At 55.5% G+C, this 260,300-nt stretch overlaps 10 protein-coding genes and 1 pseudogene across 13 annotated transcripts; 7 read left to right on the forward strand and 4 right to left on the reverse strand.

The window, feature by feature from the left end:
* The first annotated feature begins 16,537 nt into the window (after positions 1 to 16,537).
* GFUS (GDP-L-fucose synthase) lies at positions 16,538 to 22,763 on the forward strand. Of its 3 annotated transcripts, XM_077166595.1 has the most exons (12): positions 16,538 to 16,631; positions 17,281 to 17,436; positions 17,754 to 17,868; positions 18,879 to 19,007; positions 19,155 to 19,228; positions 19,458 to 19,591; positions 19,679 to 19,743; positions 19,999 to 20,065; positions 20,239 to 20,318; positions 20,549 to 20,648; positions 20,853 to 21,250; positions 21,733 to 22,763. In XM_077166595.1, exons 2-11 carry the CDS (start codon positions 17,291 to 17,293, stop codon positions 20,906 to 20,908), a joined length of 966 nt encoding a protein of 321 aa, XP_077022710.1. In that variant the 5' UTR covers positions 16,538 to 16,631; positions 17,281 to 17,290; the 3' UTR covers positions 20,909 to 21,250; positions 21,733 to 22,763. The 3 variants fall into 3 exon arrangements, with proteins under 3 accessions (XP_077022710.1, XP_077022712.1, XP_077022711.1); XM_077166597.1 differs by lacking the exon at positions 20,853 to 21,250; XM_077166596.1 differs by lacking the exons at positions 16,538 to 16,631; positions 21,733 to 22,763 and adding an exon at positions 16,638 to 17,125 and having other exon boundaries at positions 20,853 to 21,175.
* A 624-nt stretch (positions 22,764 to 23,387) lies between these two features.
* PYCR3 (pyrroline-5-carboxylate reductase 3) lies at positions 23,388 to 28,028 on the forward strand. The gene is made up of 6 exons (XM_077166599.1): positions 23,388 to 23,519; positions 25,236 to 25,300; positions 25,725 to 25,904; positions 26,229 to 26,441; positions 26,701 to 26,793; positions 26,933 to 28,028. Exons 1-6 carry the CDS (start codon positions 23,429 to 23,431, stop codon positions 27,110 to 27,112), a joined length of 822 nt encoding a protein of 273 aa, XP_077022714.1. The 5' UTR covers positions 23,388 to 23,428; the 3' UTR covers positions 27,113 to 28,028.
* Positions 28,029 to 28,429: 401 nt separating this feature from the next.
* Positions 28,430 to 32,568, reverse strand: TIGD5 (tigger transposable element derived 5). Its single transcript, XM_077166598.1, has one exon. The coding sequence runs from the start codon at positions 32,517 to 32,519 to the stop codon at positions 30,708 to 30,710; it is 1,812 nt and encodes a 603-aa protein (XP_077022713.1). The 5' UTR covers positions 32,520 to 32,568; the 3' UTR covers positions 28,430 to 30,707.
* Positions 32,569 to 38,251: 5,683 nt separating this feature from the next.
* On the forward strand, positions 38,252 to 46,431 carry EEF1D (eukaryotic translation elongation factor 1 delta). Its single transcript, XM_077166600.1, is given in 10 exon segments — positions 38,252 to 38,324; positions 39,103 to 39,978; positions 39,980 to 40,167; positions 41,943 to 42,066; positions 42,435 to 42,506; positions 44,951 to 45,050; positions 45,131 to 45,231; positions 45,514 to 45,732; positions 46,019 to 46,213; positions 46,313 to 46,431. Coding segments are annotated over 10 exon segments (1,941 nt in total). The 5' UTR covers positions 38,252 to 38,297; the 3' UTR covers positions 46,352 to 46,431.
* A 1,283-nt stretch (positions 46,432 to 47,714) lies between these two features.
* On the forward strand, positions 47,715 to 50,803 carry NAPRT (nicotinate phosphoribosyltransferase). The gene is made up of 13 exons (XM_077166601.1): positions 47,715 to 47,982; positions 48,063 to 48,190; positions 48,269 to 48,351; positions 48,646 to 48,776; positions 48,879 to 48,994; positions 49,099 to 49,295; positions 49,371 to 49,511; positions 49,715 to 49,799; positions 49,891 to 49,971; positions 50,054 to 50,156; positions 50,249 to 50,403; positions 50,507 to 50,614; positions 50,695 to 50,803. The coding sequence occupies exons 1-13, from the start codon at positions 47,736 to 47,738 to the stop codon at positions 50,755 to 50,757; spliced, it is 1,638 nt and encodes a 545-aa protein (XP_077022716.1). The 5' UTR covers positions 47,715 to 47,735; the 3' UTR covers positions 50,758 to 50,803.
* An 85-nt stretch (positions 50,804 to 50,888) lies between these two features.
* On the forward strand, positions 50,889 to 58,596 carry MROH6 (maestro heat like repeat family member 6). The gene is made up of 14 exons (XM_077166605.1): positions 50,889 to 52,554; positions 52,929 to 53,081; positions 53,323 to 53,477; positions 53,997 to 54,114; positions 54,318 to 54,502; positions 54,592 to 54,729; positions 54,823 to 54,937; positions 55,063 to 55,206; positions 55,284 to 55,457; positions 55,580 to 55,747; positions 55,961 to 56,080; positions 56,351 to 56,453; positions 56,545 to 56,610; positions 56,758 to 58,596. The coding sequence occupies exons 1-14, from the start codon at positions 52,267 to 52,269 to the stop codon at positions 56,985 to 56,987; spliced, it is 2,157 nt and encodes a 718-aa protein (XP_077022720.1). The 5' UTR covers positions 50,889 to 52,266; the 3' UTR covers positions 56,988 to 58,596.
* A 600-nt stretch (positions 58,597 to 59,196) lies between these two features.
* Positions 59,197 to 65,649, reverse strand: GSDMD (gasdermin D). 2 transcript variants are annotated; one of them, XM_077166602.1, is made up of 12 exons: positions 65,571 to 65,648; positions 65,243 to 65,352; positions 64,120 to 64,372; positions 63,749 to 63,941; positions 63,404 to 63,572; positions 63,044 to 63,146; positions 62,717 to 62,770; positions 62,371 to 62,487; positions 62,080 to 62,255; positions 61,856 to 61,997; positions 61,655 to 61,728; positions 59,197 to 61,492 (listed from the first exon to the last, which is right to left on the reverse strand). In XM_077166602.1, the coding sequence occupies exons 3-12, from the start codon at positions 64,334 to 64,336 to the stop codon at positions 61,250 to 61,252; spliced, it is 1,488 nt and encodes a 495-aa protein (XP_077022717.1). In that variant the 5' UTR covers positions 64,337 to 64,372; positions 65,243 to 65,352; positions 65,571 to 65,648; the 3' UTR covers positions 59,197 to 61,249. The 2 variants fall into 2 exon arrangements, with proteins under 2 accessions (XP_077022717.1, XP_077022719.1); XM_077166604.1 differs by lacking the exon at positions 62,371 to 62,487 and having other exon boundaries at positions 65,571 to 65,649.
* A 16,579-nt stretch (positions 65,650 to 82,228) lies between these two features.
* Positions 82,229 to 83,064, reverse strand: LOC143688542 (small ribosomal subunit protein eS6 pseudogene; annotated as a pseudogene).
* A 3,448-nt stretch (positions 83,065 to 86,512) lies between these two features.
* ZC3H3 (zinc finger CCCH-type containing 3) lies at positions 86,513 to 189,609 on the forward strand. The gene is made up of 12 exons (XM_077166606.1): positions 86,513 to 86,662; positions 88,130 to 89,402; positions 90,342 to 90,538; positions 117,350 to 117,503; positions 138,047 to 138,231; positions 145,542 to 145,584; positions 145,726 to 145,887; positions 146,000 to 146,069; positions 148,205 to 148,336; positions 186,502 to 186,686; positions 187,169 to 187,524; positions 189,124 to 189,609. Exons 1-12 carry the CDS (start codon positions 86,575 to 86,577, stop codon positions 189,153 to 189,155), a joined length of 2,877 nt encoding a protein of 958 aa, XP_077022721.1. The 5' UTR covers positions 86,513 to 86,574; the 3' UTR covers positions 189,156 to 189,609.
* A 6,429-nt stretch (positions 189,610 to 196,038) lies between these two features.
* Positions 196,039 to 197,151, forward strand: MAFA (MAF bZIP transcription factor A). Its single transcript, XM_077163173.1, has one exon. It carries the CDS (start codon positions 196,039 to 196,041, stop codon positions 197,149 to 197,151), a length of 1,113 nt encoding a protein of 370 aa, XP_077019288.1.
* Positions 197,152 to 237,882: 40,731 nt separating this feature from the next.
* Positions 237,883 to 247,276, reverse strand: RHPN1 (rhophilin Rho GTPase binding protein 1). Its single transcript, XM_077163299.1, has 16 exons — positions 247,238 to 247,276; positions 246,875 to 246,910; positions 245,086 to 245,201; positions 243,758 to 243,886; positions 243,499 to 243,574; positions 242,994 to 243,071; positions 242,377 to 242,501; positions 242,011 to 242,177; positions 241,588 to 241,781; positions 240,926 to 241,082; positions 240,735 to 240,845; positions 240,107 to 240,301; positions 239,499 to 239,575; positions 239,179 to 239,325; positions 238,895 to 239,056; positions 237,883 to 238,552 (listed from the first exon to the last, which is right to left on the reverse strand). Exons 1-16 carry the CDS (start codon positions 247,274 to 247,276, stop codon positions 238,322 to 238,324), a joined length of 2,040 nt encoding a protein of 679 aa, XP_077019414.1. The 3' UTR covers positions 237,883 to 238,321.
* Between the last annotated feature and the right edge of the window lie 13,024 nt (positions 247,277 to 260,300).

Consider the following 260,300-nt stretch of genomic DNA (forward strand, 5'->3'; position numbering starts at 1 on the left):
AAGGAGTATGGTATGTATGAGTTTTTCTTTTATCTTTTTTATGTCTTTTGCTGGAGTGATGCAGATGTTTAAAAAAAATGATCATGGTGATGAATACATAACTATGTGATGATATTATGAGCCACTGATTGTACTCCATGTAGAGAATATTTGTATGTCAAGAATGTTTGTATCTTTGTTTGTTAAGGTCTGACAATAAAAATATTTTTTTTAGGGCAGTCTGACGGTGGCTCAGTGGCAGAGTTCTCGCTTGCCATGCCAGAGATCCAGGTTCGTTTCCTGGTGCCTTCCCATGAAAAAAAAATTTTTTTTTCAGATGTCAGTTCTACCCAAATTGACCTACAGGTTCAAATAAATACCAATAAAATATCCAACAACCTATTTTGATGACTAGGAAAAGCTGGTTATCAAATTAATTTGGAAGAGAAGATACTTCGAATAGCAAAAAATATCCTAAAAAAGAAGAAAAAGGGTGGTGCGACAGTGGTTCAATGGCAGAATTCTCATCTACCATGCCAGAGACCCAGGTTCGATTCCTGGAGCCTGCCCATGCCAAAAAAAAAGAAAAAGAAGAAGAATGAAGTGGGAGGGCTAACACTTACTGGTTTTACACCATATCACAAAGCCACAGTGGTCAAAACAGCATGGTACTGGGACAAAGACAAAACACTGACCAAGGCATAAAATTCAGAGTGTGGGGACAGACTACCAAGTCTATCCTCAAATATTCAACAAGCTCCCCAAATCCACTGAACTGGGACAATGAAGTCTTTTCAATAAATCAGCATGGGAGAACTGGATACCAATAGCCAAAAGAATGAAAGAGGACCCCTTCCTTACACTCTATACAAAAATTAGTTCAAAATGTATCAAAGACCTAAATGTAAGATACAATACCATAAAATTCCTAGAAGAAATTAAAGGGAAACATCTTGAAGACGTAGTAATAGGAGGCACTTTCTTAAATTTGATGCCCAAAGTACAAGCAACAAAAGGAAAAAATAAATAATTGGGAACTCCTCAAAATCTAAAGCTTCTGTCCCTCAAAGGACTTGGTCAAGAAGGCAAAGAGGCAGCCAACTCAATGGCAGATAATATTTGGAAACCAAATCAAATCAAATATTTGGAAACCAATTTGTTCTATATACTTGTTAAAAATGTGCTTTGAAATGTATTGCTTTTTAAATATATGCTATATCTCATAATAAAAAATGTTTAAAAAGAAAAAAAAGGCAATGGCCCAACTACCTGGAACCTTGCAGCTAAAAGTAAATTCCTTACAACACTGATCTTAGAAAGCAGTCCACATATGTATATATCATAACTGACAGAATTCAAATTTCACACTTTAAGAACTGCAACAGTATGATAAAAAGAGATTTGAGGGTACATCCTGTTTTCAACAAAGTATGTATTTGTATTGTGTTCAACTAGCCCCTTGACCATTTATAAACGGTTCCTTTAATTGTTTTTTGACAAAGTTTTGCAGATGTTGTGACCAAGCTTAAGCACTACTAGAGAAACTGAAAATGTCCTCAATGTCAAAATATTACTCAGCCTGGGCTCTGAATAATTTATACAGTAATGAATTTAAATGACATTTGAAGGCAAATGGCTCACAGTTGTTATAACATTAAAATATAGAAAGCATCATATTCTGGAGCAGCTAGAAGGAAAAATCTGAGAGGAAGGTATGGAAGCCCATGACAAACTCTGGGATCTGTCCTGTAACTACTTGTTGAAGCGTGCTTTGAAAATTATTGCTTTTTTCTTTCTTTGCTTTATATATATGTTATATTACACAATTAAAAAAAAGTCAAAAAAATAGAGAGTATCAATGGGATCTTAACCAGAAGAAATATATAAAATACCTAAGGTAAATTAGTTTGTGGTAACCAAAAGGAGTATTTTATATTGTGCAGTTCTAAGAGGAATATATTTTACTATCAACATCTAAACTTAATCATCATGGAGTTCTTCATTAATGGGGTATGCAAGAAATTTGAAGGTAAAAATAGCAGAGGTAAGCATTTGGTGCTCGGACATGTTTAGGGCATTTTGAGGTATGGGTATATGTGCTTCTTTGATTTATTTTTCATCCTGTTTCCATTTAAAATGTTTCTGATCTAGTCTGTTCATTGTGATTTAGACCACGATAAAGCATCAGCCTAAGACACACACAAAAAATACATACGGAGTTGAAAGGAACAGTACACAGCTCAAAGGAGCAGCATTATAGCTCACTCTAATACACAAAATTTCAAGTAACCGCTGTTTTCCCCTTCCCTGTGGCTTGGGGTTTACCGTTTCCTTTGTGTCTCTGAGCCCCACTTTTTCCCCACAAATCCTATTTCTTGTCATTCACAGTAACCAGAATTTCTTTCTATTGCTTTCAATTAAAAACAAACAAAACCCCTTAAGTAACATTCTAAGGACGCTTCAATTACCGCTAACTGAAAGCAATGCATGGTGGCATTTTTGTAGCAACCAGAAGCTGGAGATAAAAGGAATGCCATCTGCGCAGAAATGGGCGAGTAAGATGCGGCGTCTCTATCCTGCACAAAACCGCGCAGCCCCTAAAAATGGATCCGCGCCGGTTCCCAGCACCTCCTCAGCAGAAGAAAAACGCAGGGAAGCCGCGACGCCTGAGAGGCCAGGAGCGCGCAGCGAGGCCCGCAAGGGGCCCCCACGGTCTCGGAGGCACCGGCACCCACAGAACGCGGTCAGGGGGTGCGCTCGCTGCAGGGGGACGGGGCAGGGACGGGAGGCCCCGCTCGCACTGGGGGACCGAGGGGGCCGGCCTCGAGGGGGTTCCGACCCTAAGAGAAACCTGTAGGGAGGTGGACTTCCGCGAGCCAAGGTGGCCGAGGACTCACCTGCGCCCACGGCCACACCTGGGAGGGGACCGCGGGGCGCCGCAGCCCGCAAGGAGGTGGGGGAGGGGGGGTCCACGCGGGAGGCTTCCTGCGTCCCGCCTGGCCCCGCCCGCTCCGGCCCCGCCCCACACGCCCTGGCCACGCCCCACTAGCCACGCCACGCCCCTCCCGAGCAAAATCTGGTCAGGCCCCTTGGCCTTTTTTTTTTTAAAACATGAAAGACCTTTTATTGTGAATAAAGAAGCACATTAAACAAAAGTTTAAAAAGTTATATTAATCATTTCTTTGTTATATAAATTCTTGTTTTCTGAAGCTGATAATTACCTTGTTTTACCTTCGGCTAATGTTTTTATGCCTAGTGCTGAAATTTCCCAAATGTCCCAGCTGGTTAATCATGCACCAACTAATAATATTTCCGAAAGTTCAAATACGATTTCCAGCACTTTATTTTTTTCTGGCTCTTACTCCCTGTAGGCTTCAGGCTTTCTATTCTAATTTGAAACTTGCTCTCTAGGACTTCACACTGCCTCTTTTCCTGTGTTTTAATCACTATTCCTTAATACCTACGTCTTTCCCTTTCTTGGCTTGCTCCCGTGTTTGGTGGACAACATCCTCTAGTAGCTTTCTGAAAACGGATGCCAGGGAGGTAAAATTCTTGAGACCTGACTGACAATTTGGCTGGGCGTAAAATTATAGGTTGAATACCAGTTTTGCTCAGCACTTATAGAAATTCTTCCATTGTTTTCTAGCTTCCAATGCAGCTATGAGAATTCTGATGCCATTCGTTCTCTTTTTTTGCTATGTCTTCCTTACCTCCATCCTTGCCCCAAATTCTTAAGATCTCTTTCATCCTTGGTGTTCCAAAAGTTGTGTTTTTTTTTTTAACTTTTTTTTTATTGTCTAGTGTAACATATATACAAAGCAAAGAAATAAAAAAGCAATAGTTTTCAAAGCACTCTTCAACAAGTAGTTACAGGACAGATCCCAGAGTTTGTCATGGGCTACCATGCGATCCTCTCATATAGCTGCTCCAGAATATAGGAGATTAGAGGGCGTAAATATTTTTATCATCACAATCGACTTTTTTCTTCTTCTATTGTGAAAAAATAACATATATACAAAAAAAGCGATAAATTTCAAAGCACAGCACCACAACTATATCGTAGAACATATTTCAGACTTTGCCATGGGTTACAATTTCGCAGTTTTAGGTTTTTACTTCTAGCTGCTCTAAACTACTGGTGGTAGCTGCTCTGCAAACCTGGAGATAGCTGCTCTGAAATATTGGAGAGCCAAAAGTTTTTGATGAAATAACTGTGGATGGACTCTTTTTCTCAGGTGAAATAATATTATTTCAAAGTTGTTTTTAAACCCTCAAAGACATTTAGTTTCTTCATATAAAAACTGTGGTACAGGTACCTTACATTTTCTAGAAAATGATTACATAGACCTTCTTGATGGAAAAAAGCATCACCACCACCACCCCCAAAAAAAACTAAAAAAAAAAAAAAGAAAAGAAAAAAGGACCACCCCTTTACATGGCTTCAGTTAGCTTGCTTGGAGAAAACTCACATCTGTACCAATTTCTAAAACATACCACTGCACCACTCTGAGTCTTTTCGTTCAAAGTATAGATTATTTTCAGGTACCTATTCCTGAACTGCTGCTATTTGATCATATGCACACAGAGTGATTTATCATCTAACGCTCCATTAGTATTCATCAGCCTTTCCTGCAGGCTCATTAGAAAGTTGAGCAGTCTGTGCCCTTCTCTGTGGTCATTCATTTTCCAGGGATGGAGACACATCGTCATCATGCAGATCACAGACTCCAAGTTTCTACCAATAATTCCAATGGAATTGTACATCCTGTTTTTAAAGGACTCCAGTAAGAGGATTGAGACCCGTCCTGAACAAGGCGGGTCATACCCTAATGAAGTAGCCTCATCAAAAGATCCTACTTACAATGGGTTCACACCCACAGGAATGGATTAGATATAAGAACATGTTTTTCTGGGGTATATAAAACTTCAAACCACCACAGATGGCAAACTTAATCGATAAATATTCTGAGTGTTCTGACTGCTCCATCAACCAGCCTTTCACCCATCTCTCTCCTTCTTCTCGAGTCTCCCTATTCCAAGACACAACAATATTGAAATTAGGCCAATTGATTAACAATCCTACAATGGCCTGTAAGTGTTTAGGTGAAAGGAGAAGTCAGATGTCTCTCATTTTAAATAAAAAACTAGAAATGGTCAAGCTTAGTGAGAAAGGCATGTCACAAGCCAAGATAGGCCAAAATCAAGGCCTCTTAAACCAGTTAGCAAACTGTGAATACAAAGTAAAGTTCTTGAATGAAATTGAAAGCACTATTCCAATGAACATATAAATGGTAAGAAAGAAAAACAGCCTTATTGTTGATATGGAGAAAGTTTTAGTGGTCTGGATAGAAGATCAAACAGCCACAACATTCCCATTAGCCAAAGCCGAATCCATAGCAATGCCCTAACTCTCTTCAATTCCATGAAGTCTGAGAGAGGTGAGAAAACTGCCAAAGACAAGGTGGAAGCTCGAAGAGAATTAAGGAAGGAAGCCATCCCCATAACACAAAAGTGCAAGATGCAGCAAAAGTGCTGATATGAAGCTGCAGTAAGCTATCTAGAAGATCTAGCTAAGATGATTGATGAAGACAGCTACACTACCTAACAGATTTTCAATGTAGATAAAAAAAGACTTGCACTGGAAGAAAATGCCATCCAGGGCTTTCGCAGCTATAGTGGAGAAGTCAATGCTTGGCTTGAAAGCTTTGAGGGACAGGCTGACTCTCTTGTTAGGGGCTGTTCTGGTTTGAAAGTTGACAGAATGCAATATACCAGAAACAGAATGGCTCTTTTTTTTTGCATGGACAGGCACTGGGAATCGAACCCGGGTCTCCGGCATGGCAGGTGAGTAGTCTGCCACCAAGCCACCGTTGTCCCACCCTCAGAATGGCTTTTAAAAGGGAATTTATTAAGTTACAATTTTAATAAATTAAGTTGTAAGGCCATGATAATCCAAATTAAGGCAAGGGTATAAGAATGTCCAATCTTAGGCATCCAGGGAAAGATACCTTGGTTCAAGAAGGCCAATGACATTCAGGGTTTCTCTCTCAGCTGGAAAGGCACATAGTGAGATCTGCTAGCTTCCCCAGGCCTCTGTTGGTTCTGGTGGCTCTCACTGCTCTCATGGCTCTGTGCTTTTTCCAGAATGGTTCCCTCTTAAAGGGCTCCACTAGCAACCCCACCTTGGATGCGCAGAGATGCATCTCCATGGAAACCATCCCATCAAAAATTACCACCACAGAAATAACCAGACACAGTACAGAACAGCTCCTGGGGCCATGTCAGAGACCGGACACACAGTGTACCCCAATCTGGACCAGCTGGACCGGCTGAGAGCCCCCCCAGAACCGTGAGTTCCCCAGGCTGCGGGTGGCCGGCACCCCTCCCCCACAGGCTGCTTCCCAGAGGGGAAACGAAAGAGACTTTACCAGCAGCAGGGGCTGAGCCCATCAAATGCCAATTGTGGAATTAATTAACAAATTCTGACTACTAAAAATAGGCCCCCAGCTCAGGTGAACCTGGTCAAAGCAGAGGTCGCTCATTTTTGGCCCAGCGCCAAGGGGGCAGGGCTGACAGAAAAGGAAAAAAAAAGAAGGAAACAGAGGTTTTTGTGGCTGTGTTTCTACAAAGACTCCCCTTGCCCCTCCCCGGGCCCTCTCCCCAGCCCCCACCCAGGGGCCTCCCGGGCAGTGGAGGGGGCGGGACTTCTGCAGGGAAGACAGTGGGATGGAGTGAAGTGAGGGGTTAGTTCCCCCTGTCACAGGGGTTCCCTGGCAGGTATGGTGTCTGGGTTGGGGTCCTGGCTGCTGCACCTACAGGCGCCCCTTCCCTTCCTGTGTCCTCCTCCCCACCCTACATGGGTGACCCCCGTGGGCAGCAGCAGTATGTTGCTGCAGGGTGACCCGCAGACCTTCCGGGACGTGGCTGTGTACTTCACCCAGGAAGAGGGGGTACACCCGGACCCCGGGCAGAGGGCCCTGTACAGGGACATGATGCTGGAGACTTATAGGAAACTGGCCTCGCTGGGTGAGGAGTCTCAGACCCAGGCCTTCCCTCTCCACCACCCCCCACCTCAGCCCCCACTCAGAGTTCAGGTTGGGGTCCCAGAGGGGACTGAGCTTCAGACTAGGGCCAGGCCCTATCTGCTTGTGCCCCAAGGACAGGTGGGGTCTTGGGCTCCCTCCTTGCCACCCTGCCCCCAGCTGTCTTGGGGAGATTCCTTGTCTGAGCCTTCATCTTGCCCACTCTGGGCTCCCCAGGGCCACCCTGGGGCATGGAAGCCTGGGCAAGCAGGAAGCTGAGGGTCCTAACACCAGCGTCTTTAGATCCCTCTTCCTTTCAGACAGGATTTCCAGGGTCCAGGCCAGACCTGATCTCTCAACTGGAGCAAGGAAAGGAACCTGTGTGGGGCTGAGGGTGGAGGGACACTGGGAGACGTAGGCACAAGTGAGTGAGGGGCCAGGAACCTCCTTGGATGTAGGTCCCATGCAGAGCGGCCATGCAGTCCTAAAGTCCACACCAGTTATCTGGACGCTCAGCATCTTTAGCCAATGCCAGAAGCATGTATTCACATTGAAACAGGCAGCAGGCGAGGGTAAAGGGCAGGGCAACTGTCGCCAGCCCCATTGTGGTAGGTGTGGGCTCAAGAAGCTTGGAGACCAGTGCTAAGCCATCTGCCCATCCGCATTTCAAATCCTGCCCCAGAGTTTCCCCAGGACCTCCCAAGAAGTAGGATGTGGTGTTGAGAGCCTCCACTGCAAGGAACAGAACACCCAATCAAACTGGCCAAAGCAAAAGAGAAGAACTTACGACTAGAGAGGTGAAAAGTTGGGGATAGGGCTGGCCTTCAAGTCTGCTGGGGCCTGAATCCAAATGAGTACCAGGAGAGGAGCTGAGGCGGTGGGGGATTGGTACACTCTGGATGGCTGCTGGCCATGCCCCACCGCGGTGCCCCTAGCCGACTCCTGACCTCCCTGTCTGCCATCCTCGTGGGTTGCCTCTTTGTAGGGAGCCTGTGCTGGGGCCGGAGGCAGCAGCTTGGGGCTCAGAGCAGCTCTGCCATGTCCTCTCCCACTGTGTAGCCCTGAGCAAGTTACTTGCCCTCTCTGTGCCTTAGTGGCCCCACCTGTAAATGTACCTCCCAGGGTTGTTGTGAGAAATGAACAGGAGCTAGCATCCACTAAGTGCCCTTGTCATGAAAGTGGGTCCACAGGAAGGGAGAGATCTCTCACGCCAACCCCTCATACTCATGGCCTGAACCCAGTTCCCAGGGGTTCCAGCATTGCAGCTGGGGTGTGGTGGGAAAGTCTTCCCAAATGGGGACATTGCTGGAAGACAGAGTGTTGGGCAAGAACACCCACATCTGTGCCGCTGGCACAGGGCACGGTGGTATTGACCTTGGGCAACCTGCCCCTCCCTCCAAGCTGACACCCAGCCCCACTGGCACATCTATGCCTGGTGCCAAAAAAGAACATTGCTGGGCAGGGGGCTGGGGCAGTGCACGAAGGAGGTGGCTGCCAGGACAGGTGCAACCCGGCATCCACTCTGCAGCCTGCATCCAAGGACCCGGCAGCTGCACCCTCAGCTCCTGTCGGCCTCTGGGCTCTGCACATATGGTGGCTGCTCTGGGGCTGCAGGTTAGACCTTCTGGAGACCACAGGACATGGGCTCACTGGCCAGTGGCCCCAAGAGCTGTTCTGGCCCAGCAGTGAAGTCTGCTCTGCCTTTTCCACCCCACAGTGCGCTGGCCAGAGTCTCTTCCCATCCTGCTCCTTACAAAGGACCTGTAGGCCTGGACATGGCCCAGGAGTTCCTAAAGGGGGGGGGGGGGGGTCCTGGAGCTGCATGCTCCACTATGGGAGCTGCTAGATACAGGTGGCTGTCAAAGCGACTGTAAATCAAATTAAAGTCCAGATGCTCAGGCATACCAGCCCCTCTCCCATGTTCACTGGCTACCTGTGACCTATGGTGACCATTCTGGGTGGTGCTGAAACACACCATTTCTGCCAAGGAGGATCTTGATGGGGCAGCAGTGTCCTAGAGCTTGGCCAGCATATTTGTTCCTTGTACTGCTGACATGCACGTTTTCATCTTTGCAGGCCAGGCAGAGTTCATCAGAGAGAAAGGCTGAGTGACAGGAAGGGCTGTCCTGTGGGTGGATCAGGAGTCCTGGCTCCTGGACCATCTCTGTTCTCGGGGGCAGCCATTGTCAAGGGCCACCTATTCGGGGCTCAGAACAGAAATGCACCATCTCACAACTCTGGAGGCTGCACGTCCAAAATCAAGAGGTCAGCAGGGCCACGCTCCCTCTGAAACTTAGAGGGGAGGCTCCTCCGTGTCCTTCTAGCTCCTGGCTTCCCCCTAGGCCTCCAGTCACCTCCCTCCAGTGCTGCCTCATTGGTCATGTGGACTGCTCCCCATGTGTCTGTGTCACTATATCTCTCCTTGGATGGACACCTGTCCTATTGGATGGGTCCACCTGGCTCTAGTATGTCCTCACCTTACCTCAGTTTCCTCTGCAGAGATGCTATTTCCATAGGTCTTGGGGCTCAGAACTTGGACAGACCTTTTTTGGGGGGCCCAAATCAACCCATAATATGCACCTTTGGCTTGTTGCTTCCTCCAACTTGGGGGACCCGCTCCTGGGCTCCCGCAGGGCCTACATGATCTGCAGGTGCTGCCTCAGCGGGGCCCCTCCCTGCCTCCTTCAAGCCTCTGAGCTGGCTCTGGCCTCCCTCTGCTTCTCCTTGCAACCCTGCTTCTGACCAACAACAATGTAGGCCAGGGCAGGGGGCAGTTTCAGGGGCTTCCACTTGGTATTTTCCGCCCCACTGGCTCCCTACCTGTCAGGCAAAGAAACAGTGGGAGGATTCTCCCAGCCACCAAGTGCAGGCACCCCATCAGGCTCTCAGGGGTCTGGGGGGTGGGGACCTGGGAGCTGCAGGATGGGCCCTGGTCTTGCTCAGCTCAGACCCTGCCACTGCTAGCCCACGCAGGGCCTCTCTGCTCAGCAGGGCCTCTGTTTCCAGTGTCCAGTTCTCTGGAGAGGGCTGAGGGGGTATGCTGTGCCCACTTGCAGGAGTGTCCTCAGGGGGCCCCATGCCTCTTCAGGTCATGGTCTCTCAGTCTGAGAATTGGCCAGGTATACTAGCTAGGGTTCTCTAGAGAAACAGAATCAGCAAGAGATATCCGTAGATATAAAATTTATAAAAGTGTCTCATGTAAATGTGGGAATGTAGAGTCCAAGGACTGTAGGGCAGACTGCAAGCTGGTGACTCCAATGAAGGTCCACTATGAACTCTCAGGAGAGGCTGGCTGGGCAACTGTGGGAATGGAAGAGTCCAAAATCCACCGGGCAGGCTGTGAAGCTGGTGACTCTAATGAAGGGTCTGGATGAACTCCACAGGAGAGGCTCACCGGCTGAAGCAGGAAGAGTGACTGTCTCTTCTGAATCCTCTGTAAAAACCTTCTACTGATTAGATTAAGCATTACTCATAGCAGAAGACACTCCCCTTAGCTGATTACAAAGGCAGCTGTGGATACAGCTGATGTAATCATGATTTAAGTCCATGAAATGTCCTCATAGCAACATACGAACAGACAACTGGGCACAACCATTTGGCCAAGTTGACACATGAACCTGACCATGACACTGGGTCTGGGAGAGGGGAAAGTCTAGCAGGGCAGATGACCTTGACCACCCCCCCCCCTTCTGGGTCTGCGGTTGAGCCTGGTGCAGGAAAACATGGTCCATCCTTGGTCCTGGCTGTCTGCTATGGTCAGTGCCTCCCACTGTCCCTCTGGCCATGGTGCCCACTAAGGCAATGGTGTCCACTTGCCTCTGATGGTCAGGAGCCACCAACAGGCTGTTGCATGAAAGGCAACGTGATATTTGTGGCCATTTAATTTAGAGGCTTGGATTCGTGGATAACACAGACTTCAGTGATATAAAAACAGAATTTATTAGGAATGTAATCAAAAGGTTGTTAGAAATGAGACATAGTTACATCACCAGGTGGGACAGAACCAACATCTGAAGAGGAGTGCTGGGGAATCCTGGAAACAGCATTTTCAGGATCCTACTGGAAAAGCCCTGAGCAGAGCATCCTTCTCTCCTCTCAGATGAGATTCTCCCTCTTTCTCTGTCCTCTCCTCTTCTTCTTTCTAGCTGCTTACATGGCAGTTTATATGACGGTTTTACACAATAGTAGTCGGATTCCAATTAGCTTATGTGACCAGTCCAGATGGTCCTCTGAGAACTGGCTAGAGACTGAGAGGAGCTTCCTGGGACCTAGATAACTTTATCAAAGTACGTCTTCTCCTGGGAGAATAGCCAGTCCTCCCAGCTCAAGTGCACATTTCAACGATTTCTTACCAAGGTCACACAATGGCCACATCAGTTGAGCAGAACAGACTTTACAAATTTAAGATCATATTCATTTTTTTACCTCACAGAGTACAGTTAGAGTAGCATTTTTAAAGTCTCTGTCTAATAAATCCAACATATTGATCTTTTAGGGTTAGAAACTATTTTTTTGTCTTTTCCATTGTGGCTGAGTAATATCATTAATCTTGGATTGCCTCATGAATATGAATGTTATGTTTAGGAGTATCTAGATTCTCTTACATTGCTCCTCAGAGTGTGGATGTTTTCATTTTAGCAGTTAATTTGGTTAGACTGAAACTGTATGTTGTTATGTGTATGGCAGGCTGCTTCCAGTTTGCCTAGGCATGTATGTGGTTCAGGGTTCGGCCAGATACTTTTCTTCATTTAAACACTGAATTCATGTTTCCCTGGTCAAACGCTTCTTCTCAGGGCTTTCTTTACCCGGGTTGCCAGCGATTTTTCCTTTTTCTTATGTCTAGAAGGATAACAGTTTTAGTAGTGAAGATGACACAGTAACTGTGAGTAAAAAGTATTTGCAAAGGAGTCCTCCACGAGTCACATGATTCTAATTGTCATTTGGTCCCCCCTCTTTTTTTTTTTTTTAATTTTCAGATGCTGGTTTGTTTAAACAGGATAGCAATTGATTCATCTTGGACGTTCCGAGGCAAGGAAGGCTTTAGTTAACTCCCCTATGCTTGATGCATGTTGACTTTTTGCTTAAGTCAGACGATACGAGAATTTTCAGAGGGTGAATTTCATTTAAATTTTTGTTTTTTCAGCTATTCCATAGAGAGTAAGTTTGCATAGTATGAATGTTTCCTCTACAAGAATATTAAAAGCTAATAAAATACAGGGTAGAAAAGACATAATAGGCAACATAAGCCAAAGACCGCTAAACCCCCAGAAGCTGAGCTGGCAAATCTGCCCATGCCTCAAAGAGCAGGTGGGAGAAGGGTTCCATGCACTAGAGTAACTTTCCAGAACCCTACAACCCCCAAATGAGTCCCTGGTCCAGATAAGTCCTGAAACCTAGAAGGTCCAGCCTCTCCCAGAACATCAGATAGTTCCATCTCCCTACCTCTTCTAATATGAAAAAATTTAGAATGGCAAAAGCCCAGACAACCCTAAAGAGAGGGATAGAAAGATCAAAGGTGATGGTGGAGTTATACAGAGAAGAAAGGATTTAACAGATGAATATGAATGCTGAATCATTAAATTTATATCTTTTAGTCTCCAGTATCTTAGAGCAGCCAGAAGTAAAAACCTAGAAAAGTGGAATTACAGCCCATGTCAAACTCTGAAATATGTTCTACAACTAATTGTGGTGCTGGGCTTTGAAATTTATTGCTTTTTTGTATGTATGTTATTTTTCACACAAAAAAAGGAAACAAGTTGATTGTGATGAAAAATATATATATGTAAGCCTTCTAGCCTCCTACATTCTGGGGCAGCTAGAAGGAAAAATACCTGAGAGGATTGTATGGTAGCCCATGACAAACTCTGGGATCTGTCCTATGACTACTTGTTGAAGAGTTCTTTGAAAACTATTGCTTTTTTCTTTGCTTTCTATATATATTATGCTATGCGATAAAAAAAATTAAAAAAAAAACCAAACGAGCAGGTGGAGGGCTGTGCCTTCATGCCCAGAACCACCACCCCCCCACCCCACCCCCGCTCTGGGTACTCCCATGGAGATAGTGTGATCACTGGGAGGCAAAAGATCATTATATATTGTGAAACACTCCATAAAAGAGCACAGCTGTTTTCTTACTTATCCCCTCAAAATGTCAATTTCAGAAGTAATAGATGTTCCTTTGGAGAAATATAAATTTTATAAATATATAACATCTAGTGTCCTTTCGAGTCACTTCAATTTGGCTGCTATGTGATCCTTTATGCCAGAATGCAAACTGACAAAAAAAAAGGGAGAGTGAGGTACGGGGGTGGACATGACTGGATTTTAGTGTTGGTCAGGGTGTTTAGCCCTAACAAGATTTTTTTAACTTTGTTTATTGTATAATATAACATATATACAAAGCAAAGAAAGAAAAAAGCAATAGTTTCAAAGCACTCGTCAACAAGTAGTTATAGGACAGAGTTTGTCATGGGCTACCATACCATCCTCTCAGGTTTTTCCTTCTAGCTGCTCCAGAATATAGGAGTATAGAGGGTGTTCTAGTTTGCTAGCTGCGGGAACGCAACACATCAGAGACGGATTGGCTTTTAATAAAACGGAATTTATTTTGTTAGTTCTTCAGAGGAAAAGGCAGCTAACTTTCCACTGAGGTTCTTTCTTACGTGGAAGGCACAGGATGGTGGTGGTCTTCTCTCCAGGCCCCTGGGTTCCAACAACTTTCCCCGGGGTGACTTCTTTCTGCATCTCCAAAGGCCTGGGCTGAGCTGCGAGTGCTGAGATGAGAAATGCCGAGCTGCTTAGGCTGTGCTACATTGCGTTCTCTCGTTTAAGCACCAGCCAATTAAGTCAAACGTCACTCCTTGCAGCAGACACGCCTCCTAGTTGACTGCAGATATAATTAGCAGCAGATGAGGTTCACATACTGTTGGATTATGTTCGCAGCAACAAGACTAGGTATGCTCACCTGGCCAAGTTGACAACTGAATCTAACTAACACAGAGGGTTTAAATATTTTTTTATCATCACAATCAACTTATGTGTGTGTGTGTGTGAAAAATAACATATATACGAAGAAGCATGACATATATATGAAAAAGCAATAAATTTCAAAGCAATTAGTTGTAGAACAGATTTCAGAGTTTGGTATGGGTTACAAATTCCACAATCATAATAGTCTCCCTGTGTCTCAATTTGTTCAAATGAGCTATCCAGACAGGTTGAGTTAGATTATGTGCTACAAAGTTTAGGTTCAGACAAAACAAACCTTTCTTCCTTCAGTCTCAAAGAGTAGGTGAGGTTCTAGTATAGACAATGTCTTCCTTACCCCTGTGTTCTGAATTACCTTAATCCTGACCTGATGGGCTTCAGGGCTTCATTTTTATCTCTACATACCAGTAGCCCCAACAAGATTTAAAGATAATACATAGGACAACTTTCTGGAACTAAAGGAAGATCTGATATAAATACAGAAAGGCCTCATAACTAGCAAAATAATGTTACTGTCAGAAAACACGGTCCTAAATAGTCAGGCCCAACTGACTTCACATCAAACAGAGAAACAAGTCTCTTTGCTCTAGTGAGAAGGTGAGTTTATTGAAGCTGCATCATCAAGAAACTTGAGGGAAAAAAATCATTCCAAAACCAGTTTGGAGTGAGAAAGGTGGTTTGAGCTTGTATAACCCCAGACAAAGATATGGCCAGGATCCAGAAGAAAGCAGAAGAAGGAAAACAAATAGAAGAGGAAAAACTGTTTGGTCAGCATGTTCTGCTATCTCATTGCTGACTATTTGGGCTTTTGATCCCAGGAGGAAGGTGCATATGATGCTTCATTCCTGCAAGCAAAGCAAAGGAGGGTTTCTTGGAACCAAAAGGAAGTTTTCTTTTTTGTTGAGATTAGACCAACAGCAAACTATTTCAACAACGGCTTTTTATGGTTAAGATAACTCAAGGTTGCTGGAATGAAATAATTATACTAACCAGTTATTTTAGCTACTGAAGGCTATACTAAGCACTTCCTAGCTAAAGGATTATATTGAGTATTTAAAAGAAATCTTATCCAGCTATCAATAATGGAGAAAACCAAGTATGGTGAGATTACTGAATGTGGTAGTTAGATTCAGTCGTCAACTTGGCCAGGTGAACGTGCTTAGTTCTGTTGCTGTGGATATGAGCCAATGGTAAGTGAACCTCATCTGTTACTGATTACATCTGCAGGTGCTAGGAGTTGTGCCTGCTGCAATGAATAAGGTTTGACTTAATCAGTTAGTGCTTAAATGAGAGAGTGCAAAGTAGCACAGCCCAAGCAGCTGGTCATACCTCATCTCAGCACTGGCAGCTCAGCCTAGGCCTTTGGAGATGCAGAAAGGAATCACCCTGGGGAAAGCTGTTGGAACCCAGAGGCCTGGAGAGAAGGCCAGCAGAGACCATCCTGTGCCTTCCCACGTAAGAAAGAACCTCAGTTGGAAGCTAGCTGCCTTTCCTCTGAAGAACTAACAAAATAAATCCCCGTTTATTAAAAGCCAATCCGTCTCTGGTGTGTTGCATTCTGGCAGCTAGCAAACTAGAACACTGAATTTGAAGGATAAAAGATTATGCAAACATCTAGAAAAAGGATCACCCACAATGAAAAAAAAAACAAATCCGTTTACTTCAGGCTTTAATAAAGAACTATAATTCGCTCAGCATTTATTTCCTTACTGCTTGTAATTATGTATTTTTAAAAACATGTTCAAATTTACAGCTACAAAAATTAAACAAACTCCCTACAGAGAACTCCAGCATACCACCAACCTTCAGATACCCAGAACCATCAGCTTTATCACAATAGCTGTATCAGTCTATCCATCTATCTGTTGGTTAGTCTATCAAACCATTTTCCGTACACTTGAGCGTAGGCTATACACATCACGCTCCTTGAACACTTACTAGCGCATGCCCATTTCCTAAGACTAAAGATACTCTTACCCTAACCACCTTAAACCGTAGAGCCGTTCACGAGCCGCTCAGAAATATAGCCTGTAGGCGGGGCTTCCCAGCTCCGTTGGTTACCCAGCCAATCAGAAGTAGACCCTTCCCAAGGGTCAGTCTTTCTACCGGAAGCCGCCCCACAAGGCGCAGCCAGGCTGTCCAATCAGAATTCTCTCCTCGTGGCTTCCGGCCTTGCTTTATAGGATTTCCCCTCCTCCCCTCTCGCTTTGCGTTTCACCCTTTGTTGTTGGGTTGTGTTTCATCCGGAAATCCTTTGCTGCCCAGATAAACTCTTAACGTTTTTAAGCTGCCTCACTTTGTCTTTCCTCCGGCCCGTGACCTGCTTTAACAACAGTATGTGCGAGACCCCGCGAGCTTTTGTGCGTCTCCCCTCTCACGGGCGGCCGTGCCCCGTCACGCGAGCCGACCAAGAGGCTGGGCTTAGAACAAACTTAAGTAGAGGCCCCGGGACGCATAAGTTGGGATCTGCCGGGGGCGGGGAGGGGGGAGGGCGAGGACTACATCCCCAGGGTGCTGCGCGATCGGGACTCCACTTCCCAGAATGCCGCGGGAGGCGCAACCCCGGTTCCGCCCCCTCCACCTGGCCCCGGCGCGCGGCCGGAAGCAGCCAGCCGGGCGCCTGGCAGGTGCGGTGGTACACAGGTGAGACGTCACGGGTGCTCGATGGTGGCTACAGAGCCGCGAGGAGAGCCGGAGCTTCTGGGCTTGGGAACGCCACTGTCCGCCGTGGGACTCCCTCCGGCCGGCCTGCCTGGCCGTGGGGCAGGGCGGCCTGGGCTCAGCCGTCCTTCGGGTGCAGTTGCCCGGCGCCCGAGACAGGGTCCCCGAGAGCTGGCGGCGCCCGAGGCCTCTCCAGTGCTGAGCCCGAAGCGTGACTTGTCCGGGAGGAGCCACGCTCGTTACCCGGGGCTGCAGACTCCGGCGCCGCCCCTTCCCTTGCGGCTTATGGGCTTTGGCTGGGAGCAGCCCTAATTTTCTGGCCGGCAACCCCAGCCCCAAGTTTTTCTGCTTCCCCTCTTGGCCACCGGAGGGGAGCAGAACATAACCTTTTCCGGGCCAGCGGGAGTCGTGGGTCTGGTCTGCAGGGCAGAGCCTGGGAGCAACCTTTCAGGATTCCGGTAGTCTCAAGGCCCTTGGTGAGCTTTAGAGGAAGGGCTCTCTGGGGAAAGGTGAGGGGATGTGTGATTGTTTCAGCTGAGACTGTCTAGTCCAGAGCTCAGACCCTTTTCCTTCCCTGAGACCCTCACCCCGGCTAGTTGCCCCAGAGAGTTCACTCGGTCTGGGCTTCCAGGTGCTGCGGAATGGGAGACCCCGGGGGCTCCACGCGGATCCTTGTGACTGGAGGCTCTGGGCTGGTGGGTAGAGCCATTCAGAAAGTAGTAGCCGATGGGGCAGGCCTGCCTGGAGAGGACTGGGTGTTCGTCTCCTCCAAAGATGCAGACCTCACGTGAGTGAGCCAATCCCTGAAGCCTTCCCCCATGTTCCCTCCAGACGGAAGAGTTCTGAGTTGGGTGGGATCCCTGGCAGGATCCCAGGTGTCACCTTTGCTGGCAGGTGTCTGGGCTGGGCTAGTCCGGTCATGCTGTAGGCGGATATCCTCCCATCTCCTCCCTGAAGCCCATGCCCGCACACCAGCTGGGCACTGACGTGGCCACTTTCCCTTTTGGCAGTCCCTCCTGCCATCAGGCCTGGTCCAGCTCCCACCCCCAATGCCCTACTAGTTCCTATCAGCCCAGGGGCCCCTGACAGCCGGGCTCCCTCCAGGGATGCGGCACAGACAAGGGCCCTGTTTGAGAAGGTCCGGCCCACGCATGTCATCCATCTTGCTGCAATGGTGGGAGGCCTGTTCCGGAACATCAAGTACAATTTGGACTTCTGGGTGAGTGAGGAGGGCTCCAACAGGCACTGGGAGCCCCGAGCTTCCAGTTAGGGAACTTCCTGGCCAGCTTCTCAGTCTCACAGGTTCACATCCTGTCCCTAGAAGGTCATGGACATAGAGCTTGGCACAGCCCTGGTGGGGATAGCCCCTGAGGTCCCCCAGTGACCCATGCAGGTGGACCCTGGGAGCTTTGGGCCTGTAGGGAACAGACTTGGTGCTGACTGACCAGGTAGGGGACTGAGAAGGCAGTGTTGGCTGTGTCTTGGGGCTGTTCCCTGCCTCCTGTGCCCTTGGGACCTCCAGACCCTCAAACTCCCAGGACCTTCATGAGCCAGGTCCACTGGCACCCTGGGGAGCACAGTGAGTGGGGCCCTGGGTGGCTGTGGCATGTGCCCTGGAGCTGATCTTGGTGTGGCTTGGACCTGATCAGATGCTGAGACTAGCAGGGGCACAGAATAGAACTTCTAAGGAGCCTGCCATATCTGGGCGCCCCTTTTCTCAGTCTCAGTCCTTCCGGCAAGCTCCCTGCCCCCCACCACTCCTGCCTCCCAGGGGCCAGTCCAATTACCCTGGCCATCTCGTGACCAATCTATGCAGGTAGAAGTACAGCCTGGGGAATGGGGTAGGGCTGACCAAGCTCTCCCCATTACAGGGTGGAAACTTCTCTGAGAGTAGGGTAGGGTAAAAGCCCCCCTCCCATGTAGTAGAAGCCCACCCTTACCTTAGGGCCAGAATGGGTCCCCTGAGCTCTTTCCCTCCTCCACTACCTGCTCTGCCCTTCAGGGCCCTTGTGGGTAAGCCCCAAGCCTGAGCCGAGAGGAATGAGGTTCTCTTTTCCCCGAAGGCAGGGGAGGGCCCCCTAAAACCCTGGGGGTGGTGTGGAAGAGTTAGGATAAGCAGACTCGCGCACTACCCTCAGAAAGGCAGAGTGTGTCCCCACCTTGTCTCTGGAGGACAGGTGAGGGCTGGGGTCCTGCCTGGGGGAGCCTGAACCCACCCCACCCTTGCAGAGGGAAAACATACACATCAATGACAATGTCCTGCACTCGGCCTTTGAGGTGGGCACCCGCAAGGTGGTCTCCTGCCTGTCAACCTGCATCTTCCCTGACAAGACAACCTACCCAATCGATGAGACAATGGTGAGGGGCTGGGGCCTGACTTGGTGGCCTGGAGGTGGTGCCAGGCTAGGGGGAGTTGTCTGATTGTGTGGGCAGGGCCAGGCAGTAGTGCAAGGCTGGAGGGGGTCTGACCCATGGAACCTCAGTGCATCCTCTCCTGCCCCCCAGATCCACAATGGCCCCCCCCACAGCAGCAATTTTGGCTACTCATACGCCAAGAGGATGATCGACGTGCAGAACAGGTCCTTCTCATGCCTGCCCCTCTGAGCCTAGCCTGGAATTGGGGTGGAGGGCCAAGTGCTCATGGACTGGATGAGGAAGGCTGGTGTCCCGGCCTCCCCCCTGCCCCAGCTCAGGGTCTCCCCGGGTCTCATTCCCTCACCTTGCTGGCCTCTCCTCTGCCTGTAGCAGGGCAGGGGTGGGTGGGGTAGGTGGGGCCCAGGGCAGGGTGGAGATGGCCATGCTCCGCAGGGCCTACTTCCAGCAGCATGGCTGCACCTTCACTGCTGTCATTCCCACCAACGTCTTCGGGCCCCACGACAACTTCAACATCGAGGACGGCCATGTGCTGCCCGGCCTCATCCACAAGGTGCACCTGGCCAAGAGTGAGTGCCCAAGTTGCTTGGCTGGGGCGGGTGGCAGGGTACAGGTCCCAGTGGCCCCTCTGACGCGCCCCTCCCCCGCACCCACAGGCAGCGGCTCAGCCTTGACAGTGTGGGGTACGGGGAAGCCACGGAGGCAGTTCATCTACTCACTGGTTTGTGTCGGGGGCTGCCAAGCTCTCCCCGACAATGTGGCCCCTGCTGGCCCCTGGGCTTGTCCGTGCTGGGGCTGAGGGTTGTGGGTCTCCTGGTCCCATGGGGGTAGCTGGGTGTGGCTCTGAGCTGAGCTGGGTGACTCTGTAGAGGGAGGGAGCCCCCTGTCCCCAGGGCTCACGCAGGGTGGTGGTGTGGACACTTGGGCAGGGGTGTCTGTTAGATGTGACTTCTGAGCTGCCCTTCCCATCCTCCAGGATCTGGCCCGCCTCTTCATTTGGGTCCTCCGGGAGTACAGGGAGGTGGACCCCATCATTCTCTCAGGTACGTGCCCCTTCCCACCCTCCCTTCCCACACCCACATCTGCTCTGGGAGCCCAGTGCAGGGTGCCAGGCCCCAAGGGGCAACTGTATAGAGTGGTGGGGGTTGAGGGGTCAGGTGGCCAGCTCTGCCAAGGTGGGGGAGGTCTCACCTGGCTGGGGTCCCCCTCCCCGCAGTGGGCGAGGAGGACGAGGTATCCATTAGGGAGGCGGCAGAGGCTGTGGTAGAGGCCATGGACTTCAGAGGAGAGGTCACTGTATCCTTTGGCTGTGGGGTTGGGACTCCGGGACTGCCGGAGGTGGAAACTGCAGAGCCTGAGCCTCACCCCAGGAAGACGTCTCAGCCTCTCTCCCAAATGGCACAGACCTATTCTCTACCCGGAGTCTTCTGCTGGTAAAAGGCAGAAGGGGCAGCAAGTGATGGGTTCTAGGCAGCCTGGGAAGGGGAGGGCCCCCTTTCCATTGTGGCCTTGACCACAGTGTCCAGTATGACACAACCAAGTCTGACGGGCAGTTTAAGAAGACTGCCAGTAACAGCAAGCTGCGGGCCTACCTGCCTGACTTCCAGTTCACGCCCTTCAAGCAAGGTGAGGTCCCCTCCCCCTACCACTCAGGGTCTCCTGGCCCTTCCCTAGGCCCCAGCTTCCCTCGCTGAGAGGCGGGGTGAGGACACCTGGCAGATGTTGGTCCATGGGGGCATTTGCTCACCAAATTCCCGAGACATGGAAGGCTGATGGCTCTGATGTTTTGTGGGTCATGTGGCCCCGCCCTTCCCCCTCCTACCTCTACAGCTGTGAAGGAGACCTGTACCTGGTTCACCCACAACTATGACCAGGCCCGGAAGTGAAGCTGGGGCCAGAGCAGGCACTGGCTTCTCCCCGAGGCCCGCACCAGGAACCCTCAGCCCCTGTCAGGAGCCCAGGGCCCACAAAGCCACCTGAGCCACATTCCAGCCCCCTCTGGCAGCTGCCCAGTGGGGCCCCCCATCCATGTCTGTCCTCAGGGAAACCAAGGCTTGGTCAGGGCATCCGTCCCGGGAACCTGCGTCTGTCTTCATCTTATTTTGCTAATCTTGCTCCCTACTGTCTGGGAGCCAATAAAGTGCATTGTTGCAGGCCTGGCCCCTTGGCTCCTGAGCCCTCAAGTGGCAGCTTGGGTGGAGGGATCCCTCCTGCCCTCCCGTGGACAGGTATCAGGTAGCATTGTGCACTGGGAAGACAGCACAGACCAGAGGTTGGCTGACCAGTCTCACAGCTAGTCGGGGCAAACTGGGGCATAGGGCCAGGACTACCCACCCTAGAGATCCCGCCCTCCTTCACCCAGCAGCCCATCTCTCTGCCCACTGCCTCCCTCAGTACTGAGATCCTGGCACCTTCCCTGCCTCTGGGGCCAGGGACCACTTCCCGCTGCCACCGGGTCCAGGCTGCCTTCCTCAGACCGCAGACTACCTCTGCCCCTACACGTCAGCCTGCTGCCCCTCCTTTCCCCTGCATAGTCCCTGGGGCCTCCCCCAACAACCATGGATGGCTTCTCTGGCTTTCATATCGACTGTGGTCAGATGGGTCCCAGGGGGTTCAGCACTATCCCCCTTATCACCTCTGCACCCTTCCAATTCAATTTTCAGCCCCCCCTGGCCTTCTGTCTCGGGCACATTAGTGGTTTCCTCCCCAGGATGGCTGGTTGTTTGCTCTGTTTCTTGAGTCGGTGCTTCCCGGGTACTGCATGTTTCCTGTTGAATGACTTAGTTGTCCTACCACCGTATGAGAGAGGAGCCTCATGTCCCTACTTCAGAGCGAGGTGAAGGCAGAGAGTTTAAGGAACACAGCAGTGAGCCACAGCCAGCACTTGATCCTCGGTCCAGCTCTGGGCTGCTCTCAACCACCCCCCATCCCACATGTCCTTGCCACAGTGGCTGAGGCAGCCACCCAGTCCCTTTCCAGCCCCTGCCCATGTAATTTGCTTCAGAACATTAACAGCTCTCTGGGGTTGTCCTGCGTGTGTTTGCTGTAGAGGGTTGTCTCCCCAACCAGAAGCCCCATTCTGGGGTACAGTGCATGGGTGCTCAAGTACTGGGGGAGTGACGGGCATTACATTTGAAGAGCTCACAAAAATGTTAAGAGTTTAGGAAACATTTATTAAAGTGCAATTTTAGACTAGGTGAGCAGTGAAAACAATGCAGTCCTCATGCTTTATTTTTCCCATACCAGTTAAAAATTACACCACACTCTTTGCCCCTCTGTTTGCCATGGTCCTGGCCAAGCACTCCTCCCTGGGGACCCCATTCATCTTCACATTGGGAGTCCTGTGACATTACGGACTTCCCCAAGGGAAGGGCTGGGTCCCACCACCCCCAAGCCGACCTCTCCCCTCAGCTCCCTGGGAGACTCACTGAAACCAGAACCCAGGCCTGGCTGGATAAACTAATTTAATACAGAAAAATGGCAGAGCCTGCCCACTCATTTCACCAGTGATGCTAATTTTACCATGTCACCATTGGACCTGCTTCAGCTTGGAGAGGAGCTGGGCCACGGCCCTGTCCAAGCCCCCCTCACGCCCAGCGGTCAACGGCTGCTGTCGTGGGTCTACCGACATAAAGAGAATCCCAACCGACCACCCAGGCGGAACCACGGGCACACTGTAAGCGCTGCTCCCGTCCAGAGAAATCGGCAAGAAGCTGGCAGGGCGCTCACCCCAGCCCTGGACAGGCGGCGGGACCCTGCAGGCACGCCCTCCAGGGAGCCGACGGAGTGTGTGTGTGTGTGCGCGCGCGCGCGCGCGCGTGCGGACCCAGCAGGGAGCCGACGGAGTGTGCGTGTGTGTGTGTGTGTGTGTGTGTGTGCGCGCGCGTGCACAGACAGCATGGTCTAGTGGGCCAGCCCTCTACCCTTTGCGACCCCTCCTCTATCAAGATCTGACCCACACGCGCACCCCCAGAATCCTGCCCTGGCTCCGCCGCCCCGGTACAGGGCGCACATGTTCCCTCCGTCCTCTTCCCCTGTGTCCGCGCTGTCAGCCGGCCCGAGCCTCTGCGGTGTCCCGGCCCGCCCCGTCGCGCCGAGAGCCCAAAGATCCCTGACTAATCTCAGCCAGTGGCGGCGAGGGCGCGACCCACTACCCTGCGGGTCAGTCCAGGGCAAACCTGACCGAGGTGGAGAGGCGGGGCTTGCGGTCCAGGCCCGCCCCCGGGGGAGGGGGCGGGGCGGCCTGCTGGTGGTTGGGCGGGGCGCCGGTCGGGTTCTGACAGTGGTTGGGCGGGGCGCAGCGCCGGTCGGGTTCTGACGGTGGTTGGGCAGGACACCGAGCGCGGGGCCGGCCCTGCCGGTGGTTGGCCGAGCCGGGCGCGGGGCGGGCTCAGCCCGGCGGCGAAATGGCGGCGGCAGAGGCGTCTCCGCTGCGCGTGGGCTTCGTGGGCGCCGGCCGTATGGCGGAGGCCATCGCTCAAGGCCTTATTCGAGCAGGTGGGCCGCCGAAGCGGGGTCGCGGGGGCCCTTGAAGCCGGGGCTTGTGTTCCAACACAGGCCTGGCTGGGAGCGGCCTTCGGAGGAGGGGCGGAGGTACCTGCGCCTCGGAGCGCCTTTCCCGGGAGGGGGAGCAAACGCCTCAGCTGTGCGCCTGCGCTCTTGCTGGCTCCATCCCGAGGCGGACTCCGTGCTGGGAAAGAACCTGGCGGAGCTCCTGGGCCGAGAGTGAGGGTCGCGGGGCGGGAGGGGACGACATTCCTCCAGACGTGGGACAGCGTGCCTGACTCTAGGGCGGATTGAGGACCCTCCCCAGAGGCCATCTTCTGCCCCTTGGGACACTGCTCGGGTCTCTGAGGCCACGGCAGGAAGGGACGTGCGGGAACGGGCCGAGTGCTGGTTGTCCGGACTTGGCCGCAAGCCACACATGGCTATAGAACACTGGAAACGGTCAGGTTGAGATGTGCTGTGCTTGTGTACAATACAGTCTGGATTTGGAAGTTTAGTACCAAAGAAAAATAAAGTCTTAGTTTTTACATTGATCACATGTTGAAAGTATATTTTGGACATACTGGGTTAAATAAAACATATTGGTAGAAGTTAGTTTCACCTAAAGCTCCATACCCGGCTGGAATGACCTCTCTCTTGCACTGTGCCCAGAGCCTGAGATCTATTGCAGACCTCCTGGCCCGGGAATTTTTTTCTGCTCCTGTGCTAGCTGTCCACCTGGGTGCTGTGGGCACTCAGGATTGGACAGTTCTCTACTGTGGGTGCTAGAGGATTTGGAGTGGCATCCTTGGCCTCTCCCTGTAGACGCCAGGAGCACGTTTCGGTTGTGACACGGAAAATTATTCCAGGTACTGCCACCTGCCCCGCCCTGCCCCGGGTACAGAAGCGCCCTGGTGGAGAACCCAGCCTACCGCAGGAAGTGTCAGCCCTAGCCTTTGGCTACTCCACAGAGCTCACAAATCTGGGTGGACAGGGTTGAGTGCATTTTGGCTGACTGGAACATGCTTCAGCCACGTTTCAAGGTCCAGATGGGTCAAAATCAGTCCAGCACGTTTCCTGCCTGGCCCAGGACCTTTGTGCAATCTGGGGAGCCTCGGACGCCTCCCGGGACTGTAGGGACTCCGTGACTGCAGGGTGCGGGGGGCTGACCTGGGCACTGCATAAGCCACCACAGAGGCTGTCACTGCCTGCGTGTGCTGGCTCTGTCTTTCCGTCCCTCAAAAGCTGATGATTTAGCCTCTGCTGTGACACCCCAGCACAGTTTAGCCCCTTTTCCAGAGGGCACTTGGCCCCCTGGGCCTGCCTTGGAACTCCCATGCCATGCCCCCAACTTGGGGCTACTGCCCATCCCCCACCATCCCACAGAGAGCCCAGCGCTCCAGAGCACCTTCCCTGAGGTCAGAGACCCTTGGTCTGGCCTTGCTCACCTTTGCGCCCTGTCCCTGGGTCCAAGCAGCTGCCTTCATACAGCAGCGGCAGCAGGCATGCAGAGTGGAAGGGACCTGATTGCCTGGTCCCCGTGGACAGGGCACTCCACCGAGCATGCTGGGTTCTTGTAGAGCCCCTGCCAGCCAGAGGCTAGGGCTGGGACCAGGCTTGCCTGAGCTGAGACCCTTCGGCAAGTGGCAGGATGGACAGGCTCTTCCCTCTCCTTCCACCCCCACGCCCTCCTTTCCCCTCTCACCAACCCTTTGACTTTCTCACCAGGAAAAGTGGAGGCTCAGAATGTGCTGGCTAGTGCCCCCAGTGACATGAACCTCTGCCATTTCCAGGTGAGCTGCGGGTCCTGGCTCTGTGTAGGGCTGCAGCTGCCCCTGAGGATCAGGCTGGTTCTTCCTGTCTCCTGTCGCTGGAGACCCTGCTTATTTAGTCAAGTTTTGCAGCTAGATGGGTTGGGCACGTGGAAATTGGAGGAGTCCAGTTATTGGCGGATTGGGACCGAGTAAAGGGCTTTGTGTTAAAAGGACAGGGACAGCCATGGGCACTTGCTGGGGAAGAATAAAGTTTGGGAGGTGCTGGCATGGGGGCATGTGAGGAGCAAGGTTGAGGACTGAGCAAGGCAGGTGATCTGGGTGAATGTCTTGGACATGGAGAATAGGTGATACAGCATTTGCCCGGGGGATGGGCTGGGAATGCCCTGCCTGCTAGACACACTCCAGCTTATGCAGCCCCCTTGGTCTCCGGTTCCCTGTGCAGGCCCTGGGCTGCCAGACCACCCATTCCAACAAGGAGGTGCTGCAGGGGTGTCTGCTCGTCTTCTTCGCCACCAAGCCCCACATCCTGCCGGCCGTACTGCTGGAGGTGGCCCCTGTGGTCACAGCTGAGCATGTGTTGGTGTCTGTGGCTGCTGGGATCTCTCTGAACACACTGGAGGAGGTGTGTGGTCTGTGAGGGGCAAGCTGGTTGAAGGATCTTGACCCCAGAGTAGGCTCTGCTAGCCACTTCCAGTTTTCCATCCTTTGCCATCATAGACCGGCTCCAGCCCATGTTCAGCCCTTCAGCAAGCCTTGACGAGTGGGTCAGGTGGTGGAGACTCCAGGCCAGCCTGCTGGGGCAGCTGCAGAGGTGACCCCAGGGGCCAGGGCTGGGCTTCACTCTTGGAACCCCATCTGGAGATCAGGAAAGGAGGGCCTGAAGCCATGGTGGGGCCTGGGTCTGCCAGGAGGGTCCAGCCCCCTGACTCCAACTCTCCCTTGCCAGCTGCTGCCTCCAGCCACGCGAGTGCTGCGGGTTGCGCCCAACCTGCCCTGCGTGGTCCAGGAGGGTGCGATGGTGGTGGCACGAGGCCACCATGCCGGGAGCAGTGAGGCCAAGCTTGTACAGACCCTGCTGGCGGCCTGCGGCTGGTGCGAGGAGGTGCCTGAGGCCCACGTGGACATCCACACCGGGCTCAGTGGCAGTGGTGTGGCCTACGTGAGTGTTGCCTTCACCCATCCCTATGGGGCCGGCCCTGCCACGTGGGTCCTTCCAGCCCCCATCGTGGTCTCTGCCCTCAGACTCCAGCCCTCAGGACCTGAATCCTGAATGTGCTCACCCAGGGCTACTTCTGGCTCTTCTCTCCTTGCTGGTGCAGGAGCCCAGAGGTGTCATAACTTCTGGAGCAAATGGGTTTTCTGGGGCCTCTGGCCCCAGCCCCCCTCGTTCCTAAGATTCTGACCTCCCACCCCTGCAGGTGTGTACATTCTCTGAGGCCCTGGCAGAAGGCGCCATCAAGATGGGCATGCCAAGCGACCTGGCGCACCGCATTGCCGCACAGACTCTGCTGGTGAGCAAGGGCAGGCCTGTGCCCATTGGTGGGGCCCTCCTGTGGGAGGGAGAGGCAGGTCTGAGGAGCCAAGACAAGAAGAGGAGACATGACAAGCAGGTCCTCCCCTGAGTGACCAGCCCGATGCCCCTTTTTCTAGGGTACGGCCAAACTGCTGCTAAAGAGGGGACAGCACCCTGCCCAGCTGCGGACGGACGTGTGCACGCCAGGTGGCACAACCATCTACGGGCTACATGCCCTGGAGCAGGGTGGGCTGCGGGCAGCTGCCATGAGTGCCGTGGAGGCTGCCACAAGCCGGGCCAAGGAGCTGAGCAAGTAGGACCATCCACCAGGTGCTGCCACCACCCTGCCCTGGCCCCTCTGCACCAGGATGCGCAGGCAGGGCGGCAGGGCTCACCGATGGGGATGGGGGCACCCCAACCCCTGTGAGGCAAGATACGGAAAAGCAGATCCCCTTTCAGGGGTGATGGTGGGTGGGAGGGGCCCACACAGCTGTAGGGAGGGCATTAAGGCATGCACACGGCAGCATGGACCCCTACCTTCCCTTCGATCTCCCTCCAGGAGGGACCCCATCCCACAGCAAAGCCAGGGCCCTGGCCCTCTCTCCCCAGGCCCTGGGTACCACCTCTAGCAGGTGGTTCTCCCCTAGCCAGGTGTCTAGGGCATCCCCACATCCTCGCTTTGCGGCCGGGCTGTTCAGCAGGTTGGGGCCCCAGCTCAGGCATCACCAGCTGGGGCCTGGGGATATACCTGGCCACTTTCTCCTGCACCAGACCCTGACCTCCTAGTCACTTGCCCTTCCCCCTCCCCTGTGCCCCCCACTGTAGACCTCAGGGTGCTGGACCTTCCCACCCTCTCACTCAGCTCTGAGCAGAGAATGGAGTTCCTGCAGTGTGGTTTTGTGTCCAATTTTTGACACCAGTTCCTGTTCTCACTAGCTGTGACTTTTGGCACACAAAGCCTCTGTCTGTACATCAGGGCCAGGCACACCCATGTAGTAGTGCTGTGGACGTGGAAGTGGGCGCAGGGTCCACATTCCAAACTCCCTCTCCGGCCGCAACCCCTTGTGTCCTCCCTGCCCCCCACCCAGCCTCCACAGGCCAGCTGCTATTGCTCACCGTTGCCTGGGTTGAGCCCAGCTCAGCCACATGCTGGGTGGGCATGAAGACATCTAACTTACAAGGCTAAATGAGATGAGTTCATTGGAGTCTAATAAAATCAAATTGAAGTGCTTATTTTTAGTTTTAGAACCACATTTCAGCTGAGGCCCAGGACACTAGGCTTAGACCATGGAGTTGGCAGGTGTGTGGGGAGGGGCTTAGAGGGCCAGGGTCTTCACCCTGGCTGCTGACCACCTCTGAGAGCTCTGCACAGGCACAGGATTACACACAACCCCTGCACCCCAACAGAAACCCCATTAGCTGGGATCCATGTATGCAGCCCTCCCTGGTGGGTTGCATAGGGACCTGTTTCTGCAAGGAGCTGTTGTTGGAGGGGCACCAGCACCTGTCTTCCTGGGGCACTGCTGGTGGGCCTCTCCTAACAGCCCCTGGGCACCAGAGCAGGTTCAGCTTGGCAGAAGAGAAGGGGCACACCCCCAGTGCCTGGTCCACATGGGGAGCTAGGGAAGCTCTGGTGACAAGTACAAGTTCTTTATTCAAGGGGGGCCCTGGGGGCAGGGGAGCAGGCTGATGACCTTATGGTTGGCCAGATCTCTTCTTTCCACCTTACGTTGAAGTCTTAAAATCACTGTTTTTCAGGGTAGAATCAGGTGGACGTGGTTATGGTTTCTTTATTCTCATTTTTATGTCCCCTAGCTTTTTAAGACATTCTGGACATTCTAGATCCAAGCACTGGATCGAGAGTCCCAAAGATAAAACTTTAAGCTAGGGGTGCTGTAGTGGCAGATGGAGGAATAGGGAAATTCAGCTCCCAGGGCCAACACCTGAGCCTGCTCCAGGGCCCGGGCCAGGTGCTCTCTACCATGTGGAGGGAATGGCCCTCAGCTGCAGTCCCTGCTCCAGAATGTGCTGTTGGGTTCAAGCTCTACCTTGGACATCCTGGCATGGGAACCCCCCTGTGTTTTACTGGGTAACAACTGCTGTTGGGGCCACTTACAGCCATGGGAGCCACAGGCTGGTCCCCTTGCCTCCCAGCCTGCAGTAGCTAGAAACACACAGCTCATGGGATTTTATCCAGAAACCAGTGCATTCCAGTGCTCAGCCCCTGCCCTTAGCATACCTCCTTCCTGTGTGAGCCTGATGAGAAGGCTGTGACGTGACTGCCTGAGGTGGTTGCTGCACACTGTCTTCCTGAGGGACCCCCTAGGTGGCCAAGATCTCTGGCAAGGTGTCTGGTGGCCCTCCCTACTAGGAACCCCAGTGGCCTGACACTCCCCACCCAAATCTCACCCTCCTTACTCCAAACTGGGGCTGCAAACAGACGCTCAGGGGTGTACCCAGTGAGGGCACGGCCAATGGGGCTGCCCAGGCACCAGGCCTGGCCTAGAGGGGCCAGCAGCCAAACTCAGGAACTTCCCCACTTTCTCTTTTGTTGGCAGCTAACTCAGGGATCTGAAAAACATTTTGGAGGCCAAATAAAATGTGGGTCACATTCCACCCCAAGCTACACCTTCCTCCACAAGCAACCTGCATCTTCGCTGGGGCAAGCCCTCTGCCTGGCCCCTGAACTTGTATGGAATATTGCTTTGGGGGGACGCTCACCCAGCTCCATCACTGCCAACGTCCAGCCTCCCTCTCACAAAAATAGCATCTATTTGCAGGTCCCTCTGCACCAGCTTGCAACACTAGGGGGTAAATGGAGAGTGCTGAGAAGACACTGGGGGGTGGCACTGAGAGGGGGGCAGGTGGGAGCAGAGCACTTAAAAGGGACAGAGGGAGAGGGTGCTGGAAGGATACGAGAAAGGCAGGTAGGGGCAGGGAGAGCACCTGGAGGGAACAAGCACCGGGGTGGGAAAAGGAGCAGATAGGGTCAGGAAGAGCACCTGAAGGGGGCAGGTTGGAGAGGTGCTGGGAGGACATGGGGAGGCAGGTGGGGACAGAGAGGGCACCTAGAGGTACCAGGTACGGGGTAGCAGGTAGAGGTGGGTAGAGTGCCAGGAAGGGGCAGGTAGGGGCCAACAGATAGGGTCAGGGGGAGCACCTGGAGGGGGCAGGTTTGGGTGGAGCAAGCACTGGGCGGGGCCATGGAGGGAGGCAGGTGCTAAGGCACTGCAGAAGCCCAGGATGGCTGCCGGTGCCAGGGACTGTTCCCAGGCCTGGGGCTGGAAAGGCAAGCTGTGGCCAGACAGGGAAAACTCAGGGGAACTGGTCCCAAGACCCGACCCTCGCTGGAATGAGAAAGCTGTTTGGAATTAAATTTCCTTAGGGAGGAATAAGCCCTGTAGGACTGAAGGCTCTGACCTGCTGCGTGTGCTCCTGCTGGGAACCGGAACCAGCCCCCAGCCACCCTAGGCCCTCTGGGGAATATCTTTAAAAACAGGCTTAATGTATTAAAACAACATGTGCTTCTCCATCAGGATAATGGCATGAGCCACCAAGCACCAGGGCCACCCGAGCAGGTGGGCAGTAGGGCACCGGAAGAGGTGCAGACAGGTCACAAGATGGGGTGCCAGCCCCTCAGGGGCCAGGGCAGGGGTTGGGGGATAGGGGGTAGGATCCCAGGCCTCTCTTGCAGCTCCCCTGTAGCCTAGTGGGCCAGTGGGTCAGGATGACCTCACTGACAGAGCCCCTCCAAGCCCAGCAGGGCTAGGGTCCCTGAACTTGTGCACCCCTGGCAGTGCCAGCCCACAGTGGGGAAAGAAGGAGAGATGGGGAGACTCTGTGTGTCCCCTCCCTCCAAGTGCAGCAGGAAAAAAGCTGCCTGGGGCCAAGGTACAGGTGCAGGCAGCCTGGTCACACCCTGTCATCTGGGATGGCAGGAGGGGACCCAATGCCCCCCAGCCGCCGGGCTGTGCTGATCAGCGAGCGGAGCTGCACTAGCCTCAGTGGCCCCACCTCCTCTGGGTCCTGGCTCTCCAGCCACCGCAGGGCTGTCTCCAGGCCCCGCACAGCCTCCCCAGCTGTGGGCATAGAGGTCCCTCCCAGCCCAGCCGACACAACCATCTCCGCCTCGCCTCCTGCACCAGGGGGTAGGCTGGCTAGGGGTGGAGGGGCTGCAGGGGCTGGCCCAGAGGGTCGGCCTGGGCCAGCCTCCTCCCTGCAGCTGTCCGGGAACCCCAAGTCCTCATCCAGGTGCAGCCACCCTGCCACCTCCTCCGGCGCCAGGCGCTTGTAGGCCAGGGCGGCCAAGTGTGTGAGATCCCCGGCCACCCTGCTGTGCTCAGCCCTGTCCTCAGCGTGGCCAGCCGGCAGCCGGACACAGTCCCCATCAGGTCGCGGCTCGAAGGCAGCACGCAGGCCCAGCAGCCAGCAGCGCTCGATGCTGCCCGCCTGCACCAGGTCCCAGGAGAGGCCGGCAAGGTGTAGCATGTCCTTGAGCATGAAGCCGCGCATGAAGTCCAGCGGGGAGCCGCCGGTGCAGGACCCAGCCAAGCGCAGCAGCTCCCGTTTGTACAGCTGTTTGAAGGCCGCCACCACACCTTGCTCCAGTGGCGCTGGGATGCGCGCGCGGCTGCTACCTTTAGACAGGAACAGTACTCGCACGGCACCGTCCGGGGTCTGCAGCTCCTCCGGGGGCCCCGGTGGCTCGGGCCGGCCCGGCCTGGGCGCCTCCTCGCTCTCCTCCAGGGCCCGCGTCCTGGGCGCCAGGCTCGGGCAAGCCGGGTGCGCCACCAGCAGCACGGCCCTCTGCTGCAGGCAGCTACGGCGCAGGTAGCGCTTGACGCCGGGGACGAACTCCTCGAAGAACCAGCCGCGCAGCAGTGGGCGGCTGAGCCAGGCGTCGGGGCTGTAGCGGTAGGAGGCGGGGAACTTGTCCTGGTTGTGGTGGCGCAGGCTGGGTGGGTCAGGCAGCTGCCCGATGACTAGAGGCTTCAGCTTGTGGCTGCCCGTCAGGTTGGCGGCCAGCAGCACGGTCACCCGGTCGCCCCGCCAGCGCCTGCCGCAGCCCCCGCCCCCAGGGTCCCCAGCGCCCAGGGGCGCGGCCTGCTCGGGCAGCAGCTTCCAGTAGAGGCCGGTGACGTTGGCGTTGTAAATCTGCTCATCGCCGTAGCCACCTTCGGTCGGCGGCAGCGCTGCGGGCCTCCGGTCGGCGAAGGGCCGCGCACCAGGCAGCAGCGCGGGCTCATCCTTGACCAGCGGCCCCGGCGCCGGAGTCGGCGCGGGGGCGGGTGCCGGGGACTCGACCTCGCCGTATATGCGCTGGCTGGAGATGCCATGACGCTTCTGCCAGCGCCAGAACCAGCCGTGACTGGCCTTGAAGGTGCACTCGGGCCCGTAGATCTGGCGCGCGAACGCTTCGGCCTGCGCCTGGATGAGCGGCCCCGAGAGAGGCACGCCGTGCTGGCGCAACGCCAGGAACCAGGTGTAGACGGCGCGGTCGATCTCTTCCTCGTTGGCCAGCCGCATCTTCTTGCGCTGCGTACCCACCTCGCCGCCCAGCTGGTCCAGGAACCAGCGCAACTTGGGCTCGTCCTTGAGCCAGCCGCGCAGCGTGCCTCCGGGCACGCCGAAGTCGCGGCACACGCTGGCCTGCCGCTCGCCGCCCTTCACGCGCTCGATGGCTTGCAGCTTGTCCTTGATGGAGTAGGCCTTGCGGAAAGCCATCTTCACCGCCACGCAAGGACGCGCGCCAGGAGCGGCGGCGGGCGCAGGCAGTTCCGGAGGGCGCGCGGACGGGGGGCGACGGGCGCGGCGCGGCGCGGGGCGTGGGGCCTGGCCCGGCGCGGCGCCCGCGGGATGCATGGCGGCGCGGGCCGGGACGCGGGCGCGGGGTCCATACGCCCGACCGCGCCGGCCGCTCGGGGCGGGGCACCGGGGGCGGGGCCGCTGCCGCTTACCCTTTTGTCTCCCCGGCTCGGAGCGCCCGGCACCGCCCCCGCGCCACAGCGCCTGCGCACTGGCGCCGTTCCTGGCTCCGGCCTCGCGCCAGCGCGTCAGCCCCGCCCGCGCGCCCTGCTGAACCGCGGGACGTGCGACGATTCCACTGGGCGGAAAGTGGAGGGGCGCCGAGCGGGCGGCGCTCCGGCCTGCGGCCCTTGGCTGCGATCTGGTCGGGCGAGGGCGCGCCCCGCGAATTCCCCCAACCGGACCACACCCTGGCAGCCGCGGGGAGCAGCGCACGACGAGGAGCGCGCGCGCGCGCGGCTGGGTCGCGCGTGAGTTGCCTTCTTCCGCGCCCCCAGCGGGCGGCCTTTGGTAGACTCCGAGCCTTCATTTCCCGTGCGCGGCCCGCGTAGGCCCTCCCTTTCCGCAGCCGCCTGGTGCGGTCCAGCCCGCCTCCTCGGTCGCCGCGTCCTTGCCTGGCGTGAGTACCCGGCCCCCGCCGGAGGGAGCTGAGAGCGCGGGAGAGCCTCGAGGACCTGGGAGGGGCGTCTGCCCCGCGGCTCCAGCGTCGGCTGAGGGCCGGGGACCAGGCGCGGCGCGGGGCGAGCGCGGAGGGGCGGGGCGGGCCGGGGCCACGTGGCTGGCGGTGAGGGCAGTCGGGACGGCCAAAGCCCTTCGGCCGGGACGCAGGGGCTGTAGACAGCACCCCGGCTGCTTCTGGGGTTATCGATCCTTTTGTTTGCCCAGCGCATGTTAATTAAACACCCGCTGGGGCCGGGCCGTGCAGCGGGGTTCGGCGCCGTCCCACTCCTCGTGGAACCTAGGCGGCCCGAATCTGGGTGTTTTGAGAGGGCCGGCGGTCCCCTGAAGAGGTGACACGGAGGGCAGTGTCCGAAGGGTCAAAGGTGACGCTGTCGTGGGGAAGGCCTGAAGTGGAGGGAAGGGCTTGTGCGGAATGGTGGGACACCAGGGCTTCCCGAATGAAGGGCCACCCCAAGCAGGAACTGTGCACAGCCACACTTTGGGTGGTTCTTGCCTGCCAGAGCCAAGTGCCTAGTGAGTGATTCTGGAAGCCGGGAGGGCGCCAGAGAAGGAGGTGCTGTGACTGATCATGACCCCCACCGGGGCTGAGGTTCCGGCAGCCCGCGGTAAGCGGCCAGCTCGGTGTGATTCGTTTCCTGCGTCAGCTTCTGCGCCAAGTCCGGTGCGGGTACAGCAAAGGGGGGTGTGTGCCCTCGTGGGCACGATTGTCCTGACTGTTTTCCTTTGTGATTTGAGTTTTTAATCAAGTACATATGTATACCTTTTTAAAATTTTTATTCATAAAACAAGGTACAAACATACATTCGTAACATACAAACACTCCGTATATGGTATACAATCAGTGGTTCGCAATGTCCTCAGTAGTTGTATATTCATCACCATGATCAGTTTTAGAACATTTGCATCACTCCAGAAGGAGGAAATAAAAAGAAAAAATTCATACGTGCCATGCCCCTTACTCCTCCCTCTCATTGATCACTAGTACTTCCATCTGTCATAGCTTTTGATGTGTCCTGGTGAAGGACTGGTGGCCAGAAGCCTTGCCCTCCCGCAGTGCCTGGCTCATTCGCGCCAGCCCCATCTGGGCTCTCCACCAGTGCTGTGGAGCAGCATAGCCCCTGGAGGCCACAGGAGTTTCTGAGCTGGGCCTCCCGCCAGGGGCCCAGTGAAGGCCTCTCTTTCCTTAGCCTGGGAAGGGCCACAGGAGCCCGGGCAGGGTGGAGCGTGCATGCACAGCGGTGGTGGCAGCACCTGGCACTTGGAGCTGGGGATGCAGGGCACTGCTTCCTGCCCAGAGCTCAAGTGTGTCAGGCGCTAGCTTTAGCTTTTGAAGAACCCAGGGCAGGAGGTACTGACCCTGAGTATTTGTGGAGCCCTCACCCTGTACAGGTGGTCAAAGATGACCCATGCTGTGAATGAGGGGGCAACATGGTGTCCAAAGCAGCTCTCCAGCTCTGAGCCTTGGACAGCTACTGTAAAGGGCCCTCCTATCTCTCAGCTGTGCGAGGCCTGGGGACACATGGGTAATCCTAGGGGGCAGCTGGGAGTGGGAGGAGGCCCAGACCACCGCTGAAAAACACAGTAGCATTGGTGGCAAGGAGCGACCGGGAGGTGGCTGGGCATGGGTGTCTGGTGGATTGGGCTGGCTGGGCCTGGGCCGGGGTCTTGGGCAGCTCTCTGTCTCCCTTGTGCAGGGGTGGGGGTAGGGGTGCCTTCTCTGGCTGCTGCACAGTCTGGTGTTTCTCAGGAAGGCTACAAGATACAGGAGTCAGGGGTGGAGAAGCTTCTGTAGAATTTGGGGCTCTGGGGTTTCCCCCCAACTCGGTTATGTTGTGTCTGGCTGATGTCTGGCAGGGCGCCCCTCCATGTGGCTGTCCTAGTTGACGAAAGTTGACAAGGCTGGGACTTGCCCTGCTGCTTTGGACTGCAGATTTTGAAAGCCCTGTTGAGCAGTGTTGGTCTAGAGAACAGGCTGTACAGTCCACAGGTGAGCCCAGAGCAAGCCATGGGCATGGTGCTGGGTGGGGGGAGCAATGGACCGAGCCGCCTACGGACCCCATTCCCCGTGGCCCTGTCTTTCGGCTCCCCGGGCCCACCTCCTGTGGCAGGTGGGCAGAGAGGTTGAACCCTAGTGTGGAGAATCTGGGAGCCGATCCGCAGTGGTGACAGCCATGAGATGATGTGGGGCCAAGTAGGAGAGGTCACTTACCCTTGCCAGGCAGGTGCACACAGGTGCTTGAGCCTTCCAGGTCCTCCTGGCCACATTCCCATCTTTCTTTGGGGCTCAAACCTTGTCCAGTACTGACCCCAGGAGAACTCTGTTCCTGACAGGACAGGCTAGAAAGGCTTCATCCGTCCACCTCAGCTGTAGCTGCTGTGTGAGTCTGTCTAGCAGGGGCTTCTTGCTCGACTGCTGGGCACCAGGTGGGCCATAGGCAGGGCAGTGGTGGCAGGTGTTGGGAGCCACAAGACACCACCAGCACAGGGCTTCTCTGCTGACCGAAGAGGGGGCCCAAACAGCACCGCGAGCACCATGTGACATGCCTGAGGAGTGGCCCTGCGTCCAGCTTGTTCCGGGAGAGGAGGGTGGCCCTTGGGCCCTGGGTGCAGCATGCTGAGGATGCTTTTCGGGCTGAGCCCCCTCCCCTGTGCCCAGGGCCATGCTGACCAGCCTTTTACTGCCAGAATGCACTGTGGGCAAAAGAAGGATCTGGCTGTTTGTAGGCATGCAAGAACCAGAGGCGTTGGGGTGAGAGAGGCTAGTTGCCTCTTTCCAGGATGCTCTTGCTGGGGCTTGTAGGCTGGGCTTTTCGTGTTCTCCAAATCAGACTTGCTTTCAACAACGATGATATGAGCATTTGGTTCAGTAAGCTCTCATCAACATGGGTGTGTACTCAGGGATTGGCAGGGGTGCTGAGCAGTGAGCCCAGGAATGCTCTTGGTACCTTTCCCTGGCACTCTGGTTCCGTGGCCTGGAGAGGCCCTCTGTGACCCGCAGCCAGCGTGCTTGCCAGAGGTGTTCAGAATGAGGCTTGTCTGGCCACTGTCTTCTGGAGATGCTCCGGCAGCAGCTTCATTCCTGCAGGGGTCCCTGCTCAGAGCCTGCCATGGTTCTTCCCACTGCCGGTGCCTCTCTTGGTGAGGGACAGGCTGCTGAGCCCTGTGGATGGGGCCTGCCACTGGGTACCACTCGTCACCCTTGGGCCCAGTTCACTTCAGTGAGGGCACTGTGAGGAGTGTCCCTTCAGAGCTCCCCATGTCGGTGTGACTGCAGCAGGTGCCTCCCTCTGTAGGTTGCCCTGTGCCACAGGCATGCCTGGGTTCCAGGTTGCCTGTCCTGGGACCTGGTCTCCTGCTAATGGGTGCCCTAAAAGTACCTGTTTCAGGTGGGAGACGGAGAGCCGCCGCCTGGAGGGCATGGACCCGGCCTTGCATTTTGGTGGGTCTGATCTCCCCACCACTGCATTCTCCTGGGAGGTCTGCCACCTACTCCTATTCTGCCTCCTGCCCTAGCTCTGTGTCTGCCCAGGGACCCTTTCTGGCCACCTCTAACCTTGCTGCTTTCTCTTCACGCTGTCCTAGGAGATTAAAGAAAAGTAAGTACCTGCCTGTCCCCAATGCCCCACTATTCTCATCTGCCTGGGCTGGAGACCCCGAGCTGCCCCCTGGTGCCAGGGCCCAGATCCACCAAGTGTGCAACTTTGCCTCCCAGGGCCTTGGCTTCTCCATCATACGGCCCGGGAGTGGGCTTTGCAGATCTGCCCCAGTTCTGGCAGGGGTGGATTTGGTGTCTGGCAGTATGGCCTCTGGGCAGGGGGAACCAGCCTCCATGCGTCCTGCAGGGCCTGCAGGGTGAGAGGGTTGGTTCCTGTATTCTTCTTGGTGGTCACAGGTTGGGCCTCCCTGCCCATTTAGCTGAGTGTAGTTTTAGGAGCACAGTGGGGGCTGGGCCGGGCATTGGCACAAGGTGGGAGCCAGGACAGCCCAGCACTGGGAGCGCTGGGAGCCCACAGGGCGTGGCCTGGGAGTGGGGTGGGGACAGCTGGCGATGTCACAGTGGCCAGTCTCTGCCTGCCCCCACCTTCCCCTGGCCCTGCTGCCTCTGCCTGCCAGCCTGACCTTGGTGAGTGGCTGCAACACTGGTCACTCGGGAGTTCCGCTGGGATTTGTGGAAGGAGCCTCTGGCATGTTCCTTCAAAGGACCTTAACATGCCACTGAGCTCCAAGACCCAGGGGAGAGCTCACACAATGGGCTTCATGTAGGACCTGAGCATTTACCCTGGGCTGTCGGAACCGATCCTCAGTTTTGGACTCTTAGGGAGTGTAGGAAGTGGCTGTAGAAAGCCACGGAGGCAGCGGTTACATGAAGGGCTGGCCACAGGAGACCTTTCTTCCAGGAGGTGGCTGGTCATGGGTGTCTGGTGGATCCAAGGGGCATGACTGGGGCAGTGGGCAGGTGGGTGGGGCATCTGGTTCACCCCGGTGCCCTGTGGGTCTGCTCATGCCTTGGGCTCCACCAGACACATATGCAGAAGCCGCAGAAAGGGGTGAATGGGAGGGGGTGGTTGGAGGAGAGCAGACCTGAGAGCTCATGTGGGGGCTCGCACCCCTCCCCAGGGTGTCTTTGTGCTTGCAGCTCACCCTGACAGTTTGCGTTTGCTGAAGGGGTGCTGGCCGCAGCATCTCTAGAGCCTCTCATTTCTATCAGCACAGGCCTGGAGCAGTCTATGGACCCCTACCCCCATGCCAGCAGCAGAATTGGGGTACAGCAGGGGCAAGACCACTTGTTTGGGGATGGTGCTCACTGTCCACCCACAGCCCTGGGTTCTTACTGAGGCAGGGTTGGGCGTGGGTCCCTTGGAGCTAGGAGAATACATGTCCAGCTCCTTTCGCAGAGGGGGAAGCTGAGGCTCTAGGCAAGGGGGCTGTTCACACCTGCCCCCGTCCTGGTACCATCTCCCTTAATCCAGAACAGTCGAGGAAGGAGGGGCCGAGGGTCCTCAGACCCTGGGAACCATGAGGTTCCCCCAGGTGGATGCCAAGGTGAGGGCAGTGGGCTGTGGGTCAGGGACCTCTACCTCTGTCTATTTCTGTACCCCCTCCCCCCGCAGCCTACCTGTCTGCTCCTCCCCCTTAAACCGGTCCCCAGTCTCTCCTATAGCGCACTCCTGTGGCAGTGGGGTATCCCCCCCCCCCCCCCCCCCGCTACCAGCCCCCTGACAGAGGGCACTGCTCTGTATGCAGTGGCTGGGGACTGCAGCGGGAGCTGATTTTGTGGAAGACAGGCCCCTGTGTCCAGGCAGCTGTGCTCCAGCCATCCAAGGGGCCCATCACAAACGCAGTTCTTTAGAACAGTGTCTTGCAGAGTGTTCTAAGAAATATGAGCCTCCGAGGCAAGGTTGCCACATTTGGCAGACAAGGAAAATGCAAAAAACTCAGGTCATCCAGTGAAGTTTGGCTTTCACCCAAACAACAAATAGTTTTTAACTGGGATATACTTATGTTAAAATTTTGTCTACCTGAAAGTCCAATTTCTCTGAGCATGTCCCGTAGCTTTACTTTAACCAGTAACCTGACCCAGAGGCTCTGAGGGGGCTCCTGTGGCCAGGTAGGTCTGGGGACAGCCCTGGTTCTCTCGGCCCCTCTAGGAGAGCCGGGACACATGCTAGTGGGAGCTGTGTATGCACACGCCATGGGTTCTGTACTTGCAGTCCCCACTGGGGAGCAGCCCCTTCTGGGGGGCGGGGGTGGGGGCTCCCAGGCCTGGAGCTCCCGTTGCAGCTGCCTCCTTGTGCTTGCCTTTTAACGCTGCGCCGGGAAGATGCGGAGTGGGAAGGCCCCTGGCGCCCTGGAGACCGTCTGGGAGGACAAGCGCAAATATGAGGAGGCCGAGCGGCGCTTCTACGAGCATGAGGCTGCACAAGCTGCCGCCCAGCCGCTCCTGACCGAGGGGCCAACTGTGAACGGGCCCCAGCAGGAGGACACCGACGAGGCCCCTGACCCCAGCAGCACGAGGGAACCTGAGAAAGGTTATGGTGGGAGGAAGCCCCTGCAGAAAAAGTGGAAGCGCTCCCCGCGGAGTTGGCTTGGCCCGACAGACTTGGCCCTTGTGGGCCTCTCGGCCGACCACGTGTGGCTGGACAAGCCTCTCTTTGACCGGGCAGAGAGCTCCTACCATCAAGGCCTGGCCAATGCTGCCGCCCAGGCTGCCCTGGCCCCTTGGGCCCCCTGCACCCATGGCAGCCAGGTGGCCTGCCACCACATGACCTGGGGCATCTGGGTCAACAAGCCGTCCTTTGACCAGGCCGAGCGGGCGTTTGTGGAGTGGTCCCAGGGCCTGCTGCTGGCCGTAGAGGCGAGCGCTCGGCAGGTGGCCCCCAACACAAGCCGGAGGGTGGCTGCCGCTGACCTGGCCCTCTCCCGCCGGCCCAGCCCTCCGGCCAACGGGCAGCCCCCCCTGGGCAGCCTGCAAGCGCTGGTGCATGAGGTGTGGCTAGAGAAGCCCCGCTTTGACGCAGCGGAGAGGGCCTTCTACGAGGCCCTGTTTGACGGCCACCCGCCAGGGAAGGTGCGCCTGCGAGAGCGGGCTGGGCAGCCAGAGAATGCCCGGCGCGGCCGTAGGGACCGGCACAGCCGCAACTCTGCAGGCAGCAAGCGACCAGGGCCAAGGCGGGATGGCACAGAGGCGCTCGCTACCCCCCCCGTACTGGTGTTTCCTGCACAGAGACGCTGAGGGGCCCTGGCTCAGCAAGCCCACCTACGATAGCGCCGAGTGCCGCTACCACGCTGCCGAGGCCCTGCGCATGACCTGGCGCCTCGAAGCTATGACTCCCTCTCGCCGGCCCAGCACCCGGCCCGGCCCAGCCACATCCAGCCTGAGAGCCAAGTAGGAGAGGCGTGTGGGGCGGGAGCCTTCCCTGGACCCGGCTGAGTGGAATACAGAGCAGGCTGGGTGGGGGGGCAGCAGGACCCCAGGCACATCCTGGGGCGCACAGAGTTCAGGGCTGTTGGATGGGGAGGCGGGAAAGGGTTGCAGCCATTCCCAAGTCCTCTGGCTGCCATAAACATCAGGGCCACAGAAATGGGTGAGGGTTGAGCTGGGTTTCTGCAGTCCTTGCTAGCTGCTCCTCCCCACCCATCTCACTGTTAGTTTATAATCACCTCAGACAACAGTGGGGGCTCCCCACAAAGGCCTGGGACTGCCCTAGCCACCATGGCACAGTCTGTGGGATGCCCATCTGGGGTGGGAGCCTTGCCTTCAGCCTGGCCAGCAGAGGACCTAGGCCCAGGACACTGCACTGGAGCTCCAGGGGTGGTGGTACCTGTGCCCGCTGGCCCAGGCTGGGCGAGGCCAGGCTGGAGTGTCCTGGAGAAATGTGTGTTTGACAAGCTGGGCCTTTGTGTCTTGAGGGGGATCTGGACATGGAGTGACTCCTGTCTGGGAAGGACCCCTAGTGTCTGGCTGGAGCTGCCTGCACCTCTTTAGTTGGCACATACTTTGGCCTCTGGGCGCCCAGGGAGAGGGGTACAGTGTTGGTGGTGCTGAATTGGCAGATATGATGACTTGGGCCTTGGGATGGGGGAGCCCCCCTTGTCAGGCGGCAGCAGTGTGGGGTGAGGGGGGCTAGGGCTTCATCTGTAGCCGGCCTGGTTTCTGCTCTCTGAGAGTGCACCCCAGGAAAGAGAGAGGAGGAGAGCCATGAGGTCCGATCCTCTTGTCATTTGATGCGGTCACGTGGCACCCTGGGCTGCACAGGGAGTTGGTGGCAGAGCAGGGCCAACAGGAGGCAGACCTGGTAGCTTTGGAGCCGATGGGGAAGCCACTGCAGGCGATCACCAGGTGTTGTGACTGAGTGCAGACAGATTTACAGAAACAGGTGGCACCTGTATCTGGCCCAAGGGTCCTCGTGTGTGGCCTCAGATGTATGACAGGGGTTCTTGAACTTTTGCTCCCAGGACCCAGATCTTTGGTCTTGGATATGGCTACCAGTTTTTACCACATAAGTGATTAAAACTGAGAAATGTTGGAAATATTTATTGGATACTGGTAAAAAGCTCATTACATACATTGTGTTTTTTGTGAAGAAAATGGTTTTCCTGTAAGTTTAGGGAACGATGCTTTTGCAGATGGCTCACATCTGGCTTCTAGTAGGTAGCTGGGGTCTCCTGTCTGTGTCCATTTTCAGGCTATTGGTTTACATAGTTTGGTGGGCATGCTGGAATGGGGGAGGGCCTTGGGGACCCCTAGGGGCCCAGGACCATGCTCTGAGAGCTGCTGATCTGGAGGCCAGGCCTGGGTATGGGGGGCTTTGACTGGGCCTGTGGGTCTGGGGTGGACAAGCCTTGTCCACTACAGGGGTGGGGGGGGTACCTTGTTTAGGAGTCCTGGCATATGCCAGGCGGTGCCTGAGGTGCCCCTACTGGAGAGCTTAGCAGGTCACCTCCAGAGGGTGGTGGGAGTCCTCACAGCCTGGGGAAGGGCTGTACCGAGAGCCACTAGTGTTCTTCTGTGGTCTGGGGGTCTGGGAGCGAGCAGGACTGGCTGGTGTAGCCCACAGGGCTGGTATCTGGGGCGGGCTGGGTGACCTTGGTCTCGGGAGGGTGTGGCTGGAGTACCTTCACCTCTTCCAACCACACTGACAGGTGTCCTCTTCTCTCCAGTAGGAAGATGGCCGCTAGCTTCCTGGTGCACGAGAAGATCTGGTTCGATAAGTTCAAATATGACGATGCCGAGAGGAAATTCTATGAGCAGGTGAATGGGCCCCTGGCCGGCCCCTCCTGCCAGGTGAGGCCCAGGCTCAGACCATGCAGGGCTCCTGTGGCTGCAGGAGTGGCTGTGCCAGGTGGGGTTGGGGGCCTGCGGGCAGCTCCACATGGCGGCGTTGGCAGCTAGAGGCAGCCCAAGGGGCTTGGCTTGTGTGGTGGTCGTATGTCCTCTCCACAGTGGCCTGGCTGGCACCTGGGGATAGACTGAGTGGCCCCCCAGCCCCCAGACCCCTGACACCGGCTGCTCTTGCCATCCTGCTGAGCTCTCTCTCTGCGCACTTCTTCCTTGCTCTCTTCAGTTAAGGTTTTTGCTTTCTGGGGGGGAACTGAGTTTTTTTTTTTTTAACGGAAAGAAGAAAAGCCCGGTCCTTTCTGCACTGTCTGCAGGAGAATGGCGCCAGTGTGATCCTCCGCGACATTGCGAGAGCCCGAGAGAACATCCAGAAGTCCCTGGCTGGAGTGAGTTCTGGTGGCCCATTGCCTGCGTGCTTGGTGCCCAGCCCAGGTCTCCCCATTACTGCTGCTGCTTTGACCTTCAGGAGCAGAGGAAGGGGTGCAGCCTGCGGGGCGCCTTCTCGTCTGGGACCCGCAGCTCTGTGGCCTCCAGGACCAGGCCACCATAGAGCTATTCTTTGGCATCCTTTCCATACTTCTTGCCTGCTTGCTTGGGGGTCACCTAGGCACCCCTCCTCTGCGATACACCCTTACAGGGCAGCGTTCCCCCCCGAGGACCTTGGCTGAGGGCTGCCATGCAGCAGGTGCTCGCCTCTGAGGCTTTTCCCGATCACTGCCCCTGCCAGCACCTCAGGTGCCCCTCTTAGGCTTTGCCCTCCCTGTCTGGAATTGGAGGCCCGGGGGAGGGCCCAGTGGCCCCGCTTGGCCTAAAGACCCAGACCGGTGGGGAAGCAGAGGGCAGTGGGCCACGTCCAGCTGGAGCTGAGCAGGAGTCAGTGGATCCCATGAATTGGGCCTTATTCTCTGGTGTGGGGACAAGGCCCTGGTCTCGGTGGTTAGCAGGTTAGCTGCTTGTTGGTGCTGTAAAAATAATTACCACAAACTTAGTGGCTTAAAAACACGCTTGTAGGGGGTGCACAGATAGTTCAGTGATAGAATTCTCATCTGCCACGTGGGAGACCTGGGTTCGATTCCCAGCCCATGCACTCACCCCCCAAAAAATATTTCGACAAATGGTTCTGCAGTAACAGGATAGTACCATGGGAAAAGAATGAAATGTGGCCCTCAGCATACAAAGAAGAAAAAACATGCCTGTCATTGCCTAACTCTGGAGGTCAGAAGTACTAATCTGGCTCCCACACAGCAAAACCCAGGGGTCAGCAGCTGGTCTGCCTTCAGAGGCTGCAGGGGAGACCCCGTTTTTACCTTCCCAGCTTCTAAAGGCCACCCACATTCCTTGGTCCCCTGACCTCTCCTTCCAGTTATGACTCCTCTCTGACCCTGGCCCTCCTGCCCACCACACCCCCTTTTTTTTTAGCTTGAAAAATATCTACACGCAGTCCGACCATATACAATCAGAGGCTCACGATATCATCACATAATTGTGTATTCTTCACCATGATCATTTCTAGGACATTTGCATCACTCCAGAAAAAGAAAAGAAAAGGAAAAAGAACTCATACATCCAATACCCCTTACTCCTCTCTCTCACTGAACCACGATATTCCTGTCCCCTCTTGTGAGGCCCTCCAGTGTTGCAAGGATGAAGGAGGTAGTGGGCAAGTTCTCCTCCCTAGCTTGGGGCCCTCCCTCTGCTGAGCTGCTCCACGTCCCTGCTTAACCCAAGCCTTGGAGTTTACAGCTGCTGAGAAAAGAGGGCATCCTCTAGCCCGCCTGTCGGGAGACCCAGGCTTCTGCCCCTGGAAATTGTTCCTTCCACCCTTAGCCACTGGTCACCTTCCACCACTGCAGGACTCCAAGCCAGCATCCCTACCCACTGCTTCCCTTTCTCTGACCCCAGCCTCACCTGGAGCCTCTCTGCCAGGTGCAGAGCTCACCCTGGAGACCAGGAGGGAGCCAGACTGGCACATGGCCTCCACTCTTTCACCATGGCTGGCAGAGGTCCAGGCTGGGCCGGCCATCCTCCAGTGCTGTGTCTGGGTGACATCAGGGCAAGGCCAGGCCTTGCAGGGAAGGGAAGGTATTTGGGTTTCGTTCCAGTACAATAGAAAACCACTGGAAGAGCAATCTCTTTTTTGTTTTTTAGAAGCTTTGCTGCTGGGGCTAGGCTGGGGTGGCAGGAGAGGGCAGGCTGGCATGGATTTCCAGAGTGGGCCTGTCACTGACCTGATGGGATGCTGGGGGTGGACTCAGTTGAGCAGATGGTGGGGGCTTTGCACATAGAGCCATTTAGGTGTCAACCTTGTCCTCTTCCTGTTTAGTGCTCTGTCTACCTGTGTCACTGTGGGTCCCTGTGGTCCCTCCTCCTCTCTGGTTAGGGGGCAGGGGAGTAGGGCAGGGACAGGCCATGTGTGCATGTGCACCTGTGTGTGCCTCCCAGTCCAAGCTCTGGAAGTAGAGGAGGCTGGGTGCACCCTCTCCTTAGAGCTGCCTCCTGGGGTCTGGGCTGTGTTGAGTGGGCCCTTGTTGAGGACCATGTGTCTCCCTGGGGGACGAGGTGGCATTGAGTAAAAGGTGTGGCAGTCTGACTTGGTTCTCTGTGCTGCCTCCATATCTCAGTACCCCAGGCCTTCTATTTCCTGTCCTGTGGTTTCTGCTTGGCCGTGACCCCCTCTGAGACCTGTGGGCCTTCTCGCAAGTTCCAATGCAGTCTTGAGCATGCAGGGGGTCAGGGTAATGGGCTCTAACCGCCCAGCCTTGCCTCTGCTCCTGAACTGGGAGCAGGGTCTTGGGTATTGAGAACTTGCCTTCCTCCACCTGTCTTGCAGAGTGCTGGCCCTGGCGCCTCCAGTGGACCTGGTGGAGACCACAGTGAGCTTGTCATCCGGATTGCCAGTCTGGAAGTAGAGAACCAGAGCCTGCGAGGAGGTGCCGGCCCGATCTGGTGGGTGGGCAGTGCCCCTAGCCCTGCCCCAGCCCTAGCGTCTAATGGTGCCCACCCCCCACAGTGGTACAGGATCTGCAGCAGGCCATCTCGAAGCTGGAGGCCCGGCTGAGCATGCTGGAGAAGAGCTCCCCTGCCCATCGGGCAGCAGCTCCTCAGACCCAGGTGAGCCTACCACTGGACTAGGCAGTGGGCACCCTGTGGCTGGCTCCATCTAAGAAGCAGAACCTGCTCCCCCATGCCCCCCTCCAGGTTCAGGCCAGTAGGGACAGTTTGTGGCTGGTGCCGAGGCTGGCCTTGCATGGAGGGGTGAGGGATCAAGCCCTAGGGGGCTTCAAGGGACTCCTTGAAGTCCTCCATGGGTGGGAGCCACAGCCCGTCCCCTGGGGTCAGCACAGAGGGGCGGGGCCTGGCTGTGGGGTCTCAGCCTCCCCTCCGCGGTGGCAGCACGTGTCTCCCATGCGCCAAGTGGAGCCCATGACCAAGAAGGTGGCCACGCCTGCAGAGGACGATGAGGACGATGACCTGGACCTGTTTGGCAGTGAGGAGGAGGAGGACAAGGAGGCCACGCGCCTGCGGGAGGAGCGGCTGCGGCAGTACACGGAGAAGAAGGCCAGGAAGCCTGCGCTGGTGGCCAAGTCTTCCATTCTCCTTGACGTCAAGCCTGTGAGTGGGGGGCCTTCGGCAGTCCACAGGCTCAACCTCTGCCTCTCTCCTCCCTCCTGTGTCCTGCTGGGACTTTAAAGCCAAGCTTAGAAGTTTTGGGATGAGAACAGAAATTTGGGGGCAGGTCAGACAGGACTGTGGGCCATTCTCTGAGGGCCTTTTAGGGGAACAGAATCATGTGTTGTGCTGTGCTCACTGGGGGTGGGGGGCTGTTGCGGCACAGTCCTGGGGTCTTGAAGCCTCCTGAGGGAAGCCACCAACGTGCCTCCTCTGTCTTCTTCCGCAGTGGGATGACGAGACAGACATGGGGCAGCTGGAGGCCTGCGTGCGCTCTATCCAGCTGGACGGGCTGACCTGGGGAGGCTCCAAGTTGGTGCCTGTGGGCTACGGCATCCACAAGCTGCAGATCCAGTGTGTGGTGGAGGATGACAAGGTGGGCACGGACTTGCTGGAGGAGGAGATCACCAAGTTCACGGAGCACGTGAGTGAGCGGTTGGGGAGACCCTGCGAGTGGGGGGTGGGGGTAGGCCTTGGCAGCCAGCCAGGGTATGACATCCGACCCTCCCTCCCACCTTTACAGGTACAGAGTGTCGACATCGCAGCTTTCAACAAGATCTGAAGTCCCCTGTGGTGTGCGTGATTGCGCGTGCATGCGAGTGTGTGTGTGCTTCTGCAAGGAATAAAGACTGCAACCCCTGGCTCCTGACTGCTGTCCTGTTCTGTCCCTGGGTGGGAGGGGTTTCAGTGGCAGCACAGGCTAGGCCCCACCCATGGCTGCCCCACTGCCTCCCAGCTCAGCCCCTCCTACCTGTGCCTACTCATCTTTCTGGGTCCTCCTCCAGCCATTGTGCCTATGTCCAGGGCACCCATGTGTGGGCTCATGGATAGAAAGGCAGGTTCCCCTCCACCGCTTGCCCCCTCCATTCCTGGCTGAGCTCTCCCCCCACCCTGGGTACCATGGTGTAGTTTTGGAACCATCCAAGAAGAGGTCCCTGGCCTTACCCAGACCCAACGTGTCTGAAACTCTTCTTGCTTCCCACCAGCTCTTCATGAAGGCTGGGCTTCCTTCCCAGACCCTGCCCCCAGGCTGTAGTCCTTGCTCAGCCATTTGCAGAGTCAATGTGCACTAAGCCACAACCCTGAGAACCCTGCCTTTCTGAGAAGTCCACCTGCCCACCCCTCACCTGGCAGGGGCTCTGGGCCAGGATGTGATAGGATATGGCCTGAGCAGTGCCCTCTGCACCCCCATCCTTGCTGCATGCCATTCCCCCCAATGCCCCATCTGGTCAGGACTTGCATCGGTTCCCTGGGAGAGAAATGTCTGGGTGAAAGAGTGTGGGGTGTGGCTACTTCCTGTGAGCAGGGGTTCACCTCTGGTTCAGGGCACTTTGGGGAACTTGTTGCAGGGCTGGGAGCATAAGATCCCCCAACTGCCATACCCTGGCAGCACAGTTAGGCTAAAGCGGGTGAGAACAAGTTGGTGCCCAAGGGCACTAAGCCAGGTCCTGAGGACTGCCGGGGTAGGGACAGGGCTGGGGCCCAACTGGGCTCTTCAACCCCTAGGCCCACAATCTAGGTGGAGCAGGGCTGAAGTCTGGCTGCTTCCTCTGCCCTCTGCCTCCAGGGCAAGGCATGGCCAGGGGCAGGGAAGGGCAGAGAGCCAAGTCCAGGAGGCCACTGGCCCTGGGAGGGGTGTCACCCAATTCTCCGCCCCATTGTGGCGCTGGGATCCCACCCTCCAGCCCTCCTCTGAGTGTTCCCTTAGAGGTGGGAGAAAGGAGGCCTCTCACTGGCTCTGGCCCTCCTGCACGCGCAGCTCGTTACCCGACTCCTCAAGAGTGTTTACACCCGGACACTGCGTAACCAGCAACTTTCCAGGCGAGGGGGATCCCGGGGTCGGGAACCCCAGTTCGGGGCGGGGAGGGGGTGCGGGCCAGCCCCAGGCTCTCTACCATTGGCCGGCCGTCACGTGGCGGGGCGCGGCGGCCGGAGTCTCGAGCGGGATGGCGGCGGCGCGGGACGCGGACGTGGAACCTGGGGACCCTGAGGGGCGCGCGGCAGCGCGGCCGCTGCTCACCGACCTCTACCAGGCCACCATGGCTCTGGGCTACTGGCGAGCGGGCCGGGCGCGGGAAGCCGCTGAGTTCGAGCTCTTCTTCCGCCGCTGCCCGTTCGGCGGCGCCTTCGCCCTGGCAGCGGGGCTGCGCGACTGCGTGCGCTTCCTGCGCGCCTTCCGCCTGCGGGACGCAGGTAGTGGCCCTTGTCCGCCCCAGCGAGCCCATACCCCGTCCCCAGCCCGCGCCCAGCCCATGTGTGACTGTCGCCCCCAGACGTGCAGTTTTTGGCCTCGGTGCTGCCCGCGGACACAGACCCTGCCTTCTTCGCGCACCTTCGAGCCCTTGACTGCTCCGGGGTGACGGTGCGGGCCCTGCCTGAGGGCTCTCTTGCCTTCCCCGGCGTGAGTGCGGGGTCGAGTGGCAGGAGCGGGGCGGGCGCGCAGGGACGGGCCGGGCGGGGCTGACAGTCCTTCCTTCAGGTGCCGCTGCTGCAGGTGTCGGGGCCGCTGCTGGTGGTGCAGCTGCTGGAGACGCCGCTGCTCTGCCTGGTCAGCTACGCCAGGTTGGCGCGCGGGGATTCGGCGGGGCAGACCCAGGCGCTCGAGGTGGTCCGGAAGGAGCTCGGGAGGAGGCGAGGCGGCGCGGGGTGGGGGCGGGGCGCCGCGGGGTGGAGCGCTGGACTGGGGCTCCCGTTGTTAGGAAACCTTTGAGGGCAGGACTCTGGGGCCCATAAACGGGTTCCCGGGGAGGGGTAAAGGAAGGCTGGGAGCGGGAGCCCCAGACCCCAGGGTAACTCCAGCCGGCCCGATGGTTTCATGACCCTATCCCCGGGTCCCCTGCTGGCTTCCTTCCGCAGCCTTGTGGCCACCAACGCTGCACGGCTTCGCCTGATCGCTGGACCAGAGAAGCGGCTCCTGGAAATGGGGCTGCGGCGCGCTCAGGGTCCCGACGGGGGCCTCACAGCCTCCACCTACAGCTACATGGGCGGTGCGTGAGGGGCAACGAAGGCTGGGGTGGGAGGAGATCCCTCAGGAAGACACAGACCCCCCTGAAGTCCCCAACCCTGCCTGACTCCCTCCCTTCACCTAGGATTCGACAGCAGCAGCAACGTGCTAGCAGGGCAGCTGCGGGGAGTGCCAGTGGCCGGGACCCTGGCACATTCCTTTGTCACTTCTTTTTTGGGCACTGAAGTGCCCCCTGACCCGGTCAGTAACTCCTTTCCTCCTCCACTCACCCCAGAAGTCAGACCCCAAAACCAATCCTCACCCAGGGCTCCTGGGCCCCAGACATCTACTGTTCTCTTCTACAGATGTTGGCTCCGGCTGCAGGTGAGGGCTCCCGGGTGGACCTGCCCGCCCGTGTGGAGGTCTGGCTGGAGCGTGTGTGTGCCCACCTGGGACTGGGGGTCCAGGAGCCGCATCGGGGGGAGCGGGCAGCCTTCGTGGCCTATGCTCTGGCCTTCCCCCAAGCCTTCCAGGGCCTTCTGGACTCCTACAGCGTGCGGCGGTGAGGACCGGGCATTTGGCCAGGGGGCGCTCTGCAGAGCAGGGGCAGACCTCCAAGCCCTTTGTCTGTCTGCAGGAGTGGTCTTCCCAACTTCCTGGCTGTGGCCCTGGCACTAGGGGAGCTGGGCTACCATGCGGTGGGCGTGAGATTGGACAGTGGAGATCTGCTCCAGCAGGCCCTAGAGATCCGTGGAGTCTTCCGGACCACTGCAGCCCTGTGGGTCCCCCTTGGGGGTGCAGAGTCCCAGCTGGGAGGCTGCTTTCGGGAGCCAGAATGTTGGAACACTGGTCTCTGGGTTGCTGGTTCATTGGAGTTTTGACCTGGAGAGAAGGGAGGTAGCTGATGGGAAAATCATATGACCAGGGGACCAGGGTGACAGGACAGTGCTGCTCAAAGATGCCTATTGTGTCCCTTCCCAGGTTCCAGGTACCCTGGCTGGAGTCAGTCCGCATTGCCGTCAGCAACAACATTGACGAGGAAGAGCTGGCCCGGCTGGTCCAGGAGGTGGGGGTGGAGTGCAAAGGGGATTGGGAGGGGTGCTGTGCCCCCTGCCAGGTTCTGGCTGAGCTCACTGCCACCCTCACCTGCCCCCCAGGGCAGCGAAGTGGATGTCATAGGTATTGGCACCAGTGTGGTCACCTGCCCCCGGCAGCCATTCCTGGGCTGTGTCTACAAGGTGAGGATGGGGTCTGGAGACCAGCTGGAGGCTGACCCATGGTGCGTGAGGGTCCAGCCACCCCAGCATGCTCTCCCCGCAGCTGGTGTCTGTGGGGGGCCAGCCACGAATGAAGCTGACAGAAGACTCTGAGAAGCAGACACTGCCTGGGAGCAAGGCTGCCTTCCGGCTCCTGGGCTCTGATGGTGAGGACCCTCACATCCTGGCCCGCTGTCCTCCTTTTAGGGACCCACCCCCACCCACCCCTGCCATTATCCCTCCCCTCCTCCACATGCAGGTTCTCTGCTGTTGGACCTGCTGCAGTTGGCGGAGGAACCAGCACCCCAGGCTGGGCAGGAACTGAAGGTCTGGCCCCGAGGGTCCCAGGAGCCCCACACCGTGAGCCCGGCACATGTCGAGCCCCTGCTGCAGCTCTGGCTTCAGCACGGCCAGGTGACAAGCCTCATCCATTCCTCAGTCTGCACCTTCACCCCGAATCCTGACCTCAACCCTGAGCCAGTGCCTGAGATGCCTCCTCTCTTCCCTCTTCCCCCAGCTGTGCCAGCCTCTCCCAACCCTAGCTGAGTCTAGAGCCTATGCCCAGCAGTCCTTGAGCTGCCTCAGCCCTGCCCACAGTTGGCTGGAGAACCCCACTTTGTGCCAGGTGGGTGCATGCCCCATCACGGCCGGCCCTGTGTCCCCGGCCCCAATGGTCCCCACCTGCCACGTCCTCTTGCCCTGCAGGTGGCGCTGTCGGAGAAGCTGCAGGCCCTGGTGGACAGTCTGAGTGCTGGAGGCCCCCCATGAGAATCCCCTGTGTCACAACATGAGTCACTAACCATCCTCTACAACTTGTCATGTGTCACGTGTCATTTGTCTGCCCAGTCTGCTTCCCATTCTGTCTCCTAGGCCCCCCAGAGTCAGGAGAGACAGCTCCAAGCCAAGGCCCTGGGGGCAGCGAGGCAAGCTAACAGGCTGGGCCATGACTTAGGAGCTGGGCACAGGGAGGCAGACCTGAAGCTGCAGATGGTAGGGCCACAGGTAGAAGGGGACTTTGGTGTCCACCTGGCAATAGGGGAGTTCCTGCAGAAATCTGCTTTCCTAGAGGCAGGTCCATGGGGGCACTCCCTGTGTCCAAACGTAGGTCAGTAAGGACATCTTAGGCTTAAGAGGCCAAGGGACTTAGCTCCTGACCTAGCAGCTCTGGGCAGCAAGGCAGGGAGGTTGGGTGTCACGGACTGGAGCCTGCACTAGAGCCAGCAAAGTCCCTGGTAGGTGGCTCCAGCTCCAGATGCCTGCCCAGTGGTCCTAGGTCTGCTTGTACCCCCTTGCAGGCACCCTGGGCTCTGTCTGCTTTAGACTTGGACTCGGGAGGAAACACTCAGGGGGAAGCTTTAAGCTGGGCTGGAAGCACAGGGCGGGAACTGGCATGAGGTGGCACAAGGATGTGCCGGCTCAATGAGTGCTTTGGGAGGTATTCAGCCTGACCTGTTCATCCGGCTCCCCTGGGGCTCAGGGCTGGGCAGGGCTTCCTGGGGTATTGGGTGAGGGTGGAGGGTGGGAATTTGGGGCCCATCAGGCCAGCCCTGCGAAGCCAGGGCTTGGGAGATAGAGACTCACAAACTCACCTACACACCCAGAGGCCATAGTTCTCAAGTGTGCACTTCCTAGGTGCAAGGACCAAGGGACCTGGTGGCCTACTGAGGTGGAATGTGGAGGGCAGCACCCAGAACTGACCAAGTCCTATAGTAGCCAGCCACCACCACTTGTTTGTCCTGCCCCAGGGCTGGTGACCACTCGTCCAAACATCACCGGGCTGGCTGGCTTGGCCTGGTGTGCAGTGAGGGTGGCCTGACCTGGCTGCTCCTCTAAGGCTGAATCAGATGAGGCCTTGGCTCAGGCTTCTGAATCCTGCTGGACCAACATGGGCTGTCTACACTTGCCCAGGGTCCCCCACTAGAGGGGCTGGAGGTCAGGGCCAAGGGCCCTTCTTTGCCTTCCCCTTGCTAACCACCCCACCAGGGTATCCAGCCCCTTCCTCAGGGTCCTGGGTATCAGACCCAGACGCTCGGGCTGCAAGCCAACAGTTCACCACCAGCAACCAGGAAGGGGCCCTTATCAAGGCCTTTCTGGGGACACCCATGTTGCACCCCAGCCCCCTTCCACCCCTGAACTCCGGCTCACCTGCGCACGCGCCACCACGCCTGTCTGGGGCCCGCCTGGGCCTGCTTCTAGGTCAGGCCGGGCAGACTTCTCGGAAGGAACTGTGGCAGGTGCTGCCGAACCTGGCTGAGCATCTGGGAGTGTGGGGTGGCCATGGCTGGGGGCGTGTGGGGCTGGGCCCGGGGGGCCCCTGTTGGGGGACTTACCCTGACAGCTCTGGCTGAAGGGATCCGAGCCAGCCAGGGGCAGCCCCCGCCACCCCATTCCATGGACCCCCTCCCTGAGCCCCAGGAGCTGGAATCCGAGGCTGGAGCTCAGGGCCAGGTGCCTACCCCAGCCTCTGAGGCCGAGCCCGGCAGTGCAGCCGCTGTCCCCACAGCTGACAGTGAGACCTGCTCCCCACGTAGTACCCGGGAGAGAGCCCCTGAGGGACCCCACCAGGTGAGACTCAAGGGAGGGAGGGCCAGAGACCAGCCTGGGGGCCCACAGCTCCTCCGGGGACTCCCCTGTGCTCTAAGTCTCCTGGGGTTCCTGGAGCAGCAGGGAAGGAAAGGTGTGGAGCTAGGTGGGGAGAAGAGAGGAACTGCAGGTAAAATGGGCTGGATGGCCATGGAGGGGCCTGGGGATATTATGGGAAGCTGTGTGGGGAGTGGGATGGGGGTGGGAAATGTGTGTGTGTGTGTGTGTGTGTGTGTGTGTGTGTGTGTGTGTGTGTGTGTGTGTGTGTGTGTGTGTGTGTGTGTGTGTGGAGGGGGTCAAGGATAGCTGGGGGGCTGGGAGAAACTTGCGACTTCACCCCACCAACTCTGTCCTAGGCCTACCAGAGCTCCTGGGAGGAGGGGGTCCTCGCCGACCTAGCCTTGTACACGGCTGCCTGCCTGGAGGAAGCTGGCTTTGCTGGGACCCAGGCGACAGCGCTCACCCTGTCCTCGGCACTGGAAGCTCGGGGAGAGCGGCTGGAAGACCAGGTCAGCTCTCCACCACCTGGCCTCCCTGCCCATCCTGCCCCCTTTCCACAGGGTCCTTCCCCACCCCCACCCCCTTCTCTCTTCCAGCCGTGCCCCCCCAAGGACAGTGCATTAGAGCCAGCAGCGTCATGCCCACCGCCTTGGGCAGGCACAGGCTGCCGGTGCCCTGTCGGGATGGTGCTGCCAGAGGATAATTGGGGGTCGAGGAGGCCTGATGGTGGCTTCTGCCTCCTCCACCCAGGTGCACGCCCTGGTACGCGGGCTGCTGGCGCAGGTGCCCAGCCTGGCCGAAGGGAGGCCCCGGCGCGCAGCCCTGCGGGTACTGAGCGCACTGGCCCTAGAGCACGCGAGGGATGTGGTGTTCGAGCTGCTGCCGCACTCGCTGCCCCCGGACAGGTAAGCCCCACCCCCACTGCCCCAGCGGCTTCCTTCCGGCTTCCCCGCTTGGACGCAAGCCTGGTGGAGGGGCAGAGGCTCCAATTACATGCCTCTCGGCCCCTGCCCCCACATCTACCCCTCATCTCTCCTTTAGTTCAGCAAACTGCTCCCCGCATGCCCCCTTCCACCTTCTGGAGTTTGGGGGCTGGATTCCTGGCTTGGCGTGTCCTCCTCTCTTGGGGTAGCTGGGCTTCTGTGCCCCGAACTCCCCAGCCCCCATTCTGTGGTTAATTCACCCCCAGGAGATTAGTTTTTATTTTGAAAATAATGCCATGTTGATTTGCATATCTCAGACCCCATATGAGCTGTGGTCACTCATCTCTGGGGTATGGTTTACCCTCCCCTTCACCTACCCCCACCCCTGGTCCCCGCTGGAGTCCTAGTGGCTGCCTCCACCCTGATCTCAGGGACTGGCCTGTGTCCCCTCCCAGCAGGCCCACGCTGGGCCCGTATCTCATGCCACCCCCGCGCCCCCAGGGCAGCGACTGAGCTGTGGTGCAGCCTGAGCAGAAACCATCGTGTGAATGCACAGGTACTGGTGCAACTGCTGTGGGCGTTGAAGAGACCCGCACGGCCCGAGCAGGATACCCTGGCGGTAGGTGGTTCCAGCCCGGCTCTGAGGGACAAAGAGTCTGGCCGCGGGGTAGGGACAGCCGATTGGGACCTGAATCACCCACTGCAGATAGTGCTGCACGGGTCCGAGGTTCCATCCCGTCCTGCCTGCAGCGTGCGCCCATCCCTCTGGCCCAACTTGGCCACAGGCTTACACAGAGCCTGAGGGGGCTGGTTGCTCCGCAGGCCACACGTGCTCTTGGGGAGATGCTGGCTGTGTCAGGCTGCGTGGGCGCCACGCGGGGCTTCTACCCACACCTGCTGCTGGCGCTGGTCACGCAGCTGCATCAGCTGGCCCGCAGCATGCACTCCCCAGACAGCCCCAAGGTCTGGGCCCTGTCCCACCGAGGACCACCGCACAGCCATGCCAGGTGAGGGGTGACACCGGAGGTGGGGGGCCGGGCCGGCGCGCCCACGTGGCCCGCCCTGCGTATTCGCCGGCCTCCTCCACCCCATCCAGCTGCACCGTGGAAGCCTTGAAGGCCCTGCTCACCGGCGACGGCTGCCGTATGGTGGTCACGTGCATGGAGCAGGCAGGAGGCTGGAGGAGGCTGGTGGGAGCCCACACCCACCTGGAGGGCGTGCTGCTGCTGGCCAGGTGAGCCGGGGCATGAGGGAGGCCGGAGGGGGGGTGCTTCTTGAGGAGTGAGCCCGAAGCGGAGGGCGCGCTCCCACGTCCACCCCACTGCAGTGCCATGGTGGTGCACGCCGACCATCACCTGCGAGGCCTCTTCGCCGACCTGCTTCCCCGGCTGCGTAGTACTGACGACACGCAGCGTCTCACGGCCATGGCCTTCTTCACCGGGGTGAGCGCGCTTCCCCGCCCGGCGCTCTGGGACTGGTGGTGAGGGTGACAGGGGCCTTGACCTTTTTTAGTAGCGCGGGGCCGGCACTGGGGCGGCGTAGGCTGACCGCGTCTCCCCCCGCCCAGCTGCTGCAGAGCCGGCCCACGGCGCGGCTCCTGCGCGAGGAAGCCATCGTGGAGCGCCTGCGCACCTGGCAGGGCGACCCCGAGCCCACCGTGCGCTGGCTCGGCCTGCTGGGCCTGGGCCACCTGGCGCTCAACCGCCGGAAGGTGAGGCGGCGGGGGCGGGCGGGGCCGGCGGGGGCGGGGCCTGCGCGGGGCCGCCCACGAGTCAACTGCCCCCGCAGGTGCGGCTGGTGAACACACTGCTGCCGCCGCTCCTCGGCGCTCTGGGCGAGGGCGACGCCCGGCTCGTGGGCGCGGCGCTGGGCGCGCTGCGGAGGCTCCTGCAGCGGCCGCGGGCGCCCGTGCGGGTCCTGAGCGCCGAGCTGGGACCGCGACTCCCGCCGCTGCTGGAAGACGTGAGCATCGCCCCGCCCCGGGCCCCATCCCCCAGGGCACCCACCTCCTTCCTCCCTCGACGCCGGGGGCCCGGGACCCGGTTTTCCGCCCGGGCCCGTCCTGACCGCACTCTCCCACGCAGGCCCGGGACTCGGTCCGCGCCTCGGCGGTCGGGCTCCTCGGGTTGCTGGTGCGCCGGGGCCGCGGCGGGCTCCGCGTGGGTCTCCGCGGCCCGCTGCGGAAACTAGTGCTGGAAAGTCTGGTGCCCTTGCTGCTGCGCCTGCACGACCCCAGCCGAGACGCCGCCGAGGTCAGCCGCCCCGGGGACTGTTCCCCCCCGACCCTATCCACGCACCCCCAGCCCAGCTTCCCACCCCTTCCCACGGTTGCATGTGGGGAACTGTGACGGCCCCCAGGCGCATGGGGCAGGGTTTCCCTGGGCCTCCCTCGCTGAGTTCCTCCACCTCTCCTTGTGGCCCGATCCGCTTCCGGAATCACGACTCTGCTCCCTCCCCCATCCCAGAGCTCAGAGTGGACCCTGGCTCGCTGTGACCAGGCCCTGCATTGGGGCCTGCTGGAGGAGATGGTCACCATGGCACACTATGACAGCCCCGAGGCCCTAAGCCGAGTGTGTGGCCGCCTGGTCAGTGGGGAAGGACAGCGAGGGTCACGCCCAGCTCCCAGTTCCACCCTGTATTTCCCAGCCCCAGAGGGTGGCCCCAGCCACGGCCTGCCCTCCAAATCTGTGCTCCCATTCTCCCAGCCAAGCCTGGCCTCAGGCCCCACTGCCCTACCTCAGGGGTACCCCAGGGACCCCAGCCCCTGTGCCCACCTCGGTGGCCTCCTCTCCTCCCATCCTTCCACCCCCACCCCTTTGGCTCCCCTGTCCTGCTGTGAGCCTTTCTGTCCCCAGGTACAGCGATATCCGAGCTATGTATCCAACTTCCTGAGCCAGACCCAGGGCTACCTGCGGAGCCCGCAGGACCCCCTGCGCCTGGCGGCCACCGTGCTCATAGGTATGACCAGCACTAGCATTCACACGGCTCTGACACCCAGGGCTTTGGGGCTGGGCTTTGGAACCTGCGCTCACAGTTTGTTTTGGTCCAGGCTTCTTCGTCCACCACGCAAGCCCCCGGCGAGTAAGCCAGGACCTGCTGGACGCCCTGCTCCAGGGTGAGGATGCTGCTCGCCTGCCACTCCCAAGCATGGGGTCCTGGAGAGGCCACAGGGGCCAGGGAAGGAGCATGGGGAGAGAGTGGGAGAGGGGGGTGGACAGCGAGGAGCCCCTCCCGCTCCTGCCTCAGCCATCCTCTTCTGCAGATCTGCGGCAGCTGCAGAGCGACCTGGAGCCTGCGGTACGTGCCGCAGCACATGTGTCCACACAGCAGGTGACGCTGCTGGCCCGGGCGCGGGGCCATCCCCGGGGCCTGCGCCTTGCCCGCCTTGTCCCACGCCGCACCCGCCCAGCCCGGCCCCCTCCGGTCTACGCTGACAGCCCCTTCCAGCCGCGGAGCCTGGCGGGCCGCTGGGGCAGCTCAGGACCTGGCTGAGCCTGGCGGGCATGACCCCAGAGCTGACAGACCCTGGCTGCTCTCTGCCCGTCCAGGGCCCACTCCTCATGCCCGGGCCTGTGGCTTGCTGGATGGCAGGATCTCCTGGCTCCCAATAGCCCAGACTCACATGCCCTGTTCCCTTGGCTCCAGAGGTACCGTCTGTCCTCTGCCCATAGCTGCTGGTCACATTCCCACTCCTGCTCATCATGTCAGGCCAGGTCTGAGCATCGCCCTTCCAGAAGGCATCCCCTGACCTTCCTGCGGGGTTGGCGTCTCCTGCGGACACCACAGGCCTGGGGTTATACCTACAAGTTCAGGTGTGGGGGGCTGTGAGTCCCTCTGGCTTCTCGCCCTCCCAGCCCTTTCTGAGGAGGGCTGGGGGACATTTGTCCCCAGACCAGAAGGCCCTTCCCGCCCATCTCCTGCCCACATAGAAATGCATGAAGTAAACATGTGTGGATGGAGCTGGTCAGGAGTCTGTCTGGGCCTGTGATAAGCTGCAGCCAGGGTCTAAGGTCGGGGTGCAGTCCAGGGCTGCAGGTACAGCAACAGGTGGCCGGCAGGAAGGTTATTCTGTGGCAGGGTTGAAGTTCAGGTAGGTGCAGGGAGCAGGCTCATGGCCCAGGTGTTCTCTGAGGCAAAGAGAAGCTATGTTGCGACCCAGTGCCCCAGGCCCAGTTGGGGACTCCTGCCTTCAGGCCTCTCCCAGCACAGGATAAGGCTCTGTGGGGGCGGGAGCAGGGTTCTGTGTTTGGTTTGCATCCCCCAAAGCAGACGTACGAATGGAGTTAAATGTACCAGGAATCGTTCCAGAGAGAAACCTGGGTAGCCAGGCCCCCACAAAGGAAAGAAGATGGGGGAAGCATTGTGGGCTCCCACGCAGCCTTTGGGCCACCTCTGGGGACCAGTCGAGCAGGAGGGTTGGGTTTCCAGGCCAGGAGCCAGGACCCTGTAGTTGAGTCGACAAGGAACATCAGCGGCCCCCCACAGCCCCCACACAAAGTCTGGACCCCAGAAAGGGCTCCCCATGGCCTTAATCAGTGCCCTCAGTAGCAGCCCCCAAGGGGAGATGCTCACTGCCCACCAAGCACAGCCTTCCCCTCACTTCAGGGTGCTGCTGGGCGGTCCAGCAGGCAGACCAAAGGGGACCACCACGGATCCCACAGAAAAGCCAATGGGGGCTCAGCCGGTGTAAGCAGGTAGCCCCATGCCTCCTCTCTCCAGGACTAAGTGGAAACGCCCCACCTGCCCTAGGTGTCAGCTTCATCCCAGGTGCCCGCCGCAACTCGGCCAGAAGACGCAACTCGGCCAGAAGACGCAGGGGCCCAGGCAGGGTGGGGCCTGGCCCAAAGCGGTGCCCAAGAGAGGCTCCTGGAGGGAAAACCTCAAGGGTGAAGGCCAGGAAGGGAGGGTGGGTAGGTGGCCACGGCACTACCTGGCCTTTGATACGCTCTCTTCCTGCCTTAGTTTCTCAGCTGCTAAAACAAGTTCCATCCAACGGGTGGGCTTCACAAAGGGAAGTTATTGGCTCACGGTTTCAGAGGCGAGGCTGGCTTCCTCCGTGGGGCGGTATCGTCTGCCTGCTGCCATCCTTGGCTTTGCTGTCACATGGCTTTGCTGTCACATGGAGCTGTCCTCTCCTCTCTCTTCCTGATTCCAGTGACTTCTGGCTTCTTGCTTCTCCGGTGGCTTCTCCTAACATGCCGGATTTCCTTGGCTCCTAAGGCTCTCTGTCATACTGGGTCAAGGCCCACCAATCCAGTGTGCCCTCACCCTAACTAACAGCACCTCCAAACCCCTACTTACAGGGGGGCTCCCATCCACAGGGCCAGGGGCAGGGCCCAGGACATGCCTTTTTTTTTTTCCAATTGTGAAAAATAACATACATACAAGAAAGCAATAAATTTCAAAGAACATCACAACAATGAGTTATAGAACAGATTTCAAAGTTTGGTACGATTACAGTTCCACAATTTTAGGTTTTTCCTTCTGGTTGATTCAAGATACTGGAGACAAAAATAAGTATCAATATAGGGTGGGCCACGGTGGTTCAGCAGGCAGAGTTCTCACCTGCCATGCCAGAGACCCGGGTTTGATTCCCGGTGCCTGCCCATGCAAAAAATATATATTAATGAAATGATTCAAGAGTCATACTCATTTGTTAAATCCTATCTTGTGTTTTGTAAGTCTACCTTCTCGGCTAATCTTTTTTAAGATTATTTATTGTTTATTGATATATATTGTATATTCACATACCATGTAATCATCCAAAGTATACAATCAATGGTTCACAATATCCTATAGCTGTACATTGATCATCACAAGTATTTTTAAAATGTTTTGTGAAAAATAACATACAAAAAAAGCAATACATTTCAAAGGACATTGCAACAATTAGTTGTAGAACAGATTTCAGAGTTTGGTATGGGTTACAATTCTACAACTTTAGGGTTTTACTTCTAGCTGCTCTGAGATACTGGAGACAAAGAAATAACAATACAATGATTCAGCAATCGTACTCATTTGTTAAACCCGACCTTCTCTGTATAACTCCATCACTTCTGATCTTTCTCCCGCTCTTTAGGGGTTTTTGAGCTATGGCCATTCTAACTTGTTCATGTTGGAAGGGGCTGTGGATAATATGGGATAAGAGGATGGGACCAGGTGATGGAACATGCCTTTTGTGGGGGACACGACTCAATCCCCAATTCCTCCTTTCCAGAGAAAGTTTTCCTGCCTTGCCCGGGTTAGTCTGGAGGTTTTGGGGGTTTTTTTGTATGCTATATGCCCGGGGTCACATTTCATTCTTTTTCCACGTGACTATCCCACCATTTGTTAAATTTTTGTTTGTTTTTTCTGCTTGTTTGTCTTTGGGAAGAGCACAGGCTGGGAATCGAACCTGGGTCTCCCACATGGCAGGCAAGAATTCTACCACTCAACTACCCTTACACTCCCAACAGATGTTTTTATTGAGGTGAAATTCCCACCGCATACAATGAACTACCTTTAAGTGGATGGTTTTGGTATTTAGAGCTCTCCCCAGCACTTGTCACCCCATCGAGACACCCTGAAGCTTCTCACTTGAGAGTGTTGGGGGGGTCTCTAGATTTCAGTGAGCTGGGTATTTTGGATGCCAGTGGTGAGAAAAGTAGCTCATGTTCTTAACTCCTTCAGCTTGTCAAGGAACATGTGCAGCATTTCCTCACGCTCCAACAGGAGTGCCATCGCAGCCGTGGAACTCAGGGCTGCTAAAGCTACTCTAGACCCGTCCTTCTTTTCAGTTGGAATATATTGAAACAGACAAACATGTTAACATCAGAAAAAGCTCTTGCCAATTGGAGGATCTTCTTAACCTACTCAGCAATTAAAGTTTTGGGGGAGTTATTATTATAACACAAGTAAACTTGGCACCTATAAAAATCAGTTCTGGTTTTTGAAAGAGCTATCCAAATATATCATCTTTTTAATGTTACTCATCTATTGAAAAGATCCTTTATTCTATGATTTGCTTAAACCCTTAAATAAATTGCGCTTTGAAGGATTACGAGTAATCCATTTTTAAATTCAGGTACATACATCACTGTTGTACCTGGGTTTTCCTGGGGTTTCATTTCCCAGCCAAAGTGGAGCCCACGGTGCCTTCTCTTTGGGAAGTCCTGCAAGTTGGGTGTCAGAGTGCTGCACTGTGACAAAGGGGGCCCCTGAAGGTGGGCTGGCCTGCGCGGTAGACGTGCTGCCTAAACCTGCAGGGTTGGAGGACGAGCTGCTGGCTGGAGCAGTCATCCCACAGCCCTGCCCCAGTACTCCCGGTAGCCCCAGCAGGCCAAGGGTGGGTAGGCCCTCTCAAATGCATGGTCCCAGGTCCCAGAATTGTCCTGGTGTACTCTGTCTAGCCTAAATGGCTGGCCTGCACCAGAGGTGGTGGGCCCAAGTAGGGGGCAGAGGTACCAGGCCAGGCCCCAAGTATGGGGGATGCAGGGCCATGGGGGGCAGATGCCTGCTTTTGGCTCCCACACCCCTCTCTGTCAGGGTGAACACAGACCTCCCATCCCAGATCTAGGACCCTTGAAAACCTCAGAGGCCGGTCTTCCTTGATGCATCATGTATTTATTGAGTGGCCCCAGTGGAGAGCAGCCATGCAGCTGGGTTGGGCTCCTAGCCAAAGCTGTTGCTCCTTCCCCAGGTTGGCAGTGGGTGGGCCCGAGCACCACCCTGTGCGGCCTGGGAGCCATCCGAGCCGCAGTGGGTGGTCAGGCAGGCTAACTGGGCTCCTGTCCCAGCTGCAGGAGCAGTGCCAGGGAGGCAAAGAGCGCACACACGAGGCCCTGGGCGTCAGGGTCCCAGGATACCTGTGGGGCATCCACCTGTAGTTGGAGGCCACACTCCTCCAGCAGGACCCAACCGGGTACCTCCTCACTCCAGCCGCCCCCCAGGAGCCTTGGTGGCAGCGACACAGCCCTGGGCTCCTGCCAGGGAACACTCTGCTCCAAGAGGCTCTCCACCTGCCAGGACAGGGTGGAAGCCTTACAGGTGGGCTGGCTCCCAGGAACCCACTGCCCCAAAGCCCCAGGCATCCAGCGCCCCACCCACATCACCCCTTCCCAGATGCACCCAGGGGGTTGCACAGTAGGCCCATCCCCTCCCCTTATACCACACCCTCTCACCAGCTCGAGCTGGCCGGGCAAGGCCCCTGTCTCCAGCGCTCGGGCCATCAGCAGGTGCTGGGTTTCACTCAGCGCTGGGGAGAGGCCTCAGGTAAGAGGGGATTCTGGAAGGCCCTAGCTGGGGCAGCCCATGTCCCTCCTCTCTGCCTCCCGTGCTCCTCTTGGGGTACAGCTGCCCTGCCCACCCCCAGCTCCCCTCACCGGTCAGTGCGCCCAGCAGATAGACGATAGGGAGGGCGAGTTCCTCTACTACGTGTCTGGAGGAGAGCACCACGCATTCGATGACCATGCCCACCAGGCCGTCCTGAGGCTCCACCTGCCCGCAGCTCAGCCCCTGCTCCAGCTGGGCACAGGGCACAGAGGTAAGCCCGGCCTGTCCCCAGCCTCCCCGGCTGGGTCCCTCAGCCCCACCACGGCCTGCTCACCGCCTCCTCCAGGGCTTGAAGAGCCGGCCCGTCCTGCAGCAGCTTCCCCATGGCCCCCAGCAGCACTTGGCGCAGCCTGCATGACAGGTGTTTCAGGTCCTGGCACCTGGCCTGCACCTCTGCCCGCAGACCCGCAAGATCTTCAGTGACTGCTGCCCATTCCTCAGCAAACCCATCTGTGGGGACAGAGGGCTGGGGTCACCTAGGTGCCCACTAGGACCTTGGAGAACCTTGGTCAGGAAGTGTGGTCCCCAAGACCTGGAACCCCAGGGGCGGTCAAGAGACACTGACCTGCTTGGATCGTGAAGTGGCGGCGGACAGCCCGCATAAAAGAGGAAAAGCCCCAGGCTTGCTGCGGCTGGCTGGCCTCATGAGAGGCGAGCGTCTTAGCTGGGGATGCTGCATCGGCTGGAGAGGAAGGGCAAGGTGTGGGGTGCAGGAGCCCCGAGCCAGGGAGGGCTGGGGCCTGGCTGCCTCTCTGCTCCCCCACTGTGTGTGTATGTGGGGGTTGCCCCCACAATAGGCCACCCCATGTCCTCAGTACCCAGAGGACCTCCACCACCCAAGGGAGTGCACTGCCCCTCCTGTCCCCACTGGAAAGGCCCTGCTGGAGGGGAGGCAGGAGCAGTGGCCTCACCTGCTGAAAGCTGCCTGAAGGTTCTCTGTTTATTGTCCAGGAAGAAGAGGATGTCTGGCAGGAGGTGAGAGCACCCACTGGAGGAGGCAGGTCAGCTCCCTGCCGTTCCTTCACCCCAGGAGCTCCCAGTCTCCCATACTTCAGGGCAGGGGTCCCCAGCCACCCCAGACCCAGGCAGTGGCACAGCCAGATGCCCGCAGCCCCCCTCCCCCCACCCCGATCTGGAGCCAGTGGCGCCTCCCAGGCCTCCCTGGCTCACCCTCTCGGCCCCTCGTTGACAGGCTCCAGGAAACCTGGGCCCAGAAAAGGCCGCCAGGTCGCACTCACCCCAGTCGGAGCCGATCACCAGCTGGGCCACCTGGAAGGCGAGGACGCTGCCAGAGGGGATGGTGACCGTCTTCTTGCGGCTCAGGTGGCCCTGGCCCTCGCCCTGCAGGATGGATGCAGGCTCAGGGGTGGGGCTGGGGACTGGGGGCCTGGTGGGCGGGGGTAGGGAGGTACCTGCTGCCACGTTGTTTCGGGGGTGTGCGGCAGTGTTGGGGTACAGCCAGAGAGTCTGGGGTGATCGTATGACGTGGGGATGGGGGCAAGGCACTCCCTGAGGCTCCTTGGCAGAGCCCTAGCCCTGCTGCCTGCAATGCCACCCCGGCTACCCCAACTCCCCGCCTGCTGCCGCGGCTCACACACCTGCAGGCACATGGCCCCGGGCAGCGTGAACTGGCCCGAACCCTCCTGCTTGTGGGTCCGCGTGACCTCCACCTCCTTCTGCGTCTGCAGCACCTCTGTCACCACGTACAGGTTGTCCCCGCATTTCCGCAGCTGCTGCAGGATCTTGTGCTCTGGCCGCCGCAGGCGCCTGGCAGGACAGCACAGGGAGCTCACACGACGCTCCAGCGGCCCCAGCACTCCCCTGACTCCGGGAGCCCCCTGCCCCTTGCTGTTCTTCCCAGGCTCCAGGCCTCTCCCCCACCCCCCACACCGCCTCAGGGCGATTCCGATGTCTCGGGCCAGCCGGGTCCTGGGGGCGCCCACCTCTCCCGGTGCAGGACCTCCCATGTGCTGGGCTCCACACGCAGCATGCACACGTCTGTGGAGGCACTGGAGCTGCCCGACACCGCGGCCCCACCAGCGATCCGCCCCTGCCCTGGGGCTGCCAGCTCCACGCCACCCTGCAGCTGCCCGTCCACGGCATCGTGGAAGTGGAAGAGGCCGCTACGCTGCAAGGCTGGGACAGAGCAGATCTGAGGCCCTGCCCACCCCAGCACAGGCACTGGCTGTGCACCCTTCAAGAAGTCCCTGCCCTTTGGAAGCAGAGCACCCGGGGACCCAGGGAGGCTGGGTGCAGGTGGCAAGTGGGCCCACTCTTCCTTGCCCAGGCCAGCTGGGGCTCGGTCCCCAGGTACCTGGCTCTGGGGCATCGGGTTCCAGGATGTCCCTGATGGTCAAGTTGAGGCATTTGTAGCGGGGTTTCCAGAACCACGAGCTGGACGGCTTCCTGCCTACAAGGCAGTAGGGCCGGAGGGTGGCGGAGCCACGCAGACTGTCCACTGCAATGAGCTCCCCATGGCGGTCCAGCTCCCGGAGCACGCTCCTGGCCACCCCCTCGAAGGCTGACGTCATGTTCCCAGGAGAAGAGTCAGGCTCTGTACCCTCAGGCTGGGAACAGGGACGGGTGCAGGTCGGTGCTTGGATGCCTCCAAGGGCAGTGACCTCTTTCCCTCCAAAACAGCCCCACCTGGCCTGTCTGGGATGCTCTGACTGGTGGAGAGCTGCCGTGTCCCCATCCTCCTGACCTGTCACCTTCCCTAGCCCTGCACTGACATAAAGAAACCGGGTGTCCACCCTGCTGTCCACCCATTCAGCTCCCTTGAGGGTTGAGTACCTCTGGGCCAGGATGTTGGACTTGGCCACTGCCACTCACGCTGTCTGGCCAGAGAGCCCGTGTGACAGCCGGGAGGCCCAAGACCTCTCAGCCCTGGGCGCCCACTGTGGCCTCCTCCCCACCAGCGTCCACCCAGCGTTCAGGAGCCTCCTGAGAGGCAGCCGCAGGGCAGTGGCAGGGTAAGGGCCGCCTCTGGGCGCATTCCCATTCAATGACTGTCCGCTGTCAAGAGGGGCCGCCTGGGAACCGGGCAGGGTCGCCCACAGGAAGGCCAGGCCAAAGTGCACCCAGTGTCCAGCTTGGGTCCCCTGGGGTCTTCTCTGGGCTGCAGACCCCATGAGCCACCCATAAAAAGCCTGACCTGCCACGTGGCGTGGGGCTGGAGGGCTGGGCCTGCGCCTCCTTTCTACAGGCCTACCCCACACCCGGAAGGCGCCTGGGGGCCCATCACAGAGTCCAACCCAAACCCAGTCCTGCCCGTCCCTGCCCTGCCACGAACAGGGAGTGGCGTCGCAGGTAGCCGTCAGGGACCAGTTCCGCCTCCCCGCCGGCTGCCTCCGGGCGCCAGGGGGAAGCCGCGACAGCTGCCGCAGCCTGGCCCGGGAAGGCTAGGGGCGCGCAGAGGGGCGCGGGGTGCCGCTCACCCTGACCGGGGGACGCCAAGGGATCCAGGACGCGCGGCGGATGAGACTGCTTTGCGCGCTGCGGCTGCACCTCCCCTGCCGGGAAACTCCGAACGGACCGCCCCAGGTGCCTAAACCCCAAAGTGAAACCACGTGGGCCTGACGCAGCCTCGTCTCCGCATCCGGAACCGCCCACAGCGACCCGACCCGCTGCACGCAGGGGAAAGGCCACCAGTAGTCAGGGCCTGTGCTGACCAGGACCCCTCCTCTAGCCGCTCCAGGGAATCTCCCTGGACCTCTCCCGGGGATCTTCCACTCCCCGGACGTTCCCCAGACCCCTTCCCGGGACCTTGCCGGAGCTCCTCCTGAAGCCTCTCCAGGGCATGCTTCCCAGGACCCCCTCCTGGAGCTGGGGCTGGGCAGGGTTAGCTGCAGGATGTTCCCTCCCCCTGGGGCCAGCCTGGCACCTGCTTCCTGTTAGCTGCAGCCTGGTGCTGAGGTTTTTGGTTGTTTCTTTCTGAGAAAGGACTCCCTGCAACGGTTTTGCAAATGTGGAGCTATAGCAAAGGATCTGAATAGGTAGTTTTCCCAAGAAGGTGTGCAAATGGCCAATAAGCACATGGAAAGACGCCCATCGTTGGCCATTAGGGAAATGCCAAACCTCAGTGGGAAATCATTTCACACCCTCTGAGGTGGCCAGAATAAAAGAGTCAGAGAATAATATGGTTAGTGGAGAAACCGGCGCCTCGTGCCCTGTTGGTGGACAGGTGAAATGGGGCGGCTGCTTTGTGGCTACGGCTCCTGAGAAGGTTAAATATGGAGTCATCTGTGACCTGGCATCCCACTCTGAGGTGGGTAATCAAGAGGCATGAAAGCAGTGTTCAGACAGAAATCATGTGTGTCCCAGCCATGTTACTCATACTAGCCTAAAGTGGCAACACCCAAATGTCCGTGACCAGCTGATGAATGGACACAAAATGCGGTGCATCCTGCAATGGGACAGCGTTCTGCCCTGAGAAATGGTGATATCCATTATAGGCTGCCAGGGCTGAGCCCAGACACGCAGCACTCAGCAAAAGAAGCCGGACGCAGAGGACATGTGTCTGATCCCACCTACAGGAAATGTTTGCAATAGGCAAATCTGTGGAAACAGAAAGTACCTTAGTGGATTCCTGGGACTGGGGGAAAGGAGAGATGGGGTGATGGTTATGGCGGCAGCCCTGCAAACAGGCCAAAACCACTGCCTTGTATACTTCAAAGGGGCACGTTGCGTGGCATGTGAATCACAGCTCCATAAAGCTGTTGCAAAAAACAAATTCTGGCTTAAAACTAAATAAATAATAGGGGGAACAAATGTTAAAATAAATCGAGTCGATTGCAATACTAGCGACCAATGAAAGGGAGTGCTGAGCCAGACGGGTCTCTGGTCCAGATAAGTCCTGAAACCTAGCCCAGCCTCTCCAGAACATCAGATAGTTCCATCTCCCTACCCCGTATTAGTGACAGACCCTTCCAATATCAAACATTTAGAATTGCCATAGCCCAAACCTTCCTAAAGAGAGAGATGGAAAGATCAAAGGTGATGGTAGAGTTATACAATGAAGATAAGAATTAACAAATGAATATGAACGCTGAATCATTAAATTGATATGTTTTAGACTCCAGTATTTCAGAACAACTAGAAGTAAAAACTAAAATTGGGAAATTGTAACCCATGTCAAGTCTGAAATATGTTCTACAACTAATTGTGGGGCTGTGCTTTGAAATTTATAGCTTTTTTGTATATATGTTACCATTCACAAAAAAAGAAGGAAAAAAGTCAATTATGATGATAAAAAGTATTTAAGCCCTCTAACCTCCTCTATGCTGGAGCAGCTAGAAGGAAAAATATGAAAGTATGATATAGTAGCCCATGACAAACTCTGGGATCTGTCCTATAACCACTGTTGAAGAATGCTTTGAAAATTATTGCTTTTTTATTTCTTTGCTTTGTATAAATGTTATGCTCTACAATAAAAAAGTGAAAAAAAAAGGGAGTGCTAAGGGGCATAGAAAAGAAAATAGGGAGAACAAAGGTTAAACTATATTGTGTAGATGGAAATACTAGTGGTCAATGAAAGAGGGGTAAGGGGTATGGTATGTATGAGTTTTTCTTTTTTCTTTTTATTTCTTTTTCTAGAGTGATGCAGATGTTCTAAGAAATGATCATGGTGATGAATACACAACAATGTGATGATGTTGTGAGCCACTGATTGTACACCACTTATGGACTGTTCATGTTAAGAATGTTCGCGTTTGTATGCTGTTTTGTTTTGTCAATGAAAATAAATAAAGAACCAAAGAAGGAAAGACAATAACAAAAATCCTGGGGCCAAGTGTCAGTGTCCGAGCGCATCGCAGCCCCTCTGCTCCCTGTGGGTCCTGGTCACTGGGGGTCTGTCACCTGCCCCTTGCTGGGCTGTCATCTGACCCCAGCCTTGCTTGCCCACACTCCATTATAGGACTGGTGGCTTGGGCTTCAGCCCTAGGTCTGGGAGACTCCAGGAGAGGGTGTGGGCAGCTGGCCTCTGGGTGCTTGTATGCCCCCTGCCCTGCTCCCAGTGGGGAGGGGTGCAGGCAGGTCCCTCCATGTGCTGCCCCCTCTCCTCTAACAGGGCTAAGGCTTCAGAACTGGCCTCACTTGCTCCTGGACCACAGCAGACAGGGGCCCACCCCACACTGCCGCTCCCTGCCAGTGGCACGGGCTAGCACTCGTAGGGTCTGTCTTGGTGATGGTGTCTCTGAGAGGCCACAGGTGCTGGGGGCTGAGGGAGAAGGGCTTGGGGACTGCTCTGCCCTGCCCCATCAGCCCTGCCTGAGGGGTCAAGGATGGGTCCTGAGGGGTGGGACTGGGGAAGGAGCCCTGGCAGAGTCAGCCCCCTAACCTGCAGACGAGTTGGGGTACCCAGGGTGCGAGCACAGGGGTAGCAGCCAACAGGATCTGCGCCTGCCCATCCTTTGGCCCTTCCTCCACATTACACTACATTAGCTGCATGGGAGCCTCAAGTCCCAGAGCCCCCTGCCACCCCCGCTGCCTCTAGGCCCAGGCTCTAGAAACTCTCGAGCCCTCACCAGGGGCTGGCCCTGGGCTGCCCTGGCCCAAAACTCACTCGCAGGCCCTACCACGCTCATTTGTCAGTTCCAGGATGTGTGTGAGCAACTGTTGGTACAAGACAAACTGGCTTCAGAGGCGAACCAGGCAAGGTCACACTGCCTTGGAAGTGCCGCCCAAGGCGAGACTCCTTCCTGGGAAGGTGGGAAGCTGGGAAACTGTGAGGACACGATTCCTGGTGGGGTGTGGCTGAAATGTTTCGGTTGCCAACAACAGGAAACTCTGATCTGAGCAGAAAGGAAGCACATGAGCTTGCATAAGCCCAAGTCCGCAATTGCTGTGCACTGGGTGGGGGTGGGGCAGACAGCCGCTGGGAGCAGGGGTGGGGAGGCCAAGTGTCCTGGGTCTCTTTTGGGGACTGGGGTGTAGGCCTGGGGGCTCTGCTGAGGACGGCCTCTGGGGCAGGGAATACCCACGCAGCTCACCCCGTGGCCCCCAGCTCCGGTCCAGCCCCCAGAACCCATTAGCTGAGCATGACGAGGGTATCTTTGCTGGTGGTGGCAGGAGTTTGCAGGAGACTGGATAGGGCCGTGTGTGTATATGTGTGCGTGCATGTTTGTGTGTATACATGCGCATGCGTCTGTATGTGTGCATGTGCATGTTTGTGTGCATGCTTGTGCTTTCTGTGCACAATATATATATACATACATGCATGCATGTGTATATTCACGTTTGCCATTTGAGCACATGCACATATTTGTGGGGGGGGCTGTGAATGTGTGTACACATGGGTGTGTGTGTGCATGTATCTCAGTGTATGCATGTATATGTCTCTGTGTGTGTGCATACCTGTGTAGATGTTCCAGGGTCTGATGTGGTTTGGTCGGCGGTTGCTCGGCCTGGGTCTGCCTGGGGTCTGGTGCGTGACCCTGCAGCCCGAAGGGGCCTCTGTGCTGCCGCTGCCTGCACACCCCACTGGGCTCAAGCTCAGGGGCAGGGGCAGGGGCAAGGGAGGTGCCTGAGCAGGGCAGCGGGCAGCAGAGTCTCCTGTAGGGCGAATCCTCGGGCAGGAGGGGTGGGTGAGGTGGGACCGAGGTTGGGGGGCAGCTCCTCCACTCACCCCAATGGTTTCCCGTCACCCCATGACTCTCGGCTTCCTGGGGGTAGGAGGAGGACGGGTTTAGAGGTCCCTGCTGCCTGCCTCCAGACCCCCTCCCTGGCTCCCAGGCTCCCTGGCTCCCCAACCATCCCCCATCCCCCCACCCCCACTTTGGCGTCTCATATTCTGCATTTTGCCCTACCAGGAGGAAGCAGTGATGTGGGAGTGCAGGTATTGCTTTGCAGGCGGCTAAGTGGCACCTGTGAGGAGAGCAGCGTCCTTTCCCCACAGGGTGGAATGCAAAAGGAGGCCTTGGGACATGTGGACATGGTCCCAGCCGGACTCAAATCGCCATACCTGGGAGGTCCCGCAGACTTGTGGAAATTCCAAGGACCCCAGGGTGACAAAAGCCCAAGAAAGAAACCCAGAGCCCCGGGCCCTCTCGGGTAGCAGCTGGGCTCCTCTCCTGCCCCAGGGAGGGGTTGCCAGGAGCAGAGACTCTGCCTGGCAGACAAGCAGAGACTCAGTTCATTCTCGCTGTGAAACAAACTGTCCCAAGACAAAGTGGCTTAGAGCGGCACCCTCCCACCTCCGGAGCGGGCATGAACAGCTCACTGGGAGGACTCTGTAGCTGATTTCTCAACTTTTCCACAACGGGGGCTCAGGTCCGGCCCTACTGTACTAGCACATCCCCCCCTCTGGCTGAGCACCACACCTTGGGGGGGCTAAAAGCAGAGATGTAGGCTCGCATTTTCTGGAGGCCACCTGTCAGGGCCCTTCCTGGCCTCTTCTGGTCCCAGGGGGTGGCCGCTGCCAGGTCATCCCCACCTCCACCTCCTCCACCTTCCATGGTCCCTGCTGGCCCGGCAGCTTCTCCTCCCTTCCTCACAAGGACACCAGCCCGGTAGGATTAGGGCCAGCCCTACTCCCGTGTGACCTCCTCTAATTCAGATTACTCCATCTATCATGACCTCTTTCCAAATAAGGTCATATTCACAGATACTTAGAGTTAGGACCTCAACATGAGTTTTTGGGGGATAATTCAACCCCTAGCATGCTCCATCGAATGGGTCAGTAAAGCTTTTTCCTGTGAGGAAGGGGCAGGACACCCCTAAGGCAGAGCACACGGCAGGTGCTCCCGGCATGGCGGCCATGGCCTGCAACCCACAAACCCTGGAGTAATGGGGGATGGTGGTGACGGTGGTGGAAGCAAGCCCCACCTGGATGGACCCTCCCCCTCCCCCCTCCCCCTCCCCCCTCCCCCCCCCCCCCGCGCGTGCAGGATCTCTGACCAGCCCAAGGACTGCTGGGAAGTTCCCAGCCAGCCAGGCTGGGGCCCTCGGGGTCACGGCCAGCAGCTGGGCCCTGGGCGCTGCAATGACCCAGTTCTCAGGGCTGCTGAGCTCTCCTTCACAGCCCGCAAGCTGACTTCCCCTACACCATACAAACCCACCCCCTCCTGTCTCTTGTCCCCGGCACAAACTCCCCAAGATGAGCTCTGCACTCTCGCCTGGACCTCGGAAGACCCCCAACCTCACCCTCTCCCAGGCCCCACTCTGAGCATCACCTGCTTCCAGAGGCTCTTCAACATCCAGAGTCTCCTCAATGTCCGGAGTCTCCTCAGTGTCCAGAGGCTCCTCAGCATCCTGAGGCCCAGCTGCCTCACAACCCCACACTCCCAAAGCTGGACTGCCGGCTCTCTCTCACCTGCTGCCTTGCCTCTCTCCTGCTGACCCTCCCTCCAGGCATGGGGACTGCAAACCCAGTTGGGCAGGGAATCCTTGTGGCTTTCCAGCGATCAGCTAGCTCTGCTTTAATTCCACGCGCCCATCCTGCCATGGTGGGAAATTCTCCCCCACTCATTCTCTGAGCCTCCTGCCCTGCTCTCAAGGTCTGGCCGAGTGTTCAGGCCTAGGGGCAGAGCTCATGGACAGCCAGGCCTGGCACAGAGCCGCCACCTGGGCCTGCCCACATGTCCACTCCCTCAGGGTGCCGCAAGAGGGTGAAGGGGGGGTGCTCCGCGAAGGGTTCAGTTGGGAGAGTGCAGCAGAAGCAGGGTTTGGGTGGGGGAGATATTAGGAGGGAGGGTGGGCAGGACTCAGTGGGCTTGGAGTGGGGTCAGGAAGAGAATCGGAGGCAAAGGTGCTTTGGGGCAGATTCTGCCTCTCCCCAGGGGTTCCGGGGCTGGGAGGGACCCCGAGCTCTGCCGTCACAGGTCTGACCACCCATTCCAGAGGATGGCATGCCTCCACTCCATCTCTGAGGACCACCAATCCTTCAGGCCATGTCACACTCATTTTACTTCCACATTCTAAACCCATGATGCCTTTTTAACATTTTTTTTTTTTTTTTTTTTTTTGCATGGGTAGGCACCCAGAATTGAACCCGGGTCTCCAGCATGGCAGGTGAGAACTCTGCTTGCTGAGGCACCATGGCCTACCCTTTGTTTTACCCATTTAATTGCCTTTTAGAAAAAATAAGAAAAGACAAAAATGTTTTCTTTTCAAATGTTTACCCACATATTTACCGTTTCCTGTACACTTTCTTCATGCAGCTCTGAGTTTCCAAAGTTTCATTTCCCTTCAGCCTGAAGAACTTTCTGTAACATTTTATTGCATAGGTCTGTTGTGGTTATACACTGTCTGCTGTGACTATTTGAAATACTTCCTCTTCTCTTTTGATGGGTGTTTGTACAGGGTATAAAATTCTCAGTTTGAAGCTTTTCTTTTGTCACATCTTAGAGATGTTTTCTGTGGCCTTGCTCTGGTGCTTCTGACAGGCAGCCAGTGATAAGTCCTGACATGTCCCCCTCTACACCGTGCCTTTTTCTCTCCTCTTGGGTTTTTAGCAATTGACTAGGATATGCTTAAGTGTGTTTACTTTGTTTGGTGTTCACTGAGCTTCTTAGATCTATAGTTATGATTTTTTTCATCAAGTTTTGAAACATTTTGGCCTTACTTTTATTTTTAAATTTCATTTCTTTAACATAAATTCTCTAACCATTTTTGAGTGTGCATTTCAGTGGTAGTCAGTAAATCTTTTTCATTACCCCAAACACAAACCCTATATACAGTAAGCATTAAATCCCCATGCCCCTCTCCTCGGCCCCTGGTGACCTCTTAGCTACTTTTTGGCTCTGTGAATTTGCTTATTTTAGATATTTTATACAAGTGCCATCACACAGGATGTGTCTGGCTTGTTTTTTCATGCAGCATGATATCTTCAGGGCTCACCCATGTTGTCACACAGGTCAGAACTCCACTCCTTTTAATGGCTGTGTGGTATTCCTTACATGGATACTTCACATTTGGTTTCTCCACTCATCTGTTGGTGGACACTTGGGTTGTGTGCTGGTCTGAATCTGTGGTGGACCCCAGAGAAGCCATGCCCTTTAATCCTCATTCAATATTGCTGTGTGGGAGCATTTTGATTGTTTCCATGAAGATGTGGCCCACCCAATTGTGGGTGGTAGCTTTTGATTAGATGATTTCCATGGAGGTGTGTCTCCACCCACTGAAGATGGAGTTGCTTACTGGAATCCTTTTTTTTTTGTGAGTGACTTTTTAAAACTTTTTTATTAATTAAAAAAAAATGAACAAAACATTAAGATATCATTCCATTCTACATATACAATCAGTAATTCTTAATATCATCACATAGTTGCATATTCATCATTTCTTAGAACATTTGCATCGATTTAGAAAAAGAAATAAAAAGACAACAGAAAAAGAAATAAAACGATAAGAGAAAAAAAAGATTATACATACCATACCCCTTACCCCTTGCTTTCATTTACCACTAGCATTTCAAACTAAATTTACGTTAACATTTGTTCCCCCATTATTTATTTTTATTCCATATGTTCTACTCTTCTGTTGACATAGTAGCTAAAAGGTGCATCAGACACAAGGTTTTCACATTCACAGAGTCTCATTGTGAAAGTTATATCATTGTTCAATCATCATCAAGAAACATGGCTACTGGAACACAGCTCTACATTTTCAGGTAGTTTCCTCCAGCCTCTTCGCTACATCTTGAACAACAAGGTGATATCTACTTAATGCATAAGAATAACCTCCAGGATAACCTCTCAACTCTGTTTGGAATCTCTCAGTCATTGACACTTAGTCTCATTTCACTCTTCCCCCTTTGGTCGAGAAGGTTCTCTCAATCCCTTGATGTTAATTCTCAGCTCATTCTAGGGTTTTTCTCAGTCCCTTGATGCTGAGTCTCAGCTCATTCCAGGATCTCTGTCCCACGTTGCCAGGAAGGTCCACATCCCTGGGAGTCATGTCCCACGGAGAGAGGGGGAGGGTGGTGAGACTGCTCGTCATGTTGGCTGGAGAGAGAGGCCACATCTGAGCAACAAAAGAGGCTCTCTTGGGGGTGACCCTTAGGCCTAAATTTTAAGTAGACTTGACCTATCCTTTGTGGGGTTAAGTTTCATATGAACAAACCCCAAGACTGGGGGCTGAGCCTATAGCTTTGGTTGTCCACACTGCTTGTGAGAATATCAAGAATTCAACTTGGGGAAGTTGAATTTCTCCCCACTCTCACCATTCCCCGAAGGGGACTTGCAAATACTTTTCCAGTCACTGATCAAATCACTCTGGGATTCATCGGGGCATCACTCTGGACAAACCAACAAAATCTCATGTCCTACCTGAGATTCCAAGTACTTATGACATTCAATCAAACTATCTACATGAGTTATATTAGGAAATGCTCTAGTCAAAATATAAATTTTGTAACAAATAAACATTTTTTGCTTTAGTCTCACACATAAGGTGACATTTTAAAGTATTAATTATCATCTATTTTCAGTACCCTGCAATAATGACATTCCTTTGTTCTTCCTCATGCAAAAACATTTTTAAAATTTGTACATTGTACATTTCACTATTATTATACACTGTAGGCATTCCTAGATTATACCATCTCGATCTTTATCATCTATCTTTCTTTCTGATTTCATTTATGTCCCCAGCCCTCCTCCCTCTATCATTCTCACATGCAGCTTCATTCAGTGTTTTAACATAATTACATTACAGTTAGATAGTATTGTGCTGTCCATTTCTGAGTTTTTATATTCAGTCCTGTTGCACAATCTCTATCCCTTTAGCTCCAATTATCCAATATCTCACCCTATTTCTATCTCCTGATGGTCTCTGTTACCAAGGAAATATTCCAAGTTTATTCACTAATGTCAGTTCATATCAGTGAGACCATATAGTATTTGTCCTTTTGTTTCTGGCTAATCACACTCAGCATAATGTCCTTAAGGTACATTCTTGTTGTTACATACTTCATAACTTTATTCTGTCTTACAGCTGCATAATATTCCATCTTATGTAAATGTCACAGTTTGTTTAGTCAACTGTCTGTTGATGGACATTTTAGCTATTTCCATCTCTTGGTAATTGTTAATAATGCTGCCATAAACATTGGTGTGTAAATGTCCATTTGTGTCCTTGGCCTCGTGTTCTTTGAATAGAGACAACATATACATGGGTCCTGTTTTTTAATCCATTTTGCCAGACTCTTTGATTGGAGAGTTTAATCCATTAACATTCAGTGTTATTACTGCATGGGTAGTACTTTCTTCTACTATTTTGCCTCCTGGATTTTATATGTCATATCTAATTTTCCTTCTTTTTACCTTTACTCATAGTCTTCCTTTCTACACTCTTCTCCACACCTCTCTATTCTGTCTTCGTATCTGTCTCTAGTGTTCCCTTTAGTATTTCTTGCAGAACTGGTCTCTTGGTCACAAATTCTCTCAGTGATTTTTTTGTCTGAAGATGTTTTAATTTCTCCCTCATTTTTGAAGGACAGTTTTGCTGGATATAGAATTCTTGGTTGGCAGTCTTTCTCTTTTAATAATTTAAATATATTATCCCACTGTCTTCTCGCTTCCATGGTTTCTGCTGAGAGATCTGCGCATAGTCTTATTGGGCCTCCGTTGTATGTGATGGATTGCTTTTCTCTTGCTGCTTTCAAGATCCTCTCTTTCTCTTTGACCTCTGACATTCTGATTATTAAATGTCTTGGAGTATGTCTATTTGGATCTGTTCACTTTGGGGTACACTGCACTTCTTGGATCTGTAATTTTGATTTGGGAAATTTTCAGTGATAATTTCCTCCATTAGTTTTTCTCCTCCTTTTCCCTTCTCTTCTCCTTCTGGGACACCCACAACACGTATATTTGTGCACTTCATATTGTCTTTCAATTCCCTGAGCCCCTGCTCATATTTTTCCATTTTTTCCCCTATAGTTTCTGTTTCTTGTCGGATTTCAGATGTTCCATCCTCCAGTTTTGAAATCCTATGTTCTGTCTCTCGAAATCTACCATTGTAGGTTTACATTGTTTTTTTTCATCTCTTCTACTGTGTCTTTCATTCCCATAAGTTCTGTGATTTGTTTTTTCAGACTTTCAGTTTCTTTTTTTTGTTCTTTCCTTGCCTTCTTTATATCCTCTCTCAATCCATTGATTCGGTTTTTATGAGGTTTTCCATGTCTGTTCTTACATTCTGAATTAATTGTTTCAGCTCCTGTATGTCATTTGAATTGTTGGTTTGTTCCTTTGACTGGGCCATATCTTCAATTTTCCTAGTGTGATTTGTTATTTTTTGCTGGTGTCTAGGCATTTAATTACCTTAATTAGTTTATTCTGGAGATTGCTTTCACTTCTTTTATCTAGGGTTTTCTTGCTGGATGGATTTGTTGTCTATCTGTTCTTTGACATTCCCTTCAGCTTTATCTGGACCTTTAGCTTAAGTTCTGTTTAACAGAGGAGAATTTTTCAGTTCTTGTTTTCTTGTGTCTTGCCCTGCTTGTGTGGTGCCTTCCCCCCTCACACACACTTAGGAGGGTCTACTTAGATATTATATACCCCAGCCAGATTTTCCCAGACCAAACTGGCCTCCTATCAGGAGGAAAGAGTCACCTGCATCGGTTTTCCCTGAGGGTGAGACCCAGCAGGTTGAAAGACTTTCCTGTGAAGTCTCTGGACTCTGTTTTTCTTATCCTGCCCTGTGTGTGGCGCTTGTCTGACTGCAGGTCCCACCAGCATAAGATGATGCGGTACCTTTAACTTTGGCAGACTCTCCCTGCTGGGGGCATGGTGGAGACAGAGGAGAGGTTGTAGGCTGGTTTTAATGGCTTCAAATTACCAAGCCCTGAGGTCTGAATTCCTTGATGGAGAGATTCCACCTGAGTTGGGCTTCACCCCTCCCCTGGGGAAGGCACAGGCTCCAGACAAGCCCCCCAAAGAGCTCACTTCTGCCTATGCCTGGGGCAGTTGCAGCCTGAAAAGGCCTGCCGCTGTATCCAGAGGCAGTCAAGCCTTTGTAGATACACAGCCACAAAAACCTCTGTTTCCTTCTTTTTTTTTCCCCCTTTCTCTGTCAGTCCTGCCCCCTTGGCGCTGGGGCAAAAATGAGCAACCTCTGCTTTGATCAGGTTCACCTAAGCTGGGGGCCTATTTTTAGTAGTCAGAATTTGTTAATTAGTTCCACAATTGGCGTTTGATTGTGCCCAGTCCCTGCTGCTGGTAGTCCTTTCCTTTCCCCTCTGGGAAGCGGCCTGTGGGGGAGGGGTGCTGGCCGCCACAGCTTTGGGAACTCACGGTTTGGGGGGGTGCTCGCAGCCGGTTCAGCTGGTCCAGACTGGGGTACGCTGTGTGTCTGGTCGCTGACGTGGCCCCAGGAGCTGTTCTGTACTGTTTCTGGTTATTTAGTAGTTGTTCTGGAGGATGAACTGAAACGCGCACGTTGTTAAGCCGGCATCTTGACCTGGTGTCTGGAATCCTTTAAAAGAGGAAACATTTGGGACAGAGTCCCTTTTTGGTAGAGCCACGAGAAAGCCAGCAGATGCCGCCAAGTTCGCCATGTGCTCTTCCAGCTGAGAGAAACATTAGACGTCCTTAGACTTCTTGAATCAAGGTATCATTCCCCAGATGGCTTAAATTGACATGTCTATGGACTTGTTTTAATTGGGACATTTTCTTGGCCTTGGTACTGTAAACTAGCAACTCATTAATTTCCCCCTTTTAAAAGCCCTTCCGTTTCTGGTATATTGCACTCCAGCAGTTAGCAAACTAGAACAGATTTTGGTACCAAAGAGTGGGGTGCTGCTGCAGTTTGCAAATACCAAACATGTTGGAACGGCTTTTTAAATGGATAAGGGGAAGATTCTGGAAGAGTTGTGAGAAGCTTGATAGAGAAAGCCTAGAATGCTCTGAAGAGATTGTTGGTAGAAATGTGGACTCTAAAGATACCTCTGACCAGGCTTTAGACAGAGATGAGACGTGTTATTAGAGACTGGAAGGAAAGTGAACCTTGTTTTAAAATTGCAGACAATCTGGCAAAGTTGACTAGTGGCTTTGGCTGGAAGGAAGATTTTAAAAGCCATGAACTTGGATATTTAGCAGAAGAAACTTCCAAGTTAAATGTGGAAAGCGCAGCCTGGTTTCTCCTCACAGCTTATAGTGAAATGCGAGAGGAAAGAAAGAAGCTGAGAACTGAACTCTTAAGTACAAAGAAACCAGAAATTGATGTCCTGGAGAATTCTGGGCTCCCAGGAAGGGAAACCCCAGAGAATAGTGCCCCACATGAGGTCTTGGACAAATGTGGAACCAGTCAGCCATCCCAGAGAAAGTCAGGATTGGACATGGAGTTATCCAGGAAGGATTTGTGGAAACTCCTTATGTCTGATGGGCATGATCCAAGGCTACTGCATAGAAAGCCAATGAGAGTGCTGTGGGACCTGTATAAACAGAGCCGCTACCAGTCTGGACTGGGGGGTTCAGAGAAGGGACACATTGTTGGAAAGCTAACTGCAGATGCAAAGCCATGGAGGCTGAAGTCTGAAGTCAAGAAGCCTCGGGCCGGGAGAGTGGACCCACCCAAGCCCGTGGAGAGGGTGAGTTTGCCCCAAAGGCAGAGAATGGACCTTCCACCCCGTTGCAGTGGAAGAGTCATGCCATCTCAGGCCTTGGAGAGGATGAAGCACATTCCTTGGGGGTTGGAGAAAGCCTGGCTGCCACCACACGGAGGGGTTGAGTGTGTGCCCTGGAGATGGCAGAGTGCCCGGGTGCGGCCCCAATGCTTGGAGAGGATGGAGCTGAGAAAAAGGTGGTCTCCCCAATGTCCTCCAAGGTTGTATTCGGAGAGAGGCAGGCCTCTGTGTAGGCCCTTGGGAAGGGTGGGACTGCCACTTTCTAAAGCCCTGAGGATAAATGACTCTCAGACTTTGAAATCTAATGGCCTTTGCCCTGCAGGTTTTCGAAACTGTATGGGTCCTGTGACCCCTGTGTTCCTTCCTCCCTATGGAATGTGTATATGTATCCTATGAATGTTCCTCCTTTGTATGTTGACATCAAATAACTTGTTATGAGTTTTCAAAGGTCCAGAGCAAATGGAGAGAATTTTGCCTTAGGACAGGCCATGCCTGTAACTGACTTGATGAGATTTTGTACTGTCTCTAATTTGGTACTTCATTTGTATTGCTACTGAAAGGTTTAAGGTTTTCTGATATTGTTACGGAATGAATGTACTTTGCATTTGGAAAGAGCATGTCTTTTTGGGGTCCAAAGGGTGGAATGTGCTGGTCTGAATCTGTGGTGGACCCCAGAAAAGCCATGCCGTTGCTGGTATATTGCATTCCGGCAGCTAGCAGACTAGAACAGGTTGCTTCCATCTTTTGGCTATGGTGAATAAGGCTGCAATGAACATAAGTGTATAAGTACCTGTCTGAGTCCCTGCTTTCAATTATTTGGGGTATACACCCAGGAGTACGTTTGCTGGGTCATATGGTAATTCTTATATTTACCTTTCTGAGGACCCACCAGACTGTTTTACACTATTGCCATTACTTTTCCCAGTATTTTCCCTTCCATTTTCTCTCTTCTCTCTTCCTGAGACTCCAAATATAACTATGTTAACTACTTGATACCTACGGGCCAGTGAGGCATTGTTTATCTCAGCCCCTTTTATTTCTCTGTGCTTTCTTTGGATGGTTTCTATATGACTTACCTTCACATCCACTGATACTTTTTCTGCAGTTCCCAATCTGTTGTGAAGCCAATTAAGTAGATTTTTCATGTGAGAGACTTAATTTTTTTATTCCAGAAATTTCATTTTATTATTTATTTATAGCAGTTGCAGGTTAAATGATAAATCACGCAGAAAGTATAGTCTCCCCTCACCCGTTTTCCCTATTACTAACCTTTTGCATCAATGTGGTACATTTGTAACAATTGACGAACCAATATTTTATCATTCATTGAAGTCCACAGTTTGATTATGGCTTACTCTTTGTGTTCTTTTGTTTATTTTTTATGGTTTCTACTTTTTTTGCTGGGTTTCCCCGGTGAGTACTCTCTCTTCTTTCAACTTCTTGATTGTAGCTATAATTATCTTTTTAGTGTCCTTGTTTGTTAATTCCATGACTGCTGTCATTTCTGTGTCTGATTCCATTGACTCTGTCCACTCTGTGTGGTTCTGTTTTTGCTTTTCTGCATGTCCAGTGGTTGTAATGACTACTTGATTCTTGGGGGGCTCTCATGGAAGAGTCTGGACTTAGCTGTTACCCTTTGAAGTGTGTTTTGTTCTTGCATTTATTTAATTTACAGTGGGTTAGCTTGATCATTTCAAGACTTTTGGGTTTGTGTTGCTGTTGTTTGGAGCATGTGTCTGGTACAGCCCTTTCATGGGGTCTAAAGTAGCTCTTTTCCTGAGGTGTGGCCTTTCTGGACTCTCAAATGAATGCCAAGGTGACTATACTCCCTGTTCACCTCAGAGCCCCACCCAATAAGCTTTTCTTGCCTGGCCCTGCCCTGTTCTCTTCCTGTTCATGCACATATTAGGACTTTATCTGGCCAGTGATTCCAGGTGATCCCCGATGCAGATTGCTGAAGCTCCTTCCAACACAGCTCACTTCTTCCTCACACTGTGCCTGCAAACTCCAGCTGCCTTAGCTGTCCCGCTCCCTGCTTCTGTTTGAACTCTTCTTCCATCTACCATTCTTTGGAAGTTGCAGCAGGCAGAGAGCTTGGATACTACAGAACTTATCTCCCTGGTTTCCTTTGTCTCAAGGATCAAGTTGTCCCAATGCCTGAAAGCAGTTATTTCATATATTCTTCCAGTTTTACATTTGTTGATAGTAGGAGTCTGTTCTAGTTTGCTAGCTGCCTGAATGCAATACACCAGAAACAGAAAGACTTTTAAAAGGGGAAATTTAGTAAGTTGCAAATTAACAGTTCTTAGGCTGTGGAAATGTCCCAATTAAAGCAAATCTATAGAAATGTCCAATCTAAGGCATCCAGGGAAAGATACCTTGGTTCAAGAAGGCCAATGAAATTCAGGGTCTCTCTCAAGTGGAAGGGTATATGGCAAATACAGTCAGGATTTCTCTCCTGACTGGAAAGGCACATGGCAAACATGGCTTCATCTGCTAGCTTCCTCTCTAGCTCCCCAGGAGGCGTTTTCCTTCTTCATCTCTAAAAGTCACTGGCTGGTGGACTCTCTGGTTCGTGATTCTGTGGCGTTCTGTCACTTTCTCCAAAATACTTTTTCTTTTAAAGGTGTTCTACTTTGCTAGCTGCCAGAATGTAATATACCAGAAACAGAATGGCTTTTAAAAAGGGGAATTTAATGAGTTGCTAGTTTACAGTTCTAAGGCCAAGAAAATGTCCCAATTAAAACAAGTCTATAGAAATGTCCAATCTAAGGTATCCAGGGAAAGATACCTTGGTTCAAGAAGGCCGATGAAGTTCAGGGTTTCTCTTCTCAAGTGAAAGGGCACATGGTGAACACAGAGTTTCTCTCTCATCTGGAAGGGCACATGGTGAACACGGTGTCATCTGCTATCTTCTTCTCCTGGCTTCCAGTTTCATGAAGCAACCCGGGAGGCATTTTCCTTCTTCATCTCCAAAGGTTGCTGGCTGGTGGACTCTGCTTCTCGTGACTATGTCATTCTGCTCTGCTCTCTCTGAATCTCTCTCATTCTCTGAAATGTTCCCTCTTTCACAGGACTCCAGAAACTAATCAAGACCCGCCCAAATGGGTGGTGACATATTTCCCCCAATCCAGCTTAACAACCACTCTTGATTGTGTTACATCTCCAGGGAGACAATCTAATTACAGATTCAAACATACGGTATTGAATAGGGATTATTCCGCCTTTACAAAATGGGATTTTGATTAAAACATGGCTTTTCTAGGCGACATACATCCTTTCAAACCAGCACAATAGGATTCCACTAAACTAATCAAGATCCACACAGAATGGGCAGAGACATGCCTCCATCTAATCAAGTTTAACACCCGCAATTCATTGAGATTCATTGAGTCACATCTCCGTGGAGATAACCTAATCAAGTTTCCAACCTATAGTGCTGAACAGTGACCAGAAGAAACAGTTGTTCTCACACGATTGTTTAGGATTAAAACTTCGATTTTTTTTAGGGTACAGAAATCTTTTCAAATGAGCACACCCACGATAAAAGAAAAACTTTCCATGCAATTTAGGATCTCACAGCTTTATTAAGTGACTCTTTATAAAAAAATGTTATCGATAAATCTTCACACACATACAGTCCATACATGGTATACAGTTTCTCACAATATCATCACATAGTTGTGTATTCATCGCCGTGATCTTTTAGAACATTTGCATCACTCCAGAAAAATAAAAAGAAAAAAACTCATACATACCATATCCATGGCCAATGAGCGTTTCCCTCTCACTGATCACTAGTATTTCCATCTACCCAATTTACCCTATGTCCCCTCTATTATTTATCTATTGTTCATCCATATATATTTTTTTAATCTCTGATCTTATTTATTTGTAACTCTACTCTCAATCTTATTTTTGACTGGACTCAGACTTAGAGGTAGAAGCTCTTAGAGAGGACAGCCTCCGTCTCTTGGCAATCTGTTCCTGGTGTTTTTCTTTGGCCTCCTTCATCCTCTTGGCCAAAAGTTTAGCATATTCTGCAGCCTCTTCCTTATTTTTCTTAGTGCGCTGTTTCTTCAGGGCAATACGCCGACGTTTATGTTGCAGGACCCGTGGAGTAACAAGACGCTGAATCTTGGGTGCTTTGGTTCTGGGTTTCTTACCTTCTTTGTTCAGGGGCTTTCTCACAACATACTGGCGGACATCATCTTCTTTAGAGAGACTGAAAAGTTTGCGGATTCTGCTGGCTCTTTTGGGCCGGAGACGACGAGGCACAGTAGTATCAGTCAGTCCAGGAATTTCCTTCTCTCCTTTTTTTACAATAACCAAGTTGAGAACACTCAGATTGGCATCCACAATGCAACCCCTAACAGATTTGCGTTTTCTTTCTCCAGTTCTTCTTGGTCTGTAACAGGAATGCCCCTTACTCAGTAAAAGGTGCACACGACCATGGGTCAAGACACCCTGCTTCATGGGGATTCGGACAACATAACCCTTCCACTCTTCGCCCAGAGCATCTGCAGCAACTTCTGTTGCCATTCGCTTCTCATAAAAGGTACGTAGTTTGCGTTCATCGTCCACTTCAATGAGCTTCTGGCAGCCAGTGGCTGGGAAGGAGATGTTCAACTTCATGACGAGGCAGCCGACCGCCTCCGAGGCGCCACGAAAAAGAGCCATATTTTTTTTATTTTTTATTTTATTTTATTTTTTACTCATCTATCCATATCCTGGATAAAAAGAGCATCAGACACAAGGTTCTCATAATCCCACAGTCACATTATAAATGTTCTATCTTTATACAAGTGTCTTCAAGAATCAAGGCTACAGGAACACAGCTATTTCAGCAACTCTTGGATCAGAAGAATCTCATTCAGAAAACAGAAGGGCGCTCCACCGAGGAGATGGAAGGCAGAACCTCATCTTAAGGTGAATGTGGAAGCAAGTGAGGAAATATTTTTATTGGCTGGCATTAAGTTTCCATTTTGCATGGTGGGGGGCGGATCTTACAAAGTGGAGAGCAGGTGGTTGCTTAGGAATGAGTAAGTTAGGTACTGGTAACTGATCAGCAGTATTTAAATTTGGTTTACTGGGCAAGCTGAGCATTTATGGGAAATAGAAATTAGCTTAGGTTTTTGGTTTGGCTGATGTGCTGGTTTGAAAGGATCATGTACCCTAGAAAAATCATGTTTTAAATCCTGATCCATCTCGTGGAAGCAGCCATTTCTTTTAGTCCCTATATAGTACTGTAGGTTGGAAACTTGATTATCTCCCTGAAGATGTGACTCACTGAATGTGGGTATTACCTTTGACTAGAGGGAGATGTGAGTCCATCCATTCTAGGTGGGTCCTGATTAGTTTACTGGAAGCCTTTAAAAGAGGCAGAATTTTGGAGAAAGCTTCAGAACGACAAGAAAGCCACGAAAGGAGAGAACCATGAGAGCCTACACAGCCAGGGACCTTTGGAGATAAAGAAAGAAAACTCCCCTGGGTGAACTTCATGAAACAAGAAGCCTGGAGAGAAAGCTAGCAGATGTTGCCATGTCCGCCATGTGCTTTTCTAGTTGAGATAAAAACCCTGAAATCATCAGTCTTCTTGAACCAAAGCATCTTTCCCTGGATGCCTTAGCTTGCACATTTCTATAGACTTGCTTTAATTGGGATATTTTCACGGCCTTAGAAATGTAAACACATAACTTAATAAATTCTCCCTTTTTAAAAGCTGTTCATTTCTGGTATATCGCATTCCAGCAGCTAGCAAATTAGAACAGCTGACCTGAGGCTTAGCACTGGTGCCTCCATGATGGGTTTACTAGATTTTACCACTTGTTAAACCTCATCTCAGCCAGAACTGCGAGTGCCTGGCTTGACACTTTTTTTCCCTAACTTTTTATTGTATAGTATAACATACACACAAAGCAAAGAAACAAAAATCCAATAGCTTTCAAAGCACTCTTTAACAAGTAGTTACGAGGGCAGATCCCAGAGTTTGTCGTGGGCTACCATTCAATCCTCTCAGATTTTTTTTTCTTCTAGCTGCTCCAAAGTATAGGAGGCTAGAAGGCTTAAATATTTTTAATCACCACAATCAACTTTTTCCTTCTTTTTGTGAAAAATAAACATATATACAAAAAAGCAATACATTTCAAAGCATAACACCACAATTGTAGAACATATCTCAGACTTTGACATGGGTTACAATTCCACAATTTTAGGTTTTTACTAATAGCTGCTCTAAAATACTGGAGACTAAAAGAGATATCAATTTAATGATTCAGCATTCAAATTCATTTGTTAAGTCCTATCTTCACTGTATAACTCCACCATCACCTTTGATCTTTCCATCCCCCTCTTTAGGGGTATTTGGGCTTTGGCCATATTCAATTTTTGATACTGGAAGATTCTGTCCCTAATATGGGGTAGGGAGATGGAACTATCTGATGTTCTGGAGAGGCTGGGCTCTCTAGGTTTCAGGACTTATCTGGACCAGGGACCTATCTGGAGGTTGTAGGTTTCTGGAAAGTTACTCTGGCGCACAGAACCCTTGCAGAATCTTACATATTGCCCTAAGTGTTTTTTAGGATTGGCTGGAATGGTCCTGGTTGGGGTTTGGCAGGTTATGATAGGTAACAAAGTCTAACCCTAACTGAAGTTTGCATAAGAGCAACCTCAAGAGTAGCCTCTTGACTCTATTTGAACTCTCTCTGCCACTGATAATTTATTAGTTACACTTCTTTCCCCTGTTTTGGTCAGGATGGAATTGCTGATTACACAGTGCCACAGCCGAATTCATCCCTGGGAGTCATCTCCCATGTTGCCAGGGAGACTTTCATCCCTGGATATCATTTCCCACCAAGGGGGGAGGGCAATGATTTCACTTGCAGAGCTGGGCTTAGACAGAGTGAGGCCACATCCGGGTATCAGAAGAGGCCCTCCAGAAATAACTCTCAGACATGCTTCTAGGTAGGCTAAGCTTCTCCGCTAACTACATAAGCTTCACAAGAGTATGGCTTGATTTTTCATCTTCTTAATGATATTTTTGCATGAGCAGAAGATTTTAGTTTTGATGATGTCAAGTTACCAGTTTTTTGTTGTTATTTGCATTATAGTCAGTGTTCTTTTTTTTTTTTTTTTTTTGTCCTGTGTACAAAATCTTCGTCTACCTTAAGGTTATGAAAAAAAAAATTTTTTTTTCTAGTAGGTTTTTACTTGACTTTTTTTCTTTTGCTGGTGTAAAGGTGGATATTGGGATTCCCTTCTTTCCCTAAAGGATTCTAGTTGTTTCACCACCATTTATTGAATCGACCAAGCTTTGCCCACTGAATTGTACTGCTGCACATAATTCCTTTTTATTATCATTCTCAACATTTTCATTTTTTTTGCATTAAAAAGAAACAAATCTCAGTTCTCTGAGGGAAAAAGATAGAGTCCCTAGGTAGTGAAGGAGTGATTAAAAATAGTGACAGTAAGACAAAACAGATCAGCAGTAGTAGACAACAAAGTCTACCTTTAAAAAGTGGATACTAAGAGTTAGATCTCTTCATAGACAAGGGTCACCGTCCTCACAACAGCTCTAGAGTTGGGTTAGGCATTACCATCCACTTCATAGATGAGGACATCGAAGTTCAGGGAGGTTGAGAACCCCCCCACCCCACGCCTCACGGCCCGTACCCACGATGCACTCTGCTCCGGGAGCTGGATTCCAGCCAGGCGGCCTGTGCCCTCTGACGGTTAGGCCGAACCTTCGGGGCCTCAGCGAGCTCCCTCTCCCCTCCCTTCCTGGCCCCTTTCGCACCAGGCCTCCCCTGCCGAGTTCAGAGTGTGATTCCACTTGTAGGCAGCAGAGTAAGGGCGGCGAGGACTCGGGGGGGGGGGGGGGGGGGGGGGGGGCGTTCAGGACGCAGCCCGTCGCCCACGCCCCCCAAGACAACGAGAACTCATTTCCGTGGAACTGACCGGTCCAGAAGACTAACCGTCGAAACTGCGGCCAGCGTCCCGGCGCTCTGCGGTGACACCACCTCCGGCTTTGGTCGTTCTGCGCATGCGTTGCCCCCGCACGCCTCGGGGCAGGGACGGGGCGTAGCGGAGGAGACCGCGGGCCCCTTGCAACTCGGCCGCAGTACGCAGGATCCGACTTCCGGGCGCTGCCCCGCCTCTTCCTCTCCCGGCCCCTCCCTGTCCCGGAGGCAAAAAGGTCGCGGGGTGATGACGTCACGGGGGCCTAGCCGGGCGTCGCGGTCTCCCGAGATGGAGGAGAAGGAGCAATTGCGGCGGCAGATCCGTCTTCTGCAGGGTAGGTCGGACCGGAGGTGGGGGTCGCGCGTTCTCTTCTCCCCCCCCAATCCGCCCTCGGGCCCGCCCCCTCTCTCCGAAGCGGGGTCGCTCTCCCGCCGCTGTCTCCCCAGTTGGAGTGCGGTGGGATTCGGGTGTGAGTAGGTAGGGTCGGGCCGGAGGCCGGGAACCCAGAGGGGTGTCCGGGCCGGCCTGGGTCCGTCCCCTGCTCTGGCTTAGTCCGAAAAATCTAGCTGGTCTTCTGGAGCTGCAGCCGGTGGTGGTGAGGGGCGTCGCTTAGTAACCGGCCGCGGATGCGGCAGCCCCACCCTACCCCCATGGGCAGTTGAGTCCTCGGCGCCCACCTCGCACCCATGTCCGACAGTGGGGCGTATACCTCGTCCCCGCTCCGTGTACGAGTATGTGTGTGTGTTGGTGTGCATCTGTCCTGGAGGCCTCTTTCTGACGTTCCTTCTTCCCGTACAGTGACACTCTCCACACTTTTCTATTTTTACACCCAATCGTGTTTTCTAAACTCTTTATTGTTGATACTACTTAAAGTTATTCCCACAAGGAACTTAGGAACTTGGAAAGTGTGTGTACTGAGGAGACAGTCCAGGACTGGCACCTGCTTTGGGCCATTGTTTTTGGCTTCCGTTGTACTGGCCCTATTGCTTCAATAGCTCTAGGCATGGCTCTTTACAAGCCCCGGGGTAGGACCCATGGGGGTGGATGTAGATAGCTCTGATGTATTGGTTGAGCTGTAATGCCCTGTGTGGTTCCAGCTGAAGAAGTGAGGTGTCTGCAGTGAGGTGTCTCCTGCAGGTAGGTGTGCCCCCACCTGTGTCCCTGCCCCTTCTGCAAGAGGGCAGTTGTCCGGAGTATTATTTGGAATGTATTCACAGTGGTTGTGCTGTTCTTCTGCATTAAGGCTCCCTGTGATCGGTCTGTCCTCTCCTGTAGGGGAGAACTGTGTGATGTCCTGGCAGGGGAATGGTCTGTGCCCCTTGGGCTATTTCTCTATTGTCAGGGGCTGAGTGCCCAGTGTTGTGGGTTCTGTTACGCCTCTGTTGGGCAGTGGAGATTGAGATGCAGCCCTGCTCCTAGGGAGATTCCTCCTTTCCATTGGCGGGCCTGGTAGAAGTCCTTTGTGTTTGATCCATCCTATCCCTGTCAAGGTTTTGCAGCATAGGGCATTGTTGGCCTCTCACATTGAGCAGCAGGATAGACCGACAAATAGGGACTTTTGTGGCACAGGGGTACATCATCAGGGTAGGTGGGAATAGGATGAAAGGGGAAGGAGGCTCATAGAAGCCACAGGCCTGGGGAGTTCAGGTCTGAGCTGCCAGCAGCCCCAGGCACTGGGTCTCTGGGGGGGAAATGGTGACTGGGGTCTGTCTTGCCAGTTGGTGCCCTTATGGGGTAGCCGGGCTTGTTTGTTTTACCTGAACTCTTGGTTTAACTGAGCCTCATGACCCTGTTTTCTCAGGTCTGATCGATGACTACAAAAACCTTCATGGCAATGTCCCTGCCCCATGCCCCTCAGCTACTTCCCGATGGCAACCACCCACCTTCAACAGCAGCAGGTCCTTCAGTGCCCGCTATCCTCGCCCAAGCCGCAAGGGCTTCTCCCCACACCATGGGCCTGCGTGGCGCAAGAAGTACTCCCTTGTGAACCGGCCTCCAGAACCCACAGGCCCGCCTGGTGATCGGGCCACACAGCCTCCGCTGGGGCCTGACCCCCGGCAGCATGTCCTGGAGCGGCAGGTCCAGCTCAGTCCAGATCAGAACATGGTCATCAAAATTAAACCACCGTCCAAGCCAGACTCAGCGACCATCTCTGGGACCCCGCGGGGCTCTGTGGAGGAACCTGAAGACACTCCCTGGGGCCACCACAGTCCCCAGGAGGGCCAGGGTGACCCCCCTGGTGGGAAACTGCAACCGTCAAGGCCAGGAAGAGCTAAGGAGAGTGGCAGTGAGGGGGATCCCCTCCTGGTCTGTCAGAAGGAGGCTGGCCGGCTCCGGGTCGCAAAGTCCACGAGTGCCATGAGTAGGAGCCCCCCAGAGCCCCGGCGGACAGTCAGTGAGAGTGCAGTTGCGGTCAAGGCACGCAGTGGGGCAGTGCTGGGTCGCAAGGTTGGTTCCCACTCTGCAGGTAGCTGTGCTACCCAGCTCGTTGGAGGTGGCAGAACAAGCACTGGCCATACAGAGCAGCCAGCTCCCTCAGGCTTGACGGGAGGCCTGGCCAGATCAACCTCAGGCCCCAGGCAGGCCCGGGAACCATCTTTGCTTGTGTCCTGTCGAACCAGCAAGTTCCGGAAAAACAACTACAAATGGGTGGCTGCCTCAGCAAAGAGCCCCCGGGCTGCTCGGAGGGCCCTCAGTCCCAGAGTGGCCACGGAGAGTGTGGGCAGGGCTCCCAGTGGTACAGCAGAAAGAGCAGGAAAGCCGCAGCTGAGAGCTGAGCCAGATGCCAGGCCCAGGAAGACTGCCCCGGCATCCAAGCTGGGGACCTCCCCCAGCAAGTACAAGTGGAAGGCCTCTAGTCCGTCTGCCTCCACCTCTTCCTCTTTCCACTGGCAGTCGGAGGCTGGCAGTAAGGACCGCATGTCCCAGCTCTCCACGGTTGTATCCAGGTCGCCCCCAGAGGACACACCAGCCGTGGGACCCAGTGGCTTGAAGGCTGTCTTTGGCGAGGCTCCGCTCTCAACTTACAAAGTGAAGAGCCGCACCAAGATAGTCCGGAGGCGGGGGAGTGCCAGGTGCGGGTCTCTGCCAGCATCAGGGTGGGTCTGGGCAGGCAGGGCCCACCTGGGGGCCCAGCATGTCCCTTTGGGACTTGGGTGGGGTACACATGACCCTGCTGGTTGAGTGAGGCAGAAACGAGGAGCGGATCTCCCGTGCACCTGTGGTGTGTCTGGCTACATGCACAGCTTTGCCTGTGAATGTGCTTCCTGAGGCTAAGTGAGACAGGAGTTGCTGTTGACCTTTCAGGATGAGGAGGCTGAGAATCAGATGGGTCAGGGGCTTGGCGGACCCCCAGCCAGGCAGAGAGTGAGTTGGGGGTAGCTCACTAGCCTTCATGGGGCCTGGCAAACCCACCCTTTCTCCTGGGCATCTGGAGGCGGCTCCAGTTCTAGAGCCTCAGGGTGTGTGAAGTAGACAACGTAGACACTGTCGAGAGTGCAGTGTGCCTGCTGGGCTGTGTGTGTGCATTTTTCCACAGGGAGTAAAGCAGGGTAAGAGCCCATAGGAAATGGGGTTCCATTTCTTGCATATATGCCCCTGGCCTGGGGAGTCCCAGGCAGAATTTTGGCGCTAAGTGGTGGCCTGGAGGACTGGGTCTGCCCCAGGAGGGGCTGGACTTCCTGCCCCCACTTCTGGTCTAGGGTCTTGAGCTCCAGAGGCTTTGCCCTTGCTGGCAGCCCTACCCCAGGCCTGGGCCCAAGCTTGCAAACTGAGCCCCACTTCTTAAGCCTGGGGATGCTGATGCTGCATCTGATTAGGTGCGGACAGAGCCTGAGGCTGGGGAGCCAGGAGCCCAGGACACCCTGGGGAGCTAGGAGCCCAGGACACCCTAGCTTTGGAGATGCCAAGTAGGCCAGGGCCCCAGCCTGCATCCTGTTTATATGCTGCGAGGAGGGCTGTGGGCACAGTGCCTGGAGAGCTTGTTGGGAGCCTCCTGTTTTTTGTCTCTTCAGCCTTCCCGGAGACAAGAAGACCAGCCCTTCACCTGCTGCCACTGCAAAGAGCCACTTCAACCTACGGCGGAGGCAGGCCCTACGGGGGAAGGGTAGCCCCGTCTTGAAGAAGACACCCAGCAGGGGCCTTATGCAGGTCACCAGGCACCGGTTATGCCGTCTGCCCCTGGCCCGGGCCCTTCTCCCTACCAAGGAAGGTACGAGCCATGCCAGGGAGTCTGGGTGAGGGCTGTAGCCAGCAAGAAGGCCTCTCCAGTCTGGCTCTGCCTGCCTGATACAGAGTTAAATACCATGTCCATGTCTGTCCCTCACATACTGCCAAAGGGCCTTGGCCTGAGAGGGCTCAGCCTGGTGGGCAGGGACCAGGCTGGCTGGAGAAAGGAGAGAAGCCCGAGGTGCTGTGCCCTCCCCACTTCTCAGTGTGTGTGTGGGTGCTGCAGGCAGGCACGCGGCAGCCTTTTTAGCACATCCCTCAGTGCAGTGCTGGCCATGGGGCCTCAGAATGTCCCTCGAGATGGAGTTCGGAATGTGTGAGAGGAAGGTAGCTGCTCAAGAATGGGAACGGGGAGCGGGCTGCAACTGGTGCTGCCCAGGGCTCCCCCCACCTCCACCTCTGCCTTGTCGCAGGACTCTGCCTCCCCTTAAACCTGGCTATCTGGGACCTCTTTGTTGGCTTCCTTGGTCTGGGAGGGCTGTCGTGGCCGTGTCTGAGTTGCTCTGAGTTTTGTGAGCTGCGGTCCTGCAGAGAAGTTCCTCCTGGTGACCCAGGCAGGCCCCATCCTGACACCCTGTTCCCTTTCTTGGGACTGGGGTGCGGCAGTAGCCTGTGAAGAGGATGACTGCATTGCCCTGGGAGATGCAGTGAAGCCGTGGTGACCATGACGTCAGCCTAGGCCCTGGTACTGTGAGCAGCATAGCTGAAGGGAGCCACCTCTGGCCAGCTGTGCCAGGCACTGGGGACCACGTGGAGCTGGGGCAGGCTCTGGAGCCCATGGGGGTGGGGGATACAGTGGGGGAGATGGTCGCTATGGCACTGTGGAGTCTGAGCACAAGGTCCTGCAGCGTCTCCTGTCTGTGCCCCTGGAGCTGCTGGGATGTGTGGGCAGAGGGGCCTCTGGGAGATGGGTCAGGAGCGTTTCTCAAGCAGACGTGTGATGTCTGGAGGAGGTGGTTTGGGTATTTGGGGAAGAGCTAGGTTGTCAACATGGGTTATGACGAGGTGTTTGGGACCCTGGCGGGATATGGGTCCTGGGTGCGGAACTCAGCGTGGGAGCTGGCTGGGAATCTGGGTGGGGGCCTAAGCTGTAGAGTTGCTTATTAGGTGCAGAGAAGGTTTGGGAAATGACCAGTCTGCCTGTGATCTACTGGGAGTAGGGGTCAAGGACCTCTCAGGCTTAGTTTGGCTGGTGGGAGGCATGGAGGCCTGGAATGGGGATGATGAGGGCAGGCATGGGTCCCTTGGCCTCTCAGGGCCATGGGGATCTAAGTGGTACGTTTGGCCCTTAGTGCCTCACCAGTGGCTCCTCGTCTTGGTGTTGTCACTGCCAGTGGGGAAGGCCAGATGAGCTGAAGGGATGCTGTGGCTGAGTGGTCCTCACAGGAGAGCTGCCCCCACAGCACCAGCAGCGCGGAGACGGGCTGGTGTTCGAAGTGTGCAGGGAAGGCTGGATGTGACCTGTGGCCCCTCTGTGTCCCTAGGCCTCGGGGTGGGTGGTTGGGAGGCCTGTGGGTCTGGGTGTGTGCGTCACTGATGCCTGCATTCACTCATTTGTTTGTTCATTTATTCCTTGAGCCAAGCCTTGTCCGAGTGCTGGAGGTTCAGGAGGGACAGTTAGGCACAAGGTTCTCTCCCGCATGGAGCTTTGCTTCAGGAAGGGCCAGTCAGAACCTGTCAGAGTGGGGGGCTGCGGCAAGAGCATATCTTGGGCAGAGGAGTTGGGTGGCCAGAGGGGCCCCTGGAAGATGATGTTTCAGCAAGACCTGTGTGGAGGACTTGGTGTAATGTGGCCTTGGCCAAAGCAGCGCAGGACGAAAGCCTTGAGGTGAGGGTGTGGGAAGGCCCAGGGCTCTGCTGGGGTCTGACTGGAGGGGACTAGTGGGCTGCAGCTTTGGCTCCCCATGGCTGACCTGTGAGCAGAGTGTGCCTGGCCCAACCTGGTGGGTCCTTCATGCCCAGGACCCCTGGTAGGCAGCTGGTTCACACTCTCTGTTTTCTCTTTTTTGCCTGTGGGCAGATCTCTTGGTCCTGGGTCCTGGGTGCGGTGGTGCTGTGATGGCAGTTTTGGGGGTAGGCTGGCAGGGCCGGGGACTGCCTACACGGGGCATGGCTGGCACAGGCTTGCTTGCACTCTTGCTAGCTTGCTCACCCAGACTGACCCTGAATTTCTACTGCCTGCAGGTCTCTTTCACCCCAAAAAGGGACTTACCATGGAGGGCAGTGAGGAGCAGCCTGGGCTGGGCAGAGGGCAAGAGGGCGGAGTCCTGAGGCCCTGGCCTGGAGCTGGGCCTTTGGGGCAAAGCAGTGTCACAGCTAAGGTGCAGTGCAGGAAGTTCATGCTGGGGACACCTTGGACTAGCAAGGGGTTGGACTGGGTGGGGGTAGGAGGGCAGAGAGAAGAGCAGCGTCCCTGGAGAGTGCTGGGCTCCGGTGCCTCTGCTTGCCACCCCGCAGCCCAGCCATGGAGCAGGGGAGGGCTGGCTGGGGACCCAAGACCCCATTCAGCAGGGAATCCCATCCACTGAGGTGGTGGTGGGGAGAGGGGAGGGGAAGGGCTGGGTCTTCCTTGCCAGAACTTTTGCAAGTGCGGGGCAGGAGACTGCAGCCTGCAAGGTGACCTTGCTTGCTTGCTTGCTCAAGGCCCCTGATTTGCCCATGACCTGCCTATTTCTTCTAGGCTTGGAGCGAAGTAGAAAGCAGGCCAGGCCTGGCCAAGGCTGCCTCCTGCTGGTGGGGGCAGAGACAGCCTAGAGGGAGTGGGAGCACAGGGCTGGGGCCATGGTCTCCCAGGATTCTGTGGCTGTTACCCCACTTTACCCAATTGCCTCTTTGCGCCTTGTGAATTTCTGGGGGGCTGATGTGTAGTCTCTGTGTTCTCATTCCTCACCCCACAGAGGAATAGTTTCATGATTGCCACAGAGGCGTGATAGCCAGGGCAGAATTGTGGGAGGCGGGTGAGAGCAGAGTAAGGAAGGGTCTGCTTGGGAAGGCCCTGAGGAGAAGGAGACAGGTGAGGCAACAGAGGACAAGGGAAGGTGGTCTACATTAGCTGGGCAGTCAGGGTGGGCTTCCCTGAGGAGGTGATGTTCAAACCAAGGCCTGAGAGAGGAGAAGATGGGGCTGGCCCGTGGGAGGGTGGAGGCAGGAGTGAGCTTGCCCAGTCAGAGGATCAGAAAGCAGGCCTGTCTGTGGGGGTGGGAGGTTGTTTATGTTGAGGGGGAGACCAAGGGGAGGGGCTCGCAAGCCACAGGCAGAAAAGCTCTGGCTGCCCTGGAAACAAGGGGTAGAGTGGACAGGCAGTGGGCAGGGCCCGGAGTTGGGTGTCTATCCTGCCAAAAGTAGACAGGGAGCCCATGAGCTGCTGCTTTAGCGGATTTGGGAGGTCACTCAGGCAAGCACAGAGGATGCGTCCAGGAGACATCTGTGGTAGGGGCTATGGGAGGCCTGTGTTACCCTGGGAAGTCTGTACAGTTACCCTGATTCCTGGCATCCCAGAATTGCTACAGACCCTGCCTGTCCCTGCCTGTCCTGAGCCTTGGAGGGTGGCAGGGGAACCGGGTGGTCAGCATCCTCTCATTTAATGGTATGGAGGTTTCTGGTGGGCCAGGAATCCCTCCAGGACCTTTCACCTGGCTGCCCTGCTGCTCCTCTTCCTGTGTCACCTCAGCCAGCGCCTCCCCAAACGCAGCATTCCTCAGTGAGGGCCAGGCAGCCCAGGTACCCAGGGTGGAAGGGGCCCTCTGCTTAGACCCCAGCCCCGCGCTGTGCGCAGTAGCCAGCAGAGGGCGCACGTGCCCCTCTCATCCCCGCAGGCTGCCTTTTTCTGGTAATTGATTGCCTAATTTCCTCTTTATGTGAAGGAAAGCAGATATCAAGTAATTTGCAGCAATAACCTACTAATGCTGGGCCAGTATCGGAACCCCCCTGTTCATTTCAAGTGGCAGATAAAACACTAATACATAATTATCCTTGCAAATTGGATTGTTTTAAATAACCAAAAGGCTACGACCAGGAGAAAGCGATCCCATTTCCCTTGAGTCACCATTGCAGCATAATTGCTGCGTTCAATCAATTTCCCTGGCATTAGAAATTCCATCACAATCAACATTAAGCTTTATTCATTGCCATGGCTAAGAGCCGGGCCATTTCTCCTCCTTTTCTTAACTGGCAAAATTAATCAGGGAAAAGATTTTACACATTTACCCGCGCGAAAGAGGTCAGCTCTGCCACTGTATTGCTCAGCAGATAAGGGGGCTAATAAAAAGGAAATTGAATTACTAATGATCACCAGGAACGGAGTCTATAAAACCTGGCAATCGCCAGGTTCAGGGAAAGGGGGAATCAATTTTCTTCGGACAAGGTGTGCTCATTTTTTATTTTGGTGCATATTATCAGCAATTTAATTTGAAAGCGCATAAACAGGAGGAAACAGTTAGGGAATAATGAGCCCGAAGGTGTAACGTGCCCAGGGATATATGCTGTACACAATTTATTTGGCACAACAGATAATCGCTTTAATTGAATTCAAAACTGCATTGTTCAGCAGCTGTGTGGCCACGGCCTGATGGTAGGGCTGGGAAGATTCCAGCCCGAGGCTCCTCCCCACCCCCCCACCCTGTCGCCTTCTCACCCTCCAGCCACAGGGTCTCCTGAGAGTTGGCCTTTGGCCTTAGGGGTGGTCCTGAGGTACTCCTCACAGGAGCCTGTGGCAGGGGCCCACTGGTCCCCCTCTGCTGTCACGTGCCTTGAGTGTGCATCTCACCTGCCATCTTATTCCCTTTTCTCCTGGGGCTTGGGGGTTTGGGACATGCTGAGAAAGGGCTTTGTGGGTTCAGGGGAGCTGTGGCAACATTCGCTGAGGCTGCACCAGAGGGCTGGACCCATGACCCAGCTCGGCATAAGATGCTGGAGAACACGTTTGGGCAGAAGAGATGAAAACTGTTCACAGACCTCAAACATGGTTTCTGATTCACCACTGTGTAACCGTGGCAGTTGTAAACCCTAGCCTGAGGTATGGGCTGACATTACTTCCTGGTGAGGTCCCCTTGGGGTCCAGGCCCAGCTCCACCCAGCCCCAACGCTGCAGCTTGACTGGGAGCTGTGGCCGCCTGCAGGGACAGTGCCGCTGGCTGCACACTCTCCCGGGCCAGACCGCTCTCTGCACGCCTGTGCCTGCACGTGCCTGGGCCTGGGGGCCTCTTGGTGGCAGCAAGTCATGGGATTCCTTTCACCTCCTGGACACGCCTATTGCCACCTGCCAAAGAAGCGGGCAGTGGTGATGCCACCTCCCAGAAGCCCTCTTGGGGCTGGGGTTCCTGGGGCTGGGGGCCTGCACCTGGAGTTGGGGTGTGTGTGAGGAACTGGGGATGTGGGTGTCTGGGGATGTGGCACCTGGCTTGAGGGCTTCCCCTGTGCCTCACCCACCCAGGACAGCGGCTGTTCAGTACAGCAATGTGTCCGTAAGCTGGTGGGTTCATGGGCAGAGAGGACAGCTTCTGGCTGTGTCCCAGGCCTCATCTGAGGGCTCACTGAGGACTGGGACTGCGGCTGCATTGGAGCAGCAAGTGATTAGTGTGCCGGCCCCTCCCTGTGTCTGACGCCCACCTCTAGGCTGCAGTGGGGACGACTTCACTATGCCAATCTGCTGGGTTGAGCCTTTGAACAGACTCCTCTTCTACCCTAGGCTGACTGTGTCCACTTCGTGCTCTGGCCATGAGACAGAGCCAGGGGCAGCGCTGTGACTTTCCTCTCCCAAGTTGGCCAGGAGTCCCTCCTGGGCTCCTGGCATGCAGGAGTGTACAGCAGATCTCGCTGCAGCCCAGGAAGCCTCATCACTCCCTTGTAGTATGAGGAGGAGGACAGTGGGTGAGCAGAGGTGCCACCCTATTAGCTGCAGAGGGACAGGTGCCCTCTGGGGCAGAGAGCACGAGGCCCAAGGTGCCCGGCCTTGGGACTGCCCATCTCCTCTTCTCCACTGGCCTACCCCCACCGAACAGAATGTCAGGGCTCAGGGCCCACACCAGGGAGATGCTGTGCCCAGACTGGCTTGCTGGGTGCCAAAAAGCCCCATGCCTGGTGACTACATCCTGGAACTTTCTCCAAGATGCCACCAGCCTCAGAGCTGGGCCCCGGCCTGTGTGGTCTTCCAAGAGATTTGGGCCTTCCCTGACATCAGCTTCTGTGCCAGTGGGTAGTTTCTCCTAGGAGCTGCTGGTGAAGTGAGCATGGGTTGGCTTGGAGGTGGGTGTGGGTGAGCACGTGGGCATGGCTAGTGGTGGCTGCTGTCGTGTTGAATTCGGGGAAGCCATCACCCCTCTGCTCATAGGTAGAAAGGCTGTTGGATTTTACGTGGTAGACTATGAAAGGCCGCAAGAATGGTTCCATCTGGAGTCCTGCTGCCATAAGGGAAAAGAAACTGCTGAGCGAGCCTCTGAGAAGGCAGCCGCCGCAGCCTTGTGTCCTCAGGGACAGTCAGGCACAGTGGCCTCCACCTTCATGCATGCCATGGCTGTGCTAATGACTTCTGCAGCAGGAACGGGTGGGGGGTACCCCAGTGGGGCTGCCAAGTAGGTCGTACCTATGGCCCAGGGAAGATTCTGGGCCTCTAAGTGACCTGTAACTTCGGTGGTACAGGGACAGCCAAAATGCCCTGGGAGCAAAGCTTAAGAGCCCGAGGTTGCTCAGCTGACTCCCAGGTCCCTCCTCAGGAGTGACCTGGGCTGCTAGGCTCACATGCCTGGGGTTAGGGGCTACACTTTTGCCTGACCGGGAGCCCTGGACTGGCACAGGCTGGTCTGCTCAGAGATGTTATGCTTTTGCTGTCTTGGTCGAGGATAGCAATGTGTCTCCCTCCCTGTGTCCTTGCTTTCCTTGTCCATAACATTGAGTTGGCTGAAGCGCCCCCTCATTGATGAGCCCAGTTGTCAAGGGTCTGAGGTACAGGGAGAGCCCTTTCCACCCTCTCCATCCAGGCCACCTTTGGCCATCTTGGAGCTCACCTAACGTGTCCATTTCCCACAGGAGCTGTGGAGCCCAGCAGTGGGGTCCAGGCAATTGAGCTCCTTGATGCTGATAGAGAAGTGGTTCTTGGGGGATGCTGCCCCTGGCTGGGGGCAGAGGGGATTGCTCAGCCAGCCCTGGGGCAGGCAGGTGGTGCCCCCTGAGCACCCAGGTCGGTGTGCCTGATGGGAGGGGAGCGTGGCTGACCCCAATGTCCGTCCCTGCCCCTCTGATAAGAAGGCTGTTTCCTGAGGCAGCCGGCCACTTTGGCCTTTGCTTTCTTGACCATCAGAAGTGGCTTTCTGCTGTGGCATGGGATCTCTTGGGGATCTCCTGGGTCCCTCCCACGCTGGCCCTGTCCCCTGGTGACCAGTGACAGAGGACAGGCTAATTCGCTCCCTGCCCATCTGGGCTCTGCTGTGTTCTCGGGCTTCCCCCGCCTTTTTTCCAGGGGGGGTCTGTCTGTGGCCCTTCTTGAGCTGCTCCCTGCAGGGAGACAGCTAAAGGGAGGGGATGGAGCCCAAGTGAATTTTGTTGAGCAGCTGCTACTCCAGCTCCTGTGCTTGGAATAATTTCGTCTTCCCGGCAAGAAAGTGAGTCTGCCTCTGAGTGCAGGACCAGGCCTTCTGGCTGTGTGGGTCCTGGCTCCTGAGTGGCCTGTAGAGCTTTCCAGGACCTTGTTTAATGTCAGAAGTGGGCCGGCCCATTGACCTTACACCAGCAGTAGGTGGGTGCACACCCAGGGCAGTACCCAGGCCAGAGGGGGCCAAGTCCACAGTCCCTGAGACCTCTGCAGGCAGAGGTGTGGCCACAGGGTGGAGCTGGGAGGTATGGAGGGGCTGCCTTCTCCCTGCTGTCACCTGCCCTGCAACCGCCATCCTGTTTCCTGGGAGTGTTACTTCATAGTCCAGATGGCACTTTGGTTTCTTCTGCTTTGCGGGCGTCCTCTCCCTGCTGTCTACCAGCCCCATGACATTTGGGGCTGGAACCAAGGCTGCCTGTGTGAGCTGTCAGATAGGTACTGGATCCCCCTATCCCTCCTATCTTGAACATCCTACATGATGGAGAAAGAGCAGAAGCAAAAGTTGAGAGCTTGCACCGGGCAGCTGAGCCCAGGGCCAGCAATCTGGCTTAGAGACACCCCTAGGCACAGACTGCCCTGGGTGCCACCATCCCCTCCAGCGTCAGTGCTGTGGAAGTGCCGTCCTTGGAGGAGGCCAGGAGCTGCCTGAGGCTGTGGTTGTGTCGGGAGCTTTCCGGGGAAATTCTTTCCCTGCCCACAATGGTGGGCTCAATGTCCCCAGGGCAGGCAACCTGCTCCCTTTCCAGTGGCCTCTCCCATGTGCCTGGCAGACACCCTGCGGTCTAGGCCCTGGCAGACACCCTGCGGTCTAGGAGCGGAATGGAGGGGGTGTCACATGGCCTGGGGGCCCTCAGAATCCCACTGCCTGCTCCAGGGCAGAGCCCCAGGACTGGATGTGGGCAGCCTCTGGGGTGAGCAGTGGCTGGGGGTTGGGGGACTATCCTGTGCAGGCGTGCTCACCCTGGCCCCGTGGGAAGGAGTGGAGTGAGGCTGTGCGTATGTACGTGTGCCCTGGCCCCGTGGGGAGGAGCAGGGTGAGGCTGTGTGTATGTACATGTGTGCTGGCCGGTGGGGCATGCAGAGAGAGAACCTGCCCTCTGCATGCAGGGCCTGGCCCCATGCCAGGTCCCCTTTAGGTGCAGACATATGGACCCTCCCTCAAGACTCAGACCACTATGTGGCTCCAGGCCTGGCCTGGCCCCTCCCTGTCCCATGATCGGCTGGACCTGGGGAGGCTGCAAAATTGGGGTGAGTCACACCCAGGATCCCCAGAGTCCCCCCTTTTGCCTTGGTCACCGTGGGCTCTCCTGGCATGGTCACTCTGTAGCCCGCACAGCTGCAGCCTACCTTGGCCTCATGCTGCAGGGTTAGGGTTAGGGCCTGAGTTGATGGGGAGCTAAGGCTAGGGGCAGAGGGCATAGCCAAGTGGGATCAGGACTGACTGGGCTTGTGCATGTTCTTGACTTTGGACCCCAAGAGAGTGTCGTGGGGGGTGCACGTCGGGAGACAGGTACCCAGTGTGCGAGGGGCCGGGAGATGGGAGAGCCCTGGGTCATTGTAGGCCTGCCTGCCACTGTGCTCCAGCCTTCTCTTCTCCCCAAGCCTGGTAGTGGATGCAGTCCGTATATTAATTTTCATTTTAATTCACTTCAAGATCTGTCCCCACTTTCTTTGTGATTTTTTTTCTCTTATCCCTAGGTTGCTTAGAAGTATACCACTTAATTTCCAAATGTGAGGATTTTCTAACTATTTTAAATTACTGATTTCTAGCTTTGTTCCACTGTGTCCATACTCTGTATGGTTTCCGTCCCTTGACACTTTTCTGGATGTTTTTCATGGCCCAACTTAGAGTGGACTTTTTTTCATCTAGTCTGAAATTAATTTCATTTGAACCATTTAGTCTGTTTAAATCTAATGTAATTACTGATTTGGGTTGCAGCCTACTGTGTGCTTTCTGTTTGTGCCATCTGTTGTTTCTTTTCTTGCTTTTTTTTTTTTTTTTACATGGGCAGGCACCGGGAATCAAACCTGGGTCTCTGGCATGGCAGGCAAGCATTCTTGCCGCTGAGCCACCGTGGCCTGCCCTGTTTTCTTGCTTTTTAAAAAATTTTGGGATTCAGCATTTATTTTAAGTTGACTTTTCTTTTCTATAAGCTTGTTAGTTATACATTCCTTTATAATGAGCACTTAAAATTTTTTTTTTATTATGGAAGTTTACAGAGTTTTTTTATTATGGAAGTTTACAGAGCAGTCATGCATAAAATACAGGATTCCCATATACTACCCCTCACCAACACTTGCATTGGTGTGGAAAATTTGTTACAATTGATAACACTTTTTTTGTAATTCTATGAATTTTTTAACAGTAGTTACATTTGTTGCGATTGACGAAAGATTACTGAAGTAGTATTATAATTACTGCCCATAGTTTACATAGGGATTTTTTTCCCTATATTCCCCACCTGTTATGATTATTTTTTATGCATGTATTTACTTTATTATTCATCTGCCTGTACACTGGATTAAGGGACTGCCAGTCAAGGTTTTAAAATCACACAGTCACAAAATGAAAACTACATAGTTATACGATCATTATCAGAGTTCAGCAATGTCAGGTATTTCCTTCTGGCTATTCTAATACACTAGGCATTTAAAAAAGATATCAATATAATGAGTCGGCAACTGTAATCATTTTTTAAATCCTAATTTCTCAGCTACACTTCCTCCCTTATGTTCGGTCGTTCTCTCAGTCTTTAGGGATATCTGGGAAATGGCCATTTTAACTTTCTCATGCTGGAAAGGGGTGTCGACTTTATGGGGAAAAGGAATGAAATTGTTTAATGTTCTTGGAGAGACTGCTACCTCTGGCTTTCAGGGCTTATCTGGCAGGAACAATCTGGAGGTTTTAAGTTTCTGGAAAAAAATAACTTACTAAGTAAAACTTTTGTAGAGTCTTAGATAGAGTCCTGGGTATTCTTTAGTGTTTTTAGGAATACTGTTGGAGCTTGGCATAGTGTGGCAATTTGCAATATCTGGCTAAAGCTTGCATAAGAATAACCTCCGAGAATGACCTCTCAACTCTATTTGAAATCTCTTAGTCACTGAAACTTTATTTTGTTTCACTTTTATTCCCCCTTTTGGTCAAGAAGGCATTCTCAGGCCCGTGATGCTAGGACCAGGCTTAGAGTCGTGTCCCATCAGGGGGCGAGGCTAGTGAGTTTATTTGCAGAGTTTGGCTTAGAGAGGTAGGCCATATCTGAGCACCCAAAGAGGTTCTCTGGGGGTAAGTCTTAGGCAGCGTTAGCTATACATAGGTTTAGCTCCACCGTTGCAGTAGTGAGTTTCACAAGGGCCAGCCCCAAGATCGAGGGCTCGGCTCTCATTCAAGAGTCCCCCATGCTTGCCAGAATATCAGTGTGCACTTCTGACATATTCTTGGTACCTATAAATTACCATCTTGTCACTTCCTGGGTGGTAGAGGAGGATTTGAACCCTAGCTTTCTTCAACTTTCTCCTGTCTGACATGCAATACTGTCCTGACTTTTCAGCCCCTACCGCTACGCTTTAAACTTCACCAAACGTTGTTATCGTTTCACACAGTCACTGTTTGCTTAGATTTCTCTACGTATTTATTCTTCCATTTTCCTTGGTGCCTTCCCCTCCCTATGATATTTCCTTCAATAACACAGGCCTAGTGGGGACCAGTTCTCAATTTTTGTTGTCTAGACATGTCTTTATTTTCACCTTTTTTTTTGAAGGTTTGTTTTTTTTTTTTCCTCCTTATTCTGGATAAGGATTTCCAGGATGTAGTTAATTTCTTTCAGCACTTTGAAGACGTCCTTCCACTGCCTTCTGGCTTCGGCTATGGCTGCTGAAAAGTGGGGCAGTCAGCTTTTCAGTCCTTGGAACGGTGGTCGACCCCCACTCCCTCCGTGCTCTCCTCTGGTTGCTTCTTTTCTGTCTTTGGTTTCCCACAGTTTTGCTATGATGTAGGCCTTTAAAACATTTTCCTGCTTAGGGCGCACAGTAGTTTTCAAATCTGTGGCTTGATGGCTTTCATCAATTTTGGAAAATTCTCAGACCTTGTATTTTCTTAAATTCTCTCTTTTCCTTTGGATATTTCGATTACATGTATACTGAACTCCTTTATTGTATCCATACGTTTTTTATGTTCTTTTCTGTATTTTCCATCATTTTTTCGCTCCAAGCTTAAATCTGGATATTTTCTTTTAATCTCTCTTGTTCTCTATTCACCTGTGTCTAATTTGCTGCTAAACCCATCCGTTGACTTCTTTATTCCAGTTATTATATTTTTAAGTTCCAGAATTTCCAGTTTTTTAAAAAATTTCCAGGTCTCTACCAAAACTCAGAACCTTGTTTCTTCCAAGTCCGTATCTGATAACTCAGTTACTAGGGCTCTCCTCTGCATTCCATTGTCTGTTTCTTCCCCTTGGATTAGGGTCAAGCCTGATTTGCTCTGTGATTTGCTCCTGTGTTGATTGCTTGGTAGATGGTGCTGGATGGTGCCCTCTTCCTCCTCCTGGAGGAGTTACTGTCCGCCTCTGGTGGGGGCGGGGGGCTGCACACCGGCAGCCCAGAGCCTCCCTCTGGTTGGAGAACAGGCTGAGCTGTTTCTGGATCACCCTCACTCCTGGTGGAGCCTCCACTGTAGTGTTTATACCCCTAATCCCAGGCACCTGTTCACAGCTCTTGTCAGCCTTTAGCCTCCTAATGGCTTCCTTCTCTTCCTTGAGACCACAAACCACAGCAGATGCCAAGATCAGCCCTCAGGGCCTCTCACTCCTGAGTCTGTTTTCCTTTTTTATTTGTTCATTTAGCAAATGTGATTTGAGCACCTGTGTGTGCCAGGCATTGGCTTGGTCCTGGGGCCCGGCAGTGAGCCGGCCACGTAGCCTCAGCTCTCCTTCCCACCCCCTGGCAGCTCTGCAAAGGCACAGTGCTGTGGGCTGGGTTGGTTCTGGAGAGAATTGGGCATGTATCTCAGCACAGGGAGGAGGCAGCTTTCAGGGTTAGAACTTATAGGCAAAACACCTGGAAACCAGAAATGGCGTTTTTACCCACCCAAGTGCTTGCTCTTCGTGGTTTCCCTGGTCCTTTGCCCCCTTTGAATGTTCATGGAGGAGAGAACAGCTGTTGTTCCACCTGATTGGTGACAATGACCAGCAGCTCTGTGGTCCCCCATGTCGGGCTGGGCCCTGCTGAGGCTGCCTGGGTGTCACCCTATATAGCCCACGGTCCTGGGGCATCCCAGTACTCACACAGGTAGCTTTCTGCTTTGAAGAGTTGGTCTAAATCCACAGAATTGATGGAATTCGCAAAGGAAATCTATAGCCAGATACAGTGACCATAAATTAGGCAGCTTCTAATCATTAAACACCCAGTTATTTGTTGGTCTGTCTGGCTTTCTGTCTCCCTATCCTAGCAGGAAGAAGCCCTGGTCTGGGAGAGAGGTCCTAGGCCCTACAGGGTTCTCCTGAGTGTCTGCACCGAGGCTGGGGCTGGTATGGCCTACACACTCACGCCGACTGATGGCTGGGCCGTCCAACATCGGGCCAGGCATCCAGCACGAGGAGGCTGGCAGGTCCCTTGCTGGGAGGGCTAGGCAGGTAGGAGTGAGCGTCTGTGCTGTGATGTGTCATGCCCCTGCCTGAAGCCCTCTCTGCCTCTGCCCTCCCTGGGCTGACCTTAGGCTCCACAGCCACCAGAGCTACCAGCGCTGGGGAACACAGCTGCTGTGTTTCACCCAGGTGATGCTGCCGGCATGGGGGTGCCAGGTGTGTGAGCCCCACAGGCCAGACCTCTCTTTGACTCTGAGCCAGCCTGTCCCTGTTCCCAATCCTGTGCTTGGGTAGGGCTGTGGCGTTTGAGGCTGGATGCATCCCTGCAGCCAGGGAGGAAGTTCCAGTGGTGGGGCTGCTGAGGACCCCGTGGGGTTGGGGTGGGGTCCCCTAGTTGAGGGTAGATTTAGTCCATCCCCTCCCACAAAGGGCGTGAATGTTGATGGCATTGGGGAGTCCCTGGGCAGGCTTCAGCCCACCTCAGGGCAGAGCGCCTACTCGTGTGTACAGGCCTCCCAACCTCTGTGTGCACCTCCTGGTGTTTCCGGGGCTCCCTGGGGCTCAGGCCCTGAGCTGCGGCCCATCTCCCTCTGAGAGAGGCCTGGCGGAGGCTCAGGAAACTGAGGGGTGTGTGTGGGTTGTCTAGGCCAGGCCAGGTGACCCCATGTGCATGGTTAGGGGAGCCTGGTGTGTGTGGGGGTATAGTGAAGGGAAGGCCCAGAGTGGGAATCTGGCAGCTCAGGGCCCTGTGGAGGCCGTCTGTCCAGCTGCTACAGCTGTGCTACAGGTTGGCCCTGGGAGCCTGGCAGAGCCCGCCCTGGGTGCTCGATGCCACGGGTGCCACCTAGTCCAGAAACCTTTCTGGAGATGCTAAGGAACCCTCTGGCCAGTGCTGGCCAGTGCTGTGGGGTTGCAGGAGTGGGCTGACCCAGGTGGTCTGTCCCTGGGACATGAGTCATTAAGGGCGTGGGCATGTAAGGGACCCAAGGCTGGCTGTCCCTACACTGCTATGCTGCTCACGGAGCCTGGCACGGGATTCAAGCCTGCTCCCCAACCAGAGCCACACCGCCCTCTATGGGGCTCCACTTCCTGAGCTCTGCACTCTGTCCGCCAAGGGCTTGGGAAGTGCAGAGCTGGATGGTGGCATCTGGCGGCATCTTCCCAGTCGCCCTCTTGGCAGTGGCAGTGAAGTGACTAAGCACCTGGTGTGTGAGGAGAGGGGCTGCTCAAGCTCTCTGCTGCTCGTTGCTGGGGCCCCTGGAATCTGCAGCCCTTTAGAGGACAGCAAGAGGTGTCTGTGGGATTGGGGTGTGGATGGCCCTGGATTGGGGACCATCTGTGGGATGCCACCATGAGTCACTCTTGGGCCAGCCCCTGCGAAGACCAGAAACAGACAGTTGCCTTCTAGGGTGAGTGAAGGACACCTGTTGGGCAGCTCAGCTGCAGCCCCCAGAGCACAGGCTGCCCGGGCCAGTCCCCTATAGCCTAACAGGTCATGTGGAGGGTCTGGGTGGACAGGAGGAGCCCTGGATCCTGGAGGATGCTCAGAGACTTGGTTCATGCTGGGCGCCTGGGTGCCTGGGGTGGATCATGGCCCTGGTGGCCCTGGCTGGCCTCTGGTTCTGCTCCTCCCAGGGATTTGGGCCCTACTGAGCCCAAGCACCAAGCCAGATACCCACCTCTGCCCAGAATGTGCCTTGTATGGTTTGGGGTCACAGAACAGGTGGGAGTGAAGCTATGTAGGAGAGGCAGGTTGGGCACCTGCACTTGCGCCCATATGTGGGCTTGGCACCCCCCCCCCCCACAGGTCTGAGTGCTCTGGGTGTCCAGGAGGTAGGGCTAGTGCTGACACTGGGCGGTGTCGGGGCTGCAGCTGAGCTGCAGGGGCTACCTGGACAAGGGGCTACCTGAGGCAGGTTGGGTGTTTAGTTGGCCAGGGTTGGGGAGTAGGGTGGCACAGTAGGGCCGCAGCCGCAGGTGTGCAGATGTGTTGTAGGGGGAGCTCTTCCAGGGGCTGGTACTGAGCTGTGGACATGGGACACAGTGGTGGCCACCTCGGGGACCCAGCCAGGATATGTGTGCCTGGTGGCCAGTCTGCTGGTGTGATGCGGCACTGGCCTGTAACACAGGAGTGGTGGCCTCCTGTGGCTTCCTTCTCCCTCCAGCTGTGTGCCTGTGGGTGAAGAAGACACTCAGGCGATAGGAGGCTGAGAGTGGAGCCACTGACAGACAACACAAGCTGTGGGAGCCAATTAGGGCAACTGCTGCTGTTGGGGACCCATGGGGTACACCTGCCAGCCTGTTCCTGCAGCTGTCTGGAAGACAGGTGACTGGAGTAGCTCCCAGCAGACGAGCCTGATATTGGGCCTGCCTCTGTGTCCTGCCTCCATCCCTCTGGCCTGTCTGCCCTCTCTCCCTCTACCCTCTCACCGGCCTGCAGGCCCCCTCTCCCCTCTGCCCTCCCTGCCCTCCTTCCCTCCTCCCCCTTCACCACCCTCTCCTCACCTTCCTGCCTTCCACCCGGCTGGTGTGGTACTGGCTCTGTGCCCACAGACCCTATTCCCTTGCCCTCATGCAGAGAAACCAAGCCCTGGGCTTTAGGCAGGAGCCCAAGGCCCCTCTGGAGAGCCCTTCACCCAGGCCTCACATGGGCACAGGTGACACGGTGTGAGCCTGGGGCAGAGCCTCCATCCTGCCGTGAGCACTGTGACAGTGGGGCCTCTCCTGCACAAAGCACCCTTTCCCCAGCATGCTGCAGGGCCTCGGCAGTGGGATGCGGCAAAGGAGTAAAGGTGCACATGACAGCAGCTGGGGCACTGGCGTGTACACAGCAGTGGGATCTGGGAATCTGCTGCTCTTGTTCGGGGGTCCCCACCAATTCCAGGCTGGAGGCCCGAGCTTGCGTCCTGGAGGAGCAAGGGCCACGGGTCAGCCAAAGGGGGTGAGGGGTCCTGGGGGTGGGGTGTGGGATGGGGCAGCAGGGTGTTAACATGTCCATGGGCCTGGTAAGCGGTTGCAGGTGGCCTCTTCCCCCAGGACAGGCACTAATCCCTAAGATCCCTGCAAGGTTTGGGGCCAGGTGGTACTGGACCACTGAGGCGTGTGCATGGAATTCTGGCCCCGACACACGGCCGCTGGCTCGGCCTTACAGGCACGTGAGCACATGTGGGTACTGGTGTCCACATGTGTGTGCGCATCCTTGGGCTGTCTTGGACACCTCTGCCCACCCCTGTCCATTTTGTCCACACGGGGCCACAGCTGATCCTGGGTCTCCCATGCAGCCTCTGTTCTCTGTCAGTGCAAGATGCTTTGGAGTGGTCAGCATGGATCCTGAGTTAAACCAAGTGGACAGTTCAGTTAAGGCCCTGCCCCTGGGGACATCCCTGCCTTCAATCCTGCTTTGGGGCCTGATGCAAGACAGTGGTGACATGGGGTAATTTGGGGAGAGCCAGGGGAGCTGCGGAGAGAGCTGGGTGACACGTGGGGAGAGTCGGGGGAAATGTGGGGATAGCTGGGTGAGGATGGACATCGGGAGAGCTGGGGATGACGTTGGGAGAGCCAGGGGGGGCCGCAGGGAAAACGGGGCGATGTGGGGAGAGCAAAGGGGGATGCTGGGAGAGCTGGAGGGGGTGTGGTGTAAGGAGAACTGGGAGGGGCTGTGGTGAGAGCAGGGAGCTGTGGTGAGAGTGGAATGTAGCTAGGAGCTGTGGGGGGAATTGAATCTGGGGGCGCCATCCTGTTCCCTATCTGTAGGGCTCAACAGTTGCATTTGTGCCCGCCCCCAACCCTGCCCTCTGCACACGGCCCCTGGGTGGGCAGGGTGGGTAGAGCATGGTGAGGGGAGGTGCTGGCTTTCTTTCCTGCTCCTTGCTCCTGAGGCCAGGGAGAGCAGTGGTTCAAAGGGGAGGGAAGAGCCCACCCCCTGACCTGCAGCGGTTGTCGCAGGGCAACCGCCCCACCTCCTCCCTCCAGCCGGCCGCTGTCATCGAGGGCTGGGGAGCCCGTCTCAATCTTCTGCTAATAGGGCTCTGACAGGTGGCGTCGGCAGCGCTGTCGCAGGCTGACATCGTCATCATTAAATGCCAGGTAGCGCAAAGTGAGGATGCGTGTCCGCATGGGACAAGTTGACTGACAGCCGCTGCTTATCATCGCTGAGCTGCCTCTGATTCTGCCCCTGGATGGAGGAGGCGGGATGCAGGGCAGGAGGGGCGGGGTCCTCCAGCCTCCCTCCCCCAGGCCCTCAGGTTCTCCCGCTGCGTGTGCGTGCACGTGTGCCCCCCACCCCCCGCCCCTCCTCAGCTCCACGCAGGGCTGCTTGATGGCCTGTCAGACGAGGGAGTGGCTAGACCCACCACTCACCCCGCTCTGCTGCCTGAGGGGACAGCTGCTGCAGTGGGCCTCTGGGTGCAGGCTGGGGCCCAGGGCTGGGGTGCTCAAGGGGTCCTCCAGGAGTGGAGGTGTGGGGGGTGGGGTGTGAGAGGCATCCGGAGGCTTGAGCTGTCTGACTTCAAGTGGGTACCGGCCTGTGACGTGCTGGATGCAGTCAACAACAGGAAAAAGTGGAGTGATTTATTAGGCTCATAAAGATTCGTACTCCGTGATTCCAGTCACTGCGCGACTGAAGCTCGTTAGCGCGCACTCTCTGGCAGAGCCTGCTGCCTCGGCTGCTGTTCTGGGCTCCTTTAGGGAAGCGGCCCAGCTCCTGGGGGCACATTAACAACCGTGCTCCAGAGAAGTGAGACGCTGTAACGAGGGCCGTGCTTGCACAGACCCCTACTCCATGCAAGTGAGATGGGGTGCACTGCAGGAAGCCTGCCCTTCCTGCACCTGTTGGGACCAGCCAGGCCTGGTGGTCGCTGCCTCCTGCTACCTCCGTCCACATCAGTCAGAGCCTCACTTTGCTTCTGCCACAGGTGCAGGCCGGTGGCAACCTAAGCCAGGACCTCTGTGGCCGTCTTTCCTGAGAGATGCCAGGGCTGCAGGGTCCTGGGGGTGCCGCGCCCTTGGCCTGGCCTGGTTTCCATCCTGTGCCTCATGGAGGGAGTCACTGGATCTCTGGCTCCCTGTCTGTGCAGGGAGGGGCTAGCATGCTTCTCCAGCTTCCCTGTGGGTCTTATGATATGGAGGCCATTTCACAGGGAGGAAACCAAAGGCTCCCCAGTTCTCCTGACAAGGGTGATCCGCCAGAGATGCCCAGGGCCAGGCAGAAGCAACTCTCCCTGGTCCTGTTCCTCTAGAGTTGGCAGAAGTGGTCAATGTGCCTGGGAGGTCTGGGTGGGTGGGCAGGTCCCAGCCTCACGTAGAGCCCTGGAGCCCTAGAGCTCACTTTCATTTGCTTCCCTTCTGGCCATCCGGGTCCTGTGGCCCCTCCAAACTCCCATCCCCACACCAGACTGCTGTTTCCTGGGAGTTGAGCCCCATAACGGAGGCAATGAGGCTGGCCCCACACATCAGCAGTCTCAGGCTACAAGTGCTCATCAGTGTTGACTGCCAGCTGCCCTCTGGCTGTACCCTGAGAGGGCCAGGCTGCTGACCCATCTGACTGTTTTGATGGAGGGTTGCCAGGGCCAAGGAGGGGCCCTGGGTATGGGTGCACATGCTACTTTCCCCTTCCTGGTGTCAAGGGAGATGCTCTGTGTGGCACCAGGGAGCAGAAGGCAGGAAGCTAGACTTTTGTGTGGGGTGGGTCAGGGACAGTAGTCTCACAGGCAGGTGTGCCACTCAGAGTCTGATTGTCCTCCTATGCCCCTGGCACTTGGGCACAGCCGAGGGACTGACTCACCTTTTCTGGAAGGACAGTGGCAGGAATCTGTCCCTGTTTGGAGTGGTACAGGGGGAGGATGGGTCCTCTGAGCAACCCAGGGCAGGGGTAGTGTGTCTACTGTGTGTTGGTGTGGCACCACACAGTAGCAGATGTGTACAACAACAGATACCGTGGTTCAAGTCTAGCTGCAGGCAGATACAGACAGTGAAGGCAATTGTGGAGGAGGTTAGAGAACTTGAGCAGATGGACATGCTAAGCAGAAAGACAGTTTGGGAAAGCTGAAGGGCAGATACAGGCAGCCTTCCTGTTTCCTGCCTCTGTGGAAAGGTTGTCTGCAAACAGGGCCTGGGGGGAGCCAGGAGAAGCAGGACACCCCGGCTGGTGTTCAAGCTGTGGGACTAGGTTCCTAGCTTTGGATTTTAAGCTCCCTTACCCTGTCCTGTGGAGGCATTCTCCCATCCTGTAGAGCTGGTTTACAGACCCCACACTGGGGAGCCCAGACATCATCTACTAGCCCCTGGCCAAAACTTCAGAGTACTTCACATAGATAGAAAGACGGTAGGCTTAAACCCAATTATGCCACTTATTGCACTAAATATAAATGAACTAAATATTTTAGCTGGAAGACTAAGATCATCACATTGGAGAGAGAAACTAGACCTAGTTATGTACTGCTTTCAAATATAAGAACACGAAACAGTCTAGGGAAAAAGGCTGAGAAAAGCCATGCCATTGAAACTATATCTAAAATAATGTGGGCACAGTGCTTCTCTGTGTTCATGTCCTGTGGCTCTGGATTTGGCTGCCCAGGCTGAACCCTGGCTCTGCCCCTTGAGAGGGGTTGGTGGAGACCTTCCATGGTCAGTGGCATCTAAGAGACCTACAAACCAGCCATGCCCCCTGTCCTGTACAGCCCTTTACAGCCCCCTTAAGCATTTCCTCCTATTAAACTAGCCAGGCTGCTGCCTCGGTGGGCCTGTGAGAACTTCCAGGGCCTGGTGCTCATGGTCCCTGAACCACTTGTCTAGCTGGGTCCCCGGCGATCAAGTCCCCACTCCCCACTTGACAAGCGGGCCATGTGTGAATGGGCTTCCCTTATTTATGCGCCTTTCCTGCATTCTCCATGCACCAAGGCAGGAAGCAGCTCTTCAGCTTGGGGGCATGGGGAGACAGGACCTAGTAGGAGCAGAAGGCTGGCTGGGGAGAGGGAGGGAGGCAGGCCAGGTCTTGGGCTCAAGTGAGAGGAGAGGGTGGCCCTTTGGCACTCTGCTGCCAATGTCGGACCTTCCTTGAATTGCAGGGGCTGGGGGCCTGCTGACTCCTGTGCATGCTCGCTTTGTGTTGTGTGCACATACCAGTGTGTATGCTTAGTTGGGTGAATGCATTTATCTCAGACAGGAGGGGGGTACAGCTGGGATCAGAGCTGGCTGGATGGTCATGGGGAGTGGGCATCAGCTGGGTCCTGGCTTCCAGGGGCAAGGCAGAGTCAGGGAGGAAGGAGCTTAAAAGGGGTGAGCATGCCCGGGGAGGGGAGTGAAGGGACTGCTCCCGTAGGCAGTGCATACATTGCCACGGAGACTGCCGCTGTCTTCATGGGCCCCAGGGTGGCTCAGGAGCAGTTGCTGAGCTGGGTGTGTTCTGATGACACGGCCAGGGCCCCACCTCTTTGCATGTGCCCAGTGGACAGTGAGTGATGCCCGAGGCAGGGGTCCAGATGGAATTTGAGCCTGGGGGCTGCTCAATGGGGGGGTGTGGTGTTGTGATTTATGTGCAGCATTCTGCATTGGGGTACCTTGAGGACTCAGCCATGGAGTGATCCTATATCAGCTGGCCGTGCCCTGCCTTTTCTGCACCCCTAGGGTGTGGGACAGTCTTTCCCACCAGAATTGCAGGGGGTAGAGACACATCCCTCCCACACTGGGGTAGGGTGTGGGCTCTTACACTTGTATTCTGCCTTTGGGGGCTACAGGAGACCTCTCCCCAAGGGGACCCTGGGATTGCCTGTCTCCACCTCCTCTCCACTGCCTCCCTTTGGGCCTCCTTCCCACTGCTCCCCGAAAATGGCATGGCTTCCAAGGAGGCTTTCCTAACAGCCCTTGAGATCTACCCTCCCCTGCTCTGAGGCCTGTAAACCTTTCACCCCTCTGGGACTTTGTACACCGCAAGTGCTGGGGGCACCCTGAGCTAGCCCGAGGGTGTTGGGTGTGGGGTGCTGGCTGGGGACTCGGGTCCATGGACAGGGCTGACGTTCAGGTGATGCTTGGGGAGGGGCGGTGCCTGCTGGGGAGGAGGGCACCTTGTTGGGGGCCAGAGGGCTGGCTGTTCTAGGCCAAGGCTGAGTAGAGTGGGCCAGCTCTGTAGCCCCAAGCCTGGTGGCCCCTGTCCCTGTCAGCTCCCACAGTGATGCTGCCTGAGCCGCCTCCAGGAGGACAGATGTGCAGGAAATCTTACTGATGGGGTTTTGCTCCCAATTCAGGAGTGGGCACTAGAGCCCCCAACTCATCACAGTCTTAACACAGCTGTAAGTCCTCGTAGAAATATGGGCCTGCGCGTTCTGATTCAAGGCCCCTGACTGCCTTTCCAGGAGCACAGTTCAGCAGCTGTGGCACCCCTTCCTCATTTGTAGCCCTTGGCAACAGTGTAATGAGGCCTTAGGGGTAAGCCTGGTCCCAGTGCCCAGCGGAGCCCTGGGAGGCCAGGGAGGAGCTGGGCTGTGCCCTCTGGGACCCACTGCAACCGGAAGGCCATCCTGCACCATGAGCCCATGCAGCAGGATTGGTACTCTTGCTCAAGGAGTAGGAAAGGGAGGCCCAGCAGGCACCCAGAGGCTGGGGGTCGTGTTGGGGTCTGGGTGCCACAGGTCTACCTGAAACAGTCAGCCACTACTCCTTCCCGGCAGCCACTGAGCTCTCTCCAGGTTTCTCCTTGCTCTGCATGGCTGCGTGGACCCTGCCATCACACCTGCCTCTTACAGCCTCAGCCAGGGAAAGGGAGGGTTAGGATCCCTATGCAAGTGGCCTGTGAGCTGGGCCTCCAGGAGACATTGATGGGCCTCGGTGGCTGACATATGCCAAACCCTGGATGAGGGGACAGAGGCTTGGCCCTGAGCTTGGGGTGGGCAAGGGAGGCCCCTGGAGGAAGTGGCTTGACAGCAGGGAGAGGGCCAGGCCGATGCTGCCTGGTAGGGCCCCTGAGGGAGAGTGTGGCAGAGCTTTCTGGGCAGGCTGAGGGAGATAAGGGCCCCGCGGGCTGTGGTGGCCTTGGAGGGTCATGGTGTGTCTGCAGCTGAACTGGCCCTGCCTCCTACTCGGGGCGGTCTTTCCAAGGCCATGGGGCCCAGCACCCACAGACCCAGGCTCTTTGTGAGTTGGTACCTCACCAAAACCTGCAGTGACAGTGGAAGAGAGGCCCTCTTAGACCACTGAGGCTGGGGATAGCGGGGCATCCTTGGACATATAGAGCTGCCTGTAGCTGGTGGCATTTCAGGCTGATCAGGACTGTAGGCAAGCCTCTTGGGGTGGGGGCTGCTGCCCAGGGTCCCACCCCCATTGTGTGCCTCCTGGAGCACAAGCTGAGGAGCAGGAGAGCAGAAGTCAGTCTTTGTGGCCTCTAGAAGTCCAGGCTGCAGAGTGGCCTCCCACAGCTGTCCTTGGCCAGCAAAGGGTAGGGACAGTTTGGAGATGCTGAAGGAAGTGTTAGGGTGCTGTGGGTAAAAAGCAGATTAGGCAAAATTCGGAAAAAGTTGAATCATGCTAAATGAGCAATGGAAGGCCCTGACCTACCTGCCTGCCCTTACCCGTAGGCTTGGCTGCCTGCCTAGGCATCGGGCAGGAGGGCTGGCCACCCCGGCAGGGGTTGAAGAAGCTGGGCATTGGGGTTCAGCCCTGCTCCCTCTGTCCCGCCTGCACTCGCCTGCCCAAGGGCTCCCTGGCTTCCCTCTGCCTGTACACCCCTGGCTGTTAGCTTCCACCTGGGATGAGTTCTGAGTGGCTGCTGGGCCCTTGGTCTGTCCCTGCTGCCGCCTTACATGCTGCCTGGCCTACTGAGGCTTGGCAAGAGGCTTCTCAGTCAAGGGAGTGTTTTCCCAAGGCCATAATTTCCAGCGGTGTGTACAGGTTGTGCTGATTTCTTGGTGTGGGGTGTTTGCTTGACTCTGCCTGTTTCTCCAGACTTGGTACCTCTGGGTGGGGCCCTGGCATCTGCAGCCATCTGTTGGGTGAGGTTCAGCTGGTGGCAGGAAACTGTGGATGCATCCTGGGGCGGGGTCAGGGTCCGTCCATGGCCCCTGGCCCCATTGATGGATGGAGGCCCTATAGGCCCTTTCCTGGTGGAACCGACTCTGTTTGCATCGGCATCTGGCAGCAGACCTCACCTCAATTCTCTGGGCCTGGGGCCCGGTCAGCTCACAGAGCAACATTTCAGGGCGGGTACTGGGGTAGCCAGGTGGCCACAAGCAGGTCTTTGCACTAAGTTGTGGTTCTAGTTTCATCTTCCCCTGATTCATTCACCAGTTGTGAAATTAGTGACTCATTTTATTCGTAGTTATTTCCCTTCAAAGTTCTATAAAATCTTCAACTCCCCTCAAAGAGCCATACCATCTGGTGGGACCTTCCAAGGAGGCGAGAGGCCAGGAGGAAGATGGGCTTGGGCAGCTGGTGACTGCGCATAACCCATGGATGCAGCCCAGCGGCCCCAGCCCTCCCCATGAACAGCCCTGAACTGGTATTGTGCCAGTGGTGATGCCACTCCCACTGAGGCCTGCTGCCCCTCCAGATGTTCATGCTCTGAGGACCCTGGGCTGTGAGGGGCACCTGTGGGAAGAGGTGGGGGCTCAGGAGCTCCACAAACACAGAAAGGCGCTAAATGCACCAGATATGCTGGCCTGGGCAGCCCTGGAGCTCTGCATAACCAGCTGCAGCTGCTGAGTATGCGCTGGGCCCATGGTTCAGGGGCCTGGGGGGGAGGGGAGGGGGTGCGGGGGCGGCCCGGGGGCCTTAACAGGGGACCCAGCCTGCCTGATAGATGGGCTCATATCCCATTCAGATATGATGCCAGCAGTTTTCTGTAGTTTGTCTTGCGTTGCGGTAGTAAAGTTTTTAATTAGGAAAGCTAATGAGATCGATTAGTCATTAGAACTGACCTCTGGACGGCCGGCAGAGAGGGCTGTGTGTGGCCTGATAACGGGGCTGGGCCTTCCCTGCAGGAAAGGCACCAAGGGTTTGAGTTGAGTGAAAAGTGCCATGGGGAATACATCACGCAGAGAAAAAAATTATGAGCCTGGAAGTCTGTAATGAAGGGAATTAAACCAACATCCTGTCTAAATGACATGATTATCTACACAAAACCCTCAGGCCAACAAAGAGGTATAGAGAAGTGTGGGACCTGACCAGGCCGGGTGGGAGGCCTGGGCAGTGGGGGCAGGGGGGCTGCCCTTCCCCTGGTTCTGTGATCGTGGGAGGGAGGTGTGGCACTGCTCTCTTGGGTCTCTTTTTGGACTGGCGGCTTTGTCCCCTACCCTCTGTCACCTCATGTGTACACTGGCTGCTCCACCTTACACTGAAGAGCCTGGGGAGGGCTCTTCTGACCCTGGCTTTCTGGGCCTGAGGACTAGGCCTGGCCTGAGGGCCCTCCCTCCCTCCCACTGCCCTCCTTCCTTCCCTCCAACCTTCCCATTGCCCTCCCTCCTGGTAGCCAGCAGTGGCCTTGCTCAGATCACCTCCCATGTGAACCATCCTGTCTCTGTCCCTGGACAAGAGGTAGCCTAGACAAATGTTCTCTGTGTCACTGTTATGTGCCCCCACCCCTGGAGGTCTGTGCAGGACTCTGTGGGTTGGGTTGGGGTCATGCCCCACTGTGGGGTACTCAACATGGGTGGTGCCTGCTGCTGCTCCACTGGCCAGATGCCCCAGGGTGAACCTTTCCCCATCTGGAGCCTCTCACGGGGCCCTTGGGCAGACTGAGGGGTCCTAAGTATGAAAAGAGCTTGGCAGGGGCCAGCTGGTAGTGGCAGCCAGGGCTATAGCCCTGGGAAGCCTGTTTCATTGCTTTCAGGGGTTGCTTTCTTAGAGTGATAATCGGGCACTAGGAAATTAGAAGTCAAAAGTTAATGAAGACTTGACTTTACGTATTATAATTCTGGAGTCTGTTAACAGGCAGAAAGGAGCAGCTGGCCCAGAGGCACAGTCTGGTCCAGTCCTGTGGGTGGTGATCCTGAGGGCTTCCTGGAGGAGGCATCTGTGCCAGATCTGGGAAAAGGTCAGCTTTGGCCCCACTGAGGTTGGGGCAGCCAACTTCAGCTGAGGGGATATTGTCAGCAGGGCAAGGGGGTAAAGCCGGGACAGGGTGAAGGGGAAGGAGTGGGTGAGAGGGGAACCTGGGAGACCCATCACAGCCCAGGCCCTCAGCATTTTTCCTGGGGCCACCTGAAGCTGTGGGGCCAGGGGGGAGGGGCCAAGATGCACCCCACAAGGCAGGTGGGGAAGGTGCTCTCCTTTTGGGCATTGTCTCAGACCACCTGGGGACAGGGGTCTTGCAGAGATTCTGAGTGGCACGCATAGCCCTATGGGGTTCTGCTGCAGACATGGGGGCCCAGAGCTGGACTGGAAAGAGATAGTGACGCCTGTTTGGGGCTTGTTGGTAACCTGAAGGAGTGCCGATGATCTGGAGCTCTGAGTTTGGGAGAAGCTGTTATGGATTTCCCTTGGCCTCTTCCTGCTCATGAAACCTTGGCAGTTCGATAAAACAAATGCTCGTTTTTTGATAACCACAGTGCCAGGCTGCTCCCTGCGCCCTAAGTGTGTGTGAGTTGCTGGCTTGGTCCTTCCTCAGGGACCTAGGTCTTTGGTCTTGCTCAGCCTCCCTTCCCTGTCCTCCCCAGCTCACCTGAGCTGCTTTCCTGGAGGCTCAGAGACAGCGTGTGTAGGCACTGTGGTGGCCACGTCAGGGCCTTGCCGCCAGCATTGCAGATATGTCCTTGTGGCACCTCTACTCCTGGGACCACCCACCCCACCTCCCACCATGACCCCAGACTGTTGTGCAGAGCCTGCTTTTCTCCCACTTTGGCTTCTGGAGCAGCTCTTGGGGGCAGCCCCGCTGGCCCTCAGGTGTGATTGGGTAGGACCCCTAGCAGGAATTGCCTGACCTCTGTGTGGTGACAGTTCTTGGGGGCAGGGAATGGTGGGCGGGTGCCAGCATGGAAGGGTGGCTCAGGAAATGACCAGGTCGGGAGCAGGAGCTGTTTTGGAACGGCTATGAGTGCTGGGAGGTCAGCCCTTGGGGCTGGGGGTTAGGGACCCTTGGACCTGGCTGCCTGCCCCTGCTTGCCCTCCTGCCAGCAGTCCCAGCCATCCTGGACCCAGTGGTCCTCAGCCAAGCAGGCATTGGCTGGTTCTTGTTTAGGTGTCCCAGGCCCACACTTGTGCTCAAGGCATTTCTCCTGGCAGCCATTGGTGGCTGAGGTCCCCTGATCCGCTGGTTCTACCTCACCCCCCAGACTGCAGGGGCCTTCACTCGTGGCCTGTGCAGCCTCCTGGGCTGGCCACCGTGTCAGCAGAGTTGTTCCCCAGGACCAAGGGTCTGAAAGCTATGTGTTGTCTGCTGTCCCCCTCCTCAGCATGGCCCCAGAGGAGGCGGGCAGGACAAGGCTGCCATGCACATGGGGGCAACCCCTTCCGAGGGTCCCTGAAGCAATCCTGCTGTCCCCACTCAGGTATTCAAGGCCATGGTATCACATCCCAGTGCCCTTCAGCTGAATGGTGGGCACACATTTGTGTGTGGAACGTACAGAGTGGCAGTGGGTGGATGGGTGGGGCTGGGGCCCTGCTTCTGGCTCCCTGAACTGTGCCCTACCCTTGGTTCTCTCTGCAGCGCCCAGCCTGCTCCCTGTGCGGACCCCACCCTCCAGCAAAGTGATCAAGACCCGCTACCGCCTGGTCAAGAAGAACCTGGTGCCCCCTCTCAGCGTGCCACCCTGCCACCTGCCTCTGCCCTCCTGGCGGGCCCGGCGCCTCTCGCTCTCCAGGTAGGAGAACCCTGGGCCTTGGCTCCTGTGGCAGGGGGGTGGGCTAAAGGGGGTTGGTGGCCTGAATGGCCTTTTCTGGAAGCCCTGGGCCCAACTTTCTGTCAGTGATCCCATTATCCATTGTGAGGGAAAGCACTTCCTGCCCTGGGCTGCAACCCTCCCACTGTCTGCCCATTGGCCATCCCTCCTGGCTGTGGCCTAGGAACCAGAGGACAGAAACCTGGGTCTGGGTCAGGGCTGCGGGGCCTGCACCTGGGGGTCTGGAGGGGTAGGGTGTGGTCCCCCCTTTGCTGAGGAGGAGGCATTGCCCGCAGGCCTGGGGAATGAGGTGCTGGCCTGAAGGGGCAGGTAGGGAGTGTACAGTCCCTGCGCCCTCCTCCATGGACCCATCTCCTGGGGAACAGGGACTGCTCCCCTTGTTGCAGTAAGGCTTTCTAGCTGGGTGCAGTGGGCACCAGGCCTCAGGACCTCAGGGCAGGGTGGCCGCTGTGTCTGGGGGTCTGTACATGGGAAGCACCTTGCGTCCTGGGCAAGGGGGAGCCCTCCCCAGTCCCCTGGGATCCCTACCCTCTGGCAGTGGCTGCCTGGTGTCTCCTTCTGCTGCAAACACACCCACTACCAGCCGATTCTGGGCCCAAGGCCACTCTGGGGTCACCAGCTGTATAGGCAGGGGGGCTGGAGGCTGTGGACCTGTGTAGGCCAGGACTGGACAGACCCTGGCCCTGCCTGGAGGCTGCTGCTGCCTCCATTGGGGTCACTCTCCAACCACACCCTGCCACCGACTTTTCTAGAGGTAATACTTGGAAGTATATTTTAAATTAATTTTACTGCGCTTTTGTAATATTTTTGTTTTAAATAGATTTATAAGCATCTTGGGGGCTATTTTTAAAATTTATGAAGATAATTTTCACTCTCTCGATAAGGTTAAATTTACACCTGCTATTTCCATATTAATTCACATTGCTAAGTGGATCTAATTTTCTTCCGTTCTTCTATCTAGCGAGCATGGCCTTTCCTAATGCAATTTCCCCCTCACTAAATCACAGTGATCGCGAGTCATGATCGAGTTAAATTAACTTAAATTAATTTACTTAATAAGAGCCCCAGATCATCGTGAATGAGGCTCAGATTTATTGATTCTCCACTCCTGCTTCCCCTCCTGGCAGGCGGCATTCTGCCCCAATGGCAGCCCTGGCCGGGCCTGTGACCAGACAGCCCCGGGCTCTGCACTGTGTCATCAGGAGGCCCCTGGCCCTGGTGGTCTGAGGGCTCCTGGAGAAGGCAGGTGGCTGAGCAGGATGGCACTTCCAAGAGCAAAGGTGGCTTGGCCAGCAGTGGGCCCTAGGTCCCCGCTGCTCCTGGGAGACTCCTGCAAGTGGTGTGCACACGTGTACATGCAGACACACACACACACACACACACACAGTGCACACAAATGTGCACAGTCAGGTCGTCTGGTCGGGGCCTGGGTTGTTGGGCTCAGAGGAGCTGTGTCAGTAGAGGGCTGGGTCCGGGCTTGGTCTGGCGCTGTGCACGATGGCCCCTGTCCTTTGTTGGAGGGAGTGGCAGTGGTTCCCTAGGAGCCTGGCATAGGCAACCTTCTGTAAGGCCAAATGTGGGCACAGTTTGGGCAGTAGGGCAGTGCAGTTATCCCCTTTAGGCCCTGTGTTGGCTTGAAGATCTGTACCCCAGAAACAGATGTTCTTGAAACTTAACCCATCCCTGTGGGTGTAAGCCCGCTGTAAGTGGGAGCTTTCAATGAGGTTCCTTCAGTTAAGGTGGGGCCCAACCCAGTCACCATGGGTCTTAGTCTTATAATTGGAGTTTCTATACAGTCACAGTGGGAGAAAGTGAGAGGAAGCAGCCAGAAATTAAAAATCAGTGGAACCCGGGAGAGAAGGGGGAGGCTGGGAAGGGCTGCCATGTGCCTTGAGTGTGAAAAACTATTCTTTGGGGAAAGAACATTGCCTTGATGATTTGATTTGGACTTTCTTTTAACCTCAAAACCGAGCCAATAAATTCCAATTGTTTAAGCCAGCCCATTTCATGGCATCTACTTGGAGCAGGCTAGGAAACTAAGACAGATTTTGGTACCAGAAGAGTGGGCTGCTGCTATTGCAAATACCAAAAATGTGGAAACAGCTTTGGAAAGGGGTAATGGATAGAGACTGGAAGAATTGTAAGGAGCCTGATAGAAAAACCCTAGATTGCTTTGAAAAGAGTGTCAGTAGAAATATGGATGCTAAAGATACTTCTGATGAGGCCTTAGAAGGAAATGAGAGGTGTGTTATTGGAAACTGCAGGAAAGGTGATCCTTGATTTAAGTGGCAGAGAACTGGGTAAAATTGAATTCTTATGTTGGACGGAAGGGAGAATTTGAAAGTGATGAATTTGGATATTTTCTGAGATTTCCAGTTAAGCGTGGAAAGTGCAGCCTGGCTTTTCCTTGCAGCTTATAGTAAAATGTGAAGAAAAGGGATAAACTAAGAATTGAATTCCTGGGCACAAAGTAACCAGAAATTGATAGTTTGGAAAATTTTGAGCTTCCAGAAAGCCAGTCCCCAGAGAATAGTGCTATATGCGAAGTGTAGCCGAATATGGAATTCACCATTTCTGTGTGAGTCAAGACTGGAAATGGCAGTTATCCAGGAAGGGTCCCTGGAAAGTCCTACTGTCTGATGGTTTGGAGCCCTGTGGGTGGAGAGGTCATGGGCTCACACCCCTACCCTGCTGGAGAGGCTGGGGCCATGGCCTTTTCTGGCATGGGGCCTGGGGGGCACAGGGCCAGGACAACACTAGCACCTGGGCAGCGATTGGGGTGCTCCTGGTCTTCCCTGAGAGGGCAGCCACCAGCCACTGCAGAGTGCCAAGGGGCCATCCCTGTGCTGCCCAGCAGACCACGCTCAGGTCATCCAACGTCCGGCATCAGGGCCACTCAGGTGCCGACAGGAACTGTGGCTCTGAGCCCAGGACTCCATAGACAGGCCTCTCTCTTGGGCCCTGGAACCTTGAGGGAGAGCTGCCATGAGGTTAATATAGGGTGCCAAGGGGTGCAGGCTGGGCGTCCCCAGGACTGAGTGCATGTTGAGTGCGGAGTTGATTTTTCTGTTGTTCTAAGATTTGTGGTTTTGCCTGTTCCCTCACCTGGCTCCTAGCGAGCTCGTTAATCTAAGCTGAAACTGAGCTGCAATTTGTATCCCTGAGCTGCCTGTCACTTTTTCTTCCTGAATTCGTTTGATGTGAAAGTGTACCAGGTGCAGACGGACAGGGAGACCTTGCTGTCTCGGCTCCAAAGGCCTGCCACAGGGGTGCTGCCGTGTGTGGCTTTATTTCCTTGTGTTTTATGTTTGTATCTGCAGCAGGTCGCAGATAATCCCGTGTGGTATGATGAGGGTTAGGCCAGGCTCTACAGGGCCCTGAAGGCATATCCATGGTGACGTCTCATTCAGGGGACCCTGGGCCTAGGAGGGGAGCTCCTTCACGAGCAGGGTGCCCCCTAGTGTGCCCACGCCCTGTGGCCCCCTGACCATGCTCTGCTTTGGGGAGTGATCTGCTTGCTCCTGTTCCTGCCCTCACAGTAGCCCCCGCCTCTCAGAGCCTCCAGGCAGACCCCAGGGTGGTGGGCTTTGGAGAGCTCAGCGGAGTGGGTGCTTGGGGTGGTATGGCGGCGCACTCCCCTGGGAACCAGTGCTTCCTATTTCCCTGTGTCCGCATCCCCGCCCAGCAGTGCTCACCTGGGTCCACGTCCCTCGGCCACCCCAGAGGCAAGGCCGTCCTTGGGGCCACCCACACTGACAGCAACAGAGGGGCTCTGCGGCCTCGCACCAGCTCGAAACACTTGTAGAAATGCTGAAGTATAATGGAGTCATCTTTTAACTTTTGTTAACAGAGTAGCAGTTTCAAATTGGTTCTTTTAGAAATAAGTGTGTCCATTTCAGCCTCGAGAAGTGTTTGGACTGCAGTGCACCCAGCAGGGGGCTGGGTGGGGCAGCCATGACCACTGGGGCATCCCTGCGGGACAGCAGCATTCCATCTGGTCCCAGGGTGTGGTGCCGTGGTGGGGCAGTCTGGGCAGAGGCAGTGTTAGCTGAATCCTCTGGGGTTTGAAGACCTGCGTGCCCAGAGGAGGGACTGTGGTCATTGGGGAGGAGGCACACCGTCCCCAGGCTAGCAGGTGTCCTGGAGGGAGTGCCAGGGCCAGTACTATGGCCCCACACTGCCCACTGCTGTCTGCCCTGCCTAGGGCCAGGTGGGACTTGGGGGCGGTCCCCTTGTACAGGGGTTGGGGGCACATATGGAGGGTCAAGGAAAGGGGACTATTCCTGCCTTGTACCGAGAGCCCCCAGGCCCAGGGCCCTCAGAAGGACCCTGCTCCATGGTCCTTGGCTGTCCTGCATGCCCCTCTCTGCCTCTCCAGGGAGGGATCAGTGCTGGAGCTGGAGGCCCTTGGGTCCCCCTCCCCCCGTCTCCGGTCAGGAAGCTGCGGTGCAACTAGGAAGCCTCTGGGTAAGTGTGTAGGTTGCTGTCGCAGTCAGCACCCCTGAGGCCCACGGGCTGCCAGTGTGCAAAGGCTGGTCTGGTCTAGACTCTTCCTAGTCAGCAGGAAAGAGAGGACCAACAGCAGGCAAGTTGGCTTCCATCTCCCATCGGCCCCAGGGCCATATCTACCTGAACAACCACCATCCTTTGTCTGGCCCCTGCTGTCCTCTGTCCTCTGCCCGGCCCTCATGCCTATTCCTCTGTGTAAAAGGGACCTTTGGGGTAGCTCTGGCTGGCTGTGTGGGGTCAGGAGTCTGAGGGCCTCCCAGGGCAGCCTGTCCTGGGGCAGAGCTGGGGGCTCACTCCTGTACCCTCTCTTAAAGGGGTGGCCCACCCTGCATGGGTGCTGACCCACTGGCCCCTTGCCTGTTGTCACCATTCTTCAGGCCAGTTCTCACTTGCCTTTGTCACAGGAGATCCTCAGTCCCTAGATTCTCCTTCTGGGTGCCCCCTGTTCAGAGCCTGTGGTCCATGAGCTGGTCTGCAAGGATCTTGGGTTAGAAGATGTGGGGGCCTCAGGAGCTGCCTGGCCTGCCCTCCTCCCACACTGCCTGCTGTCGTCACCTAGGTGCCCCTCACCCTACACCCCACCTGGTCCGTACAGCCTGTGCCAGGGCCTCCTGGGGCTCAAGGGCCAGCAGGCTTGGCAGGACATGGAACCCTCTCCAGCCACAGAGGATGTGGGCTGGCTAGGAAAGGGTGGTGGGAGCTCTTTCATCCATGTCCAGGGTTCCTAAGTCTGCTCAAGAGTGGCCAATGGTTTCGGGCCTGAGAGTTGGGCTGCCTGGATTCTGCACATCCTTGCAGAGGTGGGTGGTAGATCCATTGGTGCTGGGGCCGGGGGGCTCTGGGAGGGCCTGTTGGAAGTAGAGTCTGCAGCTGATGGAACCCTGGTATTGCATTTCTCTGGTGTGGGGCTGTTTCCTCTCAGGTCAGTACTGGTAGTATAGGCCTGGCTTCCCAGGAGCCCGCAGGCCACGGTGGCTAGATCCAAGCCTGCCCAGGGCCCTACTGCCCACAACACAGTGCTGTGCTCAGGCCTGCCGGGGGCCTGGTCGGACCTTGGCCAGCAGGTGGCTACTGATGGGGCCACCACAGGAAGGTCACTGCTACCTGACTGGGTAGGGTGGGAGATGGTGACTTGTGGTGGCATCCTGCCCTGAGGCACACCTGCCCTGAGGCTCATGGCCCGAGGAGACTTTGGGCTGCCGACCCTCTCCCTACTTTATGTCTGCATCTGGAGAGTCGGGTCCCATTGCTACTGACCACCCCCTGCTAAGTCCCAGGAATGAGCTGCCATGACAGTGAGCAAGGAGGCTGGCATGGTGGAGGGGCCTAGATGGGAACAGAGGGGCTAGGTGGCCCTGGGACACATTCCTGTTTCCTCTCTTAGGTGGTTTCTATCATTTGATCTTCTGAAGGTAACTTACTTTTGACATGGTTTTGTATTTATAGAACTCGTAAGAACAGTATACAAGGTCTTCCCTGTTCTTTACGTAAATTTTCTGATTGTCTGCATTTTGCCCTGTTTGATCCGTCATTTCCTCCCTTCCTGTGTTCATTGCATGTCAGCGCTCACAAGTAGGTTAAGGACTCAGTACCCCAGACCCCTAAGCAGTGGCACATATGTGTCCTAAGACCAAGGACGCACTGCCCCACGGACACACGTTCCCTGTGTCCAGACCTCGCCAGCTGCCTCAGTTGTGCCCCTGTCGCTGTCCCCGAGTGAGGCGCCGGGGAGGGCCGGACGCTGCACTTAGTTGGCATCAGCCTCGGCCTTTCCCCTTTGTGACTCTGGCATTCTAAAGAGTAGGGGCTGGGTGTTCTGTGGAAGAGGAAAGCAAGATCATGGAACACTCGCAGCCGGAACCTCCCCTTGTGCCCCTGAAACAGCCGCTGTCCTGTTAGTTTTGCTTGTTTTAGAACCTCATGTAAGTGGAACTGTGTGCTCTGCCGTTTTGCTTCCACCCTCTTTTGTTCAGCCTTGTCTGTGCCTCCTCCACATCATTGTGTATGTCGGTTTGTTTTCCCTTCATGGTGAAACTCTACTATTTATTCATTGCTGTTTATTAACTCTCCCATTGACAGGCGTTTGGGTCATTCCCGCTGTGGCTGGGCGTCCTCATACGACTGTGTCTTTGTAGATCTGCTTTTGTTTCTCTTTGGTCAACACCTGGCAGCAGAATTGCAGGACATAGAGAAGACACATTTCATTTACTTTCTCCCAAGACAGCCATGCCTTCTCTAGTGTGGCGGGTGCCCCTCTGTGCCTTTGCAGCCCTGGAGCTCCCCAGGCTGTTTACTCCCACTGCCTCTTGGGTGAGGGCAGTACCTCGTTGTGGTTTTTAATTTGCATGCCCCTGATGATCAAGGGGCTGAGGGTTCATCGCCTGCTTATCAGCTTGTCTCCATCTGCCCTATGAGGTCCCCTCACATCTGACTCCTGGGCCCTGCGGTGCACTGACTGTTTAGGATTCTGTGCCTTTTCACTTGCCTGTAGAAGCCAGATTCTCCTGGTTGAGTGTGGGTTTATCTCCTGCCCAAGGAACCTGATGATGGGTGCAGGGTGCACTCATCCTCTGGGCAGTTATGTTCCCTGGCGGCCATGTCTTCTGGAGGCCATGTTCCTGATAGCTGTGTCCTCTTGGTGACCATGTCCCTGGCCCACCTGCAGGCCTCTGTGTTCAGTGTTTGGGAGAGGGGAAGGAAAGAGCAACTTGCTCACCCTTGGGGCCTGCTGGTGTTCCTGCTTGTACTGGCTTTGGTCTCAGCAGCATTGCTGACCCCTCAACCTGCAGCCCCCTCCCAGGAGCCCAGCAGCCGCCGAGAGGGACCTGGCCTTGCTAGGCTTTTTTGTGGGCTGCTCAAGTCAGGGAAGTCACAGCTCCTCCTGCCTTGTGGGAGGCGGGGGTCCCACGCTGGGTCCTTAGGGTCTTCTCTGCACACGTGCTCCATTGTCCCTCTTTGAGCCCTGGCTGGCACCTCTCCCTCCCAGTATGCCCTTTATCTACTCTGATCCCATCCCCTCTCCTCGCACATACACATCCCTCGCCAACCCAGGACCCCGGGACCTGCTCAGAGGACAGCCTTCCCTCCAGCCACGCAGACTGCCCCATTGCTGGGCTCCTTTGTCTGCTCAGTGGGAGAAGACTGGCCCACTGAGGCACCTAGAATTGGAGGAAGTTGGCCACAGGGCAGGCAGGCTGGAGAAGGGGGCTCTCCGCAGGGGCCTCCTGCCCCAAGGCATTCTCCCAGGCCAGGCCAAGACCCAGGGCAGGCTGTGGGAGTTCTAGTCCAGCCCAGCTCAAGCCCCAGGGTTGGGGAGGCACTGCCCAACGTGAGGCTAAAGCAGGCCTTCTTGGCAGGTTTTTTAGGATTTTGCTTTATGAGAACAGTCGGTTACAGCTCCCCATGCACCGTAAAAGTTAACATGATGGCCTGCCTGTGCCTCTGCTCATTTTTATAATTTTTTATTTTATGAAACAGGACAGGGAGCTTAGTGACTTATTACTATTCATTTCGTTTCAATGCAGTAAATATTGATTCAGTTGGGGGTTTTCAATTTAAACCACTCGGCGATTATATAAAATATTACTGGTCTCTGAAATTATGCTTACCGATCCCTTCGGCTGCTCATTAAGGAGGCAGTGCAGTTTTCAGATCTCTCTGCCTTCATCATTCTAATAAATGGGTTGAGATGCGCTTTTGCACGGAAGGTGCCACAGATGCTGCTGGTGGGGGCTTGACAGCGCGGATGCAGCTCTTAATTTGAAAGCCGTTCCATAGCGTGCTGGCTTCTTTCTTTATTTACCTGTTTGTCTGAGGCAGGCAGGCCTTCGGGTGGTCGCAGGTTGTGTGCCCTTGTACCTTCCCGCCAGGTTCTTCCTGGGCTAGGCCACTCCCCGCAAGCCTCCAACCTAGGGGGCTGAGGGGCTGGCCATGCATGGGGTGCTTGGAAACACCCCCAGCATGTCTGGAAGCTTTTGGGAAGATCAGAGAGTGGGAAACAGCCTTGCCAGGGTACTATCCAGCCCCAGTAGGTGCTGAGACCTGGGCCTTTCCCTCCAGAAGCTGGTCCAGAAGGGCTGGGGTTGGGGGTGGAGATCATAGAGCCCCACCCACCCTCCACTGAGCGGGCAGAGGCCGGGCTGAGGCCAAAGTCCCACACTTGGTGGGGCAGAGTGTGGTCTGGGACCCCAGACCTGAGCAGGAGATTTTCCAGTGCTGTTCATGCAGAAGGCTTGGGGATGGGCCTCGTTTCCTTCCTTCCTTCCCTTCCTTCCCTCCTTCCCTCCTTCCGTCCTTCCTTCCTTTCATGTCATTTTCCTGAGCAGGAGAGGTACCATGTAAGGCATCCATCCGCTCAGCCCTGCCAGCCCATGTCTTTCTCTGGTGCACTGATCACACATGCCCAGCTCTTGCCAGGTGGGAGGCCAGCCTCTCTCCCTGCACTGGCCTCTGCACAGTCACTTGGCCTCTAGGCCCACCTTGGTGGGGCAGCTCCTAGCATGTCCTTGGGGATGGCCCCATCCTGTGGCCAGTCCCACGGAGGTGTCAGGATGGGCTGTGTTCTGGTCCTCGAGGGTCTAGAGCCAGCCACAGGGGCAGGAGGGAGGGCATGCCCAAGGACTTGAGCTCTGCTCCCCTTTGTCTGGGACTGAGCAGGAGTCTGTAGCCATCCTTCCAGGTCCTTCCGCCCAGTCCCCCGCCTCCCCGCCCCACAACCCTCTTTCCCATCTTTCTGTCCCTCTCAGGCCTCTGCGTCAATCCCTCCTCTTCCTGCCTCCAAACCGTGCTCAGGCCTCACGCTGCTTGGAGATCCTTTCCCCTGGCCCTCCATGGCCCTCTTGGCACTCATACCCCGTCCCCACCCACTGCGTATGGAGCTGAGAGCTGGCTAGCCTCTTCTCCGAGGCCAGGATGGCAGCAGAGGACAGGTTGGCCTGGGTCCCACACAGGCAGTGGGAGCAGGTTCAAGGGAAAGGGACCTTGGTCCCACTAGGACACCCATGGGCCAGGAGCCCAGCAGCAGGAACTCCACATCAGGATCCCAGTGGTGCCCCGACCCCTGGTCCATGTGCAGCACCTGTGGAGTTCCGATCCAGTTCCAGGGGCTGGAGGTGAAGATGACTGCTCTTCCCTTTGGGACAGGGCTCGCGTGCAGCTCTGTCAGCATCCAGCCCCCTTTGGGGGACCTGGGCTAAGGGCAGCTACCCTGTCCCAGCTGTGTCGAGGTCTGAGTGGGGGGCGGCGCACAGGGGTCCTGGTCAGGTGCTCATACTCCTCCAGGGCCCAGCAGTGACACCCAGGGTAAGTCTGTAAGGTTCACGGGGACAGAATCGGCTTCAGGCACACGAGGGGACTTCGGGCGAGACAGGAGCTTTTCTGTGAGAGCAGGTCGGGGATCCCTGGGGAGTGTCCCCACCAGGTGCCTGGCCTCTTCTGCCAGCCTATACTGGGATGCGAGTCCCTCTGGCCCTGTGTGACCTGAAATGTAGCCCCGACAAGCAGAATTCGAGTGTCCTGGTCGCCTACGGAGCCCAGGGCTCCCACAGTCTGATGCTGTCTTGGTTTCCACTGTGGCATCGAAGGCCATCCCAGTGGTCGATGTCATTTTCTTTTTTCTGCCTGGGTAGGCACTGGGAATTGAACCCAGGTCTCCAGCGTGGCAGGTGAGAACTCTCCCTGCTGAGCCACCAGGGCCCGCCCCTGATGTCACTTTTAACCCCTCAGATATCTCCAGTGCCCCAGCCAGACCTCCCCACTTCTTAGGCTGGCTGGGCTCTTGGCAGATGGTGGAGGGAGCTGGAGGGCCCACTGCTCCTGGGACCATGGCCAGGGCCCCTGAGTGACCACCCACTAATGGCTGCAGGTGGGCTCCCCTGACCTAGCTATGACCACTGGGCTGGCCAGGCCTCGTCCCTCTGTGTTACCTGGTGGGCGCTGCCCGAGCCCCTCCCTTCTGGGGCGCCCATGTTGTGCAGTCCTCCGTCCTGTAGGGGCCAGTGCCTACCTCACCTGTCTCTCAGCCCCGCACACTTTTCTGAGCTGCTTCACGAGGGGGATTTATTTCATCTTTAGTCCCTGGGAGGGGCAAGTTAGTTCCAAGACTCCCTAGTGGACAGGGACAGGCTGGCGTGGCCTCCTACTATGCTCCTGGACTCCGTAGCCGCCAGTGCCGAGTGGCTGTTCTGTTCCTTTTCTCCTGACTTTCCTCGAAGTCAGCAAAGTTTTCTGGGCCAGCCGCCCACTCCCCAGAGTGAGGATCCCCGGCTTAATTTGCGGTTAGATGTCTGTTAAGCGTGCATCCTCTTCCCAAGTCAGCACTTAATTGGCAAGGCGCTTGATTTAACAGCGTGGGAGCCGACACCGGAAAAATGGCTGAAATAAATCACTGACCGACGCCAGAAAATAGATATAATCTCAACATTAACTACATTAATAGTAGCAGGAGCCGAATTAAGAAAGCCATAAAGTATAGGCAGGGGAGCATGAGTTATAGCCTCGGCTCTGTCCCCTGGCTGCGATCCTTTAGCTGGGGCTGGGGCTAGGGTGGGGTAGAGGTGGGGCAGATGGGCAAGGGCTGGCTGACCCCACCCTCTATCCCTTTGCCCCAGACTGGCCCAGGCTAGGAGGTACTACAGTGGCCCCAGGGCCTTGTCTTGGATGGCACAGTCCCTCTGGCCTGGTTGGGCTGTGCAGGTGCATCAGCAGGTGGGCAGATGAGCAGCCTTGCCCCAGCCCAGCCTCATGTGACTCAGGTGGCCCAACTGACTGGGAAGGGCATATCCTGCCCTGGGTCTGGCCCTTTCCTCCCTCTGGCTCCCAGCCCTCCAGTAGCACTCCCAGATAAATTGGAACCCCTTTTTGGGGTGGCTGGGGCTGTGCTGTCCACTTGGGCCACCTCATGCCCGTGGGTGCCAACCAATATTAGAAAGGACTCACCTAGGCCAATGCTAGGCCAGCTCCTTACCTGTCCATGAGCCCTGAGAAGCTGTCCCTGCAGGGGGGCCCCTTGGAGTGGGGGCGCACACTTGCCAGGCGAGTGGTCAGGGGAAGGCTTCCCAGCTGCCTGCCCTGCAGGCTGAGCCTTCAAATCATACCCATGACAGCAAGGCAGCAGGGGCCTGCATGGCCTCAGTGAGGCCGGGGTGGGCACCTTCTGAGGCCCGGCCACTTTCTTCCCTACCCCACGTGGTCCCAGCTGCCCTGGCCCAAAGCCTGTGATAGCTCAGCTGGGCAGAGCACCGTCCTGCCTCGGCTGCAGTTTTGTATTTGCCGCATGTTTGGTGTTTGCACATTTCCCGTCCCTTGCTTTGGCCTTCTAGGAACTACCTGCTCATGAGTGGGCAGGAGCCTTTTAAATGTTGAGGCCCTTTGGTCATACACTGTGTGCTTCTCTTCCAGTTTCAGCTTTGTTCTCTGGTATTTCTTATGAGGGCTTTTAACAGAAGTTTTAATGTTCCTGCGAAGTTAAGTCTGTCAGTCTCTTAAAACTTTGCTCACCTTGGATTTCCTTTTTCATGACTTTCCGGCTTTGCTGGTTTGTCTCATCTTATTCTGGGACAGAACTTAGGGTGAAGTGCATGTCCCTCAGCGTTGCAGTCCATGATTGTGTCATGTGGAATCCGCGCCCAGATGGTAGTGCCTGTCTCCCACAGCCAGGAGGTCCCCTCGCACCCTGCTCGTTCCCGTCCCCTCCTGTCCTGGCCTCAGTCGGGCTAGACCACCTGTGTGTGTTCATGAGCCTTGTGCGCGTGGGAACACCTCCCCACCCCAGCCTGCTCAGCATTGGCTGCAGCACCTCCCTCAGGGCCCCAGAATGGCCACCTCACTGCTGGTGCTGGCGGGCTCTGTTTCGCTTCTGTCAGCTGTACAAGAAGCTGCGCTCGAGCTTGTTGGGCATGTCTCTGGGTAGGCGTAGATCTAGGAGATGCAGAACTTCCATGGATGACAGTTTTTCTGGGTGGCAGTCCCCCTGTACACTCCTGCAGCAATTCAAGAGTTCCCACACCATGTCCCCTGGGGTGCTGTTCTTCCTAGGTGGGCCACGCTGCTAGGGAGCTGTTGTCACTCACCCTGGCCCTGTTTGCATGTCCCCAATGGCTGGTGATACCAAGCACCTGTCATGGATTGACTGATCACATGGCTGTGCCACTTCCCACCTCTCGTTTGGTTTTGTATCTGGTTGTTTGTCTTTTTCTTATTGATTTGCTGGAGTTCTTTATATATTCTGGATACACTCTCTTGTCATTGTCTGGGGCTTACCTTTTAAGGACGTCTGCTTTATCTGTCACTCCTTTCATGGTTAGTGCTCTAAGAAATACCTGCCTACCCCAAGGCTGTATTTTCTTAGCTTCTACACTGGAGCTTCTGGTCCTTCTTTAACTCATTTTTGTTTGCTGCCTGAAGAAGGATCATGGCTCCTTGACCTCTATGTGCAGAGTGTTGGCAGAGAGCTTCCCCTCACTTTGAGCGCAACTCTGGGCACGCCATGGGGCACCTTGGCCTGTCTGTCTTCCAGTTATTCATGAATGGTTGTTCTTCCAGGAGAATCTTAAGAACCCTTGGGTCAAGTTCTCAGCCTGCTCTAGCTAGTTTGCTCCAAACCAACAACACTGTTTCATTCTGATTACACTTTCACCCACTTAGAGATGGGCCCCAAACCTCAGGAGTGGCCTCCATAGCTCCCACAGGGCAGCTGGACATGTGTCCTGTGGATTGTTCCAAGTATTTTAGACCTTCTCTTTCTCTCTCCTTTGCACTTTCCAGCTGCTTTTGCTGGTGCTCTGGAGGCTGCCGATATACCTTTGTGTCCTTTGCTCGGCTGCCTGTTGGCCCTATCTGCGGGGGCCATGGTGGCCTGCTCAGGTTGCCAAGGAGCTGCCCCCAGGGGACAGCAGTGCCCTGCAGAGGCCTGGATGGCTGGGCGGGGCCATGTACTCTGAAACTCCTGGCTTCTCCCTGGGCCATGCACGCTGACATGGTGGTCCTGTAGGAAGGTGGGGGGCCACAACCTCCTTGGGCCTGGCTGGCCTGTGTCTGCTGACCTGGTGCTAGCCCCTTTGAAGTGTGCATGGTCCTGGCCACACTGGTACAGCCATGGGAGCAGAGGGGCCGGGAGGGACCTGAGACCTAAGGGAGGTAAGGGTTGGTGCTCAGCTAGGGAGCAGCTTACACAGGGCAGGTGGCAGCCCGGGGGCAGTGGGTGTGGGGAGCAAGGGGGTGTGGCATGGATGGGGAGTGCTGCAGTGTAGGCATCCAGGGCCTTGACCTGCAGGGTGGGCATGTGTCAAAGTCGAGGATGGAGCAGTCTGGACAGGACCCCATGAGACCAGCAGTTTAGAGCAGGAGAGGGGTGCTGCTGGCCTAGCAGTGACTGGCTGCCCAGATGCACAGTCGTGGGGCTTGGCACAGGGAGAGAGGTACCTGGGCAGCCTCTGCATTTCCAGCTTACCCAACAGGCGCATAGCTGCCCCTGCCAAAGTAGAACCCTGGGAGGGGCTGGGGTGCCCAGGACAGCCGTGAACTGGCACCCTTGGGGTTTGTTGGGTGTCTGGCTCTGAGGAGGGGGTGGGGGAGGTGCGGCATCAGGTGAAGGGGAAGATGGGAAGACAGGGCTCTGGTCCCCTGCCCAGCAAGCTGGGCCCTGCAGCTGTGAGTGTGGCCGTTAGAGCCCTGGCAATACCTGCTTTCTGCAGCTGACATACGAAACTCCAATAGCTTCAGCTAGAATGGATTTTTAAAGTGTCATTTTATGGAGAATTTTACTCTCCATCTTGTTGTTTATTAGGCTCCTGAAGGGAGCGCTTGTAATGTGTGCATCGACCGGAATACCGATTGAATAGCTGGGAGCACATAGAGCAGTGCAACCCCTTGTGAGGGGCATTGCCTCTGCCATGGGAGCCACGCAGTTAGGGTCCCCCACAGCCCTCCGCTGCCAAGGGGCCTTTCTGGGTCATTATTACTTATTACTGGGAGAGTGGAGCCGGGCACCCTTGGGGGCTTAGTGGGAGCCACTGCCCTGAGCCCCTGCACCCAGTGGTACAGGCTTTCCACCCACTGCCCACCTGGAGGCTGGCGTGGCTGCTCCCAGGCTTCTCCTGTCTTCTCCGCAGCCATCCTTACTGTGCAGACAGCACCTTGAGGCTGGGCAGCCTGTTCCTGCCCAGGCCTCTGGTCCAGGGGTAGCAGAGCCTCTCCTGCTGTCTGGAGGTCCTTGCCTGGGGGTGGGTGTGGAGCGTCTGTCACGCCACCCCACACCCGGCCTTCTCCAGCCCTGTGTGGAAGCCCCGAGAAGCATCACTGTTGCTCCACACCGGCAGCTTCCCGGGGCACCACTGGCCCCTCCTCACCCCCCACCCCTCACCCTCACCCATGCTCTAAGCTCATGTTTCCACCTTGGACTTAAAAGGCTCCAAGGGAACAGGGCCCTTGTGTGCAGGGAGGGGAAAGGGGAGGGTCAGGTCGCGGAACTGGCCCCAGAGGCAGCCTGACTGCGTTTCCCATGCAGTGCAGTCACTGGGCCTCCAGGGTGGCCCCGAAAGCCTTTGGGGCCACAGTAACAGTGACAAGGGCCACCCTGCACAGCAAGTAGCATTCTCACCCTGGCCCTCCTAGTATCCATGGCCTCCTCGGTGGGCTCTTGGCTGAGGTGCTCACCCGGCCCCTACCACAAGGCTACTGGAGTGGGACAGTGCATCCAGGCACCTGGCTCGTCCCTGCTGGGACGGGGCTACATGTTCTGTACCCACGCCCCCCTGAGCTGTGGCTTCAACCTGGCCCCAGGAGGCATTCTGTCAGAGCCAGGGAAGAGGCCCTGGCTTGTCCTGGTAGGAATGAGCCAGGGATTTAGGGGTACACAGGTCCGGGCAGGGCCAGGTGGGGGATATCAGGGTATGTGGCTCCCAGTAGCCCCTTAGCACTCCTGAAAGCAGGGCCTCTGTGCCCCCTCCCCTGCTTGGCTGCTCTGGGCTCATTGAGGCAGCGGGAGCCACTGGAGCCTCTGTCCCTTGCTGGGCCATCAAGGTTTGGTTTTAGCACTTCAACCCCAATGCACTGGACACTCCACCTGCTGTTCCTGAGACCCTATGGGGTCCATGTCCGAGGGCGATGAGCTCCCCCACCTGGCCCACTCGAGGCCCCTCGTCCAGCGGACTCGGTCTCACTCTCTGGAACATGGAGCATTCTGCGAGCATGTCTGTTGGACAGGGCCACCCTTGGTCTCTGAATTGCCCCAGAATTGGTGGGTTTGGACTTCCAGAAGGGAGGGACCCCACCCTGCCCCTGGGCTGACTGGGCCACAGGTCCTGAGGGCGCTGGGAGTGGTGAACTGAGGTGAACTGAGTTCCTGCTTCAGGGACTATTGCTTCCTACCTCTGCAAGACCGGGCCCAGGAGAGTCTCTGGGCTGCTTGGCTGGCTCTGTGCGGCCGTGGAGGGCAGCTGTGGGTGGGCTGTGCACACATGCCCTGCGCACACGCACGTGCACACGCATGCCATCCCGGGTGAGCTGTGCCCCCATCAGCGTTTCCGGTGGAAAGCCCCACTTAAGCAGTTTACGGGCCGTCACGGTGCGCACTCAGCCTGACCTACTTGGGGAATCGCCGTGCAGCGCAGCCCCTCGGGCAGCCCTTCTTCTGCTGACTCTGCAGTCCTGTCTGGCGTTCAGAGCTTCACAAAACTGTGCTCCATTTCCGGAAAAACGCTGTGCCCGGCTGTTTTCACTGCTGCCCAGCCAGCCTGCCCATTTCCTGCCCGGGCTGCTGCAGGCCCCTCACCCCTGCCCTGTGCCTGCCCCCCATGACGTCCACGCCTGTACCTATCTGCTCTCCCGCACCCTCCACCCTCAGCATCTGCCCTCACTGGGTGCCCGATTGCCTCACTAGACCCACCAAACCCACCCCCTTTTGTCCGGCGCTCACCCAAATGATAGCTGCAGCCTCCTTCCTGCCTTCCAGTTGTGGCATGGGCTCCCAGAACACCTACCTGAGTGAGCTGTCCTCACACCCTCCTCGTTATAAAGCCCACAGCAGCAGGTATCCACATGGACACCCAAAGTGGTGTTTAGGCTGGTGGAGGGCACCTGATGGAATCTGCAGTATATAGACAAGCTGGCAGGGCTGACCCAGGCACAGCTAACAGGCTGAGCAGGGCAGCCCAGGGCAGCAGCGGGCTGGCCTGGCCAGCCTGACAGTGGGGTCAGGGGGTCAGGAGGGAGGCCCGGGCTTGGCCCGGAGGAGTCTGTGGGTGGTTCCAAGGCAGTGAGGGGGGAGGGGTCCATGGCAGCAGGATGGGGGTGGTGTCCTTGGGAGGGAGTAGAGTGTGCATGGATCCCAAGGACCCAGCATTGGAAGGGAGGAAGGGAAGCCTGTGAAGGACCTGAGAGTCGGGGTGCATGAGGAGAACAGGAATCAGGAGAGGGGCTTGGAGTGCAGGGCTCATGGATGGCTCGGTGGCAGGAGGAACAGCCACAGGTCAGACGGTTGCAGGCCAGGCCCAGGTTCTGCTGAGCTGTGCACTTCTGGTGCTGGTGACACAAGTGTTGAGGCCAGCACACCAGGGCCTGCGGGCAGTGTTGCGTGTGTGCGGGCAGCACGGGGTATGCAGGCATAGTGTGACGCAAGTGCGCAGGGTGGCGTGTGTGCACACAGCATGGGGTATTCATGCACACTGTGATGTGTGTGTGCACAGCAGGGGACGTGTGCGTGGTGTGGCTTGTGCACGCAGCATGGGATGTGTGTGTACCATGTGGCATGTGTGTGCTGCATGAGGCATGTGTGCGTGGTATGGCACCCAGAGACGCATAGGGACCCTCATGCTGACCCGGTTTTCAGCACCTCCCCGCATGTTGTTGACATGGGGCAGGACATGGGCCCAGGTGCTAGCCATCCACCCTGCTCCCAGGGCAGGGACAGCCCCCCTGCCCACCCTTTAAGCCCCCGCCAGCTGCTGAGCCCCTTGTGCTCCCGAGGTGGCGGGCGGCCGTGGTGGTTTTTTAACGTGCTTTTGTGGCATTCGTATCTTTCTCCCACTACCACTCCTTTTCATCTGAAGTGTTATCTGCCCCTGCCCGTCCTTCCTGCCCCCCTCCCTGAGAGGGGAGGACCAGCCTCACCCCATGTAGTCAAGGTTATGGCGATAAATCGTGGTGCATTGTCACTTCCATTCGGAGTAAATTGGCTGGCCGCTTTCGGGCTGAAGGAAAGATAATTTGCTGTAGTATTTCAAATGGATTAGAAATGGATTTGAAGGAGAGTTCACGCTTCCCATGACAAAGGCGAGAGGGGAGCCTATCTCGAGGCGCTACTCCCTCCCTAGCCCTCATTATCCACGCTTAGTACCTCTCCTATTTTCCAGCGTTAATGAAATTTCCTGGCGGCCTGGGCCTGCCGGCCGGCGGGAAAAACCTTTAGAACTGCGGCCCCCGTTGTAGAAAAGGAATTGGCGCCCTCACAGCGAGGGCAGAGGCGCCGGCCGGGTCCTTGGCCTTGCTATTATCTCCTTAATTTCATCCTCTCTCCTCAATGCACCTCCTTCCCAAAGGCCGTCCTCTCCATTAGGGGTCCACTGGAGTGCTGACACCAGGTTGGGGACAAGTCACAGGCCATCAGGCAGGTGGGCGACTTCCCAAGCTCTGTCCACCAGTCGCATTTCTGTCCCGGAGCACCCTCTGAGCTGAGGCTTCTGCACCTGTCAGGCAGCAGGCGTTGTGGTGTCCTGTGGCCCTCAGCTTATGATCGTCTCCATGGGGTCCCCTGGAGGCCCCTGGTGTACGCTGCTGCAGGTTGTAGCCCTGAGCCCTACATCAAGCAGAAAGAGCCTCAACATTGTTCTCGGAACCCAGGGGCCTCCTAGAGCGGGAGAAGGGGCAACATGGTCACACACTTAACTGTGAGAGCATCCATGAGGGGACTGGCAAGGTGCCTCCGAGGCCTGGAAACAAATGGATAAGGTGAGGACTGGCAGGCAAGAGTGGGCAGGTCGGCCCTGGGGGCACCCCTTCCTGCTGGGTCTATGAGCAGCTCAGACCAAGGGGGGTGGTGGAGGGACACCTTCTCGGGGCCCACGGTGCCTGGAGCTCCTGCTTTCTGGGAAGCCTCTGGCTCTGCTGACCTGAGAGGACCTACCCTGCAGGTGCCCCTGGAACCTGGGGGTTTGCTCCCTGGGGGGCTTCTGGCCTAAGGGCCTCTCCTCTCCCCACTGGCCCCTGCCTGCTGGCTGCGTCTCCCTGGGGCTGTCATGGAGCTTTGTTCCTGGGGCTCTGGACACCAGCCTTCCACACCACATGGCACACTGGCCTAGGCAGGTTAGCCCCTTCTGAGAGCCAGGCTGTTCTTCCCCTGTGGTCCCTCCTCTGTCCAGTGTGGCCAGCGGCCCATTGCGGGGCTCCTCTGTGCATGAGACCAGGCTAGCAGCCCCTTGCTCTCAGGGCCACTCTACAGGGGTCTCCTCACGTCGCTCCACCTGCTGGGGTGGGGAGACCACTGAGGGCAGAGCAGGTGGCCTGGGCGCATGTGCATGCCTCAGGGCATCCTCCCAACCCTGCCCAGCAGGACTGCTGCACGCTTAGTTCCTGTTTGCAGCAGTAAGGGCTGACTGAGCTCCAGCATCCAAGGGGGTAGCAGGGTCCTAACAAAAGGCACCTCAGCTGAGGAGGACCCTGCCTGGCCTCACAACCCTGTGTTGCCTGGTGCCCCACCCCCCAGATCAACTGAGAGATCAGGGCTGGCAGCAGTGGGCAGCGGGGCCTGGCAGGAGCCTGTGGTCAGAGTCTGGCTGCCATCCCTGCAGGGTATGCAGGGTCTCACCTGTTGGCTGAGACACCCCTTCCTACCCGACTCCTTTCCAAAGCAGGGGTTATCTGGGGCCTGGGGCCCAGCAGAGCCTCCCCAGCCAGAGGGAGGCTTCTGGGTGGGCACCTTCCTTCCAAGGAGGCATTTGTGTCTCAAATTTCAGTCCAGGGAGCTGGTCAGGTGCTCTTGCAGCCTGCCCGAGCCTTACTCTTTGGGTGCTTACTTCTAAACCTCTGACAGGTGCAGGAGCTGCTACCTGGAGTCACCCCAAATATGCAGATAGACTGAGACCCAAGGGTTGTGGCCAAGTGGTGAGGGCTGCTTGAGCCCCTGACACCCCCCTTTATGAGTGGCTCCACTGAGGGTGGCCAGCAGCTGCAGGGCCTTTGAGACCTGCCCACCTCAGCCTGTTTGCACTGTCAGGGCTGGCCTCCCGGGAGGTTCTGCTGCCACCTGCAGGCAGGGGAGGCTTGTCTGTGGGCCTGTGAGGGGCTGCTTGGTGCTGGGGCAGACGACTGAGCATGAGAATGCTGGCCCGCAGAGGCTAGCAGAGCCTGGAGCCTAGGCCCTCCCAGCTGCAGGACCTCATTGTTTGGAGGCCCTCCTGTAGCGGCTGGTAGACTCAGTGCCTGCACCTTGAGCTGAATGGAATTAGACTTCCCTGAAGGGCCTGGCTGTGCTGTCCCGAAGCTGTGGGCCTGCAGGAGATTGCGCCAAGGGCTTCCCAAACCGCCCCAGACCCCAGAATCCCAACTTTGGAATTCTCCTTGACAGCCCCTCATGCTGGGGCAGCTGTTCAGCCGGGTTTCTGAGTAGGGGCGACCGCCAGAGAGGGTGGAGTCATCCGCACAGTAGGGCCTCTGCACTGTGGCGGCCCCTCCTTCCTGTGTACCCCACCAGAACATGAGCCACATGTACCCCCAGCTCTGCCCCCTTTGTCTTGGTAACCTTTCCCAGGAGGACACCCCCAGTGTTCAGGTGGGTACCACTGCCATACCTAGGGGTTGCATATGTTGAGGGGGCGGGTGTTGGAGGAAGGGGGCATGTCACTGCCTGCACCTCCAGCCTGGTTTCAGGCACAGCTTTGCCCCCTCCTGGGACCCCTCACCAGCACCCAGGGTTAGCACTCCCAGGTGAGCAGGGGTTCCTGCAGGGCGAGTTGCTGGGGCACAGTAGTCTCCTGATGGCAAGCTTCTTCCTGTCTCCACAGGTCCCTGGTGCTGAACCGTCTGCGCCCGGCTACCAACAGCAGTGGGAAGGTCCAGCCCAGCTCCCCCCAGTGGCGGAGCAGAGGCTACCGCTGCATTGGAGGGGTCCTCTACAGGGTGTCGGCCAACAAGCTCTCCAGGACCTCCAGCCGGCATGGAGATGGGGTCAGCAGGCCCCTCCGTTCAGGTGGGCACAGGCCGCGTAGGCGAAGGCATGGGCGAGGGCTACTCCTGCTGCTGGGTGTGCTGGGGACCTTGCAGCTTCAGATACTGCCCTGCTGGCTGGAGCACTCCCAGGTGCAGGTTGGAGAAGCTGAGGTACAGCAGCCAGGCGTGTACCCAGGGACTGACAGGAGCCTGACTGTCAATAGCAAGCTGATGGGAGCCACTAGGGACCCCCCTCTTCTCATAGTCCCTCGGAAAAGGTTCGCAGCCAGGAGATGGGGCAGTCCTGGTTTCCCAAGCCTTGTGTGCGGCGTATCTTCTCTCAGATAGAGCAACTGGGCCAGGCCTGTAAGTGAGGCCCAGGCTGACGACCACCTGTGGCTGCCGTGCATACCAGTGCTTTGGGGAGACAGGCCCTGGGAACAGGCCTGTTGGACTTGTCATCATGCTGGTTAACTGGAAAGAAGGTTTAACACCCATCCAGTCTTGCTTCCTTTCTCGTCCATTAGGAACAGAAAGGCAAGATCCCAAGAGGTACCCTGGAGGGCAGGGCTCCCGCTGCCCACACAGGGCACTCAGGGAGTGGGCACCTCCCAGGGAGCAGGGAGGCCTCAGGTCGGGCCTCCACAGCTGAGAGCTGGTGGCCAGGTCCCTTCCTGCCAGCCTTTCCCCCCCACCCCCTGTCGCTACTTCACCTGCTCTGGGGGCTTCCAGGCAGGACTGGGTCGAAACCCATTCCCCCAGAAGATGGTGATCCAGGGGTCTGTCATCAGCCTCACCACTGCTTTTTGAGCCAAGCCTTGGGCCAATGGGCCCGACACTGGGAGCTGGAGTCAGTGGTAGGTAGGGCTGGTAGAGACTCCACGGGCCACAGACGCAAATTCATTGACAGGGGCATCCCCAGACCTGGCTCTGATCTGAGCACCATCCCTGGTTCTGTCTATCCCCTGGGAATCCCGCTGTGCCATTATAACTTAATGGGACTGGGTTACCTTCCAGGGCCTTTCCTGCTCAGAAGCCTCTGCAATTTTATGTCCTCAATGGAGGGATAGCGCGGGGACAGAGAACAACAGATAACTGGCCTGTGGGGCTGCTGCTGTGGATCAGGGGACAGGGTAGGGCCCCAGACTCAGCTCTAGGCAGCCCAGAGGGCCTGTGTCTTGGACACCTCACCTCCCCAGCCCCTGGGCCCCAGAGGAAACAGGTGCTGCCTGAAGGGCCCTCTCCAGGCTGGGCAGGCACAGACTAGACTGGACCTCACCCCCATGATTACCCTATTTGTGACTCCAGGTTGGTGCCTGGGGGCCTGAGGATAGCCCCTGCAGACTCAGCTCTCCTGGGCCTTCTTCAGCCAAGGGCGTGCCCAGCATTGGGCCTTGTCCCTTGTGCCCCAGGCGCTAGTCGAGGAGCCTGCCCATTGGGACCCAAGGCTTCCAGGCCTGTGCCCATGGCTGGGGCTCCTGGTCCCCTCTCCGTCATAGGCAGGGATGCCAAGCTGGTCTTGAGGGCATGGCAAAGGGGTGCTGTCTGCTTTGCCTTGGTGAAAACTGGGTCAAATTCAAGGCGACTACCTCCTCCTGGAAGCCCATAGGTAGGGCCGCAGGAGTCAGGCGACATTGGTCCCTGATCTGGGAGGTGGGGGTCTCCAGCCCTTGCTGCTCACGTCAAGAAGAGGAAGATGCTGGTCCCCAGCGTGGGTCCCAGGGTGGGTTGGGGTGGGGCAGGGAGACGGGGAGGCCTGCCTCCCTCTCAAGGTAGGTTGGAGGCAGTTCTGGGATACTCGAAGAGTAGATGACGCTGACAGTAGACGGAGCCTGGGGGCGAGCTGAGGGGGCAGGCCATACTGACTGTGCGGCTCCTATCCCTAGGCTCACCTGTAGTCATGTGTCCAGAGAGCAGCTGGTGGTCGCAGTGGGAGACTAATGAAGGGACATAGGCAGCCTGCAGGGGCACTGGGGTCAGGGGTAGTGGGCCAGGTCTACCTGAGGGCCTTGCAGGGCCGGGGCTCCCACTGCATCCAGGGGGCTCACAGGAAAGCCAGGCAGATGTCTTCCCTCCCCAGGCCCTGCCAGCACTTGGATTGGAGAGTGGTCACAAGAAAGAGCAGAGCCAGCCTGCTGGTGCCTCTCGGACTTCAGCAGGGTGGATAGACAGCTCCCCCGGGAGGTATGGCCTCCACCCCTCATCAGGCTCGTGGCTATAGAATTAGCACCCTGATTACACCCTTGTTCTTTGAGCATGCGTCTGTTAGGTGTTGCATCAGTCAGCTTTTGCTAGGTAACAAACCATCCTGAAGTTTCAAACAACAAACGTTCATTCTTCTTTCTGGTGCTGACCTCTGCCTAGGGCTCCATCTGAGCTTGTGGACCTAGGCAGCGTAGGCTGGCCTCACCTGTCTTTCACCTACCTCAGGGTCAGCTGGCTCTTGTCCTCCAGCAGGCTGGCCAGGCTCAGGCATGTGACAAAAGGGTTCACAGCAGCCAGTGAACAAACTCCAGCGTGCTTCCCTCACTTGGCTAGAGCCTATAGGAAGCTATGGCGGAGCCTCTGTACAAACCACCCACCCTAGTGTAGGCTGCAGTACAGGGACTGCAGGGGCCCACACGTAGTACCCAGCCTGCCTCTGTCTCAGGCGGTAGCTGCCGCTAATGAGGCATTGGACTGAGAGGGGTGCTGCTCCCATTCGGTGCCTGAGGAGGTGAACTGCAAGTGGAGACTGAGAGGACATGAGGGAGCGGGCCAGGAGAAGGATGGGAGGGAGAGCATTCCAGATGAGAGGCTGCCATATAAAGGCCCTGGGTGCATCCCTGCAAAGGAGAATGGAAGCAGGATTAAGGCCGGCAGCTACAGGTACAGTCCTGTGGCCTGGCTTTGGCAGGGACTTTCCGCCTTCCCACCTACCAGCTCACCTCATTCATGGTCATTGTGACCGTGTGCCCCCCAGGCTGAGTCCTGGAATAGCCAGCACCGGCTAGGCTCTGCTGTGGTAAGAAACAGCCCCGCACCTCGGGGCTCCAAGGGACCAGTGCTGCCCTGGCTCTGCCTGGGGCACGTGGGCAGGGCTGTGCCACAGCAACTTCCTTGGGAGGCGTGAGATGAGCAGGACCTGAGGCCATGCCCCTCCAGGAGGCAGCTAGATGCACCCGTCCCCTTCCCGCCCTCTCCCTTACTAGCCACGCAGTCAGAGCTGACACAGGGCTGCCAGCCCCTTGTGCTGCCAGAATTGTTATCTGTACCAGATGCTGCTTGTGTGCTCCAGTTTGTGGGGACCCCCAGTGACAGTCCCAGCATATCCCTGGCAAGCAGCCCTGACTCGCATGCAAACCCAGAGGCCTCAGAGGCGAGCACTGCACAAGTACGGGCACTGGATTCGGCTTGGGGATGGGGTCTGCTGTAGCCCCTGAAGGGTTCTGCTGTGGGGCTGGGTGTGGCTGGAGTGGGAGCAGGTAGGGCCTGGGTCTGGGGGCTGCACCCATCACCTTGGCCCCTGGCATCCCCCCACATGCCCTCACATCACCCCATATCCCTTCACATTGCCCTGGGTCCTCCATGTACCCACATTCCTTGTGTCTCCCCAATCCCCTCATGTCCCTTGCATTTCTGTGTGTCCTCACATCCTCCCCACATCCCTCCACGTCCTGCACCTGTGGGAAAGGCCAGCGGGTGGTGGCAGGTGGAGACGTGGGGCCAAGCTGAAGAACTTCGGGCCTGAGCTCCTCCCTAGCTCTCTCCTTTGTCCTTTCTTGCTCTGAGGAGGGCAGCCTGACACCTGGGTGGGAGGCGAGGGACCACCTCCCCAGGCGCAGCTGCTTTAGTTGCCCCCTCCCCTGCATGCCTGCCTGCTGAGCTCAGGAGTCAGGCAGAGGGGCGGAGCTGCTACTCCTCCCTCGGGGCCCCACCTGCCCCCTCCCCGGTGCTGAGCTCCGCAGAATTCCGTCCTCCTTCTCCACGCACACAGCTTGGCACCCGTAGAGGCCTGACGTCACCTGCGGGCGGACAGTCCGTCCTGTCCTCGTTCGTGGCTCCCTGCCACTGCCCGCTCTTCTATCCCTCTGCCACAGCTCCGGCTCCTGGGTGACAACCGGGTACAGAGAAACCTCCCCACCTGGGGGACAAGGGGTCTGTTTGGGAGACTGCTGATACCCTGAGGGGTCTAGCAGCCCTCGGGCCCCAGGGTTGCTTGTCTGTGCCCCTCCCTGTGTGGCCATGGGGCTGAGAGCAACTCTGCTGCCTGGGCTGCCTGAGCCCCCCACCCCACCCTGGAGCCAGGCTCTCTGGCTGCGAGGAGGGTGGGATGCTTCCAGCCTGCTGACCAGTGGATCCCACTTATATAAAGGATAATTAAAGAAATAAATTTTCCCCTCTGGTGTCAGCACAACTCTGACTTCGGCAGGAAAGTGCAGACTCCTTAAAGGCGGGCTTGTCTTTCCTCTTGTCTGCCGGCTTTTCCAGGGCAGAGTCCGCCCTTAGATCCAGGCTTAGCCTGGGTCCCCAATGCCCTCAGACCCCAGAGGGAGCAGCCAATGTTCCCCTGCCCCAAGCAGCAACTATGCACCCCTGGGCAAATGGAGTATCTGTACTTCAGTCTCCTGGGGTCCACTGAGGCCTCGGGCTTGATCCCCCTGCACCTGAGACCCCCACACCACCCCAGCTTTCTCTGCCTGCAGGAGACTGTTTTCAGTCTCCTTTCCAAGGGTGTGTGGTCCTCCCTTTACCTTGTGATGGGCAGGAGTTTGAGACCGAGCTTTGGAGCTGGAGAGCTGGTATGCTGGGGAACTAGAGAGCTGAGATGCTAGGGAGCTGGAAGGCTGAGATGCTGGAGGGCTGGAAAGCCAGGGTGCTGGGATGCTAGGAAGTTGGGATGATGGGGTGCTGGGTAGCTAGGGAGCTGGGGTGCTGAGGAACTGACTGCCTCTGCCCAGGCTGCTTTCCCTCAGCCAGTCTTGGCCTCTCCACCAAGCCACACTCCCTGATCGTTCCAGCCTTGCACCTGGGCTCCTGTCCTGAGATACCTCCCCACTGGGAGGACTCCAGGCGGCCCCTCCCGGGTCAGGCTGGGGCTGGAGGGAGGCAGCATCTATTTTGGGAAGTTCCCCGGGAAGTAGAAGTTCTGGAATGCTCAGCGCCTTCTGCTCTCGAGGTTGCTGAGGGTTCTCGGTGAACTTTTTAGCACCTCTTAGGCTGGAGCTTCTTTGCCTCTTTGGAGCCAGCTACTTTATGTGCATTTTTTAGCACTGTAGAGCATTTGGAAAGGTGCCTTCTGTTCTTGTCAAAACCCCCACTGTGAGCCCCACACAGGCACTCGTTAAAAGCAGAAAGTAGAAAAGGGAGTCAACCTCACCCCTACCTTGCCCCCACCCTCAGAAGCCAGGCTTTAGGGTTGAATAGACAGACTGGTGGAGATGGGCCCATGACACTTGTGCTGTCCCTAGTTGTGGGGGAGGGGAGAGGGAGATGGCGCCACAGTGTCCCGGCAGCCGGGGTGACACACCAACAGGCTATCGAATCTCACTTGGTCACTCACCCACACTTAGGCTGGCAGGTGAGTGGCCAGGCACACACTCGTACCACTGGGAGCCCAGCCTGCAGCTGCCAGCCAGAGACCAGGCTTCCACTCAGCCTGTGGCCCCCTGGGCCTACCTCCCACTGCCCACACCTCTGCCCTGCAGCCCGGGTTGAAACTCAGGAAGACTGAGGATCAGAGGGGCTCAGCAAAGCCCCAGGCCTCCAGGCTCACTGGGTGGTCCTGGGGGCTGGGGCTGCAAGGTGGTATACACCCTGAGTGATGCTGGGGGGATGGAGAGGCCAAAGGGCTGCTGGAGGGAGTGGGGTGCTGTCTGGGGGAGTGAAGGGGGAGCCACACTTGAGCTTAGACTGGCCAAGAGAAGCCTTAATGCAGTTGTCTAACCTGGGCTGGCACTCAAAAGAGAGGAGCTGGACCAGGCCCAGGAACTGTCTGCCATCAGCAGAGAAAGCTGTGGAGGACCAGTGGGGGTCCGGTGGGGGTCCAGTGGGGTGAAGGGCACGGGCCCTGATGTATATGATTTTTGATAGGGGCCTGGGCAGCTGGGACAGACCCTAGCTTTCTCCTGGGCAGAGACAGCCTTGTGGGGGCCGTGGCTCTGGGGTAGCTTCATGTGGGCAAAGACCCTGGGGGTCTCCCCACAGGCCCTTGGCCCGGTCTGGCCTGGGGCTCCGCAGTGCTCAGATTGAGGGGTGCTGAAGGCCGAGGAGCAGGATCCGGTGACTTTTCCACAGCCCCCTTCCCTCTGGGACAGCTTTGTTGGGTCTCAGTCCCCTGGAATTGCTGGATGGTGTACCCCCTCACTCCTCCAGCATGTCTGTTTCAGCGGGTGCCCTGTGGGACCCGGGTCAGGCATGTAGATGGTGACGTGAGTTTGGGAACCGTCCCAGACAGCCTCTCACCCCCAGGACCATGGTCTTTAGACCCTAAAGGGCAGACCAGGGCTGTGTGATTAGCCCGGACTCTTCTGAGAGCTGCCACCCAGGCCCCTCCCGCAGGCGCTGCCAACTCCTCTCCATACTGTTCTTTATGCTCTCAGAAAAGTTGGCTGGTCTTCATACCTCAGACCTCTGAGAAGCTTCTAGAAAGGCTGGACCTTCCGCCCTCTGACCTCCAAGGCCCGAGGCCCTTGTCTGGCCGACCTCTGGAAAGGGCTGGAAACTAAACCCTCCTGCCTCTGCCACACATGCTTCTCTGTCGCAGTCGTCTTTGGTTTTGGATTTTGTTTCCCACCCCTTCAAAGCGTAACACGGAGCCATCCTGGGCTGAGGCTGTGCTATAGGAGCCAGTGAGCCTTCCAGTCCCATGGCCCTGGGGCCTGCTCTGGGCATCTTGGAGGAAGATAAACAAACACCCTGTCTGTGGCCAGCTGGCCTCAGGATCAGGGACCTGGGGCACAGGACATCTGCTAACCCACTGTTACTGGGACCCCCTTACCTCGCAGCTGAACCCACAGGGCCGGCAGGTGAGGCAGCGGGGGTGGGCAGTCAGCTGCCCCCTCCCACTCGGTGCAGCCTGCCTGGGCTGGCTCTAAGGGTGCTAGAGGAGCCGACCCTGCCCTAGCCCTTGTGAGAGCCAGACGTGGGCACCGGCCACCCCACCCCTCAGCCCTGGGTCGCCTGAGGGGCCTGGCAGGACCTGGGCAGCCTTTGACCCACCAAAGGGAAGGGCAACATCCTGGAGGAGGGGAGGCTTGGAAGGGCTCCACCAAATGGGGTTGGGGCGGCCCCAGCCCAGGACCCAGGCAGGTGGCATGCATGGGCAGCCGGACAGGGGTGGCCTGTTCTCACTGGTTCCTCTATCCACAGGCCGCCTGGACCCAACCAGCAGTGGCAGCCGCTCCCTGGCCAGGTGTGTTGCTCAAGGCTGAGTGGGTGTGTGGCATGGCATGGGGTGGGGGGGGGATACAGGCAGATGGTGTAGAGGGAGCTGGGGGTGGGTGTGCCGGGGCAGGCATCCGGCCCCTCCTCGCTCATGCCCTTCTGTCCGCAGCCGGGCAGTGCAGCGTAGCCTGGCCATCATGCGCCAGGCCAGGCAGAAGAAAGAGCGCAAGCAGGAGGAGTACTGCATGTACTACAACCGCTTCGGCAGGTGCAGCCGCGGTGAGCGCTGCCCCTACATCCACGATCCCGAGAAGGTGGCCGTGTGTACCAGGTGCCTGCCCCATGCCCCTGCTACCCCCTGGGCCAACATGCCCACAGCGGTTCCCAAGGTGGGCAGGTCTCCCTGCCCTCCTCCAGTCCTACCCTCTGCCCTGCTCCCCCAGGTTTCTTCGGGGCACGTGTAAGAAGACAGACGGGACCTGCCCCTTCTCCCATCACGTCTCCAAGGACAAGGTCAGTGTAGCCCGGCCAGGTGGGCACCGCTCTCCTGAGTAGGGCTAAGGGCCAGGCACCCATCACTCAGGCCGCCGCTGGGCTCGGATGCACAGACTGCTGCCTTCTGGCAGTGTCAGTAAGAGCCACCTCCCCTCCCTTCCCGTTCCCTCCGCTCTGCTCCCACCACCCTGGGTGCTCCCCAGTTCCCAGGCTCCAGGTGTCCTTCCCTTCTTCACCCCCAGCAGCTACCCGGCCATGCCAGGTCCCTAGGACCCCTCAGACCCTATCATGGGCCTAGGAAGGGACCTAGGTCTGCCCGGCTGTCTGATGCTGAGTGGGGGTGATGTGGGAGCTGCACTGGCAAGCTGGGGGCCCCCAGGGGCATGTCTGGGCCCTTCTGCTCCAGGTGCCCCCAGAATGAGGGTGAGGGCTGGCCTGTGGGGGCAGCGCTGGGGCAGTGCAGCTCAGATGCCCCTGGCTGAGCAATTCCTTAAGTGGCTTTGAGTTGGGGACCATCTCCCTGCTGGGGTGGGCTGAGGGACCTTGGGGTCAGGGGTCATTGCTGGTGGGGGTACCCAGGAGCCAGGGTCAGGGGAGACCAGCTGTCCCTGGAGGGGTGCCTGGCCAGGAGTGGGGGCTGCAGGGCTGTGGAGGTTACAGCGGAATGGGCGGAAGGAGTGCGCAGCTCCCACAGCTTTTCCTCCTGAGGGACTTGGGCAGAATCAGCATTTTTCTCCCTAATCGAGCCTCCTCGCAACTCTGTTGTGAGCAATTTGGAAATGCACGTCGAGTTTCGGGTTCATTAGCTCCGGCTCCTCTGATGTGGGGGCCCGACCAGCCCCTGAATTAATGCTGTTGTTATTTGTGTGGACGTGGTGGGGTGCAAACAAGGTTAATTGAAATGAGAATGCAGTTTCCTCTCGATAATGGCCCCAATCTGACAGCCAGGAGGAGTTTCGTTTGGTGCGAGAGTTGCCTTTATTATCCCTTTTTATTAGACTAATTTGGGCTCTATATCAAAAAGCACATTAAGGGAATCGTCTGCAGCGGCTCCACCACCAGCCCCAAACGAGAGCCCCCAGCCCCCTCTTCCCCTCTGCGACTGCAGTTAAAAGCCAATTAAAAATAAACTCTTCCCCATGAAATCACCCTTTGTTTCTCAGCTCTCTCCCTGTGCCCCACCCTGACCACTGCCGGGGTCTCTGGGTCTCCGTCTTGGCGCCCTCTTCTCCACTCTGTCCTTGGCTTCTCTCCCTACCCACACTTCACCCCAGAAGGTGACTTCTAAACCTCTGACTGGGAGAGGGGTGGTGAGGGGCACTCCTCAGGTGGGCTGGTGCCAAGCTGCTTTCAGCAGTCTGTGGGGGGCAAGGCCAGGGGGTCCCATTAGGGTTGGGGGGGGCAGCGACAGGAGAGATCTGCTGCAGGCAGTAGTACTGGAAGGGTACCCCGAGGACACAGAAGAGGGCAAGTAGGAAGACCCTGAGTGGGGAGGGAGGTAAGCCTGCCTGGAGCCACTTGCCCTCATCCTTGGCTGTTCCAAGGCCTCTCCTGCCCAGCCAGCCCACCAGGGGGCCCCCATCCTCTGCTGGACCCCAGTCTTGGCGCACCTGCAGTGGCCAGTCCCCCAGTACCCTCAGGCCCATCCTTCTTGGGACCCTCAGGACTGCTGTGGCCCCAGGGCCCCTTGGGACTCCAAGGTGGCCCCTTACAGGTAGCTTCCGCCACCAGCCAGGGCTTTGGGGCTGGAGCATCTGGCCTACCCTCGCAGCCCTGCTTATGGGGTAGGCTCAACAGGTGGGCACCCGGTGAGGCAGCTAGGGTCCTGGCCCCACCCCATTGCACCCCCAGCAGCTCCTAGATCCGCCTTGGCTCCCTCCTGAGCAGGGCAGGTATCGGAGGGGCCCAACCCCCCACCCCACCTATCCCAACTGCAGTCCCCATGCTTCTGGCTCCTGTGTATGCCCTCTCCGGGTCAGCAGGCATCTGGTGTCCATGTGTCTTGGGGGCCAGGACCATAGGGGGTCTCCACCCAGGCTCCCTCCTGTTCCTGGGACCTGGATTCTTGCCCACAGAGTTGGGGACACGTTGAGTGGGGGTGCTGCCAGCGCAGGGCAAGGGGGTCTGCAGCCTCTCCGCCCGTGTTTCCGCAGATGCCTGTGTGCTCCTACTTCCTGAAGGGGATCTGCAGCAACAGCGAGTGCCCCTACAGCCACGTCTATGTGTCCCGCAAGGCCGAGGTCTGCAGCGACTTCCTCAAGGGCTACTGCCCCCTGGGTGCCAAGGTGAGAGTCTGCGCCCAGCCCCTGCAGGGGGGCAGCTCAGGCCTGACTATGATTTCCACCCCTTCAGCACTCTGTCCGGGAGCCCCCCGGGGTCCCTCTTCTCACGTCCATCCCTGGCTTGACTCAAAAGACCTGGGACTCGGCTGTGTTATGCAGTGTGGGGGCCTTGGGGGGGCTGCTGAGGTTGTCAGGTACCTCCCATCTGACAGGGGAGACCGATCTTATAGATGCACTGGGTAGGGGGTGGGTTGGCAAGGTGGGGACGTGCCTGATCTCTCTTGGTGCCTGGGGCCTTTGGCCAGGGAAGTAAAGGGCAATTGCTAGGACCCCTGCACTGGGGCAGGGGTGGCACCCCACATTCCTGCTGCCTCCTGCCAGGGGTGTGAGGCTCCGGTTGGGCTGTAGGCCGTACTCCCTACAGCTGGGGCAGGCGGTAGCCACAGAGTCCAGGGCCCTGGCAGGGCAGACTCTGGGCTTCGTGTTTCTGCACAGAAACACAGCCAGACCTGGCTTGCTCCACTGCTGACCTGGTGAGGACCTAGGGAGGGGCCAGTAAGAGGCTGCATGGGGGGCTGTGGCCTGAGGCTAGGGTAACCTGACCCTGAGAGGTCCTTCCAGTCCTGGGCACCCAGTCCCCCACCACGGAGCCCTTTGCCTCCCCCCTGGAGTAGTGGTTCTTCCCTCGGCTGGCCTGGGGCCAGATGGGAGCTGGTGGTCACCCTGGCAGAGGGAGCACCAGACCCCACAGGCCTTCCAGGCGGAGGTGGGTAGGCAGGCTCCAGACCTCTGGTCCCCAGCACTGGGGGAGCAGAGCTCCTTCGGAGGCCCCCGGCAATTACTGGTTGATATTCCCACTTCAATGAAGATATCAGAGCCATTTTCAGAGTCCTGATTCTGTTAGCGGAAGTGCTTACCCCGTCCCCTTGGCATGTCAACACCGTGCCCTCCTCCACGTGATGGATAGCAGCTTGTAATTATAGACGGGAAAGCGCTGAGCAGCCCAGATTTAACTGGGGGGAGAAGCAGCAGCCTGGGCCTTGGAGGGTTAATTTTATTCTCTAAATAATATAAAAAGTGCTGAGTTGTCACCTTGTGCCTGAAGTAGAAACCCTCAAACAGGCCCCAGAGAGTTTATAATATTCCACTGAATCAAGTGAAATTGTTAACCTTGCTTCATAAAGCGGTGGCTTGTTAAAGAGGCGCCTTCCCTCTTCTTGTGAATAATTTAGGCTGCGAGTAAATCTCTAATCTCTGCCCTTCTTTTGGGTGGCCATGAGACTGCTTCGGCTGAGGACGCAGGGCCCACAGCCTCCACCAGGTGGACCTCCAGGCCCCACTCTACACCCCAGACACGCCCCAGACCCCCACCCCAGGCCCCCGCTCAGGCCACCTGCCATGCTGACCGTGTTGTACAGAATTGGCTCTCCTGCCCAAGGCCCTTGTGGGTGTTTGTAGAATCCTGCCCTCCTGTGGCTCTGGAGACAGGCAGCCCAGCTGCTGGCAGCAGGCAGCTGACTGGTCAGGGTCCTTAATAAAAGTGCTCTGGTCACCTTGAGTGGTAACTAAAAGGAAAAGTGATGGGAGCAGAGCAGAGGGCAGAGGTGGCGGTGCTGACAGAATCCCACGCTGCGCTGGGCAAGGCCCTGGCTCTGCTCCTTTCCACTCCCTCTAGAGAAAGGACGCGTGGTGGCTGTTGCTGAGGTAGAGTGGCCAACAGCTGTAGGAGGCAGAGCTGTTAGAGCCTCAGACACCCGAGCACAGCCGAGCCCCAGTGGTCAGCCCTGGGTGGTCACTGCTGCACAGCGAGCCTCCCAACCTCCTGTCCTATGGCAGCAGGCTCTGTCCTCGCTCAGGGCCTCATAGGCTGGGAATGTGGTCACCAAAGGACTTGACTGGGGGGCCTTCTGCTCCCCAACGCATGCAGCCAGAGGAAGAGGACATCAGGTCTTTGCCACTTGCCTTCCTACCACTTTGTCCCTGTTTCTTTGGTCTGGCATCTGCTTTGGCACCTGCCCTTTGTTCTTGGGGAGGATGGAGCCCATCCAGACCCTGGGCCAGGCAGGACTGGGACCCCACTTCTCTGGGTCCGCTGTGCTCTAGAGACTCTGTATTCTTGTACATACATGGTGTGTTGTTTTTAATTTCGAAACAGTTTCAAACTTGAAAAAAACTGCATGAAGAGTAGGCACCACCACATGCTGTTCCCAGACGTCCCGTTTGTTGTTGCCACTTGTCCCACCACGTCTCTGAGCCCATGACAATCACACCGCCCTCTCTCCTTCAGCTGGCCCCCCCTACCCTCACCCCACCCAACCTACCACCTATGCTGTCAGGCACTGACAGTCTGCACGTGTCCGCCTGGGCATTTAGGGGAACAGCCTCGCTTGGAGGTCTGAGGCGGCCTCATGTGGCTGGGCCAGGGCATCCGTGGGTGCTGCTGTGTTTTCCCCACAACTCCCCCAGCTCTGCATGGCTCCAGCCAGTGCTGTCATGAGACCAAGCCTTCCATGCAGGTCAGCGTCCCTGCTGCTCTCCCATCTGCATGGCTGCTGCACGGAGGCCACCGGTTAACTCCTTCACCCCTACGCTTATTAGTAGGTGCCCTTCTGTAAGGAAGAGTTTTCTCCTTCCCCCACTTACTGCTCATTCACGCGTTTCTGTCCGTGTGTGTCCATGAATTCCTATTTTGGCAATGGGTTATAATCCATTACTATCATCTTTTAAAAATCTAATTCTTGTGGTAACGTGTACATTTCATAAAATTTGCCATCTTGGTCATTTTTAAGTGTACAGTTTATTGGTGTTAATTACCTTTATAGTGTGGTGCTGCCATCACCACCACCTGTTACCAAAACTTTGTCATTACTGATACAGACCCTCCATTCCCATAAACAGTAACTGCTCATTCCCCATTCCCTGGAGGCTTCAATCCACTTCTAGCTCTGTGAGAATGCTAAATATTCCGTATAAGTGGGATCATACAATATTTTCCTCCTATGTCTGGCTGCTTTCCCTCAACCTGAGGTCTCCAGGGTTCATCTATGGTGTCACGTTGTCCTGAGCTTCATTCCTTTTTACAGCTGAATAATATTCCATTGCAAAGACAAACCATGTTTCAATTGTTGCTTCCACCTTTTGGCTGTTATGAACAATGCTGCTATAAACAGTGGTGTGCAAGTGTCTGTCCCAGTCCCTGTCTTCTTTCTTTTTGGTATATACCTAGGAGTGGAATTGCTGAGATAGATGGTAATTCTGAGGTTAACTATTTAAGAAGTTGCCTAGCTGTTTTCTAAAGTGGCTGCACTCTTGTCCATCCCGGCCTGCGCATCCTCGCAGCACTTCTAATGATCTGAGTTAGATCCTAGCTGTCCTGCTGGGTGGAAGGTAGTGTCTCGCTGTGGTTTTGATTTGCATTTCCCTGGTGGCTGATGAATCGCAGGACCTTGTGCTCACCGGCCATTTGTGTATATTCTGTGGTGCGATGGCTATTCAGATCTTGTGCCTAGTTTTTAGTTGGAATATTTGTCTGATTAATAAGTTGCACAAGTTCTTTATATAGTCGAAATCCAAGCCTTTTATCAGATATATGATTTGCAAATACTGTCTTCGTCATCTTAATGGTGTTTTTTAATCTAATGAAGTCCAATGTATTGTTTTATTTGTTTTTATGGCTTCTATTTTTTGTATTGTGTCTAAAAACTCTTTGCTTGACCCAAGGTCATGAAGCTTTTCTCCTAGATGTGTTCTAGTTTTAACTATTACATTTAAGCAGTTGCTCCGTTTTGAGTTAATTTTTGTATATGGCATGAGGTAAGGGTTTATGGTTCTTTTTTTCTTTCTTGCATGTGGATATCAACTTGTTGCAACATCCTTTATTAAAAAAAAGCATTAAGGGCAGGCAACGGTGGCTCAGTGGCAGAGTTCTTACCTGCCATGCCTGGAGACCCGGGTTCAATTCCCGATGCCCTCCCATGTAAAAAAAAAAAAAGAGAGAGAGAAAAAAGCCATTAAGTTGTCTTGGCACCTTTGTCAGAATCAATTGACCACTGATGTGTGGCTATTTTGTGGTCTCTGCCTCTGCCCCACTGGTCTCAGAGGCAGATTGGCTTCTTACACCAAGCACTGGCTGCTGCCTACATGAAGACCACACAGCCTTGTTAACTGTTGCTTACATCATTAGCTAGTGCAAGTTCTCTAGCTTTCTTCTTTCTGAATGTCTTTCATCTCTTTTAGATCCTATGTACTTCCATATAAGTATTAGGATCAACTTGTCAATTTGATCCTAATAGAAAGGATCAAAGAAACCCTCTAGGATTTTAATTGGAATTGTGTTGAATCACTAGGTCAACTTAGAACTGACGTCGTCACAATATTAGAATCGTCTGATGAAGAAACATGGAATGTCCTTCCATTCATTTATTACTGTAAAGCCAGTATTCTACCATTTTGTCTTTTGGATTTTATATGTCATATCTAATTTTTTTTTTTTTTACCTTTATTGATAGTCTTCATTTCTACACTGTTCTCCAGACCTCTCTCTTTTCCTATCTGCCTATATAGTGGTCCCTTTAGTATTTCTTGCAGAGCTGGTCTCTTAATCACAAATTCTCTCAGTGATTGTTTCTCTGAAAATATTTTTATCTGCCCCTTATTTTTTTTTATTTTTTATTTTTTTATTAACGGAAAGAAAAAAAGAAGAAGAAATTAACACAACATTTAGAAATCATACCATTCTACATATGCACTCAGTAATTCTTAACATCATCACATAGATGCATGATCATTGTTTCTTAGTACATTTGCATCGGTTTAGAGGAACTAGCAACACAACAGAAAAAGATATAAAATGTTAATATAAAGAAAAGAAATAAAAGTAGTAATAATAGTAAAAAACAACAACAACAATCAAACCAACAAGCAAACAAAAACAAAAAAAACCCTATAGCTCAGATGCAGCTTCATTCAGTATTTTAACATGATTACTTTACAATTAGGTATTATTGTGCTGTCCATTTTTGAGTTTTTGTATCTAGTCCTGTTGCACAGTCTGTATCCCTTCAGCTTCAATTACCCATTGTCTTACCCTGTTTCTAACTCCTGCTGAACTCTGTTACCAATGACATATTTCAAGTTTATTCTCGAATGTCCGTTCACATCAGTGGGACCATACAGTATTTGTCCTTTAGTTTTTGGCTGGATTCACTCAGCATAATATTCTCTAGGTCCATCCATGTTATTACATGGTTCATAAGTTTATCTTGTCTTAAAGCTGCATAATATTCCATCGTATGTATATACCACAGTTTGTTTAGCCACTCTTCTGTTGATGGAGATTTTGGCTGTTTCCATCTCTTTGCAATTGTAAATAACGCTGCTATAAACATTGGTGTGCAAATGTCCGTTTGTGTCTTTGCCCTTAAGTCCTTTGAGTAGATACCCAGCAATGGTATTGCTGGGTCGTATGGCAATTCTATATTCAGCTTTTTGAGGAACCGCCAAACTGCCTTCCACAGTGGTTGCACCATTTGACATTCCCACCAACAGTGGATAAGTGTGCCTCTTTCTCCGCATCCTCTCCAGCACTTGTCATTTTCTGTTTTGTTGATAATGGCCATTCTGGTGGGTGTGAGATGATATCTCATTGTGGTTTTGATTTGCATTTCTCTAATGGCCAGGGACATTGAGCATCTCTTCATGTGCCTCTTGGCCATCCGTATTTCTTCTTCTGGTAGGTGTCTGTTTAAGTCTTTTTCCCATTTTGTAATTGGGTTGGCTGTCTTTTTGTTGATGAGTTGAACAATCTCTTTATAAATTCTGAATACTAGACCTTTATCTGATATGTCGTTTCCAAATATTGTCTCCCATTGTGTAGGCTGTCTTTCTACTTTCTTGATGAAGTTCTTTGATGCACAAAAGTGTTTAATTTTGAGGAGTTCCCATTTATTTCTTTCCTTCTTCAGTGTTCTTGCTTTAGGTTTAAGGTCCATAAAACCACCTCCAGTTGTAAGATCCATAAGATATCTCCCAACATTTTCCTCTAACTGTTTTATGGTCTTAGACCTAATGTTTAGATCTTTGATCCATTTTGAGTTAACTTTTGTATAGGGTGTGAGAGATGGGTCTTCTTTCATTGTTTTGCATATGGATATCCAGTTCTCTAGGCACCATTTATTGAAGAGACTGTTCTGTCCCAGGTGAGTTGGCTTGACTGCCTTATCAAAGATCAAATGTCCATAGATGAGAGGGTCTATATCTGAGCACTCTATTCGATTCCATTGGTCGATATATCTATCTTTATGCCAATACCATGCTGTTTTGACCACCGTGGCTTCATAATATGCCTTAAAGTCAGGCAGCGCGAGACCTCCAGCTTCGTTTTTTTTCCTCAAGATGTTTTTAGCAATTCGGGGCACCCTGCCCTTCCAGATAAATTTGCTTATTGGTTTTTCTATTTCTGAAAAATAAGTTGTTGGGATTTTGATTGGTATTGCATTGAATCTGTAAATCAATTTAGGTAGGATTGACATCTTGACTATATTTAGTCTTCCAATCCATGAACACGGTATGCCCTTCCATCTATTTAGGTCTTCTGTGATTTCTTTTAACAGTTTTTTGTAGTTTTCTTTATATAGGTTTTTTGTCTCTTTGGTTAAATTTATTCCTAGGTATTTTATTCTTTTAGTTGCGATTGTAAATGGGATTCGTTTCTTGATTTCCACCTCAGCTTGTTCATTACTAGTGTATAGAAAAGCTACAGATTTTTGAATGTTGATCTTGTAGCCTGCTACTTTGCTGTACTCATTTATTAACTCTAGTAATTTTGTTGTGGATTTTTCTGGGTTTTCTACATATAGTATCATATCGTCTGCAAACAGTGATAGTTTTACTTCTTCCTTTCCAATTTTGATGCCTTGTATTTCTTTTTCTTGCCTAATTGCTCTGGCTAGAACTTCCAACACAATGTTGGTGATAGTGGACATCCTTGTCTTGTTCCTGATCTTAGGGGGAAAGTTTTCAATTTTTCCCCATTGAGGATGATATTAGCTGTGGGTTTTTCATATATTCCCGCTATCATTTTAAGGAAGTTCCCTTGTATTCCTATCTTTTGAAGTGTTTTCAACAGGAAAGGATGTTGAATCTTGTCAAATGCCTTCTCTGCATCAATTGAGATGATCATGTGATTTTTCTGCTTTGATTTGTTGATATGGTATATTACATTAATTGATTTTCTTATGTTGAACCATCCTTGCATACCTGGGATGAATCCTACTTGGTCATGATGTATAATTCTTTTAATGTGTTGTTGGATACGATTTGCTAGAATTTTATTGAGAATTTTTGCATCTGTATTCATTAGAGAGATTGGTCTGTAGTTTTCTTTTTTTGTAATATCTTTGCCTGGTTTTGGTATGAGGGTGATGTTGGCTTCATAGAATGAATTAGGTAGTTTTCCCTCCACTTCGATTATGTTGAACAGTTTGAGGAGAGTAGGTACTAATTCTTTCTGGAATGTTTGATAGAATTCACATGTGAAGCCGTCTGGTCCTGGACTTTTCTTTTTAGGGAGCTTTTGAATAACTAATTCAATCTCTTTACTTGTGATTGGTTTGTTGAGGTCGTCTGTTTCTTCTTGAGTCAAAGTTGGTTGTTCATGTCTTTCCAGGAACCTGTCCATTTCTTCTAAATTGTTGTATTTATTAGCGTAAAGTTGTTCATAGTATCCTGTTATTACCTCCTTTATTTCTGTGAGGTCAGTAGTTATGTCTCCTCTTCCGTTTCTGATCTTATTTATTTGCATCCTCTCTCTTCTTCTTTTTGTCAATCTTGCTAAGGGCCCATCAATCTTGTTGATTTTCTCATAGAACCAACTTCTGGTCTTATTGATTTTCTCTATTGTTTTCATGTTTTCAATTTCATTTATTTCTGCTCTAATCTTTGTTATTTCTTTCCTTTTGCTTGCTTTGGGATTAGTTTGCTGTTCTTTCTCCAGTTCTTCCAAGTGGACAGTTAATTCCTGCATTTTTGCCTTTTCTTCTTTTCTGATAAAGGCATTTAGGGCAATAAATTTCCCTCTTAGCACTGCCTTTGCTGCGTCCCATAAGTTTTGATATGTTGTGTCTTCATTTTCATTTGCCTCTAGGTATTTACTAATTTCTCTTGCAATTTCTTCTTTGACCCACTTGTTGTTTAAGAGTGTGTTGTTGAGCCTCCATGTATTTATGAATTTTCTGGTACTCTGCCTATTATTGATTTCCAACTTCATTCCTTTATGATCCGAGAAAGTGTTGTGTATGATTTCAATATTTTTAAATTTGTTAAGACTTGCTTTGTGACCCAGCATATGGTCTATCTTTGAGAATGATCCATGAGCACTTGAAAAAAAGGTGTATCCTGCTGTTGTGGGATGTAATGTCCTATAAATGTCTGTTAAGTCAAGCTCATTTATAGTAATATTCAGGTTCTCTAGTTCTTTATTGATCCTCTGTGTAGATGTTCTGTCCATTGATGAGAGTGGTGAATTGAAGTCTCCAACTATTATGGTATATGTGTCTATTTCCCTTTTCAGTGTTTGCAGTGTATTCCTCACGTATTTTGGGGCATTCTGGTTCGGTGCGTAAATATTTATGATTGTTATGTCTTCTTGCTTAATTGTTCCTTTTAATAGTATATAGTGTCCTTCTTTGTCTCTTTTAACTGTTTTACATTTGAAGTCTAACTTGTTGGATATTAGTATAGCCACTCTTGCTCTTTTCTGGTTGTTATTTGCATGAAATATCTTTTCCCAACCTTTCACTTTCAACCTATATTTATCTTTGGGTCTAAGATGTGTTTCCTGTAGACAGCATATAGAAGGATCCTGTTTTTTAATCCATTCTGCCAGTCTATGTCTTTTAATTGGGGAATTCAGTCCATTGACATTTAGAGTTATTACTGTTTGGATAATATTTTCCTCTACCATTTTGCCTTTTGTATTATATATATCATATCTGACTTTCCTTCTTTCTACACTTTTCTCCATGTCTCTCTCTTCTGTCTTTTCGGTTCTGACTCTAGTGCTTCCTTTAGTATTTCTTGCAGAGCTGGTCTCTTGGTCACAAATTCTCTTAGTGACTTTTTGTCTGAGAATGTTTTAATTTCTCTCTCATTTTTGAAGGACAATTTTGCTGGATATAGGAGTCTTGGCTGGCAGTTTTTCTCTTTTAGTAACTTAAATATATCATCCCACTGTCTTCTAGCTTCCATGGTTTCTGCTGAGAAATCCACACATAGTCTTATTGGGTTTCCCTTGTATGTGACGGATTGTTTTTCTCTCGCTGCTTTCAAGATCCTCTCTTTCTCTTTGACCTCTGACATTCTAACTAGTAAGTGTCTTGGGGAACGCCTATTTGTGTCTAATCTCTTTGGGGTGCGCTGCACTTCTTGGATCTGTAATTTTAGGTCTTTCATAAGAGTTGGGAAATTTTCAGTGATAATTTCTTCCATTAGTTTTTCTCCTCCTTTTCCCTTCTCTTCTCCTTCTGGGATACCCACTACACGTATATTTGTACGGTTCACATTGTCCTTGAGTTCCCTGATACCTTGTTCAAATTTTTCCATTCTTTTCCGGATAGTTTCTGTTTCTTTTTGGAATTCAGATGTTTCATCCTCCAAATCACTAATTCTATCTTCTGTTTCTTTAAATCTGTCGTTGTAGGTATCCATTGTTTTTTCCATCTTTTCTACTTTATCTTTCACTTCCATAAGTTCTGTGATTTGTTTTTTCAGATGTTCTATTTCTTCTTTATGTTCAGCCCATGTCTTCTTCATGTCCTCCCTCAATTTATCGATTTCGTTTTTGAAGAGGTTTTCCATTTCTGTTCGTATATTCAGCATTAGTTGTTTCAGCTCCTGTATCTCATTTGAACTATTGGTTTCTTCGTTTGACTGGGCCATATGTTCAATTTTCTGAGCGTGATTCGTTATCTTCTGCTGGCGTCTGGGCATTTAGTCAGATTTCCCTGGGTGTTTGACCCCACAGGTTGAAAGATTTTTCTGTGCAATCTCTGGGTTCTGTTTTTCTTATCCTGCCCAGTAGGTGGCGCTTGTGGCACACGTTTGTCTACGGGTTCCACAAGTGAAAGTTGCTGTGGGTCCTTTAACTCTGGAAAATTCTCGCCGTAGGGGAGGTTCGGCAGCCGAAGCGTCTTGGAAGAATGCCAGCCGGCCTGGGGTTCCGAATGCGGGGAGGGTCGCCGGCCGCCGCAGCACGGGAGAGCGTCCGGCTGAATTAGCTAGTCGGCCCGGGGCACCAAGTGTGGCGGGAGGGCGCCAGCTGTCGCAGCCCGGGAGAGTGCACTATTCCCAGCTGACGGGGGAGTCACGTGTTTGGAAGGGATCCCCCGGTCACTGTTCTCCGCAGTCTGGGGATTTCCGACCCAACTATCTCAGTTGTTCCGGGGGGCCTCGTGTGGTGGGGGCACCAGCCGCCGCCGCCTAAGGGGCCCGCCTGTCCAATTCTACCAGCTGGCCTGGGAAGGTGGAAGGGAGGGACTCCGGTCGCTTGCCGTCCCACCCAGGAAAGCCCGTGCCCCTTGGTGATCTCACCGGAGCTGGTTCTCCCAGATAGTCAGCCGTTCCAGGATGGGGTACGCCGTCCCTTTGCTCTCCCTCGTGGCTCCGGGAGCTGCTCTGTATTATCTCCACTCCCCCAGTAGCTGTTCTGGAGGAGGAAAGGTGAGGGCGGCAAGGCTGTAGAGGCTGGTGGTGGAGGAGCCGGTGAAGGCGGGGGAAGAGGGCACCGTGGTGGTTGGAGAGCGGCTGGAGCAGGAGGGGGAAGAGGGGGGAGAAGGAGGGCGGGCGGGTCGGCTGCTGCGGGGCGTGGGCGCCGCGCGGCGGGCCGGCGGAGAAAGAGAGGGGAGAAGGAGGGCGGGCGGGTCGGCTGCTGCGGGGCGTGGGCGCCGAGCGGCGGGCCGGCGGAGAAAGAGAGGGGAGAAGGAGGGCGGGCGGGTCGGCTGCTGCGGGGCGTGGGCGCCGCGCTCTGCCCCTTATTTTTGAAGAACAATTTTGCTGGATATAGAATTCTTCCCTTGTATGTAATGGATTGCTTTTCTCTTGCTGCTTTCAAAATTCTCTCTTTCTCTTTGACATTTGACAATCTGATTTGTAAATGTCTTGGAGTATGTCTGTTTGGATCTGTTCTGTTTAGGGTATGCTGCACTTCTTGGATCTGTTTATGTCTTTCATAAGAGATGGGAAATTTTCAGTGATTTTTTTCCCTCCATTAGTCTTTCTCCTCCTTTTCCCTTCTGGGACACCTACAACATGTGTATTTGTAAGCTTCATGTTGTCATTCAATTCCCTGCTCATATTTTTCCATTCTTTTTCTGATATTTTCTTTTGTGTGCCAGATTTCAAATCTCCAATCCTCTAGTTCACTAATCCTTTCTTCTTTCTCTTTATCTATTGTCAGTTTCCATTGTTTTTTTCCATCTCTTCTATTATGCCTTTCATTCCATAAGTTTGATTATTTATCAGATTTTCCATATCTGCTCAAGCATCCTGAAATAGTTGTTTCACCTCCTGTATCTCAATTGAAGTGTTGGTTTGTTCCCTTGACTGGGACGTATCTTTGATTTTCCTAGTATGGTTCATTATTTTTGATGGTGTCTAGGCATTTGCTTTCCTTAATTCATTTATTCTGGAGGTTTTCACTCCTTTACGTAGAATTTTCTTGCTGGACGGCTTTGTTCCCTGTCTGTCTTTTGACATTCAGTTCAACTTATTCTAGACCTGTAGCTTAGGTTCCGTTTAACTGATCAAAATTTTTCAGGTCTTGTTTTTCTGTTTCTTGCCCTGCCTATATGAAGACTTTTTTTTTAATTTTTTTGAGGAGGGTTTCCTCAGATATTATAGTTCCCACTCAGATTTTCCCAGAGCAAACAGGCCCATATCTCAGGAGGAAAGAGTAAGCCAGCATCAGTTTTCCCTGAGGGTGAGACCCAGCAGATTGACCGACTTTCCTATGAATCCTCTCGACTCTGCTTTTCCTGTCCTGCCCTTTTGTGGTGCTTGTCTGCCTGAGGCTTCCCACCAGTGTGAGGTGGTGTGGTGCCTTTAATTTCAGCAGACTCTTCCTGTTGGGCATGGTTGAGACAGAGATAAGGCTGTAGGATGGCTTTAATTGCTTCTCTTTTTCTGCCCCTGGGGCCTGAATTCCTTGAAGGAGGAATTCCACTTGGGCTGGGCCCCACATTCCTCTTGGGAAAGGTACAGCCTTTAGAGAATTAACTCCTGTCTCTCAGACAAGCTTAATTCTTCCCTTGCCTGCCTGGGGTAGTGCTGGAGCCTGAGAGGGCCTCTAGTTCTATCTAATGAGCTGTTAAGGAGTAGGAAAAAAACAAAAAGAAAAGACTTTCAGGCCTGGACCCCTGCTCCTTTGGGTTTGTCAATCAAGAGCTTAATTTGGTACGTGGCTCTATGTATCCCCAGGCTCTATGTGCCCCCTTTTCTTGGAGTCCAGCCCTTTTGCAGTATTTTGTGCCATCCCACTTAAAAAGCCTCTGGTGTTGTGTTTTTTTTCCATCAGCCCCACCCCCTCTCTCCCAGGGCAAAAACTCCTAGTACCTTTCATGCTTATTCCAGGTTTATCAGTGCTGTAGGCCTATTTTCAGTAGTCAGATTTTGGTAATTAATTCCACAGTTGGAGCTTGGTTGAGTTAAGCCCTTACTGCTAGTAAAGTCTGTTTCCTTTCTCCTCGGGAAACCAGCCTCCTGTGCCCATGGGGGAGCAGTGCCAGCCTCCATGACTTTGGATATTTATAGTTGCATGTGTGGTCTCAGCCTTTATACCTGGTCCACTGTGTATGCTGTGTGTCCAGTCACTGATGTTCTCCCATGGAACAGTTATTCTGTACTGTTCCTGGCTATTTACTAGCTGCTCTGGAGGACGAACTAAATTCCACACCTCACTAAGCTGCCATCTTGCCCTGCCTGCCTCCATTTATTTAAATCTCCTTTATTCTCTCTCATTTGTAGTTTATAGTTTCCATTGAATAAATCTTGCACATTGTTTTGGTTTCCTGGACTGCTCAAGCTAATACCATGCAGTGAGTCAGCTTACACAATGGGGATCTATTGGCTTTTGGTTTTGAGCCTAAAAGAAAGGCCAAATCAAGACTTCACCAAGGTGATGCTTTCTTCCCAAAGACTGGTGTTCTAGAGCTGGCTGCAGCGAGCCTTGGCCCTGGGCCCCTTTGTCACATGGCACACACACGGCGACCTCTCCTGGCTTCTCCTTTCTCTTCCAGCTGTTAAATTTCAGCTTTTGTCTGCTCCTTCTGTGATTTTCTCTCTCTCTCTCTCTGAATTTCATTCTGCTTATAAAGGATTCCAATAATAGGATTAAGACGCATCCTGATTCAGTAGGACCAAACCTTAACTGAAATAACCTCATAAAAAAGTCCTACGTACAATGGGTTCACACCCACAGGAATGGATTAAGTTTAAGAACACGATTTTCTGGGGTACAGAGCTCTAAACCACTACACACTTCTTCTGTTAAATTTATTCTTAAGTATTTTCTTTTTAATACTATTTTGAATGGAATTGCTTTCTTAATTTCACTTGATGGTGTCCCACAGTTTCCTCAGGCTCTGTTTACTTTTCATTTCTTCCTCCTTCTGCTCCTCAGGTGACATGATTTTAGTGGTCTTATCTACAAGTTCACTGATTCTCTCTTCTGCCAGCTTCAATCTGCTGTTGAACTCCTAGGAATTTTTAATTTCTGTTACTGAGTTTTTCAGCTCTGATTTTTTTTTTCATAATTTCTATATGTCTATTGATATTCTGTTTGTTTTCTTCTATTTTTTCCCTCTTTCCTTTCATTCTTTATCCATGTTTTCCTTTAGCTCTTTGAGCATATATAGGACCTTTTTTTTCCTTTTCCTTTTTTTTTGTGTGTGGACAGGCACCGAGAATCAAGCATGGGTCTCCAGCATAACAACGAGCACTCTGCCACTGCCGTGGCCCTCCCAGGACCATTTTTAAAAACCCTTTCTCTGGTATGTCACAAGTCTGAGCCTCCTCATTGATGGTTTCTAATGTTTTAATCTCTCCTTTACCTGGACCATCACTTCTCTTTCTTTGTATGTTTTGTAATCTTTTGTTGAAATCTAGATATTTTGACATTTTAACATGTTGTCACTGGAATTTAGACACCAGAGGCATCTGTTTCTTAAGCTTAACCTTGTATCTGGATAGTGTTATGACAGATTACCTGAATGCCAGGAGCTAACAAAAAAAGGAAAGAAAAGAAAAGAAAACATATTTTCCAGACTTTGCAAACAGACCTGTAGCAGTGCTCTCCTAGAAGCCTTATCCATACAGTGAATTTGGGGAGTAGCTCCAGGCCAAAGCACAGGGCCACCCTGATCCTTTTTGTACATACGTCTTGTCTTGGGCGTGCATATGTGGCCCTGGAAATTCCTCCGATTAAACGGTTTTGAATGTCCCCTCTTCCCTAGGAAACAGTTTCATCTTTGTTCTAGATACTGCCCCATATGTCCCACTGCCAGCAGTTCCTTGCCCCGGCAGAATGACTTGACTATTCTCCCAGGGGGTTGTGTAGGAGAGCTTGGCAAGCCGCCTTCTATAGACAGGACACGTTCTAGAACAGCAAGTCTGTGCTGAGTGTCTAGCTCAGTCCCTCAAGTGGCCACGAGCAGACGTACACTCTCCCAGTAGGTGTAGGAGGTCGCTCTGCTTCTTCCAGAACCAGGACCAGGGATCCACACAGGAAGAGTGGGCTGGGTCCATTTGAGCTATTGAGGATTTGAGGAGAGACCAGCCAGGGCAGCCAAGATCCTATTGATTTTTTTGGGGGGGTGGGGGTGGGGTGCATGGTCTGGGAATCAAACCTGGGTCTCCCACATGAAAGGCGAACATTCTTCCAGATCCTACTGCTTTTAGGTAGACTTTTTTAAAACTTAGTTCTCGCCCTGTCCTTTAACTGTTTTCCAGAGCACTGAGAAAGTTATTTCTGCCAGTTCTTGCTTATTGTTCAAGCTTCTGTTGAGGGTGGAGCCCTGAAGCATCTCCGCTCTCTTGTTTAGGTGGGGCCTCATGCTTGGTTTTTTAAGAAACTGTAAAACTATTCTAGAGTGGCTCTACCATTTTGTATTCCCACCAGCAGTGCAGAAGTGATAATTTCTCTGTATCTTTGTCAGCATTTGGTGTAATACTATTTTTTAAATATTTTTATTGTAAAAACTTAACATTACAAACATATTCTTGACATAAAAACATTCCATACATTGTGTGCAATCAGTGGCTCACAATATCATCACATATAGTTGTATATTCATCACCATGATCATTTTTTTAACATTTGCATCACTCCAGCAAAAGAAATAAAAAGAAAAAAGGAAAAACTCATACATATTGTACCCCTTACCCCTTCCTCCCTCACATTGACCACTAGTGTTTCCGTCTACCTAATTTATTTTACCCTTTGCCGCTCCCCATTATTTATTTATTTATTTATATCCATATTTTTTACTGGATATCCTGAATATAAGGAGCTTCAGACACAAGATTCTCACAATCAATCACACAGTCACATTGTAAACGTTTTATCTTTATACAGTTGTCTTCAAGAATCTAGGCTACTGGAACACAGTTCAGCAGTTTCAGGCACTTCCCTGTAGCCACTCCAGTACACCATAAACTAAATGGGATATCGATATAGTAGATAAGAATAACCTCCAGAATAACCTCTCCATTCTGTTTGAAATCTCTCTTCAGCCACTGAAACTTTATTTTATATATACTTTATATTTTATATATTCTTTATAGAACTGTCTAGCCAAATTCTTTGCTCATTTTCAAAAATTTTTATTTATTTTTAATTGTGATAAAATATAGGTAACGTAAAAATCATTTTAACCATTTTTAGTAGACAATTCTGTGATATTAAGTATATTGGCAACATTGTATAAGCTTTACCTCTATCTATTTCCAGACTATTTTTATCATCCCCAGACTAAATGCATACCTGTCTGGCAATAACAGTTCATTTCCTCCTCCCTTCACCTCTGGGAATCACTGTTCTGCTTTCTGTGTCTACAAGTTTGCATATTTTAATTATTTCATATAAGAGAAATCAAACTTGTCCTTTTGTGTCTGGCTTATTTCACTAAGTGTGCTGTCTTCGGGTTCACCCATGTTGTAGTGGTGCCAGCACTGCACTTCTTTTTATGGCTGAGGAGTATGTGATAGTGTGGGGATAGACTGCTGTTTTAGTTTCCTGGGCTGTTCACGCAAGGTTCTGCTTAAACAATAGGAATTTATTTGCTTAGATTTTGAGGCTAAAAGAATGTCCAAATCAAGGCATCATCAAGGTGATGCTTTCTCCTCAAAGACTGGCATTCTTCCTTGGGCTGGCTGCCACGATCCTTGGTCCTTAGTAGGTCACAAGACAGTTCACTTGTGGCATTTGTTGGTCTCTCCTTCTCTTTGGGGTTCCCTGGATGTCCACTCTCTTGCTTCCTGTGTCTGAATTTCACTCCACTTATAAAGGCTTCCAGTAAGTGGATTACAACCCCTCCTGACTGAGTTGGGTCACACCTTAACTGAAGTAGGTAGCCTCATCAAAAGGTTTATACCTACAGAAATGGATTAAATTTAAGGGTATAGTTTTTTTGGGGGGGACATATAGCTTCAAACCACCACAACCACATTGTCCATTCATCTGTTGATGGACACCTGGGTTCCTTGCACCTTTTGGCCATTGTAAATAGTGTGATGAGCATTCATGTACAATTTAATAAGTTATATTTTTAAATTGGATTGTGATTGTTCTTTCTATATATTAGATATGAGTCTCTTATCAGATAAATAATCTGCAAAACTTTTCTCCCATTTTGTGGGTTGTCTTTTCACCTTTCTTAATGGTATCTTTTGAAACACAAAAGTTTTTAAATTTCAGTGATGTCTTGTTTATCTTTTTTTTTTTTTTAACTTTGTGGCTTGTACTTTTGGTGTTAGATATCTAAGAATCCGTTACCTAATCCATAGCCAAGAAGATTTATACCTATGTTTTCTTCTACATAGGTAACTTTTACATTTAGATCTTTACAAACATTTTTAGGTGATTTTTTTTTTTTTTTTGCATGAGCAGGCACCAGGAACCAAATCCGGGTCTTCAGCATGGCAGGTGAGAACTCTGCCAGTGAGCCACCATGGCCCACCCTAGGTGATTTTTTTATATGACATGAAGAGGGGTCCAGCTTCATTCTTTCGCAAGTGCCAGCCCCATTTGTTAAAAGGACTATTCTTTCCCTCATTGAGTAATCATGGCACCCTTGTTGAAAATCAGCGGACCACAGATGTGTGGATTTATTCTGGACCACCACTTCTATTCTGTTGGTCTCCATGTCTGTCTTATGCCAGTACCACATATCTTGGTTACTGTATTTTGTTGTAAGTTTTGAACATTGGGATGCGTGGGCCCTCCAACTGTGTTCTTTTTCAAGGTTGTTTGGCTATTCTGGGTCACTTGAATTTCCGTATGAATTTTAAGAGCAGCTTGTCAATTTCTGCAAAGAAGTCAGCTGGAATTTTCTTAGAGCTCGTGTTGAGTCTATAGATGACTTTGGAGAGTGTTGCCATTTTAATAATATTGTCTTTCAATCCATGAAGTTGGGTTGTCTTTCCATTTATATAACTCTTTAAGTTCTTTCAACAATGTTGTATAGCTTTCAAGAGTATAAGTTTTGTACTTTTTTGTTAAATTTATTTCTAAGTATTTTATTTTTTGATGCGGTTGCAAATGGCATTGTTTTCTTAATTTAATTTTTAATTTTCTCATTGCTAATATATGGAACTATAATAGAAATAGAAATAGTATTGATTTGATACCGGATCAATACACAAATGTGTATTTTGATATCTGATCTTGCTGCTGAACTCATTAACTCTAATATTTTATAGTGGATTCTTCAGGAGTTTCTGTATAAGAGATCATGCCATCTTAGAGTTGGTTTTACTTCTTCCTTTCCAGTCTGGATGCTTTTAGTTCATTTTCTTGCCTAATTGCCCTAACTGTAACCTATAGCACAGCGTTGAACTGAAGCACTGAGCATAGGCATCTTTGCTTCCACTGTCTCTATTAAATATAGTGTTCACCATTCATTTTTGTAGAGTTCATTATAAGGTTGGGGAGGTTCCCCTCTGTTTTAGTTGTTAAGCTACTGGAAGGCAATATACCAGAAATGGAACAGTTTTAAAAAGGGAATTTCTTAAGTTGCAAGTTTACAGTTCTAAGGACATGAAAATGTCCAAATTAAGGCACCAACAAGAGGTTACCTTCACTCAAGAAAGGCTGATGCTGTCCTAAACACCTTTGTCAGCTGGGAAGGCGTGTGGCTGGCATCTGCTGGGGTCTTTGGCTTCTGGACACTTCTGTCAGCCTGGAAGGCACATGGTGACATCTGCTAGCTTTCTCTACCGGCTCCGTCAAATGGCTTGCTTCCCCAGGAGTGTTTTCTTTCTGCATCTCCAAAGGTCTCTGGCTATATGGGCTCTAAAACTTTTTCCAAAATGGTTCCCTCTTAAAAGGGCTCCAGTAACCAACCCCACCTTGATTGGGTGGTGTTCTAGTTTGCTAGCTGCCGGAATGCAATATACCAGAAACAGAATGGCTTTTAACAAGGGGAATGTAATGAGTTGCTAGTTTACAGTTCTAAGGCCGAGAAAATGTCCCAACTTAAACCAGTCTATAGAAATGTCCAATCAAAGGCATCCAGGGAAAGATACCTTGGTTCAAGAAGGCCGATGAAGTTCAAGGTTTCTCTCTCAAGTGAGAAGGCACATGGCGAACACAGTCAGGGCTTCTCTCTCGTCTGGAAGGGCACGTGGCGAATACGGCGTCATCTGCTAGCTTTCTCTCCTGGCTTCTGGCTTCATGAAACTCCCCGGGAGGCATTTTCCTTCTTCATCTCCAAAGGTCGCTGGCTGGTGGACTCTCTGCTTCGTAGTGTTGCTCTCTCTGAATCTCTCATTCTCCAAAACATTTCCTCTTTTATAGGACTCCAATAAACCAATCAAGACCCACCCAAATGGGTGGAGACATGTCGTCCCTTAATCCAGTTTAACAACCACTCTTGACTATATCACATCAACCAGGGAGATGATCTCATTACAGTTTCAAATATACGGTATTGAATAGAGATTATTCTACCTTTAAGAAATGGGATTTATATTAAAACATGGCTTTTCTTAGGGGGCATACTTCCCTTCAAACCAGCACAGGTGGAGACACATCTCCATGGAAAACGCCTAATCAAAAGATCTCACCCACAATTGGGTAAGTCACGTCTCCATGGAAACAGCTTAATCAAGGAGACCCCACCCAACAATATTGAATGAGCATTTAAGAAAATGGCTTTTCTGGGGTACACAATAGTTTCAAACTGTCTCACCCTCTATTTCTTGTTTGTTGAGTATTTTTACCATGAAAGAGTGTTGAATATTTTTCAAACCCTTTTTCTGCACCTGTTGAGATGTGATTCTTGTCCTTTATTTTATTGAAGTGGTGTGTTACATTGATATTCTTGTACTGAATCAACTTGCATTCCCCTAGATAAATCCCCCTTGGTCGTGGTGTATACTTGTTTTTATATATATTGCTGGATTTGATTTGCTAATGTTTTGTTGAGGATTTTTGTATCATAACAAATACTGATCCATAGTTTTCTTTTGATGTCTTTATAGTTTTGCTATCAAGGTAATACTGGCCTTGTAGAGTTAAGTTTGGAATTGTTCTTTTGACTTTCGTTTTTTGAGAGTTTGTGAAGAATTTGTATTAATTCTTCTTTAAAAGCTTGGCAGAATTCGCCAGTGAGTCATCAAGGCCTGAGCTTTTCTTTGTGAGGAGTTTCTAAATGACTAAGCCAGTTTAGAGTTTGCTTGTTGTGGGTCTATTAAGATTTTCTATTTCTTCTTGAGTCAGTTTTGGTAGTTTTTGTCTTTCTCAGAATTTGTCTACTTAATATAAGTTTCTAATTGTTGGCATACATTTGTTCTTAGTATTCTTTTATCATTCTTTTTGTTTTAGAAGGGTCCATAGTAATGTCTCCACTGATTCTAGTAATTTGAGTCTTCTCTCTTTTTTCTTTTTTACTTTTTTTTTTCACATGGGCAGGCATCAGGAATTGAACCCAGGTCTCCAGCACAGCAGGCGAGAGCTGAGCCACTGTGGCCCACCCTCTCTTTTTTCTTGGACAGTATAGCTAAAGGTTTATCATTTATATTGCTCTTTCTCAAGGAAACGTCTTGTGATTTTGCTGGTTTTTCTGTTCTTTATTTCATTTATTTCTGCACTAATCCTTGTTATTTCTTTCCTTCTGCTTACTTTGGGTTTAGTTTGCTCCCCATTTTCCATTGTCCTAATATGGAAGGTTAGGTTGATTTGAGGTCTTCCTTTTTTTTCTTTCTTCATTTTTAATGTAGGCATTTGTAGCTATATATTTTCCTCTCAACACTGCTTTAGCTATATCCAACATGTTTTGATATACTGTTTCTTCATCTTTCATTTATCTCAAAGTATTTGCTAATTTTCTTTGTGATTTTTTTCTTTGGCCCATTAGTTATTTAGTAGTATATTGTTTAACTTTCACATATTTATGAATTTCCCAATATTCTAATTGTTACTCATTTCTACTTTCACTTCTTTATGATTGGAGAACGTACTCTGTATGATTTCAACCCTTTTAGATGTCTTGATAAACACATACTCTGTCCTGTGGAATGTTCCAAGTGAACTTGAGAAGAATGTGTATTCTACTGTTGTGAGGAGTGTTCTATAAATGTCTCTGAGGTCTAGTTTTTGTGATTACTGTTGTTCAAGTCATTTATATATATTTTTATTTTATGCCTAATTGTTCTGTCCATCATTGAAAGAGAGTTACTGAAGTCTCCAACTGTTATTGTTGAATTGGTGATTTCTTTCCTCAGTTCTGTCAGGGCAGAATTCCTTCACTTCTTTTTGGTTCTGATGTTAGGTGCATATATATTTATAATTGCTATAACTTTCAAATAAATTTATTCTTTATCATAAATTGTCCCTCTTTATCTTTAGCAATACTTTTCTGTTTTTAAGTCTATTTTCCCTTATAATATATTGTCACTCTAGCTTACTCCTGGTTACTCTTTGCATGGTATATCTTTTCCCATCCTCTTACTTTCAACCTATTTGTGTCTTTGAATCTTAAAATGCGTCCGCTTTACACAGCATATATTGAATCTTATTTTGTTTGTTTTTCTTATGCAGTCTAACACCTCTGCCATTTGATTGTACTGTTTGTCCTGTTCATGTTTACTGTTATTATTAATATTGTTGGATTTAAATCTGCCATTTTATTTGTTGTCTCTATGTCTCATGTCTTTTTTGTTCCACTATTCCTCCTTTACTGCTTTTTTTTGCAATAAGTAAATATTTTCTGGTTTAACACTTTAAATCCTTTAGTCATTTTTGCCACTATTTATGTGAGTTATTTTCTTATTGTTTGCTCTATGGCTTACCATACACCTCTTAACTTACCAGAATCTATTTCAAATTTATATTGTCTTAATTCCAGTGAAATATAGAAATGTTACTCATATGTCTCTATTTCCTGATCCCTCTTTTGGTACTGTTCTTATATATATTATACCTATATATATTATAGGCCCAATAATTATTATGATCATTGCTTTATATAATTTTATGCCTGTAAAAGAAGCTGAGAAAAGAACAAATATATATTTATATAGTTTGTTCTATTTGCCTTTGCATTTACTAGTTCTGGTTCTCTTTATTTGTTCCTGTGGGTTCAAGTTACCATCTGGTAATATTCCCTTACTCCAGTACAACTCTGCTCCCAGCCACTGTTGTATGTTGTTATTATCAAATATATTACTATTCTACGTTATAGGCCCAATGTTACAATTATATATATATATTGTTTTATGCAGTTGCTTTTTAAATCAGTTAAGAGAAGAAAGGAGAAAAATATGTATATATGTTTTCTTCTATACTTACATAATTACCTTTGCCATGGCTCTTTTACCAGTTGTGTGTGTGTGTGTGTGTGTGTGTGTGTGTGTTTGAATTACTGTTCTAGGGTTACTTGCTTTCAACCTGAAGAAATTCCTTCAGTATTTTTTGTAAGATGGAGCTGCTAGCAACACATTTTCTCAGTTTTTGTTCATGTGGGAACATGTTTATTTTGCCTTCATTTTAAAATAATTTTTATTGAGAACTCTTCACACACCAACATTCCATATGTGTGTACAATCAGTGGCTCACAGTATCATCACAAGTTGTGTATTCATCACCATGATCATTTTTTCAAACACTTGCATCACTCCAGAAAAAAAAAGAAAAAGCTCATAAGTACTATACACCTTACCCCTCCGTCTCATTGGCCATTAATGTTTCCATCTACCTAATTTATTTTACACTGTCTCCCCATTATTTATTTTTCTATCCATTTTTTTTTTTTTACTCATCTGTCCACACCCTGGATAAAAGCAGCATCAGACACAAGGTTTTCACAGTCACACAGTCACATTGTAAATGTTTTATCTTTATCCAGTTGTCTTCAAGAATCAAGACTACTGGAACACAACTTAACAGTTTCAGGTACTTTCCTCCACCCACTCCAATATACCATAAATTAAAAGGGTATATCTATATAATGCATAAGAATAACCTCCAGGATAACCTCTCAACTCTGTTTGAAATCTCTCAGCCACTGAAACTTTATTTCGTCTCATTTCTCTCTTCCGCCTTTTGTCAAGAAGGCTTTCTCAATCCCTTAATGCCAGGTCCTGGCTCATCCTGGGAGTTCTGTCCCACGTTGCCAGGGAGATTTACATCCTTGGGAGTCATGTCCCATGTAGGAGGGAGAGCAGTGAGTTTACCTGCCGAGTTGGCTTAGAGAGAGAGAGAGGCCACATCTGAGCAACAAAAGAGGTTCTCTGGGGTACTCTTAGGTCTAATTTTAAGTAGGCTTAGCCTATCCTTTGCAGGGATAATTTTCATAGAGGCGAACCCCAAAATCAGGGGCTCAGCCTATTGATTTAGTTGTCACCACTGCTTGCGAGAGTATCAGAAGTTCTCCAGCTGAGAAAGTTGAATGTTTCCTCCTTTCACCCCTGTTCCCCAAGGAGATTTTGCAAATACTTTTTAATTCACTGCCCAAATTACTCTGGGATGTATCAGGGCATCACACTAACCTGGACAAACCAACAAAGGTCTCATGCCCTATTCAAGATTCCATGTACTTATCGTGTTCAGCTAAACTGACCATGCAAGTTAAATGAGGAAATGCACTACCCAACACATAGATTTTGCACCCAACAAACATCTCTCCCTTTAGAGTCACACAGAACTTGAAGTTTTAAAATATGAATGATATCATCCTTTACCCTGTATTCTGGTCTACCTTAGTCTGTCCAGATCAGCTTGATTCATGTCTCTACTCAAAGTCTAATCACTTTTTCAACTTTTTGAAACAGTTCCTGTATAGGGTACTGCTGACTTTCATAGCTTCAAAGCTCTGACTTTTGAGTCTCATGTGTCACATAAATACCTGAAGTTTCTGGGAATGACCATGTTGTAAACAAACAGCTCAGTATCTCAGAATTTAGAATTAACAGTTATATCTCCTGAATGTATGTGCCTGCTGTAAGAGCTTGCAATCTAGGACCCTTTACAATAAATCCAGCCTGATAACCCATGCTCTCAACTTTAGTTCACCAAGTTTTTGTGTTATAGTTAGTCCATATGATTGAGGCATGATTTGCCTTCATTTTGAAACATCATTCTGCTACATGTAAGATTCTTGATGGACAGGTTTTTTTCTCGTAACTTTGAATATGTCATCTCACTGTTTGTTAGCTTCCATTGTTTTCTGAGGAGAAATTGGCTCTAATCCTAATGGGATTCCCTTATGCATGGTGAGTTGTTTTTCTCTTGCTGCTTTCAACATTTTCTCTTTGTCTCTTTGGTTCTTATCATTATTACTACAATGTGTCTAGGTGTGGATTTATGCATTTATCCTACTTGGAGCTCATTGGACTGCTTAGATTAAAGTTTTTCAGCAAATTTGGGAAGTTTTCAGCCATTATTTCTTCAAATAGATTTTCTCTTTCTCCTCTTCTCTTTGCTTCTTTCTCTTTCTCCTTTCTTCCTGTACTCCCATTACACGCATGTTGGTGGACTTAAAATGTGTCTCACATTTTTCTGAGAATCTGTTTATTTTTCTTCACTCTGTTTTTCCCTCTGTTCTTTCAATTGCATAATGTCTATTGATCTGTCTTCATGGTTGTTGATTCTTTCTTCTGCCAGTTTAAATCTACTGTTGAGCCTCTCTGTTCTACTTTGCTAGATGCCAGAATGCAATGTACCAGAAACGGAATGCCTTTTAAAAAGGGAAATTAAATAAGTTGCTCGTTTACAGTTCTAAGGCCGAGAAAATGTCCCAATTATAACAAGTCTATAGAAATGTCCAATCAAAGGCATCCACGGAAAGATGCATTGGTTCAAGAAGGCTGATGAAGTTCACAGTTTCTTTCTCAAGTGGAAGGGCACATGCCGAACACAGTCAGAGTTTCTCCCTCATCTGGAAGGACACATGGCAAACACAGCGTCATCTACTAGCTTTCTCTCCTGTCTTCTGGTTTCATGAAGCTCCCCAGGAGGCGTTTTCCTTCTCATCTCCAAAGGTCACTGGCTTGTGGACTCTCTGCTTTGTGGTGCTGCAGCATTCTCTGCTCTCTCTGAATCTCCCATTCTCCAAAATGTTTCCTCTTTTATAGGACTCCAGTAAACCAAACAAGAATCACCCAAATGGGTGGAGACATGTCATCACCTAATCCAGTTTAACAACCACTCTTGACTAAATCACATCATCCAGGAAGATGATCTGATTACAGTTTCAAACATACAGTATTAAATAGGGATTATTCTACCTTTGTGAAATGGGATTTTGATTAAAACATGGCTTTTCTAGGGGGCATACATCCTTTTAAACCAGCACTCCCTCCAATTAATTTTTACTTTGTTTATTGTACGTTTCAATTTTTAGAATTTCCATTTGGTTCTTTTTTTATAATTTCTAACTTTCTATTGGTATTATTAATTTCATGCAACATTGTCACCATAACATTCCTTTTCTTTTCTAGCCATGGGTTTCCTTTAGTTCTTTGAACATATTTAGATTGGTTATTTGAAGTTTTTGTTAAATCTGACATCTAGTCGCTCTCAGGTAGCTTCTTTTGCCTGCTCTTTTACTTGTTTATGGGTCGTGTATTCCTGTATCTTTGCATGTCTCATAATTTTTTTGTTGAAAGCTGGGCCTTTTAGGCAATCTGTTGTACCAGCTCTGGATATTGAGTGCCCCCACCACCATCCCCCATCTGCAGGGCTTCTTCTTGTTATTGTTTACTTGTTTACTTGTTTGTGACTCAGCTGGGCTGCTTCAGTGAAACTTACTCCCCCTTCTGCTTCCTGTGTGAAGTCTTTGGTGTTGCCCTTTGGAGGGCAGGGCCCTGGACGTGCCCTGGTTATCCTGGATGCCTGTGGTCTCAGGAGAGCTTTTCCCTGTCTCCCCGATCTCTCTATTAAGCTGCCTGCTCATTTGGTGCTCCTAGTTCCTGCCTCATTGCTCAAGTGTTGTTGACAGTGCCCTGCGGCACAAATGCTCGGTCGTCTGACCCAGTTAAATTTGGGCAGGAGTACATTTGATGCCAGTCTTTAAGGTCTGTTCTGATAGCATCTTCTTCACTGTCTCTTTCCACAGTTCTTTCTGGGGACTAGCTAGCCTGTGGTTTAGCTTTTGGCTCTTAATTTAGATGAGCTATTGTGTTTTGAAATCAACTTTAGCTTGAACAGCCCCACATTATGTTTCATATAAATCAGTTCCTTTGAGAATAGCTTCAGAGCTTTCTTTTCTTATGGACTACCTCTGCCCTGGGGCAGCTCTCTCAGCCAGTTCTCGGGGTACAGGGTAGGATGGGAGCCTGTGGTCTTCTCATTTGCTTCACCAGCTGTGGGACCTCTGCCTTATGGTGAGGTGAAATGGGAACTCTCAGGACCCCAGTCTTGTTGGCTTACACACCTGTGGGTGGGGTAGGGTGGAGGGAGGGAGACCCCACCCTCACACTCACCTGGAATTTAGCCTCTTCAGATGGGCAACCCACCCATCCTGATGGGATACAGGCAAGCCTTGCTTGGTAGCTGAGGGTAGAGGAACCCCCATAGACCACTCTCCCTTACATGAAGCATCAGTGGAGTTGAACTGAGGCGGAAGGGAGGGACAGGTCCTTCCTTACTCAGATGCCGTAGACTGTCACTGACCTTACTGAGTTCTAGTAGATTTTTTTCTAGTAAATGTTCCTTTAATTGCTGGATATTCTTAGAGCAACCTCCAGATACTTTAAATGATTGTTGTGGTTTTTTATGGTTTTTTTCCAGTTTTGCTTTTTTTTTCTGGGGAATGGCCCTGGCAGAGTTCCTCATGATGTCATCCCAGAAATGGAACTCCTCTTTGATGGGATGTTTATAGGAATTACATTAAATCAGTATATCAGTTTGGGGAGAATGCACATCTTTACTAAGTTGAGTCTCCTAGGCCATGAACACAATATATCTCTCCATTTAATTAGATTTTCTTTGATTTCTTTCATCAGCATTTTGTGCTTTTCAGCATACAAGTCCTGTACATGTTTTGTATTTGATTTACAGCTCAATATTTGCTTTTTTTATTTAACTACTGTAAACAATATTATATTTTAATTTGGGGGTCCACATGTTCATTGCTAGTGTATAGAAATGCAGTTGATTTTTGTACATTTATTCTGGTATCCTGCAACCCTACTGAAATTACATGTTATTCTGAGTAGTTCTTTTGGTAGATTCTTTGGAATTTTCTACATAAAATCTGTCATCTGCAAGTAAGGGTAGTTCTTATTTCTTCCTTTCCAATCTGTATGCCTTTATTTCCTTTTCCTGCTTTATTCCACTGGCTGAAATGGAATTCCAACACTATATGGAATAAGAGTGATACTAGCAGACATCCTTGCATTTTTCCCACTCTTAGCAGGAACAGTATTTAGTTTTTTACCATGAAATATAATATTAGCTGTAGGCTTTTTTTTTTTTTAAAGAGCACAACTTTTTTTTTTTGCATGGTCAGGCACCAGGACTCAAACCCAGGTCTCCAGCATGGCAGGCGAGAACCCTGCCTGGTGAGCCACCAAGGCCTCCCAACTTTTTGTAGATATTCTTTCTCAAAGAAATTCCCTTCTATTTATATTTTTCTAAGAGGATTTATCGTGATATGAATTGAATTTTGTCCAGTGCCTTTTCTGTACCTATTATATGATCTTGTAATTTTTCTTCTTTAATTGTTAATATGGTGGATTATATGGATTTATTATTTATTACTGAACCAGCCCTGCACCCCTGGAATGAACCTTGCTTGGTTATGTTATAATTATTTTCATACATTGCTGAATTCTATTTTCTAATATTTTGTCAAGGCTTTTTGCATCTATGTTCATGAGAGATACTGGGATTTTTAGGTTTTAGGGGTTTTTTTTTGTTTTGATGTAGCCTGGTTTTGGTATCTGAGTAATACTGATTTCATAAAATTAATTGAGAAGTATTCCCTCTTCCATTTTCTGAAAGAGATTGGATAGAATTGGTGTTTTTTAGTCTTTAAATATTTGGTAGAATTTTCCAGTGAGACCACTTAAGTCAAGAAATTTCTTTTTGGTGCCTTTTTAATTACAGATTCCTTTCCCTTAATAACTATAGAGCTATTCAAAGTATCTGTTTCATATTGGGTGAATTTTGGTAGTTTGTGTTTTTTCAGGGAATTGGTCCATTTATTCTAAGTTGCCAAATTTATACGTGTAGAATTGTTTGAAGTATTCCCTGATTATCCTTTTGATGTCTGCAGAACCTGTAGTGACCCCTGTTTCATTCTCAGTATTGATGATTTGTGTCTTTTCTCTGTCAGACTTGCTAAAGGTTTGTCAATTTTATTGATCTTTTCAAAGAACCAGCTCTTTATTGTTTTTTTCTGTCATTTTTCTATTCTTAATTTCATTCATTTCTGCTCTTATTGGTATTATTTCTTTCTTTCTGCTTGCTTTAGGTTTATTTTGCTCTTTTCCTAGGTTTTTGACATGGAAACTTAGATTATTGATTTGAGAAAATTACTTTTCTAATGCATGCATTTAGTTAGCCACATCCCACAAGATTTGAGATGCTGTATTTTCATTTTAATTCATTTCTGTTTTCTAATTTGCCATGATTAGTGCAAATTAAACCCATGGATTATTTAGAAGTATTGTTGCTTAGTTTCCAAGTGATTGGAGAATTTCCTGTTACTGTTCTGTTATTGATTTTTAGTTTGATTCCCTCATGGTGCGGCATACGCTCTATGATTTCGATCATTCTGAGTTTCTGGAGGTTTGTTTGATGGCCCAGGTTGTGGTGGGTCTTTGAAAAGCAAAACGTGTGTTGTTGGATGAAGAGCTCTGTAAATGTTGATTAACTTTTGTTGGTTAATAAGATGTTTTTAAATTCTTCTGTATCCTTGCTGATTGTTCAGTTATTCTGTCGATTATTGAGAGAGGGATGGAGTCTCCAGCTGTAATTGGGGACATGTCTGTTTCTCCTTTCAGTTTTATCGGTTTCTTTTTTTATTGAGGTGAAATTCACATAGCATGCAATAGCTAACATAAGAAGGCTGACATACAAAATGAGCCTTTATAAAGTGGACAACTTGGAGGCATTTGGCACATTCATAGTGGCTTGCAATGACCAGCTCTCTCTGGTTTCATAACTTTTTTATTACCCCAGAAAAAAAATCCTGTCCCTATTAAATAATCACTCCTCATTCTTCCCTTCTCCATCCCGGGTCTGCTTTCTGTCTCTCAAAAGATTTGCCTATTCTGGATATTTCATATAAAAAGAATCATAATATTTTCAAAGTTCTTCCAAGTTGCCATGTGTTTTACTACTTCATTGCTTTTTATGGCTGAATACTATCCAACCTTATGGATAGAATGCAGTTTCTTTGTCCATTCATCTGTGCATGAGCACCTCAGTTGTTTCTACCTTTTGGCTATTAAGAATACTGTCGCTGAAAATATTCATGCATGAGATTTCTGTGTGGACCTGTGTTTTCATTTCCTTTAGGTATGTACCTAGGAGTAGAATTGCCAAGTCATATGGTGATTCTTTTTAACTTTTTGAGGAACCACCAAGCTGTCTTCCACAATGGCTGCTCCATCTTACTTTCCCACTAGCAGTGTATGAGGATTCCAGTTTCTTTGCATCCTCCGTTATTTTGTTGTTTTGGTTATAGCCATCTTGGTAGGGTGTGCAGTGGTTTCTCATTGTGGTTTTTATTTGCATTTCTTTAATATCCAGTAATGTTAAATTTGTTTCATGTGCTTGTTGGTCATTTGGAGAAATGTCCATTCAGGTTCTTTGCCCATTGTTAAATTGTTCTTGTTGAGTTATAAATGTTCTTTATAAATTCTGGATAGTGAACACTTATCACATATATGATTTGCATATATTTTCTCCCATTCAGTAGGTTGTCTTTTCGCTTTCTTGAAAATGTCCTTGAACACGAAAAGTTTTTTTTTAATTTTAATGAAGTACAATTTATTTATCTTTTTCTTTTGTTTTTATGCTCTCTATGTCAAATCAAAGAATCTATTGCCAAATCTGAGGTCATGAAGATTTACCCCCTAGTTTTCTTCTAATAGATTTATAGTTTTGGCTCTTCTGTTTAAGTCACTGGTCCATTTTTAATTAATTTTTTAATAAGTTGGAGTGAGGTTCCAACTTCATTCTTTTTCATGTTGTTATCCAGTTTTCCTAGTATCATTTGTTGAGGAGACTATCCTTTCACTGATTGAATGATCTTGGCTCCCTTGTCAAAATGGAATTGGCCACAGAGGTTTGGCTGTTCAAGATTCTGGATTGACAGTTCTTTCCGACCTCCACAGAGTTTAATGAAAATCCAATATCATTCGAATGTCTTCAAATAATAGGTAAAGTATCATTTGTCACTCATTGCTTTGAGGATTTTATATTTATTTATTTATTTTTGTCTTTAGCTTTTATAAGTTTGACTGTGGTGTGTCTTGGGGTGGATTTCTTTGGTTTATTCTCTTTGGGGTTTGCTTGGCTTCTTGAATTTATAGGTTTAGATCTTTTGCCAAATTTGGAACGTTTTTGGCCATTTTTCTATGAGTTCTTTTTCTTCTTCTTCTAGGACTCCAGTGGCACAAATGTTAGGTATTTTGTTCTGATTCTCCAGGTTCCTGATGCTCTGTTCACTTTTTTTATCCAATTTTCTCTCTGTTGTTCAGACTGGGTAATTTCTGTTTTTCTGTTTTCCATTTCACTGATTATTTCTTTTGCACTCTCTATTCTGTTGTTGAGCCAATGCACTGAACTTTTTTTTTTTTCCGGGGGCTGCGTGGTCCAGAAATTGAACCTGGGACTCCCACATGAGAGGCGGGCATTCTAACCACTGAAGCACCCATACACCCAATCCACTGAAGTTTTAATTTTAGTTATTATACTTTTCATTTGTAAAATTTCCATTTAGTTCTTCTTTATATCTCCCTTTTCTTTGTTGAAATTTTCTGTTTTTTTCATTTGTTTCAAGCATGTTCATAATTGCTTTTATTGAAGCATTTTAATCATATTTGCCATCAAATCTTGGTTGATGATTCTGACATCTGTATTGTTTCAGTGTTGGTGTGATTCTCTTTTTTCACTCAATTTAAGATCTTCCTGCTTCTTGGGATGACATGTGATTTTTAATTGAAATCTGGACATTCTGACTCTTACAATTCTCTGGGTTTTAAGTTCCTTTTATCTGTTACTACCCCAGCCAAGAAAAGTGGGGAGCTCCACCTCAAGACTGCCAAGTAGGGTAGAGATTCAAGGACTCCCTCTTACTGCTGGTAGGTGTGGGAGCTCCAGTCCCTCACTTGGCTGGGAGGTGGAGAAGGGTCTCGTTGCCATGAGGTGAGGTTTGGCCTTGTAAACACTGTGCAGTGGGGCAGCCCTGACTTCCCACCAGGCCTCCTCCCAGCAGCACCCCAGTGTGCTGAGGGGAGGGGTACCTTGTTAGCAGCCTGTGAGGTGGAAGTCAGGGCTTCCCACTTGGCCTGGGCTAGCATAGCAGGGAACTGGAGCTGGGTTTTCTGTGGTGTTTGGCTGGTGTCCCACAGTATTTGTCTAAAAGTGTTCTGTCTTGCTGGGCTGCCAGGTTGTCAGGCCCTTCAGCTCCACGCCTGGTATATTGAGGCACAGAAAAGGCCCAGGGAGCCCACTGAGGTCCCTGGCCAGTCTGCCTTGTTTTCTTCACCTCAGAGTCTTCTTTTGTTTGTTTTACATATAATGATGGCTTTTCTAGTTGTACTTAGCAGGAATATTCATTCTCTGTTCTTATTATTTATTACTCCTGAGCTCTCAGCACATCTGTTTTATTGGCTTGGCTATTGGACTGGAGTATTCCAAGCTCTGACCCTCCCTCTCTGGGGTCCTCCTTCCCATGCTCGATAACCTCGTCACAACGCCTGGACCTCACCTGTACCGCCCTGCCCAGTCCTAACAGGATCCAGACTTCACTTGGATACTCGCTGTGCGCACGTCTCAATCCCCTTGCCTCCTAGCCAGAAGAGAGGCTCCGGGGCCATGGAGGGTGTTCAGGGCTCAGAGGGGGCTTCTCCACCCCGTCCTGTTGCCAGTTAGCACCCCCTCTCCTCCACTTTCACACACACCCTTCCTCCAGGGTGTGAGACATCAGGCTTTCCAACCAGTCATTCCCTCCATGGTCTGTCACCCTTCGTGGGCTGAGCCTTCCATGATCTCTGCCCTCCGTGGGCTAAGCTCTCATCTGTATCCTCCCAGCACCATGTCCTGTCCCCCTTCGCTGAAGATGTTAACCCCTGGCTACCTGTCCCCCCACGGCCCTGCTGCCCTGTGTCTTGCCTTCCCCTCCTCCCTGTCATGGGGCCACTCCTGCCTCTTGACCCCAGCATTAGGCCAGCTCCTGCCTCTGCCCACTGTGTCCTTTTCCTTTTGCACACAGTCTGGCACCTCAGCTCCCAGAAGCCCAGCCTATGGACCTGTCCACCTTGTCCCTGCCCATCACCCCCATTTGACTTCCCACAGCCTGTCACCAGGTGCCCTCCTTAGCTGGCTGAGTCTTGCCCCACCTGGAAGCATCCTGCCCATCCCCAGTGTGCACCCCTGCTTCCAGCCACCTCTTCTTGGGATTATGACCAGTCACACCACAGCCCAGAAAGCCCACCCACCTTGAAATCCTCTCTTTCACCATCCAGGACCCCTCCTAATCTATTCCTCCTGCCATTTTTGGGCAGTCTCTCCCGGCTTCCCACCTCTCTCCTGTCTGCCTCACCCAGCCCCCAGGCCTTAGGTATCGTCTCTGAACGTCTTGGCCCAGACTTACCATTTGGTGGCAGGGGGACCCTAGTCTCCCACCTGGGCCCTGATGCACTCGGCCCTCTGTGGTCCCCTCAGTAGAGGCATTAATGTGCTGACTTCCGCTCACAGCTTCCCAATAGATAAACCCAGCTTGGTGCTGGCATATTAACGTTTTCGCTGCGACTGGAGTAGCATTTTGGCCACCTTGTTCATGAGTGAGCTTGGCTTGGTGTTCCTTTCTCACACACTCCTAGTCAGGTTCTGGTTTCAGGATTCTTCAGGCCCATAAACTACGCTGAGAAGTGTCCTCTGTTTTTCTCTTCTTTCAGAGAGTTCTGGTAACGTTGGAGTCTTCCATGTCTTCCATTATCTGGTAGACCTACAGGTGAACCTCCCAGCTAGACCTGTCCTTATTTTGTAGCTGTCAGCTCACCTTCCTTTGTCTTGATGGGAATGCTCAAGTTTTAGTTTCCTTGTCGTAAGTTTTTCTAGAAATTTTCCAGTTTCATCTGTTTTCAAATGTATTGGCATGAAGTTTGTTCTTTAAATCATCTCAATACTGTCTTCATCTCTCAGCATCTGTGGTCACAGCCCTTTGCCAGCTGTTCTGCCCCTTCGTCTGCTGCACCCCAAGTGGACCTTCCTTTCTGACTGAGCACTGGAGATAAACTGTCCCCTCGAAGTCCTGCCTTCACTGCATGCCACATTTTCAGTGTGTCCTTTTGCCATTAGCATTTGGTTCTAAATATTATCTAATTTTCATTATTTCTTCTTTAACATGAGTGACTTTGTAGCAACTTTCTTAATTTCCAGGTATTTGGAGGGTTTCTGGAGATTTTGGTTGGTCCGTTGTTTTTTTTTTTTTCATCAGTGAACATGGTGTAAATGTAGAGATCACCCTTTGAAATGCATGGAGACTCGCAGTGATGTTCTGCCTCGATGAATGTCTGATATGTGCTCAGAAGAACATGCTCTGTAGCTGTTGGGCATAGCGTTGTGTCCGTTGCATCTAGCCTGTGGGTTTACCTGTCACTAGGTTCAGTGGCTCATTCATGTTGGCATGTTCCAGTGGTCGAGTCCATGCTGATTTTTTGTTCAATGTGATCCAGCCACGTGAAAGAAGCTGGTAAAATTTCCCACAGCAACAGTCAATTTGTCTATTTCTCCTTGAAGTTCTGTGATTTTTATTGCACGTATTGAAGGTATGTTATGCCTACATACAAGCGTAGAAATGTTGTCCTTTATCATTTTATCACTTTGAAGTGACATTCTGTTGACTCTTCTACTGAAGCCTGTTTTGAATAGTATTAACCCGTCACACCAAATTTCTGCTGGTCTGGGGTCTCCCAGTACCATTCTTTCCTCATTGGACTTTCCTTATAGCTCTTTTTTTTTTTTTTTTTTTTAATTTTTTTTATTAATCAAAAAAAAAGAAAAGAAATTAACACAACATTTAGAAATCATTCCATTCTACACATGCACTCAGTAATTCTTAGTATCATCACATAGATGTATGATCATCATTTCTTAGTACATTTGCATCGATTTAGGAAAAGAACTAGCAAAACAGCAGAAAAAGATATAGAACGTTAATATAGAGAAGAGAATTAAAATAATAATACTAATAAAATATATATATATAAAGGAAAAAGAAAAAAACAAAAACAAAAGATACAAACACACAAACAACAAACAAAAAACCATATTTCAGGTGCAGCTTCATTCAGTGTTCCATCCTAGTTACATTACACTTAGGTATTATTGTGCTGTCCATTTTTGAGTTTTTGTATCTAGTCCTGTTGCACAGTCTGTATCCCTTCAGCTCCAATTACCCATTATCTTACCCTGTTTCTAACTCCTGCTGGTCTCTGTTACCAATGATATATTCCAAGCTGATTCTCGAATGTCGGTTCACATCAGTGGGACCATACAGTATTTGTCCTTTAGTTTTGGGCTAGACTCACTCAGCATAATGTTCTCAAGGTCCATCCATGTTATTACATGCTTCATAAGTTTAGTCTGTCTTAAAGCTGCATAATATTCCATTGTAGGTATACGCCACAGTTTGTTTAGCCACTCGTCTGTTGATGGAGATTTTGGCTGTTTCCATCTCTTTGCAATTGTAGATAATGCTGCTATAAACACTGGTGTGCAAATGTCCGTCTGTGTCTTTGCCCTTAAGTCCTTTGAGTAGATACCTAGCAGTGGTATTGCTGGGTCGTAATCCATTCTGCCATTTTATGTCTTTTGATTGGGAAATTCAGTCCATTAACTTTTAGTGTTATTACTGTTTGGATAATATTTTCCTCTACCATTTTGGCTTTTGTATTATATATATCATATCTGATTTTCCTTCTTTCTACACTTTACTCCATACCTCTCTCTTCTGTCTTTTCGTATCTGACTCTAGTGCTCCCTTTAGTATTTCTTGCAGAGCTGGTCTCTTGGTCACAAATTCTCTCAGTGACTTTTTGTGTATAAATGTTTTAATTTCTCCTTCATTTTTGAAGGACAATTTTGCTGGATATAGGAGTCTTGGTTGGCAGTTTTTCTCTTTTAGTAATTTAAATATATCATCCCACTGTCTTCTAGCTTCCATGGTTTCTGCTGAGAAATCTACACATAGTCTTATTGGGTTTCCCTTGTATGTGACAGATTGTTTTTCTCTTGCTGCTTTCAAGATCCTCTCTTTCTCTTTGACCTCTGACATTCTAACTAGTAAGTGTCTTGGAGAATGCCTATTTGGGTCTAATCTCTTTGGGGTGCGCTGCACTTATTGGATCTGTAGTTTTAGGTCTTTCATAAGAGTTGGGAAATTTTCAGTGATAATTTCTTCCATTAGTTTTTCTCCTCCTTTTCCCTTCTCTTCTCCTTCTGGGACACCCACAACACATATATTTGTGCGCTTCCTATTGTCATTCAGTTCCCTGATTCCCTGCTCAAGTTTTTCCATTCTTTTCCCTATAGTTTCTGTTTCTTTTTGGAATTCAGATGTTCCATCCTCCAGTTCATTAATTGTAGCTTCTGTCTCTTTAGATCTACCATTGTAGGTATCCATTGTTTTTTCCATTTTTTCTTCTTTGTCCTTTACTCCCACAAGTTCTGTGATTTGTTTTTTCAGATTTTCTATTTCTTCTTTTTGTTCAGCCCATGTCTTCTTCATGTCCTCCCTCAATTTATTGATTTGGTTTTTGAAGAGGTTTTCCATTTCTGTTCGTATATTCAGCATTAGTTGTCTCAGCTCCTGTATCTCATTTGAACTATTGGTTTGTTCCTTTGACTGGGCCATATCTTCAATTTTCCGAGCATCATCCATTATTTTCTGCTGGTGTCTGGGCATTTGATCAGATTTCCCTGGGTGTGGGACCCAGCTGGTTGAAAGGTTTTTCTGTGGAATCTCTGGGCTCTGTTTTTCTTTTCCTGCCCAGTAGGTGGCGCTCATGGCAGTCGTTTGTCTGCGGGGCAGTCGGCCTGGGAAACCGTGCATGGAGGCGGGGGTCGCTGGCCGCGGCTTGGGGGAGTGCCGGTCCAAATTGCCCAGCTGGCCCGAGACGCTAAGCGTGACGGGAGGGCCCTGCTATCCAATGTTCCCAGTCAGACAGGGGAGCCACGTGCGTGCAGGGGACCCCAGTCGCCAGCCGCCCCAGCCGGGAAAATGTGCGCGCCTCGGGTATCTCACCGCAGCGGATTCTCCCTGCCCGTTCAGCCGTTCCAGAATGGGGTACGCTGTCTTTTTGGTCTCTGTCGTGACTCCGGGAGCTGTTTCATATTGTTTCTGTTTCTTTAGTTGCTTTTCTGGAGGAGGAACTAAGACCCACGCATCTTACTAAGCCGCCATCTTCTCCCTCCTTATAGCTCTTGAGTGATTTGAAAAAATCCTTTTGGACCTGGTCATAGATTTTTGTTTTGTTCAGGAGGAGAATTAGTGAAAGACTGTTGCTGGCCAGTAGGAAGTTAGTCGTAGGTATGACCCACCCATAGTTCTAATTGTAAGTTTTCAAGCAGTCACATTACACACATTCAAATAAGCAGGTGAAGTAATTTAAACCTAACCCAACATAAAAAATTTCAACATGTAACGAAGGAAAAAACCACGAATGTGCCGTTGTGCCTCCTCTCCTCACACTGCACCTTGGAGTGCGTCTGTCCCTGTGCCTCTTGCTTCTGGCCAGCTGGATGTCAGGTACTCAGCAGCCAGCTGTGGCCCATGGCCCTGTGGGGGCAGCTCAGGTCCTGCCTGCCCTCTGGGCAGCTCCCAGCCAGGCTCTCTGCCCCATGCCATTGCTCGCGGGCAGGCCGGGCTGTGTGCCTTCTGGCCCATCCTTGGGCCTGGACTCAGCCCCGCTCCACCACCACAGGTATCCTTTCTCTACTCTGACCCCTTCTTCAGAAGCCCCCTGCCCCAGCAGGCCCATGCAGAGGAGGCCTGCAGCTGCAGTGGGCGCCACCCCCTGCCAGTGCCCTGCTGCAGCCCCAGCCTGCTCATGGTCACGCGGCTGGCCCCCAGCGCTGGTGGGAAGCGCTACATGGGAAAGGGGGTGGGCCCGGGTCGCCCAGGACAGGAGTGTTGCAAATGAGGGCCCACGTCCCCACCCTTGGTACCAGGAGTGGGGAGAGACCCCAGACTCGGGAGAAGCTCCCAGAAGGGGCTGCTAGTACGCAAGGGAGGGTTTTTAAGGACAAATATCTCCAGGTAGGCTGTTCCAAGAACCCCCCAAATGAAGGCATCCCGACACTGAGCCTTGTGGCTTCTAACTTGACTTTGAAGGTTCCGGGACATGTGGGAGGTCCCCATCTAGGCCATCCCAGGCCACAGAGCACCACGTGGGTGTCCGGTGCCCCAGCAAAGCTGCAGAGACTGCAGCTCTTTCCTCCCCAGGTGCTTCTCAGGCGAGAACATGTGCCCGGAGATGTGCAGGAGGGGCACGTGGAGTTGCCACCAGGAAGCTCACCTCCCCCATCGCCCAAGCACTCCGAGGCAGGATTGCCCTGAGTACCTCCTCCACCTGGCCGGGCCTCCTGAGGCCTTGGACCGAACTCTACCAGCCACCGCACCCCCCCCCCCAAGGTTGTGTTCCCTCCCCGCAGGCAGGGGTGTGCAGGGCTGCAGGCTGCACCCCTTCCCAGAGCCACCTGCTGGCCGCCTGCCCCTGCAGGGTATAATTAGCCGCTGTGACAGGTGGTGTGGATCGGGTAAGCGGCCTGGGGCTGCACTGGCTCTGCCGACCTGCCTCCCACCCCCAGCCTTGCTCCCAGAACTCCCTCCACCTTGCTAGCATGGGCAAAATGTGGGACAGGAGAGGGATTAGCAACCTTGGGCTGGCATCAGGGTGGGCAGAGCAGCAGTGGCCTGGCTGCAGGCTCTGGGCACCCCCACACAAGGGCTCTGCAGATTGCCGGGAGCATGGGTAAGGGGTGCCCAAGGACCAGGCCTTGAGAGCACCCCAGGAGATGGGTGGAATCAGTGCAGGTCAGACCCACCCTGCAGGGCAGTGACCTGAGCCCCAGTCTTGGTCCCCCTGCTACCCCACTGTGGGAAATAAAGAAAGACCTCTTCAGGGGGTGCTTCTGGGCCTGAGTGGGGGCACCTACCTGCAATCCCAACTTCCACCCAGGCCCTCCCATTCACAGCCGTGCCCACCTCTCCCCACAGTGCAAGAAAAAGCACACACTGCTGTGTCCTGACTTCTCCCGCAGGGGCATCTGCCCCCGCGGCACCCAGTGCCAGCTGCTTCACCGCAGCCAGAAGCGCCCAGCCAGGCGGACGGCCACACCCCTGACCGCGGAGCCCAGTGACGCCTCCCCCAGGAGCAGGGCCTCCGCCAGCCATGGGCCCAGGTGATGGGGACGGTGGGGGCCAAGACAGACCTGACTTCCGGGGAGGGGCCTTCTGGAAGATGTGCTCCCACTCCCCAGGAGGGTGCCATTCTTATAGCCAGAAGGACAGAGGTTGGTCGCAGGGGTCCCAGGGGTGGGGGCCTTCCCACATCACGCCTGCCAGCCCACCCTGCCCTACAGGTGTTGGGGGCCTGCATGCAGGGAGAGCCCACAGCCCTGCAAGGTGATAGGTAGTGGTCAGTGCAGAGCTGGGGCTCTCGCTGTCCTGCACGACCCCAGCTACCTATTGGCTGGTGGCCTTGTGACCCTGGCACTGGAGGGCTGGGCTTGGGCTTGGAGCCTGGCACTTGGCCTTAGATAGGGCCACCCTGTGCCTGCTAGGAGTGGGGGTGAGGAGCCCTGCCTCGGGGCTCCCTGGACCCTGCCCCTCCCAAGCGGCCGACCCCCTCTCACACTTCTGCTCCCCCCTCCTTTGCCTGCAGGAAGTCCTCGGCAGTCCAGCGCCCCACCAGACAGACGCCCAGCTCCCCTGCCTCTGGGGCTGCCGCCCCAGCCTCCCCTCCCCGCGCCACAGGGGGTTCAGCCTCAGCCTCCGCCTCCCCCTTGTCATCGACAGCCCCATCCCTCTCCCTCGCCTCCTCCCCTGCCCTCTCCCCCTCCCCACCTTCGGCCCCCTCGGACCGCGAGGAGCTGTCTCTCCAGGAGGAAGCCCCCTCGGCGGTGCCAGGCGGCAGTAGCCTCTCCAAGCTGCCCTCCTTCATCTCCCTGCAGTCCCCGCCAAGCCCACGAGGCCAACCAAGGGCCCGAGCCCACCAGAGCCCCCCTACCAAGGACTCAGGTAGGCAGCTCAGGCTCCCCAGCTGTCCAGCGCAGGCACAGGAGCTGCTCTTCATAGGGCTCACCTCAGACCCCCCAGTGACGCTGTCCTGGGTGGGGCCCGTGCCTGCTGGGATAGTGGCGAGACCAACTGGGCAGGTGAACACACCTGCATAGACAGGCACAGCGGCCCCACCCGCACCCACCACCCCCATCAGGGGCTGATTTAATTAGAAAGCACCCATTTTTGTTAATTTGTTCAAGAAGATCACTGCGGGCTCCTGGAGAGAACAGATGTTCTTCCCCCCCCCATGAACATTTGGGGCTCAGCAAATGGCTCCACTCAGCCTTGTTTAGGAGAGAAAAGAGGATTTTATGGCTACAAACGACCCTTTCTGTAAACATTTTACAGCTCTCCGCGCGTTTGAGTGACGATAAACCCCAAGCAGCTCGGCGGGCTGCAAATTTGTGACCATACGGCTATCATTTTATTGTCATATTTCACGGTCGTAACGTTAATGGAAGATGCTTGCCGCAGCCTTCTCTAACAGCTCCGCTGAGCACACTCAGACATGCGCCTGGGTGGGTGAGGCGAGGGCGCACGCCTGCTCCCGACAGTCCCACTCGGGGCGCAGAGCCACTTCCAGGCCTGCCTGGGACGGCACCACGCCCTCTCCTGGCCTTACCAATGTAGGCAGCGATGGGGAGCCTTGAACCCTGCCTGGGTTTTGTAAGATGAGAATGCAGCAACCACCTCCCGAGTCAGAGGAGGGAGGCAGGGCACTGGGGGGTTCCCTCGGGAAAGTGGGCCAGGCTAGGAAAGGTCCCAAGGCCTTTACACTGGCCCTGTAGTTTTCTACCAGAACTTTCCTTGGCTGCTCGTCCCCAGGCTGTACCTGTCAAAGCAGATGTCCTGTCACCCTTCCCCTCCCCCCGCCCTGATTCTGGGGCAGGTGCTAGAGGCTGATTCTCTGGAGGCTGCAGGCTGGGCCTGGCCTTGCCGGGCAAATGGACACTTGGGCCCTGAGGGGGCTCGGGGACCCAGGGAGGCAGGAAGTGGAGGAAGGAAGATGGGCTGGGGATGGAGGGAGGCCCATCAATTGGGCAAGCCCATGAGCAGCCCAGGCAGGGGTGGCCCAAGCCTTCACTGGCGAGGGAGGCCCTGATGCCAGGGGGTGCAGGCCCTGTCCCCAGATCCACAGCAGGTGGCCCAGCTAGTGACACCCCGTATGGCTGCTCCCACACCTGGATCCACTCTTGTGTGTGGCGGCTGCTTGCAGGTATGAGCATGCAGTGCGTGGCAGGTGGCCTGTGTCGGATATTTATAGCTCAACTGACGCTGTCATGGCTCCGCGCCCCCCCCCCCCCATGGCGCTGGCTCCACCTGCAACCCTTCCCACCCACAGGGAGGGTCCCGGGGGAGAAGGCCTCCTGCTGAGGGTCTGCCCGCACCCCAGCCCAGCCGGCCACCCACCCACATGGAGGGGCAGGGCGGGGCTCTGGGAATCAGCTGTGGGTGAGTGTGGGGGCTGGGCCGAGCATGGCCCCAGGGCAGGTGGGCACCAAGGCAGATGGTGCCTGCTGGGGCCCGGCTTCTGAACTTTGCCTCTCTCGGACACAGGGAGGTCTCTGCACATCAAGCCCCGCCTGTGAGGTCCAGGGGAAGCCACCCACGCCCCCCTCAGACCGCTGTCTCAGGAGGGGAAGGAGCCACTGCCTGCCGCTCTGCCCCACAGCAAGGGTCTCCCACCCCCATGCCCACCATGGGGCCAGCAGGAAGCCCGCCCTGCCCACTAGGCCCTCGGGCCTCCATGATCGCCGTGAGCCCAGAACTGTCCCTTCCTCCCCGCGGCTGGGCCCCTGCCCAGCTGCACCCCCTGTGCCCCCTGCCTCCTCATCCCTAGGTCCTCAGTGCGCATAGGATACACCCTGGCTCCCCTGCCCCATGGAGTCCCAGGCGAGGCTCCCCCACAGGCCTGCCCCCCACCATGGGGGGGGGGCGTGGCCCTGCAACGTGAGCCCCCTGGCCCTACACCCCCAGGACGAGGCCACAGCCAGGATCCCCAGACAGACACTGTGTGTTCAGCAATAAAGGTTCTGTCCCGTGTCTGTTCCCCGTCTCCTGATTGCCGCCACACCTCCACCCCAAAACCCCAGTGCTGCTCTGTGCTGCCCCACAGGTGGCCGGGAGGTCCAGGGTGAGGGGTGCTGCTAGAAAGACAGGGGGCAGGGGACAGCCTGGGAGTTACAGAGCCCCTTCCTGGGTCCTCTCTGGGCCTCCATCTCTGACAGTATATAACAAAGAGTCCTGCATTGTGGCCTACGGCTCAGCTCTAACTCAGCAGGGCCAGCTCAGCAGCCTGGGTTGGAAGTGGTCCTTTTGCCTGGGTCCCTGTCCTCCTTACATGGGAGCTCCCAGGTACGTGGCCTCCCCCTCCCGGCCTGCCCCCAGTTTGAAGGGGCAGCACTGTCCAGTGATGGGTTCTGCCCACACCATGCCCACAGGGGTCCCAAGCCTCATAGACAGGCAGCGTCAGCAACGACCCCCTCCCTCATTGAGAGCTCCTGGCGTGGTGCTGCCAGCCACAGAGGGACAAGATCCACAAGAGGGGCTCAGCCCGACGTGTTGGACAAACCCTGGAAGGACAGACCAGCTTCTCTAGTTATGGCCATCTGATCATGGCGTGGCTCCCCTTCTCCAGGCCCCGGGCTAACACCCCCTGGCACAGCTGCCGCAAGCAGAACTGAGCAAGACCACGGATGTGGCTGGAGAGCACCCCCACCTCCGCACACTGACCGCTGCCCCCTCCCGCACAGGGGCTGGGTGGGAAGCGGGGGAGGTGAGGGACTTCGGTTTGTGTCCTTGGTGGCCGGGCTAGGGGTGGGTGCCTTCCCTACAGCCTTCTCCACATTGCACGACAAACAGGTTCTGTCCTCTGGGGAGAGCGGCAGGCTGGCATGGGGTCCATACCTCCGTGTCCCAGAGCCCTGGGGAGCCGCCCCCCTACTTGGCGTGTGCTCAGGCCTGGGGCCGTCCTCCTAGCCTCTCAGGAGGCCCACGAAGGGGGCCCTCGGCCTCAGGAGGTGGCTGGGGGTCAAATCTTCCTTCCCTCTCCCCAGACAGACCAAGACCCCAGGTAGCCCCCGTGGAGACCCCACCATAGGCCTGCCCCTCCCAGCCGCCCTCCTGGTGCCTGCCCCTGCTTCTTGTGGGCATGCTCCCACTGTGACAGGGTGGGCACAGCTGGTGCCAGGAGTGGCCGAGGCGAGCACCACGTCTCTTCCACAGCATCGGTCCCCTGCCCTCAGCCGCCCAGCACCAGCACAGGGCTGAGAGAGTGCCAAAGGACAGGAGCTATGGGTGGGCAGCCCCTTCCTTATTGTCCCCGTTCTCGGCAAGGTGCTACCCCTGGAGGGGGCATTCAGGCTCCTGCCCAGGTGGCTACTCCTACCCTAGCACTGCCTGAGGCTGAGGGGACATGGGCTTGCGGTCACAGGCTCCCTCCCACCAGCCATGGCTGGTCCTGGGCCCCTGTGCGAGGTCTCTGCCATGGCCCCCCATGCAGCCCCCTGTGCAGCCCCAGGTCATGGCTGCGCCCAGGAAGGGGCAAGCGGCCAGTGAAGGCAAGGGAGCTAGAGCTCTAGGAACCTTCTGGAGCAGGACTGCGCCCGCACTGTGACCTTGGAACCACTCTCCCCACACAGGCAGGATGAGAGCCTCGCGCTGTCCCCAGAATGGAGGCCCAGGCTGTGGTGGTGGAGGAGTGCAGGGGTGGGAGACCACCACCCTGGAACACAGCTCTGGGGAGGGTGGGACCCCTTCCCTCTGAGGGCCTGCCCCGGCCCAGCAACCAGCTGTACCCACAGGAGTCTTACTGGGTCCCTCTTGCTGCCCGCCAGGGTAGGGGCAGGACAACAAAGGCCCCCCTGAGGGCGGTCAAGCCGAGGCCTGAGGACCCCATGAGTGGGTGCAGTGGGAGAGACCCCTGCAGCTAGCAGCTAAACTGGGGGGTGGGGGATGGTGGGGAGACCCCCACCCCAGGCAGATGCATCCATGGCATTGCCATGCGAGCCCTTCGGCACTTCGGTGGCCAGACAGTGGTGGGAGCAGGGCGCAGGAGGACACTGCAGGGGGAGGCAGTGCCGGGGCATGGAGCCCTCCTCCCCAGGCCACCTTCTTTTCGGGACTTGAGGCACACCACCACCCCGATGGCATACGGAATCCAGCTCCAGAGTTTATTCATGGCCAAGTTTGCCCTGCCGGAACAGTGCATACAGCAGGTGCTCTGTAAATGCATGTGGTGGTGGCAGGGGAGGGAAGGGGATCTGCTGAGGACTCCCCCAAGGAGGCCTGGGGTTCTTGTCGTAGCAGGTGTGGGTTTGAAGCAGAGGAGGAAATGCTGGGGGCCCTGCCTTGGGGCGGCTGTGTCGGGGCGCCCTTCACCCCAGCTCCGAAGCCTGGGACAGGGACGGAGCTGCACGTCCAGGTCCCGCCTGTGTGAACTTGCGCAAAGAGACGGGACCTCGGCGAGGTCCCCAAAGACCCTGCACAGTGCCTCAGACCCAGCAGCTGGACCACCTGCCGCCCCCCAGCGCCCTGACCTCGCCCAGCCCACCCTGCCCCTCCCAGGTGGGCCCCTTCCCTCGCCCCAACTGTGGGGCCGCAGCATGCAAAAAGAGCCCACACCCTTCCCCTGCCCACGTCCTGCTTCTCAGTGGGCCATCCCCCAAGCGCGGCACCCCACCTGGCCACCCCCATGTTCACATCCTAAAGGACAGTGCCCTGAGTGTGGGCAGAACATTCCCCTAATGCATAGAATACGCTGGAGGCTGCGGATGGTGCTCCCAGAATCTCTCAGCTCCCCTAACATTCCCTCCTGCCAGCCGAGACCCCAAGTGAGGCCGCTGCCCGGTGGGGGTCCCTACCCACAGCACCCCGCCGTGTAGGTCTCTTGCTGCTCCACAGGTGGTGACTCACACCGTGTCCCAGGGTGCCTCCTGCCCTTCCCACCACACCATCCCCCCGGGGCACGGGCTCCCCTGTGTTACCCTTGACCCAGGCACCTCAGCAGAGCGGCAGCACCTGCTCGTTCCCTCAGGAACTTCTGCCAGTGCCGGGCTTCCATGGGGCACAGGGACACTCCCTCACCCCCACCCCCAGCATCAGTGCTGAAGCTCGCACATGACAGGCAGGGAGGGCATCGGGGCAGGGTGCTGACTCTCTGGCCAGGTGGGAAGGCAGGACTTTCCTGAGTTGGGAGAGCCCACCCACTCACCCACTCCGCTGGGGAGACGGAGGGGGCCCGAGAGGGGTGGCGGGAGGCCTGCAGGACCTGGCCTGCCCACGAGGCAGGTTCCGGGGAATGTAGCAAAGGCTGAATGGACCTGGCACCCTTCTGACGCCAAGTCCACGGGCACAGAAAAGCCTAGCCTGGTACCTGTGCTGAGCCCCCCCCCCCCCAAGCCCCTCCCAGTCTGGGGTTGCTGGGGCAGAGACCTCCAGCCCCAAAGCATTCCCTGGCCCCCTGCCCTAGTTCTCAAGGTAGCCTGATCCACCTCCCCTGTGTACCCCAGTAGAAGACACAGAACCCAGCTGCCGCCTAGCCCTGTGCCCATCCTGCCCCTTCACTCTCTTCTCGCCATTGCCAGAGGAGCCCGGGAAAGCACACCAGGACTTGCCTGCCCCCTTTTCCTTTGCATACTGCTGTGACCGTCACCCCCACCAGCCGTCACCTCGCCCGGGTAACCTCCTTGCTGGTTCTCAAGTCCAGCGGGCCTCAGCTCTGCTCTCCCTCCGCCCAGAGCACACCCGCCCCCACACCTGCTGGAGTGAACAACCGTGAGCAAATGGGTGACAGGATGAAGGAATGATATGGGTGCAGGTGAGTGAATCTACATGTGAATGAATGATGTGTGGTAACTATGTGAGTGCCAGAGTGAATGAATGAATGAGGAATGATGGAGAGGTGTGGCTGCCCAGGGCAGGGCTGGGCACATTTTGGGACAGAGGCAGGGGGCCCAGGTGGGCTCAGGGAGGGGTGTGGGGGGCACAGTCTCCACAGAGCCCCTCCCATTGCAGCCACCCTGGCTTCTTGTCCCTCTCGGGGCTGGGGGAGGTAGGGGACTTCCGTGAGGGTGCTGGGGAGGCCGGGAGGAGCTCTGAGCATGACAGGGGCAGAGGGGCTCGGTGTCCTGAGTGGAGGCCAGGAGGAGGGGCGCATGGATCCAGGGGCCAGGTGGGCTGTTGGAGGTCCCCACCCACAGAGCCTGGGCAGGCCATTAAAGCCCCTGGGCGGGTCCACAGCCCGGTTGGGGACAGGCTGGGCCCAGGAACCGAAGGCCACCTCCCTCTCCTTTTCTGCTTAACACCCTCCCCAGCGTGCCCGGGAGTTGCTCGGGTTCCAAAGGGTCAGTGCCAGGACCCCTGGCCTGGTGGTGGTGGGGAGGCTGAGACAGGTGACCCTCCACCAAGAGTGGGCCTCACTGTGGCCGAGCCCAGGTGCTCAGCAGCACCTATTCTGGGGCCAGAGACCTGCCTTTGGGGCCCTGACTCTGCCACTTGCTGCTGGTGGCACCTGGGCAAAGCCAGCCACTTCTCTGGGCTTCAGCTTCCTGGGTGGAAGAATGGAGGTGACAGCGGTGGCGGTTGTGGAATCTGGAGAGGTTCGGGGGGCAGTCTCTGGGCTATGCCTGCTCCGGCACTGGTGATGGCTCTTGGGGGGGCTAAGGGGATGGGGCTCTCCGCAGCCCAGGAGGACCTCAACTGAGGTCAGTTCTGCCTGGAGGGAGGGTGGGGAGCTGGGAGCCCACTGCCCACCTCCGGTTCCATCAAACAGGGTTTGGGAAACACCATTTTAAGGTTCCACCTTTGGGGCTAGACAGGTGTCCCAGGTTTGTCCATTGCGATGGGACACTGCCTGGACCTGGCGGTCAGAGATGCCCAGGGAGATGGTATCTAAGGGCCCCTGGCCCACCTGGCAGAGGGGAGACCTGGCCCCCCCGGTCCCCAGGTTAAACCTCGAGGAATGAAGGCCATAGGAGGGGGTAAGGCAGGGAGTAAGGGACGCCCACCCAGCACTGGGGGTGGGGGGCAGAGGGATGCTTTGAGCCACAGCCGGGGGTGTCATGCCTCATTATATGGCATTTTTTCTCATATGATAATAGACCTACCTGGAACAGTGCACAGGCCTCCTGACCGCTGGTGCTGGCTGATCCTGGTGGCTTTCTCGCGGGTCCTTCCAGTCCTGTTTTCTGTGCATAGACAGTCACATTCCAGATTGAACTGTTTAATTGTTGCTCATAAAACTGCAATACTGCAAGTAAGACGCCCCCCCTCCAAAAGCACTCCCAGTCATCACGCAGCGGCCCTTACCCCGGCCCCTCCTGGCTCCCCGCGGAGTCAGGAGCCAGCCCCTCGGCTCCTGGGCCTCCCCGGGGTCACCTAGCGCTTCCCTAGCTAGCGCTCCCTCGCGGCTCAGGCCCCTGCAGCCCCAGGTTTCGGCGCCCGCCGCCACCTGACCTGGACAGGGGGCAGCTGGGATCCGGCACTCCGCACCGCAGCTCCCAAGCCTGCGACCCCGTGGCCCTCAGGCGCGCGAGCCATCGGATTCCTCACTCTTCTCCCACTCTCGCGCCACGCCCCTACCCCCACCCCCTGGCCCTGTCCCCGCGCTTCCTTGGAGTGGCACTGGCCATGGTAGGCCAGTTGCGCCGGGTGCCCACAACTTTGTTGACGAAATCCCTGGTGCGGCTTGAGCCGCGGAGCTCAAAATGACCATCGCTCGCCCTGTATCCCCGGGCAGCGGGAGAGGATGCTCAGGGACTCCCCACGCCTGCTGGGGCCCGAGGGCGACGGCACCGACGGGTCTCCTCCGAAGGGCCCCTCGCTTGACCCTGGGCCTCCCCACTCCTTGCGCCATGGGCGGGTGCAATCCCCCGCGGCGGCCACCAGAGGGCCCCTCCCCTCCTCCGCAGCGGGCCCCTCCCCACCCCTTCCCCACAGCTGTTTCCCGCCAGAGATTGACAGCTGGGCTACGGGGTTGCCATGGGGATAGTCAAATGAGAGCGGCGGGGCCGGGGCTCCGATTGGCCCGGGGGTGAGGGCCCCGCCGCGCGGAGGCGGGCCCGGGTACCCGGCTCTATAAAGGGGCACACCAAAAGGCTGCGGGTCGCGAGAGGCGGGGCCGGCGCTGGGCGGCGTGGAGGAGCCGGCGGCCGCCACCCCGCACCAGCCGCCGGGACTGGCCGCAGCTGTGGTCACGCCGCGGAGGAGGAGGTGCACGGGCCCCGCCTGCGCTGCGCCGGGGAGCGGGCGCCTCATAGCCCCGGCCGGGTGGCGCCCCCAGCGTGCCCGCACATAGTTGCCTGGGCGAAACTTTTCCCCGCGCGTCTCGGCGCCGCGGCCCCCGCGCCCGCCCCCGCCGGGACCCGGCGCCCGCGGGCAGCGAGGGGGGGAGAGGCCCGCGGCTCCCCCCCCGCCCCGCCGCTGCCCGTCGGGGTGCAGCCGGGAGAGGCGGCGGGGCAGGGGCCCCGGGCGATGGCCGCGGAGCTGGCGATGGGTGCCGAGCTGCCCAGCAGCCCGCTGGCCATCGAATACGTCAACGACTTCGACCTGATGAAGTTCGAGGTGAAGAAGGAGCCTCCCGAGGCCGAGCGCTTCTGCCACCGCCTGCCCCCTGGCTCGCTGTCCTCGACGCCGCTCAGCACGCCCTGCTCCTCTGTGCCCTCCTCGCCCAGCTTCTGTGCGCCCAGCCCGGGCACCGGCGGCGGCGGCGGAGCGGGGGGCGCCGGAGGCGCGGCACAGGCCGGGGGGCCCCCCGGACAGCCGGGCGGGGCCGTCGGGGCGGCCTCGGGGAAGCCGGCGTTGGAGGATCTGTACTGGATGAGCGGCTACCAGCATCACCTCAACCCCGAGGCGCTCAACCTGACGCCCGAGGACGCGGTGGAGGCGCTCATTGGGAGCGGCCACCACTCCGGGCACCACGGCGCGCACCACCCAGCGGCCGCCGCCGCGGCCTACGAGGCCTTCCGGGGCCAGGGTTTCCCGGGTGGCGGGGGCGCGGACGACATGGGCGCGGGCCACCACCACAGCGCCCACCACCACCACGCCGCCCACCACCATCACCACCACCACCACCACCACCACCACGTCGGCGCCGGCCACCACGGCGGTGCGGGCCCGGGCGGCGGCAGCGGCGGCGGCGGCGGCGCGGGCCTCGGCGGCGGCGGCGGCGGCCCAAGTCACCACGTGCGGCTGGAGGAGCGCTTCTCCGACGACCAGCTCGTGTCCATGTCCGTGCGCGAGCTGAACCGGCAGCTCCGGGGCTTCAGCAAGGAGGAGGTGATCCGGCTGAAGCAGAAGCGGCGCACGCTCAAGAACCGCGGCTACGCTCAGTCGTGCCGTTTCAAGAGGGTGCAGCAGCGGCACATTCTGGAGAGCGAGAAGTGCCAGCTCCAGAGCCAGGTGGAGCAGCTGAAGCTGGAGGTGGGGCGCCTGGCCAAGGAGCGGGACCTGTACAAGGAGAAATACGAGAAGCTGGCGGGCCGGGGCGGCTCCGGGGCCGCGGGCGCAGCCGGCTTTCCGCGGGAGCCCTCGCCGCCGCAGGCCGGCCCCGGTGGGGCCAAGGGCGCGCCCGATTTCTTCCTGTGAGCACCGGGCCCCGCGCTCCTGTCGCGGCCCGGGGACTCGGCTTGGTCTCCGTGGCCCGGGGACGCGGACGCAAGGCCATCGCCGCCGGCCGGCCCGGCCCGGCCCATCGCTGCGGCCGCAGTTCCCGCGCCTCTGCCCGGGTCGCCGGCTTCAGGTCACTCCGACCCCGCTGCGCACGGAGAACGGCCATTTCCAAGGACACTTGAACCAGGTCTGACTTCCTGGAAGGCGCTTGCTTGTACATAACGTCGAGCAGGGGCCTCGGCTGGGACCCTCGCCCCTACCCGCACGAGAGGGCCCGCGCTGCCTCCCTGCCCGGGCAGCCTCTGCCGGCCCGCCCTGCTTTCTCCCTCTTTTTTTTTTTTTTTTTTACTCCTCCCTTTTATAAGAAGCGGTCTTACTTTCAAAGTTTTGTATTTATTTCGCTCGGTGATTGGAACAGAAAACCCCGGAGGAAGTCCCCTCCTTCCCCCAGGCCGGGGTCGCCCTCGGAGGTCTGCCTGTCTCAGCATGTGTCGCTCGCTCGGAGGGGCCCGGCTCTCCCCCTGCCCGCCTGCCCCCCACCCTGCAACTAGCGGCTCCTGGGGACTGAAGCCAAGGAGCAGACCTGCGCCGTGTTTGGTCCTCTGTGCTCGGGGGTGGGGGGTGGGGGGTGGGGGGTGGGTGGTGGGGGTGGGGGGAGCGTTGCAGCCGGCGGCGGGCCGGACCCCGCGCTGCTATTTCTCTATGCACCAGATCGTATTTATTATTCCCCGGGAAATATATCTTATTTTAACCTTCAAGAGAAGTAAAAGAAAAAGTAATAAAGTAATGCACAGTATTTGTAGCAGGAAAAAAATAAAAGAACAACAGGAGGCTTTGGCCTTAGCCTCGGGCAATGGGTGCCGTGGAAGGAGAAAGTGTTATTTTAATTTAAATTGTTTCATTGTTTGTGGACTTGCTTTAGGGTCTCTGTCTCTCTTTCTGTCTCTCCTTTCTCTTCCTGTCGATCTCTCTCTCTCTCTTTCTCTTTTCAAGCTTGATCTCTTTTTGGCCTTTCCGGGAGACAGTGGGGAGTGGGGTACCCCCACCCTCCTGGCACAGGGCCTGGGGAATCACCCCCATTTTGCCCGAGGCTCTGGGCAGGCAGCCCCTCCTGGGCTCCATGGGCACCGCTGCTGACTGCTCTAAGCATGCGACTCCCCAACTCCGTGGAAGTTTTGTGTTGTTGGGTTTGGTTTATTCTTTTGTTTTTGTTTTGTTTTATTTTCATTTGCTACGAAACTGAAGAAAGGGAAAGGAAAAAAAAACACAAACAAAATAAATCCGTTTAGATCCAAAAGTTACTGGAGCCTGGCTGGTTTGTCTGTGGCTTTCGTTTTTGCCCCGTTTCTCCCTAATTAGAAAAAAAACAAGGTCCCAGAATTGGGTTCGGCCCCAGCTCTGGGTGGTCCCGTCCTGATGGGGGATGAGCAGAGGGGGCCCCTGAGCAGGGGTGCACGGGCAGCTGGGAGACTGCCCGGCGCCCCACACAGGAGAGTGGGAAGCTGACAGTACAGGGTGGCCGCGATTGTGCTAAGGCAGGGGTGGGGGTGGGTGGGGGGGAAGGCTCCCGGACCTCAGTACAGACACGCTCACCCCCACCCACGCAGCACAGTTGCCCTGTGCACGGCCGAGGCCCAGATCAAACAGGCCCTCTGGAAACCTCACTTTAAAGGCACCTGGTCTGTGGCGGGACTTTTCAGGTGACCAGCCCCTCCCTTGACAACGGCAAGGGAGCCGGGTTAGGGTCCAAGGTTTGCACATTTGGAGAGAGCCAGCTCGCGGCCTGGGCCCCTTCCTGGGTGAGACAGAATTTCCTTCCCCAGCCAGGCCGCGATTCTCAGTCCCAGAGATGCAGAGAAAGAGCCGGGTCCACCTTCGTGCCTGCTGCCCGGCCGAGTCTTCCATTCTGGGGTCTCTCCCTCTGCTCCCGCTCCCCTCTGCTTTAGAGCCAGAATTAGAGCAAAAAGGCTGGGTCTCCATTGGGAAGGGGAGGGTTGAGCAAAGACCCCAAATCCCCTAGCTGAGCCCTGCAGCGAGCCAGGAGCCGGTGCCGTCTCCGTAGCAGAAAAGGCTGGTGGGCTGGGGAGGGAGGAAACGGGGAGGGGGTGCCTGCGGGACCAGGAGAACCAGCGAGCTCCAGCTGGGCTGGACCACAGGCTGATCCCACCAGAGGCCGGGCTTGGGGGTCCATTTGCAGGGGTCTTGTCTCCTCCAGGAGGGGTCAAAGCCGTGGACGCGGGCATGCACGGGGTCGCTGCTTCCTCTGCAGCAGTTACCTTTTCAGTGAGTTAAGGGCAGAGGACGCAGGACCCCCCATTCTTACTGTCCCCGTCCCCAGGAAGCTTCACACGGAGCCCTCCCACTGGCACATGCCGCTAGGGCCCCAGCCTGCTAGGGTCGGGGGGCGGGCAGGGAACTCCAGCTTCCTCGGAGTCCAGCACAACACGGGACAGAAGGGCAAGAGTGGGCGAGAGGGACACCCCCGGTGGCTGCAGCTTTTGGTGTCCCCTGCATCAGGGTCAGCCAGAGGGTCCAAGGCTGCTGCAACAGCCGCTGGACTTGATTTCCTTTTTCCTTTCACTTCCCATCTGCCCAGTTAGACACAATGGGGCCCATAAATAGGGCAGAATACGGAAAACACGGAAGTTACTGGGGAGGCCCAAGAAGTTGATACCGTGTTAGAAGACCCATCTTTCCAAACCAGCGGTTGTGGGGCTGCCTGAACAACCACTGCAAAATCCAGCCGCGCTGGAGACAGCGTCCCGGCTCCCATATCTCTGGAGCTCCGTGAGGTCGGGGTGGCAGCGGCCTCTGTCCCACCTGCGGTGCTCTCCTCACTGCCGGCTGTCGAGCCCCTTGCAGCGGGTGGGTGGGCCTGGAGGCCGGATGCTTTGTGGGCCCCAGCTGGGAGCCTCCGCATGGACCCACGGGGCAGTCCCAGCCTCCCCAGCCAGGCACCCTCAGACAAGCCCCCTGTGGGCCCGGCTGCCCTGAGTGACCACCCCTCGGTCTGCTGTGGCCAAGCCCAGCTGGAGTGGGTGGGAAGGGCCTGGGCAGGCGCTCCGCGGCCAGCAGCACATAGAGTGTGGGGCCCCCAGCCAAGGTTCAGGGGCAGAGTGACTGGGTAAGCGTGGAGTATGTCAGTCTGTCTGCATTTACATGTGCGTTTGCAAATCTAAAGGGTGTCTTTGTACGCACGTGCACTTGTGTATGTGCCCCTGTGCGTCTGCGTTATGGACGTGTCTGGTGTCTGTCTGCATGTGTGGACATGCACACGTCTGTGTGACCGTGTCAGGACAGTGACAGCACCGTGGGACCGGGCCTGGAGCCGCAGGGACCAGAAGGACCCAGAAGGCTGGAGGGCTGGCCGCACAACAGCACAGGCTGCAACAGGGCTGGCCGCAGTGCCAGGCGGCAGGAGAAGCCCTGGAGGAGGCAGCCAGACCCCTGCTGGATGTGGTGGCCCTCCCCTCTGTGACTCCCTGTGGGGCTGCCCCCAGCACCTCAGTTCCCCAGCATTAGAATAGGCCTGGCCTCCATACTCTCCCCAGATCAACCTGTCCCGTTTCTGCCCCTGGAGGAGGCTACCCACGGAGCCGTCTTCTGGCCCTGGCCGAATCAGTGGCCCAGAGGCCACAGGGAGAGCCCTGGGCTCTGGCACCCCATCCCCTGCCTCCACTTTCTCTGGCTGGGGGGATCCCTCCCTCCCTTTCCTAAACCCATTCAGGCCTCCTGGGGGCCAGGCCCAGTGAAGCCCACGGATGCAGCCAGGGGGACAGCGGACAAGTGAAGAGACACGGACACGTGAAGGCCAGAGGTGGCCTGTCTGCTGCCCCGGAGAAAATGAGCAGGTCGGGGCTTGGGGTTTGCAATGTGATGGGAAGGTCAGGGACCCCCCTAGGACAGTGACATTAGAGCAGATATGGGGGTCCCTAGTGCCTGGGATCCCTGACCCGGCTCTGGGCAGCAGTCCTCAGACAGGGAGAGACAGGGCTAAGGGGCTGGGGCGTCTGTTTGGTGAGTGGGGGTGAGGTTCCAGGGAGGACAGGGCAGCCTTGGTCACTGGGCTACACACACACAACACACTCGACGCCACTGATACACACACACTCAACCTGCACACGCTAGACAACTCATTACATGCACACATGCAATCTGTACACACCGGACACACTCAGACTTGAGACAAACCCTTCACACACTCTATGTGCACATGCAACATGGCATGCTTGCAAACATTTGTGCTCACACAAGCTTGCACTCACACACAGCCACCCCCATGGGTCCAGGACAGCATCACTGCACACACCCTGGAAGCCCCACAGGTGCCACCCCACTCTGGGTCCAGGGAAAGCTGCACTGTTTGGGGAAGGGCAGCCCCGCCTGGCCCCCACCTGGCCCCTCTCCCAGGGCAGTGCCCAGCTGGGCTTCAGCTCCCAGGTCCACCTGGCCACCCCTGGAGTGGGGGTGGGCACAGAGTCCCCGGGAGAGGTAGGGGTGGATCCCTAGGAGCGGAGGAAGGCGGGGGTGGGGGGTGGGGGGGGTGGGGGGGTGAATATGGAAAATTGGGAGGAGAGGGGGCAGGGAGGGAGCAGAGTGCTCAGCATGGGGTGGGGGGGAGGGGGGATAGAGGCACTGCAGTGAGGTAGGGGGGAGCCCCGCGAAACGTCCTCGGCCGCCACTTGGAGAAGGTGTTTAGGGCCCGGGGAGAGGGGAGGCAGGGGGGAGAGGGAGAGGCAGGGAGGCGGGGGTGTGCCCAAGCGAGGAAAGGGGCAAGACAGAGTGCCGGGACGGTACACTTAAATCCGGATGCGCCAGGAAGACAATCACTGCGGGTGGGGTAGGACTGGACAGGCTGGGCGCAGGGGGTACAGAGGGCGCGGCGAGCTAGGCAGCGCGCAGGACAGGGTGCGGGTCTGCGGCGCGCGGGAGAAGGTGCGGGGTGGTCCGCTCGAGTGGCCCCGGGCCGCCGGCTGGGAGTGGCCGCGAGGGGAGCCGCAGCGCGCGCCCCGCTGACTTTTGGAGCAGAGCGCGCCCGTTCGCACAGGCTCCTACTCCAACAGCCCTCCACGCGCGCCGGGCACGCACGTAAAATCGTGTTCCCACGCGTTCCACACTCATGTCCGCATGGCGACACGCGTTCCCCACGTGCACACACTCACGTGCATACGTGGCACGGTCCCACCTGTGCACAGGCACGTGCACACGCGTTCACACTCGCACACGCGTATGCGCGGTCGCCGGCCCCAGCGCGGGGCGGAGCAGTGACAGAGTAATTTGCTGGTGGCGGGCTCAGCGCCTGCCTAATTCGCAGTGACACCGCTCAGCTGCTGAGGGCTCGAGCTGTCACAGCCAATTAGCCCGCGGCGCCCGGGGAGGGGAGAGGGCGGGGGCACGGCCGGGGCGGGGGGTGCAAGAACCCGGGGTGGGGGTCGAGGGGGAAAATCACCGGGGTGTGGACAGAGGAATCTGGGGATGGCGAGCCCAGCTGGGTGTCCCGACCAGACCCGCTCCGCTCCTGGCGTCCGCAGCCTCCAGGCTCGATCGCCGCAGGGTCCTAGGCCTGGGGTGGGGGCGGTAGAGCAGGCTCCCGGCGCGGGGCCTGTGAAAATGCAGATTTGGGCTCTGTTTGCCAGGGGCCAGCAGCCACAGGGCCGGGTGGGGGTGGGGACAGCCGGAAGTTCCTATGTTGGGGTGGGGGTGGGGTCGCAGGAGAAGCTGTGTTTTTGGCAAAGGGTCATTTGCTGTGTTTTCACACTCAGAGCTCCAGCCGGGGCAGGCCAGCAGGAGGGCAAGCAGCTGGGCCTTCCCGTGGCCCACCCTGGGGTGGCTGCATGCCCTCAGGGGGGCTGTGGAACCCAGGCAGAGCCAGGAGGCCCCTGGGCCCAGCCCCCATCACTCAGGATCCCTGGCAGATCTCATCGGGTCCTAGCCTTGGTGCCATGTTCATCCGCTGGGGAGCCTCGGGGAGGTGACCTGAGTGCTGGCCAGAAGCACACTGAAGCCAGGGGGCCAGTCCCTGTGGGGACACCCCGGAGGGCAAGACTGTGGACCTAGCCACCGGGACCTAGGGGAGCCAGCAGCCTCCCCATCACAGAAACCTCCTGGCCACACGGGGCCACTACTACCCTGGGACTAGCCTCACAGCCTTCCCCTCCTCCTCCCCTTGCTGTCCCTGCGCACCCAGCCTGAGCAGCCGCTGCGTCCCTGGGACCTGGCCGCCACCCCCATCCTAGCTCCCTTCCCATCTCTCTCTGGGGACGGGCCCTGGCTGCCTCCTACCAGTCCCTGTCCTCGGAATGACCCATTTTACAGATGAGGATCCCCAAGCACCCAGAAGCCAAGGACTTTGCCCAAGGTCACTCGCTGGGCCCAGCTGACCTCCCATGGCCAGGCTTCCTCTAGCAAGGAGAGTCCTGTGCCCCTTCCCTGAAGCGTCCTCCCTGCTCCTTCCCTGGAGCCCTGGCGTCCTGGGGGCCCTAGCCCAGCAGGCCCTGAGGCAGGGGAGATTTGAACACAGCCCATTTAGCTGCCCGGCCCTCCAGCACGTGTCCCCTTCAGCCCACCCCACCCCCACCCCGTGGCTCCCGGGTGCCCTGGGCCCAGAACAGGCTGTCCCCTTCCCCATCCTGGCAGACCCCTGCCCCCTACCTCCTCCTTCAGGGAGCCCTTCCAGAGCCCCCAGGCCCTGCACTGGCTCGGGGAACACAGGGCACATGGGCGGCTCGTCTGTCGCCCTGGCCTAGGCTCCTGCCTCAGCGCCCCCAGCGCGCCCCACACCCTGGGGCCTCCTGCAGCCAGTGGCCCTGAGGCGGGGGCAGCCACGCGCCCACCGTCCCCAGAAGCCTCCTGAAGAACAAAGGAGGTCGGGACCAACGCGGGCCGTGGTGTCCTCCCCGGCAGGCAGGCGCCGCGCTCCTCGCCTGGCCTCACCCGGGACCCGCAGAGGGGGTGCTCCGGGGCCCGCCGCACAGCTGAAGCCCGGCGACGGGTGGGGCGTGGCGGGGGCGTGGCCGGGAGGCGAGGGGCGGGCTCTGAGGCGGGCGGATTCCGGGGAGGGGGGCGGGCCATCTCTGAGATGGGGCGGGCAGCGTTGGGGAGGGGGGAACCCTGCACCCACATTCCCGAACGTTCCCACCGCGGGGGTTTAGGGCGAATGTCTGCGGGATCGGAGCAGACGGCGTGGAGAGCTGGCCCTTCCGGAGGGCTATGTCGCTGCCCGTGAGCCCCCGCTCCGGGACTCCACGGGCCGCTGGGTCTCAGCTCTACTGGTGAGACGGTCGGGAAGCTCAGTAAAGGTAGAGTCGGGACCTGAGGGGTGCCACGGGGGACGGAGAAACCGGGAAAGGAGAAGGGGGTGCAGTTTGAGAGCTGCTGGGTAGGGGAAATGCAGGGGAATGCAGGCTGGCTGTGCAGTGGAGGCAGAGTGGAGAGCCATGGGGCTGTGTGGCAGAGCTGGGCTGGGGTTCCCCAGAGCCGGCCATTCCCAGCCATGCCCAATCCAGGGATAGGTGTCCCCATTCCAGGGACATGTGGGCCAGCTTTGTAGTGCTTGCAGGGGGCAGGCCAGTGCAGTCACCACAGGCAGGTGCTGGGCCCAGGGCTCCTGATTTGGGGGAGACGCAGCAGGGAAGGAGGAGGCGTGAGAGGGAGGCACAGAGCTGCCCCCCACGCCAGCTCTGCCCTGCCCACCTCTCAGCAGCCTCACCTCCTTCGTCACTCAGCAGCAGTGAGCTGCCCCAGTCTCCCTCCTCCCAGACCCTCCACCACATGCACCCTAGCCCTGCCCCTGCCCCGCAAGCAGAACCCTGGCCTGTCCAGAACCCATACCAGGGGTGATTAGCGGGAAACATCCTGCTCCCACCTCTCAACACTTGTGTTAAATTTGCTGAGCTGAATTAAGACAATTCCAGAAAATCACGAGTTCCCTGGACATGTGAGATGACATGCCAGGAAAGCATGGCTTTTAGCACAAAAGGAAAATTATTTCTGTAAGAATTACTGTGGGAAGCCCAGACACAGCCCCAGATGCCACTGTTTAACCATTGACTTTACCCCACACACATTCAATAACATTTAAAATTCGTTACACAAATATGAAATAAAAAAAAATTAAAAGACGTTGTCTAATCAATCTTGCCTGGAAAGGCATTTATGGGACATTCCAGAGCCAGGCTGAGCAGACATGGCTCCTAAAGTCCAAGAGGGAGCAAGTAGCAGCAGAAAAGCCACACCCACCTCCTCCTCCCCCTGGAGCAGGAAGTCCTAAGTGTGCTCTCCACCAGGATCCTCTGTGCTGAGAATTGTGCCCTCTCCCACCTTTGGAGCATCTGGCCTGAGTCACCTTGATGCCACAACTGCAAATACCCTGCAACTCACAGAGAAGTGAACAATGTAACATGGGTCACAGAGACCCAAAATCACAGGGAAATTTTAATTTCTATCTTGTGAAAGTACAGAGGTAGATGGTCTAGGGCAGGCATGGTGTGTTCTCCACAAAATTCTCTGGAATTCATGCTTGGCCTCCATTCCCAAGTTCTCAAGGCCCAAAATGGCTGCTTCAGCTCCAGCTGTTACACCTGCACTCCAGGCATAAGAAGAAAGAAGGGTAAAGAAGAGTGCAATGAGGGAGACCCTGTCTTTAAGAAAAATCCGGAAAGCTGTCCTGTGGCTCGCCTGCCTACATCTCAGGGCCGGCACTCAGCCATGTGGTCTGACCTACAAAGAAGAAGAGGAAATGCAGATTTTATCTGGTGCGCCTCTGTGCAAGGCACCTAGGAATGAGACTGAATGGATCTGAGAGATCCCAGAGGCCTTTGGCCCAGGAGCTGGGACTGAGGGTTCAGATGACAAGAAAGAGGGTGACCTGCTGCTCTCCGCACACAGCATACTACCTGGGTTGGGACCACAGGCTTCTGACCTCTTGCCCCTGGGGAGGGACCCACATGACCAACCCACAATCCATGCTCCAGGGCCAGATCCAGACCCCCCAGACGCCTTTGCCTGAGGTCCGGCCACCTCCAGAGCTGCAGCTGGAGCCCGAGGGTCAGAACCTGCCAGCTCAGGGGAGCAGGAGACATTAAGTGTGGGTTGGCTGTCTCCCAGCCACTCAAACAGTGTGCAATGGGCTGGCTTAAACAGTGGCATTTCACTAGCTCATGGTTTTGAGGCTAGAGGTCCAAAACTGAGGCATCAGCAAGGTGATACCTTCTCCCTGAAGCCTGTGGCGTGCTGGGGCCAGCTGCCCAAGGTCATCAGTCCTTGGCTCTTCTGTCACATGATGAAGAACATGGCAGCCTCTCCTTTCTCTTCTGGGTTCCTTGACTCCAGTTCCTGTCTCATTCCTATGGCTTTCTCTATTACTGAATTTCTTCTGTTGTAAAGGACTCAAGGAATCCACCCTGTTTCAGTTGGCCAAATCTCAGCTTCCAAAGGTCCTACTTAGATGAGTTCACACTCACAGGAATGGGTTAAGGTTAAGAAAATGTCTTTCTGGGGAACACGATTCAACGTCCTCCAGATGGGTAGAATGTAAGGCTGAGCGGAAGGTGCTAGCTGGGTCGGCAGCTGATGGCTCGATGGTTGGTGGTTGGGTTAAATAAAAGAAGGAAGGACAGAGAGATGGGTTAACCCTGCCACAGGCCCCTTCCCAGTCCCCCTACCTCTGGCCTCTCCTGGGTACATTCTCCATGCTGCGACCAGAGGCATTTTTGTTGTTGTTTTTGGCATTTTTGCAAACACAGCTTTCATGTGTTTGGTCTTGTGGCAGGTCCCTGCTCCCCTCTAAATCTTTCCCTGGCCTCCATTTCCCTCCAGATAAGTCCAGATTGCTCAGCCATTCTCCAAGACGCTCCCTCTCCTGTCTCTGTTCTTGCCTGCCCCCTTGGGGACTGCCACTCTCCTTCAGATGGGGGTCAAAGCTGCCTCCTCCAAGAAGCCTCCCTGGCTGCTCCCAGGCAGAGCTAAGAGGGTTTCCCTCTATGGTTCACGAGCTGGTCTGCTCCACCTGCTGCCACCAGATTCTGTCTCGGTCTGGGGCCTGGCACACAGGTGGGGCTGCTTTGCAGGGGCTGACAACCCCTCTCGTTGGTCCTGTGCCCAGGCTTGGGGGTGGGGAGGGTTCATCAAACAAATGAGTGCCAGCTGGGCCCAGGTAGTCCCCATGGCCTCCAGGGCCTCCTCGAACCCACAGCAGATCTGGGCTCGGTTTCCAGCCCCTTCCTCAGCCCCCTGGGACATTACCCTCACATGCGCAGGAGATTCATTTTGGCATCAGATGCATCCAATGTTATTTCTTTCAAAGTGACACGTGTACAACATATATATATATATATCTTTAATATATTTATTAATTAAAAAAATTAACAAACCAAATAAAACATCAACATATATAATCAGTAATTCACAATATCATCACTTAGTTGCATATTCATCATTTCTTAGAACATTTGCATTAATTCAGAAAAAGAAATAAAATTAACACAGAAAAGAAAAAAAAGATTATACCTACCATACACAACATATATTTTTAAAATCAAATGTACTAAAATGCATTTAACAAAACCCAGCAATCTCCCACTCCCCATAACTTTCACTATTTGCAGACAATGAGATTCTATAGATAGAAAGTCCCCAAAAATCTTAAAGCTATTAGAGCTAATAAATGAATTCAACAAAGTAGTAGGATTCAAGATCAACAGGGAAAAATCAGCAGTGTTTCTATTTACTGCTAATGAGCAACGTGAGGAGGAAATTTTTTTAAAATCCCATTTACAAATCGCAACTAAAAGTATCAAATATCTAGGAATACATTTAACCAAGGATGTGAAGGACTTATACATGAAAAACTACAAAATATTTCTAAAAGTAATCAAAGATGACCTAAATAATTGGTAGGACATTCCAGTCTCATGGCTTGGAAGACATTGTCAAGATGTCAATTGTACCCAAAATGATTTTCAGGTTCAGTGCAATACAAATCAAAATCCCAACAGCCTTCTTTGCAGAGATGGAAAAGCCAATCGTCAGATTTATTTGGAAGGATAAGGGGCCCCTGAATAGCCAAAACCATCTTTAAAAAGAAGAATAAATTTTGAAGAATCACACCTCCTGATTTTAAAACTTATTACAAAGCTACAGAGATACTGGCAGAGGGACAGAGCTATAGACCAATGGAATTTTATGAGAGTTCAGAAATAGACTCTCACATTTATGGCCAATGGATTTTTTATGAGGCTGTGAAATCCACTTGGAGAAGAATAGTCTTTTCAACAAATGGGGCTGGGAAAACTGGATCTCCATACGCAAAAGAATGAAGGGGAACCCCTACCTCACACCACATACAAACATTAACCCAAAATGAATCAAAGACCTAATATAAGAACCAGAAACATAAAACTCCTAGAGGAAAATATAGAAGTACATCTTCAGGACCTTGTGTTCAGCAATGGTTTCTTTTGCTCCTTGTGCTTATAATTAAAGCACAAGGAGACAAAGAAAAAATAGATAAACGGGACCTCATCGTAATTAAAAACTTTCGCGTATGAAAGGACTTCATTAAGAAAGTAAAAAGACAACCTACAGAATGGAAGAAAATATTTGGAAACCACATATCTGATAAGGGTTTAATTTCTAGAATCTATAAATAAGTTCTACAATTCAACAACAAAAAGACAGACAACTCAATCAAAAACTGGTCAAAACACTATTACAAGGAGTTAATAATAGAGGGAAATTTGACTAAAAATGCACCTATTATGAGCTACAGTCTAGATTTAACAGTAATATTTTAATATCCTTTTATCGACAGTAACAAACATACCACACCAACATCACGGGTCAACAATAGATGGGGATAAAGGGTAAAGGAGGATTGGAACTTTATTTTTTTATTCTTGTTTCTTTTGTGGAATGATGAAAATGTTCTAAAACTGATTATGGGGACATATACACAACTATGTGATAATACTGTGAGACATTGATTATATACTTTGGATGATTTGTATAGTTTGTGAATACATCTCAGCAAAATTGCAAAAAAAAAAAAGGAAAAAAATAACATTCTTAAAAAACTGGTCAAAAGGTTTGAATAGACATTCCTCCAAAGCACATGAAAAGATGCTCAATATCATTAGCCATTAAGGAAATGCAAATCAAAACTACAGTGAGACTCCACTTCATACCAACTAGAATGATTGTTTAAAAAAATGAAAAACAACAAGTATTGGAAAGGATGTGGAGAAATAGGGACACTCATTCATTGTTGGTGGGAAGGTAAAATGGTGCAGCTGCTGTGGGAGACAGTTTGGTGGTTCCTCAGAAAGCTAAGTATGGAATTATCATATGACCCAGCAATCTCTCTTCTAGGTACAAACCCAAAAGAATTGAAAGCAGGGATTCATACAGATATTTGCACACCAACATTCATAGCAGCATTATTCACAATTGCCTGAAAATGTAAGTAACCCAAGTGTCCACAAACTGATGAGTGGATAAACAAAATGTGGTCTTTCCATACAATGGAATGCGATGAAGTTATAAAAAGTAATGAAGTTCTGACACGTGACAACATGGATGAAACCTGTGGATGTCGTGTTGAGTGACATAAGCCAGACATAAAAGGACAAATGTATGGTCTCACTGATATGAAATAATTAGAATAAGCAAACTATTAGAGTCAGAACTAGAATGCAGGTTACCAGAGGCTAGGGAGGGCTAGCGAATGGGGAGTTAAGGCATAATTGGTACAGAATTTCTGGTGGGGGTGATACCAAAGTTGTAGCAATGGATGGTGGTGATGATAGTAGCACAATATCATGAATGTAATTAATGCCACAAATTATATATCTGAATGTGGCTAAGGGTGGGGCATTTTAGGTTGCATACCTGTTACTAAAATAAAATAAAAAATAAAACCCAAAAAACAGTAGTCTCCTGTCCTCCCCTCAAATCCCAACTCACCAAGACAACTGCCTTTGGCTCTCTTTGCTGTTTCTTCCAGCATTCACCTCCAAACTTCCAAATAAAATGTTTATATGGTGTATTAGTTAGGGTTCTCTAGAGAAACAGAATCAACAGGGAACACTTGCAAATATAAAATTTATGAAAGTGTCTCACGTGACCGTAGGAATGCAGAGTCCAAAATCCACAGGACAGGCTGCGAAGCTGATGACTCCGATGGATGGCCTGGATGAACTCCACAGGAGAGGCTCACCAGCCAAAGCAGGAATGGAACCTTTCTCCTCTGAGTCCTCCTTAAAAGGCTTCCCATGATTGCATTTAGCATCACTAATTGCAGAAGACACTCCCCCTTGGCTGATTACAAATGGAATCAGCTGTGGATGTAGCTGACGTGATCATGACCTAATCCTATGAAATGTCCTCATTGCAACAGACAGGACAGCGCTTGCCCAATCAGATGAACAGGTACCACAACTTGGCCAAGTTGACACCTGTCCCTAACCATGACATATGGCTATTCTTGTTTTATCTATATTAGACATTATTTGCTGATTTATAGATTGATAAGGACTTCACTCCATCATACATTCCCTCTTCCCCGCGTCACATCCTTCTTTTGGTTGTATCAGCATTTTAAGTTTACAAACTAATATCCAATGTTTACATTATTATGACTAAACAAATATTGTTCTCTCTTGGACAAAATGAAACACTATAAATACTCTTTCCTGTGCAACCTCTCTGTTTTTCCTGGAGTTAGTAATTGCCTCCTTGTTCTGTGTTGCTTGGATTTCTATATGCCCAGCAAATGCTCTTCCCAAATGATCTAATCTGAACATCTCTCTTCACCGTTTGCACACAGACACTTGCAGCAAGTAATCTATGAAGCCCATCTTTCCTGGGCCACTTTTCTCCGGTTGCCCCCCAGACCCCTGCTGGAGCCATACCAGCTGCTCTGCAAATGCTAGAGTCATTTCAGGGGTGCATCCTACAGCTGCTTCCCGAGGACACGTGCATGAGAGGGACATATTCTGAGGCTCTGTTATTCAATAATTCTCTTACACTAGACTGATAGTTTGGCTGTCCACAGGTTTGGCGCTTTCAGGTCCATTTTTCTCAGCATTCAAACGGTGCTGCCCCATTGTCTTTGGGTGGCTGCTGGAAGTCCAGTTCCGCCTGGAGTGCTGGTGCTTGGTGCATGACTGGTGTTCTCTCTCTGGAAGTTTTGGGGACTACTGCTCAGCCCTGTACTTGGAATTCCACAGTGACAGGCAAGGCTTTCTTCCTACCGTGATGCTGGGAGAGACCAGCCCTTCTTTCCCGGGTTCGTGTCTGGCAGGTCTGGGGAAGGATCTTGGGTACATCTCGGATAATTAGACCCCCTCCCCTCCCCTTCTCTCCCTCTGACTCCTGTTGGGTGTTGCCCTCCGCCAGCCTCCTGGCATCACCCCTATATTTTTCCCATTATTTTTTTTTCTGTTTTCTCTCTCTTTCTTTGTGTTTTATCTTCCATTTCTGCTCGTGAATACATTTTCCTGCTGAGCTTTTGCGTGCTCTCTCCTCGTGCACACCCTCTCTCCCTCCACCCGTCTCGTTTCCTCCCCCTGGGGTTTATCACTCATGTGAGCTGAGGCCTGCCCACGGGCCGGAGCTGTGGCCTGGCTTGTAGACTTGCCCGTCAACGCGAGCCATTATTTATTATTATTATCGTTCACCCAACACTACCGTAATTGACGACAAGGACATGAACAACTAATAATTAATATTTATTAATAATAATATGATTAATGAGCCTCGGGGTCTCCTCTGTGGATCTGGTGATTCTGCCCCATGCCGTAGACTTTTGCTCACCTGTCTGGGGGTGCTGGGCTGTCCTCTTGGTTAGAGAGCCCCTGCTTTTCTGGTCCCTGGGGGGTGGTCTCAGGGTGGACTTCCCTATGCAGTGTCGGCCTCTTTGGGGGCCCATGGCTCTCGGTAGCTGGTCCTTTCTCTGTGGCCATCAAGATGCTCAGAGGGGACACCTCGGCCCCCCTGCCTGGGGGATGCTTACAAGCCCTCCTCTGCTGTCAGAGCTGCGAGCAGGAGGGCTGGGGGCTTGGGGTTGAGTCCGCAGTGTCTTAGTTGTGTCTCCAGTCAGCCCCTCCCAGGGCACTTCCTCCAGGCAGCGGACATTGGTCCCCTGAGGCCGGCAGAGGTGGTGCCATCCAGGCCTGGGTCCCCTCTGCGGGGACAGGGACCGTTGACTGTCGTGCTGCCGCCCCCTCCTGTCCCCTGCCCCACGGACTGGCTCCCCATCTGTTTCTGCCCCTTGGGTGGCGTCCAGGACATGCTCATGGGTGCTAGCTGCAGTGTCTGGTGGAAGTCTGGGCTCCTGGGGGCTGGAGGGGCCAGGGTGGGGGATGGGAGCACCCCAGGACTGGACAGAGCCCAGTCTGGAGGAGATGGGATGGAGCCATGGTGCCCCCACAGCTCTGAGGGGCTCCAAGGGCAGTGGGGGCTGGGCCAGTGAACAAGGGGTGCCCCTGCCCCCCATCCCTTGTCCCCATTAAGGGGACAATGGGAGAATAAGCACTTTTCTTTCTTCATTTCCCCGCTGTCTGCTAATATCATATTGATGATAATTTCTCTTTAATGAGCCATTGACTGTAATTATGACGCATGGGGTGAGTAATTGTATCTGACTCCCCGCGCCGCCCCCCATGGGCGGGGACGCTGGCCTCCTGCCCACTCTGCCCCCTGCCTGGGACCCCCCACCCCTAGCCCCATGACCATGGCACCCCTGGGTTCCTCGCTGACTTCACCATCCAGCATGGGGCTGGGGGTGGGGGTGTCTTAACTTCTCAGAGCTGCCTCCTTCCAGGGCAGGGTCCCCAGCAGCAACCCACCAGAGCCGGCACAGGCTGGCATCCGTGGGCCAGGGCAGCCCCTTCCACCCTGGGGCAGCCCCTGTTACATGCACACCACTGGGGGAAGGCCCCCGGGCTCAGCAGCACGGTTTCCCTGGCTGGGTCCGTCTCCATCTTCTGGGATAGAAGCTCCACCAGGACAGGGACTGAGCTGGCCTCGGTCTGTCTGCATCCAAAGTGCCAGCATGCAGCAGAGGCGCAACAGGTATTTGCTCAAGGAATGCCTGGACCTCAAAACTCAGGCCCCAGCCAGGAGCTTTCGTCACAGCAGGAGGGATACAGGGTAGACACCTCGAGGGACTTACTCCCCTGGCCGCACCTGTTAGGGAGCAGCAACTTTGTCCATCAGCTGCCTCCCCTCCTATCCAGCCTCCGAGACCTGGACCCAGCACCTCTCAGAGCTCTGGCCTCTCGACCCTGCCCCAGCACTGCTGCTTCCAATTTCCACCAGTGCACCCATTCCCCCACCCCGGCCCCGCCATCTGCCAGGTTCAGGCCCAGCTGGGAAATGCACTCAGGGCTGGGGTCAGAGCCAGGTCCAGGCATCATCTCAGGCCCCAGCCTGCGGGGAAAGCTGGGCTGCTCTGCGGACTCACTGGGAACCCAAGGCCCATGAGCCCCTCTGGCAAGGACCCTCTCCAACTCCCAAACAGCTGCCGAGGCTGCCGGCTGCCAGGGCCTTGCCCACCAACCCCCCTGGGCCCAAACACATCACCCTGCCCTGTCATCATGAGCCAGGAGACCTTCCTTCAGATACGTGCTGGATGTGCCTGGGACACAGGCTGCTAGCGACCTTGGAGGCAGGACCCCAGGAAGGGTCTCTAGAGGATGGGGGCATGCATTTGCCACAGGCCTCGCCACACTGTCCAAAGAGCCCTCACTTCCATACCCACCACCTCCACCACCTCCACCACCTCCACCACCGCCTCCTCCACCACCTCCACCTCTACCACCAACCCTCTACCACCACCTCCACCACCTCCCCCACCTCCCCCACCACCACCACGGCCTCCTCCACCACCTCCACCTCTACCACCAACCCTCTACCACCACCTCCACCACCTCTACCACCACCACTTCCATCTCCACCACCTCCACCACCACCACCTCCACCTCCACCACCTCCACCACCACCACCACCACTTCCACCTCCACGACCACCACCACCTCCACCTCCACCTCCACCACCTCCACCACCACCTCCACCACCGCCTCCACCACCACCACCTCCACCACCTCTACCACCACCTCCACCACCTCCACCACCACCTCCACCACCGCCTCCACCACCACCACCTCCACCACCTCCACCACCACCTCCACCACCTCCACCACCACCTCCCCCACCTCCCCCACCACCACCACGGCCTCCTCCACCACCTCCACCTCTACCACCAACCCTCTACCACCACCTCCACCACCTCCACCACCACCACCTCCACCTCCACCACCTCCACCACCACCACCTCCACCACCACCACCACCACTTCCACCTCCACGACCACCACCACCTCTACCACCACCTCTACCACCACCTCCACCACCTCCACCACCACCTCCACCACCGCCTCCACCACCACCACCTCCACCACCTCCTCCACCACCACCTCCACCACCTCCTCCACCACCTCCTCCTCTACCACCAACCCTCCACCACCTACTCCACCATCTCCTTCTCCTCCACCACTTCCTCCTCTATCTCCAGCTCCTCCACCTCCTCCACCACCACCCGCACACCAGCAGCAGTACCGCCAGCCTCACTGCTGCACAGTTCACCATCAGCACTTACAGTGGACTTAGCCTTCCTAGATTCACCATCTGGTTGGGAGATAAGACACAACCTCCTCCATTTCTGAGAGGACAGCTAAGTAACAAGCTGACGACTTCTTCCCTGAGGAGCAGTAGACAGGGAGGTGTCTCTGGGTTGGAGGTCACCTGGGAGGAACATGAGAACGGCCTGTGATGGTCGGTAGAAGCTTTGAAGACTAGAGCACCCTGGTGGACAGGGTGGGGAGGTGGGGAGCGAGGAGGGTGCTCCAGGGTGCTCCAAGGAGAAGTTGGACACCAGCCTCTACTCTGGAGAGTAATTCCCAGGATCCCGGTCCTGAGCCCACCCTACCCCGAAATATGTCAGTTTGAGGCAAGAAGTGGATATAGGCTTCTGGGGTGGGGTGGGGAGATCTTATGCTGGGGACCTTGCAGGGGAGCCAGCTGATGGTGTGGGAATGCTCCCAACTTCACATGACGTTGAGGGTCTCCTTGCTTGCCTGCCCTCCCAGCCCCAGCCCTCCACCCACTGGCACTCCCCACCCCCCACCCCACCCCCACCATCCTCTGACAGGACTCCTCATGGGCCTTTTCTGCTCAATAAACCCCAGCTCCAGGGACGGGGGTCTGGGGAGGGGGCCGGTGCCAGCCTCTGCCCCGCCGACACACTCAGTCATAATTAGGCGCGCGCAGCTTAATTAATTGAGTGGTCAGGATACTAATTAGTGGCTTTATTGCTACTCAACTCGAGGAGGGTGAAGGGCAACCTTGGCGTGTGTGAGCCGCCCCCCTCCCCTCCCCCTGCCCCCGCAGCCCCCACCTGTCCTGCCCCGACCCTCACCCAACCTCCCAGCCCCTGGCCCCGCCCCCGCCCCTCCCAATTCCATAGCCCCTCATGTCCCTGTCTGACCATTTCAGACCTGCTGGGGCCAGGGCAGAGTGGCCTCTCCCTCCCCTTCCTCTTCCTGCCGCACACCCCCTCTGCCCCATTCCCTTCGCCCGCCATTCCTCACCCCTGCCCAAGCAGGTGTGGGCATCCCCAGGCCCCGGGGCTCCTTCGGGGATTCCTGGGAGAAGCCAGGTGCAGCCCCCCCTTTTTCCCCAAGCCCTGGCTCCAGCGGCCCCTTCCCAGGCCCCAAAAGCCTCCGTCCCTCTACCCCTGCCCGCTCTGTGGCCCACTTCCTAGGGTGACACCCAGCAGGGATTCTGGTGGGCGGGGGGGTCCCCACGAGGAGACTGGGGGTCACGGATCCCAGGCTGTTCTACCCAGGAAGCTCTGTGCATGGAGGACCCAGAGGTGGCCCATCCCGGCCTCCAGGGGACCCATCCTCTCTCACTAGCACTCCTGCCCAAAGGCGAGCCTTGGCGGGGGGTGGGGGTAGGGTGATTTAAGCTCTTGTATGGATGGGGCGCTCACTCCCTCTAGCCTTCCAGGGGCAGCCCTGGCATGACAGGGCCTCAGAGCCTTCGTCCCCTCCCGCCCCCTCCATGGTCCTGGTCCCATCTAGGACCCACCCTGGCCCCTCCCACTCCTGGCTCTGTACACCCTGCCCTGCCCCCACGAGTAGCTGCAGACACCGGGCCCTGTCCCCCCCTGTCTGATGAGTGGATGAGACACCTGGGCCCTGTCCCCTCTGTCTGATGAGTGGATGAGGAGGCCCCCTGCCTTTGGAGCCATCTTCTATGAATGGTCTCTGCCCCTCAGACTCCAGGTGAGAAGAAAGGCTGGAGACGACCTGGGGGCGCCACCCAGAGAGGCCTCCCACCACCCCAGCCCAGCCCATAAACCGGTGGAGTCTCCTGGGGAAGAGGAGGGGTGGGCCATAGGAGGTTGCGTACCTCTGACCCTGGGTTGCCCCTTTTGTAAGGTGTGGCCCTGGGCTGAGGGCCTCCTCACTCTACAGGCAGGAGAGCAGATGGGGTGGGCGAGGGACAGTGGAGGCCCAGCCTGCAGCGCCCCCAGAGCTGCAGACCACCCCTCCCCCCAGCCTTCCTAGCCACATTCTCAGGCATGGGGAGCAGGGGGAGGGATGGGGGAGGCAGGAGGGGACTTCAGGGTCCTTGAGAGCTGCAAGGCAGAGGTGACAGGGAGGTTGGGGGTGGGGTTGCATATCAGAGCCAGGCAGGTCAGGGGTGGGCAGAGGTGCATTCCACAGCCAGGGCAAAAGCTGAGCAGGGGCATGGGGCTGGCAGGTGCAGAGGACAAGCTGGAGATGGGGGGGTGGAAGGTGGGGAACTTGGTAGCCCCAGGGCTGCACCCTCCACCCCAGAGACAGAAGTAAGGGGGTGGGTGGCAGAGAGGACACGGGACTGGGTGTCACGGCCGGTGGGACTGTGGGACGTTGGCCTGGCGGGGCTCCACGGGTGACAGATGGCGGGGTGCGGGAGGGGGGCAACTGGTGGGGGGTTGCGTCAGATGACAGCGCGGTGCCGAGCGTGTCGAGGCCCTGGGCTCTGCACATCTGGAGGGCCACGTGTCCGCCGCGCGGCGCGGGTGGCAGGGGAGGTGACACGCGGAGCTGCCACCGCCGGCGCCCCGGGCTGTCCCGACGCGGCGGGCGCCGAGGTGGGAAGCGACGCGGCGGCGCAGCTGTCTCCCCAGCGGCGGCTCGGAGGTGCGCACGGGGGGCGTGCCTCGGCGGGGAGGGGACCTTCACGGAGCGACCCGCCGCCTCCCCCAACGGAGCCCCGCGCCGCGCCTCCAGCGCGCGCATGGGACCCGCGGGGCCGCGCGGTGCAGGGGACCAGTAGCGGCAGGGTGGCTCCTCTGAGCTTCCTGCTGCGGCTAACTCAGAGTTCCTCTTGCCACGGTTGGGGATGCACCCCTCTCCTTGCCTAGATCCCGGACAAGGGCCAGAAGGCGCCCCCCAGCGAGGGCAGCGTGAGCTGGCTCGATCGCCGGGAGCAGGGGGGGGCTTTCGAAGATCCTTCCTCAGCCAGATGGGAGGGGCCGAGGCAGGGGGCCTGGGGGGAGGGACCCACTGGCAGCTCAGTGGTGGTCCTGCAGGCAGGAAGGTTTGCCCAGTGTTGTGGGACTAGCACTGTGCCCCCTTAGAGCTGGGTGCCTGGGCCTCCAGGGTCCCATCGGGCTGCTTCCAGGCTGGAAAGTGACGGTGGAGCCTGGGAGCCAAAGGCTGGTGCAGGAGACAGAGTGGGAGCCCTGGGCAGAGGCCCTGCCCTGACCCTGCCGGCTCAGCACGTGTCTCTGAACACCTAGGAGGAGGCACCCTTTGGAGGGCTGGAAACCAGCGATGAGTCCCAGCACCCAAGTGGAGTAGCCTCAAGTCACACCATGGGTCCAGGGGTGGGCAGGCGGGTGCCAGGAGGGGTCCTGGGCAGGCAGGCGGGTGCCAGGAAGGGTCCAGGGTGGGCAGGTGGGTGCTGCAGGTGAGGCCTGGTGACCACACAGACCCCAGGACCCTGCGGGGTGCAGGCTCAGGAACGAGGGGACACAGACAGGAGGAGGCCTGAAGATGCAGCGAAGGCAGAGCCCAGGGGCTTTCTGGGGGCCCAGGCCTCCTCCGTCCCCCGTGGCCTCCCCTCCTGCTTCACCCTTGGGGCCAGGAGGCTGAGGCGGCTTCCAGGAAGGAGGTCGGGCGTAGGCACAAGCTTTCTCCTGAATAATTGAGGCTGCCCCTGGGGACAGAGCAGGAAACAAGTGAGAAGACAGCACCCGGCCCACCCTCCCTGCAGCTCCCCCCAATACCCTCCCCACCCCCGGGGCCAACCAGACCCTGGGCAGAGCTCTCTGTTCACCCCAGCCGTGCCCTCTGGGCTGCAATGGGCACTGCCAGGCCCTGTGCTGGAGAGTGGGGGTAGAGGTGGGGCCAAGGCCAATGGGCTGGGGCGGCAAGGGGCCAGGGGCTCAGGGTGTGGGAACCCACCTCGGAGGAGGCAGTGCAGTTACTGGGGTGGGGCACACTCTGCCAGAGGCTCCTGCCCTGTATGGGAGTTGGATGGGCAGCAGGCTCAACCCCACCCTTACCCTCCTGCCCCCTGGCCGGTGCCCGGGGCCGCGCAGACAAGGCTTCAGCCTGGGTGGGGGGTACCGGTCAGTTGGCTGCAACCTCTGCGATAGCACAGCTGGGACACCAAGGAAGGGGGCTGGGTCCCTGGGGGCCATGAGAGTCTGAGAGGGGCTGCCGCAGATGTGGGGGGGGCACCCGGGAAGGGCTGGGATGGCGCCTTACAAAAACAAAAAACTTGGGTGTATGGGTAGTTCAGTGGCTAGAATGCCCGCCTTTCATGGGGGAGACCAGGGTTCGATTCCCGGACCATGCACCCCCCCCAAAAAAAACCGCTTTGGCCAGTACACGTTTATTAAAACAAATAGGATTTAATTCAAACCAGTATTCATTATGTTTTCTCAAAGCAATTTTCCCACTCCAGTCCACGGGGCGCAAGTGGGATCTGTCATGGACAGTGGGAGTTTGCAGGGGGCTTTTTTAGGCCAAGACCCATAGGCTGTGCAGAAGCAGCCAGGGAGGAAGGGGCCGAGGTCTGCATATACAGCCTGCCGGGGGTCTCAGCTTGGGGTGCCGGACCCCTCCCAGAGGCCCCGGGGCTGTGCAGGGTGGAGATTCTGGGGGCTTCTGTGCCAGCCTTCCTTGAAGCCCCCCGCAGTAGAACACTGTCCGGGGAGGAGGAGCCCAGCCTGCCTACCCCTGAGTGACCCCAGGAACATATTCCCCGCCCCCTATGCAGGTTCGGCGCCCAGGGCCTTGTGGCTGCATCTTTGCAAACACCCAGGCGTCCTGCAACCTATGCTGCTGGGGACGCCTGGCAGCAAGGTCACGAGGTTGGGGAGCATGCTGGGATAGAAAGGGAGGACCCTGATGGGAGGACCCCCTTTGCAATGGGAGTTCCCAAGAAGAAGGCTCCAGGAGAGGTGGTGGATCAGCCCCAAGGCCAAAGACCTACCCCGAAGACCGCATGAAGGGGTTAGGACAATGGCTCGGGTGGCTGGCAGGAATGCGGAGGGACAGCTGAGAGGGTGGGCTCCCTGAAGGAGGTGGCCTCTGAGATGCACTTTAGTCAGGCTGAGAGGCCGGAGTCTGTCCAACCCAGTGCCCATGATGGGGTCACCTCTGGGCTCCAAGGGGCTCTGACCCGGTCCTTGCCTGTGGCTCCTGCCTCAACTGCGATGGGGCCAGCCTGCAGAGTTCCTTTGAGTTTTCAGAAGTGCGTCCCTGGGTGGCCTGCTGGCCCTCCTGGGCTGGGTGGAGGGAACTGGAACCGCGGGGTTGGGTTTCAGGCCCCCATGCCAGGCCATGAATAATGCAGTCGGCAGCTGAGATTGGAAGGTGACCTCAGCCCCGGGTGGGGGTGGGGGTGGCCCCGGGGCCTTCCCGCCTGCCTGAGCCCTCCCCAGCCCCCCCAGCCCCTCCTCCCCCTCCGCCACTGACCAAGTCGCTGGGGTTTCCCAGCCCCGGCTGTGCCCAGACATCCAGCTGGCTGCCCACCTGTCCCCAAGCCTCCCCTGGCCACCAAATCCAGTCCTCTTGCAGGCTGTGAATGGGGACAGCTCGAGGACACTGCAGCAGGACCTTTCCTCTACCTGGAGAGGTGGCAGCTTTCCTGGTTGGTCCCCTGGCACCCGCATCCAGCTGCAAGCTCTTCCTCCGTGATGCAGGACCCTGAGGCCCCCTGGCAGGTGGTGGGGAGGGTAGAGCGGGACCCTGGAGCTCTGACCAGGCCCCGAGGCACCCCGGCGCCCTGGCCCAGTCGGTGCAACTCTTGCCTCCAAGCCTGCCAGGCCGGCCCGGGCCTTGGCACGTGGCCCTGATGCTGCACTGCTGAGTGCACCCCGTGGTCCCTCCGCCTGTCCACTGGACACAGCGTGGCTGCCACAGCGTCCTGCCCCTTCCTGGGTCGGAGGCGGGGCCGCTGAGCCCGGGACCACACCGCAGCTGCTGCCTTGGGCTTGGTCCATGACCCCCACTCCCCACCCCTACCCCCGGCAAATACCCCCCAGGGAGAGCCAGAAAAGGAAGGGGCAGCCCTGCCCCAGAGCAGATGGGACCTGGCCCTGTGAGATGCCAAGGACGACCCAAGGACAGTCTCGTGCCTCCCCCCCCCCCATCAGACCTGGGCAGAAAGAGAGACAAAGGGAGAGAAAGGGAGTTGTCGGGGAGAGAGGAGAGAAGCTCCGGGGAAGCGTAGTGGCAGGACCCTTCAGCGCCCCAGTGCAGCAGCTGCTTCTGCCTCTCTCCCTCTGTCTCCTCCTCTATCTCCTCTCTCTTCTCTCTCCATCTTTCTTTCTGTCTGCCTCTCTCCATCTCTGTCTCTTTCTTCTCTCCTTGTCTCTGTGTCTCTATCTCTTCGTCTCCCTGTCTCTGTGTCTTCTCCCCTCCCCTCCCCCCTCCCTCCCCACCCCCCCTCCCCTCCTCCTCTCTCTCCCTGGTCCTCTGACAAGCTGATCAATTTCTCATCAGCGGGCAGAAGGTTCTAACTCAAACGTGGCGTCTTCGTCAGCACTGCAGCCGTCCCGGGCCCATCGACTCCCTGCCCCAAAGGACAGATGAGCCGCTGACCAGCTCCAGGGCTGGCTTCCCCGCAGTCCTCAGCCTGCGCCAGGCCTGCCTGGACCCGGCACGCCGTCTAGTGGCCGCGGGGGGCAGGACAGCCGGGAGGGTGGAGGCTGCGAGCATGAGGTCCTGGGAGCTGGCGGCCCAGCCCTCCGCTGGTCCCTGCAGGGTGGTCCCGAACCCTTGGGGAGACTCCTCAGTTTCGCCTCCTGGTCCGGCCACCAGCACCTCCCTCATGGCCCCTCACTGGGCCCATGTGCACCTTGCCCCCTGGTGCCTCCCACATCAGACACAGCAGGCGGGATGGGGCCGTCCCTCCCACAGACCCACCTCCCACCTGCTCTGTGGCTCCCCCTCGGGCAGACACGCTTCGGCCTCAGGGCCTTGGTCCCTGCAGTCCCTGCTTGGGGCACTCCACCCACCTGGCCTGCTGAGGCGGCAGCCGGACCCAGTCCAGCCCAGTCCACACCTCCAGCCCCTGGGCTGACCCAGACATCCACAATGGCCATCTCCACAGCTGGGAGGGGCAGGCAGACACAGCCAGGTCCAAGACCCTGTCCCCTCCCTGGCCCCTGTGTCCCAACCCCAGGGTGCCCCAGCGGGGGGCAGGGGTGCACTGTCTCTACAGGAGGCCTCACCAGGGAGGCTAAGGTGCCTGAGACCACTGCCAGCCGCTCCTTCCCTTGGCACACGAGTGGGCGTTTGTAATTACAGACTGAGCTGTGTGATGAGCTGACAACTCTGCCTGCCCCATCAGGTCGGCAGCCAGGGGAGGTGTCCAAGAGGGTGTGGGCCAACGGCCCCCAGGGACACCCATTTTCTCCCGCCTTTGCTCTCCCACCCTGGGTCAGACCTCTACACCTGAGAGCAGGGCAGCCACTAAGGGCGATGGTGGGTGATGGTGGGTGTTGGTGGGTGATGGTGGGGGTGGGTGATGGTAGGTGATGGTGGGTGTTGGTGGGTGTTGGTGGGTGATGGTGGGTGATACTGGGTGTTGGTGGGTGATGGTTGCTGTTGATGGGTGATGGTGGGTGTTGGTGGGTGTTGGTGGGTGATGGTGGGGGTGGGTGATGGTAGATGATGGTGGGTGTTGGTGGGTGATGGTGGGTGTTGGTGGGTGATGGTGGGTGATACTGGGTGTTGGTGGGTGATGGTTGCTGTTGATGGGTGATGGTGGGTGTTGGGTGTTGGTGGGTGATGGTGGGGGTGGGTGATGGTAGATGATGGTGGGTGTTGGTGGGTGATGGTGGGTGTTGGTGGGTGATGGTGGGTGATGGTGGGTGTTGGTGGGTGATGGTTGCTGTTGGTGGGTGATGGGTGTTGGTGGGTGATGGTGGGTGATGGTGGGTCTTGGTGGGTGTTGGTGGGTGATGGTTGGTGATGGAGGGGGTGGGTGATGGGTGATGATGGGTGACAGTAGGGGTGGGTGATATGTGGGAGGTGATGGGGTGAAACCTTGTTACGTTCTCTTCTCCCATGTTCCCACGGCCTCCCTTGGAAAGCCTGACTCTCCCAGGGCGAGGCGGGCGCAGGTTACACAGGGGTTGGCCGGCCCAAGGTCAGGAGTCTGGGTATTGACAGTGTCCATCCACCCGAAGGCTGGCGAGGGCAGAAGGTGCTCCCGGCTCAATACAGCCCATCTTGTGAGACCATAAATTTGGCCATTGACCCAGCAAGCAGACGTCGATAAATGAATGGTTAATATAAACATTGTCCCTCTTAAATTAATCTGTGCCCGCGGGGGTGGGGGCAAAGGGCAAGTGGGAGGGTGAAATATGGGTGGAGGTGGGGAGGGGCTTGGGGAGGGGTCCGCCTCTGCCTGGGAAGCTCCCACCCCCTCTCTGCAGCCAGACCTCGAAGCGTCCGCACCCCTCTGCAGGGGTGGGCGCTCCTTCTCTTCCACTCCTCAGAGGGTTCCTGGGCAATGGCCTGTCCAGTGCTAGGAGGGTTGCCAGATACAGCCAACAACCACAAAAAAAGATGGTGAAGAAGAAAAAAAAGATAAGAAAAGAAAGGAAAGCACAGGATACCCAGTTGATCATGGATTTCAGAGAAACAAGATAATTTTTGCATAAGTATATGCCACGCAGTATTTGGGAAATACTGATACTAAAAAGTCACTTGCTGTCATCTGAAATTCAAATATAACTGGGCATCCTGTACCGGACCTGGTGCCCCAGGGTTAAGGGGGCCACCAACCTTGCCCTGCCTTGCTCCCGTGCCCCCCACCCTGCCATGGTGACAGTTGTGCTGCAAGCAGGCAAGGGCTGCGTGGACATGGCTGCCCAGTGCCATGGGTGGCCTTTCACTGGACCGTTGTCTCATCTCCGTGGCCTCTGCTCTCCCACCCCAGAGAGAGGCGCCTGGGCCCTAGGGGGGTGGCTCCCTGGAGGGACAGTGGAGTCCCGGCCACCCCAGAGCAGGAGCTGCATTGCCTTCCTGCACTGGGGTCCTGAGCGACCCTGGGGCTCAGCCCCACCCCCCACAGCCAGGGGCTCCCAGTTGAGGCTGCCACTGCCTGGTGAGAGCCCTATAAATAAACCAATCATGTCATATAAATAAACCACAGCCTGCCGGGCAGTCCTGACCCCGGGGGCAGCTGTGTACCCGGCCAGGCCGCCTCCTGCTTCCAGGGCCTGCCCAAAGCCTCCAGGAAGTGAGGGGAGGTGGGGAGGGCGGGTCGGGCCTTTCCCATGGGCCGGAGGGGGCTCCTTGAAGCCCCAGGACCATGGGTGAATGGAGCTTGGGTCTGGGGTGGGGGCATGGGGGATGAGCCAAAGGGATGGCCCCCAGCTCCCTGCTGGCCCCGCACCCCATGGCCGGCAGCAGCTCAGCCCCAGCCCCGACCAAACAAGGCCCGCGGCTGGACCTGCCCTGGACCCCTGGTGCTGGGCTGCCCAGGGCTGAGTCCCCCTGTTCCCCGTTGGCCAGGATCAGGGGACTGCCTCTTCTCCACCCACTCCCCACGAGTCCAGGACGGCGGCTTCCTCCCTGCTGCCCTTACAACCCTGCCCTCCGGGCCCCCCAGCCCAGCCCACAGCCCAAGGGGGCGGGCAGACCCCAGGCCAGTGATTGATGGGCCCCGGGGGGGGGGGGGTTTGCAGCCCCGCCCCCAGGCGGATGGGGAAGCAGCTGTCAGCGCCTAATGGACCCCATGACAAATAGGATGGGGGGCTGCGGGTCTTCCAATCTGTCCCTGCACCCCCCCACCCCCCTGCCAAGCAGTTCCAGCCTGGCAAGGGAGAGCCAGCTCAGGAACTGAGGGGCCCCCAGGACAGGGCCCTGCCCGCCCCCCGTCCCTGGGTCACCCTGGTGCTTTGGCAGGTTCTGGAGGCCCTGGTTGGGAAGGGGTGTTCAGCTCTCAGGCCCCTGGGACCCCTCCCGGCCTGGTGGAGGGGGCTGCTGAGCTCAGGCCGCTGACACAGGGCTTCAGGGACCATTAAAACCACTCGGGCCTCGGGCAGACATCCATTCGCCTGCCTCCGGCTGTAGTTACCGCTGCGCTGCGGCCGTTCCCCTCCCTGCCTCCATCAAGCCCTCCCCTGTGGGGGACCCCTTGGCCTACCCCCCAGCTCTCCCCGGTCAGGGCTGCGCTCCCTTCCAAGCCTTCTAAGCCGCCAGAGCCTGCCCCTTGCCCAGGCCTCCCTGCCCAGGCCTGCCGGGCCTCCTCGGGGGGTCCACATTGGGGGGGGAGGCGGGGTTTAGGGAGCAGACAAGTACAACGGCCAAGGGGCAGTGGGCCCGTGGCTGCTACCAAACTCCCCGCAGGTGATGCGTGGGACCTGGAAAGGCAGGAGCAGGGAGAGGCTGGGACCCAGCCTCTGGGCCCAGGTGTAGCCCAGGTGTCAGTGGCCTCGGGTAGGTGGGAGGGGTGGGCTGGGCCCCCAGGGGGAGGGAGCCTGGGTAGGGGCAGATTCTCTCCAAGGCTGGCCACCCCGAGGGTCTTGGCTCCCTGCCCAGAGGGCGACTGCTGACCTGGCAGAGCAGGTGGGCAGGTGGGAGGCGCCCCCGGGGAGGCCGTGGGGGGGAGGGGCCGGCAGCCCGGGAAGGACTTAGCAGCGGCTCCGCAGCATCGATCCCAGCAACTTCCCAGGTGTATAAAACTGCTTGTTCCCCGGATTGGAAAAATGGCCCTGCTCCGAGGTAATTGATTGATTTTCCTCTTTAGGAATATTCATAAACACTGGTTCCAAGAACAGATAAATCCTGGTCCCCAGCCAGGTCAGTTAGTACGAGGGGATGGTGTGTGGGGGGGAATGGGGGAGGGGGAGGGGCAGGGCCCAGGGAGGGGGAGGGGTGACGCGCAGCCGACAGCCCTGCCCCAGATACGGCCCACCCTTGGTGATCCATTCAGGGGTGCGCAGGAGAGCGCAACGGGAAGGGGTCTGCCCTCAGGAGGCTCCCAGCCCAAACCCAGGACACCCCTGAGCAGGCCCACCAAGCCCTGCCCCACATGCTGGGTCAACCTGGCCAGGTCTCCTGTCCTCTATGGGCACTGACACAGAGCCCCGACCCAGCCTCCAGACCTGAGAAGCTTTGTCAGGGTCCTAGGAGGTCACCTCCTCCCAGCTGTCCCTCCGCACTCCCCCACGGCAACCGGGTGTCCTTCCAGGCACAGCTCTGGTCCTCTCTCTGCCCCCCATGGCCCGACCCCCAACCTCTCTTGCTCTCCTCCTCCCCGTCTCATACCTTTACAGTCACGCCCTGCTGTTGCAAGCTTCTTTAGTTGGCCTAAAGAGCTTCTATTCATTCTTCAAAACCCTTTGCAGATGCCCTGTCCCAGGGAGAATCCCAGCTCCCTCCTCCAGCCTGGAGTCCATTCATGGCTGTCCTTGTGCTCAAGCTCACCTGACAGCCCCATCCTCCGACCCATCGAGGTGGAGTCTTGTTCAGTGCGTGTCTGCAGCTCCAGTCTCCTCCAAGATAAATTCTAGAACTCTTAAATGTAGACCCAGGTTCGCCAGACATTTTGGGGGTCCACACCCCCATCAGTAAACCAGTTCTGAGCCTGTTTGCTTGTTGCTTATTTATTAACTTCCACTGCACTTATAAATTGTGCAGACACACCCGCAAACACAGAAGGGACAAAGGTGAGATGGAAGCGCTGGGGTGGAACCTCTTACGCTCTGTCTGTACCTGTCAGCCATGGCTAGGCCTGTGGGCCGGCATGGGGGGGTTCTCTCCACTGGGGACCCCTGGGGGGTCAGGTCAAGGGAGGGGAAGCAGAGGGCCAGGGAGGAGCCTCCAGGGTTCAGCACGAGCCAGCATGGGGGTCCAGTCCAGCCCTTGTGCCTCCCTGGTCCTGTGTCAGACACAGTGAAGGAGGCGGGGGAGGGTGGGGCACAGCAACTCCACCCCACTTTCTGAGGGGCAGTGTTTTGATTTGTTAATGCTGCCGGAATGCAATAACCAGAAATGAGTTTGCTTTTATAAAGGGAATTTAATTTATCAAGTTGCAAGTTTACAGTTCTAAGGTCATTAAAATGTCCAAATTGAGGCATCCAGGGAAAGATACCTTGACTCAAGGAAGGCTGATGGCGCCCAGAACACCTCTGTTAGCTAAGAAGCCACGTGGCTGGCATCTGCTGGTCCTTTACCTTCTGGTTTCAACGGCTTCCCCTGGGGCAGTTTCCTTTTAGGTCTCCAAATGTGTGGGTCTCGTTGGCTCTGTTGGCTCTGTCGCTTCCAAACTCTCGCACAAATGTTCCCCCTTTCAAAGGACTGCAGTAGATGAATCAAGACCCACCTTGAGTGGGCGGAGTCACATCTCCACCTAGTCAAAGACCACACCCACAATTGGGTGGCCACATTTCTCTGGAGATAATCTAATTGAAAGGGTTTCCACCCTACAGTGTTGAATCAGGATTAAAAGACATGGCGTCTCTGGGGTACACAACACTTTCAAACCAGCACAGGTGATTGACCAGACAGGAGCCCGGGCAGCCTGCCTGTTAGGGCCACACAGCCTCTGGGGCACCCCTGAGACAGAGCCCACCCCACTCCTGCCCCCCACGGTCCCACACTTTGAGGGGTGTTAGAGTGAGAACTGCTGAGAGCAGAAAATTCCCCAGGAGAGGGGGGTGGGGCTGGTTGGACTCTTGGGCCTTGCCTGGCTGTGGGGTTCCTTCCACCCAATAGGGTGCCTCAGAGATGGGGGGTCAGCTGCCCCAGGTGTCTGCTCACCCAGCTCCACGCAGGGGCACACCCTGCTGTGGCTTAGGGCTAGCGGGATGCGGGAGGATGTGCTGCTGAGGAGGGGGCCCGGGGCCTGGGTCAGCAGATTTGCTCGGGCTGCTATGGAGCCTGGCCATTGGGTGCACGTGGTCTGGGGGAGGGTGGCCCAGCTGGCATTGGTCTCCACCAGAGCGGGTGCAGAGAGCATGCCCCACCCTTGCCTTTACCCTCCTCGGCTCACACTGGGGTCAGGGATTCCCAGCTGCCATGGGACAGTCCCACTTGCGGGCAGAGCTGCCCGAGCCTGGTGGCTCAGCCCAGCAGGGGAGGAGGCAGGACTGGGACCCCCGCCCACGGAGGTCCCTCAGGGTAAGTGGAGACAGAGACAGCATCCCTAATGAAGACCATCTAAGAGGGGTTCCAGAGACAGAGAAGGGAAGGGGCTTACACCTATAAGAGTGAGATACAGAGACAGGGCTGCAGGGGGACAGAGCGGGCAGAGAGCCCGAAATACCCTGCCCTAGATCTGCAGAGCCCAAGAGGGGGACACCCAGCACCCAGGGTGGGAGGCCAGCTGGAGACTGCCTGCCCCATGGGCAGCAGTGGGGAGTGGGGCTTGGGGGTCGGGTGGGGTCGGGGGGTGGCCCGACCTGGACCCCCTGCAGCAGAGGGACCAGGCTGAGTTACCTTAGGGCGGCCCCGGCCTTGCCCCCCAGGCGGCCTGGGTGATTCCCCCTGCCATGCACCGGCCACCAGATCTGTGAGGGGCGCAGAGCTGCGGGCATCTAGGGACCTCTGAGCCCAGCAGCCAGGCTGCTCCGAAGCCGCAGACAGGCTCGGCCGCCACCAGCCCCACAGTCCCCCTGCCCCCAGCTCACCGCTAATGAATTGGGATTTGATCCACGAGGCCGCAGGCAGTCTGGCTCCAGCAGGGCTGGGCGAGGGGGGTGGGCAACAGGCCAGCGGTGCCCCAGAGTCCCCGTCCCACACGCTTGCAACCTTGGGCATGGCCCCCCCGTCTCTGGTGGGGGCTCCCCACATGAGCCAGGTGCCCCCTCCATATGGCATCGTTCTTCTGGGCCTCGGCCAGGGTCCCCGGGGCCTGGCCCCACAGCCTGAGGTCGGGCTCCAACCCCTGGCTGGGAGAGTGCAAGGCGAGGGGGCAGGCCCCTGGGATTCCCAAGGCAGGTGGCAGCCGTCACCCCAGGCCCAGCCCCCACCCCAATCCCCTGTTCCCTCGATCCCCACAAACTGTCCTGCTGTCCTGGGGCACCGTACCGTCCTCCATGTCTCCAGGCCCCACCCTAGGGCCGGCCTCGCCCTCCCTAAAGCCACCCCCTTGGCAGCACCCTGCCTGTCTGTCCCCAGGCCCAGCCACCCCGTCCCCCTGCCCTGGGGTCTCTGGTGCTGCCCCACCCCCATGGCCTGTCTCACCTCTCAGGGCCCCACCAACTCGCCACACCCCTTGAGAACAGGATTGCTCAGACTGGTTTGATGAATGAATGAATGAATAGGGTGAGAGAACTCAGGAGGTGGCCTCTTCCAAATAGAGGGTGTGCTCCTAGAGTGCATTTGGCAGGGGATACGCCCTGGGGTGCAGGAGCAGGGCAGGGGTGGGACCGAGGGGAGGGACGCAGGGGCAGGGTCCCTGCTCCCTCTCTGCAGATGAGGGGCATGGCAGCGGGCTTTCCCCAGGGTGCCCTGCCCACTCAGCCAGGGCCTCTGGAGCCCCAGGAGGTGACGGGAGGGTCCCAGCCTGGTCCTCTGTGATGGGGCCGAGGGAGAGGAGTGCAGCAACGCAGCTGCCACCGTGGCAGGGAGGGCTCCAGGAGAGAAGGGAAAAGGAGAGATTTTTGCCAATTTAATAACAAATCAATCCAGCCTCCAGCCCTGCGGTCGGATGCTACTACTCCCTCTGCAGGGTCGCACTGGTCCCTGGGGGCTACCGAGAACCCCGGCTGCCTGCCTCAAGCCCCCTCAGCTCTACAGCGCATGGCCTTCTGGGACCAGTGACACTAATATGGGCCCTGGACTGGGGAGGGCAAAGGGCCTCAGCCTGCTTTTCTGCTTTTTGGGGAGCTGGAGCAACTGCTGCTTGGCCACCCTGGAGCCGTCCCCTCACCCCAGCAGGCCCAGAATGCCCCACTCCAAACCACCTCGTCTCCATGGCAACCAGCAGCAAGGCTCCGGGGGCCATGCCCCCACGGCCACACCCCCTGGTCACATCCCTTACCGCCACTCTCCCCATCCCTGCTCCCCACCCATCACTCTGATGCCATGGGCAAGCCGCCATGCTGACTGCTTAGCACAGACCCCACCCTCGCCAGCAGCCCTGTCCATCCCCACCCCCGCCATCACCCTGCACCCCTGCTTTCCCCGCTGCCTCTGGGGTCCCTGATCCCTGCCCCACTGTCGTACGTGTTGGGGTGCACAGTGGCCAACTCTGCCCAGGCTGGGGCCTGGGGAGGTCCTGGGGTTTCAGCGGCCCCGGGGTCTCAAGGTTCCTGGGCCCTGGGGGGAGGTCCTGGGGCCCAGAGCAGCTGAGGCTGGGCAGTGGGTGGTGGGCGCCCCATATCAGGCCCGGCTTCGGTGGTGGGCGGGCATCGGCTGTGCATGCCGCCTGTAGCCTGCACATTACGGAGGCTAATGGATTTTTGAGGCCAGATTGATTTTTCATTAATTTGGTAAAAATCTTTTTCCTCTCCCCTATAATTCTGTCTTAAAACGCTCCCCCTGACAGCTCGATAAGTCACTCCTGCCTTAATGCACGTCTGGCCGATTGTCGGCCCGGGTGGAGGGGAGGGGAGGGGAGGGGAAGGGAGGAGAAGGGAGGGGACAGCGGCTGCCGACCACGCCCCCCAGGTGAATGCTGCATTGGGGCGGCCCCAGGAGGCCAGAACCACCTAGGGGAGTGCCCCCCACCCTGCCCTGGGGCCACTGGGCCAGGTACCCCACAGGACCTCTCCCTGGGTGGGTCTTGACTGCCAAGATCCCCTCAGGCTGCTGGACCCTGGGAGCTGAGACCCCTCGCCCTCCCGGAAGGGGCCAGCCGCAGAGGCCCTCCTCTGGCCAAGGCAGTGCGAGATCTCGGACCCAGAGGCCTGGACCCTGAGCACCCTCCAGGCCTCTCAGCCAGCCCCTCCCACCTGCCAGGACCCCTCCAACCTCGCGGGCTGCCCAGGCCCTGCACCCAGCCTGCCTCCCACTGCTCTACCCACAGGGCCCTGTCCCCCTCCTGGGGCCCCCACGTCAATCCCCAACTGCCTGGGGAGACTTCAGGGCTGTGGGGAGGCTCCAGCCCCTGCCCTCAGCATCCTAGAGGATGGTGCCTCAGACCTTGCCCCACCCCACCCCACCCCTCCCTCCTTACCCCCCCTCCCTCCTTACCCTCCCCTCCCCAGCACGTCCTGCCTTGTGCTCCCAGAGACTCCTGCCCCCCAGCTGCTCCTCCCCTGCAAGTCCCTCAGATGTCTCTTCTCACGGTCTTTTGACTGGCCCCCCCATCTGACTTTTCCCAGGCCCTCTGGTATACACTCCAGGCCTCTGCACCCCGTCTCCTGCAGAGCCCCCCACCCCTGTACCCAACAGCTGCCTGGACTCATTCCCTTGATGACCCCTGGCACCCCACAACCAGCAGGTCCAACCTTGAGTTTATCCTTGTCCCCAGCCTCCTCCTCCTCACAGACCCCCACACCCAGCCCAGGACCCCCTCTCAGGACTTCAGAAGCTGAGCCTTCTTGAGCCCCAGTTCTCAGGGTCCCCAGGCCCTGAGGCCCATGTCAGCTCATGGAAAGGTGGGTAGCCATCACCTCCTCCCACCACTCAGCAGGAACTCCTCTCCCGGCTCCTTTCTCTCATACTCAGGACCTCCAGGGCCAACCTGAACCTGGGGAGGCAGGGGGAGGGGCTGAGGGCTTGCAGAGCTCCCTGCGCTCAAGGCCAGGGCCCCCACTGTAGATGGACACGGGGGGGGGGGGGCTGCCAAAGTAGCCTTAGTGTGGCTGTCCTCAGGGGCTCAGCTGTTCATGACGCTAGCTGGGGGTGCCAGGCGGGAAGGGGAGCCAAGGGGCTGTGCTGCAGCCCCCCTTTGAGCCTGTCCCCCACTGCCCTCGTGTGACCTGGGAGTGCCGGTCCGTGGCCCTGAGGTTCCCTGCCCAGTCCTGCCCGGCTCCGAGGACGTGGGGGTGGGTGGAGCTGCAGCCATCAACGGTGACGCGTGGACATCATCCACCGCAGGCGATGCGCCATCACCGTGGAAGACCCTCTGACGTAACCGCGCATGGGTGCCACACTGACGTCAGAGGTGCTGGCGACGGAACGGCGCGGTGAGTCGCCGGGGCGGGTCATGCGGTGGGGGTGCTGCTGGTGCCGTCAGGGCCAGGGGTGGTGGGGACCGCGGGGAGAGGTATTGGTGGCGATGCCGACCCTGTGGGTGGAGAGGTGAGGGCCAGCGGGGACACACATGGCGCCACAGGCACCTCACCTGCTGCCGGAGGATGACCCGAACTCCAGGACCCTGTGCCTCCTCCGTGCCTGCCCCGGGGTGTACTCTCCTGTGTAGGCCACTCGGTGTGTCTTCTGTGGTCACCACTGGGTGTGCCCTGTCCCTATGCATACACCACTGGGTGTGCCCTAGGTGTGCCTCCACGTGTGCCCTTTTCTGTGCACATCTTTGGGTATGCCCTCCTCTGTGCATACCACGGGGTGTGCCCTGATGTGTCTCTGGGTGTGTGCATGCACCTGTGTGTAATTGGTGCCAAGTGTGCGTGTGCGTGTGGCCTGTGGCTGTGCGCTGACCTCTGTGTGAGAACGGAGTGCACAGGGCTGACCATCGCCCAGCTGGCTCCATGGCTGCCGCTGGGAGGTGAGGGTGGAAGGAGACCTGCTGGCATTTCTCCACGAGAGGTCCGGGACTCACGGATGCCACCACCTGGGGTGGCTTAGAGCTCTGCACCCAGAAGGTCATATTCCTAAATCTAACCCATCCCCGCGGGTCTGAGCCCACTGAGCAGGAGCCTTTGGTGAGGCTCGGGAGGAAGTGAGAGGAAGCAGCCAGAAAGCGAAGTCATCGGAACCCGGGAGAGGAGGGGGAGGCCGGGAGGGGCCGCCAGGTGCCTCGCATGTGCCAAACCGAGGACCGAGGATGGCTGGCAGCCAGCCTCAGAGCAGTCCTTGGGGAGAGGGCATGGCTTTCATCTCCTAGCCTCAAAACTGCTTTAGTGGCCAGGAAACCAAAACACCGTCCCCTCCGGTGACGCCTTCAGGGGGCTCTAGCCACAGCCTTCGCTTACAGGGGGAGGGGAGAACAGAGGATCCCATGGGACCCTGGGCTTCAGCCGGGGGGGCTTGGCACCTGCCCACCCCCAGTCCACCCGCCTTTCTTTCCATGGTCTGTCCTCACCCCACGCGCCTGCAGGGACCGAGGGCACCACCTCGGGCATGTGAGGCCATGCAGACCCCACCTAGAGACAGACGCTCAGGGTCCCTGCAGGAGACAGATCCCAGGAGACGGCCATCAGGCCAGCTGTGGGCACCGGGCGCTGCAGGAGAGCTCCCTGGCAGGGATGGGTTGCCAAGGGGCCTTGGTGCAGGCCCTGGCGGCTTCGGACTCCTTGGGGGTGGTGAGGGTGAGGCCAAACTCCTCCAACCCAGCGGCCAGCCCTTTCTCTCCCACACCCTGCAGGGAGTGGCCAGTCTGTGAGGGTGAGGGGCGGGGCCCCCCGAAGATAAAGACCCTGGCTTGGCCCCAGGTGCGACCATGAGCCCCTCCATGGGGGATTCAGGGGGACCGTGTCTTCAGGAAGTTGGGGCCCATCTGTGGTTCCAGGCTCACCTCAGGCCTCAGGGAGAAGAGGTCCTTCCAGGCCTGCCCCTCCCAGTTACTTGGCTTTGGGGGGGTCCTGATGGCCCCTCCCCTTGTGCAGACTAACACACAGGCGGGAAGCAGGCTCAAGGTACTGGGGGGCGGCCACGGTGGGGTCTCCCCGTCTCCTGCCCATACTGGGAAATGGAGGTGCACAGAGAGCAGTGGAGTGTAGGTCACCCCCCTGGAATCCGCCCACTGCCCCTACCCCAGTCCAAGCCACCGTCACCTCCTGCCCGCACACAGTCTGGTGCTGGGACCCACCAGCCACCAGCCCGTCCCCGTGGCCAGACTGATGGCTCAAGGCCGCACCTGAATGGGCTGCAGCCTTTTGGAAGCGCCCCTCCCCTGCCCCAGGCTCAAGGCTTCCCGAGGTGGGGCCCACCCCTTCTCCTCAGTGCCCCTCCAGGCCCCCCTCACCCCCCACCCCGCCCCTTTCACACAGCAGGGCCAGTTCCCAGCCAGGGCCTCCGCTGGTGGCGTTATTTGAACTTCACCTGCCCACCTGGTGGAAGCGCAGGTTCACGACCACCTGGGAGGACAGCAGCACCAAATGCAGTGGAGGGACCCGGGGGCATGCCCAGTGGGTGGAGGCATGGGTGGGGGCTGGCAGCTCTGAGGACCTCAGGTCACCCCCCCAACACACACACACAGAGGGCAGTGCCCCTTCTGTTGCCTCCTCTCTCTAAGGACGCCCACTATCAGATTCAGGGCCCAGCTGGCCATCCTAGATGCTCTCACCGCCATTACACCTGCAAAGGCCCTTTTTCCAAATGAGGCCACACCCGCAGGGCCATGTGGACATTTTCTGGGGACCACCACCCAGCCCCCCCACCCCAGTCGGGCTCGGAACCCAGCTGAGACCACAAAGGCCCTGCCACGGCAGCTGGAAGCTCATCATTCCTTAGACTGGGCCTTGGCCTCTAGGGAAGCCCCCATTCCTTGCACAGCCAGCACCCCTCCCTTGGCTTCCATCTAACCAGGTCTTGGGACTCAGGATCCCAGGCCGCTCAGGATCCTCCTTCGGGCTACTGGAACAGCTGCTTCCCCCACCCACCCCACATTTGGAGCCACTGGGGCTCCAGGACCACTACGCCCAGATGGAGCCACTGGGTCCAGATGGCAGACCACCTCTCCCAGCTCCCCATCTCTGCTGACCCAGAGCCATGGGTCCTGTGGGGTCAGCTCAGTGGGGTTCCTGCTTCTGTCCCTGGTTTGGAGGCTCCTCCACCCATCCCCCTTTGGCAGGGCCTGGGCTAACCCCCGAGGCTGAGGGGGGCCTGGGAAATGATTCTGGCCGGCCTAGGGAGGGGTCTTCAGAGCCCTGTGCCCTGCCTTGCCCCCAGGCTGGAAACCATGTGGTGAGGGACAAGAGGGCAAGAGTGGGGCTGAGGAGACCCTGCAGGGAGCCCAGGATTGGAAACTGGGGCCTGGGTGGGGGGCAGGCAGAGCAGTAAACTGGGATGGAGGGCCCAGGGAGGTCCAGAGGCCCCCACTCCCCTTGGCCAGCCATTACCCCTGCCCCCGCTTCCCTCCCCGCATTTCTGCAGCCGCTCCTGCTGACCCAAGCGAAACCGAGTTTGCCTCCCCACGCTCGGCAGTTTTCTGTTGGCAAAGCAAAAAGGCACTGCCGTGTACTCGCCCCGAATTCCCGCCCAGGCAGCCCACACTGGGGAGGGAAATACCCGCTGTGTGCCCCGTGTGCCTCTGGAGTTGTGCTCAGCTGCATGCAGCGCCTTGCAGCCCCCCCGCCTCCAGCTGCACGTACGCGTGGACCCTAGGGACACGGGTGGGCCCATGTGCATGGGTGCACACGCCACAACCCCGGCGGCTCAGTTGTGGCGCAGACACTTCCTGTGAACCTTCCACAGACGTTTAGCAGAGCTTGGGGAGGGGATGCCCACAGCCGACGAGCCCAGAACATCGTAGAGAGAAACTGCGGTATAGTCAGTGCAAGAAAGCGGGGGACAAAAGCTGTGTTGCAGGGTGCTGCCAGGAAGGACCTCTCTGAGGAAGGGGGACATGGAGCCAGTTTCTGCACCTGTAAGGCCGAGGGGCGGGGTGTGGGAGCAAATGCTGGGAGGAGCCGGGGCTTGGGAACGGAAGGCCAGGTGGAGAGAAGGGGTCATGGGCATCCGAGGATGTGGTGGGCCAGGCCAAACCCCCACCTGCAGTCTGGTCCGGGAAGCCTCTAGCCAAGGGAGGAAGCTTCTGCCAAAGGTGCCCCCAGCATCACCCCCCTGGGCACCCATCTGCTGCCCCAGGCCTTCTCCAGGGTGCTGGATGGGTGTTTACATTACCACGAGGGCCACTGCCCCACAGACAGGCTTGTGGTGCCCACACGGCTTGGCCAGCCCAGGGCCCAGGCTCTGCCCTCACCTGCGTACCGGACCCTGATGCGGGTGGAGTGAAGACAAGGGTCCTGTGACGTTGGGGGGCCATGCCCTTGACCTCGACCCCGCCCGCTGCTGAGCCAGTGACTGGCGTGGGTCTGGGGACATCAGAGAAGCTAGGCAGGACCAGCCACTCTGTGTCCTGAGGTGGTGGACACCAGTTGGCTTTGGGGTGGGAGGGTCAGGGTGGCCCCCGGGCTCTGGGCTGCCCTGGGAGGTCCCTCACGGTGGCTGGATCAGAACAGGCCCCTGCCCCTCCCCCAGCGCCTCTGGCACAGCCCCACTTGGAGGCTGCCTGGTGGAGTCCCCTTTGCTGAGCCGCCCTGGGGCAGAATCCCGTTCCCAGGACACATGGCGCCCAGGAGCTGGTCCACTGGGGAGGAGGGACGGACTCAGCCGCCTGCACTGGGCAGTGAGGGCCACTTGACAAGGTTCGCAGCCCCAACGTTGGCCCTGTGGTGGGGGGCAAGCTGTGGGGAGGGGGTGCTTGCTTGCTACAGCAGGGTTGGGGATGTTTGGAGTCCGGCTGAGGTGGAGGAAGGTGCAATGGCCTGAGGGACCAGGGAGTCCTGGGAGCAAAGGCCCTGGCTGCCCTGAGAGCCAGAGGAAGGGTCTAAGGCTGTGTGGGATGTGGTGGGAGGCTGGGAGAGCCCTGGGGCAAGAGGAAGGAGGGCCCCCTGCTGTGTGAGTAGTGGGTGGTCTCTGGGGAGTGCCCCAGCATAGTAGTGGCCCTGAGGCCGCAGTGCTGGCTAGCACAGGAGGCGGGTGGCCTGCCTACTCCTGACCCCCATCCCCTTGGGTCCAGATGGGGTGCTGGGCAGTGGGGGAGTCACCATATCCTCCTGGACAGGCCTTGCCAACCCTGTCGTCCCCCATTAGCACATAATGGCCTCCTTGACGCACAGTTGTGTTAATCAAATTATTAAGTGTGGAGGAGACCCGGGTGACCTTGGCCTGTTCTGCTGAGAAGGGGATTCACCGTTTTGGGGGTGGGTGGGCAGTGGAGGAGGTTGGGGGTGGTGTACAGGACCCCTACATCCCATCTGCCTCCACGGACCTCACCTCTTGCAGCTCTCCATCTCCCTGACACCCATTTACTTTTGCACACGTACACACTCAGACTCACACTCACAGCACACACTCCAGGCTCGTAGACTCACATTCAGGTACCCTCCCCCATACCAGAGGCCTTGGTTTTAATGCCCACCTGGGAGGAAGGGGCTGGGCTGCGGGGGCTGGGCCCAGGGCCAGGATGTCTTGGGGACTCTCCTGGGGGGAGGCAGCTCTCCCACTGCAAGGGTCCTCCATGCCCTCTGCCCACCCCCCTCGTCTGAGGACCACGCCTCCTGTGCAGCTTGATGTAGGCAGCGGCTGCCCCCTGGCGGCCACAGGGGAGACAGACACGGGGCCAACTCTCCTAGCCCTCAGCCTGCAGGGTCGAGACCCCCTTCCAGCACCACTGGGTCCATCACCCATCCCTTTTTTTCAGGTCCCAAGCTCGTCTCTCCAGGGGTCCTTGGAGTAGCACTCCCACCTGTGGCATTTGGGGGCCTGTCCCCATTTCCCCAGTTTGTAGCCTGGAGGCTGTTCCCATTTCCCCAGCTTGCAGACTGTGATACCCCACAGTCTGAGAGGCCATGGGCAGCTGGATGGCTGGAGGGTGGGCATGGCAGAGCTCAGGTGGGCCAAGGGGGATGTGGTGGGGATGGGGAGCAGTGCCCTGCTGGCCTTGGGCTCCTAGAGACACAAATATCTGCCAGGTCTGGTGGGGTGGGTCCTGGAAGGGTGGGGAGGATGGGGTGGGGGCGGGTAGGGCACCAGAGGGTGGGGTGGGCAGAATCGAGCAGGGCCTGGCAGGGGTGGGGCTGGGGTGGGGCAGGTAGCAGCCCCTAAACATCGGGTGTTCCTGAGCAGAAAGTGGGTATGAGGCCATGACAGCACGAGGGGACAATGAGCACAGGGGGAGTGTGGGGTCCATGCTCCATGCACAGAGGGGATAATGAGAGGCTAAGTAGAGGCCTTAGCTGGACCTCCCGGGAGGGGGTGGCCCCACGGGCAGAGCAGGGCAGGAAGGGAGGCCGGGAGGGCAGGCAGCAGAAGGGTATCGGGCAGGGCTCTGTGGGAAGGTGGGGGCTTGGCCTGGAGCGGGGCTAGGATCCAGAGGCCTGGGCAGCAGGAAGGCCGAGGCCCTGGACGGGTGTGTGGACGGGGCAAGGTGGGGTGAGGGGCAGGTCCAGCAGGGAGGGGCCCCGGAGCCCACTGTGAGGAAGTGAGAAGCCGGCAGAGTGGCTTCTTTAGGCTCCAGAAAGAAACAGCAGGACCGTCCAACCCAGCCCACCCCGGAAGGCCACCTCTGGAGGGTGGAGACCCCAGCAGCACACAGGTCTGACAACCAGACACCCGCTGCCCCAGGCCTGGGCTTGCACACGTCTCGCCTCTTTAATGGGGTCAGGTGCCCCCATGCTGCCCGGGGAGCTGGGGCTGGCAGGGCCTGCGGGTCCCCTGAGTGGAGCCTGCGTGGAGGCTCAGGCCTGCAGGGAGCCCGGCCTCTCAGGGTCAGCCTGGGTGCTCAGAGGACGAGGGCACGGTCGGCACAGGGGTGGGCATGGTGGCACCTGCAGGGCCTGGGGGCCGGGGCCTGCTCCCCGCCTTCCCCCACTTGGCCTTGCGACCCCAGCCAAGGAGAGGCTTGGGGCTAGTCCGCGCGGGCACCGGGGTCTCACGGCCACACTCCTTTGGGCTCCGCAGGAGGCTCCCTGGTCCCAGCAGGGCCGGCCGGCGACCACCCTGCAGGCCAGAGAGAGACCATCAGTGCCCCTTCCTGTGGCCGGCGGGAGAGTGACAGCTGGGGGTGGGGAGGAGGTGAGGCCCATCAGAGGCTGCTGTCAGGTGGCCACAAATGAGAGCCCTGGGACAGACAGGGCTCTTACCTGGGAGCCCCAAGGCGTGTGGCTGGGGTGGGCTGGGTGGGCTGGGATGCTACCATTAGTGGAGGATCCGCCTTGCCAACTTATTCCCCTCTCAGTGTCTTCCTGGAGCTTGTGGGCTCTAGGCCGTCTGGGGCCTCGGTGGGAGGCCCAGGGCAAGAGGGAAGGAAAAGCAGGGGGCACATCCCGTGCTGGGCCTCACCGTGTTGGGTGGCGTGGCGCCAGGCAGCAACGTCACCACGCCCAGGCGCACGCCCTCCTCACCGACGCCCTGCAGCCGCGCCACCACCTCTGCGTGCCGCCACCACTTGCACGGCTCCCCGTCCACCGACACGATGTAGTCGCCCTCCTTCAGGCCGGCCGCCTAGGGACCCGGGACACAGGGGCGTGGGGAGAGCCTGCGTGGAGCCCCGTCCTCCTATCCGGCCCGGCCACACCGTCCCCCCACCCTCATGTGGGTCACCTCTGCCCCGGTAGGGGACTTACGGCAGCCCGGCTGCCCGGCAGGACCGCGGCGATGAGGACGGGCGAGTCTCCGCGCAGCGTGAAACCGAAGCCTCCTTCTCCGCGGGTCACGTGGACAGGCCCCACCAGCCGCCACCGGTTCTTGGCAGAGAACACGGACAGGGGCCCCTGGGGGGGGTGGTCCGGGGTCAGAGGGAAAAGGTTTGGGGCCCCTTGTGGGCCTGTCCAGGGCCCTTGCTATCTTCAGGGACAATGGTGGGCCTGCTGTGGGTAGGGGACTTGCCCCTTGGCAGGCCCGGGGCGGGGGTGGGGTGGCGGCTGCCTAGGAGGCGGGGCCTCACCAGCCGGTGGAAGATATCAGCCACCTTCACTCGGGAGAAGCTGGGCGTCCTGGCCTCCGGCTTCCGCTGGGTCTTAGCTGCATGATGGTAGGTGAAGGGAGAAGCAGAGCTGAGCCCAGAGCTCCTGTGGACCCCCAGACCCCAGGGGTCCTCCAGCCAGGTCGCCGGCTCAGCCAGAGACCTTGGGAGGCCAGCTTTGCGCGAACTGACAGGCTGGCCCTGCTGCTCCCACCAGCAGGTGCACCTGGCCCCCGTCTCTCTTACACGGGCCCCCAGCTGCACCCCACGTCTCCTAGGAGTCTGCTCCTGGGAAACTGTGACTGGCCTTGGTGGTGGGGGTCATGGTTTCATGGGCTGCCTGGCCAGAGACCTCTAACTGCCCAGGGTCACAGCTTCCTCCCTGGGGCAAGAAGGGAGGCACCAAGGGATGTTGGTGCTCCTGCTTCTCAGCCCGCTGGAGCTGGAGGCCCCCAGGCTCTCCGCTGGTTCTGTTATCACTGGTGGGCCTTTAACAGTAGCTGCCCTCCTAGTGGCCAGGACTCAAACCCCCTCCCCTGCTGAGTCCTCGGGGATACCCCACCCCCACTGCAAGGGGCTCAGCTGCTCACGCCGGATGTCCGGGACCTCGGTGGCCTCGAGAAAATCGTCCTCGCGGTCAAGCTCTGAGTACTTGGCCAGGGAGCACCGCAGAGCCTGGGCCACTGCATCCTGCAGCAGGTCCACTGCGCGTGGCACGCGGCACATGGCGTGCAGCCGCAGCGCCTCCTCCTGTCCCAGGATGGCCCGCTTCAGGTGGGCCTTGCCTGTGTGGGGCAGGCACATGAGGTCACCCTCCACGAACAGCCCCAGGGTCCCCCAGCCCACCTGCTCCCTCCCCAGGCCCTGCGCAAGCGAGCAAGAGGAAGGGGCAAGGGGAGGGCCTCTGGGTCCAGCCTGCGGGTCCCCACCAGGGCTGCAGTGTGGGGAGGGAGCCATAGCGCCATAGTGGGGAGCCGAGGAGCTCTGCCAGGTGCACCGGGCAGGACTGGGGGAGGGCTGCCTTCCAGCTGGCCCCAGCTGCCCGGGCTGCCACCCGCCAGGCAGGGAGAGTCAGAGGGTGGTCAGCAGCTCCATTCCTGGGACACCAGGAGGCTGTGTGTGTGTGTGTGTGTGTGTGTGCACAGGTATGTGCTGGCACCGAGTCCCAACTTGCTCAAGTCCAGGAGAGCCCGCTGCCCTCCCGCCCCGGGGCCTCACCCAGCAGGCAGCGCTCTTCCGGCTCCTGTGGAAGTGCGGGGCACTGGGGCTTAGCGGGCCGGAGCTGGAGGAAGACCTGCTCATGCGTGGGGAGCTCCCCATCGCTGGCTGCTGGGGACAGAGGCAGCATGAGACCCTCTGCATGCCGGGCCCCCCCGCTAGCACACCCCACCCCCACAGGAGGCACTCACGGGCACCATCGCAGAGGGCCAGGGCCGTGTGGTAGTGCGCCAGGGCACGGAAGTGCTCGGCCTTCACGTGCACGAGGGCAGCCCAGGAGGAGGGCATGCAGTCGCAGGCAGGTGGCTGGGCCATGGTCCGGTGCACCTGCCCGTACTCAGCCGCCACCTGCCGGTGACACAACACTCAAAGCGGGGCCTTGGCAGATGCCCAGCGGTCTTAGCCCCTGCCTCCATCTACTCCCAGCCACAGACCCGCGCCGGGCTTGGGAGCTCAGGTCCCCAGCTCGTGCTGCCCTCCTGGCCCCCGGGAAGCCTCCAGCTGAGGCCAGCAGGGTCAGGGCCCCTGAGCGTCGGCTGAGCAGGGTGGGTGGGCTGCTCAGTGGGCCCGTGGTGGGGAGTCAAGAGCGGGGTTCCAGGCCAGCCCTGCTGGCTTTCGGAAGCGACACAGAGATGAGATGCGGCCGTCTCCCCCAGCCCTGCCCCATCCCTGGCTGGCTCCCCAACCTCGGCTCTGCTCTGCTCAGCTGCTCCCCAGCCACCCCTGGGTCCCCTGCCCCTCCTGTCCACTGAGCAGCTACTCATTGCCACTGGGACTGGGTTCGGGGGCGGGGGACCCAGGCAGGGCAGCGTGACCGTGGTGGGGGGGTGAGGTGGAGGCTGGTGGAGCTCACCTGGGCAGCCTCCTGGGCCAGGCGCAGCTGGGCCAGGCTGTCGTGGGGGGGCGCGGGGGCGGGAAGCGCGAGGCCCTGGAAGGCGCACTCCTGGGCCTGGGCCGCCATGAGCCTCTCCAGCACGGCCAGGGAAGCAGCGCTCATGTCCGGGCTCGGTGCGTTGGAGAAGTTCTCCCTCAGGAGGCTGAAGGCCCCTGTGGAGGGGGGAGCTCATGCCAGGCGCAGGCCACCTGGCCTCCACAGGCGCCCCCAGCTGCAGCCCCTGGGGAGGCCTGTGCGTGCCCTGCCCCCACCCTGAGTGCCCCCCAGCAGGTGCCCCAGAGGAGGCGGTGCTGCTCCTGCCGATGCCCCCTCGCCCCCCAACTCGCCACGGCACGGTCAGTGGGGACCCCCAGGGGTGGTCTGGGCCGGCGCTGCCCTCACCAGCAGCCCTCTGGAAGGCCTCAACCGCGCGGCTGACGCCCTCGGCGCAGGAGCGGTCCTGGCGCGCCCCGATTTGGGTGTAGAGGGCACCAATGTTGAAGAGCACGCTGCCCTTCTCGAAGGCCAGGGCCCGCTGCTGGGCGGGGACCCCCGTGAGCGAGTCGTACCTGCGGGTGGACGCAGAGCGGCGCAGTTCCCACGCGCCCGCTGCGCCTTCCTCCCCTCTGCTCCCCTTGGAGGAGGGGCTGCCCCCAGGTGCCCCCCCCTGCTGGGCCCCGGCCCCGCCCGCCCTCCCCCTGCAGTCCCTGGGCCCGCCCTGCCTGAGACCCTCCCTCCTTGCCCAGTCCCCGCCCGGCGACACCCCACCAGTGGAAGAACAGCCCAAGGCTCCTGGCAGGGCCACAGAAGCGCGCGTCCAGGAAGGAGAGCTGGTTGTAGTAGGCCACGAGCAGCTCCAGGCCCGCCTGGTCCCGGCTGGGGGTCCGCATGGCCTGCGGGGTGGTAGCGGGGCTGGGCCTACGGGCCCATGGCCCCCCTGCCCCCTGCACGCACCCCTCCCCACCACACCCCTGCCACGTGGGAGACCTGTGGCCCTGGCTGCCCTGGCTGCCCTGGCTCAGCACTCCCAGGTTCTGCAGGGCACAACAGCAACTGCGTGGGTGCAAGGAGCCCCTGGGTCCCTCTAGGCACACGGGTGTGTGTGTGTGTGTGCACACTCATGGGCCTGCACGCGCCGGTCGCCCATCTTCCCCGCACACAGCCCCCCCACCCCACCCCCGTGCCGAGGCAGGGGCTCCTGTCCTGTAGTCTCTACCCTGAGGTCTGTGATTTGGTCCCAGACTCAAACTTCGGTTTCCCCATCTGTGAACTTGCTCTGGAGGTGGAGGGGGGAGCAGGCAGGGGACCAGTGGGCAGCCGGGGGCTCCTGCTCTGGGATGGGCAGGGTGGGGGAAGGCAGAGAGGGGAGGGGAAGGCCCACCCACCTGCCTCAGGCCCTCCAGCTCCCGGATTTCAGCCTCATAGGCAGCGCTGTCTTCTCCAAAGTGCCCTGAGATCAGCTCCTGGTGGGGGTGTGGCGAGTGTAGCCTCCTTCCTTGGGGCAGGAGGCAGAGCAGCTTTCCCTGGGGTCTCCCACCCACTCAAGGGGGAGAAGCCATAGCAGAGGAGGAAGACAGAGCAGGTGACTTCCCAGACAGGCCAGGCCGGGGGCCGTGGCAGCCCCAGGAGGTGAGGACTCCAGGCCCCGAAAAGCCCACAGCGAGGAAGGGGGCCTCCCAGAAGACAAGGCACCAGGTCCCCGCCTGGCTCTGCCCAGGTCACTGGGCCACCTCAGGGCAGCCACCTCCTCTCTCCACCCTCAGTTTCCTTATCTGAAAAGGAATGAGAGGCTCAGGCCAGAAAACCTCCAGGTTCCCTTCTCCTTGTGTCCCCAGACCCCAGGGCAGGGCCAGATGGCGTCAGAACTGGGCTCGGAAGCCCAGCACTAACCTTCAGGGGCGTGGACCAGTCCAGCTCCTTGGTGTCCTTCAGGCCCAGCGGGATCATGGGGATGCCGAGCCCTTCACTAGAACCAGAAGCTTCGTCTCCACACGCTGAGGCTGGACCTGCCAGCCCACGCGCCATGGTGCCCACCGCCTGGCTCCCCGGGGCCCGGTCCATCCCCCCCCCCCCCCCAATGAGAGTACACGTGGCCCGCACTCAGCCCGAGCGCAGGGCTGCAGGCCCTTGGCCCCTTGCAGGCATGTACCTCTCCGGCCGGGGTGCTTCCCCGCTGCTGTCCAGCTCCTCCAGCTCCTCCTTCAGCAGCTGCAGGCTGGAGTTGACGTAGCTCAGCTCTAGGGCCACCGTCTCGCGCACCCGGTTGTTGCTGGTGGCTCTGGGGGACGCAGGAGGGGGGGTCAGCAGGACCAGCCCCGAGGCTGGCCGAAAGGCCCAGTGCCTGCTCCGTGGCCCTCTGATGCCCTCTGACCTGCAGAGCCCCTCCCCCTGGGTATAGACTGGTATAGTCCAGACTCCAGGGATGCAGGGAGGCCCTCAGCTGACTGGATGCCCTGCCCTCCTCCGCATCCTCCCCCCATAGTGACTCAGAAATAACTTCCCCGGGGGGCAGGGGAAGAGTCAGCCTCTCTGCCAGCTGGGAGCCCACAGAGGGGCCGTGGTCAGCACTAAAGGCCAGGCAGGGACAGGGCTGAGGTGACAGGGAGTGGAGGGTGCTAGAGAAAGTGGGGGCATATGAATGAAAGCCGCTGAGCCCAGGAGCAGCCGGCAGGCCCTGCCCCTCAGTGGCTACGGGGTGGGCAGGGGAGACCACCTGCCCAAGCCTTGCTTCCCACCTGCAGAGGGGGCTGTGCGTGAGGACCCAAGCACGCAGGAGCTCATGGCCGCATGCGTTAACCAAGGGACTGCACTCTCAGTTTGGGAGACCCTTGCCTGGTGTCCCAACCTCGGGATGCCTGGCAACCTACGGCTGCTCCATCTAAAGGGAGCCTCTTCTGGGAAGCCCCGCTGGTCACCACTGCACACTGCCAGGTGCCCATTCTGTGCCCTATTAGCATCCCCTGGGGCCACCCCATATTCATCCAGCCTTCCCAAGCCACCAGCCCATGGCCGAGGTCCCCAGAAGCTGGGCTGCGTCAGGCTGGACTAAGCACAGTGTGGGAGGGTGAGCAGGTAAGTGTACCACAGCCACCAGAGCCCCTTCCGGCTGCCCACCAGCACCCTCAGCCACGTGCTGCACCCTGTCACCTGGTCCACGTACCCAACCAGAACACAGGGCAGGCACCTGTCCTAGATACCACCCGACCTCCGAGGTCAGCTCGCACTCCTAAGGGTCGGACGACCCTTAGTGCAGCAGCGCCCAGGGGACGAGGCTCTCACTTGCAGGGGCATCTCGGAGCCCTGGGGGTGAGGCTCTCACTTGCGGGGGGGTCTCGGAGCCCTGGGGGCGAAGCTCTCACTTGTGGGGGGGCCTCGGAGCCCTGGGGGCGAGGCTCTCACCTGCAGGGGCATCTCCGAGCCCTGGGGGCGAGGCTCTCACTTGTGGGGGTCTTAGAGCCCTGGGGGCCAGGCTCTCACCTGTAGAGGTTCTCAGCTCCCGTCCGCATCCGCAGTTCCTTGTTGATCTGTTGGTGGATCCGGGCCCTGCGGCCCTGCAGCCGGCCGCGTGGGGTCTGCACGAGTGGGTCAGGGCCCTGCAGGGAGGCCACAGGGGCCGTGAGAGCGCCGCCCCCATGGAGCTCTGCTGGCAGGTCCACAGAGTGCCGCTCACCCTCAGCTAGGCGAGGGACCTGCGGCCAGGGGAAGGGGTGGGCACCATGAGCTGGCCTCCCCGGGACCGGGGGGGGGGACAGACACAAGCAAGGTCAGGAAGGAAGGGCACGTGGACAGCTGTGCAGAGGACGCGGCGGGTGCTGGCCTCACTGGGACCAGACACCGGGAGGAGCCTGGGGCCCATTCCTGGATGCCAACAGGTGCACACCCGATGCGCATGGTCACCTCTGGGAGCCCCAGGCGGGAGGGGCAGGCTGTCCACAGCATGTGCTCCAGCACTTCAGGGTTTGCTCCATGCATTTGGGAGCCCACTCCATAAGCCTCCAGCCCCCCATGAAGCCAGCACACGCTGAGGCTTGGATGGTGGGGGGGGGGGCACCTGGCCCAGCTCCAACCAAGGTGTTGCAGGAAGGGGCTGCAGGAAGGGGCTGCCCACTGGGTCCTGGCCCCCAGACAGAGCCTCTCCTCCCCATGCAGCCTCTGACCCCAGCAGTGATTTTGGATGTGGTTCCAAAGTAAGCAGAGAAAGATGTATTGTGTCATGTGTACTCACTGTCCTCAATGGGCAGACGGGGCCCTGTCACCAAACTTTACATGGACAGAGGTGACGCCCTTCCCTAGAGGCAACTGTGGGAGGGGCTGTGCCCTTGGGGGGTGGTGATGGTGGCCTCCAGCTGCCGTCAGTGCTCACGGGTACCCACAAATACAGTGTGACACAGTGGAGGGTCTTCGCTTTCCCTCCGGAGCCACGCCTTGTTCCCCTGGCGCACGGGGGACTTGGCCGTGCAGACCTCCCTGCACCCCTCCAACTACTGAGCTCCCAGCGCATGAAGCCGCTGCCACCCACCTCTCTGCCCTCCTGCGGGTGGTCATCCAGGGGCTTCCAGTTCTTTCCACTCACAGGGGCCTGTGAACACCCCGTCAGGTTCTCTGACCCACGTATGATTCTCTCCCAGCGGAATGCATGGGGCCGAGGCTGGCTTGCCCCCAATACCCATGCCCCCTTCTAGCTGTCAGGAGCCCCACCTTGCTCAGGAATGATGGCCCCAGCCCCCAGCTCACTCTGTGCCAAGCGGGGTGGACCCAGCTCCCCTTGGGACCTGACCTGGGACTGGGCACGTGACCCAAATTTGGCCAAGAAGAAAGGTCATCATGGGGATATAGGGAATGATTTCCCTGCACTTTCGAGAGGCAGGGAGGAGAGAGACCCTCTTCTTTCAAAATATACTGCCATGCCCAAGTGTGCATCCTGCAGCCACGAGGCTGCGTGCACGACATTGCCCCGCGTGACGTCACCCGCTCTTAGGACTCCCCGATGGTTTCAAGTGTTTCCCACAAAGAGCTCAGGGGCATTTTCTTGGACTTCCCCTCCCCCACCAGGTACCCTACAGCTATATAGTTCTTGCTGTTTAGGTGACCGGAATTTCCCCTGCATTGCAATGACTGGTGAGTCCTCATGTAGGGAGCACGGTGAGCCTGACCTGCGGGCAGCAGCCTCGTGGGCTCCTCGCCAGGACACACCGCTTGGGGACACACTTCTCATTAAAAGAAGCACATCAGCAGGCCACGGTGGCTCAGCAGGCAGAGTTCTCACCTGCCATGCCAGAGACCCGGGTTCGATTCCTGGTGTCTGCCCATGCAAAAAAAATAACAAAAATAAAACAGAAACAGATCACAGCAGTGGTGGCTTCTGCCCCTTCCCTCCCGCCTCCTCTACCTCACTTCCTTTCCTGTGGACAGCGGCACCCCGACACTGCAGCAGCAGCAGGGACACCTCCAAGAATGCTCGTTTCCGAAATTTTACCGTTTCATCTTTCTCATCTATGTTTTCCTCGTTCCCTCTTGCGCCACACAGCTCAGATGTAATGCATTCTATTTTTATGTTTTTAGTGATTCACTTATTTATTTTCTTTTTGTTGCCAAGGTGGTGGTAAAATACAGATAACTTAAAACTTACCATTTTGAGTGTAGAGTCAGGAGGAGCCTCAGGTACCATGCTGTGAACTGTCAGTATCTCCAGAATTTCCTCTTTACTCTGAATGGAAACTCTGTGCCCCATTCGCAATAACTGCCCACTCCCCCACCCCCACCGCAGCCCTTGGTAACCTCTAACCTACCTTTTGTCTCTATGGATTTGTCTGCTCTAGCTACATCATATACATGGAACCATACAGTTCTGTAGTATGTATCAGAACTCCATTCCTTTTCATGGCTGAATAATATTCCCTTATGTGTATCTTAGTACTCCAGCTTCCAAACAAATACCATATAGTGGGTTTGACTTAAGTAATGGGAATTCATTACTTAAGTCAAACTTAAGTAGGCTCACAGTTTTGAGACTAGGAGAAATCCAAAATTGAGGTGTGCACAAGGCAATGCTTTCTCCCTAGAGACTGTGACCTCTGGAGCTGGCTGCCTGCAATCCTTAGTGTTTGGCTTTTTCATCACATGGCAATGCACACAGTGGCGTCCTCTCCTTTCTCCTCTGGGTTTCCTTGGGACTTCCAGCTTCTGGCTCTCCCTGTGGCTTCTCCTTCTGTGCCCAATTTCCATGATTTCTAAGGCCCTCAGCCATATGGATTAAGGCATGCTCTTGTTTGATTTAGGCACCTCAGCTAATAACATCTTCCGAGGTCCTAACTACAAATGGTTCCCACCCATAGAGCTGGGGCTGGGACCTGAACATGTCTTCTGAAGGGGACAGGATTCGGTCCCCGGCAGCATGTACAGACCACATGGGGTTTATCCTGTCCTCTGTTGGTGGACATTTGGGTTGATATCATGAATAGTGCTATTATGACAACTGGCATACAGTGCCTGTCTGAGTCCCTGCTTTTAATTCTTTTGGGTCTACACCTAGAAGTGGAATTGCTGGGTCACAAGGTAATTCTATACTTGATCTTCTGAGGCACTGACAAACTGTCTCCCACTGTGGCTGCCCCATCTTACAGTTCCCCAGCAAGGCACAAGGCTCCCCATCTCTGCACATCTTCGCCACCACTTATTTTTCTCTTTTTGAAATTATAGTCATTTTAGTGGGTGTGAAATGGTATTTCATTGTGGTTTTGATTTATATTTCTCTGCTGACTAATGATGTTGAGTATCTTCTCACGTACTTATTGGCCGTTGGTATATTTTCTTTGGAGAAATGCCTATTCAAGTCCTTTACCCAAATTTTAATTGGGTTGTTTTGCTGTTGTCACCTCATAAGAGTTCTTTATATATTCTGGATATTAATCCCTTATCAGTTGTGTCATATTTTCTTCCATTCTGCGGGTCATCCTTTCACTTTATAATATCCTTTGATGCACAAAAGTGTTTACGTTTGATAAATCCAATTTACTGATTTTTTCTCTTATTATTATACTTTCTGTGTCATACTGAAGCCCCTGGTAACTGCAGGGTGTGGTATATTGAATCCTGTGTCCCCCAAAGCCATGTTTGTCCTAACCCTGGTCCTGTGGATTGGGACTCATTTGCAAAGAGCATCTGGGAAGAACCTATCAAGATGAGGCCAAACTGCACCAGGCGAGTCTTGACCCAACAGGACTCACGCCTTTAGAAGCAGAGGAAAAGTGGACATCAGAGGAGACAGAGGAGGTGGATGGCTGCGTGATGGAGGCAGACATCAAGTCCCGGAGAGTCTACAAGCCGCCATGAGAATGCTACAGGCTGCAGAGAGAGCCCGATCGTGCCGCCACTATGACCAGTTTTTGGGATTTGTTACAATAGCCAGCCCTGGCAAACTAAAACAAAAAGGTCATTCCCTATGTTTTCTTCTGAGAGTTTTATAGTTTTAGCTCTTACATTTGGATTCTCTGGTCCATTCTGAGCTGACTTTCATATGTGGTATAAGATAAGGATCCATCTTCATTCTTTCGTATGTGGACAATCAATTCTCTAAGCAAAATTTGTCAGAGAGACTGCCCTTTCCCCATTGAGGGGTCCTGGCACCTGCAGTGGTTTGAAACTGCATGTCCCCAAACTTAATCCATCCCTGTGGTGTGAATCCATTGTAAGTAGAACCTTTCAATGAGGCTACTTCAATGAACCCAGGTTGGGTCTTGACCCTCTTTCTGGAGTCCTTTATAAATGGAATGAATAAAAAGAGAGAGAGAGAGAGAGAGCCACAGAAGCAAGAAGCTGAAAGGAACGAACCCCAGAAGAGAAGGGGTGGACCAGCAGGCACCACCCTGTGCCTTGCCACATGGGAGAGGAGCCCAGGATCACCGGCAGCCTGTCTTCAAGAAGAAAGCATCGTCTTGATGATTTGGACATTTTCACAGTTTCAAAACTGCAAGCTTGTAAGCTAATACATTCCCATTGTCAAAAGTCAACCAGCTTCATGATCTATCACTATCAGCAGCCTAGCAAGCTCAAACAGCATTCTTGTTGAAAAGCAAGATGTGAGGGTTTATTTCTGGGCTCTCTAATCTAGTGCAGTGGTCTATTTGTTTATCCTTATGTCCTCACCACACTGTTTTGATCACTGTAGCTTTGTAATCAGTTCTGAAAGCTCTCTAACTTTGTTCTTCTTTTAAAAGATTGTTTTGGCTATTCTGGGTCCCTTGAAATTCCATATGACTTTCAGGATGGGTTTTTCTAGTTTTGCAAAAAATTCCATTGGGATTTTGATAAGGATTGCACTGAAACTATAGGTCACTTTGGGTAGTATTGTCACCTTAATATTAAGTCTTCCAATCCCTGAACACAGATGTCTTTTATGCCAGTTTGGAAATATTGCATTACCTAGAAAAGCCATGTTTTAAGCTTAATCCAATCTCCTGGGGGCAGCCCTTTTTCTTAATCCTGATCCAACACTGCAGTGCGGGGGGCTTTGATTAGATTATCCCTACAGAGATATGGCACGCGTAATTGTGGGTGTGACCTTCTGATCAGGCGGATATGTGACTCCACCCATTCCAGTGGGGCTTGATTAGTTTACTGGAATCCTTTAAAAGAGGAAACATTTTGGAGAAACAAAAGAGCCAATAGAAACTTCAGAACAGAGCTGACACAGATGCTGACACCTGGAGAATGGAGACAGATATCTGGAGATGCTTGGAGCCCAGATATATTAAACACGCCAGAACCTGGAGAGAGCCAAGGGAAGCCAAGAGATGAAAGCCAGCCCTGGAGAAACAAAGTGAGGAACCCCCACAGGAACAGAGGCTGAAAGCACCGGAGCCCAGGAGCAAGGGACCAGAAGATGCCAGCCACATGCCTTCCCAGCTGACAAAGGTGTTCCTAACTCATTGGCCTTCTTGGAATTAGGGTAATCTTTCCTTGGATGCCTTAGCTTGGACATTTTTATAGGCTTAGAACTGTAAATTTGTAACTTATTAAATCCCCCCTTTTAAAGAACCATTCCAGTTCTGGTATATCGCATTCTGGCAGCTAGCAAACTAAACAACATTCCATTTATTCTTTTTTTTTTTTTTTTCGGCAATGTTTTGTAGTTTCCAAGGTAGAAGATTTTTGTCCCCTTGATTAAATTCATTCCTAAGTATTCTACTCTTTTAGATGCTATTGTAACTGAAATTGTTTTCTTGATTCCCTTTTCAGATGGTTTATTACTGATGTATAGGAACCCAAATAACTTTTGCTTGTTGATTTTGCATGCTCCAACTTTTCATGCATCGGTTCTAAGTGTTTTCTAGTGGATTCCTTAGTATTTTCTATACATGATATCATATCACCTGAACTCCCAGCACAACACTGAATAGAGTGGTGGAAGTGGCCTCCTTGTAACAATGTTTCTGGTCTTAAGGAAGAAGCTTTCAGTTTCTCACCCCTGAATATGATGTTGGCTGTGGGTTTCTCCCAAATGCCCTTTGTCAAGGTAAGGAAACCCCCTCCTAGTCAGAGTTTACTGAGTTCTTTATCATGATAGAGGGCAAGCTCCCACGCCGCTGTGCCTTCACCTCCTCTTCCTCTTCAGCTGTCAAACTCATGGCCGTCCTTCCTGGCTCAAGCCCAGGGTTTCGCCACAGGGGCTCCTGCTCTTCATTCTGAGGTGCCTAGTCAGGAGGGGCCCTCCAGCCCCAGCCACAGACTAAACTTCCAAGACCCCTGCAGCTGGCCCTATCGTGTCCTTCAGGACAGCCCCTGTAGAAACGTGTCCATCAACACGCGCATACACTGGCCCCATCCAACCCAAACCACCTGTCGTGCATCAAGCTGCCTCTGTGCCGTGCCCACAGCTTCCAGGTGGCTGGTCCTCTCTCCCAGAGCCACCCTCAAGGCCTGCCACCCTTCAGGCACGATGTTCCAGTCTCCACCAGGAAGCCCCTCCACAGGAGGTCCCTGACCCCATGCCTGGCTGCCCAGCCCTGCCCTCCTGGGGTCTCCAGGTCAGGCTGTGACTTGGAAGCCAGACACAACCCCCAGGGTGCCAGGCGGCTCTGCTGGGCAGCAGATGCTCAGGTCTGCATGGTGGGAGAGACTGGTCTGAGCCTCCTCTGCCAGCCCCAGGGGGCTCTCGGTTGCCAACTGGGAGAAAGGAAGGCATGGCCTGGATTGTTTTGCTGCCCCTTTTGCTCCAGCCACAGGGTGATGAGCAGGGGAGGGTGGTTCCCCCATCAGGATCAGGGGAGGGTCACAGGCTCAGCACACACCCAGCACACCCCTCCACGGCTCCACCCTGACAATGGATGTGGCCCGGCCAGGTGAGGGGGTGCCTCCAACCCAGCTGGGCTGCTTATTTGCTGGTCCGTTCAGGCAAGTCCCTAACCACAGACCCACAGCAGAGAGTGACCTGCTCAGGGCCACAAGTGGCCATGCCCGCTGAGTGCCAACTGCTCTGGGCCACAGGGTCCTGTCTGGAAACAGCTGTCAGCCCACTCATGTCACAGGGCACAGGTGGGATATGAGGGCACAGATGTTGTGGGTTCCTGGCTGCAGTGATGCTGTGAAGGGTCCAAGGAGGACCCTGTCTGCCACCCAGCGGCACAGACGGGCAGCAAAGTGTCAATGACGTGACCCCGAGGACAGGTCCCTGGAATGTCTCCAGCCTTCCACACTCTGGAGGTCCCAAGAGGGCATCCTGAAGTCAGCTCCTCACACCCGCCTACCTTGGCTCAGGGCCTCACAGCTCGCAGGCTGAAGCCTTGCCTCTGCCTCCAGACCCAGCGTTCCCAAGGGGAGTGGTTCGGTCAGGGAAGACTTCTCGTAGGCAGTGGCATCAGGACTGGGACTTGAAGGGCAGGGGCCTGCGGCTAACTGGGGAGAGACCTGTCCCACTGAACAACTGGGCAAAAAGGCCAGTGGACCCAAGGGATTCCTTGCTGAGACCCTGGCAGCTTCTTCTCTGGCACAGGGGTGGGGAGGCCAGCCTGGGGGGAGGGGGCGAGCAAAAAACAACACAAGGCTCAGCCCTTCTTCCTCCCCTCTCTGTTTCCCGAGTTCCTGATTTCCCTGCGGGCTCCTTGCACCTCTTCTCCACAGTGTCCTCCCACCCCCACCCTGTGCAGAAGTGAATCCACCATGCATGTGAGAGACCCCCTGCCTTCCCCCACCAGGCCCAAGAAGCCAGGGGTGAGGGGATGGGCAGCAACAGGAGCCACCCCTCTCCCTCCAAAGGTCAGACTGCACAGCTCCCGCAGGCGAAGGAGTCTGGGTGAGGAGCGTGGCCCCTGCTCTGCAGAGGGTGGGAGGCGGCATCTGCCGGGCCAAGCTGCACCACTTCCTCTGCCTCCCGTGGAGGAGGGGAGTTCAGGCAGGGGAGAGAGCCAGAGAGCTGCGGCCATGAGCCAGGTCTGCTCTGGGCTCCATTGGCCCCGGAGTGAGCCGAGCCAGCGGCCTGGACACCTCCCCGCCCCCAGCTGTCCTGACATGGGGACAGGGGGTTGCACAACCTGTGGGCGCTGCCGCTGGCTTCCTTTTCCTCCGGGGCTGTCGGGCTTGCCCAGCTGGAAAGCAGTAGCCACGGGGTAACCAGGTGGCCTGCTGCTGGCCCAGTGTTTCCCGCCATTCTCTGGAAGCAAAGGTGACCTGGCTCCCTTCTCACCCGAACCTCGACACCTACCGTGGTTGCCCCTGCCCCCACCCTGGGACGCCCTGTGGAAAGAGCAAGTGCTCCATGGTCTTCAGGTGTCTAAATAAGCTACGGTGGGGTGGGAGGGGGCTTGCCAATGGCCGGAGGCAAGGGGTGGAGAAAGGAGAACCCCACACACAGTCCCTGCTGCAGCCCAATAAGGGCACAGGTCTCGGGGTGCCTGCCACCTGGGAAATGTCTCCAGAAGCCCGGGAGGAAGCCGGCAGGGACCACAGTCAGACAGGGCTGTCCCCAGAGCAGCCAGCAAGAAGGGACATTAGCCTGGCCCAGGCCCAGGACTGGGCCCCTCCCACCACCTGTGTGCCACTCAGACCCCCCACCTCACAGCTCGACTCCAGCTTCTCCCTCAGCATCCCTGCACCCTCACTGCTGACACCCCACATCTAGGGACCTCCTTCCTGCCCCCTCTTCCAGCTCTTACCAGCACCCATTCAGATCCCTCTCCCAGAACCTCCAGCACTACTGGGGGACAGAGCCCCACGGAATTCGCTGCAAACGGGGTCTCCCATGGCCCAGTCATCAGCATGCAGACCACATACAGACCACTGATTCCCCTGCCTCCAGCCCCAAAGGCCTCTCATATTCCCTGGGGGACCGGGGTCCCAGCCCCCACCAGCAGGCCCAGTCGCAGAGTCCAAGCTCAACCTGGTCCAAGGCCTGGGAGCCTGTATTTGTAGCAAGCGCCCCGGGAGAGCCAGTGCCCAGCTAGGGCCTGCAGGAGGCCAGAGGTGCCCTTCCGGTCACACCTCCCTGTTCAGCTGCCCCTAGCGGCCTCTGCCCCAGGGCCTGATCCTCAGTCCCTTCAGCCCCTGAGGAAACCACGGGGCTCAGTCAAGGTCACAGCTCTTCAAATTGCTGAGCCCCAGCTAACACCCAGCAGGGACTCCCATTGAGTGCTCAGGGCCGGGGTTGCAGTGCCCCTGCATCCGGGGGAGAGGCGCCGGCCGGCTGGCATAAGGGCCCAAGGCACCGCCTGGCACCAGGCGAGCACCTTAGACAGCCAGCTCACCCTCTGTGACCAAGCTGCACCCACATCCATCGAATGGCCCCGGGCCCAGGCGGCTGCACGCCAAGAACGACATGTATGGCCAACATGAGCTATGGCCGCTTTGGGGGCAGCCTAATTCCTGCCTGGTCCCATGGACAAGGAAGGCTTCACTGTCGGACTTAAAGGATTCAGACTGGAGAGACTGGTTAGGGGAGTGGACAAGTGGACAGAATGTCCATGGCAGTGGGAAGACAGGAGTATGCGAGGCAGGGGTTCCTTGCTGCCGTCTCTGAGCGTGGGGGTGGGGGGTGGGGCTCCCACTGCCACCTCGGCACAGGAACCCTAAAACCCACCCCTCCACCCCAGGGTCCAGCCTAGGACCACGGCTGGTGGGATGCGGGTCTGGGTGCCTTGATCAATGGGTTATCACAGGATGGTGTGTTCGCTGAGCCCAGAGAGAGCCTGGAAACCGGTACTGCACCCTCTGTTGGTGCAGCAGTGAAGTTAGAGCACAGGAAGCCCCTCCTCAGCCCACGGCCTGCAAAGTGCTGTCCACTGCACCCTCCCAAAGCAGAGCCACCTCTATCCAAAGGCCGCCTATAGGCAGGGCCACCCTGCAGGAAGTGCATTTCCGGAGTGCAGGAGGCCAGCCTCCTCACTCTCCAAGCACCTGGTATGTCTCGGGGTGGGCAGGGATGGAGCCTGCCCTGTGGAATCTGTAAGCATCACCTGGCCAATTACCTGTGGCCCAAGAGCCACCTGATGCCCGCTCCCACCCTCCCGGGATGACCAGGGCCCCAGACACACAAAAGCTGAGGATCATGTGCAGCCTGACATCCGAGAGGGAAACAGAGCCAAGTGCCTTTGCAGGGTCACCTGGGACAGGGAGCAGGTGCCAGCTCTGCGTGGCAGCCCCCCAAAAAGCCCCTGGGACATGGGCGCCAGACACGTGGCATGGAACATCAGGGCAGCCTCGCAGTGAAACCCAAGACCAAGGGGTTCTGGGTGGGAGAGAGGCAGCAAGCAACACTCTCCTTCCCAGGCCCAGACTGCAACAGGTCCACACCCACCCCTCCCCGCTCCCCCCCTGGGCTTTCCCAGTGCTCTTGGAAACAGTCCAGGGTCAGCCCCAGGTTTAAGGGGGCAGTAGTTCGGGGAAATGACAAAAGGACAAAACTGCGTGGCTTTGGAAGTCCTCTGGTGACTTCGTGCACCCAAGAAGGCTTCAGCTGCCTGCAACTGGGCACGCACTTACAGAGCCAGTCCTAGGAGTAGTGCAAAGTCGAACTAGTGGCAAGCTAGGAAAGAAGGAATTACAGGCACCAGATACAAACACGGAGGGCCTGTGGGCTGTTGCAGACCAGAGCCAACACCTGGCAAAGAAGGAACCCCAAGAAGGCCAGGCAAGGGGGCCACTTGCAGGGGGCTCGGTGGCCTTGGCAAGAATGACCATCAGACTTCCTTCCCACCCAGTTCCTGGGGAACCCACACAGAGGGTCCCGCAGCGCAGGGCAAACGGGCAGGGAGGAGTCCTGGGAGGCAACGCAGGCTCTGCAGCGGCCTCAGTTTCCCCTAGTTCCCCTTCCACCAATGGTAAAGCCCTACCTGCCTTAGGGAAAGTGGGATGTGGAAGGGAAGTCGCTAGAGAGCCTACAAAAGCCCCAGATTGGCAAGCTACCTGGGCGGCTGGAGAGGCCAACCCAGCTCCTCGGACCTGGACCTGCCCGTAGCAGCCTCTGAACAGAAGACAGGAAAGAGCCAGGGATCCGGGATCCCCGCCCCGCTCCAACGTCGGATCCCCCGCGACTCCCCTTCCCGCACCCGACGACCCCCGCGACAGCCTGTCTTGCACCCCCGACTTTGCCCTGATCCCCAGTTCCTCCCTGTGACTCCTGTCCTGCATCCTCACCCTAGGGCTCGCGCATTCCGCCTGTCCCCAGCGCGCCCCCACCTTGCGGACGCTGCCCGCCGCCTGCAGCCGGGCGCCCTCCTCGCCGCCGCCCTGGCCGTCGGGCCTCTCCTCGAGGATCATCGCCGCCTGCGCGCAGCTCGGCGTCCCGGGGGGTTCGTGGGCGCCTGTGGGGGTCGTGGGTGTCCCAGGGGTGTGTGTGTGTGGGCTTCCGGGGGAGATCGGCCGGCGCGCGCTCCCCCGGCCGGCTCGGGGCTACGCCGCGTCACGGAGGTGTCCGAAACCCCACCGCCGTACTGGGTCCCCGGACTGTCCTCTCCCGGGGACCGGCACGGACGGGGCTGGGGTTGGGGGGAGCGCGTGGCCAACAGCTCCGAGCGTGCGAAACTGGCCGCTGCCCAATAGGCGACGGCGGCGACGCTGATGGACAGCAGCCCTGGCCAACCGACGCTCGAGAAGGCGGATTCCGGGCGTCCAGAGGGGAATTCGGTAACCCCTGGCAACCGCCAGCCCCAGAACGCGGAGGGCCGCTCGAGGCCGTGCGAAGGGCGCATGCGCCGGGGGCCGCTTCGCCCGCAGAAAAAGTTCGAGGAGAGGAAAAGTACCACCCGCGACCGGCGACCGCTCGGGCCCAGGCTCGCGAAGTCTGCACGTGTTACCCTGGCAACGGGACCCTCTGGGAGGTTGGTTCCCCAACGGGTACAATGGGGTTTTAAACGATCCTGTTAGAGACCAGTGCTTGTGCGAGTTCTTCAACAATGCCCGCTTTCTTCTCGGCGCTCTGTGGAGCCGGGAGTCTCGGGTGGCCCCTGCGCCCGCCCCCGCCAATCATCCTCCCAGAACCGGCTTCCAGGGCCTGCGCTCCCTGCCAGGCCCTCCCTGCCCCGCGACGCGCGTCCTTTACCGGGATTATGGTGCCTCTGGAACCCGCTCTGAGATGCACCTAAAAGCGTAGGCCCTTGCGGCAAGGGAGACCCGGCATAAGCTGTGACCACGGCTCCCCGTAGCTTCATCCAACCACCACCACCACGCAAGGCTTTGGAGCTGAGCCCTGGGCCAGGTCTCTGTGCCTGGGGGACCCACCGTCCACACTCCAGCTGACCACCCCACCCCATCCGCAAATCCTGTAAGCTAAGCTCCTTGGCCTGCAGTGGGCCCCACCGGGGAATGCTCCTCCTGCCAGGCCCCAGCCCACCCACCCCACCAAACCTCCTGGCTCGGACTTGCCCTCCTCCCATGGGTGCCTTGTGTAGCATCTGCTCCTCTGGCTACATCTGCCTGGGAGACCCTTGAGCTTTTCCCCTGCCTGGTGGTCTTGTCCTCCTGACTCCTGACTGAATTGCACAGGCCCTCCACCCCCCACATGTAAGGATGGAGTGTGGCCTCCACGCGACCTCCAGGGAGCAGGTGGACACACCCGCGTGGGACCTTTTGGTCCACAAAGAACTTCTGCAGGGCGTCTTGTTCCATGCTAAAAAAGCATGCACTTGAATTTGGTCAAGGTTTTCCAGATCTTCGGGCAATACATTTTGGAGGCATAACCATGTACGCCAGCAGATTTGGGTTACTGGCACAGTGCCTGGTTTTAAAGTATGTCACCAATACAGCACTTTTCAAGGGTTTCTTGGTTGAGCAGGCAGTGGCCCTTGGGAAGTTCAGAAGAGCCTTCTGAACTTTGGGGGGCAAAGAACCCCCAGAGACACCAGCTTCAAATATAGTGTCCAACCCCATCTCCAGACTCAGATTCCGCAGGTCTGGGAGGGGCTCAGCCTCTGCCCCTTCCTGCACGTACCCCCTCCTCCTGACACAGGCAGCCCCTCAACTTGCTGGAAGGGGCTGGCATGAGCCCATTGGCAGCCACAGGCCATCCCTGCAGACAGAGTCTCTGGATTTGTCCCCACGAGAGAATGAGGCAGACAGGGTCCTGTTTCTGAGAAAACTATGTCCCACTCCTCAGTGACTCCCTGGCCACCAGTGGCACCAGCCTGTAGGAGATAAGCATTGAATTATCAGAAATGTGACAAGCTGGGTTTTTAAACCAGCTGTTATGATTATTTTTGTTGTTAATTTTCCATGTCCTTTATTAGGAGAGTCACATGAAATGACTGGTTTTGGCTCAAAATTTTATGAAATAATACCCTTTATTGTTAAAAATTAAATTGTGTAAACTTACAACAAATTAGATTTAAAAAGCAAAGGCAACAAATACTCCCCACTCATCTCTTGTTCGTTGTATTGCTCCTGATACCCTGTGCTCTTGGGGCACCAGGGTCCACCAAGCCATGGCAGAGCCTGGCTCCCCGTGCCCTGTTTGGACTTTCCTCCCTGTTGTAGGGGCTGAGACATGGCTTGCCCCCTCCCTGGTCATAGCTGGAAGACTCCTTGGGATGGAGGCCTGAGCTCCTGAGAATTCTGCTCAATGCTTCTCAAGGCTGGGGCCAGCTGCACTAGCCCTGAGCATCTGATCCGGGAGGGGGAGGGAGCCGGAAGTCTGGTGGGGGGCAGACCCAAAGGGGACTGCCAGGACCTGGGAGTGGGCAGGCAGGGCCAGACCCCTGCCCGGTTGGCCTGAGGTCCAGGCTGCTGCCAGTAGTGGGAGCCCTGGAGGCCCTGGACAGGCCCTCTGCACACGGCCTTTTTGCCTGAGCGGTGTCATGGGGCCCTGCTGCTGCAACCACTGACCCTGCCCAGGATGCCCACCTTCGGTCCCCCATCCCATTTTACCACCTGCCCGAACACACACACACACATACACACACATGTGTCTTTCTCCCCAGTTAGGACACAGGTACCCATTTTGTGGCTGGACCAAGGGGTGTGATGAGGAATGAGGGTAGATTTGTCCCTGGAGAGGCCAGAGGACCCGGCGAGGGCCAGATTTCGGTGAAGGACTTACATTTTCACTGTGGCGGAGAAGACCACTCCAAGGCGGCAGAGGGGCTGGAGAGAAACCCCGGGGGCCAGGCAGGTGTGAGATGGGTGGCTGGGACCAGGTGAAGTGGAGCATCTGGAGGGAAGCAGTAGCTTTGGAAAGGCACCTACAGGGTTTGTTGGGAGCAAGGGATGGACAGGGCTGGGGTAAACTGGCAGCCCTGGAACATGGGAAGATGAGGAGGGCAGGGAAAGGAAGGCTTTTTAAGGAGAAAGAAAGGGCCTAGTTTGGGACGTGTGAGTGAGCTGTTTGCCTAACTTCTGAGTGGAAATGCCCCGATTGTCAGCATCACGTAAGTGCTTCTGCCCACCCGACCCTGGGAACTCTCCATTCTGACCCTGAGAACCCTCTCCGTGGCACCATGAGGTCGGTGCCATCAGCACCCCCATTTTACAGGTGAAGAAACAGAGGCACAGAGAGGCAGAGGGATGCACCGAGGCCACCCAGCTAGTAATGGTGCAGCTGGAATTCTAACCCAAATCCCCCTATGCCTTTTATAAGCTCCAAGGAGATGCAGGAGGTGGGGTTGTGAATTTGGGAGTTGGTCCTGGGGTGGACATTTAATGCCAAGTGAGGGGGTGAGAGATCTGACAGGGAGAGAGGGTGCAAAGAGCAGGAAATCCCCGAAGGTGGGAGAAACAGCCAGTGGGGGAGGGAGGAAAACCAAAACACAGCCCCAGAAGGGTTACCCACCCTTCCCCAGTCCAGCAGAAATTAGGGCTGTGCCTTCCGGGACATAGCAGGTGGACATGGGTGAGTGCAGGGGTACCATCGTGAAAAATGGAGGATTAAGAAAACATTTGCACATTCGATGCTGAAAGCCCCTCACCCCAGCCTTGCTCTGCCACTTAGGCTCCAGGATGCTGGCAGCCAGGCCCACACCCTCCAAGCCCAAGACTAGACTCTGACGACAGTGAAGGGGAAGGTGGAGGACGCGGGCACTGGCAGCCCTTGCCCTCGCAGCCCAGCCCCCAGTGGGCACCGTGCTGAGGGCCTCTAGTTAGGTCCCTGAAGGACCTCCAGGTGACAGGGAGAGCCGCGACAGAAAGGACAAGTTCCACAGCCAGCACCATGCTTGCTCGGCTCCAACCTCAGGGCTTCATTGCTCCATTTGGAGGCGACAAGTCCAGCACAG

Source organism: Tamandua tetradactyla, chromosome 6 (genome assembly GCF_023851605.1).
Source record: "Tamandua tetradactyla isolate mTamTet1 chromosome 6, mTamTet1.pri, whole genome shotgun sequence".
NCBI classification, from domain to species: domain Eukaryota; kingdom Metazoa; phylum Chordata; class Mammalia; order Pilosa; family Myrmecophagidae; genus Tamandua; species Tamandua tetradactyla.

What these genes read in the sequence shown, in the direction of transcription:
- MAFA (XM_077163173.1), top strand. Translation starts at nt 196,039, where the DNA reads ATGGCCGCGGAGCTGGCGATGGGTGCCGAGCTGCCCAGCAGCCCGCTG.
- TIGD5 (XM_077166598.1), bottom strand. Translation starts at nt 32,519, where the DNA reads ATGGCTTTCCGCAAGGCCTACTCCATCAAGGACAAGCTGCAAGCCATC.
- NAPRT (XM_077166601.1), top strand. Translation starts at nt 47,736, where the DNA reads ATGGCGGCGGCGCGGGACGCGGACGTGGAACCTGGGGACCCTGAGGGG. An exon ending in CTGAAGTGCCCCCTGACCCG is followed by an intron (nt 48,995 to 49,098) that starts GTCAGTAACTCC and finishes TCTCTTCTACAG; the next exon opens with ATGTTGGCTCCGGCTGCAGG. An exon ending in TCCTGGGCTGTGTCTACAAG is followed by an intron (nt 49,972 to 50,053) that starts GTGAGGATGGGG and finishes CTCTCCCCGCAG; the next exon opens with CTGGTGTCTGTGGGGGGCCA.
- PYCR3 (XM_077166599.1), top strand. Translation starts at nt 23,429, where the DNA reads ATGGCGGCGGCAGAGGCGTCTCCGCTGCGCGTGGGCTTCGTGGGCGCC. An exon ending in CTCTGAACACACTGGAGGAG is followed by an intron (nt 25,905 to 26,228) that starts GTGTGTGGTCTG and finishes CTCCCTTGCCAG; the next exon opens with CTGCTGCCTCCAGCCACGCG. An exon ending in GTGGCAGTGGTGTGGCCTAC is followed by an intron (nt 26,442 to 26,700) that starts GTGAGTGTTGCC and finishes CCACCCCTGCAG; the next exon opens with GTGTGTACATTCTCTGAGGC.
- MROH6 (XM_077166605.1), top strand. Translation starts at nt 52,267, where the DNA reads ATGGCTGGGGGCGTGTGGGGCTGGGCCCGGGGGGCCCCTGTTGGGGGA. An exon ending in CCGAGCAGGATACCCTGGCG is followed by an intron (nt 54,115 to 54,317) that starts GTAGGTGGTTCC and finishes GTTGCTCCGCAG; the next exon opens with GCCACACGTGCTCTTGGGGA. An exon ending in CCACCGCACAGCCATGCCAG is followed by an intron (nt 54,503 to 54,591) that starts GTGAGGGGTGAC and finishes CACCCCATCCAG; the next exon opens with CTGCACCGTGGAAGCCTTGA.
- GFUS (XM_077166595.1), top strand. Translation starts at nt 17,291, where the DNA reads ATGGGAGACCCCGGGGGCTCCACGCGGATCCTTGTGACTGGAGGCTCT. An exon ending in AGTACAATTTGGACTTCTGG is followed by an intron (nt 17,869 to 18,878) that starts GTGAGTGAGGAG and finishes CCACCCTTGCAG; the next exon opens with AGGGAAAACATACACATCAA. An exon ending in ACCCAATCGATGAGACAATG is followed by an intron (nt 19,008 to 19,154) that starts GTGAGGGGCTGG and finishes CCTGCCCCCCAG; the next exon opens with ATCCACAATGGCCCCCCCCA.
- RHPN1 (XM_077163299.1), bottom strand. Translation starts at nt 247,276, where the DNA reads ATGGTACCTGAGGCTCCTCCTGACTCTACACTCAAAATG. An exon ending in GGAGCTGAGAACCTCTACAG is followed by an intron (nt 243,887 to 245,085) that starts GTGAGAGCCTGG and finishes TGCGTCCCCCAG; the next exon opens with AGCCACCAGCAACAACCGGG. An exon ending in GGAAGAGCGCTGCCTGCTGG is followed by an intron (nt 240,302 to 240,734) that starts GTGAGGCCCCGG and finishes TGCCCCACACAG; the next exon opens with GCAAGGCCCACCTGAAGCGG.
- ZC3H3 (XM_077166606.1), top strand. Translation starts at nt 86,575, where the DNA reads ATGACGTCACGGGGGCCTAGCCGGGCGTCGCGGTCTCCCGAGATGGAG. An exon ending in CGGCGCCTCTCGCTCTCCAG is followed by an intron (nt 117,504 to 138,046) that starts GTAGGAGAACCC and finishes CTGTCTCCACAG; the next exon opens with GTCCCTGGTGCTGAACCGTC. An exon ending in GGCAGCCGCTCCCTGGCCAG is followed by an intron (nt 145,585 to 145,725) that starts GTGTGTTGCTCA and finishes TTCTGTCCGCAG; the next exon opens with CCGGGCAGTGCAGCGTAGCC.
- GSDMD (XM_077166602.1), bottom strand. Translation starts at nt 64,336, where the DNA reads ATGACGTCAGCCTTCGAGGGGGTGGCCAGGAGCGTGCTCCGGGAGCTG. An exon ending in CCGGGGCCATGTGCCTGCAG is followed by an intron (nt 63,147 to 63,403) that starts GTGTGTGAGCCG and finishes TCCATCCTGCAG; the next exon opens with GGCGAGGGCCAGGGCCACCT. An exon ending in GGTGATCGGCTCCGACTGGG is followed by an intron (nt 62,771 to 63,043) that starts GTGAGTGCGACC and finishes ACCTCCTGCCAG; the next exon opens with ACATCCTCTTCTTCCTGGAC.